General features: G+C 42.0%; 1 protein-coding gene across 3 annotated transcripts; it reads right to left on the bottom strand.

Annotated features, from left to right (window-relative positions):
- Window positions 1-48,790: 48,790 nt before the first annotated feature.
- MID2 (midline 2) lies at window positions 48,791-260,138 on the bottom strand. Of its 3 annotated transcripts, none has more exons than XM_072125910.1 (10): window positions 260,093-260,138; window positions 252,592-253,302; window positions 173,577-173,672; window positions 138,942-139,049; window positions 129,556-129,704; window positions 125,981-126,108; window positions 123,997-124,140; window positions 74,806-74,967; window positions 62,249-62,456; window positions 48,791-54,111 (listed from the first exon to the last, which is right to left on the bottom strand). In XM_072125910.1, the coding sequence occupies exons 2-10, from the start codon at window positions 253,249-253,251 to the stop codon at window positions 53,703-53,705; spliced, it is 2,064 nt and encodes a 687-aa protein (XP_071982011.1). In that variant the 5' UTR covers window positions 253,252-253,302; window positions 260,093-260,138; the 3' UTR covers window positions 48,791-53,702. The 3 variants fall into 3 exon arrangements, with proteins under 3 accessions (XP_071982011.1, XP_071982010.1, XP_071982012.1); XM_072125909.1 differs by lacking the exon at window positions 260,093-260,138 and adding an exon at window positions 256,470-256,945; XM_072125911.1 differs by lacking the exon at window positions 260,093-260,138 and adding an exon at window positions 256,322-256,369.
- Window positions 260,139-288,358: the final 28,220 nt, after the last annotated feature.

Here is a 288,358-nt window from a genome sequence, read left to right as displayed (position 1 = left end):
GTTTCCTCTGCTTTAGTGTACAAAGAGGAGGAGAAGGAGGAAAATGAGGAGGAGGAGGAGTGCATAAATTATTCAGGTTGAGCTTCCTTCACCTGGTGGAGATTGGAAATTAGGAGAAATCCAGGCTTTATTCATCTTAATAAGTATCAGCCTGTCAGCACTGTCAGTCGACAGGCGTGTACGCTTATCGGTGATGATGCCACCAGCTGCACTGAGGCTGATGATGGCGGCATCGCCACTGACCATCTGTGTTGACTCCTCAAAGTTACTCAGCACCTGACAGATATCAGACATCCACGTCCACTCCTCATTGTAGACTTGAGGAAGCTGACTGACCTGACTACCAGTTCTGGTGGAAGTTGACATCTGGCAGTCTACAATCGCTCTGCGCTGCTGGTAAACTCTGGATAACATGGTTAATGTTGAATTCCACCTTGTGGGCACGTCGCACAACAGTCGGTGAGCGGGCAATTGGAGGCGGCGCTGCGCTGCCCTGAGAGTGGCAGCATCTGTGCTGGACTTCCTGAAATGCGCACAGATGCGGCGCACCTTCGTGAGCAAATCAGACAGATTGGGGTATGTATTGAGGAAACGCTGAACTATCAGATTTAACACATGGGCCAGGCATGGCACATGTGTCAGTCTGCTGAGTTGCAGAGCCGCCACCAGGTTACGGCCGTTGTCACACACAACCATGCCTGGCTTCAGGTTCAGCGGTGCCAGCCACAGATCAGTCTGCGCCGTGATGCCCTGTAATAGCTCTTGGGCGGTGTGCCTTTTATCGCCTAGGCTCAGCAGTTTGAGCACCGCCTGCTGTCGCTTAGCGACGGCACTGCTGCTGTGCCTAGAGCTAGCGACTGATGGCGCCATGCCCACAGATGGTAGTTCGGAGGAGGAGGTGGAGGAGGGGTGGGAGGAGGAGGAGGCATAGTAGGCCTGAAAGACCTGGACCGAGGTAGGCCCCGCAATCCTCGGCGTCGGCAGTATATGACCAGCCGCAGGGTCAGACTCGGTCCCAGCCTCCACCAAGTTAACCCAATGTGCCGTCAGCGATATATAGTGGCCCTGCCCGGCAGCACTCGTCCACGTGTCCGTGGTCAGGTGGACCTTGTCAGAAACGGCGTTGGTCAGGGCACGGATGATGTTGTCTGACACGTGCTGGTGCAGGGCTGGGACGGCACATCGGGAAAAGTAGTGGCGGCTGGGGACCGAATACCGAGGGGCGGCCGCCGCCATGAGGTTGCGAAAGGCCTCGGTCTCTACTAGCCTATAGGGCAGCATCTCCAGGCTAAGCAATCTGGAGATGTGGACATTAAGGGCTTGGGCGTGCGGGTGGGTTGCACTATATTTCTGTTTCCGCTCCAGCGTCTGGGGTATGGAGAGCTGAACGCTGGTGGATGCTGTGGAGGATCGTGGAGGCGACGATGGGGTTTTTGTGCCAGGGTCCTGGGCATGGGGCTGACCATCAGCTGAAACAGGGGAAGGAGCAGTGGTGTGCACGGCCGGAGGTGAACGGGCTTGGTGCCACTGAGTGGGGTGTTTAGCATTCATATGCCTGCGCATACTGGTGGTAGTTAAGCTAGTAGTGGTGGAACCCTTGCTGATCCTGGTTTGGCAAAGGTTGCACACCACAGTCCGTCGGTCATCCGGTGTTTCCTTAAAGAACCTCCAGACTTCTGAAAATCTAGCCCTCGCCGCGGGAGCCCTCGCCACGGGAGCTTCACTACGTGACACATTTGGCGCTGATGCACCAGCTCTGGCCCTGCCTCTCCGTCTGGCCCCACCACTGCCTCTTCCAACCTGTTCTGCTATAGGACTCGCCTCCGTCTCAGAAGCACTGTGTTCACCCGGCCTCTCAACCCAGCTTGGGTCTGTCACCTCATCATCCTCCGATCCCTCAGTCTGTTCCCCCCTCGGACTTCCTGCCCTGACAACAACTTCACCACTGTCTGACAACCGTGTCTCCTCATCGTCGGACACCTCTTTACACACTTCTTCCACTACGTCAAGAAGGTCATCATCACAGACTGCGACTGGTGGAAAACCTGGGCATCGGAAAATTGCTCAGCAGCAACCGGACAAGTGGTTTGTGACTGTGGGAAGGGTCCAGAAAACAGTTCCTCAGAGTATGCCAGTTCAAATGCCAAATTTTCCTGGGAGGGGGCAGACTGGGGGGGGAGGAGGCTGAGGTGCAGGAGCTGGAGGAGTGCCGATTTCGGTGACATGGGTGGACTGCGTGGAAGACTGACTGGTGGACAAATTGCTCGAAGCATTGTCAGCAATCCACGACATCACCTGTTCGCACTGTTCTGGCCTCAACAGTGCTCTACCACGAGTCCAGTAACTTCAGACATGAACCTAGGGAGTGTAGCTCTGCGTCGTTCCCCTGCTCCCTCATCAGCAGGTGGTGTCTCACCCCGCCCAGGACCACGGCCTCTGACCCCTGCAGTAGTTGGACGCCCACGTCCCGCCCTCGTCCTCTACCCCTAGCCCTCGGGTTAAACATTTTGAAAATGAAAGTTATAACTTTAATTTTTTTTTTACATTTTTTTTGTTTTTTTGTGTTTTTTTTTTTTGTGTTTTTTAGTTTTTAAAACCAAACAATGCTATCCTATTGCTATGGCTATTTTCTAGCCAAGTATGAAAGCACACTGATGAGATGACGCTGAGTTATGAAAAAATAAACGTAAAATAAAAAGGAAATGGCAGACTGTGCCTAATTGAAATCCAACCCCTAATAAATTTTCCCACTTCGGTCTTTGCGATGGATATGTGCGTCACTAAGCGCTAAACACAGCGGTCGCAAGTCTCACTCCAAATTCCTGACAATTGGCTAGTATATGCACTGCAGCAAGGACAGCCACCAGCAGATCAACCAGAAATAAAATATATATAACGCTATTGTAGGCGTAAGTAAGCCGTTTGGATTCTCCTTTGGCTATTTTCTAGCCAAGTATGAAAGCACACTGATGAGATGACGCTGAGTTATGAAAAAATAAACGTAAAATAAAAAGAAACTGCCAGACTGTGCCTAATTGAAATCCAACCCCTAATAAATTTTCCCACTTCGGTCTTTGCGATGGATATGTGCGTCACTAAGCGCTAAACACAGCGGTCGCAAGTCTCACTCCAAATTCCTGACAATTGGCTAGTATATGCACTGCAGCAAGGACAGCCACCAGCAGATCAACCAGAAATAAAATATATATAACGCTATTGTAGGCGTAAGTAAGCCGTTTGGATTCTCCTTTGGCTATTTTCTAGCCAAGTATGAAAGCACACTGATGAGATGACGCTGAGTTATGAAAAAATAAACGTAAAATAAAAAGGAAATGGCAGACTGTGCCTAATTGAAATCAAACCCCTAATAAATTTTCCCACTTTGGTGTTTGAGGTGGATATGTGTGTCACTAAGAGCTAAACACAACGGTAGCAAGTCCCCCTGCAAATTCCTCACAATATGGTACTAGCTGCACTACTAGTGCCAGCAAGCCCAGCCACAAGCAAACAAAAAAAAAAAAGGATAACGTTATTGGAGCCCTAAGAAGGGCTGTTGGGTTCTTGTTGAATCACTCCTGCCTAACACTATTCTAATAGAACACCCTAACGCTTTCCCTAACCAGCAGCAGCTCTCTCCCTAGCGGCATCCAGACACAGAATGATCCGAGCAGCGCGGGCAGCGGCTAGTCTATCCCAGGGTCACCTGATCTGGCCAGCCAACCACTGCTATCGACGTGTAAGGGTACCACGTCATGCTGGGTGGAGTGCAGAGTCTCCTGGCTTGTGATTGGCTCTGTTTCTGGCCGGCAAAAAGCAAAACGGCGGGAGCTGCCATTTTCTCGAGCGGGCGAAGTATTCGTCCGAGCAACGAGCAGTTACGAGTACGCTAATGCTCGATCGAGCATCAAGCTCGGACGAGTATGTTCGCTCATCTCTAGTTGTTACCCATCCTCGGACGTGCTGCTCGGGTATTCCCATCTTGCTTGTTTTATCGTCTCTGTGGAGAATAAGTTTGTTAGGTATTATATCAGTGGGATGTGCATTCAACAAAAACTTTGTATATTGTAGTCCCGGTTGAGTCCATCTGGTTGCAAAGTTTGTAGTGTGTGAATCCAATATGATTCACGCTTTTTTAGGAGGGCAACTCGATCCCTTCCTCTCCTTGGTGTCTCGATCTGCTCAATGATCTGGAATGTAAGTTGGTTAATGGAGTGTCTGGCCTCTGAGAAGTGAGCTGGAATGGGGAGCAATATATTGTTCAGGCGGATAGTGGATTTGTGTTTAGACACCCTGTCGCGTATCTTTTGTGTTGTCTCGCCTATGTAGCCAAGGCCACATGGGCACTTGATGAAGTAGATGCAGTAATCTGTATCACAGGTATAGTATCCCCTAATCGGGTATCGTTTTCCTGACAGTGGATGCGTAAATGAGTCGCCTCTGCGCACATTGGTGCATTGGGCACAGTGTCGGCATGGGAAAGTGCCTTTCTTGGGTGTTTGTAGGAAAGTTTGTCGGGATACTTTTGTGATCGTGCCTAAGTCAGCCTTAACCAGTTTGTCCTTTAGATTGGGGGGGTCTCTTAAAGCAAGGTAAAAATGGGTGTTGGAACCACGGATGGATGTCCCTTGTTAAGGATGGACCAATGTTTTCTGATAGATTGGTGGATTTTATATGCAAATGGATGGTACGAATGTACAAAAGGAATGCGTGGTGGTTTATCTTGTTGTGGGCGTGGTTGTCGGGTCCGACGAACATCTAGGGTGTTAATGGGATAGCCCCTGTTGGTAAATCTGGTTTCCATCTCTTTTAAGCGTTTGTTAACTAGTTCTGGCTTGCTGACTATGCTTTCAACTCTACTGAATTGAGAGAAAGGTAGTGAAGTTTTGGTGGATTTTGGGTGATAACTGGTAAAGTGTAACAGATTATTGCGATCGGTGGGTTTTGTGTATATGTCGGTCCAAATTGTGCCATCACTATTTTTATTGACCAATGTGTCCAGGAACTGTATTTTATTGGGATCGTGGTGGATGGTAAATTGGAGCTCGGGTCGAATAGAGTTGAGATTTCAGTGCCCTCCCATATAAAGAATATGTCGTCTATATAACGTTTCCAAATGTGACAATGTTCCGAAAATATGTGGTTAGGATAGATGAAGGTTTCCTCGAAGTCTGACATATATGTATTAGCATAGGGAGGGGCTACGTTTGAGCCCATAGCGGTACCCTGTTTTTGTACGTAAAAGGTGTCTTGAAACATGAAATAGTTTTCAGTAAGAACTAACTGTAAGAGGTCCATGATGAAATCAATTTCAGATTGTTGGTATTCGTGTGAAATGAGTAGTTTCTGTACAGCCGCCATGCCCAGATCATGTCTGATGGATGTGTATAGGCTATTAACGTCAAATGTAGTAAGAATGGTATCGGGGTGTAGTCTGTGAGTGTCTTTGATAAGTTTGAGAAATTATGATGTGTCCAAAAGAAAATACTTAGTAGTTTTCACCAGTGGAGTGAGGATTTTTTCTAATAAAATGGATAACGGTGAGAGAATCGAATCAGAGGATGCAACAATAGGGCGACCAGGGGGATTGTTCAAATTCTTATGGATCTTGGGCAATGTGTAAATGACTGGGATTATTGGATTAGTTTTGGTGATGAATTTATGTGTGTCCCAGTTAATGATGCCCAAACTGATGTATTTGTCTAAAATCTTTTGTATTTCGGTTGCAATTCTACTGGTAGGATTCCTGTCTAGTTTGTTGTAGATAGTAGTGTCACTTAACTTCGACAATATCTCGTTGGTGTATTTATTTTTGTCCTGTATCACTACTGCACCCCCTTTGTCAGCGGGTTTAATTACGATATTTTTGTTAGACATGAGGTTGAAGAGAGCGGTTCTGTCGCTGCTGGAGAGGTTGGGTGGTGCGTGCATCTGTCTGCTATCAATGTTGCGTCTGAAATCAGTAACGTCTTTTTGAATAAGTGATATAAAAGTTTCCACTGCGTGTGAGCTCTTGGGGGGCATGAATGTGTTTTTGTTTCTGAGACCTAGGTTCCGTATGTTTATGGGACATGTCTGGTTGGTGGAATTAGTGGGAGCGTCAGTTGGTAGGGATTCTGAAAAATGTGCTTTGAGTCTTATGTTCCTGTAGAATCCTACCAGTAGAATTGCAACCGAAATACAAAAGATTTTAGACAAATACATCAGTTTGGGCATCATTAACTGGGACACACGTAAATTCCTCACCAAAACTAATCCAATAATCCCAGTCATTTACACATTGCCCAAGATCCATAAGAATTTGAACAATCCCCCTGGTCGCCCTATTGTTGCATCCTCTGATTCGATTCTCTCACCGTTATCCATTTTATTAGAAAAAATCCTCACTCCACTGGTGAAAACTACTAAGTCTTTTCTTTTGGACACATCAGAATTTCTCAAACTTATCAAAGACACTCACAGACTACACCCCGATACCATTCTTACTACATTTGACGTTAATAGCCTATACACATCCATCAGACATGATCTGGGCATAGCGGCTGTACAGAAACTACTCATTTCACACGAATACCAACAATCTGAAATTGATTTCATCATGGACCTCTTACAGTTAGTTCTTACCGAAAACTATTTCATGTTTCAAGACACCTTTTACGTACCAAAACAGGGTACCGCTATGGGCTCAAACGTAGCCCCTCCCTATGCTAATACATATATGTCAGACTTCGAGGAAACCTTCATCTATCCTAACCACATTGTCACATTTGGAAACGTTATATAGACGACATATTCTGTATATGGGAGGGCACTGAAATCTCAACTCTATTCGACCCGAGCTCCAATTTACCATCCACCACGATCCCAATAAAATACAGTTCCTGGACACATTGGTCAATAAAAATAGTGATGGCACAATTTGGACCGACATATACACAAAACCCACCGATCGCAATAATCTGTTACACTTTACCAGTTATCACCCAAAATCCACCAAAACTTCACTACCTTTCACTCAATTCAGTAGAGTTGAACGCATAGTCAGCAAGCCAGAACTAGTTAACAAACGCTTAAAAGAGATGGAAACCAGATTTACCAACAGGGGCTATCCCATTAACACCCTAGATGTTCATAGGACCCGACAACCACGCCCACAACAAGATAAACCACCACGCATATCTTTTGTACATTCGTACCATCCATTTGCATATAAAATCCACCAATCTATCAGAAAACATTGGTCCATCCTTAACAAGGGACATCCATCCGTGGTTCCAACACCCATTTTTACCTTGCTTTAAGAGACCCCCCAATCTAAAGGACAAACTGGTTAAGGCTGACTTAGGCACGATCACAAAAGTATCCCGACAAACTTTCCTACAAACACCCAAGAAAGGCACTTTCCCATGCCGACACTGTGCCCAATGCACCAATGTGCGCAGAGGCGACTCATTTAAGCATCCAGTCAATAGAACAGGAAAAACGCCGGGGACCGGCAAGTCTCCCAGCGGGATGTCGGCACTGCCAGACCAAAAGTGTGTGGATGGCTTTGGGGCACAGGTACGGTGCTATCGGGCTAGATAAACCGAAGTATACGGGTGGTGCACAGCTTGTTCAACCAGATGGATGCAATCAAATGAAGACAAAAGAGAGCGGCACTCACCCAGAAATCTTCTTTTTATTCAGTTACTGCATAGGACAGGGAGGTGTAGCACAAGAAGGGCTTCGGCGACGGGCCGTTTCGCGCACTCCTGCGCTTCGTCTAGCCGTATAGCCGATACGGCTAGACGAAGCGCAGGAGTGCGCGAAACGGCCCGTCGCCGAAGCCCTTCTTGTGCTACACCTCCCTGTCCTATGCAGTAACTGAATAAAAAGAAGATTTCTGGGTGAGTGCCGCTCTCTTTTGTCTTCATTTGATTGCATTCATTTAAGCATCCACTGTCAGGAAAGGATACCCGATTAGGGGATACTATACCTGTGATACAGATTACTGCATCTACTTCATCAAGTGCCCATGTGGCCTTGGCTACATAGGCGAGACAACACAAAAGATACGCGACAGGGTGTCTAAACACAAATCCACTATCCGCCTGAACAATATATTGCTCCCCATTCCAGCTCACTTCTCAGAGGCCAGACACTCCATTAACCAACTTACATTCCAGATCATTGAGCAGATCGAGACACCAAGGAGAGGAGGGGATCGAGTTGCCCTCCTAAAAAAGCGTGAATCATATTGGATTCACACACTACAAACTTTGCAACCAGATGGACTCAACCGGGACTACAATATACAAAGTTTTTGTTGAATGCACATCCCACTGATATAATACCTAACAAACTTATTCTCCACAGAGACGATAAAACAAGCAAGATGGGAATACCCGAGCAGCACGTCCGAGGATGGGTAACAACCCTATTCCCCATGTGCAACTTTCCTCTTATCCCTGCATCTTATTCCCTTACACTCACCCTTTTCATCCATTCCATTCCCGGTGTCTTTCTGCTCATCTCCCTCCTGATAATTCTCTCCATCTCCCTATACCTGACTTTATTCTGTTTCTCAGCCAAATTGTTCTGCCATCTTTGCTCTGTCATTTTGCTGTTTTCCCCGATTCTTTATCAGCCAGCCCTCCTCTCCTACACTGGCAATACCAATACTTGGCCCACATCCCCATATACTTACCTGTTCTTCACATCGCTATTGCAATGTCTTCATCCCCGTCCTCATTCATCACGGCCCGATTCCCTTGTGCGCATGCGCGCACATGCGTTCCAACAGTGGAACGCACAAACTACAACTTCCGGTCGGCAACCGGAAGTACTCCGGTCCGAAACCGGAAGTACCCTCCCATCACCTCCACAGAGGCTTTTTAACACGCCGGCACCATGAGGATAGCAGCACCTTCTTCCCAGAGCGGCTACGACCGCCATTCCTGCTCCTCGGTGCCCCATGGCAATATGCTAACACCTCAATCCCTACTATGATATACAAATTGGTAAGCTGCCTTTTTTCCTTCAGATTATGTCATCCTGACCAGATTTAACATGTGTACCCTGTGGCTGGAGGTCTTCAGCATATGCTCCTGCCTCTCATGATGTAACTTTCCCATGACAAGCTGTGGCCTATCTACCTTCTGTACGACAGCATAATTCTGTTAAGATGCACATATACCATGTTTTCTTGATCCTGTATCTTACGACAAAATATTGTAATAACCAAGTGTGCCAAGTTTGCACAGACGCCTGTGTTGTCCGGGACACTGCCGTAGGACACTGGTGAATACACATAAAACCATGGAGGATCATCCACATCCAGCAAGGTGAGGTCCATCCATCTATTCTCTGCACATATGCCTTATTTACATATAAAGAGAAACATAAGGACCAATTATTGTTCATAATTAATCAAGAATTTTTATATTATTGGAATTTATACCTCTATGACTGCAATAGCCAGTGCGGGGAAGTGACTGCATATTTCTCCTACCACATCATTTATACACAGATGGTGATCTAGGTCCCTAGACACCACCAGTTATTTTAGGACACTTCGGCCCATGTACAAATGTATAGGGACATCTATATACCAAGATAGACCTTAATTGTAGGCTCCATTGATTACTTTGCGCATTTCATTTGGAATTTATTTCCTGCAATTAGTTTGTGTAATATACCATTCAGAGTATCTTCATACTTTTTTTAATTTGCAGAAATAGACTAATAAATGTATGCTCACAAGGCATATTATGAAAATTGCAAACATTTTCTTGGGAATTCATTATTGACTATCAGCCAGTTTTATGGCATATTTATTCCTTTTGCTGCGCCATATTTATGAAGTGTTGGCACCACAATATTGCGCCTTTTTGGGTTGCACAATTTGTGTGCAACTGTGAAACACTTTTCCTGCACTTTTAATTTCCCAACACTTCTTTTGGTGCATTGTTTTTTCACTAATGTGGATCACGGAAGTCTGTGCATACACAAAAAAACTCATGACATGTCCGTTTTTCTGATGAGGCCGCGGAGCCAAGTGTTTCATAAACATTTTTTTTTTGCGGATCCAGAGACAAAATGGAAGCAAACCTAAGACAAAACACTGCAAATTTGCAGCAGACACGCAATTCTCACGCCAATTTAATATATATCTCAATAGTTGTTGTAGGATCAGTTCCAGAATTGTACTAAACTATACTCCTCCTTTTGACATCAGGAATATTCCTCAACATTATACAGAATATTCTACAAAAATATACAGTATACGTAGATCAGACAAACAAAGAATATGCAGATACAACCCGGTTGCTCCTCTTAGTCATAATTGTATTTAGTGTCAACTATATTTTCCCTTTGTGTGTTTTATAGTTCGAACAATACAGTCATTTATTTTCTTTGTTTTTATTTATTTATTAAAATACATTTTCCACATATGTTTTTCAATTTGTAACCTTCTCTTAAGAGGTCTTTTGGGATCCAGCAGTGATAATGTTATGATTATGCCCAAAGAAAGAAGAAACACAATTGTTTCCATACGTATATACACAATGGGGCAGATTTATCAAGCTGTCTGAAAGTCAGAATATTTCTAGTTGCCCATGGCAACCAATCACAGCTCCCCTTTGAAATATTCATGAGCATTGGTAAAATGAAAGCTGAGCTGTGATTGGTTGCCATGGGCAACTAGAAATATTCTGACTTTCAGACAGCTTGATAAATCTGCCCCAATAGCTTCAACAGGCACTAATAGTGGAAGTTGCAGCAATGTTTCATTATCCCGTATCATCCCCATCATGCATCTCATTCTTCATATGTAGTGTTGAAACCAAGTTATGAGTTGGCTGCTCCGTGCACCTGATGCACTTCTGTCTCAAGGTATCTATCTACTACAAATGAATTTCCATTAACCTATAGTCCAATTGTACAGCATGATATTGGAGCAGGACATATCTGTAATTCTTAACATGGTCCATACACAGTACATTGTTCTCACGTCAAGTCTCGTGTATATAAAACTGATAGAAACATTAAAAATAACTGTAAAAGTAAGTTTCTTCACACTAATAACATTTTCCAATATTTTTTATTATTATTATCATTATTATGTTTTTTCCTTAATGGAAATCTACCATCAAAATCAAGCATAATAAACCATAGATCCACAGTGACTGTGGTAAAATTAGTTTTTTGGCACTTTTTTCTTCTAAAACCAACTTTAAAAATTATTCAAATGAGCCTGACGGGCAGAACCCCCCTGTGCTACTGGTTCACAGGCTGCTACAGTGTACAAAGAGCACTTCCCCCTCCAATTGTGTGCAGAAACTTCCTCTGCTGGAGTGAAATAACATTAGGCTGAGGGAGGAGGAAGTCCTGGGAAAGGGAAGACAGTGTAAAAACCTGTGAAACCAGAGCACTAAAGGGCTTTGGCAATACCCCCTAGAGCCCTTCAGACTCATTAGCATAATTTAAATACATTTTAGAATTAAGGAGGCCATGGATAACAAATATTAGACGATTACCACAGTCATGGTGCCTGGATCTATGAGTTAGTGTCCTTGGTTTACCATAATGGATTTTCATGGTAGATTTCCTTTAACTTAAGTTTTTTGTTATAAAGTTTATATTAGGTCAGTAAGCAGCTTTCCTATTATTGTGGCATTCACTTTTCTCTGTAGGTTTAGTTACAATATATTTCTGAAAGTACAACTAGTAATCATGATCATGAAGTCACACTGTGTCTGAAATGACTTTCAGATTTATAGAGGATTTATAGAAAGGCCATGTAGAAGAAGAGCAGCAAAACACAGACTGCAGACTGTTCCATCATATCACATTATTTTTTATATTTCAGTAACAATAAGGAATAAGGTTTTGCTGCAGCACATCTTTTTTATTTTATTTCTACTGTATGTAACAATAGATAGATATTATCTAAAACATTAAAGGTCCTTTAGTGACATACAAGTTGGCCCCAAAGTGATCAGTGGACCATGAGAATCGGTCTGTTTTACCCCCATCGTTCCCCGAGATAAAGAGAGCAGCCTGTTGTGCATGCTCTGGTCGCTCCATTCATCTCTATGGGCTGATGGAGATGGAGCCAAGTCCCGTACTAGATAGTGGCTAACTTGAATGTCACTGGAGAACTCCTTTAAGTCAAGGCTTATGGATTACATTTTTTCCCACAAGGAAACATTGAAGTCTCCTTGTGGTGAAACAACCTACTGTACTGTAACACTTTGATGAACAAAGTGCTTTGTAGGATCTGTGACAACCAATATAATAGCCATATGTTACAAAGACAGATAGGGTATGAAATATCACCTTGCCTGAGAACAGTCACTTTTATGAAGTGAGAGTGTCACTTCAGATACCCATATCTTGGGCATAGTACTTAGATCTGGTATCATAATAAAGGGAAACTTTTATTACCTTTCAAAATAGCAAAATAGACCGAAAATACCTAGTCTCTTCATCTTGATCATGGTGGTTTTCTTCTTTAATGTTGACATGTGGGGATCATCTAGAAAAGAAACGTATAATTGGCAGCACAGAGCACGGGGATAAGATGTCCTGTGCCCCGGGCTGCTAATTATGCACGTCACGCACTTCCCTCTCCCCTGACATCATGCGAGAAGCATGAATTAACGTCACCTCCCTGCATGGAAGAGGGAGGTGGTGAGAGCGTGCATAATTAGCAATTAACATCTTGTCATACCATACCTGGGTGTGGTTGTAGTTCAGAGGGGTAAAATCTGGTGACAGGTTCCCTACAGGTTCCCTATAAAAAGGAAAGCATTTAACCCCTTAACGACATGTGATGTATCACCACGTCATCTGGCAATGTTTGTAGAGGGCTCGTGATCGGTGTATGAAAACATGATAGATCCTAAATAAATTTGGTATCTGCATGATCACACCAACCCAAAGAAGAAGACATGTAATTTGGGGTGCACATTGAATTTCACTGCATTTGGAATTTTTTCCCACTTCCCAGTACATGGCATGGAATATTCAATACCATCACTATGAAGTGTTACTTATTATGCAGAAAACGAACCCTCATACAGCTCTTTACATGGGAAAATAAAAAAGTTATTCCCCTCAACAATAGATGAAGGAGGATCAGGAAGAGGCAAAACTGGCTCAACATATCGCTTAAGAAGACTCTTATGGAAGGTGTTATGAACCCACCACCCTGCTGAAAGAGTAACCTTGAAGGAGACCGGGTTAACAATTTGAGAAATAACAAAAAGAACTACAAACCTGGGAGCAAACTTCAAAGAGGGGGACCTTTAGTTTAAGCTTTTTTGTGGATAACCACACTTTATCCCCTACCACAAATGTATCAGAGTTAGTGCGCCTTCTTTGAGTCTGTTGAACCATAGAATTTTGTGCCCTCCGAATATTCTGCTGAACTTGTGACCAGAGCGAGCGCAACTTGGACAATTAGCCTCAGCCCGAGGAATATTAGAGACAGGCACAGATGAAAAGGAGAAACGAGGATGAAACCATAGCTGCAGAAAAAAATGGAGAAACCTGAGTGGAACAATTACTGTGGTTATTAATAGCAAATTCTACCAACGGAAGAAATTTCACCCACTGGTCCTGACTGCCCGAGACAAAGAGTCGCAGATATTGAATCATCTCCCGATTCATTCTCTTAGACTGACCATTAGTCTCAGGGTGAAATGCAGACGAGAACGGCAGATTCACTTCCAGTCTAGAACAAAATGCTCGCCAAAACTTGGAGACAAATTGTACGCCCCTATCTGACACAATATCATCTGGTATACCATGAAGGCATACAATATTGTGTAAAAACAGTCCAGCCAACTCTTCAGCAGAAGGCAACTTTAAAAGAACAAAGTGTCCCATCATAGAGAAACTATCCACTACCGCCCACATCACCGTGTACCCTTGAGATGCTGGCAGTGACAAAATCCATAGAGATTTTAGACCATGGTCTGGTAGGAATTGGGAGCGGAAGAGACCCCTCAGGACATCTCCTGGGAGTCTTTCCTCGCGCGCAGACCTGACAGGCTTGGACGAATGCATGCACATCATTAGTCATGTGAGGCCACTAGTAAATTCTTTTTAAGAGATCCAAGGTGCTCCGCATTCCCGGATGCCCGGCCAATACGTCTCCTGCAACACTCTCAGACGACAGGAAAAAGGAACAAATAATTTGCCTTCCGGAAGGTCGTTCATTGTCCTGCTAAAAATTTGAGAGGAGAGGTGGGAGGAGAGAGCTGCCAGCACAACACCTGGAGACAAAATATTACTGTCTGTAGCCTCTGGAAGCTCAGGAGTCCCGTAGGACAAGGCATCAGCCTTCACATTTTTTGACCCAGGTCGGTAGGTGACCACAAAATTAAAGTGCGAGAAAAACAAGGCCCCTCTAGCCTGACGTGAGTTCAAACGCTTAGCAGTATCCAAATATACTAAGTTCTTATGATCCGTGAGCACAGTTATAGAATGAAGAGCTCCCTCCAAAATGTGTCGCCAGACTTCAAATGCCCACTTAATGGCAAGGAGCTCTCGATTACCAATATCATAATTCTTCTCACAAGAAGAAAACTTTCTAGAGAAATATGCACAGGGTCCGAGTCTGGTGAGAGTGGAGGACCCCTGAGACAACACTGCACCTACTCCAACCTCGGAGGCATCTACCGCCACAACAAACGGTTGAGAGAGGTCAGGTTGAACCAAAACTGGAGCTGACGAGAAAGCCGCTTTTAGCGTTTCAAACACGGAGCAAGCGGTGGGAGACCAATTACTCTGATCAGCACCCTTATGGGTTAGATCAGTGAGGGGTTTGGCGATCACAGAAACGTTCTTAATAAAGTTCCGATAATAATTAGCGAAACCCCAAAAACATTGTAAGGCCTTAAGATTGACATGCCGAACCCAGTCTGTGAGCGCCTGAACCTTACTCGGATCCATCCGTACATTAGAGGGAGTAACAACATATCCTAAGAAGGAAACCTTCTGGACACAAAAAACACTTTCAGCTTAGCAAAGAGATGGTTTTTGCGTAAGCGTGTAAATACCTGGCGGAGATGCTGCTGGTGTGAAACCAAATCAGGAGAGAAAAATCAAAATATCGCAATATGGACTCGGAGCCAGGGTAAACCAAGAATGACGTTTTCAGACAAATTTTCCATAACTGGGAAAGAACACCATTCTTCATGCATAGCTCCTACCATAAGCTTTATCTGCAGGGTTCAGAATTTAATCAACCCCGCCTGTAGAGGGGTCAAATCCGCACCCAGCATCTGGATAGGAGTGGACAACGGAATCAATGACAGAGACAACTGAGAAACAATATTGTTATCTATGAAATTAGCTGCAGCACCTGAATCCAAGAAGGCCCGACCAGTACAGGAAACAGATTGAAACTTAACAGTACATGGTAAATACATACTAGACAAAACTGGGAGTACCTGAGCTCCTAAGCAGTCCCCCCCCGATTACTGCTTAGGAGCGGAAGTTTTCCTGCTTCTGCTTCTTGGTACAGGTGTTGATCTGATGATCAGGACTTCCACAGTAGAAACAAAGATGACCTCTTATTCGATGTTGCTCCCGCTGTGCAGGAGAGATGCTATCCAGCTCCATGGATTCCAATTCTTGACGGCCTGGAGAAAGACTGGCTGCTGGATGACAGTCAGGGGACACCCGAGATGATCGCCTGGATCTTAGGCGACGATCAACTTGAATGACCAGAGTCATAATTTCATCTAATGTCTGAGGCTCGGCATAAGCTAAGACTAAGCTAAGTGCTTGGCGGTCAGGTTCGTCATAAATTTGGCCTAAAGCAGAAAAAACGTCAAGAGAAGAACGGGATGGAGAGTCAGGTGGGAGAGAGAAGGCCTTATTTTGCGGATCCCCACATAAAAAGGGAAATGACCACGCCCACCCTTTGTGTCTCTGTGCCCGAAGAGTGAGGACGTAAAGAAAAATAAAGTTTACATCCCTTCCAAAATGAAAAAAATAAATCAACAAAAAACAATTCAGGGAGAGGAACCTTAGGTTCTGGCGCAGGTGGCAGGGGAGCCTGTGGTGGTGTCTGCTCCGGCACCTGCATAGCTTGAATTTGGAGATGGGCAGTCAGATCCTGAACAAGTTGAGTTAGGGTCTGGACCTGAGCGACCACAGCTGACAAAAGCTCCATGGGAGGAGAGAATGTAGCAGGTCGGATACAGGATGCAGACCTAAGTGTGGCCAGTGTTTCTGTTAGGGTTGGGTAACACAGAAGACAGGGGATAGTGTGCCCTGCAGTTGCCCCAACCTCTGTCCCTTCCTATTGCCCCCCCATGCTAAACTGTGGTGCAACTACTTGAAAACTCGGAATACACTGGTTAAGTGTGGGAAGGGAACAACACGAACAGACTAACAAACATAAAACACAAAAGAGTAGTAACTAGTGAGGGTCACAACGAGAGGGTACGTGAAGAACAAAATCAGTAAGCAAAAGGGTCAACGTCAAGAGCTAGCCGAGATCACAACAATTCAGAACACAGAGCAGGTCAAACCTATAGCAAGGAGAAAGCAACGAAGGGATTTCAGACACTGGCACAGGTGACTAGTGAAGCTGCAATTTATGCAGCCAGAACCCCACCTCCAGAACCTGATTGGAGCTGGACAACTTCAAGGAATTAACCCCTCATGGTGCAGAACAACAAGGCACAATCACAGACACCATGCAGAGTTACCACTCCCAGCAGTACAGAACACAACCCCGAAACAGCGCAAGGTCTTAGAAGCCTCTGCCCGGAGCACGCACCAGACACCGCTGGACCGCTGGAGGTGGAGTCTGTGCAGAGACGCGCGGGAGGTTGGAGAACGCTGCTTGCACCACCAATAGCATCAGAGGAAGGACAAGAAGTCCCAGCATTCTCCCCTGCAAACCTGACAGTAGGGAGTAAAAATGAAAACGCAAAAACGAAAAAGGGTCTTGTCGTTAAGGGGTTAAAGAGCGTGAGGAGGGGAGTTGAGCCAGACCTTGCATTTCTGATCAGTCCATCACTAGTTGTGTTAGTTTAAAGTAACAGAGATCTCAAAGGGGTTTACTTAATCCAGAAAATCCCTACATTTTTCAATAACATTAAATCAGATTCACATGTATCTACACGTATCTAGGACATACAGTATCAAAGGATCATTTCTTCCCTGAATTTCTCAAATAGAGAGTTGGTGACTAAGATTTACACAATGCAGAATAGTGTTTATTAAAGATTCTCCTATCCAGGGTCGGCTCCAGGTTTTAGTGGGCCCCTAGGCGACAGAGCCCTAGTGGGCCCCTTTATGGGCCGCCCTCCATTAGTCACACTGCCCCCCCTCCCCCGCGTGGACACACTGCCACCCCATCCCCCTGTGTACACATTCCACCCCCCTGTGGACACTCTGCCCCCCCTCCCCCTGTATACACACTGCCCCCCTCCTCCTGTATACGCACTGACCCCCACCCCCTGTATACACACAGCCCCCCCCCCAGTAAGTAATGTGCCCACACAGCCCCCCAGTAAGTAATGTTCCCACACAGCCCCCTAGTAAGTAATGTGCCTCACACAGCCCCCCAGTAAGCAATGTCCCCCACACAGCCCCCCAGTATGTAATTTCCTCCACACAGCCCCCCCAGTAAGTAATGTGCCCACACAACCCCCTAGATGGACCCCTCTGCCCCCTGTGACCTCTGGTGAAGCTCTCTGGATGTTACTATAGTCCCAGACTGCAATGATCAGCTGTAAGGTGTCTGTAATGAAGCTTTATTGATCATGCTTGGCCCCATTACAGCAAAAATTTTGAAACTCCAATTGTCATTGGGACAAAAGAAAAAAAATTGTCTAGAACTTCAATTGTAAAATATACAGTTTTGACTTACATACAAATTCAACTTAAGAACAAACCTCCGGACCCTATCTTGCATGTAACCCGGGGACTGCCTGTATATTATTTCTTCATGGCCGCCAACTACTACCTATTCTATTTAGCTCCCCCTCCCTAATTCCTATGTATCCTATTAAAGGAATTAATCACAAAATAACCAACATGCTCTTATACCACAGAGCCAGCAGCGTAACGTGACCCTAAACCATTAGTGATACAATTAATAATATAGATGTCATGGTACCGATCTTTATTGTCAGATTTTCCTATGCAATTTTAAAAATTGTTTATGAACATGGTTGTAGCTATCACTATAGAAACCCATGTGGTTGCCTTGGGGCTCAGCAGCACAGGGCAGTTGGCACCTAATAGCGATGAGCAGATTATGTATACCATTAAATGGGTTACCTAAGTAATTCGTAATAATATAATTAATATATGAGGGGGTGGGGATTTTAAAATTATAGAAAGCATATTACTTACCTCTCTCCATGCTCCCATTGGGCTGCAGCACTGTCCGTTACTGCCAGGCCTCTGTATACAGAGGTCGGTGGTGCTGTCCCAACCACTGCCATGCACCCGCTACAGCCGGAAACTGATGCTGATGCTGTAGGTTTATTTTGGTACCCATCTTTCCTAATGTTTATAAACAAATTCTACTTTCCCATACCCCATACTATACTCAACACTTGCATCACCCTAGACTTGATGACTACAGCATTTTCCTCCTTCGGAATATAATTTTACTTCCCAGCGGTCTCGGTAAATATTACAAATCTGTACATTGTGTACCAGCTTGATATAACAAACACTCTCCCGATGTGTGAAGACATCATTTATGTATGAACACCATATAAGCGCTCAGTTTAAAGGAATTGCCCGCGTTTCCTTACAGACGCGAGTGTTGTCTCTAGTCCCCATTGCTCGGCAGCAGAAATCACACATTGCTCTAGACGGAGGCAGAACATATTTTTGTGTTGATAGAAGGTAGAAGTAGACTATGTAATACTGTGTAACTAATTCACTGGAGGTTGATAAGAATTTGCTACTAAGTCAGCTTGTACAGCACGTGGATTATATTTCTCGGTTTTGTGAACACAGAGTAGAGAGATGTTAAAATCTCATATTGTTCTGGCTTCTGTTCTTCGCTCCTCTGGGACCCGCTGTCTGCAGTACTTAATTCTGAGGCTTTATTCTGCAGTAAACTGATTGTCTGCATGGTAATGATAAGGCACCATTACAGGAATAATGTTTAACGATAATGAGAGGCGCATTTACAGAACATTTCAAGTACATTTATATTCTCCTCTCTACTACAGTTTGTACAAGGTGGATTCCTCCATCAGCCTCCCCGCTCCTGCTGTATTTGTACTTAACCTGAACAATTTCCACCGGGAAAACCACTGGAAGGCAGAGACTGGGGTCAACGCATTGATCTTAATAGTGACTGTCATCTATAAGGACCTGTTCATATACTGTGTAGTACTTATAAGGGTTTTTGGATATGTGAGGAATCCAAAATAGTTGAATTAAATATGTGCATCCGTCTGGTCTCATGAGAGCAAAAACATTTCTATGGTGTGTGCAAGAAACTATGTAAAGCCTGATTATGTATGTAAAATATGTTTACATCTGTTACAGTAAAGATGAATAAATTTGCTTCAGGAGCTTAAAGCTCTACTATCTGAATTCATATATTATATCACAAAAATTTAGAAATGAAATACATATTTTAAAAGCATTTCTGTGGAACTATGTCAATAGCTGGCACATTGCTGGGTAGAAGGTGGCTGTTGGCAGTTAACTCTTTTTATGTTGTGGTCATATCGAAAGCATTATCCGAAGAGAGTCTCCTTGCAAAGGTAAGTGTTATACTAACCTTTGCCGGTACACCATTATTCTGGGGTGGCGTCTGCTCAGAAGGATGGCCTATGGACGAATGCAGGTCCCCGGTTCTGCTCATGGTGGTGGCGTAACAAGAATCCAGTGGGCCCCGATATACCTATAACATCACTGCGATCCCATCCCGCACATAATACTTCAGAACACACACACACGTATATATATATATATATATATATATATATATATATATATATTGTAAGAGTGTGAACCTAGGGGGCGCTTGAGAGCGACCCACAACCAGGGTTGAAAAGGACCTTGACCACTCATCCCTGGCCAACTCCAGAGGGAGAGCTCGCAGCAAGCCAGTGCTGTGTGTCCTGCAGTCAGCAGGAGGACTTGGGACCAGTTGGAGACAGGAAGGTGGTCTGTCCCAAGAGGACTGGGATACAGAAGCTCAAGAAGTGAGGTAGTGCCCTATGTAGAGGCTAAGTTATTTGTTTGGTTTTTTTTTGTTCCTGTAATAGTTTTAAAGCTGAATAAAGCCGTTTCTTTTGGATTGCTACAAGCTCCTACGTTATTGCTTTGGCGCTCAGCACCACAAAAGTCCCCTGTAAGGTCCAGAAGTTTCTACCTTTGATGCTAAGTTACCCCCAAACCCCACAATATATATTACACATGTCCCACAGACATATGCACACATACACTATACATGAATAACATCCATATGTATATAGTAAAAATACAGATACAATAACAGCATATATAATAAACACTGAAATACAGATGCACATAAATATATAACCCCACATCAATACCCACCTGTACAATACTTATAACAGTGCAGTAATGTATATACCACATATATAAATATATAGCAGCTGGGAATATACTGCACATTACTAAAGAGCACCCAAAAAGTGACTGCACTCCAGGGTTGCCACAAGGGAGATATAGACATCACTTACTGTATAAATCAGACATCTTCAGCTCCAGGCAGCACATCACAGAACTGTGCACCCAAAAACACCACAGTCACTTAAAGTTTAATGTCACATATAAAACTACCTCCTAAATTATATACAGCAACAACATCCTCTTATAAATTTATGTTTACTCCCATTAATTAATTTACAATGGGGTGAATGGGGTGCAGGATTACTTTTAATTTAACGGGGTAAATATTAAAGTAACAAAGCATCCCACCCTTATTATTATATACAGGAGCCATTACCCCCCCTCCATTATTACATACAGGAGCCATTATTCCACCCACCCCCACATTATATATAGGAGGCATTATTCCATTATCCCCCACACACATCCTTAGCAAATAGCAAATATATATACTCACGTCCCTTTCTCCGTTCACCCCAGCTGTAGTCTTCAGTGCAGGGAGTAACGTGGCCTTGCAAAGTCTGACAGAACTGTGTTGTACGCCCCATCTCAAAGGTGCACCAAAAAATAAATGTTGGTGAACTCTGTCGTAGCTGTGCAGGGGACCCCAGATTCATGAAGAAATCCTGAATCTGGCGCCCCCTGCACTATACAAAGGCAACCTGCATTTAGTAAATGTGCCCCTTTATGTCAGCCTGTGCATGTGCAGGCATGTGCAAGACGGACAACACTAGTACAATACATGGTTATTGCAGTGGGTTAATGAACAAGTGATCAAGAGTGCAATTGTTCTATTCTCATAACAAGATTATGAAAAAAGATAAAAAATATTAAAATATAAATAAAAGCCCCATTTGCATATAAAACAAAATTTCTGCACTTTCTGATTTTTGCACTATCCTCAGTGAAGTAAAGTACAGCTAAATATGCGCTGATAACAGTAATTTTATTGCATTCTGTCTTCACTAGTCTGAACACAGGTGTATTAATTTTCTATCAGTCTTGATTAATTTGCACCACACCCATCATTCTTCTGTGATCTCTGCTCTGGCTCAATAACTGGTAATCAGCTATGATGAACAGAATCCTTCCGCATTCATTGCTGACATCATCTTCTAGATGAGGTTCTGGAATCTCATAATTTTTTTGTGGTCTAGTGCTCTTTGCTTGCTATAGTCTTGTACCGAATTGGCTAATGTTCCTTCTGTCTGCTGTATTCTAGTATGTTTGGCCCTTTTGCTTATTTTCTGACAATCTGCTTGCCTTGTGAATTTGTACTGCATTGACTCTCTAAAGTTACAACTACTAAATATACCAGTTCTCACTTATACACAAATTCAACTGAACAAACCTACAGAACCCGGAGACTGCCAGTACTGCATTTTCCTTTTTAAGTCCACTCATTTATTGATTTTATTGTTCTGCTATCTAAGGGAGCTGCAAATGCAACCTAAAACTGAAATCTAGTCAAGCAAATTCCTACCTCTAAAGCCAAGTTTTACTCAGTACCTAATATTAGACTATTAGGTATTAGACTAAAGTGACTTTTTTTTTAGCAGGGGCGTAACTAGAAGAGGTTGGGACCTATAGCAGGTTTTTAAATGGGACCCTCTTCCCCCTAAACAAATATAGATATCTGTACACTCACACATATTTATATACTTACATATACACATCACATATTCAAACACATACAGCATTATATAAAGGCATATATACATAAAAGTACAATATATACAAAACCCAGATACACATCATCTGCTGCTATAGCTGCTATCCCTGTAGTTATGCCTCTGTTTTTGAGTAAAGGTTTACAGGCCAATATTAATCATTTCTATAAAACACTTGTGTGATTCAGATGCTCATTATACCCCTTAGTAGATTCTTTGAGGAATAAAGTTTCCAAAATGGGATTATTTCTTGGTACTTTTATTATTCTGGTACCTCGGAGCTCTGCAAACATTTTAAGTTACTATTCCGTCAAAATTTTCCATACAAAAACTCAATCGAGCTTCTTTCCTTCTGCGCCCCACTTTGTGCGCAAACAGCGGAGTACATCTACATGGAAATTGTGCTTGGGAGAAACTGCACATCAAATTCTTAGATGTATTTTCTCCTTCATTTTGTGTTTGCAAATTTTAGGTCTAAATGAAAATTAGAAAATTCCAAAAAAAGACCCTCCATTTTGGTTCAATTTCTGTAAAATGCTTAACAAGGGTTAACAAACTTCCTAATTTCTGCTTTGCATAGTTTAAGGGATGACATTTTTAATATGGTTTGGGGAGTTTCAGTTGATATAGAAATAAAATTGTGATTTTATTTTTGTAAGTGATTCAAAAATTGTCATAAAATTTTAACACTGTTTGATTCCTAATTTTTCGATAAAAATCACGTGGGTAAATGAACAAATGGCAGCACCTTCACTGGTTATGCCAGGCAACCTACTCCCCTATATGATGGACTCAGGGCAGAAATAGATCAGGAGCCTGGGCCTACTTAGAACCTTTTCACGAGCTGCTTGCTCGGGCAGAACAACACATTGATGCAGTTTCTTAACAGAGTTTTACCCAATCTTTACTTCCTCAATAAGATAGAAGTTTTACTAATATGCAGACAAATTGGGACCCTCCAGAGACAAAAAACTGAACTGTCAGGGCTGGAAGAGCAGATACTTACCATTGAACCACCAAGACTTTTGGTGTCTAAATTATACCATAAAATTCTATCCAGTGAGGAGACAGGACCTAAACTAGCCTTTGTTTTAGCTTGTGAGTAGGCTTTGGGGTCAACCACCTCACACAGTGACACACAATGCATTCTTAAAAATTCCCATGGCTTTTCTCGATGCACAAGACTCCGACAAAATCATAATAAGATGTCACAGAACCCTAGCATTCCTCAAGCGCATGGGGTTGCTCCCCCATAGAAAGTGTTGGAGGTGCTACACGACGGGGGCTTCCCATCTACATATTTCTTGGACCTGCCCCCCAGATCAAGCCCTTTCCAGTGCTTACCAGTCTTACTCTGGCTAAAAAGTAACTACTGGACCCCCATGGAAAACCAACTTCCGATTATCCTCATACAAGCAGCCAAATCCTTGCATAACCCGCCTCCAACATTTGAGCAATGGATTAATGCAGTGGACCAAATACATATACTGTAAGAGATGGGGAGCTGGGCAGATAGCAAACATGAAATCTTCCTAAAGACATGTGCAACATACTCTACAGGGTCCTAGCCTTTTCTTGGGGCCTGGAGTTAGCCGGGGCCCAGAAAACCGGAGTGCCTGGGGGTTGAGGCCTAGGCACGCTGATGTCACGCTGCTTGGTATGGGGATTGGAGGGCTGTCCTACAGTCTGGCAGGTCTCCAGCAGCAGGTGGTATGTGCAAGAAATATAGAGGGAGAGGCTGATGTACTGGTTCTCCCTGGGGCAACCCTTTAGTGTCCCTAATATATGTTCCTTGGTAATGGATGGGGAGTTCTTGGTGGTGACAGCCATATCCAAGGAACAGACGAAGGCAACGTGGTGCAAAATAACTCACGGTCCAAACGTTCTTGTTACAGATGCTGGATTGTTGGATTACTGAAGTGGTCATGGAGAGTGTTCCTCAGGAATAGATTCACCAGCCTGGTAGTAGATACAGACCAGAATGTAGCTGTGTCCAATATTGGAAGCTGCAGCTTTGTCCTGGGTTGGTTAAGTGCCTACTGGAGGTGCACAGACGCTGTCTCTGTTCACTCTGTCTCTGATGACAGACTAGTGCTCTCTAGGGAGAGCTGGCGGTAAAAGAGGTATGCTCTGTAAGAGAGCTAGATTCCAAGACCTTGTGCTCTAAGAGGTTTCTGGAACTCAAGACCCCTAGCCCCTCCCTGTCCAGGTGTTTTGTTAAACCCTGGTCAGGTGGTGCCTCACTTCTCAATCACACTCCAGTGTACATAAAGGAATACAATTGGATAATAGTTCACATAACTTTAACCCTTGCTGTACAGGCAAGGTCCACCACTGCTAACACCTGATGTCCAGGTCTGGAACCTTACTGGAGGGTTCACGACTCCCTCTGATAGCACATAACCTGGAGCTCCTAAACTGTTCCCAACTATCCCCTTGCCACTGTATTGGCAGGGGTGTTGTACATGGGTAAACTGGATCAAATACAGGAGACAGTCCTGACAGGCCTCTCTTCTGTGGTGTAACCTCAATTTTTTTCTCATAACCAGGTTCCACGCCCGTCCCACCCACCAAAACAAGCCTTTGGAACTCACCCTAGATGCAGTGAAATGTTCACATCCTTATATAAACTAACCAATACTCGATCTACTACTGACTCCTTGGCTGTGAAACTGTGGACCTCTCTGGATCAAACATTACCTTTCCCTTTGGTTCCCTCCAACAAAGACCTTTTCCCCTCTTTGTACCCCTCCCCCTTTCCCCCCTTCTTTTATTTATTTTCTTCTCTTGTTTTTTTTGTCCCTATATTACTGTATAGGACTTACATTGTCAATTTCTTAAGCTTCCTTTTTAGGAAACGCAAAGTCACACCTGGCCAGCAGCGGAAAGAAGACATAGAATAGACTTTATTCTCCAGAAGGAACGTTATCGCCACCTATAGTGACTCACGTTTCCTGCATCGGCCCCAACAATAAGCATGTTATATGTCTGAGTAATGTCATTCAAAAAGATGTCCATATGTTTTTCAACAATAAAGTTTGTTTGAAAACCAAAAGGTAAGTTGGGTAAGTTAATAAGTTCTAAGTTATTATTTGATAAAGTGACATGTACCAGGGCTTGGTCATTGAAGCAGAAATTGGCTTGGTCACTAAAGGGTTAATTCTCCTAGTCCTTAGCGAAATCCATTGGCAATTGCATATAGAGTTGGCATGTGCTATGTGGCCTGGCTGGGACCCTTTCATCTGTGGGCTCCACTAGAAGTATTTCTTTAACTACCTAGTAGATGACTGCCGGTAGGTGCTCCCTACTGTGTATGTTGTACTGGCATATGTTGTATTAGATCCAAACAAAACAAGAAAAAGGTGGGATGCGTACACAAGGCTAGACAGAAATAACAAAAAATGTTTATTGGATAAGTAACAATTTTAAACACAATCAAGACGGGACAACTATAAATATAAAAACACTTAAAAAGTACACCAGAGGGGTGTACAAAGCTGCCAAGGGCCAAGTAGCCCTAGAAACCCCCTAATGCAGTCTGCCAAGAGTAGAACTACAGTAACCATAAGGACCACAATATGAATAGCCATATAGAGCTAAAGTGCAAAAATGACTTACCCCTGAGGAAGTCACCGAATAGGTGACGATACGCGTTGGGTCTGCGTACCCCCCTTCTCTCTCTGCCTACACCTGCCTGCCTTGCTTTATTGTCTCATTCTACCACAACATGGTATTGTATATGTTGGGCAAGTAGGGATCGATGCATCAGAGCTTTGTTACATTGTTCAAATTGCATTTTTCATGCATCATTTTTTGCACTTTAGCTCTATATAGTTATTCATATTCTGCTCCTTATGGTTACTGTAGTTGTACTCTTGGCAGACTGCAGTAGGGGGTTTCTAGGGCAACTTGGCCCTTGGCAGCTTTGTACACCCCTCTGGTGTACTTTTGAAGTGTTTTTATATTTATTGTTGTCCCGTCTTGATTGTGTTTAAAATTGTTACTTATCCAATAAACATTTTTTGTTATTTCTGTCTAGCCTTGTGTACGCATCCCACCTTTTTCTTGTTTTGTTTGGATTGTATAGCTATCGGGGTGCGTTGGCTCACATACATTCGTATACCTTGGTAGTGCCTGTCCTACACAATTTCGGTCTAGAATATGTTGTATTAGCACATCAAACATTGTTAGTCTAATTCTATGTACTATAGAGCACATGACCTTCATCTCTATCTGATCTGTATTATGAAATGCAATTATTTATACCCTAACATAACGTGACCTAAAAGAAATTAAGGAAACCCAAAGGACACTTCAACACGAAGAAGTAGGAAGATGGGGCTTCCTTATATATGACACTGGAGACAACAGACTATATTATTAAGAGCAAATACTGTATAAGGTCATCGTACCGACAGATGAAGAGAGAAGATATTGGAAGAGGAACGGATAAGACACTGTTAAAAGAAAACTAAGCCAGTAAATCAATAAGTATTTATGTGGATCAAGACAAGATGGGCCTTATATCGTTTTGCAGTCAATGTTGTATATTTCTATTAAATACAGGAATAGCAGACAGGCTTTATATTTGGAGGCATCACGTATGTTCCCAGATCCCAATGCAAAAGACTTGCCAGAATTCAAAGCAATAGGATTTACTGTATAGAAAGAGCTGATCTCCTTATATAGCGGTTGGATTGTGTTTTGCAAAAACGTCTCAGATTTCAAAAAGCCTCCTTCAGACTTGTATGTAGTGGGTCCTTTAATCATATTTTACACACAGACAAAAAAAAGCCAATACATTTAAAGGGGTTGTCCCAATAATGAATGCTATCCCTGCCCATGGGAAATCGGAAAACATTGTTATGGTTGGTTGTCCGGTTGATGCTATTGGGGGTCCCCTTACCCCAAATCAATGTACCACATACTCATCCTGACACTCTATGCATTTGGATGAAGGGGACATCCATTCTTGGTTGGTGTCCCAATGGTACTGCTCTGACTGATCAGTAAGTAATTCCCAATCTTGTGGGTGGGGAATAACATATATTCTTAGAACACCCCCTTTCAATATGCCTTTTAAAGGAAATCTTCCATAAAAAACCATCATGATAAACCAAGGACACTTACTCATAGATCTAGACACCGTGATGTGGTCATCTTCTTATATTTGTTACCCATGGCCTCCTTCCTTCTAAAATCAACTTTTACAATTATGCTAATGAACCTGAAGGGCTCTGGGGGTCTTACCAGAGTAGCTCTATGCTGCAGCTTTACAGGCTGTTATACTGTCTCCCCTGCTCCTTTCGCACCTTCCCCTCCCTCTGTATTATGTAATCTCACTGCAGAAGAGGAAGTTGTAGTGGGAGGGTTGAAGTGCTCATGCACACTGTAACATTCTGTGAATCTACAGCTCAGAGGGGCTCTGGTAAGGCCCCCCAGGAGGCCCACCGACTCATTAGCATAATTTTAAACGTTGATTTTAGAAGGAATGAAAGATGATATAAAATTACCAAATTACCATTTCTACAACTTATATTTCTACAACTTTACAAAAACATCGAAGAACTGTAAACATCAAACTGGAACGACTGCTAAAAATGGACAACTCAGAACTTTAAAAAAGATACATCATTGTATTTGTATTGTTCAAGTGTGAATGGATCCTAATAGTGTTATTTGCATTGAGTTTGCCTGTTCCATTGCTTGCATAGGTTTTCTTTTAATGACATTGGTCGTAGCATCTAAGAAAGAAAAATGTGATTTTTAGATCATTAAATGAATGGACTGATTGTCCCATAATATATGGTATTGCTATATATATGCAACAAAAATAAAGAGAGAATAGGACAATATTGGCCTCTTAGGAACCTGTGCCAACAGCTCTAGTTCCCTAATAATCCTCTGTTTGGTTTATTGATTGGGTGTTCTTAGTTAAAATGCCGTTTTACTTTAGTGAATTAATTATTGGTAAATGTAGTAATTGGCCATTGATAGGCTAAGAAAAAAAAAGTAAATTGCACATTAAAAATCCTTTCTTCTTTTATTTAGTATTTAGCAGCCTAAAGTTTCGGATGTATTTTTCCAGTTCAGAAGTTTTATTGCCAACAGCAAGATTGTCTGTAAAATCTGCTAACAAGGTGATCCGTCTTCAGATCTTCAATAGCAATTACAATGAAATAAGCAAAAAAGAACTGGTTACAGATAAAAGTAAAAGCTATAACAGCAAGACAGGCTCTGCTGAAAATGTGCAGAAATACTCCGACTGAACAAACTGTAACCAATGCGGGTCCTGACTAGGCATTGCCTGAGGTTACATGGCCATGTTTCATTGAAATAGTTTGTCATAGTTCGTTGTGTTGCCCCACGAACCACAAGGTAGCTTGAAAATGCAGAAAATTCCTTATGTAGGCCCAAGACTTAAAGGGGTTTTCCCATGAAAGAAAGTTCTTACATTTTAACCCCCTAGGGATGTTTACACAATAAAGAACATTTTAGCGCCTTACTTTGCAATTTTACTCAGTGTTATTGCTGTTTTAGCTCCTATCACTCAGTGATGATCAGTGTAAAATCCCAGAGTGGGGGCGGGGACTCTCTAAGCAGCAACTTCATGATTGAAGTTGGGCTGGGTTATGGGATGCTGTATGCTGACAATGTGCTTAGATTATCAGGTTACAGGGTTTATCTACACTTTTATTTAGCTTCTGGCCATTCTACTAGTATCTGACACATAGAAAACGGAGAGGAGACAGATCAGAGGTGAGAGATCCATATGGATATAACACACACTGACACTGCTACATCTCAGCCAGTGGCGGATTAAGTGTCCCACGGGCCCTGAGCAGTTCACACGACTAGGGCCCTTCCAGCGTCCATACGTAATTTAATGATGAACTTCCTACTTGTTCTTATAACTCATCTATATAGGAAAGCTGATCACATTCCCTAACTGCATGAAACCCTCCACCCCAACTACCCTCCAGACCAGATCTCCCAGTCAGTGTAGGAAATGTGGATGCTGCCCCTGGCCTCTGTGCTCTGCAGCTGATCTACCCCTCATACTGTAAATACTTGCGTATAAAGCCAATGCTCCTAATATTACCATTAATAAAAACTGAGAAATGTTATTGACTGAAGTATAAGCCCTTAGGGTAGGAAATGCAGCTGCTACTCTAATAACATGTCCAGCAGCAAGTGCATCTCATTAATGAAATGTCCTTCAGCAGATGCCCCTTTTACAGAAATGTCCACTGCAGAGCCCTGCTTTACTGAAATGCTCACAGCAGGGCCCCCCTTTAATAAATTGTCCATGGATAATGCCCCCTTTACTGAAATGTCCACAGCACATGCCCCCTTTACTGAAGTGTCCACAGTCGATGGCCCCCTTTACTGAAGTGTCCACAGTCGATGCCCCCCTTTAATGAAATGTCCATCACAGATGCCACCTATTCATGAAATGTCCACTCCAGATGCCCCTTCTTAATGAAATGTCCACCTCAGATGCCCCCCCTTTACATAAACCCCTCCAGCTACTTCAAACAAAAAAAAAAATCTATACTCACCTTCCAGCTTCTTCTCCACTGTCCTGCGCCTCCATGTTCTCTTTCTTCCGGCCCGGGCACATCACTATGAAGCAGCGGTGTCACGGCCACGACACTGCCGTGTCATAGTCATGCGCCCGGCCGGAAGACGGAGAACACGGAGCCGCAGAGCCGGGGAGAGGAAGCCGGACGGTGAGTATAGATTTTTTTTAAGACTGATAGCGGATCTTTATATAGGGCCTGGGTATACCGCCTCAGTAAGCCTCCTTCACCTTATCGTACCTGTAGCTTGTAGAGTAAGTCTCTGCACGCTGCTTGCCAGCAGGAAGTGTCTGTGTGCGAGCTTGTCTAGTAATGGAGGGGAGAGGGACTGGATAAGTTTTCAGATAGAATAAGCTATTTATGAGAACAATCTACCCTGCCCAATCATAGTCAGAAGATTTGCGGTCAGATTCCAGGGCAATTGAAATTGTATACTCCAGGACTGATAGAGACTGGTTGGAATTATTAACAAAAATACAGCATTTCACAGATATAACAGTGAATTAGAGAATGTGTTATTTTGTTATCCTGAGTATATTTAAGAATCTTTGTGGGAAATACACCTTAAGCGTTAATCCCTGTGTTATGCACTGCTTCCACAGGACAAGACATAACACAATATAGTGGTTTTGCATTAAAGCTGTAACATGAACGGGCAAGCCAAGGTGTAAGGACTAATCTATCTTATAAGATGCATGACATTATACTGGAAATGATTGTTAAGCCATAAAATAAATGTTATCCAAAATTTACTTTTAAGTAAATTCAATTTGTTTTCTCTGTACCTGAACCCATCAATGGTTGCCAACTTTATGCATTCATTTCACACTGACAAAATAAATACTTACAAAACAAGACAAATATTCAAAACATTCAATAACCATAAGAACCCACAATCATGCCCTAAGGACACAAATGTGCAATGCTTACAAGATGGCCTCATGCATGCGACCTTATTTGGGCGCCGTCGGCCAGCAGATTGCAGATAGCTCATGGCCCGACTGAGTTCTTTTTGGCATGGTCACAGTGTGGGCAATGAGCCGGGCAGCTACAACGTAGAGATCAATAGGCATTAGATGGGTGAGTGACGTTCACCCTTTGATGTTTTACAGGCAGCAAACAACAGCACACAGCCCCTTGTTTTTGTGGACTGCATACTGCACACAGTGTTGTGCATAAGGCCTATGCGCTGAGGCATGATGGCGCAGCTGGAAACAACAAGAGGCTCCGGGCCTCTTGATGTATAGGTTCCCCTTTCCTGCTATATGAAATCATAGGGGACAATTTATCATGGCTTCTGCATCATTCTAGTGGCTCAAGCTCCGGCTGCAGCAAGTGCACAGGGACAGGAACGCCCACGCCGACCCACTACCTGCTGACCGTGCCCACTCCATTTACACCCTTAAAATGCCCCCCCCCCCCCACCTGGTGTGTAGGTGGTGGAAAGAGGAAAATAATCGCAAATGCGATAGCGATAAACTATAATTTGCTATTATTTCAGGGCTTATACTCCATTGGAGTGGTGCAGAAGCCATGATACATTCCCCCCTATGACTCCATATAACAGAAGAAGGGAAACTCTACTACAATTTTTCCCATATCTGATGCCCCCCCTTTTCTTAACTGCATTACTGTTTTATGTGCTGCAAGCAAAAGTCCATTGGCCCTCACATAGAAACTTAGTTTATGACATTGATCTGACAAATGACAATACGGCTTATACTGTAAAAAAAAACACCTGTTCATCAAGTTCAACCAAGGAAGGGATTTAGGGGAAACAATTCTATATAACATAACCATCAATATTATTTAGGTGTATAAAGGCATCTAGACCCTTCTTGAAGCTTTTTGCTGTCCCTGCTGTGACCAGCGCCTGAGGCAGGCTATTCGACAGATTGACAGTTCTCATAGTAAAAAAGCCATCGCCTCTGGTGATTAAACCTTGATTTCTCCTGATGGAGACAGTGGGGCACATTTACTTACCTGGTCCAGTCGCGATCCAGCGGCGCGTTCTCTGCTCTGGATTCGGGTCCGGCCGGGATTTATGAATGTAGTTCTTCCGCCGTCCACCAGGTGGCGCTGCTGCGCTGAAAGTCATCTCATCGCACCGGAATGCACCACCTCGGACCAGGTGAAGGTAAGCGCTCCCCAAGCGACACTTTTTCGGGTTTTAAATGCGGCGGTTTTTCCGAATACATCGGGTTTTCGTTCGGCCACGCCCCCCGATTTCCGTCGCGCGCATGCCGGCGCCGATGCGCCACAATCCGATCGCGTGCGCCACAATCCCGGGGCAATTCAGGTACAATCGGCGCAAATCGGAAATATTCGGGTAACACGTCGGGAAAACGTGAATCGGGCCCTTAGTAAATGACCCCCAGTGTCTTTTGATTTGATTTAATCTGGAACAATTTACCACCATATTTTTTGTATATTTATATAAATTAATCATATGCCCTCGTAGTTGTCTCTTTTCCAGACTAAATAAATCTAGTTATTTTAATCTTTCCTCATAACTGAGACCCTCCATACCCCTTATCATTTTTGTGGCTCTGTGTTGAACCCTCTCCAGCTCCAGGGCATACTTTTTATGGACCGGTGCCCAGAACTGGACCGCATATTCCAGGTGAGCCCGAACCAATGCATTGTGCAGTGGTAATATTACATCCCTATCATGAGAGTCCAGACCACTTTTGATACATGACAAGATCTTGCTGGCTTTAGAGGCAGCTGATTGACATTACATGCTGTTATTTAACTTATGATCTACTAGTATGCCCAGGTTCTTCTTAAGCTGCATCCACCACCTACATCACTTCTTAGGATCTACAGAGGTTGTTGTCTTTTCTCTTTTTTTGGCACTTTACCAGACTATGGGAATCCCTGAAGATTTTAGACAGCGCTTCAGCAATAACTGAATTGATTTCTTTAAGAACTGAATTTATTGAGCCAAGATTGGATCATTCAGCCAGTCTAGTATATTACAGGATACATGACCCGCACTGGCACCACCCACGTCAGAAGTTCTTTCTTATATTGAATAAATGGAGCTAAAAAACCCATTTAGTATCTCCACCTTCTCTTTGTCCAACCTGCTCTGATCCCTTTTTTTGCAATGATATACTTAAACATTTCTTTGGATTTGTTTTGCTATCTTTTTCCACCTGTCTTTCTTTTTTTATTTTGGCTGATTTTATTTCCTTCTTACAGATTATGGTAAGTGTTTTGTTCGTATTGAAAGCCTCAGGTGACCCGTCAGATTTATATTTTTTGGATGCCCTCTTTTTATCATTAATTGCCCTTTTAACTGTAGCTGTAAGCCACGCGGGGTGTAATCTAGCCCGTCTATATTTGTTACCTTTTGGAATAAATTTATAAGTATAATGACCCAGGATAGATTTGAATGTCTCCCATTTAACATTTGTATCATCATGTGACAGTATCTGATCCAAGTCTATATCCTGTAGTGCAGCCCTGAATTTTGGGAGATTCACCTTCTTAAAATTCAACATTTTCGATTTCCCCACATGTTTTTGCTTTTTACAGTTTAAGAGGAAAATAATTATGTTATGATCGCTGTTCCCAAAGGTTTCCCGAACACTGACAGTTTGGACAATTTCTGCATTGTTAGAAACCACAAGGTCCAACAATGCGTCACCTCTTGTGGGATCTTCTACAAACTGCACCATATATTTATCCTGCAAGAAAGTTGATAAAATGTCTCCCCTTCACAGATGAAGAAGAGCCCTGACCTCAATTTATATTTGGAAAGTCAAAGTACTGTCCCCTCCTGTGCAGCCAGCTCCATCTGTTTATATAGGTGAATCTCTATTTTCTCAGAGAAATTACACCAAAAAATATTTTCTCTAATTATTTTCTCCTGGCTTTGAATTTCAACCCACAAAGTATAAGCCTCCTCACACTCTTTTGAGACCACTGTCTCATTCACAATCGCTTTTAAGTCTCTTCTGACATACAGATATATGTCAGGATCAGGGGTAGATGACCCACTGAACCACAGCGGATGATGACGTAAGCTGGCACCTTGGAGCGGAGTCTAAGTGGTACCTGGTTTTTACCAGAGCCCGCCACCAAGCGGGTTGGACTTGCTGTGGCGTGGTACCACCAGGTTGCTCCACAGGCACTACTTTGTCCGTGGCGGTTGCCAAGGCAAGGTACAGAGACGTGGTCAGGCACAGGCATGAGTTTGAGACAGGCAGTATGGGAATAGAGTCAGTGACGTAGTGGTAGAGCAGGATAGGGGGCAGAGAATCGTTGTCAGGAAGGTAGCAGATGGTCATAACAAGAAATCACTAACTCGCAGGAGTACAACCGTGAAGCTTTCTCTCAGACACAAGGCAGGGCATGAGAGAAGAGGCCAGGTGGCCAGCACCAATTGGCGGCACGCTAGCCCTTTAAATCTCGAGTGTGCGCACCGGATCGCAGGAGACTGCGCTGGATCGCGGAAAGTTTATAGAGCCTGCCACACAGCTGAGGGGGCACAGGGAGGCACACGGGTGTGCCTGCGACCCGAGATGAGGGTTGTAACAGCACCCGTGACAACATACACCACCTCCCCTCCCATTTGCCCTGTCTTTCCAAAAGAGTGTAAAACCTTGAACCCCAAGCATGCGATGCATCGAGCCATGTCTCTGCTACACCAACAACATCTAACTGTTCCTCTGATACCAGAGCCTTAAGCTCACCCATTTTGCTTGCGATACTTCTGGCATTGTGAACATACACTTTCATTTTCCACAATTATTTATTTGATTTATAGTAAATTTTACTGGCAAATATATTCTCACTATTGTTTTGTAACTTGTGGATCCACTAGCTTAATCCCCCATACGCTGCCAACATCACCACCCACATAACCTGTCCCCTCTCTGACCTGTCTACTCCTTTTGTGTCTTCCTTTTCCTCCTCCTCCAATACTAGTTTAAATACTCTGCCACCCCTGCTAAGATCTTCTCCCCCAGCACAGCAGCCCCCTTCCATTTAGGTGATAAGTTATCTGTGGAAAACAGCTTGTACCCCAATGAAAAGTCAGCCCAGTTCTCTAGGAACCCAAATCCTGCTCTACACCAGGATCTGAGCCATGCATTTAACTACCTAAGCTCCCGCCATCTTCTCTGTGTAGCGCATGGCACAGATTTGAACCCAATTCTTTAAACTATTCTTCAGGCTCCTCCACCTACCATCTATTCTGCCATTGGTACCAACATGGACCACAACAGCTGGGTCATCCCCAGCCCTTCCCAGTAATTTATTGGTTTATTGGTACCCTTTACACCACATGCCGAACCCTGGCACCAGGGAGACAGCAAACCAAATTATTCTACCCGTCTTCCTGATTATAGAGTCTCCTACAACCACTAGCCGCCTTGGCTTACCTGCACTCCCATCCACCCTACTGCTAGCTGATCTGCTCCCCCGGCTTTTAGGGAGATCAGGATCCGCTAGGGCTGCCATTTCTGACAGTGATGTCCTTTTCCAATTTTGCTTGGATGTTCAGAGTCGGAATTGGCCTCCCCTTTCTACCCCTTCTATTTACAGTAACCCAGCTACCTACCCAGTCCCCCTGGCTTTCTTCTCCACCCTCCACTAAAATCCCACATATTGCTTGCTCAGTGAGCAGCATACTCCTCTCAAAATTGTCGTTTGCTCGCAGCTGTGCAATATCTTCCTCCAGATCTCTAACACGAGCTTCCAGGAGAAAAATATGGGCACATCTGTCACAGCGTTATTCACCCTGGAACTCCTGCTCCAGCAGTGTATACATACGGCAGAGTGTGGACTGGAGCATACCACCAATCTTGCTAGCTATATCTTAGTTACAAAACTGTAAGGAATATATAAATCAAGATATATAAAATGAAGATTACTTACAACTTCTCTTTTTTGACAACCGTTGTTTAAACTCCACTTATGTTCACAAGCCACTTAGAAGCACAAGCCAAATTGAGAAAGCTCAAAACCGAGTTGCTGTCCCTTAATTTATCAGCTGAGAACACTAATCGTTTCTCCCAATAAACAAGCCAGGCAAAGAAAGTGAAAAACAATTGTGACACTAAGAAAATGCCCTTGCTATTACTTATCTATTCAATTCACAATCACCCAAACCACAGATTCACTCTTAGCACACACAAAATCCGCTTGTTTAAACTCCACTTGCAAAATTGTATAAATACTAAAACAACCATAAACTGTTTATATGGACAGGAGTGTTATATAATATACATAAAACCTACTACAGAACAAAATAAAGCATAAAGCTAATCTGCAGTACTCAATGTCAGGCTATTAATGGAGAGATACAAAGCAGGGAACTGAATGTAATATTATCTATGTAGAAAATATTTTTTAAAGCCACATTGAATATAAAGCCATGAGTAAGGTTTAACAACTGAAACATTTAGGCTTTGTCTACCGTACTTTGTTTAATTGGCATCAATAAAGTCATCCATCACAGAAGACTCCATCGGAACATAGCTGATGGTCTTGGGTGTGCGGACTTTCCGTTTCTTCATTTCATCACCCAATATCTTAGTTTAATGGAAGGTCTTTCTAACAATGAAAGTCTAGAAAAGTTGGGCTTGTTAGGCTTAAAAAAAATCATGGAGGTGATTTACATAAAATAATCTATGTGGTAAGTATAAAGACCTTGCACTAGAAATCTTTTTCCAAGAACTGTACCAAGGACCAGAGGACTTACACTTCAGATGGTAAAAAGGCGATTTCATGGGTTTAAAACACAAGGGCCAAATTTGGCCGTCATCCTTGTGTATTCTGTTCTGGCTTCCTGCCCCAATTCTGCGCTACTCAAGAGTAGAACATAGTGGCAGAATACTTGAATACTTACCAATTCTCACAGCAGTGGAGTGCTTCAGTGCTGTGGGAAAGGTAAATGTTTCTATTTTTTCCTAAGCGGAATATACATCAGGGGAGGGACTATGGGGGGCACTCTGGCATCTATGGAAACACTCTGGCTGCTGTGGGGGCCCTTTAGCTGCTATGGGGGCACTCCGGCCACTGTGTGGGGGCTCACTTGCTTCAGCTCATTTAACAATATGATCAGTTTTGTGGTTGCCCTCAAAGGGTTGATTGTAATGGTAAAGTTGTATAATGTAACTACTAAACAGCTCAAGATGATACATTTATACATTAATAAAATGACATTTGGCTTTTTCAAAGCAACCACAAGGATGATGTGGCCCACATGGAAATTAGTTTGACACCCCTGATGTATATGGTAAAAAGTTGTGGTGATCTGTGGTGATCCCATCACTGAGCTCCCTGTGCCTAGGGCCTAACTTGTTTTGTAAAAAAAAAACCCTTTAACCCCTTAAGGACGGAGGGTTTTTCGGCTAATTTCTTGCTCTCCAACTTCAAAAATCCATAACTTTTTCATTTTTACGTGTACAGACCTGTGTGAGGGCTTATTTTGTGCGTAACAAATTTTACTTTCCCGTAATGTTATTTATTTTAACATGCCGTGTACTGCGAAGCTGAAAAAAAATTCCAAATGTGGAAAAATTGAAAAAAAACGGCACGTGCGTCACGTTCTTGTGGGCTCAGTTTTTACGACTTTCACTCTTCGCTCCAAATAACACGCCTACTTTATTCTTTGGTTCGGTGCGATCGCGGTGATACCAAATTTATATAGGTTTTATTGTGTTTTAATACATTTTCAAAAATTAAACGAATGTGTACAAAAAAGAAAAAAAATTTTTTGCCATCTTCTGACGCTAATACTTTTTCATACTTTGGCGCACGGAAATGTGTGAGGGGTCATTTTTTGCGAAATGAGGCGACGTTTTCATTGCTACAATTTTGAGGTCTGTTCGACATTTTGATCATTTTTTATTTCATTTTTTATGTTATGTAAAAAGGTGTAAAAGTCGCATTTCGGACATTTGGGCGCCATTTCCCGCCTCGGGGGTCACCGCCGGCCGTAACCGTTTTTATATTTTGATAGATCGGGCATTTTGGGACGCGGCGATACCTAATATGTCTGTGATTTTTACTGTTTGTTATGTTTTATATCCGTTCTAGGGAAAGGGGGGTGATTTGAACTTTTAATATTTTATTAATTTTTTTTATTTTTTAAACTTTTTTTTTTCTTTTTTTTTTCACTATTTTTTAGACCATCTAGGGTACATTAACCCTAGATGATCAGATCGCTCCTACCATATACTGCAATACTACAGTATTGCAATATATGGCGTTTTTGCAGGTCTTACATTACAATGAGCCACTGGCTCATTGTAACGAACCTGCATAAACCATGTAGCCTCGCGTCAAGAGAAGACCCGAGGCTACCATGGTAACCGATCGCCGCCCCCCGATGACGTTCGGGGGCGTGGCGATCGAAAAAAAGATGGCGGCGCCCACGCGCCGCCGTCTTTTAAACGCCGCCCGCGACTTTGCGGGCGGCGTTTAGAGGGTTAATAGCCGCGATCGGTGCAAGCACCGACCGCGGTTATTAGCGGTGGGGGTTTTGTGCAAAATGCAAAAACCCCCACCTCTGTATGAAGAGGACTCAGCCCGTGAGCCCTCTTCATACATCCCTTATACCTCTGCGCCGTAGAGCTACGGCGCAGAGCGTTAAGGGGTTAAATATCATCCTAGCAGGACAGCAGTATTACATTTGTATATTTAGTGGTGTTTTTACTGCTGTGATAAGCGATCTTCTAAATATCAAGGTTTATTATTGTTTGTCACATTGGGCTGTTGTAAATCACTTGTAACAAGTTCAATAATTGAAGTTGTAATTTTAATTGCAATTTGGGAAAAACATCATCAGCGTCTCCTCCTCAAACTGAAATTCTCTGCATGTAACTGGAGTAAAATAAAGCTTTTTTTTTCTTGCCATTGCAATTCTTCAGTACAGTCATGGCCAAAAGTTTTGAGAATGATACAAATGTTAATTTTTACAAAGTCTACTGCATCAGGTTTTATAATGGCAATTTGCATATACTCTAGAATGTTATAAAGATTGATCAGCTTAACAGCAATTAATTGCAAAGTCAATATTTGCCTAGAAAATGAACGTTTTCCCCCAAAACACATTTCAACTTCATTGCAGGCCTGCCTTAAAAGGAGCAGCTAACATGGTTTCAATGATTGCTCCAGTAACACAAGTGTGGATGTTGAGAAGGACAGGGCTGGAGATCAATCTGTCATGATTAAGTAAGAATCACACCACTGGACACTTTAAAAGGAAGCTGGTGCTTGGCATCATTGTTTCTCTTCTGTTAACCATGGTTATCTCTAAAGAAACACATGCGAGAACTAGACAGGGGCGCGTGACGGCATGACGTAGGAGTGTTACGTCGAGGCCGCTCCTCTTCCCCTCCCGGCGGCTCCACCTACCCTTGATCTAGTGCCTGACGAGACCCGGCGTCCACGCGCCATGTCTATCCCCGTTTGTATGGTCCATACCGCGGTATGCCTCGCTGGATAGCGGCTCCAGCACACCGATGACCTGGAGCGCTCATAGCCCGTCCACGTCAGCAAATACGGCTAGGACGGGTGCACCGTGACTCCGATTTCAACTGGAGTCGTGACCAGAGGGAGAGGTGAAGGGGAAGCAAGTCGGGGAACGCTACACAATGTGAGATAGAAGGACGAATGATGAGATGATGGCGACATGAAAGGGTTTGGCTTGGAAGAAAATTAGCAGCACTCATCTCTGTTGAACGGCACGAGGAAGCCAGAGGAGTGGAGTGGAACCGGCGCTGCTGAAAGAACTGTTGGAGACCGTAGATACGTGAGTCCCCTGCCACCCTGTGTCAGCTGCTTTGATCCCTCTCACTCTACCTTTCTGGTTTCGCTATGTACTACTTTGCCACTTGATGTCTATCTAAACCTTCCGTCCTGGCATTGATGTGTCTTATGATGGCTGCTTCATGTCCATCTAACCCCTCTTTGCGGAATAGTACGTTCTGCTGTCTGAGGCTTGTCATATGGCTACTTAAACATCTGTGTAAATCAAACAGCAGAATTATGGATTGAAAGGCTTGTTTAAACGGCAGCATGGAGTGGGAAAGGGGCTTTTTGGCTCTAGGCTCATACTGACTAACTCATCTAACTCATCAAATAACCCACTAAAAGCTACTAATGACCTTCCGTCCTGGCATTACTGTGTCTTATGTTGGCTGCTTCATGTCCATCTAACCCACTCTCTGCGGAATATTACGCTCTGCTGTCTGAGGGTAGTCATATGACTGTTCAAACACCTGTGTAACCAAACAGCGGAATTATGGATTGAGAGGCTTGTATAAATGGCAGCGTAGAGTGGGAAAGGAGCTTTTTGGTTCTAGGCTCATATTGACTAATCCACCAATAACCTACTATAAGCTACTAATGAACACTGCACAAAGGGATATGAGATACTAACTCGTCTAACTCAAGCAATATCACGGTTCTAGGAAAGGCTCATCTGCCCTTTATCGTCTCGGTCTCGGCCTCTTCTGCTATAGACGGATGTGGATGTCGGATGTGGAGACCTGGCAATTGTATATCAGGTACTGTATAGGATTCACAGTGCTATCTTTTATATTTGTATATTTAACAAACCTCAGGTGGTGCCCGTTTTGTATGGTATTAACATCCATTGTTTTTGGACTCTATGTATTGTACCAATTTGTAGTGTTAAACTGTATTTAGGTGCATTTATCAACAGGAGGTGCTTACTCTGCAGGCTGCTAAAATAGACTGCCTCCTTGGTTAATTTATGTCATTACATTGTTTTGTTACCTTGTTATTGTAATAAGTTGACACTAAATAAGCAGTGGTATATGGTTAGACACTGAAGTCAGAAAACGTGCTGAGAAGAAGCATAGAAGTAGGGGAAAGCTCCGAGTTAATTAGAGCTGGCGAGTGAGACCCTGGAAAGGGAAAGAGAAGGATAATGGTCCCCAAAGCCGCTCAGTGGAAATCAAGGGGGGGGGGATTGACAAATTATGGAAAGGTTCCCCTGCAAAAACTAGACAAAATCCCAAAGAATTAGAGGGAGGAGCAGAAGGGGGCTCTCGGTTTATGGCTCTGCAGGTGGAGGAATTACCAGGGGAACTGAAAGAGACCCTACAAGAGATTCTGGCAACGGTTAAGGAAACAAAGGTGGCAGTGGAAGAATCGAAGGGGGCAATAGGAGAACTAAGCCAACAACTTGGCTCCTTGCAGTCAGAGGTAATGGTTATAAGAGATGAAATGAGTAAGCTAAAGGAAAAATCTAAAGAGATGGAAAAAGATTGTAAAAATCTGGCTCATCAGCTAAAAGAAATAAAAAAGGAGATGGAGCTGAGTAAGCAGAAAAACAGGAGTATGCAGGAAAAAATTACAGATTTGGAGGATAGATCCAGAAGAAGTAATATTCGCATAGTTGGTATCCCGGAGGAAGAAAATAACAGAGAGTTGCCCCAGATCATACAAAAAGGGTTAAGGGAGACCTTTGGAAGTGAATGCCTTTCATCCGTCTTTGGGGTAGAAAGAGCACACCGCTAGGAGGAAAATTTGAGACCCGGAGTAGAAGGAAGAGGTATGCAATCGGGTCAGATGGAGAAGGGGGTGGGGGGTCCGCTGGAAGGGTGTGTGGGTTGTTTTTTTTTTTTTTTTTTTCTTCTCTCCCATCCTAAATGGAGGCAGAGGTCAAAATAATATCATGGAACATTAGAGGCTGTAGTGAAAAGCTTAAAAGATGCCAGATATTTGATATTATTAATAAACATCAGCCAGCAATTGTCTCATTGATTGAGACTCACCTTACGGAAGAACATGTAATCAGGTTTAGGAAGAATTGGGTAGGGGAAGAATTCCACTTCTTTGGTAATATCTTCTCAAGAGGTGTTTCAGTTCTTATACATAGAAATATTGATTTCAGGATAGAAAAGCAACGAATAGATAAAGAAGGGAGGTTTATTTTTCTACACGGTATCCTAAAAGGAAGAAAAATTTCTCTGGCCTTTGTATATCTTCCACCGCCAGCATCCCTGGAGGTAATTCACTTATTGGTAAAGTTCTTGGAAAACCTAGATGACGCTCCACTTATGGTTATGGGCGATTTTAATTTGGTAATGGACGAATATAAAGATCGCTTCAAATTCCTCCGGGGGCTACAACCGGCATTAAGTAAAAGGGGTAAGCTTAGCTACTTATGCGAAAGCCTGGGATGGGTTGACGTCTGGCGCTCACTTTACGGGAATAAGAGGGCATTTTCATGCATGAGTAAGACATATCAGACTTTGTCTAGAATTGATTTATGCCTAGTGAATAGAGAATTCCTAAGGCTTATCAGAAAAATGGTATATGAGGAAATAGTGGTTTCGGACCACGCTTTAGTCATGATTATATTAAAGAACCCGGAGAGGAGCTTCAGACGTTTTAAACTTAACCCATACTGGATTACGCTATTAGAACCTAAGTTGGATATGGTCGGGGAGTCGGAATGGTTCTGGGTTGAGAACTTACGAACTGCCGACTTATTAACGGTTTGGGACGCCTACAAACTGCATTTAAAGGGTATATATTCTAAGTATATTAAACAGGCAAATATTCAATTTGAGCTAGAAGAGCGGAAATTGAAACGGGAAATGCGTGTAGCTGAGCAAGAATTATTGGTATCTCCAACAGAGAGTCGCAGGGAAAAAGCTTCGAAAAGCAGGGAAGCCCTCAATAATTTTTTAACACAAAAAGCGCAACATAAATCCTTTTTTAGGGACCAGAATCAGTTTGTAGAACAGGGGAAATCCGGTAGAACCTTAGCGAGGTTGATCCAGTATAATGGGAAAAATAATACAATATCGGCGCTTAGGGGAGAGGATGGGAAAATAACAAGGGAGTCATCTGAAATAGTACAAATTTTGAGCAAATTTTATGAAAAATTATATCAGTCCAAAACTGAAGCCCCGATTGAGAGAATTGAGGGATATCTGAGTAAGATACAGAACCAGAGAATCTCCCAGGTGGAGAGGGAAAGCATGGACGCCCCAATTTCAGTGGAGGAATTAAAGGAGGCACTTTTTTCGTTTAGTAAAGACTCCTCCCCGGGTCTAGACAGTATCCCATTTGCCCTGTATAAGAAATACCATGATACTTTACTCCCGAAATTGGAGAGGGTGTGTGGGGAAATATTTCAAAGAGGGACAGTATCGAGGTCGATGGCAGAGGCAGGTATTATATTGATACCAAAACAAGATAAGGATCCTTTGGATGCAGCCTCCTATTGCCCTATTTCGTTGTTGAACACCGATGTGAAACTTTTGGCCAAAGTATTGGCGACAAGATTACAAAAGGTAATGAAGGATATTATACACCAAGATCAGAATGGATTTATTCCTGGCAGGAGCACGGGGGACTGCATCCAGAGGATGTACTCTGTTATTGAAATGGGGGAGGGTGAGCTTCGCTCCATCCTGTCATTGGATGCTGTTAAAGCTTTCGATAGGGTGGAGTGGAGATTTCTATGGGAGACCCTTGAAGGGTTTGGAATAGACCCAGCCTTTATTAGATATATAAAATGCTTATACAGTGCGCCTGTTGCTAGAGTAAGAGCAGTGGGGAGAGAATCGGAAGCTTTCCTACTATCTCGGGGAACTAGACAGGGATGCCCCTTATCCCCCCTCCTGTTTGCCATCTATATAGAACCTCTGGCTATCAAAATCAGGAGAGAAAAAGGCGTGCGGGCAGGGGGTTGTGGGGACCCACAAGACAAAATATGTTTATACGCGGATGATCTAGTCCTGTATTTGAGTAATTCCCCTACCTCGGTACCCAAAGCCATTCAGGTGGTAGAAGAATATGGAGGTCTATCGGGACTGGAGATAAATTGGAATAAATCCGTTATTATGCCCCTGGATTCAGAAACTAAAGAATGGGCGAAGGAGGGATGTGAAATAGAGTGCAGGGAAAAATTTCGTTATCTTGGGGTCGAAATATCTGGAGTTATTTCAGAATTTCACAAGTTGAACCTGCAGCCTTTGATTGGGACCGTGAGGGCTAAAATTAAATGTTGGAGTAAGCTATCATTCTCGCAGGCGGACAGAATAGGGATAGTAAAGATGATAGTGCTGCCACAAGTTTTGTACGTTTTGTTTTCATCCCCTATATGGATTGAGGACTCTTATTTTAAGTTAATGGAATCTATCTTGAATGAACTGATATGGGGCAGAAAGAAGGTGAGAATGAAAATGAAATTTCTGTATAGTCCAGTGGGAGAAGGAGGGTTGGGGATCCCCTTCTTCAAAGGCTATTTTATTGCTTCACAGATTGCTCGTCTTGCAAAATGGAAAGAGGTATACTGGCTAAATAAGATGGTATCAAGATCACAGGGCAAGGTGAAATCCATCTTTGAGTTTCTGGAAAGTTATCTGGGGATGGAAGATCCCTATAATAAATGGGCACTCTGTGGGGCAATAACAAAATCCTGGAAGATTTATAAAGAACTTTTAAACATCACTGGCTTTATCGAAGAGACCCCTATCTGGTTCAATAAGAAATTAATAGAAGCAGACAAAATTCCGGATAGAACATTTTGGGGAAACCTGGGGATTAGGCAGGTAGCACAAATTTGGGAGGATGATAGGGTAAAACCATTTTGTAGACTGTGGGAGATATACGGCCTTAAAAACACAGACTGGATCCGCTATCTGCAACTTTCACATGCTTTAAAGGAGGATGCACGCAGATTAGCGGTAAGATTTGAAACACATGTAGGGCTTGAATTGATTATGAAGGGAGGGATTAATAGGAAGTTGATATCGAAAATATACAGACACGTGGTAGCTGGGGTAGCACAGAGGGAAAAATGTAAAGCAAAAAACAAATGGGAAAGAGTGATAGGTAATATTGAAGGAGCAGATTGGGAAAAAATTCACAAAAATACAAAAAAAGGGTCAATCAATGCTAACCATAGGATTATTCACTTTAAGATTGTGCATCAGATTTATTATACACCACTAAGTCTGTCCAAAATGGGGGTAAAATCAAATTCTAGTTGCTGGAAATGTAAGAGGTTGGACGCTGATTTTTTTCATTTGGTTTGGGGGTGTCAGATAATAGGGGAGTTCTGGGAAGGAATTTTTGGGTATATCTCTTGCAAGATGGATATTAATTTAACTAGGTCCGTTCAAATCGCTATATTTGGATTAATTGAGAATCCAGATATAGAAAGGAAATATGGTAGACTGATTTTAAAACTAATGAACTTGGCTTGTGTCTGCATAGCACAAAAATGGGGTTCGGAAAATCCTCCCTCGATTGAAGCCTGGCAGAGTTATACCCTTCGCATTAAAAACTTTTGAGAAGAATAGGGCTAGGAAGAATGGAGCTCTGGCAAAATGGGAAAAGATATGGGCGAAATGGGAATAATAATTTTTTTTTTTTTTCCTTTTTTCTCTCCAGCGGATCTATGAGGGGAGGGGGTGGGAGCGGGGGGAGGTAGGATATGAAATTATTTGTGTACAACTGTAGATATGACATATAACCTCATGTGGTATGTGTTCTTTTGAATTTTTACACTTATATGGAAAAGATGATGTGCAATTACATTTGGGAAGAACGCTTCTGTATTTTGATAGTCACAGAAAGAAATATGAGTGTAAGGGTAAAAATTTTTGTTAAAGGTAGAAGGTTATTTTGTAAACATCGGAATATTCATGTCAAATCCTAGATGTAACCTTTTATATTTTGCATATTTTGTATAATAAAGTTTACCTTTTATAATCCAAAAAAAAAAAAAAAAAGAAACACATGCAGTCATCATTGCACGGCACAAAACTGGCCTAACAGTATCGCAGCTAGAAAGATTGCACCTCAGCCAGCAATCTATCGCATCATCGAGGAATTCAAGGAGAGAGGTTCCATTGTTGCCAAAAAGGCTTCATGGCGCCCAAGAAGGACCAGCAAGCGCCAGGACTGTCTTTTTAAAGTGTTTCAGCTTCGGGATCGGGCTACCAGCAGTGCAGAGCTTGCTCAGGAATGGCAGCAGGCAGGTGTGAGTGCATCTGCATGCACTGTGAGGCAGAGACACTTGGAGCAAGGCCTGGTGTCAAGGAGGGCAGCAAAGAAGCCACTTCTCTCCAGAAAAAACATCAGGGACAGACTGATATTCTGCAAAAGGTACAGGGAGTGGACTGCTGAGGACTGGGGTAAAGTCATTTTCTCTGTTGAATCCCCTTTCCAATTGTTTGGAACATCTGGAAAACAGCTTGTTCGGAGAAGACAAGGTGAGCGATACCACCAGTCTTGTCTCATGCCAACTGTAAAGTATCCTGCAGCCATTCATGTGTGGGGCGGCTTCTCAGCCAAGGGAATCAGCCCTCTCACAGTCTTGCCTAAAAACACATCCATGAATAAAGAATGGTACCAGAATGTCCTCCAAGAGCAACTTCTCCCAACCGTCCAAGAGAAGTTTGGTGATAATAATAAAAGCTTTTGTTACTCATAATATGATTGCACTTGTAATTCTGTATGTGATAAAAACATCTGACAGACATAAAAACCAATGGGCAACAGATCATGTGAAAATATAATATTTGTATCATTCTCAAAACTTATGGCCATGACTGTATATAGCAAAGCAGATGCCTTGTCCTGGATCCATTGTTTAATGTCTGGAGTTAGCCCTGGTGGGTGTGAACTAAGGGGATGGTATCTGAGAAAGTGAGAGGTGTTTTTAGGGAGAAGTGCTATCTGTCATACAGGCCGGGTGAAGGGTGGTAAAAGCCCTGGACTTGTCCGCAGTAACCTAAGGGTGGAGTTGTAGGTTTAGTCTATGTTGGGCTAGCTAGCATAGACACCTTTGTAAAGTCTGTAGTGGGCCCGAGTAGGGGTAGGCTGGTAGTGGGACGCCTACTCCATCAGGTCTCCGGGCCTGGGTTTTTGTATAGCCCACAGGTGCAGGTGACAGGACTTGTTAGAGCCTGCATAGACTGCATGGCGGCTATTTTGGCGCTACCTCTGTCTACTTTAGAAATCCCATAAAATGTTGTGAATCATAGAAGCAAACTATCTAAGCTCCATTTTGTGACATCGTTAATGACATTGAGTTTTGTTGTATTCATTTATTTATAGCATTATGGGATTTTTCATCCAGCATACCCCTTAAACCATATCCAATTTTTGCTGTATATAGATTTTATTTATTAGTACTGTATGGGTATTATGAGATGTGGGGATAACCTATATGTTTGGGGACTTATTATTTTTATATGGGTTCTCTGGAAAGTGGACGGTTTTGAAATTCAATACTTTAAAATATTTCAACTACCTTTTTAAACCTTTATTGTTTTTTTTTCAACATTTTTGTAGACCAACTAGAGTTCAATCCCATACATTATGGTGCAATATGTGTCATGGTAGTGAGTCAAAACTAACAGCACTGTTTGCTCAGGAATGGTAAGAACTATAGCAATACATTCACCTTGGTTGTAATAGCAAGAGCAACCCTTTCCCGATATACACCCCACTATCACGACGGTTGTATGAAGGCATGACGTGATAGTGGGGTGGGGATAGGTTGCTATGATAGCCGGGAGTCTTATACAGAATCCAGGACCTGAAATTCAGCCTGATCAGTAGGAAAACTGCCATGTACTGCAGTACAGTAGTATTCAGTATATGGCAGGTTTGATCAGACCCCCAAGGGTTTTTTTTAATATAATTTTCTTTATTAGTAACAAGAATATCCCAAAGGGTTAAAGTACACTAGGGGATTTGAAAAAGTGTAAGTTTTTGTTTTTTTTTAAATAAAAATGAATAAAAAAGTTCAAGTCCAAAAAAATACGGAATATTTTTTCACTTCCCAGTACCCGACATGGAATATTAAATACTGATGCTTAGAAGTACAAGTTGTTATGCAGGAAACAGGCCCCCATACTGCTCTGTAAATGAAAATTAAAAAAGTTACAGATTTTTGAAGGTGGGGAGCAAAAAACAGACACAAAAAACAAGCAAGGGCTAGGTCGTTAAAGGGAACCTGTCACCAGGGACCTCATTTTCACTAAAGACAGATTGCAGAATCCCATCAATGCAAAATGCATCTCTGCCTTTTATAAGCATTTGCAGTACAATATAATTGTGTGTTGTAACTGACCTTGCACCCTGAAAAAATTCTGGGGTAGTCACAGGGGTTGGGCTTTGGTTTGGATGCATTTAAAAAAACAACACGTGACTTGTTACTCACGTGACACGTGTCTGTGTTACTCACTTCTCATAGCTTGGCTCCCACCTTTGTGCTCCTGTTCAGCTCCTTCCACCTGCTCCTTCACAGAGGTCACAGCCTGGTTAGGGAGGGAGGAGCTGTACAGGAACATAAAGGTGGGGGCTAAGATCTAAGGAGTGAGTAACACAGAGAAGTCACCTGTTGTTTTTTGAAATGCATCCAAACCAAAGCCCAACCCCTGTCACTACCCCAGGATTTTGTCAGGTTGCAAGATAAGTTATAACACACAATTATATTGCAATGCAAATACTTATAAAAGGCAGTGAGGCATATTTGCCATGCAGGTATAAAGGGCTTCTGCAACCTGTCTTTAGTGAAAATGAGGTCCCTGGTGACAGGTTCCCTTTAAGGCGTTAAAAGAATGCAAAAAGTTGGTAAAAGATTCTTTACAAATGATGAGATTAGTAAAATGAAAGCTGCTGGTGTAAAACAAGAGAGAATTGTCGGCTATTTTGAGTTTGTGTTGGTTGCTTACTGGCATGGCACCAAGCTCTCTGCTGGTGGAAAAGATTGGTAAGGAATAAAAGTCCCTGGATTTGGGGATGTGAATAGACTTTTTCCATTGTTTGAACTCACATCCTGAACCTTCTGTTTGTGTGATCCAAATACCTCTAGAAAAGAAACATTTAAAACAACAAATATAAGATCCATTTTTGTGTAAATCTGGAATAACGAGAATAGAACCGCGGCACCAAATACTATTGCACAAAGTTTATTTATAGAAATCCGACCACCTCCTTATCCGTTCACCTTGAAGATTTTCCAATAAAAACATTTTGCCCCTTTGACCCTTTCTATTTAACATTTATATAGGTTTTGGAATAAATATATGATACAACATTTGTATATTTTACATATATCATTTGTTTTAGCTATATAAGAGTGACACAGTAGTTGTTACATTTACATGTACAGTACAGTAGGATGAAATAGCTGCTGGTATAAGACCCAGACAGAATTGTATTGTAACATCCATAATAATGACTCCCTCCTTTCATCAAACACTGGCAACAGTTTTTCCATGATCTAATTAAGTGCAAAAATATGTGATTCCCTAATTCAGATCTTCATGCAAGATCACATTGTGATTTGGTCTGAAGCGGAGTAGTGGAAGTGCCTGGAGCCATCACTATACTCCTGGATGCCTCCAGTTTAATTTGCAGTCATGAAGAACTTTTCCTACAGATGAGCATTCCCACGGGAGGAAAACCGGAATGGCCTGAGGCCTACTTGTGTCATAATGAGGTGTGAGCCCTTTGTGTCCATTTCTACTACTCAGAAAAATGAAATGGCCATCCCAATAAACAAATATATATTAGTATGACTCCCAATCCATTGTGTGTTTAGGGTCAGTGCTGCATATTGTACTAGGAATAATTATAGCCTAAAATAAAGCTGTTAATATACAGATGCATTAGATTTACTTCAGCCAAACCCATCAGTTTATGGACAACTGTCTAAAGTGTATTAAGATGTCCTGACTGTTTTGACAGATTGGGGCTCATTTACTTAGGGTCCGAATCGCACACTTTCGTTGTTTTTCCCAGTGATTTCCTATTTGCCCTGAATTGCCATGGGATTTTGGCGCACACGATTGGATTTTGGCGCATCGGCGCCGGCTTTCACGCGACAAAAATCAGGGGGGGGTGACCGTTGGACAACCCGACGGATTCGGAAAAAAAAAGGAATTTAAAAAATAATTTGTGCACCGTGAAGAAGCAGGTGAACTTCGGTGGACCTCGACACCTAGTGGATATCGGGCGCACAAACCATAGTGAATCCCGGCAGACCCGAATCATCGTCAGAGAACGCGCCGCTGGATCGCGACGGGACCGGGTAAGTAAATGTGCCCCATTATGTTCAAGAAATAATCAGACATGTTAATCATTTTAAACCAAATTGGATGATATACCCCCTTTAAATGCAAGGGTCAAAATCCAATAAGAAATGCACAAAAGATGTCACTGTCAAAAGATGTCCCTATTATAGATCTAGGCAGTATGATAGGTTATTATGTGCCCCAACACCCCCTAAAGTCTTAAAATCAAATGAGAAAGTCCTGTCATAGTGACATTTCAACTCCTAGGCAGATCACCACTGTATAATGTCTCCTGAAAGAGCAAAACTGCATGAAAGAAAGTTCTCAAATTTTAATCCGCTAGTGATGTTTAGATAATATGGATCGTTTTTTAACCCTCTAATTTGAAATGTTACTCAGTTTATTGCTGTTTTAGATCCTATAACTTAGTAATGGTCAGTGTAAGATTCCAGAGTGTGGGTGGGAAGCAGACACTTCCTGATTCCTCTGCGCTACGAGATGCTGTGTGCTGACAATGTGCTTTGATTATCAGGATCCAGGGTTTATCTACACTTTCATCTGAACATTCTACTGACACATACTAAAAGAGAGATGAGACCTATGAGATCTATAAAACAGATAGCCAGCTCTGCTATAAAAACCTTATCTGTCTGCTGCTTACTGGCAGGAAGTGCCTGTGTCTGAGCTGGCCTTGTAATGCAGGAGGAAGCGAGCATTTCATTGTGCAGACAAGAGAAGCTATTCATGAGAAAAATCGACCATAGTAAGAAGATTTAAGGTCCTATCCAGTGACAACCAAAATTTCAATCGCCAAGACTGAGAAAAGTTAGAATTATATCTGTGAAATGCTGTATTTTTGTTAATAACAGTGAATTAGAGAATGTGTTATTTTGTTATCCTGAATATATTTAAGAATCTTGCCTTTGTGGGAATACCCCTTTAGGCTAAATGTACATGACCATGTGCTCACGTGGGTCAGATTCTATTTTCATAGGAAGCAGAGTGGCCGCACCTAAAAATGGTCTATCGGACCGTGAGGTGACTGCCCGGCTCTGTCAAGGCACAATGAAATTTTAACTGGTGAAATTGAAGTTTAAAATGCAAGTTTTACTTCAAGATACAAAATAAAAAAATTATTATCCACACGAGTGTGTCAAATTTTATGAGATCGCTACAATCCAAACACAGGAGTCTCCTGTCAAAGCAATCTAAAAACGAATCAGCTGCCACCCCGACTGGAACCTGTCCCTTTCAAAAGATGGCCCTAATATAGACCTAGGCAGTAGGATAGGTTCCACAGAGGCTCAGCAGGGTATAATCCCACAAACAGAGGAGTAACCTTTACTAGGTCCAATCGTCACATCACAAAACCTAGCCCCTATACTGTAACATAGTTGACGTACAAATGTCGGTGATACAGATTTTTGAGATGGGAGCAATAGGTAGCAGTAACCACATGCTTACTCTGAATTGACTGTGGGCCAATCTACCTAGGAGTTGGTATTTCGATGTGACAGGACTTTTACATTGATGTCGACCTTTTGTCTGATCCTTTGGTTCTCAAGGAACTTAAAGGAAATCTACCATTTGTTTTCATTCATTGTGAACCAAACATACCTTGAGAATTCCGTAGTGACACTGATGCAGAAACATACCTTGTTTAATCCCTGATCCGAGTGGTTTTTCTCAAAGAACAATTATAACATTCAAGACCTTAGGAAAGCTGGGTGAAGACTACCTGCCATGCATAAGCACATTACCAGGAGCTTCCTGAACTGTCCAGACAGGACTAATCAACCTGAGCTGGATGACTCATACACAGCAGCTGAGGGACGGTGCAGCAATTGATTACTTCTGCCTGTCAGAGACAACAAAGTGATTACATCATCCTCTGGAGCAGTGCAAAATTAGGGTAAGAGGAGAAGTGCCGAGCAAGTCACAGGAGTGACAGAGCTTCATTATGATAATTTTATAATTGTTTTCTCAGCAAAACCACTTGGGTCAGGGATTAAACAAGATATGTTTCTGCATCAGTGTAGATACGGCATTCTCAAAGTATGTTTGGTTCATAATGCATACAAGCAAATGGTAGATTTTCTTTAAGCTGCCACCTGACTCATTCATTCTATAGGGGAGATCATCTTCCATTAGATGAACCTGACAGCTTTTCCACATTAATAACACATGCACCACTGGCCAGACAAAACCTAAATGTGTGACCGACTGACATAAGTAATTGAATGCAGTTATAAAACGTGCAACAAAGATCATTATTATGGGAAGTGCAGAGCTATCAACAGCACTGGTGGTTATGTTGGCCCAAAATGTTTCAATTTCATATAAAAGAACAGTGGGGGGCCTGATAGGTCATATTCACACTTTGTGGATTCAACAGATCAGTCCCGTACATCTAAATAGAACTGTTTCTTCAGCCTGTCCATGGATTGCTGCCATACATAACGAGATGAACAGAATATGATAGAGAATTGCACACGCCCTCTATATTGGTTTGTTTTTGTTCATCTGATTATATCCATAAAATATAACAGACGGTATTTATGTATAATTCTGCATAGATCTGCAATTCAAAACTCCCACATTTTCCAACAGGTCAATTAACTATTTTGGGAAAATGATTGTAATTACTTTAATCATGTGAACACGCTCCAGTGTAACTACTCTCACGAAACTGGATTTATAACATAGAAAATACTGAGAGTTATCATCTTTGGAAAACTACAAAGACAGGGAGGCACGCGATGTACTATCTGCAGAAACCAAGCTTTATCTGCATAGATATAGTTATAGGGATGATTAGAAGAACAGATTGTTGATTTGTGACTATTACATTTCTCTAGGAAGCGAAAGCAACGCCCCAAACAAGTTCAATGCTAAATTCCCTCCACGAGTTTTGATCAAGGACATTTGCAAGGCCAAAGCTCTTAAATAATAGAACTAACATAAAGGGGAAGGCAATTATTTCACTCTGCAATTCATCCCTGCAATATATATATATGGGCAATGTCAATGAATGACAGCGTATGATGACTTGTTTAGAATAACACATCTTAAGGGGTCGTCTTAAAGGCCACTTTAAATCATGTTTGTTGAATTGTGTGTATAAGGCCCCTTTCACACTTGCGATGTGCAGTACTTGCATCACACTTTCAGCCTGGATCGCCCGGTCTGAACACTGCAAAACCGGAGCTGAACTCAGCATGTCAGTTCCGGTTTGCAAGCGTTCGGGCTGATCGATGATGCAAGTTCAGCTCATCACACCCACAAGTGTGAAAGGGGCCTAAGTGTGGGGGCAGGATATTAGGTAATTTAACAATATACATTAAAATCTCATGTCTGTCTATGAACAATCCCACTTCCAGGACTGTATGATAGTATTCATGAATATAAGATCAAGGTCCTGGCAGGGCGATTGTTAGAGATCACATGACCCTCCATCTGTGTACATTTTATGGACAGGAGTGTTAAAGACAGGAGGCTTCACTTTACATATCAAGAAAGCGGAGAAGAACTATTAATGGATATATATTGGTGAATGACTTAATATCCCCCCCCCCCCTACACTTCCACAGAAGTGGCCAACCCCTTTAATATGCTAAAAAAATATGACCAAAGCTAGCTATCTGACCTGCTGTATGTCTGCTAGTAGCTGAAGGAAAGGCTTTTCTATCGTAAGAGAAGTCCCTGCATTGTCTTATGGCAGACTACCCACAGCAGGGTACAGGTGTCCAATATCTTATACTACTATTAGAAGACCATGTTAGTAGTCACTGACAAGCTTTGAGGCCAGATACATATGGAGATTCTTGTGGTCTACAGATACACTCGGGCTGAGGAGTCATAACTGTGTCCATGAAATCCGGAGCCGGGACCCCTGAGAGGATCAGCAGTGACTTGTTCCATATAGTAAAAGTAGGACACACAGGCAGGATGAATGAGATCTCGAATGTGTGCAAGTGATGAGAATTAGCCGGATCATAGAAAGAAAGTGTATTGTTGTCATAGTCCAGGAGGACGCCCAAGCGTTTCAGCTGAGGGTGAACATCTACAAGGACCTCTTTATTATTGTGCCTAACGAGGAAATTGTTATTACATCTAGAGAAAACCCAAGAAGAGGTGTTCTTCCCGATCCATTCATTCTTTGGAGCAGACTTGTACGCAATTCCAATGGCATACCTAGGGAGAAAGGGAGGCACGAAATCATTATATTTTTAGAAACTCTGTGGCTTCAGAGGTTATATATTACGAAACTTGACTGAAAGAGGAGGAATAAGACTGGATTGTACATTTCACCTGTGTCTTTAGCAATTATAATGTGACTTAAAAGAACTCTACCATCCAAATCAAGCAAGCATGATAAACCAGGGGCTCCTACTCATAGATCCAGGCACCGTGACTGTGGTAATCTTCGTATATTTGTTGTCCATGGCCTCCTTATAAATGTATCTTTTAAAATTATGTAAATAAGCCAGAAGTGCTATAGGGAGCATTACCTAACCCCTTCTATGCTGTAGCTTCATAGGCTGTGAGAATATGGCAGAGCACTTCTCCTTGTGTGAACTTTGAGGGTGAAGATACCCGGGACCTGACCCCAAACTTCATTAGACGTTCCTGTGCCAGTCTTGGTTCAACTCAAAGAACCACCGCTATTAACGCCTGTGATCAGTGCTGGAATTAACTCTTCAAATGCCACAGGCAAAGTTGTCAGTGGCATTTAAATGGCTTGACCATGTGTGCATGCCAACAGTGCAGGGTACCACTATTTGGGGGAGGCTCTGTATTTGTGCTTGCAGTTAGTAAGTTAAAGTGTAACTGTATAGTTACTGACAAAAAATAGTTTTATCGCAGCTGGAGAAAGTCTTTGACAACAATTCCAATGATAGCTTTATCATGCTGCTGGCTTCTTCCTAGCCTTAGATACAGCCTGATATATCTATCAGCCCTTCGTATAAAATCATATTCAGCTTCTCCTGAAGAGGGCGGCACTTCCTGTTGTGACATCAGTTAAGGGCACTGAGACCAGAGCACTGAGGGTGAATCAGGACTGCATTTTTTAATTGACTGACCTGAAGCATGTGATGACTCACTCAAGGTCCTGTCTGGATTTAACCTATTCATTACAATGTTCGATTCACACATTGCAATGAATGAGGAGAAAATCCCCATATACTGCCATACTGTAGTAGTATCAGACAACCTAGGGTTAAAGTACCCTGGGGGGGTCTGAAAAATAGTAAAAATAAAAAGTTTAAAAAATGATATAAAAAAAATATTCAAATCACCCACTTTTCCCTAGAAGTCATAAAAATATAAATAAACAGTAAAAAGAATAAACACATTAGATATCACCACAACCCAAAATGTCCGATCTATTAAAATATAATAACAGTTTTTCACTGCGTTTAACCCAATAATGGAAAATAGCAGCCGGAGTCGAAAATGGCCCTTTTTTTTGGAATTTTTTTCCCCACTTCCCAGTACATGACATGGAATGTTAAAGGAAACCTACCACTTGTAGTGGCAGGTTTCCGATGGAAATACCGGGCACCAGCTCAGGGTGAGCTGGTGCCGGAGCTTATTTTAGTTAGTGTTTTAAACCGCGGTATCGCGGTTTAAAACACTTTTTAAACTTTATAGCCGGCGCAGGCAGGTACGCGCTCGGCGCTTACCGTGCACGCGGCTCTCATTCACTTCCTATGTAGCCGCGCGCACGGTAAGCGCCGAGCGCGTACCTGCCTGCGCCGGCTATAAAGTTTAAAAAGTGTTTTAAACCGCGATACCGCGGTTTAAAACACTAACGAAAATAAGCTCCGGCACCAGCTCACCCTGAGCTGGTGCCCGGTATTGTCATCGGAAACCTGCCACTTCAAGTGGTAGGTTTCCTTTAAATACTGTCACTATGAAGTGGAATTTGTTACTTATAAAACAAGCCCTCACACAGCTCAGTAAATGGAAAAATAAAAAAGTTGTAGCTTTTTGATGGTGGGAAAAAAATGAAAATGCAAAAACAAATGGCCAGGTCGTTAAGGGGTTAAACATTGGTGCTTCACTGTATGTTAACGGGTCCACTCATCGCTAATTATAAACATGTTGCTCCTGAATATACTAATAGAATTGTTCATGGAAAAACAAAGGCCAAACAACCCCATTCAGAACTAGTGGCATTACATCTGTAAATTTGTTCTTAAGTTGAATTTGTATGTAAGTCGGAACTGTATGTTTTATAATTATAACCCCAGACAAACATTTTTTGGTCTCTGTGACTAATGGATTTTAAAAATGTTGGGTTGTCATAAGAACCAGGAATAACAATAAAGGTTAATTGTAGACATCTGTGATAACTGTTACAGCTGATTATTGTAAGTAGTACAGTAAATTACCAACATCCAGAGCTCTCTTTGTAACTAAGGGTTGTATTTAAGTCGGGGACCACCCGTATATTCAAGGTCATGGCTTCCATATAAAATATCATCATGCTTCTAATTTGAATGGGGGGGGGGTAGGTCTAGAGGTAAATAGTGATGTATGAAGAAGCATCTACAGTAGTGGAAACTCTATGTCCTATGTCATATACAGCAGCTTACAGAATGGATTGCCAGCTTTTGACCAATGTTTTTGACCCAAAAACTGCCAAGAGCAAAGATGTTAACGTTAAGAGTGAGGAATTCTCTAAACTACCATTTGCTTAAAGTCAGCAAGAGGTAAACACTTTACTGATGTATCTCTCTGCCTAATCTCTGACTAATGCATAACAATGTTAAAAATGTATTAACTGCACAGTGTCACCAGGAAGGGATTCTGGGTAATACATCCACAATGAGCAGAGATTTTGCTTGTGGGTTTTTATTAACTCGGCAAAACAGATTTCCTTTGCGCTGGAACCTAAACATTATGAACACCTCTGCAGCAGGGAATGGGATTTTTTTCACGCTTAGAAAGCCTGAAGTGCTATGTACCTTATTAAAAATAAATGTCTGAGGTCTGCACGCTGCATGTTAAACAGACTGTGTGTGAGAATTTTAAGTAGAGTCGACAGCATCATTGTAATAGAAGTTGTCAGGAACCAACTGACCACATAGTGTGGGACCCGGAGGCGGGAGGGAGGCAGAGTGCAAGAAGAACCCCGGACCATTAGAAGTTATTATAACAGACTTAGACATCCGTTCCCTGTATATCACAAAGGAAACCGGGTATGTGGGTATAAACTGACAGATGCCCGGTTAGATTCGGATATTAAAAGTAAGAGATTAAATTAGATTTTCTAATAAAATTATGTAGCCAGTCAATCAAATCTTCATGGTGCTATGGGAGTTAAAATGGGATTTACTTTTACAAAATGTAATTAATATCAAAGGGAAAATTAATAGAACTGTAAATGACTAAATATATATATATGTCTTTTAGGGAATATCCTTGGGGCTCCCGGGGCACAGACATGTAGAGGAGGCAGCCTATCCTTTAGTCAAAGAATAAGAAACGGGAGAATCTTCTGCTACATACTCATGTATAGACTTTGCTGTTGTTGTTTAGCATCATTTACATTTTATTTTGTAACTTGAAAAGAGTTGTGCCTTATCCAATTAACCTCTACAGGGATCTGTACAGGGATCTGATTTTGGCTGTGATGAGGTCAAGAAGTCGGTACCTTTAACATGTCACACTGCTTGAAATGACGTGTCCATTTTTGACATGTGGTACCAATATTGGCCATTAATAGCTTCTACGGAGGTCACAAGTATTAATACTTGGAGTAGTCCAAGTGTAGGGGAATTATTATATTCCTTTGACTGAGCCAAAAGCCTCTCACTCATCTAAACCAGTTCTCTACACTGTACTGATGAGATGCAAACTCATTGAACAGTGTTGTCTACAGTTGGGAATCTATTCCTTTTGGAATAGATATACTACTGTGGCTTCTGTCCCGCATCATGTCATTAGGCTTGATTTTATATTCCAATAGGATTTTGTTGAGCATTAAATGGCGCTGGATGACTCCAGATTGAAAAACAATTAATTTACATAAAATATAATTCTATTTTTACGCTGTTATACAATTATATATTTTATGTAAATAAATAGTTTTTTTCAATCATCACTGGAGTCATACAGCGCCATTTAATGCTCAACAAAATCCTATTGGAATATAAACTCGGTATTGGGAGCCATTTTACATCTCGGAGAAGGAATGGCTTCACAAGCCTGGCAGCAGGAGGACAAGCAAAGACATAAGTGGAATCTGGAGTTGTGCCCTCTTGCATAACCCCCTCAGGTTATTAGTTCTAATACTACTATTAATTTTTAATTTTTAAAAGGGTACTGCACTATAGGAGCGCTTTAGGGGCTTCTCCGCTATATTTTCTATATATGCTCTATTTAGGAGCTGCCTTACAAGGTAGCTAAGAGACATTGTTTCCCATATCCAATCCCCTAGTTGAGTATCAATGGCTGCAAGTCTCCACGTTCCTGCAAAGTGTCCTTCAACAGCAAAGTCTCCATAAGAAGAACTCTTACTTCCCAGTGTAGGAGACACAGATATTAAGCATTAGGGAGTCAGGCAGATTATAGTCATGAACAAGACAAGGCCTGGGTAGGCAGAGTCATACACAAAACTGGGACAGGGACACATTAATCTGACATTCACAGATCAGAACACATTTTCAAGGAATTAGGGGGCTAGGGAGGTATAAAGTTTAGACACCATCCTGGAAGGGAAGGTGCCATGGAAGACACAGTAACAGTAGGCCCAGTGGCCTTTTAAATATTCCTTTGGCACATGGCTAAGGACCTGGGAGGCCCTGGCTGCTGGAAGCAGGTGTCGAATCGTGGGGTGGAGGAAGGAAACAAGTGTTCATGCCCACCAGGAAAGGCAAACCCATCCTAGTTTACTGTCTGATTATTTCCTTACATATTTCACTGTAGAATTATTGTTTCTCTGTTGGAAAGGTAAGAATGTGCCACACTGCCTTTCACATTCTATAGCTTTGAATCAATAGTAATAAAAATAGAGAAAAATCCATAATTGTGTGTTGGGTCCCAAGTAGATATCAATAAAGCCACCATCCTACTAGTGATATAACCAGGGGTCCAGAGTCACCTGCTAGATTTAACCTGTGTTGCTAAGAAACTCACAGAACATTTTAACTCCTTCCTGGCAAACAAGGCAGCAGTATGAGCAATGCATATATAAATGTATCTCATATATTGTATTTTATAACGATTGTTCCATTTATTTATTTGGGTTACAATTTAGCACATACACATATTGGGGTGGTTTTAGCAGAGCTTGTACACTAAAAAACTGGCTATTTACCCCTGATGCCACCTCCATGCTAAGTGGGTGTAGGAAAGGGTGCTGTGTCTGACGACATGGTGGGCTAGCACAGGGCGTTCCTGGGTAGGGTGTTCCGCTAGATATAGGCTGCAGCAGGAACTGTAGCACCTAGTGTAGAACTGCCTGGCGTCACGCCCACCGACCAGACATATCAGGAGGCGGGTACCTCTTGATAAATCCGGTGGTTGTTGGGTTACCATCATACACTGGTCCACGTATATTATAAATCCCCCATTGTACCTGTTATTTCAGCATACCAGTCAGCATATAATAGTCTGCATATGTACATAAACCATACATTCGGCTCTGTCCCTTAAAATATCCAAGACTGCATAGAGGCACTGATTAATAATGGAAATCAAGCTTATTATTATTTTCATACTAATTAATTTCTTGGGTAGTATTGCCAATATTTTCCATCACTGCCCTTTTTACTACTGACATCATTTGATCATTGATCAGATCTCCTGAAGTTTGCCTAATGATGTCAAACACATAGAAGGAGGTGTTTCAATGTTAAAGTCTCCGCCTTCCTGACTTTATACATCTAACTTACATCTAACTTCAAAGTTGATTTTTTGGATGATGCCACCAAGCTGGGCCATGATAGAAACAATTTCTAGAAGCTGTTCAACTGCTTGACCATATACTTTTAGTGGTTTATTAGGCTAATTTCTCATGACAGGTTCCCTTTAAGTTTGTCTACATTGAGTCAATAGGTCGACATTATAAATAGTGTAGAGCAATAACACCAGATTATCTCCGTCCCCTGTTTGGTATTATCAGACACCCTGTGGTATGGGGTACAAGTTAATTGTACAGAAAGGTACAAACAACCTGAGAGTGATCTATTTGGAAGTTAATCCAAATACTGTTCAATCCCTGGAATGACACATCTTTTTTTTTCCAGAAGCCGTTGAATGGCCGAGTTTCTACAGCACCACATCAGAAAAACATTGCAGGACATGATGCAATGTGGCTGGTACTTGGCTGTGTTATCACTAGTGAACTGCGGTTAAAGTGGCTGCAGTAGGTGGGCAATCTCCCGCCTTTGGCACCACACAAAAGTGACTGGGGGCCAGCCAATCACACAGCAGCTCAATGTTTTCTCCAGGTTTGCCTATACCGTATTTCTATTAGACCATTGCCATAGTAAACACATAATGAAAAAAATGTATTTTTATGTAAAACAATAACAAACAATAAAGTCTTTAACCCCTTAAGGACACAGGGTTTTTCGGCTGATTTCTCGCTCTCCAACTTCAAAAATCCATAACTCTTTCATTTTTACGTGTACAGACCTGTGTGAGGGCTTATTTTGTGCTTAACAAATTTTACTTTCCCGTAATCTTATTTATTTTAACATGCGAAGCTGCGAAGCTGAAAAAAAATTCCAAATGTGGAAAAATTGAAAAAAAAACGCACGTGCGTCACGTTCTTGTGGGCTCAGTTTTTACGACTTTCACTCTTCGCTCAAATAACATGCCTACTTTATTCTTTGGTTTGGTGCGATCGCGGTGATACCAAATTTATCCAGGTTTTATTGTGTTTTAATACATTTTCAAAAATTAAACGAATGTGTACAAAAAAGAAAAAAAATTTTTTGCCATCTTCTAACTTTTTCATACTTTGGCGCAAGGAGATGTATGAGGGGTCATTTTTTGCGAAATGAGGCGACGTTTTCATTGCTACCATTTTGAGGTCTGCATTTTGATCATTTTTTATTTCATTTTTTATGTTATGTAAAAAGGTGTAAAAGTCACATTTCGGACATTTGGGCGCCACTTCCCGCCTCGGAGGTCACCGCCGGCCGTAACCGTTTTTATATTTTGATAGATACCTAATATGTCTGTGATTTTTACTGTTTGTTATGTTTTTTATCCGTTCTAGGGAAAGGGGGGTGATTTGAACTTTTAATATTTTATTAATTTTTTTTATTTTTTAAACTTTTTTTTTCTTTTTTTTTCACTATTTTTAGACCATCTAGGGTACATTAACCCTAGATGGTCAGATCGCTCCTACCATATACTGCAATACTACAGTATTGCAATATATGGCATTTTTGCAGGTCATACATTACAATGAGCCACTGGCTCATTGTAACGAACCTGCATAAGCCATGTAGCCTCGTGTCAAAAGAAGACCCGAGGCTACCATGGTAACCGATCGCCGCCCCCCAATGACGTTAATAGTCGCGAGGGTTAATAGTCGCGATCGGTGCAAGCACCGACCGCGGTTATTAGCGGTGGGGGTTTTGTGCAAAATGCAAAAACCCCCACCTTTGTATGAAGAGGACTCAGCCCGTGAGCCCTCTTCATACATCCCTTATACCTCTGCGCCGTAGAGCTACGGCGCAGAGCGGTAAGGGGTTAAAAAAAGCTAGAATAAAAAATACCAGGCATAGGCAGTTATGATATAGAAGTCACAAAGGAATTGAGCAGTAGGGTCACATCATGCAGACATTCCTTTTTGTTCTCTGGACAGGAATTTGGTATCTAACAGATACTTATGTGGTCTAGTTTGTAAAAAAAAAAAATCAAGTTACTCCCTCCAATAGAGATGCGTATTTCAGCCTGTACAGTGTGTGTATGGAGGCTGCATGAGCTCACATCTAATCTCCCTGCATTTGTTTAAACAGATCTGGGCAGTGGGAATTAACCTTTACTTTCCCCCTTTACTTCACGTTTTAAATAGTGCTCTTAGCATACTACAGCCAGGGAGAGAGCAGGAAGGGTTACCACTCACAGCTGTGTAACAAACAGGTGAGGAGAGAGAGACAGAATTGCCATCATAATGTGGAAGTAACATTGTAACTAAGGGGCACTTAGCATTTGGTTTCTTTATGAACTAAGTATATTAGAAAAATGTTTACAACACTCCCTCGTAGGCAACATCAAAAATCATCTGCAGTGACTGTTACACTTTTAAATTAAATAAATTTAAAGTTTTATTATTATTATTATATAACATTGATTTACTCACCAAGTAGAATTTCCCACAGCTACCTCCCAGTAATGGCATCCACTGTCAATAAAGACATTGCCCGTTGCCCCGTAGCATCCTGTGCCACTGAAGCGCTCCGGTGTATGACTCTTCTTCAGGGAGCTTTCTTCTTTTTCCATCTGCATTCCATCATTGGTTATTTTTAGCTTTTTATGTGCAAATTTAGGGTCAAGTTTAAATGGCTGACCTATATGTAAAATGACACAATATAAGATATTGAGTAATAGACATTATTCTACAAAAAAGAGAACAGGTCACTACACTAAAGGCAAGAAATACATTTCAAACAAATCTCTGAGTTTGTTAATACTGTTATGAATATGTCATCACTAAGCCTCAGGGCTGAAACTTCACTTTTACCCTACTCCAGTTATTATAAGTTATTATAAGTGTAACTCAGGGTTACACCAGTTTTGTTCCACCACTTTAGGTAAGTCCACAATTCCTTGCTCAGCCCTCAGCTGTACAGAATCCCTTTCATCTAAAAACTCCCTTATTTCAGTGGAGTTCTACAACAATATTTGCTCTGTTCCCATACTTTAGCGCTTGATTCCAGGACTGGGCTAGAAGCATCAACAGTCATGGGAATCAACTGTCAGCGAGTCCTGAGTCCTTCTGAAGTCATTGATTGGTCAAAGAAGAGTCTTGCAATGGGTAACACTTCTACCTGCTTGTACCCTAATGGGACTATTGTAAAATGCATGGACAACCCCTTTATGTTTTTTTTTTTTGCTCAACTATATTTTTTACCATAAACCTCACTTATATGGGATTACCATTAGTATTCTGTAGTGGTTGCTACAGAGATTCAGGGGCATTTTGAATTTTCTTACTAGACTCAACAGTTGCTAAGATATCAGTAATCAGTAAATCATCTGACCATTATAATCCTCTCCACTGTCGCAGAGGAGGGGCTGGTGAAGATTTAGGGAGGGGGGAGGGGTGTTTTATGATAATCTTCTACTATCCTCTAATCAGAGAATATAACAATACCACCTGCCCTCTCCCAGCACCTCCTCTCTGACAGCAGAGAGGGTTATAATGGTCTCATACTGCAACTGATATCATAGCAACCGTGGAAACTAGAAAGAAAATTTAAAGGGATCCTGAACTATGAAACTTCTATAGAATGACAAGTTATTGGCAAAGTATTGTATAGTAAATTACCGTATATACTCAAGTATAAGCTGACCCGAGTATAAGCCGAGACCCCTAATTTTACCACCAAAACTGGGAAAACCTTTTGACTCGAGTATAAGCCGAGGGTGCATACAGCTAGCTAGCCCCCATGTAGTATACAGCCAGCCCCAAGTAGTATACAGCCAGCCCCAAGTAGTATACAGCCAGCCCCATGTAGCATACAGCCAGCCCCAAGTAGTATACAGCCAGCCCCATGTAGTATACAGCCAGCCCCATGTAGTATACAGCCAGCCCCATGTACTATACAGCCAGCCCCAAGTAGTATACATCGTATACTATGATGCTGCATCAGTGGCGACACATCATAGTGTGTGGCTGCCGGCAGATCGCATCAACACAACTCTGCCGGCTAGAGAAGATAGAAGAGAGAAGAAAGATGAGAGAAGAGGAGCCGCTGGGAACCGCGCCGAAGATCGGGACCCGTGCCAACGATCCGGACACTGGAGGGTGAGTATTACATTTTTTATTTTTTAATTGACTCGTGTACATTTTTTGTGCTGAAAAACTCGGCTTAAACACGAGTATATATGGTATCAGTAAAAATTTATCATGGGGGGTTATTTTTAATATCTGACTTGCACTACTTTGCTCTGACCAGGTAAATAGGTCTTGCCTAGGGCTTCATGCATTTTTCTTACATTGCTGTCATATTATCTGCAGTCACTGCTGTAGTTTACAGTCATTTTTTGTATAGTGAGGCAGACAATGATATAGGATCTCGAAAGTCCGCCACATCAACACATGCATCATGTGAGCTAGTCTTGACAGTGGCAATTAGAGGAGCCATAGGGAGCATTCTGGAGGACATTCGGGAGCAAATCGAGGAGAAGAGTTATTTGTGAGAACACAGACAATATGTTTGATACAAACCAATTTTTCTACATTAACAATAAACCATCTGGTTGGGAGTAACTGCTGTACCCTATTTAACATTTAGTGAATAAAATGCCCGGCGTATCGCCAACGTAATGCATTAGCTGCAGGCAGATAAATCAATTTGAAGCCACAGATATGAGTTTGGTTGGTAAATGGTCACACGCTTTATATTTGGCTTGTCAGACTCCTGATTTGAAATCTTATTGAGTGTCTGAGCTTTTAAAGGCCGCTATTTCAGTCTGAGACAGGCGCCAGGGCTTATATAGAAAATGCATGTTCACAATGAATCGGAAGATCCTACAAGGGCAGAGTCATTTTAGCAGTACGAGATATTACATTCAGAATTCATGGTGAATAGGAGTTTTCTGAAAGCAGAGGCATAAAATTTGGTTTTAATAGAAACGCTGCACCTGTCTCACTTGGACGCAGTAAGTACAAAATGTCTGGTGATGGTTTCCTGTGGCTTAATGTTTCTCAGAGAGGAAGATGATGTTCAATTTTAAGTAACAATTGCTAATATAGAAAATGGAGCATATTTTATATTCTACTGCTAGAAATTCAGATATATATTTTTACTATGCTCAAGGTAAGGAGACTGGACAAAAAGAATCTAAATCAGTAATAATGTAGCTGCACATTCTTGCCATCTTAACTAGAGATGAGCGAACATACTCGTCCGAGCTTGATGCTCGATCGAGCATTAGTGTACTCGTAACTGCTCGTTGCTCGGACGAGTATTTCGCCCGCTCGAGAAAATGGCAGCTCCCGCCGTTTTGCTTTTTGGCGGCCAGAAACAGAGCCAATCACAAGCCAGGAGACTCTGCACTCCACCCAGCATGACGTGGTACCCTTACACGTAGATAGCAGTGGTTGGCTGGCCAGATCAGGTGACCCTGGGATAGACTAGCCGCTGCCCGCGCTGCTCGGATCATTCTCTGTCTGGATGCCGCTAGGGAGAGAGCTGCTGCTGGTCAGGGAAAGCGTTAGGGTGTTCTATTAGCTTACTGTTGGAGTGATTCTAAAAGAACCCAACAGCCCTTCTTAGGGCTACAATAACGTTATAATTTTTTAATTTTTTTATTTGCAGCTAGTACCATATTGTGAGGAATTAGCAGGGGGACTTGCTACCGTTGTGTTTAGCTCTTAGTGACACACATATCCACCTCAAACACCAAAGTGGGAAAATTTATTAGGGGTTTGAGTAGAATTAGGCACAGTCTGCCAGTTTCTTTTTATTTTACGTTTATTGTTTTAATAACTCAGTGTCATCTCATCTGGCATAGTAGTGTGCTGTAATACTTGGCTAGAAAATAGCCATAGGAGAATACAAACGGCTTAATTACGCCTACAGTAGCGTTATATATATTTGTTTTCTGGTTGATCTGCTGGTGGCTGTAGTTGTTGCAGTGCATCTACTAGTAAATTGTGAGCAATTTGGAGTCAGACTTGCGACCACTGTGTTTTAGTGACGCACATATCCATCGCAAAGACCGAAGTGGGAAAATTTATTAGGGCCCGGGGTTGTATTTCAATTAGGCACAGTCTGCCATTTCCTTTTTTATTTTACGTTTATTTTTTTCATAACTCAGCGTCATCTCATCTGGCATAGTAGTGTGCTGTAATACTTGGCTAGAAAATAGCCATAGGAGAATACAAACGGCTTAATTACGCCTACAGTAGCGTTATATATATTTGATTTCTGGTTGATCTGCTGGTGGCTGTAGTTGTTGCAGTGCATCTACTAGTAAATTGTGAGCAATTTGGAGTCAGACTTGCGACCACTGTGTTTTAGTGACGCACATATCCATCGCAAAGACCGAAGTGGGAAAATTTATTAGGGCCCGGGGTTGTATTTCAATTAGGCACAGTCTGCCATTTCCTTTTTTATTTTACGTTTATTTTTTTCATAACTCAGCATCATCTCATCTGGCATAGTAGTGTGCTGTAATACTTGGCTAGAAAATAGCCATAGGAGAATACAAACGGCTTAATTACGCCTACAGTAGCGTTATATATATTTGATTTCTGGTTGATCTGCTGGTGGCTGTAGTTGTTGCAGTGCATCTACTAGTAAATTGTGAGCAATTTGGAGTCAGACTTGCGACCACTGTGTTTTAGTGACGCACATATCCATCGCAAAGACCGAAGTGGGAAAATTTATTAGGGCCCGGGGTTGTATTTCAATTAGGCACAGTCTGCCATTTCCTTTTTTATTTTACGTTTATTTTTTTCATAACTCAGCGTCATCTCATCTGGCATAGTAGTGTGCTGTAATACTTGGCTAGAAAATAGCCATAGGAGAATACAAACGGCTTAATTACGCCTACAGTAGCGTTATATATATTTGATTTCTGGTTGATCTGCTGGTGGCTGTAGTTGTTGCAGTGCATCTACTAGTAAATTGTGAGCAATTTGGAGTCAGACTTGCGACCACTGTGTTTTATTCAAGTTATAACTCTCATTTTCAAAATGTTTAACCCGAGGACTAGGGGTAGAGGACGAGGGCGGGGACGTGGGCGTCCAACTACTGCAGGGGTCAGAGGCCGTGGTCCTGGGCGGGGTGAGACACCACCTGCTTATGAGGGAGCAGGGGAACGCCGCAGAGCTACACTCCCTAGGTTCATGTCTGAAGTTACTGGGAATCGTGGTAGAGCACTGTTGAGGCCAGAACAGTGCGAACAGGTGATGTCGTGGATTGCCGACAATGCTTCGAGCAATTTGTCCACCAGTCAGTCTTCCACGCAGTCCACCCATGTCACCGAAATCGGCACTCCTCCAGCTCCTGCACCTCAGCCTCCTCCCCCCCAGTCTGCCCCCTCCCAGCAAAATTTGCCATTTGAACCGGCATACTCTGAGGAACTGTTTTCTGGACCATTCCCACAGTCACAAACCACTTGTCCGGTTGCTGATGAGCAATTTTCCGATGCCCAGGTTTTCCACCAGTCGCAGTCTGTGGGTGATGATGACCTTGTTGACGTACTGGAAGAAGTGTGTAAAGAGGTGTCCGACGATGAGGAGACACGGTTGTCAGACAGTGGGGAAGTTGTTGTCAGGGCAGGAAGTCCGAGGGGGGAGCAGACTGAGGGATCGGAGGATGATGAGGTGACAGACCCAAGCTGGGTTGAGAGGCCGGGTGAACACAGTGCTTCTGAGACGGAGGAGAGTCCTCGACCAGAACAGGTTGGAAGAGGCAGTGGTGGGGCCAGACGGAGAGGCAGGGCCAGAGCTGGTGCATCAGCGCCAAATGTGTCAACTAGTGAAGCTCCCGTGGCAAGGGCTCCTGCGGCGAGGGCTAGATTTTCAGAAGTCTGGAGGTTCTTTAAGGAAACACCGGATGACCGACGGACTGTGGTGTGCCACATTTGCCAAACCAGGATCAGCAGGGGTTCCACCACTACTAGCTTAACTACCACCAGTATGCGCAGGCATATGAATGCTAAACACCCCACTCAGTGGCAACAAGCGCGTTCACCTCCGGCCGTGCACACCACTGCTCCTTCCCCTGTGTCAGCTGATAGTCAGCCCCCTGCCCAGGACCCTGCCACAAAAACCCCATCGTCGCCTCCACGATCCTCCACAGCATCCACCAGCGTTCAGCTCTCCATACCCTAGACGCTGGAGCGGAAACGCAAATATAGTGCAACCCACCCGCACGCCCAAGCCCTTAATGTGCACATCTCCAGATTGCTAAGCCTGGAGATGCTGCCCTATAGGCTAGTAGAGACCGAGGCCTTTCGCAGCCTCATGGCGGCGGCCGCCCCTCGGTATTCGGTCCCCAGCCGCCACTACTTTTCCCGATGTGCCGTCCCAGCCCTGCACCAGCACGTGTCAGACAACATAATCCGTGCCCTGACCAACGCCGTTTCTGACAAGGTCCACCTGACCACGGACACGTGGACGAGTGCTGCCGGGCAGGGCCACTATATATCTCTGACGGCACATTGGGTTAACTTGGTGGAGGCTGGGACCGAGTGTGACCCTGCGGCTGGTCATATACTGCCGACGCCGAGGATTGCGGGGCCTACCTCGGTCCAGGTGTTTGAGGCCTACTATGCCTCCTCCTCCTCCCACCCCTCCTCCACCTCCTCCTCCGAACGACCATCCGTGGGCATGGCGCCATCAGTCGGTAGCTCTAGGCACAGCAGCAGTGCCGTCGCTAAGCGACAGCAGGCGGTGCTCAAACTGCTGAGCCTAGGCGATAAAAGGCACACCGCCCAAGAACTATTACAGGGCATCACGGCGCAGACTGATCTGTGGCTGGCACCGCTGAACCTGAAGCCAGGCATGGTTGTGTGTGACAACGGCCGTAACCTGGTGGCGGCTCTGCAACTCGGCAGACTGACACATGTGCCATGCCTGGCCCATGTGTTAAATCTGATAGTTCAGCGTTTCCTCAAGACATACCCCAATCTGTCTGATTTGCTCACGAAGGTGCGCCGCATCTGTGCGCATTTCAGGAAGTCCAGCACAGATGCTGCCACTCTCAGGGCAGCGCAGCGCCGCCTCCAACTGCCCGCTCACCGACTGTTGTGCGACGTGCCCACGAGGTGGAATTCAACACTGACCATGTTATCCAGAGTTTACCAGCAGCGCCGAGCGATTGTAGACTGCCAGATGTCAACTTCCACCAGAACTGGTAGTCAGGTCAGTCAGCTTCCTCAAGTCTACAATGAGGAGTGGACGTGGATGTCTGATATCTGTCAGGTGCTGAGTAACTTTGAGGAGTCAACACAGATGGTCAGTGGCGATGCCGCCATCATCAGCCTCACCATCCCGCTGCTTGGCCTGTTGAAAAACTCTCTGGTCAGCATGAAGTCGGAAGCTTTGCGCTCCTCACAAGAGACGGGGGAAGAAGATTCCCTTGTTGATAGCCAAAGCACCCTTAGGTCTGTTTCTCAGCGCATATCGGAGGAGGTGGAGGTGGAGGAGGAAGAGGAGGAGAATGTTGGCGAGACACAAGAGGGGACCATTGTTGAGTCCTTCACTGTTGAGCGTGTATGGGCAGAAGAAGAGGAATTGGAGGAGTTGGAGGAGGAGGAAATGGACAGTCAGGCCAGTGAGGGGAGCGAATTCTTACGCGTTGGTACTCTGGCGCATATGGCAGATTTCATGCTAGGCTGCCTATCCCGTGACCCTCGCGTTCAAAGAATTTATTCCAGCACCAATTACTGGGTGTTCACTCTCCTGGACCCACGGTACAAGCAAAATCTTTCCACTCTCATCCCTGGAGAGGAAAGGAGTGTGAGAATGCATGAATACCAGCAGGCCCTGGTGCACAAGCTGAAACAGTATTTCCCTTCTGACAGCGCTAGCGGCAGAGTGCGTAGTGCTGCGGGACAAGTAGCGAGGGAGAGTAGGCGAGCAGGCAGCTTGTCCAGCACTGGCAAGGGTACGCTTTACAAGGCTTTTGCCAGCTTTATGTCACCCCAGCAAGACACTGTCACCTGTCCCCAGTCTCGGCAGAGTAGGGCTGATCTTTACAGAAAGATGGTGAGGGAGTACGTAGCGGACCATACCATCGTCCTAAATGATCACACAGCTCCCTACAACTACTGGGTTTCAAAGCTGGACATGTGGCACGAACTGGCGCTGTACGCCTTGGAGGTTCTTGCCTGCCCTGCCGCTAGCGTCTTGTCCGAGCGGGTTTTCAGTGCAGCTGGTGGCATCATCACCGATAAGCGTACACGCCTGTCGACTGACAGCGCTGACAGGCTGACGCTTATCAAGATGAATAAAGCATGGATTTCTCCTAATTTCCAATCTCCAGCAGGTGAAGGAAGCTCAACCTGAATAATTTATCCACTCCTCCTCCTCCTCCTCATTTTCCTCCTTCTCCTGCTCTTTGTACAGTAAAGCAGAGGAAACTGGCTATTTTTTGACAGCGCCCACTGGCTCTACCTATAGTACTTTATGCATTTAATTTTTCTGGAGGGCCACCGACCCGGTCCTCTGTTTTAAACAATTTTTTGGACTGCCACATACAGGCACTCAATCTATTCCATTTTTCTGGAGGGCCACCTACCTGCTCCTCTGGTTTGAAAACTTTTTTGGACTGCCACATACAGGCACTCAATCTATTCCATTTTTCTGGAGGGCCACCTACCTGCTCCTCTGGTTTGAAAACTTTTTTGGACTGCCACATACAGGCACTATCCAAATTGAATTGTCTCCATAGCAGCCTCCACACGTTGTCTCCATTGCTACCTCCAAAAGTCGTTTATATAGCTGCCTCCATACATCGTCCCTTTATCAAACGAGGTGTGTCAGGCCGAAATTTGGGTTGTTTTCATGGATTCCACATCAAAGTTGTTAACCTTGTCGCCACCCTGCTGTGTTATCCACAAAATACACTGGCAAACTTTTACCATTTACGGATATTATTTCAGCGCTTCTTGCGCATCTGTTTACATTCCCCTCACCCGCCATATCCTAAACTTATAAGAACGCTACTACACTTGATCTTATACAAAAGGTTCTTAGAAGTGCTGTTTGGGGAGTAGCCTAGAGACAGGGGCTTGGATTGGCGAAAGCTCGCCTGGCAGCGGAGCGCCAGCTCCATGCGCATCATGCGCTTCTTGCGCATCTGTTTACATTCCCTTCACCCGCCATATCCCAAACTTATAAGAACGCTACTACACTTGATCTTATACAAAAGGTTCTTAGAAGTGCTGTTTGGGGAGTGGCCTAGAGACAGGGGCTTGGATTGGCGAAAGCTCGCCTGGCAGCGGAGCGCCAGCTCCATGCGCATCATGCGCTTCTTGCGCATCTGTTTACATTCCCCTCACCCGCCATATCCCAAACTTATAAGAACGCTACTACACTTGATCTTATACAAAAGGTTCTTAGAAGTGCTGTTTGGGGAGTGGCCTAGAGACAGGGGCTTGGATTGGCGAAAGCTCGCCTGGCAGCGGAGCGCCAGCTCCATGCGCATCATGCGCTTCTTGCGCATCTGTTTACATTCCCCTCACCCGCCATATCCCAAACTTATAAGAACGCTACTACACTTGATCTTATACAAAAGGTTCTTAGGAGTGCTGTTTGGGGAGTAGCCTAGAGACAGGGGCTTGGATTGGCGAAAGCTCGCCTGGCAGCGGAGCGCCAGCTCCATGCGCATCATGCGCTTCTTGCGCATCTGTTTACATTCCCCTCACCGCCATATCCTAAACTTATAAGAACGCTACTACACTTGATCTTATACAAAAGGTTCTTAGAAGTGCTGTTTGGGGAGTAGCCTAGAGACAGGGGCTTGGATTGGCGAAAGCTCGCCTGGCAGCGGAGCGCCAGCTCCATGCGCATCATGCGCTTCTTGCGCATCTGTTTACATTCCCTTCACCCGCCATATCCCAAACTTATAAGAACGCTACTACACTTAACTTGGTGCAGGCTGGGACCGAGTCTGACCCTGGGGCTGGTCATATACTGCCGACGCAGAGGATTGCGGGGCCTACCTCGGTCCAGGTCTAAAAAAGGCCTACTATACCCCTTCCTCCTCCCACCCCTCCTCCACCTCCTCCTCCGAATTACCATCCGTGGGCATGGCGCCATCAGTCGGTAGCTCTAGGCACAGCAGCAGTGCCGTCGCTAAGCGACAGCAGGCGGTGCTCAAACTGCTGAGCCTAGGCGATAAAAGGCACACCGCCCAAGAGCTATTACAGGGCATTCCATATCAAACTTGTTAACTTTGTCGCCACCCTGCTGTGTAATCCACAAAATATACTGGCAAACTTTTATCATTTACCGATATTATTTCAGCGCTTCTTGCGCATCTGTTTACATTCCCCTCACCCGCCATATCCCAAACTTATAAGAACGCTACTACACTTGATCTTATACAAAAGGTTCTTAGAAGTGCTGTTTGGGGAGTAGCCTAGAGACAGGGGCTTGGATTGGCGAAAGCTTGCCTGGCAGCGGAGCGCCAGCTCCATGCCAAGGTCCAACTAACATAGTTTTAACTGCAGCACCTTTAATCTACTACTAGTTCACTGCCTCCATACATGGTCCCCTTATCAAACGAGCTGTGTCAGGCAGAATTTTGGGTTGTTTTCATGGCTTCCATGTTAACTTTGTCGCCACCCTGCTGTGTAATCCACAAAATATACTGGCAAACTTTTATCATGTACCGATATTATTTGAGCGCTTCTTGCTCACCTCCTTTGGTTCCTCTCTGCCACCCATTGGTTTGAAGCCTGAGTCCATTTAGGGTATGTTGCCATGACACTCTCTAGCCTGCCGCTGCTGCCGCTGCCGCTGCCTCTGCATGCCATCCCCTATAGTGTCAGGGTCAATTATTGGATGTTTTAGATGCTATCTAGCCTCATTCGGTCACTCTGTCATGGCCATGCTGTTGCCCATAATTTTGGCATAATGGTGCGATTAAGCAGCCTCAGAGGCATCCATGCATGCTGCCCCTGCTGTTTCCTGTCCATTTCCGTGGTGTTTCCATCCTTTTCTGAGGTTCCCAGGTGTTTGGCCAAGCTTCCCTGTGCAGAGCCTTGGTCCCCTTGAAAAATGCTCGAGTCTCCCATTGACTTCAATGGGGCTCGTTACTCGAAACGAGCACTCGAGCATCGGGAAAAGTTCGTCTCGAATAACGAGTACCCGAGCATTTTAGTGCTCGCTCATCTCTAATCTTAACCAATATCTTCTATAAAAGAACCAAAAACAGCACTGCTAATGTGCCCTCATTAAAATATTAGGAAAACCTGCTGATGACCTGGGGCATCCAGGATAATGCTGCAGTAAAATCACAGTTAAAGGAACTCTACCATTTGATTTGATGCATTATGAAGCTAACATACCTTGAGAATGCTGTAGCTACTCTGATGCAGGATCATATGTGGGTTAATCCCTATGCTGAGTGAAACCCCCTGCTGAAAAAACAGATATAACATTATGATAATTAAGCTGTCTATCTTCTATGGCTCCTTCAGCGCCTTGTTCAGCGCATGTCCTAGCTGGTGAGTTTTTCTCTGCAGGAAAGGATGATGGAATCGCTGTTCTCCCTGACGGACAGAATAATCAATTGCTGCACCATCCCCCATCTGCTGTGTATGAGTGACCCAGCTCAGGTTGATTAGATATGCTTAACTAACCTCCATTTGTAATAACAAGCTCAGTGTCTAATGTGTCGATCTAGGCAGCCAGCCTGAACCAGCTTTCCCAAAGTCCTGAATGTTATAATTGTTTTTTCAGCAAAACCACTCAGCTCAAGGATTAACCAAGATATGATCCTGCATCAGTGTAGCTACAGCATTCTCAAGGTATGTTTGCTTCATAATGCAACAAATCAAATGGTAGGTTTCCTTTAAGGGTGCATTCCTATCCGGATCCTGGGCAAGAAGAGAGAAGTGGCTTCTTTGCTGCCCTCCTTGACACCAGGCCTTGCTCCAAGAGTCTCTACCTCACTGTGTGCAGATGCACTCACACCTGCCTGCTGCCATTCCTGAGCAATCTCTGCACTGCTGGTAGCCCGATCCTGAAGCTGAAACACTTTTAAGAGACGGTCCTGGCGCTTGCTGGTCCTTCTTGGGCGCCCTGGAGCCTTTCTGGAAACAATGGAACCTCTCTCCTTGAATTCCTTGTTGATGCGATAGATTGTTGACTGAGGTGCAATCTTTCTAGCTGCGATACTCTTCCCTGTTAGGCCAGTTTTGTGCAGTGCAATGATGACTGCACATGTTCCTTTAGAGATAACCATGGTTAACAGAAGAGAAACAATGATGCCAAGCACCAGCCTCCTTTTAAAGTGTCCAGTGGTGTGATTCTTACTTACTCATGACAGATTGATCTCTAGCCCTGTCCTCATCAACACCCACACCTGTGTTACTGGAGCAATCACTGAAACGATGTTAGCTGCTCCTTTGAAGGTAGGCCTGCAGTGAAGTTGAAATGTGTTTTGGGGGAAAAGTAGGCAAATATTGACTTTGCAATTAATTGCTGTTAAGCTGATCAATCTTTATAACATTCTGGAGTATATGCAAATTGCCATTATAAAACCTGATGCTGTAGACTTTGTAAAAATATATAATTCTCAAAACTTATGGCCATGACTGTAGACTAGTTCACAGAAGTAAGAAGACTCCATAAGGAAACTCTACTGTTTCTCATCTAGTCAAATCAGTTCCCTACACTGCGATGATGAGATGCAAACAGGACTGTCTACAGTTGGGAATCTGTTTCAATGCTGAATAATAATTAAAAAAAAACCTTGGAGGAGAAGTATTTTGATGATGAGTGAATTTCTTCTTAACTCTTAAATTGTAGTCTAATTCTACACATATTTTGTTTCTTCTCACCACCTGCAACCTGTGCAATATATGAAATGCATGTATCCTAGGGCGCAGGACGATGGAGGCTACATGATCATCTTGATTTATCTGCTGGCACGTAATAGAAGAAACAGGACAGAAGGATTATTACACACGACGGTGCTTTACCACCCAATGTCCACATGTACTTACTATTAGTCTTAAGCCTTGCCGGATCACTGTGTCGACTCCCAGCCTGGTTGATTGCTTTGACTAAAAATATATAACGCGTTCCGCTCTGGAGGCCGTGCACCGTATAATGGTTCTGCTTGATATTAGGCACAATCATCCAGCTATCCATAGAGCTATACAGACCTAGAAACAGGGTAAAATCAATGGGTGAATACATGAAAATATATATATCATATATAAAGCTGAGTGTGTGTATCTATGTATGTATGTATGTATGTCCACTAAAGGAATCTGCACCTTTGCATTTACAATCACCAAATTTTACACAGTTATTGCCTGTGACTCGGGGAACGTCTTAGACCAGGTTGCTTTCCAAAGTCCACTTATTACCCACCATATTCAGGAGCCATTGTCTGCTGCTGCTGTGGCAGTTGGAAGCTGAGCTGTGATTGGCTACTGTTCTGCCACAGATCATCAATATGAGCTCTAAGCTTTGATAGGCAATGAGAATAACACACTTATGTGTGAGGTAAGCTTGATAGGGATACAGAGATGGGGCCAGATTTATCAGAAGTGTCTGAGGTAAGACTGTTCCAGTTGCCCATGGAATCCAATCAGAGATCAGCTGTAATTGTATAAAGAGCTGTGCAAAAATTAAACTTGGGCTCTGATTGGTTGCCATGGGCAACTAGAGCATTTCTGCTTTCAGACACTTCTGATAAATCTCCCCATAAACAAAGTGACAATCGGAGACACAGAAAGTCACAGAGACGGACAATCACTGGAATGAGAGTGCCTGAGACAGACAGTCACAGGAATGAGAGTGCCCGAGACAGACAGTCACAGGAATGAGAGTGCCCGAGACAGACAGTCACTGGAATGAGAGTGCCCGAGACAGACAGTCACTGGAATGAGAGTGCCCGAGACAGACAGTCACTGGAATGAGAGTGCCCGAGACAGACAGTCACAGGAATGAGAGTGCCCGAGACAGACAGTCACTGGAATGAGAGTGCCGAGACAGACAGTCACAGGAATGAGAGTGCCCGAGACAGACAGTCACTGGAATGAGAGTGCCGAGACAGCGTCAGAGACAGTCTATAGATACATATAAAATATTTTTGTTAACCAATTCTATTTTGTTAAAGCTAAGAGCAGTTATTTACTATCCCAGGCAATGGTAGGAGCTACAGCTAGTATATATATATATATATATATATATATATATATATATATATATATCAGAATACATATACATTATTAAAGCAGAATTTATGTATTGCAGAATGTATAGGCCCAGTACTCTTTAGATACACAGATACACAAAAAGATGTCGTAATTATATATCTACGGGGTCCCCAGGGACATTCCAATTTGGAAGGTATCCACCGGACACAAGGCATTGCAGAGTGGGAACTACAAGGAGAAGGCACTGTACAGGCTGGCGTGCATTATGCAATGTGTGAACCACACGTCGGAGTTGTGTTATCCCTTGGTACCGGAGCTCATTCACAATCTGACATGTGTAAGATACCGTACAACTTAACTGATTTATTTTCACGTTGAGTATAATTGGGAGCCTCTTTTGGCATGTTGGTCCACTAAGTTTATGTACTCTATTGTCAGATTCCTGATTTATGTTTGCCTTCAGTGCTCTGATTGTTTACCCAACAATCTTTTCTTAGCACAAAAAAAGGGTTTACAGTGCTCTTGTATGTATGTTTCTACCATTTTATCTCCATGTACCATTCCTCTTCTGTGTTCCACCACTTGTGGTTTGTACACGATTTACAGGTTGACTATGTTAATAAAGATGAAATTTTATCAACATTTTTTAAATATATATTTTTTGTATTAATTTCCCAGTAATGGGGTACAGTAGGTTATGATTTATTCATGTGAACCAAAAAAAGTTTTTCTTCTTGTGTTTGTATTATGGGGGACCAACTAGCTCTGATATATTTAACTTGTAGATGTGTATTTTTTTTATCCCTCCCTTCGCCTGCCCGTTAAAGGAAACCTACCACTTGAAGTGGCAGGTTTCAGATGGAAATACCGGGCACCGGCTCAGGGTGAGCTGGTGCTGGAGCTTATTTTTGTTAGTGTTTTAAACCGCTGTATTGCAGTTTAAAATACTTTTTAAACTTTATAGCCGGCACAGGGAGGTACGCGCTCGGCGCTTACCATGCGCGCGGCTCTCCTTCACTTCCTATGTAGCCGTGCGCACGGTCGCGCGCATGGTAAGCGCCGAGCGCGTACCTCCCTGCGCCGGCTATAAAGTTTAAAAAGTGTTTTAAACCGTAATACAGCGGTTTAAAACACTAACAAAAATAAGCTCCGGCACCAGCTCACCCTGAGCTGGTGCCCGGTATTTCCATCTGAAACCTGCCACTTCAAGTGGTAGGTTTCCTTTAAGGTTAGGACTGGAAATTCCAGAAAACTAGATTCAATAAACTTCACTAAAATATAATTGTTTATTTACAAAACACACAAATCCATTAGTTAATATCTCGAAACAAATTCACAAAAGTAAATTTCAATTCATATTGGGTATATTACAGATGAAGGAAAGAAAATGGCGCATTGGAAAGGATGTTCAAGCCAGACACACAAATATACTTACACCTGAAAACTCCATGGACCCACACTATTACCCCAAGCTCCAATTGAATGATAACACATTCAATTTGAGCTTGGGGTATAGATCTGGATTGTTTACAGGTTATCCCATCTAAAATAATATCAAGAATTTCATATCGCCAAGTGAATTTATAATGGTGGTACATATATCAAACAGGTTGTCCAACGAACAAAGTTAGGCCCTATCCACAGGATAGGGATAAACTTACTGATCGGTGGGGGTCTCAACGATGAGACCTCACATTTCACGAGAGCAAGGGGTCCAATGAGGTACCTCAGTCGGACCCCTCGTCGTTCACGGAGATAACCGTTCTGCTCCATTCATCTCTATGGAGCTGAAGGAGATTGCCATGGAGATGGAGGTATCCGCATCTGGTTCCATCCATGTGTAGCGAACAGACCAGCAGTAGTTTAGAAGTTCTGATGCATGAGCCAACACCAATTAGATGCTAATGGTATTTCCTTAGGAGAGATCAACAAATATAATTGCCAAAAAACCCCACTTTAAATGTCATATTTGTCCATAGATCGAATGTTATTAAGAAGGAATGAAGCAGAACAGACAGCAAACATAGGAGACTAGGAATGATGGTAATGCAAACATTTTTTTCAACATGTATCGGTGCACATCAGGTGTCAAGGAGGGGTGCATAAGGATTAGGGATCCGACTCCAAGAAATGTCTATGCAATGTAATCCAAGCACTCTAGTATGCAGAAAGTGGTTTTTGGCCAAAATTTTCATGCAAACGTTTTCAGCTGATACAACAGCCTTTATCAAACACTGAATTTATTAACACAAATATCATGTTATATTATGTGGTACAAATGACATTATGATGTAATCATAGTACTTAGTACTAAGCCCAGGCACCATTCTGCAATTCCTCTACTCTACTATTGGCCTATAGTAAGCTAATCTATGTTTTTAACCCCTATAACTAGGATCTCCACCGGTCTCCCACCTCATCTGAGGACTCGACTTATGCTTCGACATATCATCATACAATATGTTTTCATAGAAATACCATAGGTTTCATGGTTAAATGTCTAGGTCAATACCTTTAATCCACATTGTCTTTGCAATTTTTTTCTCTAATTTTTTGACTTCATTACTCGAGATGAGCGAGCACTAAAATGCTTGGGTACTCGTTATTCGAGAAGAACATATTGCACATGTTTGCCGATGTTTTCACTGAAAGAACACATTGAAAGAACACTGATGAACAGATTGCAGATGTTCGAGTACATCTGCAATCAGTTCCGAAGACACGCGTGCAGAACGGTGTTCTCCATAATAGTATGTGAAGAACAATATGTGTGAAGAACACCTTGCAGATGTATGGAAACAATTCAGGCCAAAACAGTAAAAAGTCGGGAAACCCGACGAATATGCGCTGTTTGAACCCTTAGTAAGTGTGCCCCATTATATTCTATAACCTGTATGTGTACTAGTTATACCTGGTAGACAGACTTTAACATGTTTATTTAATTTACCAGAGCAAAATCTGCTTCCTTTTTATTGACTCTGAAAAAATATGTAACTTAAAAAGTAACCGTCATTTAAAAAATCTTTTCTATATGTTGTAGGGCATGCAATTTTAAGCCTGCTGGAATTGGATTGGTTACCCAATTCTTCCTCCTTTCACTGCTATTTAGCAGATTTCCCCCTGTTATCAGTGACTCCTCAGATGGCCGTTGCTAGGCACCTCACTGTGCTGAATAGGGAGGGAGACTGTACATGGGAGACACACCCCCTCACCTCTCTGCTGTCAGCTGATTCTCCTCATGGCTGCCATGTGCTCCCAGGAGCTCTAACTAATGTGATAATAACCCACCTAGATTCTTATATCTCACTGTTCACCTTCAGCTTTCCCTACACTTTTACATAAACAAATACACAGTCCTCACCTACCCCCCTTCACCTCATGACAGCAGAACATGGCAGACAGCGGATAGAGAGCAGTGATATGTGTACTGTTACTCTACAGATCTTCAATATGTCCCATGTGCTGTGCTGCAGTTTTACATAAATAGAAAGATAGATATGCTTGTGATGATGTCACAGGAGGCAGGTTCAATCCCTCCATCTTTCTGATTGTAGTTCTTTTTAGAGTTGGAAACCATAGTTGCTATGGACCAAAAAGGTATTATACTTTGAGGAATGTTTTTTGATGGTTAACCTTTAATGAAGACCGTGCACCAATATTCAATAATCTGGCACAATCTGTACATTAGTGAGGCAAACTGTACATAGTTGAAATATTATCTGTAGGCGCTATATAAATAAAGAATTATTATTATTATTATTATTTTATATTTTATATATTTTATATTTAATAAACAATCGTCCATTGTAGGAAGCTAAAACTAGAACTTTGTTGGAAATGAAAACTGCAGATAAAGTTCCAGCTCTGAAAGATAAGATTTTTAATTTTAAATTGTCACCTAAAGCTTGCTTCTTCACAGAAGTGAAGATAATGTCATCTGAGTTAACATTCCCACTGCATCCTCTAAACATGACTCATCTCAGGCAAAATATGACTCATCTCAGGGAAAAGATTTTTTTTTAAAGATGAGATTTTATACCCTACCTAATGAGTCAAAATCTAATGATAGAGTCCCTTTAAGAGATGGTTTTCAAAGCTGCTTCTCCTTCATGAATAAAACTCTGTGTGATACTGATGCAATCTAAGATGTAAGTCAATCATGAATCCCGAGGCTGATGCAGAGTACAGGCCCTGTCCCATGTGCTGCGGAGATGATCACAATCTCCATGTGAAACTGTGACATTTACTATAACTTTGTGTTCAGTGTTGCGGGGATTTGCTTAATCCAGGATATGAAGTATTTAATGTATTCCTTTCTGTCATAACTAATCTTGAATTAATCTGTGTGGTTTACTAGCATCTCCAAATTGCAGATTTTTCCGGGAGTGCAAATAAAGTTCAATCTGATGTGTAAATGTTTACGCCTGTGCTGCACTAAACCTATCACCCAGGGATACACAAAGTAGAATCTAAAATATCAAAACTAAAATACAAACCTTTCTAATGTTCCATTACAGTGCATGCACACAAAAAACCTACACAAGTTCATGCAGCTATGAATCGGTATGTCACTATGAATTTTGGGTGACCCCTAATATGCAGGTCATAAATATCCAGGCACTTTGGCTAATGTCAAATTAAAACAATATAATCAGAGAAGATAGAAATAATCTAACTAGACGTGAAGCCTTGTCCTTTGTGTTTCGTTATACCACATATTGAAGTTGTTATCACTTTAATATTATAAAATAGTTGGCTCTGTGTCCCTATGGTGGTCGAGGTGGTCGATGCGATGGGTCACACTGAAAAATTAAGAAATTGTTGTAATTGCAACCTCCAGCCCCAATGGGCACATAGAGCTGTATTCTTCCATATCCATGTCCAGGGGTGTGTTAGCTGAGTGTTGGCCTCCTGGATGAACTATTGATGTCTGATCCTGTGAAGACCGTAGAAATAGCAGGGGACACTATAGTACTGAAGCTACAGAAATAACTTGCCCCTGCTCCTAGCATTATGATGGATGAAGATAAGAAGAATCAAAATGACAGTCAATACATACTGTACATACTATAAATTGAGAGAAGATATACACTCACCGGCCACTTTATTAGGTACATCTGTCCAACTGCTCGTTAACACTTAATTTGTAATCAGCCAATCACATGGCGGCAACTCAGTGCATTTAGACATGTAGACATGGTCAAGACAATCTCCTGCAGTACAAACCGAGCATCAGTATGGGGAAGAAATGGGATTTGAGTGCCTTTGAACGTGGCATGGTTGTTGGTGCCAGAAGGGCTGGTCTGAGTATTTCAGAAACTGCTGATCTACTGGGATTTTCACGCACAACCATCTCTAGGGTTTACAGAGAATGGTCCGAAAAAGAAAAAACATCCAGTGAGCGGCAGTTCAGTGGGCGGAAATGGCTTGTTGATGCCAGAGGTCAGAGGAGAATGGGCAGACTGGTTCGAGCTGATAGAAAGGCAACAGTGACTCAAATCGCCACCCGTTACAACCAAGGTAGGCAGAAGAGCATCTCTGAACGCACAGTACGTCGAACTTTGAGGCAGATGGGCTACAGTAGCAGAAGACCACACCGGGTGCCACTCCTTTCAGCTAAGAACAGGAAACTGAGGCTACAATTTGCACAAGCTCATCGAAATTGGACAGTAGAAGATTGGAAAAACGTTGCCTGGTCTGATGAGTCTCGATTTCTGCTGCGACATTCGGATGGTAGTGTCAGAATTTGGCGTCAACAACATGAAAGCATGGATCCATCCTGCCTTGTATCAACGGTTCAGGCTGGTGGTGGGGGTGTAATGGTGTGGGGAATATTTTCTTGGCACTCTTTGGGCCCCTTGTTACCAATTGAGCATCGTTGCAATGCCACAGCCTACCTGAGTATTGTTGCTGACCATGTCCATCCCTTTATGACCACAATGTACCCAACATCTGATGGCTACTTTCAGCAGGATAATGCGCCATGTCATAAAGCTGGAATCATCTCAGACTGGTTTCTTGAACATGACAATGAGTTCACTGTACTCAAATGGCCTCCACAGTTACCAGATCTCAATCCAATAGAGCATCTTTGTGGTGGAACGGGAGATTCGCATCATGGATGTGCAGCCGACAAATCTGCGGCAACTGTGTGATGCCATCATGTCAATATGGACCAAAATCTCTGAGGAAAGCTTCCAGCACCTTGTGGAATCTATGCCACGAAGAATTGAGGCAGTTCTGAAGGCAAAAGGGGGTCCAACCCGTTACTAGCATGGTGTACCTAATAAAGTGGCCGGTGAGTGTATATATGTGTGTATTTTAAGCACATATACTTATTCTTGTATTTTATAAAATAAGTCGATCCGAAAAAATTCAACATTTGCCCTCAAAATATACATACATGATGTCCATCTTTATTTATTGCGTATTTTAGACACTTTTTGACCAACAAGGGGACATAGGTTTGATTAATCCAAATTACACTTCTGTCTCAAAGGAGCAAGGTAAGTCAACTAGTAGGTGGAATAAACAATGGAATAAACAATTTACTATGCCTCCTCTGAGTTTTCTGGTAGAAATGGCATGTGAACTTCCCCATCCTCACTAGTGTTCTGGTTTTACTATTCCACAAGCCACTTTGGGTGTTATGCAGCGGCATGTGGGGCGGATGGGGGCATGAATGCCTCGGCCTGTGGTACTTAAATAAGACCAGTCACCTATAAAAAAAGCACTAGGTGCTGCTTACTAAAGTAGCTCCTAGCCCTAGCCTATTTTTAGCAGTGATAAACTGCTAGGTTTATTGGAACCCTCCCATAAAGCTAGCAGACACTGCCGCATAGTACAACAGGAACGCCAGACTGTGCTTAAAGCAATCTGGTGTATTCATGAGGAGGCAGGACTAGGAGGTGCAGAAAGCCTGGCAGTCACCGCCGTCCTATGGAGGCACCAAATTCACCATCCAGGTAAAGCACATCATACATGTTGCATATTTTTTAGTTAGCACTACCCAAAATGGGAATTTTGGCTTGTAGCTGGGAAAATTTACAGTTCACAAGCCCTGCCCTTAACCCACCCGAACTGTGCCCACAAAGTATATAATACCCCCCTACTGGCTGTCCCCAGTATAATTTCCCCCTTCCTTTGATCCCCAACATGGTATAACTCCCCTTTTCCTATATCATCCTCCTTACAATGTTCCCTTTTGTGTTGTCTCCCATTTAAAATACTTCCTTTTCTTTAGTCCATTTCTTATAAATTTTAAATTTTTATACCTCCTCTCATGTTTACTATTTCCCATTTCTGTAAGATACTCAGCTTTCCCTTTCCCCACAGCAGTCCTCTCCTCTTCCATCTTCACTGCGGAGGTTGTATAAAGATATCCCTTTCAATTTGGAGCGGTTGAGAGATGTGCTCATATTGCAACCATGATATCAAACAGGAATCATACACTACCAAGACAAAAAGAGGAAAAGGATACATAGAAGACGGACTCGATGAATGTTTTACAAAACTGATGCAGAATTTTGCATTACGAGGATGGCTTGCACATCCCTCCTAATATTACTGGTTTTATTATCTTCCATTTATTACAGCACTAGCATTTTAAGCAGGACAAAATTACCTAAAATATGAGTCTATAAGCAATTTCCTACTTTATGTACTTGATTCACTAAACACCATATCAACTGAAATAGTCTCAGGCTCCTGAATTCATATGCAATTTCACGCACCTGAATCGTGAAGTACACAAGCCGTCAGTGCTGGGATTGACAGAAAGAGTCGGCTTTAGAAGTCAGTCGAGTCGTTGCATACTAAGCAGAGTGCAGTGGGGGTTGTCCGTAATATGGGAAATCAGAAATACCCGGCATTACAGTACGGCACAGAAAAACCAAGGCAGTATATTATTTATATACTGCTGGGGCACTGCTCATCATTTCCTGGCAACTTATTCTGGGCAATACACTGTTAATGTTTTTTGGGATAACATACACAGCCTACTTATGCTTTATCATTACCAATATTTTACTCACTTTTTTTTATATACATACAAGTTACGTTTGGAACAACACTGTGATGTATGGATTCTGTCAAGATGGCCGCTTCCTCCCTGCAGGCCATGTCAGTAGACTACACAAGCTGTGAATAGAAGCTGTCATAGACTCTGAAAGTCACATTCACAGTCATACAACTGGAAGGGAACATGAAATGTGCTGATGGTGCTAGCAGGTCATCTGAATGCTAACAATATTACTAAAGCTAGTGAGGCCTCCCAATACTGATGTCACATCAAGAGCTATGGACTCTCTGTATCCGTAATGTGTCAGCTGCCTGATACACAAGCCACAATGTGTGTTACATAACAGCCCGAACAGTGACAGCACCAGTGGTAACTGTTCACGTGGTCAATCATGAAGACATGGGGAGACAGCAATCAGTTGTCATGACATCCAGAAATTTATTAAAGGAAATCTACCATTTGTTTTCATGTATTGTGAACATCCATTAAGAATGCTGTAGTTACACTGATGTAGAAATATATCTTGTTTAATCCCTGATCCGAGTGGTTTTGCTCAAAAAACAATTATAAAATTCAGGACTTTGGGAAAGCTGGGTGCATACTGGCTCACACATTATACAGAGTTTCCTGAACTGTCCAGGCAGGAATAATCAACCTGAGCTGGATGACTCATACACAGGAACTGGTTTAATGGTGCAGTGATTGATTATTTCTGCCTGTCAGGGACAGCACAGTGATTAAGTCATTCTCTGGAGAAGTGCATAATTAGGGTGAGGAGAAGAGCCGAGCCCCAGCAAAGGAGCGACAGAGCCTCATTATCATAATTTTATAATTGTTTTTTCAGCAAAACCACTCAGTTCAGGGTTTATTCAAGGTATGTTTCTGCATCAGTGTAGCTACAGAATTCTCAAGGTATGTTTGGTTCATAATGCATAAAAGCAAATAGTAGATTTCCGTTAAAGACTTTCTTTAGACTGGTAGGCAGATCCTGTTCTACAGTAAAATGGAAGGGTGATCAAACCACATACTAAAAAACACATGTACTGTGTCTGGAAATGGACAAATTAATACACAAAAATCTTTATAATATAGAGGATTCAAGATTTAATATTGCCTGAAAACTAAAAAAGTCATAGAAAAGCTACTATACATCGTGTCCACAGGTATATTAATGTAGTCCTCCATCTTAAGAAAACAACATTGTCATACGCAAAAGCAGAACCAAATTTACTACATTGACACAGTATTAGAACTAAACTTTCTACATAAATAAGGTGCCAGAGCCAGACTTTAATTATGTCATAATAACAATGATAATTATAGTTATTGTAATTACTAAATAGTTATAGTATCAGGTATAGGCTTATAACATAGATACAGTAACAGAACAAAGCTTATTACAGTACATAGATACAGTATAGGAAGCAATGTTACTCCATAAAGGGATTTGAGATACTTTTCCGTCGGACTTTGAGCATTCTTTTAGGTGTAAACTGCTTGCACAAGTATTCAAGAAATGTCTGCACCTCATTTGTGTCACACGTGACCCTTTTGTAGTGCAGATGCACCAGTCTTCATGCGACCCAAATTAGGGGGCGTTCCGGTGCTCAGTCAGGCCATGCACTAGATTTATCATGCAAAGTCTGACAGAAGTGTGTTGCACGCCCCATGTTAAAGGTGCACCAAAAAAAGTTGGTGCACTCTATCGGAGCAGTGCAGGGAGTGCCAGATTCATGAAGAACATGCACCAGAAATCCTGAAGCTGACACCCCTGCACACTACACAGGTAAACTCCATTTAGTGCAGTTTGCCCTGTTCTTAGTAAATGTGGGCCAATGTTACTGCTTAGTTATAGCGACAGTACTAACTTTTTTGCATACATATGAGAAAGAACAAAGATGAGGTACTGAAACCAATCTGACTGCAAAAGATACAACAACAGAACGAGGATTACTACATACATAGAAATATTTTTATGCAAAAATTCCTAAGTTTACTTCTTTCTAAAATAGGGGTGTGGGACTACAGGAACTTAAGAGGCCTCTTAAAACCTTAATCCAGCCACAGGTCCTGCTACATTTGTTTCTGGTTTCAATTAGCTGTATATGGTCTGTATCATATCATAAATTTTTGCAATTTTTCAGGTGTACAAATGAAGCTTTTGCCTCTACAGGAAGCCAACTGCACCCAAGATGGGTCTCCCCCTGTCACTGTAATACAACAGGCAGAGGGAGGGGGATTAAAAGTCCATTCACAGGGTCAGATGTGATGGGTTCTTAGGCTCCTTCTACACTCGCGAGTGTGATGTGATGAACGCGCATCACACTGGCAACGCATGCTGCCCGGATCGCATGGGCCGAATGCTGCAAACCGGAACTGAACTGACATGCTGAGTTCACTCCCGATGTGCAGCGTTCGCGCTGTGCGATCCGGTCAGCATGCGTTACGAGTGTGATGTGAATTCATCGCATCACACTCGCAAGTGTGGAACGGGCCTTATATAGCCTTAAATACTGGGCACCCGCTTAATCAAATCTTTGTTATAAAACAAAGTGGTGCCAAAGCATCCTGGGCGCTACTATGCAATAGTTTCTGCAGGAACCCCATGTAGGGAGCACAAGATCTACTAGTTGTTGTATTATACAGTAAAACTACTAATACTGTTGCCCAATGTGCTGGAAAAGTAATTGTACCCCACATACATTTAATTTACTGCCTTGTTTCCATTTAAAATATGAAAATAAAATTAGATAGTAGACAAGAAACAGAAAATAATACACTTTTAGAGTATCCAAGAAGCCATCGCTGCCCCCAATTTTTCTTAACCTCCTATTTTCCTGTAGAAATATTCCCATTCAAATCATTCTTCATTATATTGTATATAGTTCTCTGCCTCTAGGTTCTCCATATTTCACTAACCAGCGTCCCCCGTTTTAATTTACCGCCTCATTGTGTCTTCTGCTGTTGTTTTTCTATGTATATATAATCTGTATTCTTTATTTCCAGAGTATTAAATAATAATTATTTGAAGAACCGCACTGTATTAATATTTTCCTAGCCAACACATTTACTGATATGGTACTCGTGCAAGTCAGAATCAGTTCTAATTAAGATTTATGTTATGATATTATGTGCATTACAACAGGCGCCTGGGATTTCTAAGAGATGTGATTATTCTTCCTTGTAGTGGGATATTTTAGCAGCCAATACTTCTCGCCGTGCTGTCTAATGAAGCACACTGAGCCCATGACAGGGACTGATTTAAAGAGTCCGTTCTGACTAAGGGAACAGTTTTAGTAGTAATAGTGAAAAAGCTGCACTGGCACAAGATGTTGAGTCACAGTGACAAGATCTGATCAGTAGAGTAGGAAGCTCTGTTAAACATGACCACCACACAATTTGGTACCTACAAGGCATAATCACCTCTTCTTATATCATATGTTTTGAGTGAAGGAGGAACTATTCTACCATCTTCCAATCTAGGAAATCTAGATTTCCCCGTGTAAAGTTGTGCAGGCGCGAGTGTGCCGGAGAGCTCGGTGACGTCACCGACTCTCTGGCACTTCAGAATTGGCCGCACGTATGGGCGCATGCATGGTGCGCCGTGCCCTACTGCGGTGCGCCGAGACAAATTTTATAATTCAGCGATAGGGGGTTTATTTTATTAATGAAAATAAGCTCTGGCACCAGCTCACCCTGAGCTGGTGCCATGTGTCTTAGAACTACCACTTTTAAGTGGTAGGTTTCCTTTAAGTCCTAGAGCTTTGGAAAAGCTAGTCATATTCATCAAATGTACAAAGGCTAAAATTTCTGTTTTCCATAGGACCATCCGCGCATCTTTGTAGTTTGGGTTCTGTTTATGTAAGCTGAGATGTCAGAAAGTTAGATTTGAAGACTTGTTCTCTCCAGTTTTAGATTATATGCGTGTATAAGCTCACACTAAGAAGCATTTGAGAGAGAGACCTTTGTAAAACAAACAGGGGCGAATTAAGACTGCCATGAGCCCTGGGCGGCATGAATCTTATGGCCCCTACACGTCTGGAATATACTTCCTACATCTGGTACTAGAATAAAGCTTCTAGTACACTGGAGGATGTTCCCTTCTGTCTGCTTTCAATCTTCAGTTCCAGGACCTTTGGAGGACCTTACAAAGTCCTGAAATGGTTCTTGTGTAGATATATATTGAAAGCAGGAAAAGATGTACGAGGATTTCATGGCTGAAGCTCCCTTACAGTATAAAATGCCCAAACCACCTATTTTATAATCCGCTACTGAACATGAAGCTGATATCTCATTGTGTATGGCCATAGACCTCAATGGAGAAAGACACATGGCAAGCTTTTTCTGGCGTAAATGACAAAAGTGATCACAGGGAACTTTATCATTTATTTTCTAGTTTATTATAACTAAAAATGTACTTCATACTTGGTCATATGTAAAATGCAGGTATTATACATTAATGTTATTGAATATATAATCGCTAAATCCTTTTCGGTATCAGTATTATATTATTAACTGTCACTAGAATTATTATTTGGTTATCTATATTGCAAAATACTAGTACTGTCAGGATAAAATCTATATTTATGTCTTACATCTCCTTTAAAAAAACTGAAGTAAAGCAGATGGCCAATTGAACACTATCCAGATTAGCCTTTAGATGTGCAAAAATCCTTCCTGGCTCCGAAACATTATCTGATTTCTCTATGGATTATTCAACCCGCAATTCAACTCTTAAAACTATGGAACCTCTGTACTCTCTCAGTAAATAAACAGCATGGAATCCGTCGCTGAACTCACTGTACTACCAAAAACTTTGTACTGGCACTAGTGGCGGAAACTTTTCACCAGTTTTATAAAAGTAATAACTTGTTCTGTGGTGCAGTCAGTGGCACACAGTTACTACAGTTTTGACTGGTACAGGGTCCCAGGTGGGCCAGCTGGGACAGGATAACTTATTCTCAGGAGTATTGCTCCAGTGAATAAATCAGCTAACAGCTCAACACTACCAGCAATAGTTTGCCTACAAATTTCCACTGACAGCAGTAACAAGACTTTGGAATTAGAGTCACGGGGCATATTTATCAGGGTCTTTGAGCCAAGTTAATGGCGTAGAGGCCCTGAAATAATCACAAATGCTAGCTTATTGCTAGCACTTGCCATTAATTTGCCCTTTCCACTACCTTCACGCCAGTGGGTGTGAAGGGGTGTGAAGGGGCGTGAGGGGGGGGGGGGGCACGGCCAGCAACTTTCCATATGTGAATTATTTTGCGTCACCATTTGAAAGTTAAATCCTGCGCTCAGCCCGAATCAGTTTGATCATCCGACGGCACGGGCCCCCAATTTGTGTTGCATGCAAGCCAGTGCAGCTGCGCCAAAAGCCGGTCGCGTGCCACACAATCACAGCGCAGACACCTATTAAATACCTGTCAAAGCCGACAAAAGTGCGATCTGCGACCCTTAGTAAATAAGCCCCAGTACCTCTGTATTTGTATATGGCATTGTTGTGTTTTATCTAATATGTTCCTGTATGTTCTAAGGAGTGGGTGTACTGTCTGGCACAAACCCTTTATCCAGTTTTAAGGTATCACGTATGGTTTGGGATCATACAGCTGTGTTACTCATATCTCCCAAAAGGCTATTAGGAAAGGATCCTTATTACAATGCAGAAGTAGCATGAAATATGCCAAGGACAAGAACAGCTGTACCTGTGCTCCGGATGTATATTCAGGCTGTGTTATACACCATCTATATGGTCATGCTCATAATTAAATGGCAACTCGTTAATTGTGTCTTCTAATTTGTTTCCCTCACATTACAGGACGTGTTGCACACAATTACAATTAGCTGAAGCAAAAGCTCAGGGGCTTCCAGACAAGCAAATGTAGAGGTCTAATAGTTAATTCATAGAAAAAGATAACGGAGCAGCTAAAATACAGGTTTTAATTACTAAATGAATGGATAATTCTGAGTACTCTGGGTCATTGTGACCAGGACTCTAATGACAATATTTAATAGTTCATTTTCTAAAATTATCTGCGCTACAAAAAGTCTATCAATGACCTTTCAAACTGCACACACCACTAATGTTTCTTAATCAAAGCCTACATATCATTTTCCAAAATGTGAGTTACAGGAAAATATCAAGCGTCAGTAAAATGTCAAAGAATACAGAAATTCCCAGACTGAGAGAATTATGGGTCATCCTCCATGGCCTTACATTCCCCTTAAAACAGAGGTTTCTCTTGTGACTCGGGAAGAATGGGCAGTAGTGTCTGCGGCAGATTCATACCCTCCGGGAAAAAATAAGAGAGCATATGCCAGAGAGAGAAAACATCGATAACACAGCTGGTTCTCAAATCCAGAATAAAATGAAGCTTTAAACATAAATCCCAGAGTAACAAAACGCCATTTGGGCAGAAATTATGAGGTGGCCAAAAGTCTCAGAATGCTCCATATATAAAATACACTGGAGCTCAACGCCGCACTTACGTCGGGTTTCCTGAATATTTCCAATTTGCGCCAAATTGCCCCAGGATTTTGCCGCATGCGATCGGTTTGTGTTGCATCGGCGCCAGCTTTCACGCGACAGAAATAGGGAGGCGTGGCCGTCAGACAACCCGATGGATTTGGAAAAAACGCAGAATTTAAAAAAGAATTTGTGTCGCAAGATCAGCGCTTACATGCACCGGGATGAAGAAGGTGAACTCCGGCGGACCTCGGCGCAGCAGCGACACCTGCTGGATATCGGGGCACTCCGACCTTAGTGAATCCCAGCAGACCCGAATCAGCGTCGGACAACGTGCCGCGGGATCGCGACTGGACTGAGTAAGTAAATGTGCCCCAAACTTTTGTAGGCCATGACAGTGGCAACCAGCTGATCTGCACCCAGAGAAGATGTCTATATGACATCTATAGAACTTTCCTGTTTATTACATTATGAAATAAAGAGGAAAAAAACCTTGTAAAAGTGAACCGTGTGAATACAGCAACGCAGCTGGGGCAGGGGCTCAAGCCAAAAAGGGATGAATGAACTCGTTGTGAAATTGCTTCATAATACGTTACATACATCTCTTCTATTTTTGTCTCCCCATTATCATCTCTGCCTATTTTTGTTCCAAAATGATTTATGGATGAGACCCAAAGACTAAATATACCTCACAGACTACCTCTAGGATTTCATAATATACATAAAATATTAGAAAGATTGGAGGACTGCACACAGGTTTTCCTATTAGCAGGGACATTTGATTGGAAAATGAGACAGGGCAGCCAAGAAATGTCTAATTTCCCACAGGAATCCTGAGATACTGTACTCTCCCTGACCTGGTTTATGGAAGTAAATTGTTTTATGGCTGCCCTGTGTAGCCCTCACACACTATAGCCAAACCATGAAAGTACTTTATATTCACAATGCATATGATATTATTGTGTTGTGTGGATGGATATAGCATCTTTTTATGAATGCAGCATCTTATCTATTCATACACTGGCCATTGTATTCATAAACCCCAGCTAATATGGAAGATGCGAGATCTATACATTTCTTATATAGACGGTCCTCCCTTTAGGAACAGGTCAAAATGAATGTTATTATACATTAACAATACAGCAATGTTACATTTATATTTTATGAATATCTACACAGTAAATTAATGTTCCAGCAGATGGAATAAATTTTCATTCGTAAAATTTTACTTTCAACTACAAATATGTTCAGTGAAACGTTCAAGTTTTCCTGTGCAGAAGAAGGTTTTCCAGGAACACAGTAGTCTTAGCTACAAGGCCACTTGCTCAATGTGATTACTTAAGGTCAATAACTTGCAAAAATATCCATCGACATATATATATATATATATATATATATATATATATATATATATATATATAATAACTTGTGTCCTTAATCACAGTTCTTTGGGGTCTCGACGGGGACTAATTCTATCATGTTCCAGACTTGGGCCCTGACCTGGCCATTGGGGACCCCTGTCCCACGTAATTTCTCTGAATATGGCCACAAGATACAACATCTAAAATTTTCTATCATTGACTATGTACCTCCACTAAGGAGAGGTGGGGACAGACAGAAGGTCCTTTTGAGACGTGAGACCGAATGGATTCATAGGTTAAACTCTCTTCACCTGCATGGGTTGAATATGGACTTTAATTTGAACATCTTGATTTAATGTTAGACCGATACCCCCATCAGATATTCTGGTTGCATAAGATATGGTGTTAGGAAGTTCCTTTCTTTATGATTTCATCTTTTGGAATGATGAGTAATTTTTTCTCTTCTCTCTACAGATCACATTATGTGTAATGCCACTGGACAATCAATCCCATTAGCCAATAGTCTGCCAACTTGTCTACACCCGTCATCTAGGATAAAGAAATTTTCCCTTATATACTCCATGCCATGTCCCTCTCCCTTCTGTTTTACTTTTATTTTTTGCAACCTAACTGAGGCTTAAAACATATCTCTCTTTAGGTTTATCCACATACAAGGGCACATCGTGCGACTTATTATCTCATTGATCGTGAGCATGTATGCTACTTACTAGCGATTACTTCGCATTCTTATATTCCTTTACTAAGACTTACCCGTGTACTCGTCCGATGTACGCTCTCCCATATGGCCGCTGATGTCACGAGTGGTTCTCGTGAGAGCAATAATGATTCCTGGGAGAGTGTTGACGCGAAGTGACTGTGAGGTCTGGTAACAGTACAGCAATTAGATCGCGATATCACAGCGACACAACCCGGAGTCCTGCCTCCACCACCCATAGGTAAGGCCACGGATTTCTGTTGGAGATCGACGTACTGGAGCCGTGATTGGGGGGAAGTGTATTCACTATTATCAGTGTGTTGCCCGTTACGTGTTGCGTTTGAGGTTGCTATGCAACCACCTTGGACATGCGCCCTTTCATTATTTACAAACAATGGCAAGACGGCGTGCAGGGATGAATGCAGCGATGAATTACCTTTGGCAATTTCTATTTATTTATGTAATGATTGTTATTTGGACCATGATGTCACACATATATATATATATATATAATTAGTCTATGTATACCCATTGATGATGTCACATCCTGCGGGGGATATAAGCCCGCCTTGTATCACTGTTCTCATTACTTGAAAATGGCTATATCGAGATAGCCGAAACGTTGCAATCTCCACTGGTGAAATAAACACCTATTTGTCACGGAGTGCTGCTTTTTTTACTTTGGCAAACTGGAATTTTGGGATCCCTGAGTCGGACCACCACAAGCTTGCACCCTACCTTTGGATCTAAATCCGATTTCACAGTGTCACTTCATCTCTCTATTTTTTCTGGAATCAATTTATGGTATTTCTCTTATTTTTCTCTACCAAAAATGTAAGTAGCTGGCTTTGCACCAGTTTCTTTTGTGGTTGCAATCTTTTTCCTGTTGCTTTATCTTGTGCGCCATATATTATTATGTGTTGGTTCCACAATTTACCATCTTTTCCAACCCAGTTTGGGTGCAGCTCTTCAATCATGATGCTATTTCTGCACTTCTAGTTTCCTGACACTTTTTTGGCACAAAATTAGACCAACAAAAAGCAAGTCTACCAACTTGGAAACTTCTTCATGAATGTGGTTTGATATTTCCAACGCTCATTTGTTCATCTTATTGTGCACCAAATCCATTAAGGGTGTGCACCACAATATATATAATCACAGTGCAAAACACTTAAAATAGGGTGCCAAAAAAGAACACCTAGCACCAAAAATAATAATAGCACCCCAATATCCTTTAAAGGTTTCTTTTCCAAGTGAAGGAAGAAGAGCTTTTTGCACAGGAGGGACGGGGGCTCAGCTCTGTGATGAACACGCCCGGGGGACACAGGGGAAACAGCTAGCAGGGAGCCAGGTAAAGTTTAATATAAGTTATCATTTGACCCACAAATGACAGAATTTTAATGAAAACTATTTGGGGTCAGGCTATTGTCTGTGGGGGCATGGGGAAGGCTAAAATAGGGTCTCTGGTGACAGGTTCCCTTTACAGCATTTATAATAATACGTTCATCACCTAACAATGGAGCAGTATTAGGAAAGACTGTTTTGCTGCTCACAGCAACCAATCACTGCGTTTTTTTCAAGAGCACAATCAGTAGTGAATGCTGTGCTCTCATTGGTTGTGACAATGAGAATTTTTATTTTAAAAATCCCTAATAAATCTCCCTCAAAAGTACTGTAGTTTATCACAAGGCATCAAATTCGATAAGATACAGCAAAACTCAGCATAGATACCCATCAGCCGAGCCGTTCAAGGTGACTAATCTGCCCTCATATACCTGCTGGAGACTGCAGCTCCATATCTCTGGCCTATATTTCCTGATACAAATTGAATCTTATTCCTCTCGCCTGCACACAGCAGTAGAGATTGTAGCGCAACATCTTATCTGTATATAATAAATGAAAATGATTCTTCTCAAGACAACATCTTCTGTAAGCTAAAATGCCTCTCCTATCAACATGCACGGGACTTTTATCCCATATATTAAAGTGAGGTTCAAGGAATTGTCTACTTTACCTCATGTTTTTGTAATTTGTGTGTAAGTGTCTGGAGGGCAGGATATTAGGTGATTTACCAATACAGGCAGTCCCGGGTTACGTACAAGATAGGGTCCATAGGTTTGTCCTTAAGTTGAATTTGTATGTAAGTCGAAACTGTATATTTTATAATTGTAACTACAGACAAATTTGTTTTTGCCACAGTGTAAATTGGAGTTTCACATTTTTTTGCTGTAATGGGACCAAGTCAAATCAATAAAGCTTCATTATAGACACCTTACAGCTGATTATTGCAATCTAGGATTACAGGCGGTCCCCTACTTAAGGACACCCGACTTTATAATAATATCCAGAGAGCTTCACCAGAGGTCATAGGGGGCAGAGGGGTCCATCTTTAATTAGGGGTCATCTGTAAGTCGGGTGTCCTTAAGTAGGGGACCGCCTGTATCCATCTATTAAAACTCCTATTAAAAATTCATCTATTAAAACTTACATACAAATTCAACTTAAGTACAAACCCAAGGAATATATCTTGTACGTAACGCGGGGACTGCCTGTAATGGTAAATTACAGTAGGTAATACATTACCTCTTTTACAGAAAAAGAGACCTTTATCTGGCCACACAATTTGCTTATAGAAGCCTATGGCTCCCGTGTGTGTCACCGTACCATGATGTCCACAGGAAAAGGAAAGAACATGCTCTACCTTTACCTGTATGTACGGCAGGGCACCATGCCTCGCTATGGGGAACAGCACTCACCCCTCCTCTCTCCACCGCCCATTGTACCATAAATTAATGTAAAAGATGCTTTACACACTACAAAAAACTGTATAAAAAGTGGCCATTTCCTTTAACTGCAATGTATTTTAATAGCGCCATCATATTTAGCACTTTACCGGATACATGTACAAATAAAAATAAAAAGTAAAGAGCATTCAACCAAATGATTAACAAAAGCGCATTCTGAATGGGAAGAAATGGACAGGTAATTCCTAGAATAAGTGTTTATATCCATCATCATGACCTTCCTCTCTACACGTGGGAAGACTCCATAGGCAGTAGATGGATGATGGACCTAAAGAAGTGGTGAGGTATACATCTGATGACCACTTTTAGTGGTTGGCCAGAGGTTTGCTGGCAGTATTGAGGATGGGTAGGCAAAAGGAAAAGTAAGGGAATAAGTAATGAGCCACAGAACAGTCTCAAAAAGAGAGAGAATTCTGAATAGTAGAATGGTGGAAGGGGAGATGATTTAGGGTGCAGGTGACATGAGTGTGCAAGTGACTGTATATAAAGAGTAAGAGACAGATGTGAATAAAACATGACCCCATGACAGCAGACATGCAGCCTTGGAGGTATGGCAGTATCACACAGTGAGATGCAGACATCATGTTTAGTTAGGTTCCTAGATGCATGAACCACGAGAAGAGCAGTGTTTCATAGTAATGTTATATAGAAAGAGGATATAATGCTAAAGACAGCTGACAGACCACCACTGGGGCTTTGTAGTAGTACAGGAACTGATATAGGAGTACTGATAGCTGAAGGACTGTATCAAAAGAGAAGTAAAGGTCCTAGCACTGTGTCCTAACAGCAAGAAGAAAAGTCATTGTGCAGCCAGCAACTAAAAACTAAAAAAACCCGAAACCCGAAAGGCCCGAAATACCAAGAGGCCCGAAATACCAGTATTCCAAAGGAATTGATGGATGATGAAATCCTATCTGACACGTACAGTTACCCCTACTTATGCCGCACTAGGAATCAGTTTCCCTAATATAGAAAAATGAAGCTTCACTTTAGTATTTGCAGTATAACTTGTCCTGTTATACACTGTAGATGGAGTAGCTGAAGTCTAAAGGATTGCTGATCTTGTACACAACTGAACCCCTTAGCAAAAAAAACCCTGCAAATTGCTGACAAGCCAGCCATCTTCTTCTGATGTGTAGCACTGGAAAGGGAACTTCTTTCATCTAGTAATAGGCCAGTCCCGTGTAAATGAAAATGCTGACAGTGCCATAACTTCCAAACATTACAAGTTATATTTGGAAGTGGAAATGATCAAAAGTTTACATCTGAAGCACTCAGTAATAGACTTTTTCAGAATAAAAACTATTACTGACACAAAGTGAAGTCATCCAAACTGCAGTAGTGAAAAGAGACCGCCGGAAATCGGCTGCTATGAGTGCCAGCTCCACTTATTGTCTGTACCTGTTTTTATGTTACCCAATAATTTTACTGATGTCCCAAGACACCAACCTACCTACCATTCAAAAGTCACCAGTGCATATGTCAGAGCCTAAGGAGCTTATAAAGCAAGAAGCCAGACAGAAGGGGTACACTGGCTATGAGGCAAGTTGAGCCTCTTGCCTCAGGCAGCACCACCTGCATCTAGATGGGGGCAGTATAAGGGGTGCAGTCACCTGCAACAAAGAAGGTCCTGACACTTAAAGGGAACCTGTCACCAGGAGACCCATTTTTAGAACTCCCCCCAGTCCCCACAGAGCATAGTACATAAACTGCCAAAGAGCTGTTGTATAAAAAAATAGGTTTTAGTACCTTTCAATGCCATGTGCTCTGTGATTAGGCACTAGCCCCCTGGGAGAGGCTATAGAGGAGCAGATCCCCCCCCCCAACCTTGGGAAACCGCTCTTCCATGTGTCCTTATGAAATATATGAAAACACTCATGATGGGTGTTATTCATATATTTCAAAAGGACACATGGAAGAGCGGTCCCCAGGGGTGTGTGTGTGGCGGGGGGCTGGGCGAACTGCTCCTCTATAGCCACTCCCAGGGGACAATTGCCTAGTACATGGCATTGAAAAGGTACTATATAACATATCTTTTTTTTCTGTAAAACCAATTTTTTAAACAAAACCTCTTTGGCAGTGTATGTACTATGCTCTGTGGGGACTGGGAGATCCTAAAAACGGGTCTCCTGGTGACAGGTTCCCTTTAAAATAGTGTCTCTTTACATCCATTGTCAGCACTTGACAAAAAAATAATATAACCAGCTCTCTCGCCTCTGGCAGCAAATAGTTGAGGATCACCCCTGCCAGACAGACCAGCCCGACAGTAGGATTCATGTACACAGAAGCAAATTCATATTTTTAGCTTGGATTTGTACAAAATCCGACAGTAAGAATTTTTTTTACGGCTCAGTATGAAATTGTCTATGCACAGAGATGCAGTAGGGACATTTTGTCAGCCGTGTTAATAATGAATACATCTGTGTGCATAGTGTCATATAGTCCTGCCATGTGCCTATTCTGATACAATCAGCCAACGCGGAGAGCATTTGGAGCACAAGAGAAGGAAACCGAGCATCAGACTGTCAAGTGTTTCTTAAGAATGTGTTATTTTATTTAGGCCTTCTCAAGAATGTTATTTTTTATTTAGCTGTCTTGCAAGAATAAGTGGGATTTTATACAAAACGTTGGTAAGAATATGACAGTTCTGTACATGGCGTCCCTGCCTTAGTCTGTGTAATGAATGATGTGCACTGTATAACAACAATAATAAAACATCCACATTTTGGGTGTTTTCAACAGCAATTTTAAAAGGAAAATATTACTAATTACTTATTTCAAATGTATTATTATTATTTTAATGTCTATTTTTTAAAGGTTTTCTATCGCCAGGATGAAGGATTGTAAACCAAGTACACTGACATACTGGTGTGTGCTCCCTCTGGCAGGATTGGCTCTTCTTTTAGTTTCTTATGCCCTGGTTTTTATAAAAGAAAGCTTTTAAAATTATGAAAATGAGCCGGAAGGGCTCCAGGCTCCATAGCTTCTAAAAAAGGCTTTTTTCTCAAAAACAAGGGCATAAGAAGCTTAAAGATGAGAAGATCCTGCTATAAAAGGGGCACATACCAGTGTGCTTGGTTTTCAATTCTTCATCCTGGTGGTAGATGTTCTTTAATATATAACTAGTGATTTGTAGACCCATTAAAAAACTCGGCCGAACACAAATTTAAAGAAGCTGTTTGCTACCAGAACCCAGACCCCAACTTGTAACACCAGTGATCAGCGCTGATACCTATAGCGGACATTAACTGTTTAAACACCTGCTGCATTTCAATTACCTCTGGCCACGCTGCGCTGGGGCTAAGAAGTAGAAGATGCAAGGCACCGCCATTTCGGGGAGGGTCATTGCTCCTGATGATATAATCAGGGAGGGACTATCCTTCCCAAATTGCCAGCGCCCTGTGTTGCCAGAAGGGGAGTTTTGGTGCACACCGCCATTACAATTTAAATGTCGCCAGTGACTTTGCTAGCAACATTTAAGGAGTTGACATCAGTGCCAGTGCCAACACCAATCCTCCGATAGTGTTAATGGTAGGGGTCCAGACCCGAATCCGCAAAGTTTGGTACCAACCCAAAATTTGTGGTTTGGGTCTGCTATACATAACTAAAAAATATGACGATGTTTGATGTCCTTCTTGTTCGTAAAAACCTAAACAATTATGGGGAATTACATCTTTCATGTGAAATATTACCCTTTTACCTATAAAAAATTTTCTACAAAATCACCTCCAGCCCTGCAATTATTAAGTCAAATCTAGACAAGGGGTTAAAGGGGTTTTCCCAAGAAAGAAAATTCTCACATCTCACTCCCCTAGTGATGTTAACTCAATAAAGATCATCTTAACCCCTTACTTTACAATTTACTCAGTTTTATCACTCCCTCGGCTGCTCAGTGTAAAATCCCAGGGTGTGGGCGGGGACTCTCTTAGCAGACACATTACTGTATGATCCATCTAGTTCTGTGGGGTGACAATGTGGTTAGATTATCAGGGCGCAGGTGTATAAACACTTTCATCTGGCTTCTGACATTGTACTATGGACACACTGACACATGGAGAGATGAGACAGATCAGAGATGCATGAGATGATTACACAGAGGCTGATAGACCATTACACTGTTACACTGTGAGCTCTGCTACATCTCACAGATATGTGTCACCGGATCACTTATCTCCTTGTAGTTTGTTGTTTAAAGGCTATCTCGCTGCTCACAATATGCTGGTAGGATGTAATCAGTGAGTGTCTCTGAGCTCTGTGCAAGGCGACGATCTCAAACAAAAATCCAAGATGGCCGCCGCCCGACACTAAGTACCTTGAACTTTCAAATGCCCTTAAGTTAAAAAGACGGACACCAAAAGTGAAGGTTGAAGTTGCAAGAGAGGAACCCATGTTGTTAGAAGAGGATTGACAAAGGTTTGCCTCCATGTTATATGTTGTGTAAGTGGGTTTGCTAAATGTTGTATTTAGCACTTGTGTCACCATTAAAGTATGTAAAAACCCATGGTCATGACCAGAGGTCGCACCATGCCTCACCACGCGTCATAAAGCATTACCCCCCAAAATAATTGGCAATTATTCCCTGTAGCGCAAAGGCTGAGCGCCGTGGCCGCTCAGTAGGACACGTGATACAGTGATCTGTGTCAGCACCGCGTTGGAGTGACCCAGAGCGAAAGTGCAGGCCCGGGGGAGACATGAAGGCTGCGGGGCTCCCTGCCTGTTCTACAGCCCTGTGCAGCAGCCAATATGATCCTGGCAGGACCGGAGAGCAGTTCCAGATGAGAGCAAGGCCCAGCCGGGGAGTACACCGTCCACACTGTGCTCTCTGCACAATATGTGTAGTGAGTGTGCGTGCTGTGTGTAGTGAGTGTGCGGTGTGCGTGCTGTTTGTAGTGAGTGTGCGTGCTGTATGTAGTGAGTGTGTGTGCTATGTGTAGTGAGTGTGCGTGCTGTGTGTAGTGGGTGTCCGCTTTGTGTGTAATGAGTGTGCGGGGCAAGCGTGCTATGTGCAGTGAGTGTGCATGCGGGGCGAGTGTGCTGTGTGCAGTGAGTGTGTGTGCTGTGTGCAGTGAGTGTGCATGCGGGGCAAGTGCTGTGTGCAGTGAGTGTGCGGGGCGAGTGTGCTGTGTGCAGCGAGTGTGTGTGCTGTGTACAGTGAGTGTACGGGGCGAGTGTGCTGTGTGCAGTGAGTGTGCATGCGGGGCGAGTGTGCTGTGTGCAGCAAGTGTGTGTGCTGTGTACAGTGAGTGTACGGGGCGAGTGTGCTGTGTGCATCCGGGTGAGTGTGCCATGTGCATGCAGGGCGAGCGTGCTGTGTGCGTGGGGGGCGAGCATGCTGTGTGCGTGCCGTGCAGGGTGAGCGTGCTGTGTGTAGTGTGTGCGGTGAAGATCATTTTCACGTGTAAATAGCGTTTGTTAACATCATATACAGCTAGGAGTTAAATATTTGTATTACAAAAAATTTAATACTCCTCCTTGGCTAAAAATACTCCCCAAAAATAGTAAGAGGAGTTTTATTACCCTTCTGTAAAAATGTTAGTGCGAGTCATGAGCCGGGATAAATGAAGGTACATACTGTATGTATTGCCATTACACTTTGTACAAAAGGTTCCGTTGTGGATTTGGGAATTTTTCTGAAAGTCGTTATACAAATGTCATGGTTAGGATAAGGAAGTCAAATAGCATCTACTATAACAAGAGGGCCCATAACTTACTACATATACCTTATCTGTGTGGCTGAAATGGTTGGTGAGCATCGCCAGGATTTGTGACTGCATCACAGGAGATTTGTAGATGATTATTTCAATCCACTTCCTGACACTAAGTCAGAAGTTACAGGGTCGTGTCTAGAGGCAACTGAAATTGTGTACAGCAGGTCTGATAGAGACAGGTTGGATTATACCTGGGAAATACTGCATTTTTGTTAATAACAGTGAATTAGAGAATGTGTTATTTTTTTATACTGAGTACATATAAGAAACTTGTCTTCGTGGGAATACTCCTTTAAAGAGACTGTCATCAGATTTTATTCAATTAAATTACTTGCCCCAAATGTAATGTACTATAAATTTCCTCTTTTATGTAAAATCTTATCAAAATCATGAGCAAAAAAAGAGTCATATTTGCCTGAGAGGAGTCACATTTAGAGGCTGCAGGGGTGGGTGTCTTTTCAGGCACCTCTATATTTAGTTCTACGGTATCTAGAAACATATTTTTGGTTAATAACATAGTTTGGTTAATGATGGTTAATAACATAGTTTTCAATTCCCAGCTGGTAGCTCACAGAACCACAAGGTCTGAAAGATGAGATTCTTATTTTTCATTTAGCATATGTTATGTTACAGAAACTTGACTTATCTAAGGGAAAATATGACACTTCTCTGCTAAATTTTACAGTCCTTGATGATTTTTTGAAGGGTAAAAGGCAGAGATTTCACATAAAATAAGGAACTCTAGAAAGGACATTTTATAACCTACCTGGGGGGGCTGGTTAAATGGGGTAAATCTGGTACCAGGTTCCCTTTAAACCAGTAAACCAGTATCTTAAACTATATAGAATTTTGCATTTTGGCATGGGTTTCTTAGATCTCGCAGCATAAATTAGATTTGTACGGCTCTGGATACGCTGAAAATACTTATGAAGTTATGGAATAGCTAATAATATAAATACAGTTACAAGTGCAGAACACAGTACAACCGAAAATATAAGATTGATTTATGTTCCATGCTTCTTTACCAAAGTGCGCATATATTTCATACATCATGATTCAGGGATGTCTGAATGTTAGAGCAAAAGAAAGGAAAAGAAATCTGCATTTTTGCACATTTTTATGGCCTATTCTAAGCAGACACCTCCCAGAGTGACATGACCTCCAAGCATAACCATAATTCAATTTTACATTTTTTTTATATACACACCATCAATAAATCTCAAGCTATACGACATAAAAATGATAGATTCTGACAATCACATTGAGAACTCAGAACACGACAAGTTCTGCAGTAAAAATAGATAAGATAGGTCAGGGACAAACAGAGACTTACCAAAAAAATCAAGGATAGGCAGTAAATGTGGCACCATATACACAGTGTAAAAGCTATATAATGTGTAATAAAAAACAGACACAATCCAGTAAATTTTGCAGATTTAGTAACTGGCTTGGAAACAATTTTTAACTTTTACTGATCATTAGGAAAAGAAACACTAGAAAACCTTGAAAGCAAAGAGCAATAAACAGTATAAATGCTAATGACATTGAACCCTCAATACTAATGGTAGCTATACATTAAGTACAATATATTTCTACCTTTTATTGAGTGGTTACTTAATGTGTTTTTATGTAAAGGTTTTTATAGTATTATTTTTATAGTATCATAGCTTCATGGTAGATAAGTTTGAAAAAATCAGTCCATTAAATCCTATAATTGTTGATGCAGGAGAAGGCCAAAAAGCCCCCAAAGACCTACAAGGCCAATGCCAATTGTCCGAGTAAAACTTCCATCCCGACCACAGTGGGGCTCATTTACTAAGGGTCCGCGGACCGTGATTTTGTCGGGTTACCTGACGATTTCCGTGTTGCGCCGTATTTAACAGATGTTTTTGGTGCACGCGATTGGATTTTGGCACACTGGCGCCAGCTTTCACGCGACACTAATCGGGGGGGGAGGGGGGGTGGTCCTTCGGATGATCGGACGGATTCGGATAACACGCAGGATTTAACATTGCAAAGTATGTCGCAAGATATGCACTCATATACACCGAAGAAGAAGGTGAACTCAGGCGGACCTGAGCGGGGAAGCGACAGATGCAGGATCTTGGGTGCACAATGTTGTTAAATCGCGCCGGACTTCATCTTCGTCGGACAGTCCAGATCGGGGATTGCGACAGGAGCGGGTAAGTAAATGTGCCCCAATATGTCAGAAAAGCTCCCTTGATCTACATAAAATCAACAAAATATTTTGTCCCCATAATATCTGATGTATTTTGCAAATAAGAAAAATTATGTGAAAAGGTCTGTGGATAGAGGTGCAGTCTTGTCATCTGATTGTGTTTCATAGGCGTAGCGTAAAAAATGGAACCTTAAAAATTCTAAATCGCTGTACATCTTGACAAGTGGGATATATCCAAATTCGTTTTCCAGGGTGGAAAACATTGCCTCTTTTGAACATGATGTGGGATTAAAGCCAAACCAGCATATCTACTGCAGAAGAAAAAGATTCCCAGCTGTAGACAGCACTGTTTTGACATGTTTGCATCGCTTCAGAACAGTGTAGGGAACTGATTTGGCTGAATGAAAGGATATTGAATAGGGTCAGGATTAAGAATTCTCCTTACGGAGACTATACAAATTAAGGCTAGATTCACACTGTTGTTGCTACGGTACAGCGGGTACACGGCAGCGCGGGGAGAAGAGGTTTGCGGTGCTCACCCCCCCCCCTGTAATATATGGTACACGGAACTGTAATATGGGAAAAAATAGGACATGTCCAATCTTTTTCCCGGGTACGGACCTGTATGGTGTCGCACCATACCGCTCCCGTATGCCGCCGTGCGCCCATTGCCGTCTATGGGGGATGTATATTGGCCGTATAAACGTCGGCTGAATATACATCTCCCATGCGGCAGTGTGAATCTAGCCTAAGGCTGTGTTATAGTCGTGTGAAGACTTATAGCCATTGCTGCTCCTCTAGGGAATTCTGGAAAATACGCAAATAGTTTTCCAGGATGGAACAAAGAAAACAATCCTTGTTTTGCTACTTCCCAACAATAGTCAAAAGCCTCTCAATCAGCTAAACCAGTTCCCTACACTTGACTAAAGAGACACAAGCATGTCGAAACAAGGCTGTACACAGCTGACTTCATATGTTAGGCTTCTTGATGATTGGTGTTAAGGGGGCTGCCTTTCAAGGTAGCAAAAAGAGGTATTGTTTTCCTTCTCCCATCCTGAAAACATATTTCCCATAATTCCCTAGTGGAGCATCAATGACTTCAAGTTTCTACACACCTACAAGGCCTCCTTAATTGGTAAAGTCTCTGTAAGGAGAGCTCATACCTCCTGCATCTTAACTGCATCTTAACTAGTGGAAACCGAGTATAAAAGAGTGGAGATTCCAAGATCCCAGCTCTCCATATAGGCACCAACTGGCAGCTAGAAACATCATTACCAGAAAAAAAGCGGGAGGCAGATGTAGAATCAGAAGTCCAAATCAAGGGTTAAACCTGAGAATTTTAATGACTGCAAGTAACCCTTTGGCCTATGCAAGAGGGAGAGTCCAAACACATAATCTTGGATTAAACACACGACTCCCATTGAAGTGGGAAGGAAGACATTTAAACTCAACAGGTTAAACATATTAAAAGGGAACCGGTCAGCAACTTTTGACTTGTGCAAGTAAAGACGACTGCTCACTGCAATACCCTGATAGAGGTTAAGTAAGCAAAATGGGCCAGTGGTGCAATGAGCACCAAAAATGTGTATTAGACAGTAGTGCGATAAAAAAAATGTATATATTGGATGGGGGGTTAAAAAACAATAAACTACTTATTTACCTCCTCTGGCTCTCCTGCTCTCCTGAGCTGTGCCACATGCCTGTTACAATAGGAGTTCAGGCAGTAGCGGTGGTCAGGAAGGTATACATTGGGGCGGAAGTGATGGGCGGTGCCATGGGAAAACGGGAGCCGTGAGAGGTGAGTAAAATTAGATTATTGTTTTTTAAGCCCCTTTAAGAAAATAAGTTTTACTTCCGCCTACAATAGCTTATTAACTTATTTAAAACATGAGCCATAATATTAGACACTTAATTAACAGACTTTTTTCTATTTCTCATAATCCAGTGTGGAAATTATAGGAAAAAAATCCAATATTCCATAAATTGTAATACTAGTCAGTAGTTACAGCAACTTAGTGTTGATATGGATTCGTATTTAACCTGTTAAAGCCGCAGGATCGTTGTCATGTTGTCAAGGAATCAGGGAAGCTTATTGTATGTGACTCAAGTGGCTCAGGATTTATAAGCAGCTAATAAGCCTTGAGAGGTGTGAAGGCTGTGAAGGATTGGGTGTAATCACATGAGTGGAGAGAGTATGGTGATTGATCTGACATCCAATATTCTAAATACCAAAGAGACACAGAATGTGGCACAGGTATACCGCATTATAAGGTTCTGTATACAATCAGAAGATATAATATAATGTTATATGTACACCACAGCAAGTAGCAAAGGCAAAGAGCTACCTGACAACCTGACAACATGAATAAGCAGTGTAGTCTGTATGCAGCACATTATTAAGGAGAATATGAGCACATTTACATATATGACAATATTGTTTTATTAGAGTTTTATTGAGTTAGATCCCTGGTCTCGCTAGTCCCAGTCCCCATTTGCTAAATGACAGCTATATCTGTAACCACAGCTCCACATACTCCATAACATGGGGCCTGCAGACTGGACAGGTTTCATTTAAAGGGAATGTGGAAAAATCTTATACTGAATCTCTTCCCACAAAACTATACAAGTGTCTGAGCAGCAGATTAGATAATTTGTGGAGGACTCTTCTAACAAAAGGCAAGTCACCCATTGTGGATAAAATGCGCCATTGAAATTGAAGATACTGGCATAGAAATATGGACTTTACTCATAGTGTAAATCATGCAATTTTTGGTTTGAGACCAATGGAGGCCCACAATGTGGTTGTTTGCTGTGCAGTAGTTCCACCCTCCAGTTATAACCTGGTCCTCAGAAATACTCTTTGTATTTAGTTACTGGGCTAATCGGTATCCATCGATCGACCGACCAACCGATGGTACCTCGTGGATAATATTATTAACACAAAGTGCTCCCCAACGACCGGGAGATATGCCAGGCTGGTTGGTCCTCGATGCACCGGTATATATACTTACATTTATGAATTCAAGGCGCCACGGAATGTCTTACTATTGAATGTATTCCGGCTGTTCACCGGTTGCTGTACCAGGTGACAAGTCACATGACCGCAGATACCAGATCAGCGTGGAGTTCCCTTGGTAACAGCTGAAAGGAACCACGGAACACAAAGAAAAACATTGCCTCTGTATTATTTAAGTCTAATTTTTATAACAAACATGATTATTATGTATAATTCTTGCACCTATAATGCCTTGCAATGGAATTTTGTACTAAGTTTTGCAAAGATTGACATGTTTTATTGTTATCACATGTGATTGGTGGAATCTGAAGGGGGAGGAGTGGCCGATGGGTTATTTAACAAACAGGTCGACCACACTCCTCAGTCATGATTAAGAGCACTTGTATGTGCTAGAAACGCGTTGACGATTATACCATGCCACCTGTATTTTATCTGATGGATGCCCTGAAAATCGAATAAAGGCGATTTTAATCTGCACCTAGCTGGATCCGGAAATTTCTTTTTTGTGGACTACATTGCCCAGCAGCGGGGTGGATCCGTGCTAGCGGACTAAGTTGCCGCATGATCCAGGTGAGCTGGAGGACTTTTTGTATATATACTTTTGTCTGCTATACTCCGTGCACACTGTTGAAGGATCCTAAATTGACAAACGGGTGAAATCCTACACAGATTACAGGCTAATATTTTGGCCATGGTTATACACACCTCAAGCATCTGTTGTGTAAAAACGGCATAGTTTCCGATTACTGTGTATTAACACAAAATGACCAACAGACATGAGAAGGCTGCAGCTTTATTCCTGGACAATAATGAACAAAGTTCACCAACAGCTGATGGGAAACAATTGGAAAAGCTGCTACATAATGAAACAAGAGTTTGGTGGGATTATACAACTCTAAATAAATACAGAGAGAGAAAAATGATCCCAAGAGGGTTACGCATAAAAAAGATTCCCACCTGTGTTTACTCTGAGACATTTATAGAGGACTGGAACAATGCTCTCTCAGAGTGCTCACTCAGACTTATGGAACTCATAACACAACAAGAAGATATAAAACTTAAAGTGCTACAACAAGAAATTGAAACTACCAAGAAAAACTTAGCGGACACATTGGACAAAGAGAAGTTTGAAGAAGTCCTACAGAGAGCTGCAACTTCAACAAGTACTTTGGAGGATTCCATCATCTCCACTAAAAAGAATAAGTTTTCAAGAGACCAATTCGATTACAATAATAAACAAGTCTATGAATGGGGAAGGTGGGAAAGACCCCCACATACGCCAAAAGCAATTTTGAAACGTAGGTCTACGTCTAGAGAAAATACGACCAGGAATGTCAGTTTCACTTCCACTGAAAAGGATTCGGGAGATTCTGCAGATTCTGACTTGGATAATAGCCGGAGAAAAAAACCCTCATATTACAAAAAGAAAAAAGCCCGAAAACCGCAGAAACAACAAAAAAACGACGTGGGGGGAGAAAGCACAGACGGCAACCAATCACAGGGCATCCCCACGAGAAAACTGCGGAGTCAGAAGAACAGCTAAAGTCTATGGACATAGTAAATCTCTCTGATCGAGAACTCTCAGATATTGAACGGTCAGTATTGATCCTAGGTATGAATTTTGTCCCTACGCGAGATTTTGATGCATTTAATACAATAAAAGATGTTAACAAATTTATTAGAGATCTCACCATAAGAAAATACTTTTTTAACTGTGATGATAAGGATCCAGTAGTAGAGAGGGATAATGAGACACACATACCTAATGAATTTAGTGGGAAAGATTTTCAATCCCAGGTTACTTTAAATTTGCTGCAGTCCTTGGATAGCGATCATTTAAGAGTGGGGAATATGACACAATATCACATCAAAAACCCGTCTTTCTACCCGACAAAAGAGAGAACAGATTCCATGGGTCTCTTTCAGGAACGGGTGGAAAGGGATATTAGGTCTCTCCATGAGAATATCCAAAATAAAGGCTTAAAAACACCACAAAATCTATCATATAGCCAAAGAATGGCTCTTAAAGAGATTTCAGGTTGGGAAGACGTGGTGATCAGGATGTCGGACAAAGGGGGCTCAGTTGTGGTCATGAACAAAGGTGATTACATAGACCAGATGAGCCTCCTTTTGTCCGACACCATAACATACCGTGAATTAGGAGGGGATCCTACTGAAGTGTTCTCTGCAAAATTGTTGGAGTTATGCAGGGAAGGTGTAGCCTTGGGGGTTCTTAAAGATAAACAAATAGAACGTCTCATCCCCACAAATGCTACCATTCCAATTCTGCATGGTCTCCCGAAGACGCATAAAGGAATACATCCCCCACCCATGAGACCGATCGTGGCGGGTATCGGATCCATCAATGAGAACCTCTGTGGATGGTTAGACCACCACCTTCAACCCTTAGTACAAAGAATCCCAGGTTTTTTGAAAGATAGCGGGGAGGTACTTGGAGCTATGCATAACAAAATATGGAAAAAAGAATTCTCATGGCTCAGTTGCGATGTGGTAGCTCTCTACCCATCAATTCCGCATAATGTAGCCTTGAAAGCATTGCATTACCATTTAATACACCACAGCATATATGATGACAACCTTTGCACTTTCTTAATGGAGACATGCGATTTTTTGTTGAGACACAATTTTTTCATGTTCGATTCCAAATTTTTTTTGCAGACCAGGGGTGTAAGTATGGGGGCCAAGTTTGCCCCATCCCTGGCAAACTTGGTTCTTGCTTGGTGGGAGGAAACTGCCTTTTTTGGTCCTAATAACCCATTTGTTGCCTGCGTGGAGTGGTATGGCAAATACATCGACGACCTGCTTATTATATGGGGAGCCGATGTGTCTGCCATACCACTCTTCGTGGATTATTTGAACAGCAACGAATGTGGGTTACAATTTACCCATTGTGTTGATCCCAAAACTATGGTGTTCCTTGATCTGAGCCTGGAAGGCACACCGGGGAATATCATTAAAACAAGTACTTACAGGAAACCTACGGCGGGTAATACTATTCTGTTGGCCAATAGCCAACATCCACAACATACAGTCAAATCAATCCCTGTGGGAGAAATGACAAGAGCCCGACGTAATTGTAGTACAGATCTGGATTATGAGGATGGAACCATTAAAAATATTGTTCTGAAACATTTACCTCTCCTCAATGAGAATCCGATTTTAGAGCAAATACTGAAGGGGGGATGTGGAATAGTATCCCGTAGAAATAAAACCATAGGGAACACTCTATCCCCCTCCCTGATAACAAGTTCATCCAACAATACAAATAAAACATGGTTGAACACAACTGGATTTTTTAAATGTGGCACTTTCCCTTGTAAAACATGTAATTACGTAAGGAATACAAAAACAATCACAAACAATACGGGTGACATCAAATTCAACATAGATAGTTTCCTAAATTGCAACAGTACCAATGTAATATATACTGTGTATTGTGATGAATGCCATTTACAGTATATAGGCCAAACAAGCAGAAAGTTCAAGACTAGATTCTTGGAACATCTAAAAGATATCAAAAACCCAGCAGGGAAAAATTTGTCAGGGATATCTAGACACTTTGTGATGGTACATGAGGGAAAAACTGCCAGTCTGAGAGCACATGCATTTGAGAAGATCAGGCTACCTATACGAGGGGGCAATATAAGCACTTTATTAAAAAACAGGGAAGCCTATTGGCAATTTAAGCTCAAAACAATGTTTCCATCAGGGATGAACTATAAGAACGAATTTATGTACCACTACTGAATGTGCTGAGTGTCATCTGCTAGATAGTGTTGTGTTAGGCCTTTCTATGTGTTTAATAGCCAAAACTCAGTTTTTGGGTTTTTTCTCTTTTTCTTAGGTGTGTAGTAACAAGTGTGTACAAGGATGTGTTACCCGGATCGAATGCCCAGCAGGGTACCGGACACTTCCGTACACACTTTTTAGGGATGGAAAGAAATCCATTGCATATCCCACACAACTTGCTTAATGCATGTTTACATGTTTAATGTTTACACGTTTACTTGTTAACATGTGTTAACATAAAAAGTTTATATGTTAACAGTTTACAGTTTGCATGTTTACATGTTAACATATGTTTACATGTCTAATGTTTACATGTTTACATAAGAATGCATGTTTACAGTCACTACTTATGTGGTTTTATATTTACTCATTGTTTTTTTAAAAAAAATATATAATATTTTAATATTTGTGTCTTACTCTTTGTATTTAGTTACTGGGCTAATCGGTATCCATCGATCGACCGACCAACCGATGGTACCTCGTGGATAATATTATTAACACAAAGTGCTCCCCAACGACCGGGAGATATGCCAGGCTGGTTGGTCCTCGATGCACCGGTATATATACTTACATTTATGAATTCAAGGCGCCACGGAATGTCTTACTATTGAATGTATTCCGGCTGTTCACCGGTTGCTGTACCAGGTGACAAGTCACATGACCGCAGATACCAGATCAGCGTGGAGTTCCCTTGGTAACAGCTGAAAGGAACCACGGAACACAAAGAAAAACATTGCCTCTGTATTATTTAAGTCTAATTTTTATAACAAACATGATTATTATGTATAATTCTTGCACCTATAATGCCTTGCAATGGAATTTTGTACTAAGTTTTGCAAAGATTGACATGTTTTATTGTTATCACATGTGATTGGTGGAATCTGAAGGGGGAGGAGTGGCCGATGGGTTATTTAACAAACAGGTCGACCACACTCCTCAGTCATGATTAAGAGCACTTGTATGTGCTAGAAACGCGTTGACGATTATACCATGCCACCTGTATTTTATCTGATGGATGCCCTGAAAATCGAATAAAGGCGATTTTAATCTGCACCTAGCTGGATCCGGAAATTTCTTTTTTGTATGCTAAATTTACCCCTGCAAATAACACAGGCATTTGTAGGGAAAGCCCTCTCTGTTCCCTGTGGATTTTTATGGCATTGATGCCAGCCCAGCGCACAGCTCATGTGTGACTGTAATACACAGAATATTGGTTTTGTATAATAAATCATTTACTTTTGCATTGTGATCTGTGAAGGACTATATGCATTGCCATGCTGTACATCAGGGCACTAGCATCATGTCCGTGCATTGTAATCTCATCATTTTGCACATTGCCGGGTTAATGTACGTATACACACAGTATCACTGTCACCACCCCCATATTATTACGTGCCTGCATGTAAATGATTAGGTAGTGTCTTGTACACCGCAGGACAGACTCACCTTTGAGATTTAGCTGTGTGTATCTAACATCAGCTGAATAGTAATGTGGAGATAAGAGACGTCTTCCTCTCCTCTGCTATTTCACCTTCCTCCTATTATTTTACAGTATATTTGTCATACTGCACTAAACCTTTGGGTGCTATAACCTGATATACACATTGACTACTGTACAAAACAAAAATGATCATTTTTGCCTTTTTGTCTTCATCTCCAAGATTTCTCAGTGTTTGTCCCTGTTTTGGCTTTCCGCGTCTGTCTGTCTGTTTCTCACACAGCCGTCCTTCGTTCCCCTACAGTCCTCCTTTCTCATCCTCCCAAACATCACACACACATCTCTGTATCACACATCCATCTCTTCCCTCCAGCTGTTTCTTCGCTGACACAGTCAAGCGCAAATGTGCGCACAGAAACACAACTTACCAATTACAGCGCAGGCCTCTCGGCCTTTCACTACTTCTTTGCTGTCATATCTCTTTGTACACGGTCTAAAATCTACTGTCTTTTAGTGTTTCTTCAATCTATTATTTGTCCACTTTATAGATGACCTGACAGTCTGTGGCAGATGTCTGGGAGAGAAAACAAAATCAACACATTGGGGATTTTGATGTTATAGTGCACCCCAGATGGCGTTTTATGGCCCTTTGCTATCCAATCTCCTGTATGCTGTTCTCAATATACATTTCCCAGCTGAGCCATTCAGAAATTAGGTAGCATTCTGTTACTCTAAACATATTCATGTAAGTAGACAACAGATCTTAAAAGTGAGCTACTGTATGACTAAAAGTGAGATTAAAGCACATGAAGTATTAGGTGAAATAAAAGCAAACTTGGCACATGGAAAATGTAGTTCTCATCGTAGGCAGCATGTTATAGAGCAGGAGATCTTTCTATGCTTTGACTCTTCTAATTGTTACAGAGGCTTCACAGATTTTGTCTAAGGAGATAGAAATAGTGAAGCTCGCTGTGCTTTTTCTTCTGGTTACAACTAAAAACCTAACATCCCATTATAATAAAAGGGATTTGACGGGTGCCATCATGTGATGGATACTATTATTACAATACATTATTATTATCATAGATCTATTCCTATTGCAGAAAGGACAATGGAAATAATAGGAAATCATGATACCTTTTTTGTTAGATAGGAAAATGTCAAAATGATAAGTAGAAGTAGGAGGCCCCTTCCTAGCAATTCCTCTACTTGTCCCTAAACCAGCCTAGAGGCAAGTGTCATAAACCAGCACCTCACAGGAACCAGACCCCCATCATAAAACCTGATGATAAAAAGAGGGTTTCCTATGTAAATCCGTTACAGAGGTGAGAAAAAGTATTCTTTATATCTGAGGTCACATCTAAAAACCTTCATCTTGTTCTACACATCAAAGAATATGCGTTATAATTCATATTTTGGCCAAGTGCTCCTCCCTAAAAACCTCATCCATATCTCTGCTCCTACTGTAGCAAAGGCAACTGAATGACCCCTCAGTAACAGGGAGCAATTAAATAAATCCTAAATTACTGCTAACGCTTTCATGTTTAGTATGAACGTGTACGGGACATAATGACAGAGAAGATGGACGTAAGACTGAGTTTCTAGGACTAAAAAGTGTTGTAAAACACTTGATCGTAAACCCAGGTACACTACCGTACACCAGGCCGAAGGGGTTACTCAATTTAGATTGATTTATTTCTGTTTTGGTATTAAAACTGCACTTTAGTGAGAGCATTTGCATAATTGTATTTATTTTTTGTAAAAACCAGGATGTAAGAAGCTAAAAGAAGAGCAGATCCTGTCAGATGGAGTACACCCCTGTATGTCATTGTGCTTGCTTTACAATCCTTGATCCTGGTGATAGATGTCCTTTAAGATTTAGCCTCCAATTGTACAGTAAGTACAGTAATGTGGCCTTTTTACATGCTTTGTCCACTAGAAAATGGTGGATAAAGCATATTAAATCCCTTCCCCTCCCAATGTGTGGTGTGGATACAGCGGAACTCAATATTATCGGACATTGGATAAAATGGAACACTGATTGTGATTCCAAACCTTGAACTTTCAAATGCCCTTAAGTTAAAAAGACGGACACCAAAAGTGAAGGTTGAAGTTGCAAGAGAGGAACCCATGTTGTTAGAAGAGGATTGACAAAGGTTTGCCTCCATGTTATATGTTGTGTAAGTGGGTTTGCTAAATGTTGTATTTAGCACTTGTGTCACCATTAAATAAGTATGTAAAAACCCATGGTCATGACCAGAGGTCGCATTAACGCCTCACCACGCATCATAAAGCATTACCCCCCAATTATTCCCTGTAGCGCAAAGGCTGAGCGCCGTGCCGCTCAGTAGGACACGTGATACAGTGATCTGTGTCAGCACCGCGTTGGAGTGACCTAGAGCGAAAGTGCAGGCCCTGGGGAGACATGAAGGCTGTGGGGCTCCCTGCCTGTTCTACAGCCTCTGCAGCAGCCAATATGATCTTGGCAGGACCGGAGAGCAGTTCCAGATGAGAGCGAGGCCCAGCCGGGGAGTACACCGCCCACACTGTGCTCTCTGCACAATATGTGTAGTGAGTGTGCTGTGTGTGTAGTGAGTGTGCTGTGGGTGTGCTTTGTGTAGTGAGTGTGGGTGCTGTGTGAATTGAGTGTAGTGAGTGTGCGTGCTGTGTGTAGTGAGTGTGCGGTGCGCGTGCTGTTTGTAGTGACTGTGCGTGCTGTATGTAGTGAGTGTCTGTGCTATGTGTAGTGAGTGTGCATGCTGTGTGTAGTGGGTGTCCGCTTTGTGTGTAATGAGTGTGCGGGTCAAGCGTGCTGTGTGCAGTGAGTGTGCATGCGGGGCGAGTGTGCTGTGTGCAGTGAGTGTGTGTGCTGTGTGCAGTGAGTGTGCGGGGCGAGTGTGCTGTGTGCAGCGAGTGTGTGTGCTGTGTACAGTGAGTGTACGGGGCGAGTGTGCTGTGTGCAGTGAGTGTGCATGCGGGGCGAGTGTGCTGTGTGCAGCAAGTGTGTGTGCTGTGTACAGTGAGTGTGCGGGGCGAGTGTGCTGTGTGCGTCCGGGTGAGTGTGTCATGTGCATGCAGGGCGAGCGTGCTGTGTGCGTGGGGGGCGAGCATGCTGTGTGCGTGCCGTGCAGGGTGAGCATGCTGTGTGTAGTGTGTGCGGTGAAGATCATTTTCACGTGTAAATAGCGTTTGTTAACATCATATACAGCTAGGAGTTAAATATTTGTATATTTGTATTTAATACTCCTCCTCGGCTAAAAATACTCCCCAAAAATAGTAAGAGGAGTTTTATTAACCTTCTGTAAAAATGTTAGTGCGAGTCATGAGCCGGGATAAATGATAAAGCCTGGATAAATACTGTATGTATTGCCATTACACTTTGTACAAAAGGTTCCGTTGTGGATTTGGGAATTTTTCTGAAAGTCGTTACACAAATGTCATGGTTAGGATAAGGAAGTCAAATAGCATCTACTATAACAAGAGGGCCCATAACTTACTACATATACCTTATCTGTGTGGCTGAAATGGTTGGTGAGCATCGCCAGGATTTGTGACTGCATCACAGGAGATTTGTAGATGATTATTTCAATCCACTTCCTGACGGCCAGATTTACACACTGCTATGCGGATAATTAAATTGGACAGAACTATTTTAAAACAATTACTTGCAGACGATTGCAGGTCAAAATAAATCAAATTCCATTAAGCGAGCTTTCCATTCCAAAATGAAACTCACATTGAATTAAAGCACCCTGTAATTAAAACGAAGGAGATTATATTTCAATTTTAGTTAAATCTGACCTTTCTGAGCATTACTCAAACCTGGATGAAAGAAGGAACATTGTTTTACAATATCTATAAAATAATTGTAAAGATCCCAACGTTATAAGGTCAATATAAAATGAAAGTGTCAATGTCCGGTCGTTGTAGAATACACCTCCCAGTGTACCATGACAGCACCTGGAAAAGCACAGGTTACACTCCACTGCTGAACAGAAAATCATACAATCACATACTATTCTTGGTACTGTAACAGCTTGCTAAACAAATTCTCAATATTGTGATAAAGTTTCTATACGGTAATTAAAATGTAATTTGGTGTAAATGTGAGAAATGGATACAGGGTCAATGGCGGATCTTCATATAGGCGATATGGGTGGGTATAGCAGTATACCTGCTCTACTGTGGACATTTCTTCAAAGGAGGGCTCTGCAGTGGACATTCCATTAAAGGGGGCATCTGCTGTGGATATTCCATTAATGGGGGCATCTGCTGTGGACATTTCATTAAAGGGGCATCTGCTGTGGACATTTCATTAAAGGGGGCTCTACAATAGATATTTCATGAAAAGGGGCTCTGCAGTAGACATTCCATTATAGGGAAGCTCTGCTGTGGACATTTCATTAATGGGGGGCCAGTACGGGCTGCAGTGGTGTCGTAAGGTAGAGGAGATTAGGCTTCGGGGCACAAGGTTGTATTGGGCGCTGGGCGTTCCTAGTCGTGTGAATAGCCCAGGGCCCATAGGACACTTAATCCGCCACGATGCAGGGTCACTGAACAAAACTCACAAAAAGCAATGGCCAAAACATAGCAAAACTGGTGTAAACTGCTTTATAATCCAGTAGTGATGCAGGTTCTTAGAAAACCTTGTCTGTTTTCAGGATATGACACAGTTGGTGTGCAGGTTCTTAGAAAACCTCGCTTTCAGGATATTACACAATTGGTGACATTTTTTGGTGCACTTTGCTTCATGCAGTTGCAACAGAATTGTGAAACACTGTCATTTCTGTTATTCTTGAGTCCAGTGTTCCCATAACTCCTTCCTGCTTACCCCTATTCATGGGTTTTGTGCCAATTATAAGGAGGAGGGAGGTGCTGATGGAGATTTTTTTTCCTTACACTGTGTTTTGTGTGGCACTTTTGTTGTACTGTAGTGTTTGGGATTTTTAGTAGTGTATTTTGTGCTACACTGTGTTATTGTTGGATAAGTAATACATTCAGCCTATGGCCTGGATATATATTCTATGGTGGCTGCTGATCAGCCCTATATTTTCATGCCGTGTCTGCAGCATGTTAGTGCTCAACAGAGAAACTGTATATAGTAACCTCTATATAGTGAATTTATGCCAGAAGTAATGGTTTTGGTAGTGCTTGTATAGTGATAGCATACAACTGCCCCTGCTAAGCAAAAATTTTCTTCCTTATACATTTTGGGAAAGGTATGCAGTTTATAGGCTGTTTATTGCCACAACTGCAACAAAGCCCATAATAATAATAATAATAATAATAATAATAATAATAATAATAATAATAATAAAATGTCACATAACCCCTACAGTTAACACTGTAAAAAATACTCAGAAAAATATAATTTTTTCTTCTTCCCTTTATGAAAATAATATGAAAAGATAATTCTCACATAGATAAAAGAAACTCCATGTCATCCCACTAAAAATAAGCAGCAAAGACCAAATAATATCAAAACTTTTTCCCAAATGGTCTACAATGTAGCAATGCAAAACTTAATTTGTCTTATCATAAAATAAATACACATTTGGTATCACAGTTGATTGTAGTGTGAAATAAGGCTAACATGTTACTTAATATGCATGGTGAATAGAATAACATTTAAAAAACAAAAAACAAGGCCAGATTTTTTTTGTCCATTGTCCCTCAGAACGTTGTAATTAAAGTTATTTAAGAAGCTTTATGTAACATAAATATAATACCATTCAAAATGCAACAGAACCCATAATAAACAAACCCTCATATAGTTAGAGCAGCAGAAAAATGAAAAAGATATGGGCTCAGGATGACGACAATGAAGTATAAAGAAATGTTTGGTCATTAGAGTTAAAAATACAGTAGTCTCATCAATAGCATCAATAGCGTGGCCAGCAAGGAGTCATGAGGGAAGACATGCTCCATCATCCATGCAGCCACTGAAGGTGCTGAGGTTAGTGGTTGCTTGTATAATCTGAAACAGAGATGATACTGAGTGTCTGGTCATCATCAGGTTTTTATTACTTGCTCTTTTCCATCTCTGTTGTATAAATTACAGGGTGTTAAAATTAAATATCATCTCCCTGCAAAAAATCCAATAAAAATATATTGTACTTGGTTAAAAGAGCAAAACACACACATGAATGCATGGATTTTTCCCATGTCCTAGTTTGTTAGACCTACACTGAGTTTTTGGGTTTATTAGATTAGTTACTTTATCAGAGAAAATTGCATTTTATTTAACTTTATAATATAATTAGATATTTTTTATAGCATTTTTGTGCCAAAATGTTTCCTATAAAGTCACGGGACAATTAGCTTTATTTAAAGTTTCTTTTCTTTTTACTTCCCAAGTTAGTGCTTTAATTTGGATATTCCAGGACACTGTATGTAATAACCCAAAAACTCTTCAGGCACATTAATAATGGACAATTACAATATCCATAAATAGCTGTATAAATAAACAGTTATGTAGGCACGTAGTTCTGTATACATAGTGTAGTTGTGTGTGTGTGAGGGGGGGGGGGGTGTTTGTTTTACTTTAGTTTTTCCGCACTTTGCTTTCATTGCGTTTACATTGCTTTATTAACGTAACATGGAAATACGTGTTTTGAGAAGGCTTCAATTACTTGAGATTTCACAGCTGCAAAGAGTATGAAATAGTAACAAGCACTTACATGACTGCACATAGCACCATAGCACATTAGTAACACTTCACACTACTTTAGCTATTTATGACTACTCAGGTTTTTTTGCTCAGTTATGGACCATATAAGGGAAGACAAAATCTGGTTATAAAAATTAGCTTGGAGCTCCAAGGTACTGATCTGCAAAACTAAAATGAGATATAAATCAGCATTAGTTTTATGAGGTGATGGTGTTGATAGCTTATCATACTATATAAAGTAGAGTATAAGCTGAGTTTTCAGCACAATTTTTAGTGCTGAATAAGCCCCACTCGGCTTATATTTGAGTATCATGTATGAAAATAATAAACAAAGTACTTACCCTTCGGCGCTCCTCGCAGCTCCTCTCCTTGCAGCTATGATCTCAGCCTGCCCACACACTATGAGGCAGCGGTGTTGCCACGTGCTGACGTAATACTGTGAGCACGGGCAGAGTACACAGATGTGCCTCCGCTTGCACAGACGGCAGGAAATGCGAGGAGAAGAGGAGCTGCAGGAATGTGGGTGGTAAGTATATAAGTTTATTATTTCTAAGGGGCTGATATTTTTTAAGAGGGCTCTGCTGGGCATTTTATTGATGAGGGGAAGCTGCTGGACATTTTATAGATGATTGGAAGCTTCTATTGGACATTTCATTAGTAAAGGAGGTTGCTACTGGACATTTCATTGATGAGGGGAGGCTGCTGGACATTTTTAATTGATGAAGGGACAACAGGACATTTTATTAAATTGTAGTTTCTGCATTTTCCTCCCAGGTCGGCTTATACTCGAGTATAGTGAGTATGGTAACCATCTGAATTTGATAACTCCATGATTGTACTGACTTAAAGAATAAAGGTGATTGGGTAATTTGGATTGCACAGTGAAAGCTGTGAAAACAAAACTAAGGTTTTTTTGCTTTTTTTCATTGCATTAGGAATTTTTACAATGTTTCGTCACAGAGAAAATGCCCCATATGGTTTTGTAAATGGTTTCAACCACAGAAAATATAAATGTTTTATTGTGTTTCTGCTTCAAATAATGTAAAAAACACCATTAAATTGCCCTTGAGGAGCAGGATGGACATTTTTCACAACATATAAAATGGTCCCTCATTTTCCATGCTTATCTTCTGGGTTGTCTTGTTACCTACAATCAGTTGCTACTGTTTTCAACTTGTGTTTAGTTTGGGCCCCATCTTGCAAGACCAGTGCAGGATAGGGTAGGTTCCATTATACTTCCATTATTTAAATAAGAAATAACGGGAGATGCTACACTATTTTTTATCATTAAAAATTACAAAGGGACCAGAATGGAATCTACTGAAAGTAAGTGTGATGAACAAGGGAGATCCAGATGCCAGATATGGTCCTGTTCATCAATCCACCCATATCCCATACTTCCCCCCAGCCCCATCGTAATTAGCCTAATGGAGCTAGCTAGAGTGTTACCTAACTCTACAGGGGCTGAGCTTCAAGGGTTTTTTCCGCAGCCTCATCGACTCTCAGAGTCTTCCCTCCAATTTTTAAGAGACAATGGTGCATATTGTATGATTATCCCGCCGCTGCATTTTAAAAGTAGCATACATCAGCTTCAGCCTCTTGATGCATCGGGCAGGCTGCAGTGCAGCGTTTATATATAGAAAAAAACACAACTGGTGACTTTTCACATATGAAAAGTTGCCGGCAGAAGCGAGTGGGACGGCACAGGGACAGTAACGCCCCGCGCAGCTCCTGGACGTCCGTGCCCTCCGCTTGGCCGCGCCTCCCCCACTGGCAATAAGCTAGCATTTGCAACTATTTCAGGGTGTCTACACCACTGACTTGCGCAGAGGCCATGATAAATAGGCCCCAATGAGTCATAAAACTCTGAGACCAATACATTGATCAGAGACCGTTATGGAGTTATGGTCCATCTCAGCCCAATGGAAACTACATTTTTGGATGTGTTATTGTCAGGGGATCCCAGTGCCCTAATTCCCAAGGCTCTAGCACCCTTGGGTCCAGAGATATACATATCCTGGGATGGGACCATAGCAAATGGGTCAGGTTTGGTATCAATGCGATCCAGGGATTCACCCAGATCCAATGATACCAGAACCCTGACCCTTCGACTTCCCCTTAAGAAGCTATTACTTCTCCAAGGTTCTGTACTTAATAGGAGGGACCTATGAACCCTCCTGGAAGTGGGCAAAGGTGTGTCTGAGCCTAATATAATCAGAACACCCCTGATGCTTTTGTCTTTCACCTGGGTAATCTTACCATCACCAAGCGCAGGGAAAATCTTAAAGTGTGGACTATCCATCCCTATTAGACCCACACACAAGGTAACTAACTTACCAAATTGCTGATATATATCTTGTGTATATGATATATGATATATATTGTGTGTACTGTTTATCTGGTGTGCCCTTAAAGGCAAATACATCTAAAATTAAACCTGTGTTGCTCTTTTATCTCAATCCACGAACCCCAACATCCGTGGGGTTCAGTAAGCATGAACTTAGTCTAGCTGGTCTGTGAACCCTGTGTTAGCATGTCATGTTAGCACCGGTGAGGTTACCACCGGAACAGGTTAACAACTATCATCAATGCGATCGATAATTACATAGTTAGTATGCTTAAAAAGCCATAAGTCCATTAAGTACAACTTATATTATCTCTACATTTTGGTTGTATTGGTAACATATTACATATTTTGTCATACCATTGCAAAAGTAATTGTAACCCTTCTTGAAAAAGTCTCAATGCTTGTACATGAACAGAGGTGTAACTAGAAGAGTCATGGCCCCATAGCAGACTTCTCAATGGAGCCCCCTTCCCACTTATAAAAAATATACATATTTGTATACTCGCAGATTTATATACTCATGCACACACATATAGAACATATACACACATGCAGTGCCATATACAAACTTACAGCATTTATACACACCTAAAGTATATGCTCACACACCATACACCGTATACGCATACAGACAAGGCCCCCTGACACAGCGGCCCCATAGCAGCTGCTATGGCCGCTACCACTGTAGTTACAGCCCTGTAAATTACTTACTACACAGCAAGCATATTGTTACTTTTGTACTGAGCTATTTTTTTAATCGCTGTATCACTCGAGTACAACGTTTCCTCCCACTTTTTCTTATTTTCAGTATACTGTCGACGCGGCACATGGAAGTGATCTTCAAGTACACCCTCACTCTCTTGAAGACTGCAGTTGCTCTTTTTTCTAAGAGGTGGTTTGACACATTTAGGATTTCTGTGTATTTCATTAATTGTGACTGAATCCAACAGTGTGTACCCGATCAAAGCCTATCACTTTTTATTGAAGATAATGATTGCCATGAAATAAATATGACCTGCTAAAAATCTGAGTCATCAGGCAAGTCATTGTAGTGAGCACCACACAGACATGTAAGGATCCGCAGCCGTCTTTTTAGCTGTCTGCAGAGGAATAAATGGCTTCCCAGTGTCACAATGACACCGTGATCGCATCTTAAAGGAATCATTTGCATTCTGTAAGAAATATCTGCGTGGTAACTTTCTTTGTACATTAAATTCTAATCATTGTAGCAATAAAGTCTCTAAAAAATATCAAAGTGGGCAGGCTCAGCTATCACTGCCCTTGATTACAGTATTTGACCTCTTCTGAAGAAGACATTTTTTCGGGTTACCCCTCTATAAGACATTATGACAGGGGTATATAATGCTGGTGGACTTGTGCTGGTCATGTTATTTGGGTGCCATTTTATTATATAGCTGAGTATTACTAATTCTCCCCAGTTAATATCAGCTTTGTCCATTGAGTTTCATAGTCCAGAGCGAAACTTAAGAGTGCGGAGAAGGTGCGATTGCACCTATCCCTAAGAGCCCTATAAGGTGTCCCTTTCCCATATGGAGGGACAAGTGCTATATACACTATATTGTTATTTAGGAGCCTGGGACAACTTTGCATTGGGGTTCAGCAGCTTCATGCAACATCTCTGTTGATAGGGAAACATCCCACTTACAGTTCTGTAAGGAAAATAACATTTGAAATGTTCAATGTACTGAATAAGCAATCTTCCCTTCTATGAATTATGCTGGAAACAAGAAAGGTACAGGTACATTGTAATAAAGAATACATTGTGCGAAACAGGTGTTGGGGTTGTGCACACGCTCACGGTCTGTATTATTGACAGGTTATCCCTTTTCTCATTAGTAACATCATCATTGTAGTGGTTAATTACATCCCTTACTTGCGTTCCCGCTTATTCATTATGTACCCTATTGTCGGTCTTCCTGCCCATGCAGGCTGGTTTGAAATCCTTACAGTCCATACCCAAACACAGTAGCCTTTTATTGCTAGGGATAGCCACTTGCATAATTATTTACACCTGATTCTTGTGCATTGTTTTTTAGTCTGTTCGTTGTCTCTCTATGTCTGCCTTTCTTTTCATGTCCCCTCTGGGGAGATATAATATTTTGTGTGTACATTAATCAATAAAGTATTGTTTTATATTCATGCACATATGTCTTTAATAGCCTATTTTATACACAGAGTAGGTGATTTTGTAAGTTGGTGGTGACTGGCAGTGGCCCCTTATCCAGTTTCACCCCAAACAAGCTTTTTGGTATATACATTATTCAATTACATGTTATTCTACTCCATGTTTATACACTTAATTCCACCCTTCTACTTTATAATGCACTCTTTGAACAATATTTAAAAGCATCAATAACATACATCATTAAGTGAAGCAAAGCAATTATAAAGTTGAGTAAGATGTTAATATAAATTCATTGAATCAATATACATTTTTCAAAGGTTGAGTTTTTCTTTGAGATCTTTCACAAACAGAAAAGCAATGACCGCTACTTTTATTTATTACTATTATTGTAATTTTAAGGAGTCTGAATGCTGCTTCCATGAATTGTATCAGAATATTTTAAAATAAACAGTTGTAACAAGACAAGGAAGAGATGAAGGCCCTGAATTTACTCACAACCTCTGGCCCTGTCTGCTTCCCAGGCCCTGAACTAACCTGCAGACGGCAACTGGACAACAGTCCCTTCTCTGATTATGTGCTCAGAACAGTTAAAAAAAAAACAAATGAGCAAGAAGTGTGATGTTGGGAAACGCAGTGATATCCTTTGAGCTTTCTGTTCATTTGTCACTTATAAGATTGTAATAGGTGCCCACGGGGCATATATTGTCTGTTAAATTTCTTATGGTTATAAAACTAATAAAAAAATGTTATAAAAAAAAAACAAAAAAAACAAATAGAGACACACAGGCAGACACAAGTGTAGTCAGGCACCAGGGTACGGAATCACAGTTCAAAGAATAGTCAGAAAATTAAACAAAGGTTACACAGCAGTATTCCCAAGAGAGAATGTAAAACTACAAGAGACCAGTATAAACACCACTGATTGGAGTCAGGAGCGGGCATATATGGCATTCCTGGACACCACCATTGCCACTTATAAGTTCATCAATCAAACACTTCAAACACACGCCAATTTCCAAGACATAACAAAGCCGTAGAGTAGAGTAAAAACCAGGGTGTGAACTAAAAAACTAGAACAGTACAAGCTGCACTTGCATCATATCTGGCAATTGGAATCCAAAAACTGCTGCAAAGGAAAGGTTTCTATGACATCACTTTGTCTTAAAATAGATGAACACAGAAATGGTTTTCATTCATAATAAAACTAAATATGCAACATTTGTACTTTGAACTCCAACTTGTAATATTCTAATGGCAGTCCTAATGTGTATAATTACTGCCCTACTATACACTTAAACAATGAGCACTGCAGTGAAAAATTGACTTGATATAGATTAATCTTACTGATGAAGTTGGCTTGCCCCGTATAGATGGTGTATTGTAGCTCATAAGACCCAACGCAGAATTCATCATCCGACATCCAGTGGACTGTTATAGTGTCATGAGATGCAGTACAAAGCTCTTCTCTAATAGTAGGAGGGTTCGGAGCTGTAGAATGAAATGAAACCATAAATATTCTACACAAATACTGGCGAGAAATACCCAAAGCTCAAAGACATGTCTAGTTTTCTAATGCAGATCTGTAACTGCAATCAGAATAATGTCACAGATAAACAGGGATCAAACAGAATAATGTCCCCGGATTTTGTGAACTCCGACTGAAGCCATAACTGAACATTCATCACAAAACCATTTGTGCTAAGTCATTCATCCCTGGCTACAACAGCGATTATCATCTAACATGGGAACAACTAAACATCAAAAGGGTAAATAATATTGAAAAATGTTTACATGCAGAAGACAAATGTACCATATACTTTACATTAGAAATATCCCATTCCTCAAAAGTATTCTATGCTGTAGATGTATATTGAAAATCCATGCATAAAACTTAATGTGTGCATGCACCCTGAAAACCAACTTCCGTTTGTGTTTTAGAATTTGTGAGACCTGTAGTTCAAAATAGCAAAAACACTATAACATATATCTACAGGCAAGGTCACTATTTGGAGCATGTAGGTCGCATAGAGTCAAATATGAAGAGTTTTTAACTTTATGGGGCAAATAAGGGGACAGTACTAACCATCTTTTTTTTTCCTCCAAACATCACATGTACAGCAGATGTTTACAGCCCCATACCGTTTTACTTGTAGCCAAGTTGGGTCAGTGCCGTTCACCGTTGTTGCACTTATAGTTCTGACTCCATTTCAAGTGTTGATCCAAGCAACAGCTTCCAGGAGGTCATGAAACTAATGCTACATAATTTAATTGTGGTTGTGACTATTTATAACTGCATAAGTTCCCCATTCAGACGCCTGGAATAGTGGCTGCGATCTATCTGCACAAATTGGGCCCCATTCACATAGAAGTCTAGTTTAATTTCACGTTTGTGAGTATATTTTAAATAAATAAATTTAAAATTGCAAGAACATAAAATTCCTTCCATCTAGTGATCTGCTACAGTTATTAGGGGATTGGAGGAAAAGGAGAATATAGCGTTTGTTGTCTGAACAGTGGCTTATTCTTACATTTGTTATCCTTGGTCTCCGTGCCCCATAGGCACACGTGCGGCACCATACCGCTCCGTACCCCGGAAAAAGATAGGACATGTCACATCTTTCTCCGTAGTATGGCGCCGTGCGCCATGTATCCCTATGGAGAGGGGCGGTGGTGAGCTGCGCACACCTCCTCCTCCTCTCCCCTTGCGCTGCCGTTGCCCACTATGGTACGGTACGGCGGGCAACGGCAGTGTGAATGTAACCTTAGAAGTAACCGACAAATGAAAAAAAAAGGTAAATGCGAAAATGTCCGAATTTTCCAAAAATATTTAAAGCGTGTGCAATAATTCCAATTTACATGTTAAAATAGGGTTCATGAAAAAATCCTTCCTCTGCACCTGCCCAGGACCAGGTGCAGATTTGCGCCTAAAAAGTCGAAAAAATAAGCAAAAAAAGTGATACATAAGTGAAAAGTTGCACGGAACATCTGGAAAACAAAGATACATAAGGCACTGCCAAGGTGCAGACCTAGGTGTACTTGAAAAACGACAGCAAAATTCGCAGTGAAAGTCGCAAAAACGACAATGAGACAATTTGACTAGCAGAAATAATGATACAAATCGCCCTATGAAGATGTTATTTCATTTTTTAATTATTTGTATTTTACAATATTTCGTAATGAGAAAACATAGGGGAATGTGTTTCTTTTTTTCATGAAAGCTTTCTTTGAGCTGCTATAAAAATCAAATATAACATTACAAAAGAAATGGTATCAGTGTTTGATGAATAAGCAGATATCGGCAGCAAAGCGCAGACTTGTCTCTTCTTACCTGTTACATAGTCCAAACCTTCTAATAACTTCTTCTCTCTGGAGAAATCCAGGGCAAAGTTTTCAAAGGCGTCATTTAAATTGACATCAGGGATAAGAACTTGAGAAGATGTAGTTGCCATGGATACTCTGTCATAAGATAACAGCACCATTAAATATTTGGGTTGTTTCTGTGATTTTTTTAACACTTGTGTGAATCCTCTATCTAGTTAAACATTTTTCTTCTTGCGCTTATATGAAGTACAATCTTTTCATTGCATTTGTGTAAATTGACCTATTAATGGAGACATTTAAAGTGACAGTCCTTTGTAAGGACAATTATTCAAATCAGCTCAAGCAGATAGATAATGTCAACATGTAAACACTTTTTAATGAGCGCACCTTTAATTTAGCTGCCGCTGGTAGCATCTCTCTAGACAGCTCATGTAAACTCCATTAACAAAAAAACCTTAATTTGTGATTTAATGCTTTCTCGCTGCTCGGGAAATTTAATCTCATTGTGTTCTAAACTTTTATTTTTGCAAGTTTTATGTGGCTGACACATCCAATAAATATTAAAAATGCAATCAAATTACCCCTGAGATTTACTTAGCGGAATGTGCTAGATTTCTCATGCAAATTTATTCTGTGTTTTAGACACATTATAGGCTAGGGCAACATGCGTTGTCTCTGCCGCAAAATGTCTGCCGCGCAACAGGAGTAGATATTGTGGAGCAGAAACGCCCACCATGGCTCCGAAAGCCACAGGTTACTTCTGCAGGAACATCTGACGTGCTGAGGGTTTCAAAAAGTGTAAAATGTTTAAAGACAGTAATATACCGTACATCATTGTAGGTAAGTCATTGGCCTGTTTGACCTCTACGGAGGGAATTTATCAAGAACTCCTAATACTCACCGTGTCCCGTACTTCATTCTGTATATACTAAGAGGCCCTGTATGCCTGTATAAGTCATAGTAAATGCCCAAGCATGTTTGCTTTACTCTTGTCCTTGGTTTGCAGTTTTTCCGTATAAACAGTATAAGGCCTCTTGCACGCGATTGTGTGCTCATCCAAGGGCTGTACACATGGCCAGATCACAGTGTGGTGAGTGCTCACCGCACTGTGACCAGTTGCCATAGACCTCTTTGAGGGCCCCCCAATACGGTCGTGTGCATGAGACCTAAGACTGTTATAGTATGAAGCTGATTAAATCATATCCATATTAGTAGGAAATCTACCATCAAATCCAAGCATAAACCAGGGACACTCATAGATCCAGGCACCTTGACTGTGGTAATCTCTTATAATTGTTATCCATTGCCTCCTTCTTTCTACAATCACATTTTTAAATTATGCTGAGCCAGAAGGGCTCTATGGGGTGTTAAAGGAGCCTCTCAATGTTGTGCCCTCACCCTGTCTCACTCCCTCCCTGCTCCCACAGCACTCCCCCACCCCTCTGCCTGATGTAGTTTTCAGGTAACACTCAGGCGCTGGTAACGCTCAGGTGACCCCTCCTCCCTCCACAGAGAATAGCGGCGCACGGCCACACACACGCCGAAAGATAGAGCATGCTCTATCTTCTTGCGGTGTGCGGCCCGAATCAGTGCCACACATGTGTGGCACCGTTTCTGCGCCACGCCGCTATTGTCGTCTATGGGGACGTACATGCGGCCGCAAATTTGCGTGTACGTCCCCGCAGATGGCCATGTGAATGTGCCCTAAGAATAACAAATATAAGAAGATTACCCCCATCATGGTTCCTGAATCTATGAGTAGGTGTCCCTGGTTTATCCTGCTTGATGTTGATGGTAGATTTCTTTTAAGTCACCCGTGGCTAAAAAAGAAACCATCAGTTTTGATTCAAAGTATTAGAAAAAATGTAAAGATGCTACTGTAATATGCTGTGATTTGCTGCACTGAGTTTCCATGTTGCAAAACTGTCGTGTAATACAGTATGATTGAAGTGTATGGGATTGATAACTGTCTCATACACATGCTGCAGAAAAAGCTACATTGGAAATGTATTTCCCATCCCACAGCCAATCCGCAAAAGTGTTCCCATAAGTGTTCATAAGTGTAGCAGTCTAAAATGAGTTACTAATTAGTTACACCATTTCCAAATCTTTGTAATACTAAATATGGGAGAAGTATGGCAAATAACCATGTCACATCTCACACTGAATTCTTATCAATACCTCACCAGATCCTCTGTTTGCCACTTGCATGTCGGAAGATACAGATTATCTAAATTGACACTCTCTCTATGGCCCCATGCGACCATGTGGGGGCCCAAACTGCCGCTAATTCATGCCCCATAGATGTCTATGGCACCTGGAGCACAGTGTCTCATCGCATGGTGACCAAGCTGGGTGGCCACCATGCTGAATATAAAGGACATGTGCTATATTTTTCCAAAATACAGCCTCTTGTTTCTATGAAGAGGAGAGGGTGAGAAGAAGTCAACCCTCCTCTACAAGGCCATGTGCTCCACCAGGTTACGGCGCAGGAAAGCAGACGTTTGTGTGCATGGGGTTTATAACCAGCATCAGGCATCATACATGAAGCACTTGAGGAACTGAGGAAGACTGCATCACTATATAAGGACTTTTTAGTTAGTACAAAATATATTATTAAGTCTTCTCCTGAATTTGACTTCTACTTTGGGATATTGCATTATCTGCTATTCCCTAATTTATAGTGAGACTAGAGAACTGCAGTTTCCTCTGGAGCTAAATGTGGGCAACCTATAGGCAGAATGTTGGGAACTCGGACCCAAAATGCCTATTAGGTGATTTTGGCAGGAAGATAGTTTTCCTTCCTGTGGCTGTCGTCACCCAAGCTGAAGTTTGACCGGTTGGCAAGAGAAGGTGATTTGTTATCCTTTTAGGCCCGGGATTTCATGTTACTGGGGAGTTTCTGCTCCAGGGGATTATTGGCTACAGGATGGCCAGTCACATGTCCGGGGATTCTTCACGTTTGCACTATGTTCTGTTTGTAGTTCTTTTTTCTTTTCATTGCTATTGTATTATGTACAGGTGAGAAATTCCCATGTTAGTATAATAAATCAGTTTAGGCTTATGGCTAAACTTATCTTGTATTTGTTTGTTAGCAAAAGTAATTTATAAGGTTTTTTCCACTCAAACGTCAATGTTGTTTATTCTAAGTGAAAGGTTTCTGGTGTTGTAATATCCCTTCATAATCCCAAAAATCCTGTATACTGTCTGCACAATGACCGCCTAACTGATCTTCCTCCTATTTTAGATTCATAGGGGGTTTTCACAAGGCTCGTACTAGTGGATAGCCTGGATAAAGTCCCACTTTTCCCGCTTATGTTACCTCCACACCAAGTGGGCATGGAGTGGCATGGAGACGGCCAGCAACCTGGTGTAGAATTGCCTCACAGTGAGACACAGGTTATACTAAAAGGCCTGAGCCTCTTGGTATATCCAGCGCGATCTGTCAGGTGGGGATAACATCAATGACTTTAGCCGAGGCTCATCCATACCAGGATTATACTGAAATATCTGAACTACCACTATACAGCAAACTCATTTTCATCAATATGTATGTCGCAGTAATACAATTCTGTCACCTACCTGTCTACCACAGTTTTGGCAGCTTGCAGGAACCTTGCATGATCATTTTCTTTAAGGAGGTGGTCGGCCTGGTTAATGAGCACAGTCGATCTTTCCAGCCTCTGCCGACAATTGGCGATCTGCTGAGCAAGTTTCCTTAATTTCATTACCTTAACGACATATTGAAAAGAGCAAATAAAACCTTTTACTACTTCTAAAAAAATTACAGGAACGTGATAAGCCTTTAAAATCACTCAAAATATTAAAAAACAGGGTGTTCACATCTATAAAAACTCTTAAGGGTTTCTTACTCATCGATTGGGAAATAAAACAATCACTGCAAGATACACAGACTACATAAGGAGAAGAAAGTGTAATATCTCAAAAGTTATAAATAACATACCAGGTGCAATATACTTATGTCAAAATCTCCTAATGTGAAAGTGACACCTGATTATAACATCTATTTTGCATTCCAACTAGTTAATAGTAGCAGTGAAAGTTTTCTTAATAGTCTCTAAAATAAGATAATAAAATCACAAATCATACAAACCACTTGCAGGAAATCTACCATCATGATAAACCAGGGATACTTACGTATATATCTAGACAATGTGATGGTGGTAATCAGGGACGTAACTATAGGGGGTGCAGAGGTTGCGATCGCACCTGGGCCCAAGAGATTTAGGGGTGTCACCCTTATGGTGTCACTTTCCCATATGAGAAGACTATTACTATAAACCATACATTATAGTCGGGGCCTGGCACAGACTTTGCACTGGGGCCCATCAGCTTCTAGTTACGCTACTGATGGTAATCTTATATTTATTATCCATGGCTTCTATGCTTCTAAAATCAAACTTTAAAAATATGCTCCACGCTGTACCTGCACAGGCTTTAACCATGGTCTCAATATCCCCCTCTGTTCCCTCAGTACTTCCCCCATGCCTCTGCCTGAAGTAATCTCATGGCAAGAGGATGTTTTAGGACACAGTGGAAGAGGAAAGTGCAACATTGTAACAGCCTGTGAAGGTACATTACAGGGGGGGGGGGGCTCTGGTAATGCAAACCAAAGCTCATCTGACTCATTAGCATAATGTTAAAAGTGGATTTTAGAAGAAAGGAGGCCATGGATAACAAATCTAAGATTAGCAACACAATCACAGTGCTTGGAGCTATGAGTGGTTTATCATTCTAGATTTCCTTTAATTAAATGAACTTCATGAACTGCCAGAATAAAAAGATCATAAATCATGTAACAATATTATTGGCTGATTGGAAAAACAGACATATATCAAGACACAATCTAATCTCGATTTCCGTCCTTTTGATGAGGTGATGTCTTGTGTAAACATCTAATATGGCTTCTTGTCAGGAGGGTGCGTCTCTAATACCATCCACGGCTCAGTCTATTTGCTCTCTCCAAAGCCATTTCTCTCATGTGTACTCACGTCCCCTGAATTTGGAAATGCTTAGAGGCTCTGACGTGTCTAGAGAAGAGGCTCCGCTATAGGTAATTTTAGCTTTTATAATGAAAATGGAAAGTTGCAGAATAAATCATGTCTACGACATTTCTTGTGTTATGTTAATAAATGATTTAACATTATGCACATCACCCATTTGGAAAAAAAAACCCTGCTTGATGTAGTCACATATGCACATATTTCACATCTGCTCATGAGAGATTTATACAAGACTATGTGTGAGCCATGATAACCGAGTAATTTCTTTCTACAAGCTAGGAGATGGAATTTACCCAAAGAAAGGGCTGATTTTTTTGCTACAAAGTTGCAGCAATCCTTTTCTAAAATATGCAATGCATTCCCAATGTCACATTCTCCTGAGCCCAGTCATTTCATAGCTGGAATATGTAATCATATCCCCCAAATAAACTCCTATAAACTATGTACAATTGTTTATTAGGCATAAACTGAGATTTTGATTCATTGGTATTAAAGGGGTACTTCAGGAATAAGCATAATTCATATTGAAATAAGTCATTAAAATAAAAGTAAATATGTAATAATTTGATATTTAAAAATTTGCTCCACTTTGCAGAAAAATGCTGTGGACATAAACTATATTGAAATAATAAAATGCTAAGGGACCTTAGTTCTGTGACTTTGTCATAGAGCAGGACAGTCTGTTAGAGCATCACCTCAGAGATCATTGGGAGCAGAGATGGAACTGAGGGCTCATGGGAGTTGCAGTATCCTATGTCTCCCGCGGCCGCAATTTCGTCAATTTCCCAGACTTTTCGGGGATCACGTCGGGGATTGTGTTGCACGTGATCGGTTTGTGTTGCAATCGCGCCGCCTTTTACGTGACACAAATCGGGGGGCGTGCCGTCGGACGAACAGACAGATTCGGACTACGCATGGGATTTAACATTTAAATTTGTGCCGCAAGCCATCCACTTACATGCACCAAGCAGAAAAAGGTTAACTCTGGCGGACCTGATCGGGGAAGCGACACATGCAGGAAATCGGGCACACGGTCTTCATGAATCGCGGAGTTCATGCTTGTCAGACAGTTCGGATCGGGAATCGCGCAGGGACCGGGTAAATAAACGTGCCCCAATGCTGTGAATCATAAATTCCAACTTTAAGCTCCATTTTGTGGCTAATGACATTGGGCCACATTTATCAATAATAGTCCAGTTTACCTGTGAAGTGTGCAGGGTGCACCAGATTCAAGGATTTTGATCATGAATCTGGTGTTCCCTGCACTGCTCATATAGAGCGTGTAACACATTTCTCTAGGACTCTGCATGATAAATGTGCCCCATGGTCCCTTTTTAGTACAGAAATTTGTGTCGCGTCGGGTATAGTGCAACACATATGTGGCTTTAATAAATGTGCAGCAGTTTGCACTCGACAGTGCAAAGGCCAACAGAAAACTACTACTCCTATGAACATTCTGTGTGTGCTATACTCATTGCTAGTTAAAGCCTTCTTCGGCAGCTCTGTTTCTGTACTTCTGGTTTCTGATTTTTGGCTCTCGTTATTGACTATTCTCGTTATCTGCGATTTTGTACCTTGTTAGCTATGTCTGTTGTTACCTGGACTACTGACATTCCTTTGGTCTTATTTGTTCATTTGTCTTGTTTCTAGTCCACACTTTGGAGCAGGGATGGACCGTCTTTGTGGTTGTTCAGTATCACCTAGGATACGCTAAGGTAAGCAGGAAGGGCTGTTGGGCGGCTGGAGTTTCAGTATCTTTAAATCCCTGAGTAAAGTTTCCCCATAACATTAGATTATGTACTGTCAAGTGGTGGTGCCCAGCCATCTGCTCAAGTTTGAATCCGTCCCCTAACAAGCCTAAACTAATACTACTGATCTCTTCCAAAGTTTTATATCTACCGTGTTTCTTTTCTCTGTGGAACTATTATAACTGAGACAGTAACCTTTTATATCAAACTGTGATTTATATAACAGCATGGCTTCCCCCCATACAATTAGATATGTTCTTGTGTATCTAACCCCCAGAAAGAAGAAATTTACTCTTTCCCAAACTTTCTATATATTCACTAATGTGAAAATCATTTCCACTGGACTTGAAGTAAGTGCTGCAGAACGATGAAAAACTTCCACATCCCCATTATTGTAATATACTTGGAAAGTTAACAAAGGACAAATGATTGCTATTGCAGCTAGTCATTGATAATAATTAAGGGGCCTCATACCTTGTGAAGGAGCTGTGCACAGTGAAGGGCTAGTAATTAGGATTTATAGATTTATTGATTGGTGTGTGGGCTGTGTTGTGGATAAGGAGATCCTACCTCTCTCCCTTTCACACTTCATTTCTATCAGGATTATCTGTAAAATACTAAAAGGCTACTTTCACACAACACTATTTTCATTGGTATCTTGCAATTATGTTTGTAAGCCAAAGCTTGAATTGGAACATATACTGAAAAACCATATATATATATATATATATATATATATATATATATATATATATATATAGTTATATATAGTTATATATATATATAGTTATATAAAATACACCATATTTTTTGGATTATAAGACATCTTACTTATCTTACTATAGGCACACCCCAGATTCAGAATTCCAAAAAAGGAAAAATATATTTTACACCTGTTGGTCGCACTAAAGCACAACACACAAAGCGCTGCTACATCCATACATTTACACACACAGCACTACTACATCCATACATTTACACACACAGCTCTGCATCATCCATACATTTACACACACAGCTCTGCATCATCCATACATTTACACACACACCCCGGAATCATCCATAAAGTTACACACACAGCTCTACTATACACAAGAAGACACACACAGCTCTACTATAAACAGGAAGACACACACAGCTCTACTATACACAGGAAGACACACACAGCTCTACTATACACACAAAGACACACACAGCACTACTCTACATACACATAACCCTTCCCCCTTCCTCTTACCCTGTCCCAGGGCAGCATGTCCCCATTCTCGGCAGTATGTGGTGATGTAAGAAGCAATGAGATCAGTCACATGATTCTGACATCACCGCAGATCCTGTAGGACAATCGGGAGAGGAGAGAGTAGTACGGAGGCTCCTCTCTGGGAGAGCGGGTTCAGCTAATGGCCATCACCCGATCTCCCATACAGCTGTCAGGAGGGTCTGGCACTGCTGGATCCTCCTGACCTTTGGTCTATAAGATGTGCAACACCCTCGCCGATGCCATGGCGAAGGAGTGCTTGCGAATAAGCCCCACAGCATGTCATCACATCACACAGGAGACATTGCAGTGGTAGCTCCTGCCTGGCAGGGCAGGAGTTAAGTGTTTTGTATGATGCTAGATCTGTCATCCAATGTCTTGTGTTATATCCTGTCCTCTGTAAGCTGAGATGTGATTGGAGGAGCAGCCACCACCTGACCAGAGGAGTTACAAAACCCCTGGCCAGGAATGTTCTAGAGAACACTCCGAGAGGAGTCTCGCTCAGGAGAGAGAGGAGAGCAGTCTCTCCCAGGAGGGAGAAGAGACCAGTCCTGGTCAGACCTGAGGGTCTGCAGGACACCAGCTAGAGATTAGTTCAGCCTAGCTTAGATGAGAAGAGAAGCAGACTGGGTACCCCAGTCCAGAATCTATTCAGCCAGCATACCAGATAAGAGCAGGAAGAGCCTAGCCCCTGCCTCTGAAGAGTGGAGCTAATAGATTAGCTAGTATAGTGAGGAAAGGGGTATCATCCTACCTTCAAGGGTGATACCTGAAGCACTCCAGGACAAGCTGAAGCTTCCTATTAGGACACAGCTACCTCCCAGCCTGCCCTCTGCATCCAGGCTGGCGACCTATCTCCTGTGGCTTCCTCCAAAAGCATCTCAGCACTCCACTACTCTGTTAAAGGCACGTTGCTGCGGTTCCTGTTGGTTCCAATAAAGAACTGTAAGTTGTTTTTGTTCAACCTCTGCCTCCGTCTGGTCCCTGCTACTACAGCTGCCATCATCACAGGCACCCTGTCCACTACACAGAGACTCATACTCTAGAGACTCATACTCCGGTTCCCCCATACCAAGCACCGTGACACTAGCGTGCCTAGGCCGCAACCGCCATCCACTCAGGTACTGCGGGCCCCGGCTGACTCCAGGCCCCGAGAAAAGGCTAGGCCCCGGTGGGGGATGTTGCAGATGCAGGGACTTTTTAGCAAGATTTTTTTCTTGCTAAAAAGTGCATCTTATAGTCCAAAAAATACTGTATATATAACGCCATAACGCAGGAGCTTGTAGCGATCCAAAAGAAACAGCTTTATTCAACTTTAAACTATTAAAGGAACAAAAATAACAAATAGTTTAGCCCGTACAAAGGGCACTACCTCACTTCTTGTGACCTAGTTACCTTCTAGGTTCAAGAAACACTGCTCAGGTGCATCACCACCCCATCATACCGTGTGCGTACAGTATATTACAAGTAAAGGGGGATGGGCTCATGGATAGAATATTATAAGGGGCTACTGCACATTATTTTATAAGGAGGGGGGGCAACTGCACAGTATATTATAAGGAGGGGGGGGCTGGACAGTATAATAGTAGGAGGCTGCTAGACAGAATATTGATGTGCTGCACTGAGCTAAATACATTTTGTTGTGAACTCTATAGCAATATGTCATGCATGGGAGAAGTTATCAATGTTTAGTATAGAGAAGCACTATCACCTGTGAATAGTTCAGCAAGACAAAGACCAGGACAGATCAGAGGTAAAAGATTGTGGCCACAACTGATTTATGCAGTAAGTGATGTCTATATCTTCATTTTTAATGCTATTTAGAATGTGCAGTATATTCCCAGCTGGTATATATAATATGTATGTGGTGCATTAACTGCAATATTATTAGTATTGTAAAGATATGTGGGTATTGGTGAGGGTATACAGTATATATCTATATATGTGCACATCTATATGAGTGCTTCTTATATATGGTGTGCGTGTATTTGTATGTGCAGCGTATATATAGTGTGTGTATAGTATACATGGTGCTATGTTTATATATGTGCATTATGCATATATCGTGTATGTGTGCAAATGTATGTGAAGTGTATATATGGTATAGGTGTATTTTGTAGTATAATGTGCGGTATGAGGGTGGCAGTGAGGATTAAGGTATATGGGAGCTCTAGACTGAGAAATATTGACCCAGGGAGAAACCTACATCTTTAGCCTCTCCCTGCATTCTTGTACCTACCACCTGTCGGAGACCTGCCAGGCTGTGGACGAGGCCTCTGTTCCCTGGTACCCAGCACTGTGATTGAAGACGAGCGCTAGGCCGGGCACCGGCTGTCTCCAAAGACTAGGACCCAGTGGGGGATGTTGCACCTATTATCCTGTAGTCCATCCTTAAACAAGTGTAAAATTTCATCCCTGGTGACTTTATGCAGCTCTGTGGTCTTATCCATGGTGGAGAGATTGGAGTGTGATTGATTGAGTGAGTGTGCAGGTGTTATTTATTGTAGATTCTGTCTCTTGAAGTATAACAAAAATAAAAATTACTGATCTCTCTATTCTTTGCAAGTGGGAATATTGCAAAATCAGCAGTGCATCATACATCTATTGCCCCACAACTGATTGTGATTAGATGCAAATATCGATCAAAATCCTGTTTCTTGAGCATGGCAAAAACAGTTATAGCAAGTGATGAAGCAGCACTCCAAGATGAAGAAAAGTAGACTTTTATTCCACCATCAAACAGCAACGCTTCACCTTTTTCATAAAGGCATTATCAAGCAAAAACAGAGATAATTTTAAGTGACTAATCCAGAAAGAAAGAAGCAAAAGAAAAAAATAAAGAATCTAAGCGAAACAGATCATGAATCCTACAAAGGTCATTGATTAATTCACAAATTTACTTGTTCTAAGTCGATCTAATAAAATGTCATATAATCTTTAGAGTAGGAAACAACCCAATAAATAACAGACTTGACATGATATAATTAGTTGTTAGTCTTTGAACCACAATATGTTGCTATCTGAAGACGTTCATGCTAGCTTCCCAAAGGACGTGTCTGCTGCTGATCTTCTGTCAACTCATTGTCCAAGTTTTCACAAAAAATCTAAAAGATGTGCGTTTCTTTCAATTGAGCAGGGTGAAAGCCACAGTGCAATCTGCAGCATACATTATCCTGCTGTGTGTTTAGACAACACAGCTCGGGTCAATTTGTGCCGCAGGATTATTGTGCAGCATGTCGATAAGATAAGGTGTCGCCACTGAACATTGGAATGGATCAGCGAGCCCAAGTTGGTTAAAGAAAATCTACCACCAAAATCGAGCATGTTAAACCAGGGACACTAAGGCCTCTTACTCCTCCTGGGAGTCCAATGCCATCCATCATCGTATTGTACTCGCACTAGTCTGTGTTGTGTTGTGATGTGTCAAAAGTAGAGCATGTCCTACTTTGACACCAGTCTGAGGGAAAGAAAACGCCCATTGAAGTCTAGGATGCATCCATCAGTTTTTCTGGCTCAAGTTTATATGAACAATGTTGTACAGATCATGAAGTTGACATAACCCTGAACAAAATCTGAAAAAAATCAAAATAAAAAACTACCATGATTTTAACTGTACAAAGTTGAGTAATTTATAACACTTTTTTTGTGGGCAAGAGGTCTTACTCATAGATCCAGGCACCGTGACTTTGGAAATCTTCTTATGTTTGTTATCTAAAATCTAAACTTTTAAAACTATGTTAATGAGCCTGAAGGGCTCTGGGGAAGTCACCATGACGTAGCTTACACTTTGCAAGGAGCAATGCCCCCTCCCCTTCCTTCTGGTTGTTTAGCATAATTGTAAAAGTTGATTATAAAAGAAAGGAGGCCAAGAAGATTAAAACAGTCACGGTGCCTGGATGTATGAGTAAGTGCTCCTGGTTTAAAATGCTTGATTTTGATAGGTAGATTTTCTTTAACGTGCTGCAAATACTTTCCATACTATTTAGACCCAAATAATTTTTTTCACTTACTAACATTACTAAATTCTATGACGCACCTGTGTTGGGAAATGTCCAATATACCACTTGTTAAAAGCTTAGCACCATGTACAAGGTAGATTGTACAGGCAGATCGAAAAGTTTCATGATCTTAGTTCGGTACTAAGCTTTTAACAAAAGAGGACAGTTATTTTTTGAAGCTGAACCTTGGAGTGCTGGATTCTTTTGTGGCACATTCTGTGCTGGCAGGTGCTACCCTTTAAATGCCATGGGCAAAGCTTTTGGAAGGCATTTTCTCAATTATGGTCATCAGGGATCGACAGGAAGTGGTGGCATGTGCCAGTGAGAAGGGGGTTACCAGACCGGCAAGGATATGGTAATTGTCATTGTGCCAAATTCCGAAATTATGCATGAAGTCCAGGTTTGGGGACCTCAACGTGCACTGTTGAGCACAGACCGGAGCTTTACAGTTCAATTTCTCTCATCAATACTCACAGAGTACTCTCACTCCTCACACTACTAAAACAGATACCCTTTTTCTCCATGTTTCTCACTGTTTTATGAAGCAATATATGCTTTGCACATGTTAAATTTACTGTCCCCTTTATTTTCTATGCTAATTAAAATCATCAACATTATCAAAAATTCTTTAAAAAAATCAGTTTATCATAAAAACACTAGATATATGACTATTTTCCTTACCAAACACCTATTTTCTTAATGGGGGAGAGCGGGATTAGTCCTTGGCAGAGACATTGGGGGGGATTTTATCATGACTGGCATTTAGAGAAGCCATAATGAATCTCCCCCATTGAGCGTGGATAATCTCATAATCCTTACCTCCCTTCACATCTGCAATTGGGGGTAAAGGGTGGTCTTCATAGACATTAATGTGTATGATTAATACACTACCATGAAATACCAGCAATCCTCCATTACGGCAATAAGTACAGAGTCTTCTTACTTTTGTTTCTTTGATCTTCACCGCAATCATTTGCTTTCTCCGTTGTATAATGTCCATAAGTTCATCGCATTCTTCATTGAGCTTTGCCTCGTGCATGCTAGTATTAACCTGCAGAAAGACATGAAACACAAAGTTTTTAGCCCGGACACCATCTACTCTATTAGGAACGTGAAAGCAATTTAGCAGAATAATAATGACATGTTTAAGAGGTTAAGTGGGTTAAGGGGAAAGAACCATGAAGTGACATGTTTAATTCCCCATTAGTAGTGTGCAGAATCCTTTCTGTATAATCTGTATTTCTTTTCACTACACTGCCTGCTTAATGGCATAACTCTAATGGACATTATGCGACTCCAAATGCTACTTAAAGAGACAAATCAAAGTAGTACGGAAAGAAGGTGCCGCTGCAGACTGCCATAGTCAAATGCATAGTGATATGTGGATTCTAGACACTGGCGTACCGGGCTGTGTTTGCCTAAGTCGTGATTCGGAGACACATTCAATTTAAAATAGCCTAACCTCCACTCCAGAGCCACACAGCAAGATGCCTGGTTGCTGGGAATACATTTAATGTAGGCCTGTCACGGTGGATTAACATTTTCTAATTGCGCACTACATCAAAAAGTACGTAAAGGTCACGCTGAACATTTGTTTCAGAACAGCTCACTTTTTTAATTGTCTTCTTTATTTAGCTGTCTGGCTTTCCTCCCTTATATTGAGAGCGCTCTTCAAAAGCCAGTGTTGGTTTAGGTAAGAAAACAGAAGAAAAATTTAGCAATTATTTGAGAGGTATTGAACATTTTACACTGGACCTTATCGCTAAAGCTCGGAGAAAAAGTCGAAGAACTGAAAGCTCACAGATAGGCACAAATCGAATGTCTGTGATATTAAAGCCATTCTTTATAGTTTACACCACCGTGACAACTCTTTATATTTTATGGAGAGCTTGAAGAATATTTCTGATGGCCTGGAATATTCAGGAACCTATTTAGGAAAATAGACACCTATGGGTGCCGTGTTCTGGTCGCAAATTGCCACCAAGTGACTCTGGATGGAAACTGGACCAATATGAAGAGAGCAGTTCTGCAGGTCTGCTCTAGTATATATATCTAGTATATGACATATTACTGGAAATTGTATAAAAAAGAATCTAAAAAGTGATTATAAGAAAACAGATAAAATTGAGAGTTTGTGTGCTGCCTTAATAAGTGTATCTTAGTTATATGGTTCTCCTAGCCCCCTTGCCATTTTATGTTTATGTTTTTCACTCCCTGCCTTCAAAAATCCATACCTTTTATATTGTTACATGTACAGAGTTGTATCAGGCAAGTTCATGCTATCGTTGAACCTCAGTTTAAGGAGGTTTAACGTATAAATTAAAAATCCCATTGACATCAATGTAAATTTTATGTAATCCATAATGGTAAGTTTGGCATTATGTTTCAGCTAACGTCATTTTTTTTCTTTAAAGAAAAGTGCATGCATGGATGCCTGCCTAAAGGGGCATTCCCACAGCCGTGGTCCGGTTCCCGGGCAAACACGGGGCCGGAAGGAGTAGGTGGGAGGGGTGAGCACTCGTCACCCTTCCTTCCTGCAAAGGCAGTCACTGTGTAGTGATGCACCGTGTGATCTGAAGCCAATGACACCTATGGGGGCCATGTTCTGGTCGCAAATTGCCACCAAGTGAATGAGCCCCTTGACTTTTTTTTTTAACGGAGGTTTGAATGGTAGTGTTAACTTAGCCTGTGGGCCCGTTTTCTGCATAACAAATTGTACTTCCTATTTTAAATTCCATGCTATGTACTGGGAAGCTGGAAAAAAATTTCAAATGTGGTTCATTAAAAAAATGTATGTATGCAATATTCTTCTGGGCTTTGTTTTACTGTTTTCACTGTGTACACCAAATGTCACCTCTACTTTATTATTTGGGTCAGCATGATCAGAGGGATATCAATAATATTTAAAGATATTTTAATAGATTTAAAAAAATTGTATTCTTTTGTACAAAAAAAATCTTCATTTTGCCTTATGCTAATGATACCAATAACTTTTTCATAGTTTGGTGTACGGAACTGTATAAGGTATAATTTTTTTTTTTGTAGAATAAGCTGATGGTTTCTATGCCATTTTTTGGGACTGTATGTCCTTTTGATAACCTTTTATCCAAAATTTTTATTAGGTGCGAAATGGCGTTAAAGTAATGATTTGGACAATGGGGCGTGTTTTTATTTACATCGATCAGGAAATTTGGCAATACCTAACATGATTGTGTTTGTTTATATATTTTTATTTGCATTTTAGGGAAAGGAGCTGATTTTGTTTTTGTTTACATTTTTTTAAACTTTTTAAAATTATTTCACAGATCCTGCTATGATTTCTCTTTCAGAGATCCTGCTATTAAAGGCACGGGACCTTCTGTAGTGGTCTTGGCTGTCGGCTCCAATGACATCATTGGGTCCACTGACTGTATCAAAGATAATTTAAGTGCCGCCAACACGTTTAATGGCGGCACTTATTTGGCTGAAACCTGTAATTGGTGCTGGCAGCAACAGCTGTTAACTGTATAATGCAGCTAACACCGGTGATGTTCAGTATGACGAATGCTCGGCCCATTAGCCTACTCCATACAGCCTTAACAGTCATGTGACATACAGATACGCAGCCGTCTGCTCCATTAGTCCGATGGAGAAACGAGAGGTCCGTCCCATCTCAATACTAAGACTCCCAATGATCAGCTAGTTAGGCCCTATTCCGTGGATAAACAGTTGAGGACACTGGAAAGACATGGAAAGTAAGGATTTCTACTAAATATTTAAATCCACTTTTGCAGCCAAGAAGACCAGCTTGTCCAGGTTGGTGGGAAGATCTCAACTTGCAAAGCTCACATAGAAGGAAGCCTCCAAGGCATAAACGTTAGAAATGTCTGAATGTCAGGATATGGGACTAAGAAGCACATTGTCCCACTACTCAGTTCTGTTATCTAAGATACAAAGAAGCATCTGCTACGGAACTGCTGAAACCGTGCACTAGATTCTTCAGGATGCAATGGAGACTCTTTTACACAGCCGTACAATCAGCGTATGTTAGATAGCTGGATAAACAAGATCACATAGGGGGAATTTATCAGGTTTTTTTTTTTACTTTTGTTTTGTCATTGTTAGGTTTTTGCAGGTTATTATGCAACCTTTGAACAAATTGCCCTCAAACTTGCCAGGACTAATTTGTCACTCATTAATTAGTGGTTTAGCATCTGGTTTGTCGCTTTTTGTCCGCAGTTGCAAGATATGGGATATTTTGGAACAAAAAAAGTCTCAAATTTCATAGCAAAGCCATTCATTAAATTTCACATTCAATATATAAATATGATACAAAAAAGGAAACCAGCCAGGTGCAAAAACAATAGTCAACAAGCCAAAATTAGTGATGAATTTCCCCCGTGAAGTAAGTAAAGTCCAAAACTTGTATAAATCAAGACTGTTAAACCACAGTGTACATTCACAAGTATCTCAGGACCCGGCTAACAAACAGTCCGATTGTGGAGCAGCACAGCGAGTATAATCGATCAAGTCCCCGATCCACCGGTTTGTAAGGTCAGATATCCAAAAAAATGCAGCACTCCGGTAAGTATAAAGGTGATCTTTATTCACCCATGGCAAAATAAGGTGCAACGTTTCAGCTCATCCATAGAGCCATTATCAATCATGACCCGGTTGAAGTACACCCCCATTATAAATTATAAAAATAATAAATGAAAATTGAATACGGTAATTGTATAGAAATGTACAAGATTAATTATTGATTCAATCAAAGGCCAAGGTTGAATCAAAGGTCAAGAGGACCTGGGTTTATTAGCTACATATGGCCCTGATCCATGGATTCACCACTGTAGGTAAGTATTTCAATGCTTGCATCATGTTTAAAAGACTTGTTTGAAGCTTGTAACAGGCTCTTTAAGTGTTAGAGGACAGTCAGGGAGAAATTCAAGACAAGCATCACAAGAAGTCAGTAAGAAGACACAATCTTCAGGAAGAGAGTAAGAGTGTGACTGAGTATTACAGCTAAGCTGTAGCACTGAGGCTGGAGAATTAACCATGGCTTTGTTGTAGAAAAGTATAGACACAAGAGGAATATTAGAAGCTAGGAGACGCATATTTAATAGCGGGATGTGAAGGAAGGGTAGAAGATGAACTCGTATATAGCTGGTGAAGGAAAACAGTGAATGTGAGAGTCTTGAAGTGATTGGTACCTTTCCAGTAGTTGTACAGGCTGTATGGGCAGGATAAATAGGACTCCATTCATATCAAATTCAATAGATAGGTAGATAAATGGATGGATCGATTGATAGATAATGGTCTTTATGATTTTAAAAATTCCTCAGCCTTCTGAATACTGCCACTACTTTATAAAACTTTATTTAAAGAGAACCCGTCATGCAAAATAACCCCCTAAACTAAATATATTTTCATAAACTGCCATTAGAGAGCATTGCCTCTATCCCTTCATTGTTCCTCTACATGCCTGTAATCCTAAGCAATGAGGTCCTAAAGCTGTATGCAAATAACCTGTGAAATGTCCAATGAAGCATTAGCATATTCAAGCTGTCCACTCTATTCAGGAGTGGGAGGCACAGCCACACCCCCAGTGCATGACTGACAGCCTGTATAATGATGTGAGGCTGTATAATGATGTGCTTCCTGGTGCTGGCGCCCCCTGCAGCCTGTGTGTGCATGTGTGTGTGTATAGGAGAGATACAGCAGCTCCAGGCAGCCATGTTACAGCAGAACATGTCAGATTCATGTGTAGCTGATGTCTGTGTCTCTCACCTGTATATTAGGAGGATGCAACATGTCAGCAGGTGCAACACACACACTAGCAATGCTTTACTATACATTACACACAGACGTGAGCAGGGGGAGGAGAGGGGAGGGGTAACAGGGGTGAGATCACTGCCTCTGACCATGTGACCAGCCTCATTTACATAATAAAGAAAAGATGATTTTATAATGATTAATGGATGAAATAACTAGATAAAGCCTGGGATGGGATCCTTGTGAGCTGCTCCAACAGGTAGAGGTGACAGGACTAGTGGCAGAGACCTGATGACAGGTGTCCTTTAACATTACCAGCAGTATATGGTGACTCCCAGGTGTAAGTAGGGTGCTTCAGCAGCCCATACCTGGGTCTCAGTCTCCTAGTGCATTCTCCCTCCCCTTCACAATGTCCCCCTTTCTCCCCTTTGATGCACTTGACAGGAAGAGGGGAGCATCAGAGGGAGATGAATGAGTGTGGAGGGGACTGACACACAGGCTCACAGGCTGCTGCAACTGCATCCTCCACTGGGACTCACCAACACGCTGCTCGAAGGGAGTCAGGTAATGTGTCTCAGTCTCCTTGTGCATTCTTCCTCCCCTTCACAATATCCCCCTTCCTCCCCTTCAAGTCACTTGACAGGAAGAGGGGAGGGGCAGCGGGAGATGAATGAGTGTGGAGGAGACTGACACAAAGGCTCACAGGCTGCTGCAACTGCATCCTCCACTGGGACTCACCACACGCTGCTGGAAGGGAGTCAGGTAATGTGTCTCAGTCTCCTTGTGCATTCTTCCTCCCCTTCACAATATCCCCCTTCCTCCCCTTCGATGCACTTGACAGGAAGAGGGGAGGGGCAGTGGGAGATGAATGAGTGTGGAGGAGACTGACACACAGGCTCACAGGCTGCTGCAACTGCAACCTCCACTGGGACTCACCACACGCTGCTGGAAGGGAGCCAGGTAATGTGACAGTGGCAGCTTTCAGAATTCTGACAAAGGCATTTTTTAAAATGTCAGACATTATACAAAAGTGCAAACCACCATTTTTTTGTTTCTTTTGCATCATTTAATGGCTGTATGAGAAAATATCTATAATATTTATTATAACCTTTCACCAAGAAGAATATATACGAAGATTTTTCACAAATATGGTTGAACTAATGACATCTGCATCTATATTTGTTCAGGGCAACAGCCATGCGTGTAAAGGTCGCTGTCCAGTGCTGAATTATCTGACAGCGGCCTCTATAATTAGATCTTCTAATTGTTCTCTAATCAATTCTGGTTTACATGTCAGATTAGCTGTCAATGAAAGGCCACCTTGTTATCTCACATCTCTCCAGGAATCCAGACACTGTGAAGTATTGTCAGAAAGATCCTCAGCCACAGGGCAAAATCGATGCTATCTCTTATCCTAATATCTCTGTTATTGATGCAATTATACATTTTAGAAGTAGGTAATTGATAGAACCAATTACAAAACTGAGGCTCAACTTGCAGCAACTCTTTCATGTGACTTATAATACAATAACCTTGTATTTCATTCATGCCGTAGTCATTGCTCTAATGTATTGTGACGGTTTTTAAGAACATTTCTTGTTTTCCAGATGGGGTAAATACATGTAATTATTAATATTTAATGTACGGTCATCATAGAAAATACAGATAGATACATGGGATTGTAAAAGAACGGAATGATTACAATTGACATGAATACAAGTATAAAGGAATGACATATGTTGGCAGCCACTACAGTAAGGAGAGAAGAGAAGAAAGAGTTCTCACCAAGGTCAATTGTCACTTAAAGAGAAGAGTGAATTGCAACTATGAGCTGCTTTCAATGAACAAAACTTTAAATTCCATGTTATGGGGGGAAATTCATCCTTTCATAGTGATGAACATGAAGATTGCACAGACAGGCAGTGCTGGGGTTACATACGAGATAGGTTCTTTAGGTTTGTACTTAAAGGGGTTGTCCCATCGTTGAAAGTTAGACCCTATCCACTTTCTGATCGGTGTGGGTCCGTGACCGTGACCCCAACGGATCACGAGAAAGGCGGTCCGATGTAGATGAGACTTCAACAGATCAGCAAGATAGCCCCTATCCCAGTGGTGGTGGACCTATGGCACGGGTGCCAGAGGTGGCACTCGGAGCCCTCTCGGTGGGCACCCAAGCCATCACCTAACACAAAGTTCATCGTTCAGGACTCAAGACCTCCTCCTGCAGTCACAGGCAGCCCACGACGTGCCACGTTCAAAATTATTTTAAAGTGACTTAAAGTGCAGGAGGAGCAAGGAGTTGTGGACAGAGCTGGATTATGATTGTAGACCCTTCTCCGGACCTGTGATTCCTCCTGTTAAGGGGACCTTAGAGGGAAACTATGATAAAAATCTGAATTTCTCCTTCTTTCTGCTGTATTGGTGTCCTCAGGACGCCAATACTTTTGAAACCTGTGAGTTCCTTTAAATTGCCATTTGCCACTTTGTGAAAAATATGTGGCTTTTGGTTGTAGTTTCGGCACTCAGTCCCTAAAAGGTTTGCCATCACTGCCCTATCCTGTGGATAGGGTCTAAGTTGCTTTAATGGGACAACCCCTTTAAAGGACACCTGTCATCAGGTCTCTGCCACTAGTCCTGTCACTACTATCTGTTGGAGCAGCTCACAAGGATCCCATCCCAGCCTTTATCTAGTTATTTCATACATTATTCATTGTAAAATCATCTATTCTTTATCATGTAAATGAGACTGGTCACATGGTCAGAGGCAGTGATGTCACCCCTGTTCCCCTCCCCTCTCCTCCCCCTGCTCATGTCTGTGTGTAATGTATAGTAAAGCATGGCTAGTGTCTGTGCTGCATCTGCTGACATGCTGCATCCTCCTAATATACAAGTGAGAGACACAGACATCAGCTACACATGGATCTGACATGTTCTGCTGTAACATGGCTGCCTGGAGTCCCTGTATCTCTCCTATACACACACACATGCACACACAGGCTGCAGGGGGCGTGGCCACCAGCACCAGGAAGCACATCATTATACAGCCTCACATCATTATACAGGCTGTCAGTCATGCACTGGGGGTGTGGCTGTGCCTCCCACTCATGAATAGAGTGGACAGCTTGAATATGCTAATGCTTCATTGGACATTTCACAGGTCATTTGCATACAGCTTTGGGACCTCATTGCTTAGGTTTACAGGCATGTAGAGGGACAATGAAGGGATAGAGGCAATGCTCTCTAATGGCAGTTTATGAAAATATATTTAGTTTAGGGGAGTTATTTTGCATGACGGGTTCTCTTTAAGTTGAATCTGTATTTAAGTTGGAACAGGTATATTTTATAATTGAAACTCCAGACAAAATTTCGTTTTGTCCATGTTACAATTTGATTTTCAAAGTTTTGTGCTGCCATGGGACAATGATTATCAATAAAGCTTCATTACAGACACCTTACAGCTCAATTGCAGCTTAGGACTAAAGTAAAGCTTCCAGAGAGCTTCACCAGAGGTCACAGTGGGCAGAGGGGTACGTCTGTAACTAGGGGTTGTCTGTAAGTTGGTAGTCCTTAAGTCGGGAATCGCCTCTACCTAGAAAACTATATCAGATGGCCATCTCATCTCAATAGGGACCACCTTCTATGGTGCTATATAGAAATTTGTATTCTGATACAAATCAACTTTGTATTTTTTGCTGCTACCACCCTCCGAAACTCCCTTAAATCAAAAGACAGATTTCCTAGTAGCTGTGCAACATAACTTGGGATTTATCTACAACAGCAAATCAAATTTAGAAAGAAAAGCCATCCAATATGCAGGCTGCAGGCCTACATCTGCCTACTCTGGAAGGCATGCAGGTACATGGTGGGGCTCTAAGTGACCTCCTGTTGGCCAAAGGAGCATAAATCTATATAATGTATGATCGGCTCAGTTTACAACATTTGAACTACATTTAGAGCAGATAAAGCTTACCATGTCGCTAAAAGTAAGATGGTTTAAAGGACTGAGGTAAAGTGGAATTGCCCTGCCTTTGTACAAACTAAAATAATAAAATTCTTTGAGCTCCAACACAGAAATCACAAGATCTATTTCATCATCTTTTCAATGCCCATTAGAGGAATCTTGAATGGAAAGTGTCACCAGATAATGACCTATTCCTCAACATCGTTTTCAGTTGAACTTATTTTTTAGGATTTTTTTTCATTGATAATTTAAGATCTTTATTTATTATACTATATCCTGTAACTTTCACTCTGTACAGTGGCCATAATAATATACTGACATTCTATAGAGTTTCTATACAGCAATCACATCGCCGTTACATCACAGACAGGACAACAATAGGTGGTAACAGCTCTACTACCTTCACTAACCATTACACACAATGGAAGATGTTGCAGGTTATTTACTCCTCTTATTTAAATATCTAGCATGTCTAGAAAACTTTCCATACGCCTCAATGAGTCTCATGTCTATTGCTGCCTATGACCATGAGGCTGCTGTAAAGTATAACTACCTGAGCTCTGGAAAAATGGCAGCCCTTATAACGATGGCCAGAAAAGAAAGAAAAATCCATACATTCAAATATATTGATCAAACAGGAGGAGGAGCTTATTCTCCTCCTCTATAATATCTGTCAAAAATGGCAGCAAATTAGAAGATAAATAAGCACTAACTAATAAAACTAACTACCCAATATGTAAACATCTAGTATATAGAAATGCATATATATTTAGAATATAGGAAAAAGAAACATTGCAAATGTATTACTTCTCGACTGTATGTATGTTTGGGAAAAATTTTGAATAAAAACTTACTTAAAAAAAAAAAAAAAAAAAAAAATGGCAGCAAACCATAAATCTGTAAAAGAATCAAGATGTTTGATATATAAAAATGCTCTTCTATAAAAAGGTACAGTTCTGCTGCAGTTGATCTATTTCAAGATGCTTAGATACTTCCTTTAATCTAACAAATAACATTGTAGGCAAGTAGAGGATTTTTAATAAATGGAAATTAAAAAACGAGGAGAGATGTTTTGTATTTTTATATCCTTCCAAGTAAGAAAAAAACTGGGGTATTTTGAAGAACATATTCAGCAATTAAAAATACATAAAATATCCTGTGTAAAATTTAAGGAATGTACTTAGAAGACTTCTCATTGCAATCTTGTATTATATACTTTGATGCCCTCTGTCTCGTAACTTTTGCACTTAAAGGACATCTACCATCAAATTCACTGATGCTAGACTTGTCCTTCTTACAAGCTTCTGCAGAATCCTTCTTCTCAGAACTTTTTTTTAACCCCATATGCTGCAATTTAGTAAATATAGAGTTTTAAAAATTATGCTAATCAGGTTAAGGTGTTCCCGGCTTAAGTCACCGGAGCGCCTATGAGCCCTCTTCTTATAATTAATTCACTCCACCATTACTCTTCCAGTACTGCCTGGTCCAACCTGGACTCCTGACTCCAACCTGAACGAGCGGATCCAGGAGGGACCAGTCGGTACTGGAAGAGTAATGGGGGAGCTCTGAGGCCCTCCTCCCTATAATAAAAGAAGTTCTGAGAAGAATAATACACCAGGAGCTTGTGCGTAGGACTAGTCTACCAGTAAAACTGATGGTAGATGTCCCTTAAGTAAAAGAACAGTTTTCTCTTGTACTTGTCCTCTTTTCTCCTTAATGCGTCCATAACAAATTTTCTCCAAGGTATAGAAGTAGAGAAAAGCAAATCAGCCAGTCCTGAGGGACCTCTGATATGAGGTCACTGATAAATCATAGACACTATAAAACTTCTATTCTGAATACACAGTCATTGTGTGGGGAAGCCTATTTCTTTTAGAAAGGGTTAGTGATAGTATATAGCGAAGAAAAAAAAGAAAGTGAAGTGTGGCCACTGGGTTCATCAATCTGAAGCAGACACATTGAGGCTTATTTACTAAGGGTCTGCGGATGCACTTTTGTTGGACTTCCCGACGCTTTCAGGTTTTTCGTGGCTGTGACAGATAATTAACAGGGATTGTGTCGCGTGCGATCGGATTGTGGCAGAGCTGCGCCGGCTTTCATGTGACTGTATGAGAAATCTGTGGAGTGTGCTGTGGGACGATCTGGCAGATTCGGACTGAGCGTGGGATTTAACTTTCCAATTCTGTCGCCAGATCAAGCACATACATGCACCAGGAAGAAGAAGGTGAACTCCGTCGGACCTGAGCGGGAAAGCGACACATGCAGGATATCGGGGGCACAATCTTAGTGCATGATCGTCGAACAGTGCACTTTCTGAGAACTACAGCAGACGGGTAAGTTAATGTGCCCCATTGTGTATTTGTGAAGTGAAGCCCTATTTTCTTGATGCCTGTCACAAAACTTTGGCTGATGCCATTGCTGACATTAAGAAATACCTATTTATCAACATCTTACAGATGCCACTGTCTATTAGTCCGTTATATCCCATACTGCCCTGCTGTAACAACTACAGGCCCTATTCAACCAAACATCTCCTGCTTCGAGATGTCTCTTGTCTTGTCCATCATGTTCAATAAAATATTGGTGCTACTGCTGCTGCTACTGCGTTACATAACCAGAGATCAAAATATGAGATGCAACTATACAGATAGGATAAGTTACTGGTCCTGTGGCAAGCACCAGAACTGCATCCCCCCTACCCCATCCACTAGTTATATAACAAATTCTTTTTTAGCAAGTGGGTTCTCTATGCAGAATATCACACCCATGCTGAAATTGTGTGTAAAGAGACACTATCTGTGAGTGTCAGATCCTGCAACCCATTTTGCTGCAGGTGATGCTACCTGAAGCAAGAAGCTCAACTTGCCTGGCTGGTAAATCCTTGGGTTCAGTCAATATTCATTTATGTATGGTCAACTTTAGTGCACAACTTGCACAGGGTTTTAGGAAAGTTTCCAGTCCCACAGTGCGCCACAGTTCGATGAAAAAGAAAAAAATTTTACTTTGCACAATCCGTTCATGAATATTCCTATTAACCGCTAATTATTCTTTTCTAGTAAGTGATAAGGGGATCCAGAAAGGAATATCTAGTCTGCAATGCCATGTTTTATTCTCACTTTGATTTTACCTTGACAAAAGATTAATTTGTTCCAAAAGGAATTGCACATCACAGTGAAGCGCATGTAAACAGGCCCGCAGCCAAAAACGAAAACTTTATTGTTCTGCTGATTCTTTTTGTGCAGTTATTGTGTTAACTGTTTGTTTTCCAGGCTTAAGAGATGTGCGGATCTGACAGTCAAGTTAGGGTTTGGCGTTAGGTTTGGCCGCTTGACCTGGACATATGTTGGATGGGGGGCAAAACTGTGAATCCAGCAAATGCCCTACCCTAGCAACTAGCCATGGCTATGATTGGCCAGAGGGGATCCCCAAGCATCCAACCCGCTCATTTCTATTCAGGAAGCATCTGTTAGTTATGCTTGTCAGCCATATTGGCTTTCATGGGCTTGCTTGATCAAGTCAAGTACATCAATCCTTCTCTTAGCTCTTGATGTCAATGGATTTTGTCCCTGTGGCAATCACCAATATGAATGCAGGATGAACTTACAGAGTAAAATACATAAAAAATATACATTAAACTGAACAGCGATGAAATGGCACATTCAAGGCAAGTATATCCGGCAACTCGCAAACCTTTTACTTTGAAATCTATAACATTTTGATGTTTTATATATAAACATGAAATTTATACTCATCACATTACCTGGAGTAATAGTGCTGAGATGGTAGAATTAGGTAAAATGAACTTGAGAAGAAAGGAGCGGCAGTAAATAAGCGTCCTGGCGTTACGTCTTCCAGGATCTGCTGTGTTTCTCTCCCACTCCTTTCTCCTTGATTTATTCACTCAATCTATATTTCCCCAACTTCTTGCTTCGGGCTCCCACCACCTCACAATGTAATATTTCATTCCTCAAGCAGCCCAGGTTTCTCTCTCTTCCTCATCTTTTATTCTCTCTATACATGTAATCTATCTCTCATTTACTACTTCTATTTTCTCCTCCATTTTTTCTCCAGTCCATGTAATGGATCTGTATGGTTTGTCTTTTTTAATCATATTGAGCATTACTCAGATAAACTGCATTCTGGGTTCCAACCAAGTGTAATACTGATCTGGGGTCTAGGCTATATAAAAACTACTAACATTGTGTTGCAATGCAATAACTGACTAGTTTATATAGTGTTTTATTTTCTTGTAGCTTACATTATGCCACTATGTAATGTACATCATATGAGCCCCTGTCAACACGCACTATTTTACATCAGTATGTCTTCAGAGTGTAGGAGGAAATCAGAGAACCTAGAGAAACCCACACAAATACTGCAGCGATAATGAACATTCCCATAGAATAGGTCCCCAATATTGGGTTGCTGGGGTCCAACATCTAGGACATCTAACAGATGAAAAACAGAAGTGTTCCAAGTGTTGTGCTTAGATCTGATTATTCAGATTTCAGAAACTTTTATCTCAGTATTTTCTTTTTTTTTTTTATCTCTTCTACTTTATTTGGTGTATTTGCATATTCGTGCAACTTTTTAACTTACCTATCACAGTTTGCTGCAACAGCGGTTTAATAGTGTTGCATCTGATATATCTTTAGAATGCAGCGTGGAAAGTTATCAGGGCTTGTATGGCAGTTTTGTAATAAAATCCCAATTCCTTGCCGAGGAGATGACGTAAAAGGAAGGCGAAGCCGGAGGAAAAGTGGGAAGTTGTGTGTCAGCCAGTGTCAGGGTGTGCAATCCCTGAAATAATCACAAAGCCTTGCGGTGGAGGTTGGGTAAATGTTGTGTCAAAGTTGGCTGCCATGGGGCATCCCTATTCCGTGCCTGCGCCCTCGCTATAAGAATTGTACACCAGCACAGCCGGCTGCTGGACACGTCAGGAGGCTGGAATCTCCTTATGTATACGGTGGCGTCAGAGGGGTGGGGCTTTGATCATAAGCGGATGTACAAGTTGTCCCCCATGATGTGGATGTATTAAAAAAAAAGTGTCAGTTTTCGGCACAATTCGAGGTAAAATGTAGCACCTTTGGCTCATTTTGCAGTACACAGTAACACGAACAACTTCAAAACCTTTTCAAAAAAAGAAATTCACAAATAACAAGACAAAAAATAAATACGCTAAGTCCCTGGGGGGAATTCATATGGCAGAAGTTGTCTTCTACTCAATTTCTCCTCCCTCATCACCCTTACTCTCCCTCAGCCTCTCACCTGCTCCCTCCTTCGATTACATCAGCTCAATTTCCGAATTCTCATCTGACCTGTTCCACCCACAAACTGCTGTCAGGGGGACAGGTAATGTTAAAGAAACAATGAAAAAGCAGCATAATTATTCAGATACACGACAAAGACATATTTTAAATCAACATGCCAGAGGATATTGGAACCTGTCATCATGTAAAAAAGACCTTCCTGATGACAGTTTCCCTTTAGTGCATCAGCAACACTAAACGGCAGCTTGACTCTTTCAATGGCTTTTCCTTGTCTTCTATGATAAGCTATAACAATACAGAAAGTCGCATTAAACTTGTGTTGTTATAAATGCGTAAAGAATATACCAAATTTTTTTCAGATTCATTCTGCTGAGCAATTCCAAACTGGTCAATACTCATAAAACAGCGGTTTGCCTGAAAATGGCAACGTATTGTGTATCTCCTAAAATAATGTTCTTTCATTTACTGTGTAGGTTTAACAATATCTGTTCAGGATGCAATTATAAGAGTGGAAGAAATGTATTTTCTATGCTCGTCTGTCAAGCAGTCATTCCTTAAGGATGGTAAATTCTTTCTCTTATTTATCTTGTTTCAATTCCCTTTAATTAGCACATTATTAACTGCATTACCTTGAAATTGTCAATACAAAGGAGCAGATTTATCAAATTCTGGTGCAGTGTAATGGCCACTATTACTTTGAGTTATGTCTGCGCCATATTTTTATATTGTCACACAGCTTATGATAAATGTTTCGTACAGTGCAGACTGCTATAAATCAAGCACAGCTCTACATCGGGTCGGCTGTTTACCAGCTGCATTTCAAGGATAAACCCTGGATTTTTAGAGGAGTGTTAAAGGCGTTTTCCAGTTTATTGATATTGATAGCCTACCCAAGATATTGACCATCAATATTACTGGGGGCCAAATCAACAGAGCTCTGACGAGTTATTGATCAAGTCTCCAAAAATTAGACCTTCATTCACAATATATCAAAGTCCTGCAAAACCCTTTTATGGGTACTAACTAAATATTAAATTCCAAAAAGAATTGTATAGTCTTTCACACAGTTGATTTTGTAACAGTGCCTCGAAACCACGGCTTCTCTTCCACAGTCAAGTCATTAAATGGTTAAAGGCTACACAGCTTCTGAGGCATTTTAATGCATTGTAATACTATGGGCTCATATATTTTCTATAATCTTTTTTCATGAAAAATGTAACTTCTTTGTCTTCTACCGTCTAGAGTATTTCTCAAGCAGTGCACAATACTCATTGCCCTTTTCATAAAGATCATCAAAGTTGTCTGACGGCTCATTCTGTAGTTCATATCTACATTATTAACTTTAACTTTTAAAAGAATTTGCTTCTATGACCCTTGGAAGAACAGTCATGAGAGGTAAAGAATGAGCCATCAGACAGCTTCTGTGACAATTCTCTCTTACATAGAGAATGTACTACTGGAGTTAATTTACAGGTTGTGGAAAGCAAAGCCAAATCATTTAAAAAAAACATTTTTTGCTGCTGTATAATATGTGTAATTTCTTCTCTCCTACAGCTTTCACTAGGTGGAGCTCTTTGCATACAGACCTCATCAGCATACATTGAGCTAAATAAGCTGTGTGAATCTGGATGTTCGAAGAGACACATAAGGGGTAATTTACTAAGGGCCCGAATCGCGTTTTTACGGCATGTTACCCAAATCTTTCCGTTTTGCTCCGATTTTCCCTGAATTGGCCCGGGTTTTTGGCACACACGATCGGATTGTGGAGCATCGGCGCCGGCATGCACGTAACGGAAAACGGGGGGGCGTGGCCGAACGTAAAAACCGACGCATTTTTAAAAAAAAGTGTCACTGGACACGCACTAACCTGCACCCAGCAACAGATCGTGAACTCCGGCGGACCTTGGCGGACACCTGACATTCGCAGCAGCGACACCTGGTGGACGTCGGAGGAACTGCCTTAGTAAATCGCCGGAAGACCCGAATCCACCTCAGAGAACGCGTGGCTGGATCGCGAATGTACCGGGTAAGTAAATCTGCCCCATAGTGTTGGATAAAGGCTGCATTCTAGATCTGCTTTCCTGTTACAACTGAATGTGGTTCAGTTAAACTCAACTTAGGTCAATCATTATATGGGTTGTTCGACTGTAGAAAGTACCCATTTCTTCCTGAAAGGCTAGCCAGAGGTAGCCTTACTGCCATTAGGTACCAGGTCGAGATCATCAAACCCATTGTGAGGCCATATGCAGATACACTGGGCCCTGGGTTCCTTCTGATGTATAACAATGCTAGGCCTCATGTGCTTGTAGTGTGGATAAATTCATTGATACTAAGGACTGGACTGCCTGTTCCCCAGACCTGAATCCCAACAAGCACATCAGGGACATCAAGTTTTCACCAATGGCACATTGTATCACACACTGTCTGTGTGGAGATCCCTCAGGAGAACATCCACTGCCTTATCAGAAGCATACACAGGCACTGTATGGAGGTCATACAGGCACAAGGAGGCCAAACAGATTACTAAGATTCATCAGGAGCATGCCCAGCCATTGCAGGGAGGTCATACAGGCATGTGGAGGCCACACATCCTACTGAGCCTCATCAGAAGAATGTCTAGGCATTGTAGGGCAGTCATAAAAAAACGTGGAGGCAACATACACTACTGAGCTTCACATCCTTGTCTTGAGCCACTTCCAGTGATGTTGGATCAGCCTGAAATTTCATTTCCTCTTTGGTTTTGAGTATCATTCCAAATCATGACCACTATGGCAAATTAATTTTGATTTTCATTGATCCTTTTTATGTTTTATTGTTCTCTGACATCTATTTCATTGTTCTATTGTTCTCAACACCTTCCACTATGTAAAGAATAAAGAGTCAATTTCTCTACATTCCCTGCAATAAAATAAAGTATAAAACTAGGTTAACATCCTGTAGAGTTTGTCTCTCAATATGGCAAATCATTTTGTTTAATGCAGTTAGATGGCACTGGTGATGCTGATCTATGAGGATCTAAACCTATATATAACTGCTTCCCTGCTCCGTAAACCTGGAAAGTGCCTTGCAAGGTGCACTGGTTTTGTGATTATCTTTCATCATACCGGAGCTAGCTAGGCCATTACAACATGTCTAACAAAAGCCATAACTTGCATCATGCAGCTTTGAAATGCTGTCTCCCTGTTCTGTTCTGAAAAATTGCTGTCAGGCGGATGTGTGAAGGTAGCTGCGGTGCATTCTGGGCTTTCAATTTTATACACAACGAAAATTTGCTTTATAATAAGCGGAAATATCAGAAGGAGCTTAGCAGACAACATTATGCGAAGGAAGCAATAAAACAACATCCAACCCCCCCACACCGATCGAATAACATTATACTGTTACTGGATCTAGTAAACCAACTCATGTGTAACGGCAAGAAACCCAAGCTCATTACCTATAGAGTAATCAAAGGCTACAGGTACGAGCCATCATTAATCTCAGCTTCTAATTAGTAGGACATTTTACATGTATAACGCACCACTGCATTATACCGAACCTGCAGAACCATCTGTATAAAACTGTAAAGTATTGCTGAAGAACCCACAATAACATCAGTGATCATCTCCACAAGGATAATGTCACTGATGATAAGCAGAATTATGGGTAAGGTTTACTAAGGCAGGGCTCACACCTCTTTATTTGCCAATGTTGTAAGGACACTTCAGGAGGATTCCGACGTGTCCTTACAACGCATGCCGATACGTCGCACAGGGCGAGGGCAGGAGTGTACATGGGCAGTAGCCGGCGATTGGCTGCCACCGATGAGCGTGGTGTTCCCCCAGTGATGTCACTGTTCTAATATGGACAATGTCGTCACCAGGTCCTCCCTCCTGCCGAGCAACGCATGTACTCGGAGTGTCTGTGGGGAAAGGAAAGATGCATTACATTGCATCCGCTCTACATAGCTGTCCATTGCTTCCGCGCATACGTTTCTCAGGCGGAGGCTGCAGGATGAAAAGGCATAGCTTGCTACATTTATTCATCCTGCATTTTTTTTGTACAGGATTTATAGTGGCTAGACAAAGGCAAGAACTATGCCTCCATCTGCCACTATTTGTCAGTGTATAAACTAAGCCTATATGTCAGGTGCTCTACAGACGTATACGCTTAGCGTATACACAAAACGTGTTATGAACCCAGCCTAAGGAGCGCTAGAGCACTTGTCAAGTTTTGGACCACTTTCAAACAAATTTACATTTAGGAAACTCATTTACTTACAGGATTGAATTTATAATTTTTTGTTACTTCGGAGGTGTTAACTCCTTGGCGTAAAGGCACAATAAAGAAGACGAGTACTGTCTAATAGCCAGATAGAACAAAATCCACAAAGCAGTTTCAAGCTGCGCTAATTTTAATTTGTGTCTGGTACTAGATGATAAATCTGGGAAATATTTAAACTATCTAGGCTATCTAGGGAAATATTTAAACTATCTAGGCGAGTTCATAGTATGTAATAACTGTCTTAGATTCCGACAAAAATGCAGCATTTTATTGCATATTTTTGGCACATTGTATTGCCTAAATCCAACCCTTTACTGTAAGCTCCACTCCATCATTTGGCAAAGTAATAGACACAGTGGGGCTTATTTACTAAGGGTCCCCGCCCACTCTTTTGCCAGATTTTCTGTCGTTTTCGGGATTTGCGCCGCTGTGACAGCGCGGGATTTAACTTTCAAATTGTGTCGCAAGATCAAACACTTACATACACCGGGAAGAAGTAGGTGAACTCTGTCGGACCTGAGCGGGACACATTAAGGATATCAGGTGCACGATCTTAGTGAAACGCGGCACAATGCACTCGGACAATGCACTTTCGTGAACTCTGCAGCACCGGGTAAGTAAATGTGCCCCAGTGTTATAACTGGCTTTATTAGTTTAATAGCATAAAATGAAGCATCTAACAGACTCCTTTTAAGCAAGCACATCACAAAAGTCTAATCAAGTCATAATCTGAAACAAACCATTTATATGATAATGATTTAATTATAACTTTACTTGTTAGGATTGGGTAACACAGAAGACAGGGGATAGTGTGCCCTGAGCTTGTCCCAACCTCTGTCCCTTCCTATAGCCCCCCCGCGCTAAACCGTGGGGCGACTACTTGAAGACTCGAAATACACTGGATAAGTGTGGGAAGGGAAACACAAACAGACTGACATACATAAAACACAAAAGAATGGTAAACTAGCCGGAGCCACAACGAGAGGGTACGTCAAGAACAAAATCAGTAAGCAAAGAGTCAATGTCAAAAAACTAGCCGAGATCACAACGATACAGATACAGAGCAATACAACCTAATGCAGAGAGCGAGTGATGAAGGGATTTCAGACACTGGCACAGGTGACTAGTGAAGCTGCAATTTATGCAGCCAGAACCCCACCTCCAGAACCTGATAGGAGCTGGACAGCTTCTGGGAATTAACGCCTCATGGTGCAGAATAACCAAGCACAATAGCAGGCACCATGCAGAGTTACCACAAGTCTCAGCAGTTCAGAACACAACTCCTAGACAGTGCGAGGTCTTAGCAGCCGCTGCTTGGGATGCATGGCAGAGACCGCTGGTAGCGGACAAGAGGTGGAGTTTGCGCAGATACGCGCCAGAGGTCGGAGAACGCTGTTAGCACCACCAGAAGACCCAGCATTCTCCCCAGCGAACCTGACAATATCATTTCCATAAAACAGCTACTTGAGATATATATATATATACACACACAATAGAAAGAATTTCTCTTGTATATGCATGTGGTATTTCGTCAGGTTCCGTTGGCTGGCCCCATGATGTTTTTTGATGTTTTTGCTGTGCTTCTGTGGATTTTTGCTATATATATATATATGTAAAGAATTTGGTAAAAAAAATGTTTTTCAGTATGAAGACTGTAAATGTGTGAAATAGCCGAGCTCAGAAGCTGATCACGGTAGGGACAGCAGAGAAGGGTCTAGATGCCTTTTATTACATTAAAACAACAATAATGGTTACATTACTATATGGAGTTGTGTTCCTTACATCAGTTTGAATAAGTCCCTTTCATTTCCCTTCCTTGTTTAACTTGAAGAACATATGTCTGGCAGTCTACCAGCCATTGCTGTAACCCCGTACAGGACAGCACCCTTAGGGCGGCCATGATTATATACATTTGCAGGAAGTGTTTTTGCTTGTTTCCTTTTTGACTGCATTGGGTGCTGTTTTTATCCTCTGCCAGCACAACTTGTATTGTAGAGGAAAGCGAGTAGGAAAGCATTGGGTGCTGTTTGTTATCTTCTGCCAGCGCAAGTAGTAATGAGGTCCAGGTATATCATTTATGAGCCAATTTCACATTTTGAGATTCAGTTTTGCATTAGCTTTAGTTGCCTCACAAAGCCATTGAGTAATTACTAGGGACAAATTATAATATTCTGCCTACGTTTTACTCAGCGGACATGTGACTGCCAATTTTACTGCAGGCATTTATTAATAGCAAAAAAATGCAATGGGCTCAGTTATCTGCATTGAAGTGGAAATATACAAGCCTTAAACACATGAATCTCTAAATGAAAGCATAAAACACCCTTGTGACTCATTCTGCTGGAAACAATGCGCTGCAAGGCCTATAGACAACATCCAATATTTGGGAAATCATTCACCATGTAATTATATCTTTCACCAATTATCAAGTACAAAACCATCAAACATGTAAAATGCTGCCTGAAGTAGAGTAATGTCAATGAAACAAGCAGCAGTCAGGTATAGCGCAATATGCTGATATTAACATAACACCGCCTTATTAGCTTAATTAGTGTCATAACTCCGGGGAACAGACTTTGCCTTTAGTTTCAACATTCAGGCGTCAGAAAGTAAGAAAAATACATAAACATGGAGAATTAAGAATGACTAAGAAACTGCGTAACTAAGAACTGACAACACGCAGGGAGGGTGTTTAGTATCAAGTCTCGTCTCAGCTTTGGGGGTTCTTGGTCTGGATGCAGTGAAATTGAATGTACTGTATATTATTAGAATATTCATAATAGCTTTCCTCTTTTTCATTTCTTCTACTTATCGTAAACTGCTTTTGTGACCAAAGGTCATTGGCACCAAAATGTCCAGGTCAAGTTTTGCAGATCTGCTCTTCATTAAATGACAATGGGGTACATTTACTAAGGGTCTGAATCACGTTTTTCTGCCGGGTTTCCCGAATTTTTCCGATTTGCACCGAATTGAATTGAATTGTGCCGAATCGGCGCCGGCTTTCACGCAACAGAAATCGGGGGAACCCGACGGATTCGGAAAAAACGCGGAATTTAAAATTTTTAAAAAAAAAATCCCGGCAGAACCCGAATCAGCATTGGAGAACGCGCCGCTGGATCGCAACTGGACCGGGTAAGTAAAACTGCCCCAATATCTTTGGAATAGCTTAACATATCCTAACAATACTTTGTTATGTTTATGAGTCTTTAACTTTAGTAGATATTTTCATTAATTAAAATTAAATAAACTTTTACCAAAATATGTTTAAAATATGTACGCCATCAATCTGTCATCCTTCCCTAGGTTTAGCTACAAAAGTTGTTCTAGAAGATATGTTAAAGGGAGTGAAAAAACAACATCACAATAAAACACAAAACCGTGATGAAATAAAAGTCAATATATTCCCTGTTTTACATGACTGTATGTAGGGTGGAGTTTGCACCTGTATATGGTCTTTCTGTTACACTCTTCATTTAAAGAGACCGAAACAAAAAAGGGAAGGTGAACAGAAAGTCATCCGTTCACCTTTCATATCAATAACTTTCCGTTATGCATCCGTTACCAATAAATAGTAAATATGTGTTACTGAAGGTCCATTAGCTGGACAAATTAGCAATATTGTCATATTATGATCCAGTACACGTTACAGTATCACAGTATTAGAGATCCATAATACCTTGCTCAGAACTGTGTCATGTAAATTTGTTGAAAGGGAATCTCCCACCTCCTCCAAGTCTTATAAACTGCTCTAGAAAAGGAAACTGATGATGAACATACCTGTTGTTTGTGGCTCAACTTTTGGGGCCCCTCTTGTGGATATCTGGGCTCTGTCTTACCTGGCTACCCCTCTCCTACAAGCACCATTTATTCTGCTTCCCATCTCACCCAGAGACATATTGGGGGGCATTCATCAATTGTGGTGCAGGCTTTGTGTTTTGGGCACACAAATTGTGCAGTAATTTACACTGGGATGTTAGATTTTGGCACAAGGGGTTAATAAATCGGTGAACAACCTGAAAAATTTTAAGAACTCATTCATCAAAGTAAAATAGAGTTAAAAGCTGGTCTACCATATTGATGTATTTGTGCTCCAAAAGTGTCAGAAACATGAAAGGAGCAAGAATAGTGTCTGAATTGCTAAACTGTGCCCTAACTGTGGGTGTCTACAGTTTATAAATATGGCACACGGGGCACAGCAAGGGGGGAAAAAAATCTGCCAAAAAACTGGAGGAAAGTCAATAATGAATACCCACCATTGTGTGTGTGCCAAATTCTGCAGGAGGAACTTTGGCATAAGACTTTGCAAGGAAAAGCAGCACCTCTAGTGATTGTCACGGGTGCCCCTGCGATCCATGTCACGGATCGGCCCTCTCCGTTGCGCGGCTCCCCTGGCCCGCACTCACCTCTCCATGTCCGGCCTAGCTCCTTATGCGCGCGGTTTCGGCAGTCGAAGATTTAAAGGGCCAGTGCATCGCTGATTTGGCGCTGGCACTTCCGGGTTTCCATAGAGGCCGGCTGTTCCCATGATTCCCCGCCGGATGTTTGAGGCATTTTGCGAGAAGAGAAAGCTCCCTGTGTATTCCTGCGTTCCTGTGTGTTCCTGCGTGTTCCTGCGTCCCTGAGTTCCCGTGCCCATCTGCATTGATCTTCTGTTGCTGACTTCGGACCTGTATGCTGACCTTGTATCTCTGCCACCTGCCCTGACAACCAGCCTGCTTCTGACCACGGGCCTGGACTACGATTATCTACTGTAACCTTGGCTGCCACCGCGGGCTATTCGTACCTGTGGGATGACCTGGTGGTACCCTACCGCAGCAAGACTATACTGCTTTGCGACGGCTCTGTTGAAGACCAGGCACCACTTATATTCCGGTCCCAGGTGTCGGCTAGTACCACCTCCCGGGGTGGTCCAGAGGGTCCACTGATCCTGAACCCTGACAGTGATAAAGAAAAGTCTTGGTTGCAGCTAATAAGTCCATAATATCCATGTGCTAAAACAGATATATCGAGTGAGTGTCAAAATAGAGCCCAAAACATAAGGTGTGTTTTAAGATTTATTATAACAGTCACTATTACATGGTGGCAGCATTTGTTAGGCTTGCAGGAAGTGATATACTAGCTGTATCATAGATGTACGTAGCACACTGACCCAACACATTCCTACTGACCCAGACCTACAGCACCATAGGGAGAAAACCAGATCTTTACAGGTGAGAACCCTAAAACTGGTATGCTGTGTACAGTGTACGCTACATTTTTAGCACATTTTATACATCTATATAACCCTAGATTAATACTCTGTTAGCTCTGTTATGGAACCCAAAATGCATAATTCTGATGAGAATAAAGCACGGGAGGGTAATCCACTCAGTTCTATCAGCATCTCATCTAAAAAGACATTCAAGGACTGAATTTTGAAGATGAAAATCAAGTATCTACTAAGGGAATTAAAACTCCAATTAAAAAATATGTCTTCAAGATCCTTTTTAATTGACTTAGGAATTTTCCTGCTTTTATGAGATATGAAGATAAAAAATGTGATTATTTTCTAGGAGCAGATTCTGTAATTAATGTAAAGTACAAAAAAGAAACACTGGGGCTCATCATTCATGTCTTCAGCAGGCTCGATGGCCGCTCTTGTCAGCTTTCTCCAGGATCCTTTTATAATTTTACATGAATGCTGAAACAAGGCTTTTGTAGCCTGTAATGTCAAGGTCAGAGCGTTCACTATGGAGTTTTTACAATCTGCATGTGGCTGCATGGGATGTCAGGAAGAAAGAGCACGTCCGCACACAGTCACATATTACTTCTTGTCTAGACAGACACTGAGCTACAACTGCAAGGAAATATAAGTGGACTGATTGGATATACCTGGATTTCTGCATCCATTCCTTATAAAGGGTGTTCGATTGTTGATGCAGTCACAAATTTAGACAGACACAAATTGACGACACTAAAAACACACAAACAGTTGTGCTGTCCATATCTTATATGGAGTATTTTGGTTTCATATTCATGCAAGGAGTAAGAGCAAGGCCTTAGGCACATGACTGTGATCTTAAGACAGGGGGAAGTTTGCAGGTGGGGGGTAGCAGCTCCCATCTCCATAGGAGCTGGGCGGCATTTGAGATGCAGCCCCCGCGTAACTATGTATTACAGTGCATAATATAAGTCATTGGGGCTATGAGTTAATTGCCGTTTTTGCCGTTTTTCTCAGGGACGCCATTTATGGTCATGTGCATAAGGCCTAAGAGTAAGTACCGTAAACACAAGAAAAAATACACAAGAATGTACACAAGAATAAGTACAGCCCAGTCCAAGCAAATGATGAAGCCTCTGGCCTATAGGGTAGTAATTCACAGGTATTAAGAGAATTGAGCTCAACTCTTGCAACAGGTTCTGTCCAGCAGCATTGGAGAACAGCTTAGGTGCCACCAATATTTATGAAAGGTAAAAAGTTGTAAACATGCAACTACTGTCCTGTAAGCTTAACATCTGTAGTATGCAAAATGCTAGAAGTTTTTTTTCAAGAGATGAGCTGGAAAAGTACATAGGATTAAAAAAATCTTTCCAACTTGGATTCTATAAGTATAACTAATATGCTTGGTTTAGTAGAAATACAGATGTGGGTCAAGCAGTTTCAAAGATTTTGATACTGTGTGACACTACTGCTCCCTTTAACACTACAGATGCCAGTGCTCAGAAACAAAGTAGTAGGCATGGAACGCCTGTATAGAAAAGTTTCTATCCCAGAATCAATGGGATAAAGAGGTGTCCCCAATGTAAGTCCCCCCTTGTTTTCCATTTTGTTTCATTGGTTGCATAGATCTAAACACCTGACTTGTCTGAATTGCCTTTCGCCTAACTATTGGCCGTTTTCATATGGTTTTATTATTGTTTACAAATGCAATTTATGTACTTGGTACCTTGTTCACTGCTTCCTATGCCGTGTACTGCTTTACATTTCTTTTTATAATTAAAAAAAAAATTATTAAAAAAAAAAAAATACAGACAGACTTAAGAACATCTGACTTATAGACGGGTCTCTCTCCCCACAAATTTACTTTACTTTAGTCCAAGGGTGCAATGTGCAACTCTAAGGTGTCTGCAATAAAGCTTTATTGTTAATCCTTGTGTTCCCTTGTCAACCAAATTTTTTAGAATCTAGTTGTCACAGGGTCCCCAGTGACAATTGGAGTTTCACATTTTTTGCTGTAATGGGGCCAAGGATTATCAATCAATCTTCATTACAGACACCTTACAGCTGATCATTGCAGTCTGGGACAAAATCAAGAGAGCTTCACCAGAGGTCACATTGGTCAGAGAGGTCTGTCTGTAACTAGGGGTCGTCTGTAAGTAGAGTGTCCTTAAGAAGGGGACCGCCTGTATTAACAATAAATGTAAAATGTCAAGTGTATCCTAGTATCCACTACACTTTGGAGTAGACATTTTTGATTTATTTTGAATGGACATTTCAGCAGCATCAATTGTTAGATTGTTGACCCTATAGTTTGTTCCACCAAATGGTAATATTTACATTAGTAGTAAAACCAATATATACAATGCATTTATTGCCCTCTCCTGTGTCCCTAAACTTTCTTTAATAGATTTGAACTATATTTGTACAAAAAAAACACCTGATTTTCAAGTCTAAGCGCTGCTGGATCTCAATCTGTCGATCACGGCAGTAATGATCTCGGGAAGATAAAGGCACATTACTAAAAGGCTCACAGTTCATTTAACCTCTAGAAGTTCACAGATTATATCAGACAGAGAAAATGAGCAGCAGCACAGACTCTCTGAAAATGCGGCAAAGTACGGCAGGTAGCAATGATCAAGATTACAGGATGGATCTGTGAACCCTGTGGTTTTCATCAGACTGCACTCCAGCCTGAGCCATGGGTCGTTTCTGGGGATGTATTTGATCACACATCTAAGAGAGTGCACCTTTTGTAGGAGAAGGCAAAGACCTACGTGACATAGCTTTCATCTCCCGGTCTGCTGTCCTGTAGCGAGAAACTGAAGGCAGACAATGGGGGTCATTTATTAAGGGCCCGATTCGCGTTTTCCCGACGTGTTACCCGAATATTTCCGTTTTGCGCCGCTTGTACTTAAATTGCCCCGGGATTTTGGCGCACGCGATCGGATTGTGGCGCATCGGCGCTGGCATGCGCGCGACGGAAATCGGGGGGCGTGGCCGAACGAAAACCCGACGTATTCGGAAAAACCGCCGCATTTAAAAACCGAAAATGTGTCGCATAAGGACCGCTTACCTTCACCTGGTCCAGCTCGGTGCATTCCGGCGCGATGAGTTTACTTTCAGCGCAGCAGCGCCACCTGGTGGACGGCGGAAGAACTACCTTATTAAATCCCGGCCGGACCCGAATCCAGAGCGGAGAAGCCGCCGCTGGAACGCGAATGGACCGGGTAAGTAAATTTGCCCCATTGTGTATCATGCATTGCATCTCAAGGCAGTCTCTGTACCATAGGCTCATATCAAACACTTGCTATGTGATCAGCTGTGTTTACATAGACCGCTATACACACAGCAACACGCAGAGGTGGTATGGATGAGAATTACTGAAGTGTGTTGTCAGCCTGGAGATTATTGTATAATATTAATATTACCCAGCTGTACACCAGAAATGTGCTGTCAGTTTCTATAAAAATGATAACTCCGTCTGCGGACAGTAAACTTATCTTTAACGCTCAGTGCCAGGAAGCTGCTGCCAAGGCAAATAAAATAATGGGATGCATCAAGAGTATTATAGATGCCCAGGATACGGACAAAGTTTTGTCCTTATACATATCACTGGTCAGACCCCACATGTATACATATATATACAATTTATTCACGAATATATAAAAATAATAAACTCACCCTCCGGCGCTCACCCCTGGCGTCCTCTTCTCCTCACGGGGCCTACTGGCAGCACAGACAGATTTTGCACACATTTATGCACTTTACTTACGCACAGACCACAACGTGGCTGGTGACGTCATAGTAAGTGCACAGGGAACCCAAAGATCAGAAGAGTGGAGGTGCAGGGAGATGAGGACACTGGAACGCCGGGGGGAGAGTACTCCGTTTATTTTTTGGGTTAGGCTGGGCTGGACACTTTATTAATGGGAGGGCTGCTGTGCACAGCTCATTAATGGGGGGCTACCACTGTTGGAAATTCCATCAATGGGGGCTGCTGTGTTGGGCACTTTATTAACTGGGGTGACTGTTGCCGGATATTTTATTAATTTTGGCAGCTGCTGCTGGACATTTCTTTGAAGAGTAGCTGCTGCATTTCCCACACTAGGCTTATACACGAGTAAATACGGTTTCCAAGTTTTTGGGGGTAAAATTACATGCCTTGGCTTCTACTCAGTCGGCTTATATTCGAGTATATACAGTATATAAAAAGGACATCGTAGAACTGGAATGGGTGCTGAGGAGAGCAACCAAGATTATTGGGGGAATGGAGGGACTAGAACAGTGGTGGCGAACCTTTTTGAGACCGAGTGCCCAAACTACAGACAAATTGCATGATTTACCGTGAAGTGCCAACATGACATTTTAATTAGAAACTTATTGCTACCTGTTCTTCAACATATTTCAATTGTATTAGCCTTTCCTCTCTGTAGAGGAAGAATGGTTGGTCCAGCAGGAGAACCTCCAAAGATATTGCAGTTCTTTCAACAGTTCTCACTTTTCTTGCAGTTCCCATCAGCCAATCAAGTGTCGCTGTAAAATAGCGCTGAGAACAGCATTTCTTAAGTTGCCTGGGACTCTGTCCTGGGGTGATGGCCTGAGTGCCCACAGAAATTGTTCTGAGTGCCACCTCTGGCACCTGTGCCATTGGTTCGCCACCACTGGACTAGAAGATAATGACCAATTACAGAACTTTGAGTTCAGTTTAGAAAAAGACATTTATGGTGCAATTTAACGACAATGGGGCACATTTAATAAGGTGCTTGTGCCAGTTTTCTGGCAGACTTTGCATGTTCTTTTAGGTACAAACTGCTGTTTTCAAGGGCAAGCGCCACATTTATGCTGCACATGTCCGTTTTGTGGCGCAGCAGCTATTCTTCGTGCGAAACAAATTTCTGCGCTGAAGGGGGCATTCTGGGGTTCACTCGGACTGTGTGACACATTTATCATGCACAGTCTGACAGAAATGTTCTACACGTCCCATGTTAAAGGAGCACCAAAAAAAGTGGTGCACTCTGTTGGGGCAGTGCAGAGTGCGCCAGATTCATGCAGAGCGTAAATCCTGAATCTGTAATCCTCTGCATGCTACACAGGCCACAAAAACTGTTGCACACACTACGACATGACGCATAGGTGTCAACGCCGTGTGACGTCATAGTGTGTTCATGGGCAGAGCACATAGATGTAACTCTGCCCTCACTGCGGGGAAGCGGCGATAGCCATGGGGGGAAGAGGAAGCCAAAGTAAAAGTACAGAGTTTATTATTGTTAAGTGTGCTCTGCTGGACATTTCATTATTGGGTGGACTCTGCTGGACATTTCATTATTGGGGGGAGCCCTGCTGCACATTTCATTATTGGAAGGGGGGCTTTGCTGGACATTTCATTATTGGCGGGGCTCTGCTAAACATTTCATTATTGGGGGGGCTCTTCTGGACATTTGATTATAGAGAGGGCTCTGATGGTCATTTTATTATTGAGAGGGCCATTTTATTAATGAGAGGAGGTTGCTGGTTATTTTATAAAATTGTAGCAGCTGCATATTCCACTCTATTTCACCTATACACGTATACCACCTAGTCAATAATTTTTCCCAGTTTTTTTTTTGTTGTAAAATTAGGTGCCTCGGCTTATACTCAGATTGGCTTAAACGAGTATATACAGTATCTCTAACTGACCACTTTTAACTGCCTCCATTTTTTTTCTTTCTTTGGAGGCAATTTTGTTCTTATTACTTTAGAGGTAATATTTTTTTCTTGACTACAACAGTGTCATAAGGGAACTCACTCTAGAGTCCAGAAACTCTTGGAAACACATATCGGGGACTAAATTAATCACATGTTCACATGGAGAGAACTGACCTGCAGTTACACAAATGACCACCTGCTATGACTTATTCCCTGGGATGTGACATGCACATCCAGCTCAAGTCTCCTCCTGCCTTTGGATTTCTAGGCAATAGTTAAAAATATGTTTTTCCAATCGTTTCATGTCATGCACGTTCTCACAGCTGACCCTTTACTGCACACGCTGGCTACCTGAACAGAACCGAGCAGCAGACAATAGCGCGGTGTCACAATAAGGTGCGTGGGAGGCGCTGTACCTACTAAGAAGTGAAAGGCCTGCAGGCAATATAGTCCTTCCTTCTAAATAAAGGGACAATTTATTTGTAAGGTTTCCTAATACAAACCAATTTCCAAAAAAGTTACACCATGCCCATAGAAGGCTATTAATTGGCACCACAAGTGAAGTATAAGGCAAATTTTTAAATATAGTTTTAATTCCCTGGACAACCCCTTTAACATCATATAATCTGTGTAGAGACAGAAACCTTTTAATAAGATTCACAATATCAAATTAAAATTCCAAACCCAATTATATCTGTGTCATAACATTAATGTTGTATTTGCCGCTAGCTCAATGACCGTGCAGTACAAGTTCATGGTAGCACAGATTTTACAATTTGTGAGGCATCGTGTTCTCAGCCTTCTTTGTTAGAAATGTGATAAATGAGCAGATAAGAATCCCCATGAAGGTCTGCTGTCTCACCAATATGTGAAATGACCGGATCACACTTGTAGACTGAATGGCTCACATAACAGTTCCATCATATAATGCAATCAAAGGTAACACAATTTTTTAAATCATATTTACTTGGAATCTTGTACTTGTTTATGAAAATTTTAAGCGCAATATAGAAAAGTGGTACTGCAGGACCCAACCCCTGAGAAATACAGATATAATTCTAACGTGTCTCTATCAATCCTGGTGTACACAATTATGGCTGTCCCGGAAACTACCATAAATCTTCTGAATATGATCAGATTCTTCTCATGAATAGCTTCTCTTGTCTGCACACTGCAGTTCTCTTTGCCTCATGCACTCCCCCTGCATTACAGGACCAGGTCAGACACAGGCACTTCCTGTCAGCAAGCAGTGTGCAGAGACTTACTCTACAAGCTACAAACACAAGTCTTTATAGCAGAGCTGAATCTGTGTTTTATTGATTAGATGAGTTAGCAGAGTTGAGAGTATCACTGGGGGTCATTTATCTTTATTGTTCTTCCTTTTTCTCTGCCTTTTTAGAGACTTTTCTTGGTGCATTGCAATTTTGCCGACTTTTTGGGAACTTTTAGAAATGTGCACTGAAGACTGCTAGACATTTGTTTATTGCCAGTCAGACACATTTATCTTCTTTTCCAGATGTTCTAAATGTCGCAAATGACATTTAGCTTTTTAAATTGTCGAAAAATCCATACTTAAGGAAAACTTAGAAAATGGAAATAAGTGACTTGAGACATTTGTGCAACATTTTTGAGACATTTGTAAGAAAAAGCATTTAACACAATGAAAAAGTGAGATTGATAAATTACCAAAGTAGTACACGGGAAAAAAGACAAAGTAGATGGCAAAAATAAACCAAAACAGAGATAAGGTAAATGACCCCCGTTGTGTTTTATATCCATCTCATGCATCTCATCATCTCTGATTCGTCTCATTTTTCTTTTTCTGTGTCAAATACGTAAATAAGAGTGTAAATAAGAGTGTAGATAAACCTGTACCCTGATAATCTAACCACATTGTCATTTCACAGCATCTAATAGCACTAGACCAGTGGTTCTTAACCAGGATTCTATCCAACCCTAGGGGTTTGGTGAGTTGGTCTCAAGGGTTCAGCTGAGCCTCTGCCACGGAGGTCAAGACAAACACATATTTGATTTATTACTAAAGAAGGGTTCGGTGAATGTGCATATGAAACTGGCAGGTTTGGTGCTCAAACAAGGTTAAGAACCACTGCGCTAGAGGGATCATTAAGTGTCTGCTTAGAGAATCCCCGCCCACACTCTGGAATCTTACACTGACCATCACTGAGTGATAGGAGCTAAAACAGCAATAAAACTGTAAAGTATGAGGTTAAAAATGATCTTTATGATGTAAACATCCCGTGCTCCGGTCTTCGTGAATCAGGTGCACTCAGCACCATAGTGAGGCAAACAACACTTTGCTCAGATTGCGTCACTATTAATAAATGTGGGCCATAGTATATATTTTTTTTTAAAAATGACCAATATAAATTAATTCTCTAGTGTGTAACAATCACTTTGATACATAGTGGGGCAGATTTACTTTTCCTATCGCGATTTGGGTCTGCCGCGATTCACTAAGGTCGTGCGCCCGAGTTCCTGCATCCTTTGCTTCTGCGCTGAGTTCACCTGCTTCTTCCCGGTGCTTGTAAGTGCCTGTCTTGCGACAAATTTCTAAATGTTAAATCCCGCGCGTTGTCCGAATCCGTTGGGTTGTCCGACAGAGCTCCCCTGAATTTCTCTTGCGTGCAAGCCGACGCCGATGCGCCAAAATCTCATCGCGTGCGCCAAAATCCCGGGGCAATTTGATGCAAAACGGAAAATGCGCTCCGCAGACCCTTAGTAAATGAGTCCCAGTATGTACAATCTAGGGCAAACGGAGTGACTATGGCATTGTTTTTATTTTATTGGTAAATATTTTAAAATATTTATTAACCTCTTCACGACTGTCACAAATATACGTTCTATTTGAACATTCCCCGTGCAGAGAGGACATCTATGAACAGCTTGACAGTGACCAAATTCAAAAGGCCATATCTTCTGAAGCCTGGCACCTAGAAACATAATTTTATGTCATTTTAGATAGATGCCTAACAGAACAACAGATATTTACCCTTAAAGGGATTTTCCCATGAAATAAAAATTTACAACTCAATCCCGTAGTGATCTTAACACAATAAAGATCATTTTAACCCCTTACAATTTTACAGTGTTATTGCTGTTGCAGCTCCTATCACTCCCTCAGCTGCTCAGTGTAAAATCCCAGGGTGTGGGTGGGGACTCTCTAAGCGGACACTTTATGATCCATCTAGTTCTGTGGGGAGACAATCTGGTTACTTTATCAGGGTGCAAGGTGTATATACACTTTCATCTGGCTTGTAACATTGTACTAACACACTGCACATAGGATCAGAGATGCAAGAAATGCCTATTGCACACATAGCTCTACTACATCTCACAGATCATGAGACACAGCTCTGCTACATCTCACTCCTCCTGCTCCGGATCACTTATCTCCTTGCAGATTGTAGTTTGCAGCCTCTCTCTCTCTGCTCACCATGTGCTGACAGGATGTGATCAGTGAGAGTCTCTGAGCTCCGTGCAGGAGACGTGGCTACAGCCACACAGCATAGACAGACACAAACTCAGCTCCACGATCTCATCCAAGGTGGCCGACACCAGACCCTGAGGGAAGTTACAAGGTCGTGTCTAGGGGAAACTGAAACTGTATAAACCAGGACTGATAGAGACAGGTTGGACTTATGTCTGTGAAATGCTGTATTTTTGTTAATAACAGTGAATTAGAGAATGTGTTATTTTGTTATGCTGAGTACATATAAGAAACTTGTCTTCGTGGGAATACCCCTTTAAAGTTTTAAAATTATTTTTATTTACAGCTTTCCATTCCCGATTGTAACTTTAAGAGTGAATATCTCTGGTTCTCTTTAGCATCCATACATATTTCATATAAAATATTAAAGAGGAGACTCTCCTGTTTAATATGACAAAAGAATCGTGCTTCTATGTGCAAGGGTTCAGGAGATATAGGTGTGAAATTTGCCCCCCTCCAGCCAGTCAGCTGAAGGTAGAATGTAGAAGAAGTACATGCATCCTCTGCTTCTGGGAAAGGGTGATGGAATAATGCTGTACACATTTATAACATATTTTGGTAAAAGTTACTCCTTACTTAAAAAACTTTAATTGGAAAAATGACAAAAAAACTTATTTTTTCACATTTGTAGTCAATTATTGGCAAATTTTATAAAGAAAAAATATGTATTAAATAAAACTATCCTTTCAAGTTAAAATCTCACATGTCATGAAAAAAACAAAATAAAAACTGTTATGATATGTGAAGCTTAGCAGAACAGCAAAAATGGCTCGGGACATTCAGGCACCTAGGACCGTTGGTCACGAAGAGGTTAATATTGTGCGTTTGTGTGTTTTTACTTTATATATTCCCCATGTGGTCTTAAAGGACCCCTGGGAGGGGGGGACATTTCTACATTTTTTAAAATTTAAAATGTTTTCTTTTTACTTTATAGTTTGCACCTGTAACTAGCGCATCTATAAGGGCCCCAGGAAATTGGGGTAAAATGTCAGATCAGAGTTGTAATGGGTCTGATCAGACCTAGTAGCTCTAATTAACCCCTAGTGACACGTGACTATGTCTATAGAAATGATGGCAGTTTTAGCATGGCAGTTTTAGTTTTAGCATTGCTACTTCAGTGCTATGCAGTGAGGAAAGGAGAAGGCAGAAGTGGTAATAAACCACTTTTGCCTTTTCCTTAGGTTCTACAGCTGTGCAGCAGTTGAAAAACATAGCTGCAGACTCGACACCTGCGCCCTCTGACGTCTTTTGTCAGTGGGCCAATCAGGTCGAGTTAATAACTTAGGCAATTACAAAAAACTGTGTAAATAACGGGAATTCCTCACCACATTTTACCTACTCGTGTTTTGCAGGGCTGTGCCCACGCATACCGCCAATATCTTTGCTTTGTATGTACTGTCCAGGTGTTGCTTCCATAGAAATTTTTTTCTCTAGAAATATGCAAATGAGGCTGAGGGTGTTGATAGCAGAGCGCACTAGGGATCCAGCTATGCAAGGTGCTGGGTAGTGACAGTGTTTCTGCTGTGGAGCTGGAGCCCTGAGTTACTGTGCCCCAAAGCACTTCAGCCTCATTTGCAAATTTCTAAAGTGAAGTTTTGGGACAGAAGGAGCAGCTGGAAAATAAAAAAAAGTTATGATTGCATGTGTGGACATAAGCCTATAAAACGTAGCAATTTTCGGGTAGATAAATTGTGATGATGGATTCCCTTTAATTTCCCCTGTGTTGCCACAGCAATGGCAATAAACTGATGCTGCTGTGTTCAACACATTAAAAGTTCTTCCACTGTAAACTAAGACCATGATACAAGTCTGAACACTCTTACAGTGATAACTCCCAAAACTACAATGTACGATGCCAGCAATAATAGCACATGATATTGTATATTACTAAAACTCTAATAGGATTACAAATTCATACTCAATTTAGAAGGTGTTCTTACCTCAACCTGCTGGCATATTTGGATGAGCTTCGCCATTTGGGATTCAAGTTCACTGCTGTACTTGACCAGATTGGTGATATTGGATTCTAGAGTTTGCTACAGAAACAGGAAATAGTATAGATTAGATAGAAATAAATCTAACATTGTCAATGTAAGTTTCTATTTGGGTCAAAATAACTCCCCGGATCAACAGAAACAACTTACATAAAGTTTTATTCCTATACAATGTGATATTTTTAATCTCCAGAAAAAGCATCTAGGCCCCTCTTGAACATGTTCAAATTATCAGCTGTGATAAATATGACCAGGAGGAGGGAGGCCTTATACTACTCAAATCTCTCACTTCCCCCCAGCCTCAGCGTAATTAGCCTAATGGAGCTAGCTAGTGTTATCTAACAATTCAGAGGTTGCAGGGGAACTCTGGCTCGGTAGGGTGCCGGGCTTCAAAGCATTTCCCCAGTCGCAGCGACTCTGAGGGTTCCCTCCATTTTTCCAACAGAAGAAAAAGAGCCATAAAACTTGGATTTATCTTCAAGGGATCATAGTGATCCGATTCCCGAGGCTCTTACATCCTTGGTTCCTATTTATATCTCTGGATAGGACCATAGCAAATGGGTCAAGTTTGGTATCAATGTGATCCAGGGATTTACCCGGATCCAATGATACCAGAACAATGACCCTCTGACTTTCACTTGAGAAGCTATGACTTCTCCACGGTTCGGGACGTAATACCAGGTAGGAGGGACCCAAGACCCCTCCCACAGAGGTGTGTTTGCACCTGATATAATCAGAAAAGTCCTGATGCTGCTTGTCTTTTGCCTGGGAACCAATCAGCATTAAGTGCAGAGGAAGATCTTAAGGTGTGGACTATCAGGTTCCATTAGGACCACACACAAGGGAACTAATTTACTGAACTGCAGAAACTTGTAGTGCTACCTTGTATTTTGTACTCTACTTAACTGTATATATATATATATATATATATATATATATATATATATATATTATGTATTGTTTTGTCTAGTGTGCCCAATAAAATATAAAATGTAACCTGCGTTGCTCTTTTATCTCGATCCACGAATCCCAAGCCTGAGTCTCGCTTATGCATGCTACCGGGTTGGTTCCTCACCCCATATAATCCCGTTAGTGACCGGGCCTCTCAGAACCCGTGCATTCTGGGAGTGACTATAAAAGGATAGCTAAGTGACCTTGCATATCCTTCAGGGGTCCAATACGTCACAGTTTCCTTCACATCAGCCATTACATCATCTTGTAGAAGATAGTTCCTAGGCTACAGGCCTAGGTGTATATAATATTTTTTGAGAGATCTGTCCATTCAAATATCTATACATTGTTATGAGGTCTCCACTCAGTTGTCTATTTCTAAGCTGATTAACCCCAAGTTTTGTATCTTCAAAGGATCTGCATATAAGCTACCACTTCTTAAAGTGAACCTGTCACCAGAATTGTTATTTTTAGCTGTTGACAGGTTCCAATAGCCTATGTTGTGATGATTTTAAAAATGCTTTATTACACAATACCTGTACACAATGACAGGGATTTAAAAAGGGTTTTTGGCTCACGTCTCATTGCTTACACAGTAAAGAGGCCCTGTCTATGGCGATGGTAGAACTGCCTCTCCTTTAGGTGTAGAGGATTCCCCTTGTCTATGGTGATGGTAGAACCGCCTCTCCTCTAGGTGTAGAGGATTCCCCTTGTCTATGCCTATGGTAGAACCGCCTCTCCTCTAGGTGTAGAGGATTTCCCTGTCTATGGTGATGGTAGAACCTCCTCTCCTCTAGGTGTAGAGGATGCCCCTGTCTATGGTGATGGTAGAACCTCCTCTCCTCTAGGTGTAGAGGATTCCCCTGTCTATGGTGATGGTAGACCCCTTCTCCTCTAGGTGTAGAGGATGCCCCCAGTCTATGGTGATGGTAGAACCCCCTCTCCTTTAGGTGGAGAGGATGCCCCCAGTCTATGGTGATGGTAGATACTCCTCTCCTCTAGGTGTAGAGGATGCCCCCTGTCTATGGCGATGGTAGAACCACCTCTCCTCTAGGTGTAGAGGATGCCCCCTGTCTATAGCGATGGTAGAACTGCCTCTCCTTTAGGTGTAGAGGATTCCCTTTGCCTATGCCGATGGTAGAACCGCCTCTCCTCTAGGTGTAGAATATGCCCCCTGTCTATGCTGATGGTAAAAGCACCTCTCCTCTAGGTGTAAAGGATGCCCCCTGTCTATGGTGATGGTAGTACTGCCTCTCCTCTAGGTGTAGAGGATGCCCTCTGTCTATGGTGATGGTAGACCCTCCTCTCCTCTAGGTGTAAAGGATGCCCCCTGTCTATGGTGATGGTAGAACCACCTCTCCTCTAGGTGTAGAGGATGTCCCCTGTCTATGGCGATTTTAGAACCGCCTATCCTCTAGTTGTAGAGGATGCCCACTATTTATGGTGATAGTAGAACCACCTCTCCTCTAGGTGTAGAGGATATCCATTGTCTATGACGATTTTAGAACCACCTCTACCCTAGGTGTAGAGGATGCCCCCTGCCTATGGTAGGGGGATGGTAGAACCACCTCTCCTCTAGGAGGAATATTTTTTGAGAGATCTGTCCATTTAAATATCTATACATTGTTATGAGGTCTCCACTCAGTTGTCTATTTCTAAGCTGATTAACCCCAAGTTTTGTATCTGCAAAGGATCTGCATATAAGCTGCCACTTCTTAAAGTGAACCTGTCACCAGAATTGTTATTTTTAGCTGTTGACAGGTTCCAATAGCCTATGTTGTGATGATTTTAAAAATGCTTTATTACACAATACCTGTACACAATGACAGGGATTTAAAAAGGGTTTTTGGCGCACGTCTCATTGCTCACACAGTAATGAGGCCCTGTCTATGGCGATGGTAGAACTGCCTCTCCTTTAGGTGTAGAGGATTCCCCTTGTCTATGCTGATGGTAGAACCTCCTCTCCTCTAGGTGTAGAGGATGCCCTGTCTATGGTGATGGTAGAAGCACCTCTCCTCTAGGTGTAGAGAATTCCCCTGTCTATGGTGATGGTAGAACTGCCTCTTCTCTAGGTGTAGAGGATGCCCCCTGTCTATGGTGATGGTAGAACCACCTCTCCTCTAGGTGTAGAGGATGCCCCCTGTCTATGGTGATGGTAGAATCACCTCTCCTCTAGGTGTGGAGGATTTCCCTGTCTATGGTGATGGTAGAGCCCTTCTCCTCTAGGTGTAGAGGATGCCCCCTGTCTATGGTGATAGTAGAACCAACTCTCCTCTAGGTGTAGAGGATGCCCCCTGTCAATGGTGATGGTAGATCCTCCTCTCCTCTAGGTGTAGAGGATATCCATTGTCTATGACGATTTTAGAACCACCTCTACCCTAGGTGTAGAGGATGCCCCCTGCCTATGGTAGGGGGATGGTAGAACCACCTCTCCTCTAGGAGGAATATTTTTTGAGAGATCTGTCCATTTAAATATCTATACATTGTTATGAGGTCTCCACTCAGTTGTCTATTTCTAAGCTGATTAACCCCAAGTTTTGTATCTGCAAAGGATCTGCATATAAGCTGCCACTTCTTAAAGTGAACCTGTCACCAGAATTGTTATTTTTAGCTGTTGACAGGTTCCAATAGCCTATGTTGTGATGATTTTAAAAATGCTTTATTACACAATACCTGTACACAATGACAGGGATTTCAAAAGGGTTTTTGGCGCACGTCTCATTGCTCACACAGTAATGAGGCCCTGTCTATGGCGATGGTAGAACTGCCTCTCCTTTAGGTGTAGAGGATTCCCCTTGTCTATGCTGATGGTAGAACCTCCTCTCCTCTAGGTGTAGAGGATGCCCTGTCTATGGTGATGGTAGAACCACCTCTCCTCTAGGTGTAGAGGATTCCCCTGTCTATGGTGATGGTAGAGCCCTTCTCCTCTAGGTGTAGAGGATGCCCCCTGTCTATGGTGATGGTAGAACCACCTCTCCTCTAGGTGTAGAGGATGCCCCCTGTCAATGGTGATGGTAGATCCTCCTCTCCTCTAGGTGTAGAGGATGCCCCCTGTCTATGGCGATGGTAGAACTGCCTCTCCTTTAGGTGTAGAGGATTCCCCTTGCCTATGCCGATGGAAGAACCGCCTCTCCTCTAGGTGTAGAGGATGCCCCCTGTCTATGCTGATGGTAAAAGCACCTCTCCTCTAGGTGTAGAGGATACCCCCTGTCTATGGTGATGGTAGAACCACCTCTCCACTAGGTGTAGAGGATGTCCCCTGTCTATGGCGATTTTAGAACCGCCTATCCTCTAGTTGTAGAGGATGCCCACTATTTATGGTGATGGTAGAACCACCTCTCCTCTAGGTGTAGAGGATATCCACTGTCTATGATGATTTTAGAAACACCTCTACCCTAGGTGTAGAGGATGCCCCCTGTCTATGGTAGTGGGATGGTAGAACCACCTCTCCTCTAGGAGTAGAGGATGCCCCCTGTCTATGGAGATGATAGAACCATTTCTTCTCTAGGTGTAGAGGATGCCTCCTGTCTGTAGCAAAGGTAAAGCCACCTCTCCTATAAATGTAGAGGATGCCCCTGTCTATGTTGATGGTGGAACCACCTCTCCTCTAGGTGTAGAGGATATCCACTGTCTATGACGATTTTAGAACCACCTCTACCCTAGGTGTAGAGGATGCCCCCTGACTATGGTGATGGTAGAACCACCTCTCCTCTAGGTGTAGAGGATGCCCCCTGTGTATGGAGATGATAGAACCATTTCTTCTCTAGGTGTAGAGGATGCCTCCTGTCTGTAGCGAAGGTAAAACCACCTCTCCTATAAATGTAGAGGATGCCCCCTGTCTATGGGGTTGGTAGATCCTCCTCTCCTCTAGGTGTAGAGGATGCCCCCTGTCTATGGTGATGGTATAACCACCTCTCCTCTACGTTTAGAGGATGTCCCCTGTCTATGGTGATGGTAGAATCGCCTATTCTCTAGGTTTAGAGGATGTCCTCTGTCTATGGTGATTGTAGAACCACCTCTCTAGGTTTAGAGGATGCCCCCTTGTCCTGGCTACAGGCCTAGGTGTATATAATATTTTTTGAGAGATCTGTCCATTTAAATATCTATACATTGTTATGAGGTCTCCACTCAGTTGTCTTTTTCTAAGCTGATTAACCCCAAGTTTTGTATCTGCAAAGGATCTGCATATAAGCTACCACTTCTTAAAGTGAACTTGTCACCAGAATTGTTATTTTTAGCTGTTGACATGTTCCAATAGCCTATGTTATGATGATTTTAAAAATGCTTTTGTAAGCATTCTGAATACTGCCACTACTTTATTACACAATACCTGTACACAATGACAGGGTTTTAAAAAGGGTTTTTGGCACACGTGATCGAATTTTGGCACAATCGCAGCGGCTTTCATGCGACACAAATGGGGGGGACAGGCCGTCGGACGATCCAACGGATTCGGACAAACCGCGGGATTCAGTTTCAAAATTTTGTCGCAAGTCAAGCACTTACATACACCGGGAAGAAGAAGGTGAACTCCGGGGAAGCGACACATGTAGGATATCGGGTGCACGATCTTCCTTTCCTTACACATGCACCATAAAACTTTCTTTTAGCTTGACATAATCCAAAACATTTAATAATCCAGCTCCCAGTTGGTTTTAAAGATTACCTTACTTATATTTTGTGACAATAAAATTTGTCATGACATTGACAAATTAAACCTAAACCTTCTAGTTGACACATGCAACAAAACTATGGTCTCAGATTGTGTGATTTACCAATATTGCTATAAAGGTAGCCCCCATGCTACAAAGGTTCTGGAAGTTGAATTTGTATGTAAGTCAAAACAGATATAACTCCAATGTTTTTTTGTCCACGTGACATCAGGATTTTTGGGTTATGGGAATAATAAAGTTTCGTAGCAGACACCTCAATGACTCTTAGAGCGGATGATTGCAACTTGGGGCTAAAATTCAGTAAATTATCAGTATGCAGAGAGCTTCACCAGAGGTCACAGTTAGCAGAGAGGTCCATTGTTCTTAAAGAGTCGTCTGTTGTTCTTAAAGGGATTTTCAAACTAAACCAGTCCCACACAGATCACGAGAACAGGGGTCCGATGGGGTCCAGGGTACCTCCGTCATGGCAATCTCTGTTCATCTCTACGGAGCTGATGGAGATTGCCGAATACAGCCCTGTGGATAGGGCTTAACTTGTTTAGTAGGAAAACCCCTTTAAGTTGGGGACTGCCTGTATAAACATAAGTTAAAGTATATCAAGTAACTAGCCAAAGTATAACAGCTTTGAAGACGAAATCCTGCAGACTTTGTGTGAGTAAGATTTGATTTCTTCAATGCTAGATGTTTAATAAAAGAGGCAAAATATGAGAAATAATACAACATGCAAAGCAATGTAATAAGAGGCACAGCGCCTTAATAACATGCCGGCTAGGGCTGTAACTAAGGAGGTTAGATCTACTGTCTCTTCAGTGCACACATCTGTCTTGTGAAGTGAAAATCACTCAAACAGAAATGTTTACTTTCACAAAACGCATAAATATATGAATATATTTACATAAAATCAGGCCCTCTTCAACGGAGCTGTCATTTACCATAGCAGCCGCCACATTATACACTGTTTATCTGTCCACTGTGCATTATGCAATATTTATAAAGGCAGAGGAGAGCTTAGCAGAGCTAAAGATAATCCATTTGGAAGTATTTCTAGATTTCTGAACACAGAAGACTATATAACACATCAATAATTCAAGTGACACAGAATTCCCATTAAATGATATGATTTCTACTAAGAGGGAAGGGTTGGTAAAAGAGATGTAGCTTAACCCGTCATGTAAATGATACCTTATTAATAGTTTAGGCCTTCGAGGAATAACATATTCTATTGTTTCCACTTGACGGCAGGAACAAATGAAACAACGAGCCTCGGGTTAATTATAAGAGGCTGCCGGGCACGAGTCTACGGCTATAATTTCACCCCTATTAGGACCTGAGCTCCGGAGTCAAATCGAGGGAATAAAAAGACGCTTATTCTAAGATTTCAAAATTATTCATTCAGCAACAGCAAAGCCTTCCATACTGTGCATATCTAATATTCACACATCTACAATTAGAGATATGACATCACATTGGTATTCTGTCGCTCTGCTTCTGCGGCACAGATGTTAATATTAAGAAAAGCAAACAAGAAGTGTGCGGGGAGCAGTGCATCACTGGTCTGCGCTACACAACGGATGGCTTACGTCAGGATGGATGAAATGTGACCAGACATTTCCAGGAGTGAACTTCTTTTCTATCTGAAAATCAAGCTGCGGGCAACAATCTTTCACTAAAGTTTCAACGTGAAAATACTGTATGTTGGGAGAAGTCATTTTATGTTTGGGTACACAATAAAATCCTACATTTTTCTGTAGGATGGCCATGGCTGCTTTTATGGATAATTGTATTCAAATAATATTTAAAGCGTAACTGTAAAGTTATAATGATTTTACCAAATTATTAAATGTGATTCCCCCTGTAAAAACAGTACGATGCCTATTTTGTGCTGCTCAGCTTTTTCTTTCCAAAGTTATGGGATTTTCTGTTATGAAAGTGTTTGACAAAAATCTTTCTCACCAGAGGTGACGTGGGCAGAGACTAATGTATGTCAGTCTATGCCCTCAAGCTGAGGCCAGTTAACTTGCCCACAGATCCCATGATGCCTTGTGTTCTCTCTCAAAGTAATTTAGCATTAAAACCATTTGGTTTCCAACAAGTAAATTCACTGAACACTGCACAGTGCACATAAGGGATGTATATGGTGACCAGCCTGGCAGCTTCCATCACATGGAGGAGCAGGGAACATGTATAAGTGGACGAATTTCAAGTAAACCAGTTACATGAAGTATATAGCCTGTGCTGTGTGAGCACTAAGGGTTAATAGCTTATCTGCACAGAGCCAACATTGCCGATGACAAGATGGGGAAAGGGAGCAGTATGAGGTGCAGAGAGAGGCAGGGAAAGTTCTGTAGAATCACAGACTGGGATGGAGGAACTGATAGGGAACAGGGGAGATCTTGTACCTCACTATTCTGTGCAGGATACATCTGTATCCACAGTCTTAGAACACATCCAGCTCTGCTACATACATAGAGAGATCTCTGTCACATGACCTCCTCCTCTGTGGGCAGGAAGCAGACGTCCCCCACCTTCCATGAAACTGATTCATAAACAAACTATAAATATAGTACGGACTTCAGGGCTTGAATATTCAATTAAATGCAGATGTCCAGATGAGAATACCTTTTTAAGGTATTGCAAAAAGACACTCCAAAGTCACAAACAGCTTTCCTATGCCTTTCAAGAGTAGGTATGAATGTGCAACTTTTTTTGCAACAACTTTTTACAAAAAGTCGCCACTTTCGCATCTTGAATCAGGTGATAACTTTGCATAAAACTAGACAATAATTAACTTTGAAGAAATGTTCTATTAGGCACTAGAAATGCCTGAGATGGTCAAGCATTGTGCTAGGCAGTATTCAACATTGCTATACTATGGAATGGAGTGGCAGGACGTATGCCTGTCCTGCGGGTCCCCCCATTAGTGAGAACAGGACCTGGGACCACTGATCAACTTGTTTTCCTGTAAAAAGAAGATAACCTTTAAAGTTGGTACAACTTCTAAAAGCTTTAAAAAAGGGAAGAATGGGGTGAAATTCCATTAGTTTAGATAGGACCAAGAAGCCGCAAGGATGGGTAAATGTAAACACTCTAAAGGAATTGCTGAGGTGAGTAAAACATTTTAGTTTTATTAAAATTTTATTATATCAATCTGTTTTCTGCCTTTTTATCGTACTGGACAAGATCTTGGGTAGAAACTGTAAGCAATTGTCTATTGCTTCCACCACAGATGAAATGAAGCATTACCTAGAGCCTGTAACAATCAATAAGGAGTCCATAAATTGTATGACTGTAGCGGGTCCTCCAGGGTGAAAGATGCTCTTTGAAGCTGCTGTGTGCTCCAGGTGATATATAGGGGGTCACAAGACCTTTCTCTATAAAACTAATCAGATATGTGAAAATAGGATTTCTCCAGTGGACGACCCTTTTAACATCAAGAGGTAAGAAGAAAGCTACCTATCTGAATTATAACAAATCTCTTTTTACAAGAACAAGGGTCAAGCAGGAGCTGAGGCTGTTTTTCATACCTGACAATTCAATGTGACCTAAATCTTCACAGTACATGGACTGTCTCACACAGTAGGGATGAAAGCTAAACAAGGGAAGAGAGCAAACACTAGCCAAGAAATTGTATGGATTAAGCTGGAAGGACCAGCAGATGACTGCTATAGGATATGGAGTGGAAGGATTAGGATACTGGCACCAGCACCATTGTATATTACTTTCAGGGCCATGACAAGACTTTGGGGTACTCATGTAAGGTACTATTGTAGTGTCATTTGTGTAGACAATCATTTTACCTCATTTCTGTCTAGATACTTTACTGTTAGGTGCCCCAACCAGGATCTTAAATATCCCCCAACAAAGTTAGAATCTCTGTAAGTAAAGCAGACTTTAAAAAGGAATTCAGGATTTCAGTGTACATGTTTATTTTTCCTGTATACATTCTGAACCTACATTAATATGGTTTATTCAGCACTAACAGTTGTAAAAAGAAAAAAATGGTAATACTTTCATCATTTGTAGCTGAAGGTTTTTTAAGGAAATCTACTATGAAAATTAAGCATGGATAAACCAGGGACTCTTCATTCCTTCTGAAATCAATGTTCAAAATTATGCAAATGAACACGTTGGGCTATGGTGGAACATTACCAGAGCCTCTTCATGCTTTAGCTTCACAGGCAGTAACACTGTCTTCCCCTCCCCCTGCTCCCTTAGCAGTTCCCCCCTCCCTCAGCCTCCTTCAGTCTCACAGCAGCCGAGGAAGCTTCAGCACAGAGTGGGACAGGGGAAGTGTTTCTTACACTGTGAAGCTGGAGACCCCAGGAGCCCTTCAGGCTCACTAGCATAATTTCAAAAGAAGAACATAAATATAGGAAGCTTACCACTGTCACTGTGCCTGGATCTACGAGTAAGTGTCCCTGGTTTATTAAACTCAATTTTAATGGTAGAACGGTAGGGTTTATCAGGACATATGATATCGATAATCTAAGCTTCGGGTCATAAATATCTACCATTGCACAACCTTGCATTTTACTGTAGCTAACAGATATTGCGGCTTAGCCTCATCATTTAATGAACCGTATAAGACCAATGGACATGACATATTACACCGGGGAAGCAAAGGGTCATCGCTACTTTAAAGAGCTGAATGATGGAAGTGCCTTATGTCAGCCCACAACAACCTCCTATTGATGAACTATCCTTCTATATCAATATTTTAATCTTGAAAAACACCATCTTTCTTGCCCATTATATTCCAATTTACAGTCTTCATTGCGTTTTCATTGTCTAAAATCTACTCTTGGCCCAGACATCTAAAAGCAGGGAGGGATATTTCTAATTAAAATGGTTTTCCCACGAAAGAAAATTCTCACATCTCAATCTCCTGGTGATGGTAACACAATAAAGATCATTTTAACCCTTTACTTTACAATTTTACTCACTTTTATTGCTGTTTTAGCTCCTATCACTCCCTAGGCTGGTCAGTGCAAAATTCCAGGGTGTGGACGGGGACTCTCTAAGCAGACTTATTATGGTCAATCTAGTTCTGTGGGGTGACAATGTGATTATCAGGGTACAGGTGTATATGCACTTTCATCTGACTTCTGACATTGTACTAACAAACTCACACATAAAAGGAGAGATGAGAAAGATCAAAGATGCATAAGATGATATTACACACTATCAGCCCTGCTTCATCTGGGTTCTCACAGATATGTGCCTGTCTCCCCCTTCCACCTGGATCACTTATCTCCTCGTAGTTTGTAGCTTGCAACTTCTCTCAGCTTACAATATGCTGTCAGGAAGTGAATCAGTGTATGTGCCAGTGTAAACTCTGTGCAGAGTGCGGGGCTACACAGCAGAGAGACACAGAAACTCAGCGCCATGGCCATCACAAAGTAATCCAAGATGGCGGCCATCCGACCCTAAAGTCAGAAGTTACAAGGTCGTGTCTAGAGGCAACTGAAATTGTGTACACCACTGATAGACTGATAGAGACAGGTTGGACTTATATCTGTGAAATGATGTATTTTTGTTACAGTGTATTAGAATGTGTTTGTTACCCTAAGTCCTGAAACATGTCTTTGTGGGAATAACCCTTCAACAAATACAGTACAGGCAGTCCCAGGGTTACGTACAAGATAGGTTCTGTAGGTTTGTTCTTAAGTTGAATTAATATGTAAGTCGGAACTGTATACTTTATAATTGTAACCCCAGTCAAATTTTTTTGGGTCTCTGTCACAATTGGATTTTAAAACTGTTGGGTTGTCATAAGAACCAGGATTAACAATAAAGCTTAAAGGGAACCTGTCACCAGGAGACCCATTTTTAGCACTCCCCCAGTCCCCACAGAGCATAGTACATGCACTGCCAGTTTTTTTGTATAAAAAATAGGTTTTACAGAAAAAAATATATGTTATATTGTACCTTTCATTAGCATCTGCTGTGTGACTAGGCACTCGTCCCCTGGGAGTGGCTGGAAAGGAACAGTTTCCCCCCTACCCTTGGGAAACTGCTCCTCCATGTGTCCTTTTCAAATATATGAATAACTCCCCTCACTTGGGATTGGCTGTAGAGGAGCAGGGGGCGTCGCTAAGCCAAGTGATGGGTGTTTTCATATATTTGAAAAGGACACATGGAGGAGCAGTTTCCCAAGGGTGGGGGGAAACTGCTCCTTTCCAGCCACTCCCAGGTGCCTAGTGTCTAGTCACACAGCAGATGCTAATGAAAGGTACAATATAACATATCTTTTTTTTTTTGTAAAACCTATTTTTTTATACAAAAACCCTTTGTCAGTGTATGTACTATGCTCTGTGGGGACTGGGGGAGTGCTAAAAATGGGTCTCCTGGTGACAGGTCCCCTTTAATAGCAGACACCTGTGATAACTGTTATAGCTGTTTATTGTAGCCTAGGACTAAAGTACAGTAAATTAAGAAAATCCAGAAGTCCGTTTGTAATAGGGGTCGTATGTAAGTCGGGTGTTCTTAAGTAGGGGCCTGTATGTATAACGTAATCTAAGAAACTGAAGAGCAATTTACAAAAATGAAGTCAAGACTGAGAATTGGAAGAAAGATTAAAAAAGAGAGCAGCAGGTGTTTTACCAATACCGTATGCACTTATTGTGATTTTTTATGGGAAGCAGATGGGTTCCTATATACTGTATCCACTATGAAAACTGAATAATTCTGTATACAGCAGCTGGAGGACAGGTACAGAGCTGCTCCTCTGTAGACTGCAGTGCGCGAGCGGCAGTGATGCATTGTGGTTAGTTTATCGATATTTCAGCTTTTACTGCCCTGATTATATCCCACTGAAAATAGGCCCACGCTTTTTATCTTTTATACTCACTATATCAATCGCTTCGGAGAGGCTGTAAATGTTTTATTGTTGCCTATATTATTACTGGCTCCATCAAAGCCGGCAATTTGTTATTTTTTAATATTATATAACGGCAAAAAGTGGCACATAAATGTGATCTTAAAGTGGTCGACTTCACTGACCGCTTTTTCACAAACGTGACGATGTTTCTGGTAGATTTTTATCTCCTTTCGGAATATTCTTCGGTAACAATATCCTCTCTAAATTCCTTTTATGTGAAACAAATTCTTTGCACAAATTCTGTTTTTATGCCAACGATCTTCAGTCAATGGGGGTTATTTTTTATTGGTTTTGCTGGGGTTTTTGGACTTACAAAAGCCTCAAAAAAGTTGTATTGAGGTTTTTTGCAACTATTAATTGCTAAAAAGACACACAGGGCTATTTATACCACTTTACTTTTCTGGTGTAAACGTATAACTGCGAGTAAAACGCCAGATCTATGACTTGGGAATTGCACATGAAAAATCTTATAGTCGCTCCAGTCCCCTGCTTATGTATGTGCTGGGACTGCATTTTGCACCTTTTATTGTGCGCTTTTTGGAAAGAAAAATCCAAAACAGCAAGTAGAGTATAAAAACATGTATTAACCGGTTCAGGACCGGGCCCTTTCTTGTTTTTTCATTTCTATTTTTCACTCCCCACCTTCAAAAATCTATAACTTTTTTATTTTTACACATAAAGAGCTGTGTGATGGCTTGTTTTCTGCATAACAAACTGCACTTCATAATGGTGGTATTGAATATTCCCTGCTGTGTACTGGGAAGCGGGAAAAAAATTCCAAATGCAGTGAAAATGGTGAAAAACCGCATTTGTGCCGTTTTCTTGTGGGCTTGGATATTACGTCGTTCACTGTGTGCCCCAAATGACATGTCTACTTTATTCTTTGTGTCAATACGATTACACAGATACCAAATTTGTATAGGTTTTATAATGTTTTCATACATTTACAAAAATTAAAACCTCCTGTACAAAATTTTTTTTTTATTTTGCAATCTTCTGGCGCTAATAACTTTTTCATACTTTGGTGTACGGAGCTGTGGGTGGTGTCATTTTTTGCGACTTTTGATGATATTTTCAATTATGTTATTTTAGGACTTTACGAACTTTTGATCACTTTTTATAGAATTTTTAATTTTTTTTTAAAATGGCAAAAAAGTGCGATTTTCTGTTACGGGGTTAAACGCAGTAAAAAAACGTTAGTATATTTTGATAGATTGAGCATTTTCAGGTGATACCTAATATGTAGATTTATATCAGTTCTAGGGAAAGGGGGTGATTAGAATTTTTAGTTTTTTTTATCATAATTTTTTTTTTTTTAACTTTTTTTAATTTTTATTTTTACTATTTTTCAGAATTCCTAGGGTACTTTAACCCTAGGTTGTCTGATCGATCCTATCATATACTGCCATCCTACAGTATGGCAGTATATGGGGATTTTACTCCTCATTCATTACAATGTGCTGATAGAATGGGTTAAAACGAAGTAGCCTCGGGTGTTCGGAACACCCGAGGCTACCATGGCGACGGATCGCCACTTCCCAATGAGGTCACGGGGAACGACGATCCTCAGAAAGATGGCGCCGCACATGCGCCGGCGGCGATCAGCAAGAAAATCACCAGCACCGGTCGCGGGTGTTAACGGTAAGTGTCTGCTGCAATATGCAGCAAAGTCATACCGGCTATGGAGAGGGCTCAGCGCGTGACATTTATGACATTTTTTTTTTCGTTTCTTTGTGACTTTTTACAGAGACTTTTGCTGTGGTCTGCACCTTGTGCACTGTGTCTTATGTATCTATAATTCTGTTTGCATTATGTATAATTTTTTTTGTCTTTTTTTGCGTCTGTTCAGGCGCAAAGCTGCACCTGGTTCCCACTGTAACAGAAGGGTCGTGTGCACTACTGAAGTACAGCTGCTCAGCTACTTGCCACTTGGCGTTATACCGTGTATGGCAGCATATGGAATGGTTTAACATGTAAATTGTAATTAGTTCACATGCTTTAAATGTTTCACAGTTTTCATTCGTTAAACATTCACAGTTTATTGAAATGTGTTGGTTACTTCTAATTTCTGCTTGCGTTCACGATTTTGTTTTGTGGCCAATTACAGGAGTTTATGTAAATTGTAATTTCCAGGTTTAGTCATTTTCAGGATGCGGTCACAGATTGCGTTTTTAAACGCAATGCAGGAACGTTTGCTTTTCACATTTTACAGGTAAAAGTGAGGGGATCTGCTAGAGCCAGGCGCCAAAAAAGATATTTATGTGCACATAAGACAGGAGAGGGGTGTCATATGGGAAATGGTGGGGTGGAGTGGCAGCATCAGGCCCCGGTACTGGACCTTGGTCCAGAGTGGATATGAGGGTTGGAAAAAGGAGAAAAAACGGGGTCCGTGGAGAGACGCGCTACATCCAGAGATCAGGTTGGTAAGGGTGATTTCTGTATAATTTTTTATTAATATTTCGACAACGCGTTTCAACACCGTAACGGTGTCTTCATCAGGTCTAAAAAACTGTATACGTAGGTTACAGAAACAAAAAGAAAAGGACAAGACAACACATGACATCATTAATTAGTTAGTTAGTAAGGTTAGTGCAGTGTAACTATTACAATGTTAAATATTAAAATTAAAATTAGAATTAAAATTGAAAATAAAATTAGGTACAGGGTGATATGACAAAATAAGATAATAAATAATAATTAATAATTAATAATAAATAATTACTTTTCTGCTCAACAGCATCAACTTCATCCTCTACCATAACTCCTTCTCTTTCGAAGACACTATCTACCGTCAAACCAAAGGCTGCGCCATGGGCACTAGGTTCGCACCCTCCTATGCGAACCTGTACATGGGCAATTTCGAGAAAGAATATATTCTTGGCCCTAATCCCTTCCAGAATAATATCATTTTTTTCCGCCGCTATATAGATGATCTGTTCTTCATCTGGGAGGGCAACAAAGAGACTGCTACCGAATTCATCGCCCATCTAAACAACAACAAGATGGGTCTGAATTTCACTTTTAACCATTCCACCACTCAAATCGACTTCCTGGACCTTTCAATTCATCTGAACAATACAGGGACCTTCTCCACCAGTACACATTTTAAATCCGTTGATGTGAACAGCTATTTGGACTTCCGTAGTGCACACCACACCCCATGGCTCCGCAATATCCCGTACGGGCAATTTAAGCGAATCAGAAGGAACTGTTCTGACACTACCAACTACATTGCCCAAGCCAAAGTTTTGAAACAACGCTTCAAAGACAAGCACTATCCGAAAAAACTGGTCCAAGACGCTTTTACCAAAACATTATCCCTTACCCAGAACCAATGCCTCCAACCCAGCAAACCCCCACCAATGCACCAACCCAACAAACCCCCACTCAACTTCATAACTACCTATAACACTAGCCATAGCAACATAAAACAAATCATGATCAAACACTGGCCCGTTTTACTAAGTGACCCTCACCTCAAACTTTCCCTGCCAAACCGACCATCCATCACCTTCAGACGAGCAAGAACACTCCGAAATATACTTGCCCCCAGCAAACTTAAAACCACACTTAAATCCCAACCATCCACCTTTCTAACTCTAAAAGGGTCCTTCAAATGCGGTTCCACCAGATGCCTTTGCTGTGCAAACATTCAACACAGAAGAAGATCTTTCACCTCAACCACCACCGGAGAAAATTTCGAGATTCTTTCTTTCCTTAATTGCCACTCATCCTTCATTATTTATCTCTTAGAATGTCCGTGCAATCTACAATACATAGGTAGAACAACCCAAGAGCTTCACATCAGAATGAACAACCACAGATCCAACATCACCAACGGCTTCCTCAAACATAGTGTCTCGAGCCATTTTGCATTAAAACATAAAAAAGACTTCAGCAACATCAGGATCACCCCGATCGAACAAATACCCACAACCTCCAGCAACAGGTTCCAGAAACTACGCCAACGTGAGTCCTTTTGGATCTATAAACTGGACACCCTTTCACCCGCAGGTCTAAACGACATGGTAGAGACCTCATTCTGAACACCGAACCCCAGCGGGAACTCATCTTACCCCCCGGACTGTGTTCACCACTCCCAATCGTGGTACAAACACTTTCCCAACCACCACCTTTAATTGTAATTTTTAACCGTCATGTTTCATGACCATTACAATATTTATACCATCCTCCCCATTACTTATCCATAATTGATTTATAATCATTATTATTGTTATAACTAATTAATTATGCATATTTTATTGTAATTTATTGTAATTCACTGTATTGTATCAAACTTCGCTATTGCAATCCATTTTTTCAATCTCTCTCAATCTTTTGTTCAATTAATCGACAACCAACTCATTTTAATTCTAATTTATTTCAACTTATGTATCAATCTATTCATTCATTTCAATACTAATTTTTACTAATTTTTACCAATTCTCTATTCATATTCTATATTTGTATCGCACCAATCAGCGCACCAGATTGCATTACCGTACTGCACTGCTACATACTCATTCTCACACACCATCTATTTATTTATAGACTCAACTTTTTTTTTTTTTTTTTTTTTTTTTCCCACTTTATCCCATCCAACATCCTCTAACATCTCCCTTCCTACCTCCTCTTCAACTTTTTTTTTTTTTTTTTTCTTTATAAATACTGCGTCTCTTTTTTTTTTTTTTTTCTTTATAAATACTGCGTCTCTTTTTGGCCAGCGCTCTGTCCTCCTGCGCCTGTGCCTGCACACAACCTGCCATCTCCCTGTGTTACTACACAGCGCTTCACTTCTACGGCACTTGGACGTTTCAGTAAGTTCTCTACCGGTCCATTCATTTACTTCATTTCTCATCCATCGACTGTTATTCTTATCCCCCCAGGCTGGACATTAGGCAGCATAGCTCTGCCATCCAACACCCCCTTTTTCCCCTCCTCTCCTGCAGGTAACCTTCAAGCACACTCACCCTACCAACATCTCTGATTTTAATTACAAAATTGAATTTTCTTTGACGTAATCTCTTAATCATGCAATTCAAGTAATTATTGATTTATCTAACATCTCTATTATGCAATCCAACTATTATTCACTCATTTTCTTCCCATTAATTATATTATTCATTTATCCATTACTCATCGATTATCTATCTATCGATTACGCAACACATAAATCTCTCTTTTCAACGTCCTTACCACGCAACACTCCACATATCATGTCTATCAAATTGCATTATGTACCATATTACATAATTTGTGACCAAGTTATTCAATCATTTATCGAAATATCCACATGTTTTTACCATCATTGTTATTTATTATTAATTATTAATTATTATTTATTATCTTATTTTGTCATATCACCCTGTACCTAATTTTATTTTCAATTTTAATTCTAATTTTAATTTTAATATTTAACATTGTAATAGTTACACTGCACTAACCTTACTAACTAACTAATTAATGATGTCATGTGTTGTCTTGTCCTTTTCTTTTTGTTTCTGTAACCTACGTATACAGTTTTTTAGACCTGATGAAGACACCGTTACGGTGTTGAAACGCGTTGTCGAAATATTAATAAAAAATTATACAGAAATCACCCTTACCAACCTGATCTCTGGATGTAGCGCGTCTCTCCACGGACCCCGTTTTTTCTCCTTTTTCCAACCCTTTTCACATTTTACCATGGCTGGTTTGAAAGTGCTTTTCTTCATTGCTGAAAGTGTAACCAGCTCGAGTCAAGAAAAAAAATAAAGTAAAAACTCACCTCTCCAACACCCCCCAGAGGTCTTTTCTTTTTCAGCCTGGCAGCAGCAGGTCTATGTGTGCCGGCCAACACAGACTATGAGATCAGCCGTCGCTGTCATCATATTGTGTGTGCCACCACACGGACCTGTCGCTGCTAGACGGAAGAAGAGAAGACCAGCAGGGGGCGTCGGAAAGGTGAGTTTTTACTTTATTTTTTATTAGGAATCAGGCAAACTGAGGCTGGATGACTATAGGTGATGGCTTTCTATAGGGGCAGGGGCTAGCTTTCTACAGGGGCCGGGGGCTGGCTATATATTGTGGCAGGGGACTTGCTATATATTAGGGCAAGGGGCTGACTATATACTGGGGTAGGGGGCTGGCTATATACTGGATAAATGCTGGTTGGCTATATACCGAGGGCAGGATGCTGGCTATATACTTGGGCAAAGGGTTAGCTATGTACTTGGGCAGGGGGATGGCTATATACTTAGGGCAGGGGCTGGATGGATATATACTAGGGGGGAAGGGGAATGAGTAGCTATATACTGGATGAGACCAGTGCATTTCCCACCCTAGGCTTATACTTGAATCAAAAGGTTTTCTCCGTTTTTGTGGCAAAATTAGGGGCCTCAGCTTGTATTCGGTTTGGCTTATACTTGAGTATATATGGTATAAGTGATCGCACCATATGCCATCATCTCCCTAGGTTGTGACTAGAGTGCTAAAAAACACATGGCTGGTGTCTAGGATTTTAGACATTTGCAACAAAAAAGTCTCAAAAACACCAAAAGTTGCACCTGCCAGGAAGGGGAAAAAGTAAACATGTATCACAAGAAAAAAGAAATGTTCATACATAAGGTGCAAAATAGACCTACCAAAAGTCTCAAGTATACCACACCAAAATGAACTAAGATACATGTCCCCCATAGAGCTATCCCAAGGATCCGGCATAATGATAAATAACTCCCAATGTCTGGAGTGATACAATGGGGGTCATTTACTAAGGGCCCGATTCGCGTTTTCCCGACGTGTTACCCGAATATTTCCGATTTGTGCCGATTTCCCCTGAATTGCCCCGGGATTTTGGCGCACACGATCGGATTGTGGCGCATCGGCATGCACGCGACGGAAATCGGGGGCGTGGCCGAACGAAAACCCGGCGGATTCGGAAAAACTGCCGCATTTTAAAAAAAAATGTGTCGCGAAAGTTGCACTTACCTTCACTCAGCCCGGCTCGGTGTATTCCAGTGCGTTCTGATGCTCTTCAGCGCAGCAGCGCCACCTGGTGGACGGAGGAGGAACTGCCTTAATAAATCCGTCCGGACCCGAATCCAGCTCAGAGAACGCGCCGCTGGATCGCGAATGGACCGGGTAAGTAAATCTGCCCCACTTTGTTCATTTACTGGTATACAACCAAATTACTATACCTACAAATGCAGCAGAGCTTAATTTGTCATTTGCCACAATGTACCTCGTTATTTATACACACGTTCTATACATTGATGATATATATTATACATTCATTAGGCCAAACAAAGAGTTTGGAGTCGCTCTACTATACAGGTGTAGAGAAGGGAGATACTTTCCTGTGCCCCTCTCAGAGGAGATATACTCATTTTGTTTTATTTGGGTGAGAGGATCCAATAGTTAATTACAAAGGCATTTTGCTTATTTGGGTCATTGTCGGCGCTCAGCGTCTTCTTCTCTCCCTCCCTGTCACATTAGCAAAAATTGCTGTCTCTGCAGTATCACTGTCCTAACATCACCAAGCAGTATATAAAATCCTATTTCACTGGCGATTTTGATTAAGATATGAGTTGGGTATTCTTGTTTCTTCAATATACTTCTAAATTTCCACTGACAAATGTTACTATTGGTTAATGAGGACCGGGCTACATGGCAGAAGGATAATGTATATTTGAATCTATATTTCTGAAATTGGAAGAGGGTTAAAAAGCAGCAATGATGAAAGGCTTGTGACCGTGACTGTGCACTGCCTTCCCTACTTACATGGTCTTCATTAGTCTAATGAAGTGTATGGGGGCCTTCCAACTGGCTTCTGATTTTAGAAGCAAAAATAAAGTGTAGGCTTTTAAAATCATATACAAACTTTTTGTGGAATGCACAAGACCTCTGTAGGTAAGCTATATCTATATATCCTATATCTACCATGTAGCTCCTGGCCTTTAGCAGAAGATCCTCTAGGCCAGTGATGGGCAACCTTATGAGCTTGGTGTGTCAAAATTCGCCAAAAAAACCGAGCATAACTCGGGTGGTGTGTCACCTTGACAAAAAAAACATAATTTTGTGATATTTATAGTTTAAATAACAAATATGTATAATTATTTAACTTCTAGGGTACTTTAATCCTAGGTTGTGTGATTGATCCTACCATGTACTGCCATACTACATCTATTTATTACAATGTGCTGGACAATCTCTCAGCCTCCCGGCTACTGCACCTGGCCATGTAGGAGCCGAGGATGAAACTTAACTCTCCGGCGGCCACGTGTCACTGAAAATGGCTATGCGTGTCAGCACTGACACGCGTGTCATAGGTTGGTCATCACTGCTCTAGGCACTGTAGGTGTAGGTCCTCAGTGGATTGGACTCTTTGTTCAGGAACAATTTTTAGAGCAAGGCAAACTTGACAGTATGGCAGTATTGACAGTATGGCAGGATGAATTTTCCTTCCATAAATATTCACACTGTGCATGTATGGTACATGGTCCTATCATACAGCAGACAAGACACCTGCCATTAACACCTGCAATCTCTGCCCTCCACCCATAAACAGTAGAATAAAAAGGGATCAAATGGTCGTACAGAACCCAATTTGGTATCGATGGAAACCAAGCAATGAACATTACATGAATTGGATAGTCTGTGCTGTGTAGGCACTAAGGTTTAACAACTTACCTGTTGTATAGATAAAGTGTTATGAGAGGAGGGTCTCGAGGAGGAGTACATGATTCTGTGGTGCAGCCTCGGGTACAGAGACATATTTACAGGTAGACTTGGCACTCCAAAATGGATTATTCTTTTATTCTGATATAGGGGAATCTAAAAATTATTGGGCTAGATTTACTTACCCGGTTCATTCGCGATCTAGCGGCGCGTTCTCTGCGCTGGATTCGGGTCCGGCCAGGATTTATTAAGGTAGTTCCTCTGCCGTCTGCTGCGCTGAAAAGCATCGGAACGCTGAGTGAAGGTAAGTGCAAGCACCGCGACAGATTTTTTGTTTTAAATGCGGCGGTTTTTCCGAATCCGTCGGGTTTTCGTTCGGCCACGCCCCCCGATTTCCGTCGCGTGCATGCCAGCGCCGATGCGCCACAATCCGATCGCGTGCGCCAAAATCCCGGGGCAATTCAGGGGAAATCGCCGCAAATCGGAAATATTCGGGTAACACGTCGGGAAAACGCGAATCGGGCCCTTAGTAAATGACCCCCATTATGTTTCGGTCCACACTGGACCTTCATCAGATAGGGATTGCTAAGGTTTGTGGCGTGTACTGTGGTAGGATACCACCAGGAGGATGGAGAGCAGGAGTAGTAGAGGCATAAAACCGCTATGGATTATTATCACAGGTAGTACCCTAATTGAGCACCCGTTCTATTGCAAAACAGAGTAACGTGTCTGTTATCTCTGGGGTACAGAGAGACACAGAAAGTTGTGCAGGATCAGAGAGGAGGACTGAAAGGGAACAGGGGAAACTCTCTGCCTCCACTATTCTTTGAAAATGACTTCTCTAATGGGCTACACTGAGGAGGATAGCAAAGAGATTGTTGCTTCTTTGTAATGAAGGTAATAGGCAAAGTTTATCTAATGTGACAAAAGTTGTTAATTGGTGTCAAACTGTAGGAATATGACTGTCAAGTAGGAATTAACTTGATTATCAACAGTGTGTATGTAGGTGGTATGTACATGGATGCCCAGAGTTTCTCAGCAGAACAGTTTCCAGAAAATCACATTGTCCTCCATGGCTTTACTTTCTTCTTCCTATATGTCTTTCTCTGTATCTCTCTAAACTTCTCCTGGACACTATAGCTTGGAAAGTATAGATGACTTGTTTGTTGATCAATATTTACATATATGTAGCATATATGTCCTCTATGTATGAATCAATTTCCATCACAAACTCTTGGCAGAATATTTCACCTCTACTGATGAGACAAGCGCTGGGCCTGAGGGGGCTTCGCTTGGTGGAACATGATGGACATTATGATGGACAATATACATGGACATATTTTTTAACCGTACATTCTATGTCACTATGCAGTTTTTTATCACCACAGAACTGCTACTGGGACTCAAACACAAGATGAACAATGTGCTTGGCATCTTATTCATAACATTTATCTAATTTGTCTAGGACTTGTACATGTGGCATATTGATCTACCTATTACTAGTATATGTGACATATACCGATCGACCTAGGACTAGTACATGTGACATACCAATCTACCTAGGATTAGTATATGTGACATACCAATCTACCTAGGATTAGTATATGTGACATACCAATCTACCTAGGATTAGTATATGTGACATACCAATCTACCTAGGATTAGTAAATGTGACATACCAATCTTCCTAGGACTAGTACATGTGACATACCAATCTATCCAGGACTAGTACAGTTCACATATCAATCTACCTAGGACTAGTACATGTGAAATAACAATCTACCTAGGACTACTACACGTGACATACCAAACTACTGATTGCTAGTACATGTGACATACCTATCTACCTAGGACTAGTACATGTCACATACTGATCTACCTAGGACTAGAACATTTGCCATACCTATCTACCTAGGACTAGTACAGGTGACATACCTACTGTATCTACCTAGAACTAGTACATGTGACATACCAATCCCCCTGGGACTAGTACATTACATGCCCCTTACCGCTAGACCAACTGTAAGTACCCTATGTATTTGTGCCAGTAAAGTACCCTATGTATGTGTGCTACACAACAATCCCCCCAACATTCTACTAAAACATCAGCCCCAATTGAACAGAATGCCTCGCTAGTCTGAACGATATACGCTTCCTTGTGATTACCAGTTGTCTCAACAGAAATATTGCTTTCTAGGTCACACATTCTAGTCTAGAAGACAGAAGGAAATACATATAAATCCAGGTACTACAAATATGACCACAAATATGACATGATTCATTTATATAAAGAGATAAATGCCTGAACAAAAAAAAAAATACGGTGAAAAGCCATTGCATGTACATCCCTACAGAGTCACAGGGTCATTCTCTCTGTCTAAAAATAAAAAGTTTTAATCTCCAGAGGCGACAAGTCGTCTTTAATGTAAGAACTATTAATCTGTGGAAAAGTCTGCCTCAGGAGCTGGTCACAGCAGGGACAGCAGACAGCTTTCTCTACAAAATTGGTCTAGACGCCTTCTTAAAGCAAAATAACAATGATAATAATATACCGTATATACTCGAGTATAAGCCGACCCGAGTATAAGCCGAGGCCCCTAATTTTACCACAAAATACTGGGAAAACCTATTGACTCGAGTATAAGCCGAGGGTGGGAAATGCATTGGGCACAGCCTCCCCAGTATATAGCCAGCCAGGCTCTGCCCCAGTGTATATAGCCAGCCAGCCCCTGCCCCAGTGTATATAGCCTGCTAGAACCTGCCCCAGTGTATATAGCCCGCCAGACCCTGCCCCAGTATATATAGCCTGCCAGACCCTGCCCCAGTGTATATAGCCTGACGCCGCTGCCTGACAGATCGCACAGAAGATATACAGGGGTCGCCGGAAAGGTGAGTTTAGATATATTTATTTTTTTGACTCGAGTATAAGCCGAGTTTGGGGTTTTCAGCACATTTTTTGTGCTGAAAAACTAGGCTTATACTCGAGTATATAAGGTAAATAATAATAATTCCTTTATTTATATAGCGCACACAGATTACGAGCGCTACACAGATCTTGCCAGATCGGTCGCTGTCCCCAATGGGGCTCACAATCTAATCTAATGATGGTTATGTAATTGTATAGAATTCTGTTCCCTCATTTTCTTCCCCATAGCTGTTCCTTACCTTTCTCATCTTTGATTGAACTTAACGGTTATGTGTCCTTTTCCAACCATAGTAACTATGTAACCATGTATTTCCAACAGTGCAGAAATGAAGAACAATCTGCATCAAATGTGCCTTAAAGGGAACTTATCAGGGCAATTTGGGACACTAAACCACCAACAAGGTCCTTATGAACCGGTGGTTTAGTGTCTCAAAACAACTAAATCTCCTCCTGCATTAAAAAAGCCGAACATTTATACAGGCGGTCCCCTACCTAAGGACACCCAACTTACAGACAACCCATAGTTACAGACAGACCCCTCTGACCTCTGGTGAAGCTTTCTGAATGCCTTACTATAGTCCCAGATTGCAATAATCAGCTGTAAGGTGTCTGTAATGAAGTTTTATTGATAATCCTTGGTCCCATTACAGCAAAGAATGTTTAAACTCCAATTGTCACTGGGGCCACATTTTTTTTGTCTGGATCTACAATTATAAAATATACAGTTTCGACTTACATACAAATTCAACTTAAGAACAAACCTCCCGACCCTATCTTGTACGTAACCTGGGTACTGCCTGTACTTACCTGTGTCAGGTGCTAACCGTGCCTGCACACCCCTGCCCCAAGCACCATAGTCACAGCGCATGCGCAGTGAAGCCTGGATAGTGTCTTAGCTTTACTGAGGAGGAAGCGCCAATGCAGGATCTGCTGATGTGAGTCCGCTGTGCCTCACTGGTCTCACATCCAGGTAAGTACAAATGTTTTATTTTTTATTAATGCAGGCAACAAAAACGTAATATAAAGGTCAATTTGGAACCCTAAACCTCAGATCACTATGGACATGTAAGTGGTTTAGAGTCCCAAACCGCCCTGACAGGTCTTCTTTAACATTCTTTATTAAAATCACCTAAGAGTCATGAAAACCACAGACTTCGGACATCTCTTTCCAAATGCTGTTTGCCGTCTGCCCTACTGTTCTAGTAAACAAGCAAATAAATACTGATACCAGAGCATTAAATCACCATGAACATTACCTTCCAATTCAGAACATTATTCACACAGTCTTGTTGCCAGGAAAGAATTCTGCCTTAATATTTGGTGCCAGTGCTTGAAGGAATCTGGAACGGTACTGACCATCTAGAGAAGCCTCCAGCATAAACTGATGAAACAGTTGCCCTGCATCAAGCATCTGCTACCAAACAACTAATCCCAGCTACACCACAAAGATAAACTACAGAGGGAAAAAGTATAAAGTGCACCTAAAGTTATCACTTATTTTAGAAATCAGTAGTACGTGCACATACAAGAAATTGCTTATTTTATTTTCTTTCATCAATGCCCTAGTACAGTGTGAACCTTTTAGAGACCAAGTGCCCAAACTAAAACCAAAACCCACATACTTTTCACAAAGTGCCAATACGGCAATTTAAAGGGGTATTCTCGTCTGGGCATTCACATTCAGTTTCATTAATCTGCCACATATATACATTTCTTCAATTAGATATTATTAAAAAAAATGTTTTACCTATGTGAAGATCATTTCTCTAAATGTAGTGTTATAGTCCCTTAGAAATAAGACTGTGTCCTTGGATACGGCCACCTCTGCTGCAGTGATTACACAAAGAAACAAAAGGTTTTTGTATATGAAATGATCAGGAGTTACTGTATATACTACAGCCATCCTGTGGTATTGATTGCTGAATCCATGTGGTCAGGCAGGACTCAATAGTGCATGTCTGGCCAACACTGCCAGGGTGGTCGTATCCGGGGAAGCTATCTCGTTTCTAAGGGACAGCATGGCTAGATTTACGAGAAATTATCTTCACACGGGAACATTTTTTTAATAACATCCCAAAAAATAAATTCAGGATAAATTCAGATTATCATGATAGTTTTCTGCAGGGTTCTCTAAACAGGTAGAATCACAGGACCCAGAGCAGTAGCTCTAATGTTAATTCAGCTCTGTCTACACCTCCTCCCTACTCCTACATTTCCAGTGACTTTAAAATTTCTCTGAATGTGGCACGTCCTTGGCTGCCTGGGACTGGAGGAGGCCGTCAGTCTGGTGACCTCTGTGTTGGGGTGATGGCCTGGATGCCCACAGGAAGGGCTCAGAGCCACCTCTAGCACTCGTTGCATAGGTTTGTCACCACTACCCTAGTATATGGTTAAAATCATGTCATTAAACCCAAACTCCTGCAGTAACCTTTTCACACCGTCTCAGTTTGTATTGTCAGATGTCATCTTGATTTCTCTCCTTCTTCTAGATGTATCTACAGAGACATGTAACCTGACTTGTGTATTCTAAGGCGTGAAGGATACACTAAAAATCTATCAATATGTGTTCAATGATTTATATTCCATACTAAACAAGGCTGATCTTGTCCCTGAAGATGCTCAATGTACTGATACATTTACAGTATCACTATATACAAATCAATACTGTAGTGGGGTCCAGTTTCAAGGTAATGCTACAACTTGTATTAAATTCATTGCACTTTGAAGTCCGGTAAAAACCATTCTGAATATGACTACTGAGTAAATAAAATTGCAAAACAGTGACATCAAAGGTGTCATAATAGACAAGTGTAATCTCATAACATCTGCCTGAGAACAGCTGGGAAGGAAATAGCCTGGAATATATTTACATTATTAAACTGAATAATAGACGGACTACTACTTCTCGTACTATAACACCTGGCGCACATCCATACTGTATAAGAATGTGTACTAGTTCCTAGTAGTCATGTCTAAGAAGTTACATTACTTTTTCTTACTCTTTTGTTTGGACATGTTGTGTATATTGACTATGCAATTAATTAAAGGGATGGGCCACTTTACCTCATGTTTTTTGTAATGTGTGTGTAAGTATGGGGGGAGCAGGATATAAGGAAATTCACCTATATCTATTAATAGTTCTGCTCCGCTTTCTTGATATGAAAAGTGAAGCCTCCTGTCTTTTACCTCATCAGTCGTATATTCCTTTCCATAAAATGGCCGCATATGGAGTCATGTGATTTGATCTGTCCATGAATATTCTCCTTGCCTCACCTTATTCCTACATTCAGAAATGCTATCATAAAGTTCTGGCAGGACAGCTATCACATGACTTTCCATGAGCGACCATTTTCTGGACAGGAATGTCTGGCTGATGAGGTAAAAGACAGGAGGCTTCACTTTACATATCAGGAAAGCGGAGCAGAACTATTAATAGATGTATATTGGTGAATTACCTAATATCCTCCCCACACACATTACAAAAACATGAGGTAAAGTTGCCAACAACTTTAATATGCCAAGAAAGATTCATGCAGTTTTGAAAGCCAAAATATTTACAAAATACTAATAAGATCTATAAAAAAGTTTTTAGGAGCAAAACAGTACCAATGCAGTCACTAGACAAGAATGTGCATAACTAGGCATCTGCTTAATAGTTAGAAGTCAAATTTTTGTATGAGATAACCAAGATGAACATCCATAAAATCATTGTGGTCTCATGTACAAAGCTGTAATGGATGGTGAGATATGGAGCCTTAATGTCAAAAGTTCTAAACATTGTTACCCTACTCGTTGTCACTGTATACTATATGTAATGAGCAAAGATGGCAGGCATGTGGAGCTTAAAGTAAGCCCCTGGAAGAACAACCTACAATAGTCATGTCACAATCAGGCTGATGAAAAGCACTTTCACTTTATTTTTTTTTAAATCAGATAATTTTTATTAAAGTTTTTTTAACGACATATAAACATGAAAATACAAAACCCGCCCTGCCTCATAACTCCCCCCCCCCACACCCTGTTGAACCAGTCTGCTAAAAAAAACTGAAGAAAAAAAACAGTACGTAAACAATCCAGTTGCGATATTAGCCACACAGGGCGAGAAGGTACAGCAAAAAAGTCATGCATATAATCATACCTCAAATATCAGGGTGACCCCCCTCGACTACCACCAGTCTCTCAAAAGGACCACAGATGCCAGGTCTGGTTGATCAAGCCAAAGTTTCTAAAACATTAGAACAGTATTTCATTTGGTATAAACAGCCTTTTCGCTCAATGACATAACTTCCAGTTACTCAAGAATTCTTTTTTGATGGGAAAAATTGGTTGAATCCATCTCGCTGCTATCATCTTTCTTGTCATATACAGAAGCCTACAAACTACTAGCTTTTCCTCCCCTTCTAATCATATCTCATCCATACAGCCTAACACACACAACAAGTAACTCCTATGGAGGATAGTACTATACACTTTATCAATTATATCTAGCACTAGCACCTTTGTCCAGAAAGCAGGAAGTCTACAGTAGGACCACAACATATGAATCATAACCGAAAGTTCCTTCCCCTACTTAGGGCAAGTAGCATCCCTATGTCACATAAAAATTTAGGGGTCTTATAGACCCTATGTACAATGTATACTTGGGATAAACGACTAGCCTCCCCTCATCGGAGATGCTACCTACATCAGACACTCATCTATTGCGAACCCGAGCGGGAACTCATCCGGAGGTTTGGACAATAGTAGTTGGTAGAGCACAGAGATTAAGCCGGTAGCATGGTCATTCTTATCCACATTCATCACAAAGCATCGCTCTGTACCACCATCAAAGAGCCTGCTTTCACCTTTTAGATACTATGGACAATAGCGAACACATATAAGCAATTAGAGAAAGACAAAAGGGTCCCTCTTGCCCTTCTCCACAACCCATCCCAATCTTGGGATGCTGATGGTTACCAAGATGAAGACTGGATTCCTGGGAGACCCATTAACAACACAACAGTTCTCTGTGATGACATCAGGTTAAACCACTTGACCACCTTTGGGAGGTAGTGAATCGCTGACTGTTGTTTATTACCATAATTTCAGAATGTAGGTTTCACTTTTCTCCCACAGCAATTTTCAGTAATCAAGGTTTAAACATTTTTGTTGTTATATGTATCCATTTAATGTATTAAAATGTAGTGGTATTAGTTTATGTGTGTTGGTATTTTTCATATTACCGTAATATGTATTTTACCATTCCATTATAAAAAATAATAATTATACTTTGGTTTGCAGTTGACATATGGTCCGTCTACATTATGCTTATTTCTGATTAGGAAAAGCAATATAAGTCTATTACTTATGCTGAATTTGCTCTTTTCATCATCCTCAGTAAACAGACACTATGAGACAGATGCTGGGGGAGACCACGTTCCCGTTACAACATCTGCAAATGTATATGAGCAGAAAGTGGAAATCCCAGAGGCCCTGAGGATGTACAATATAATACAAGGGACATTTTCGCAATGATAAGATGTAGCTTTTCGAGACTCATGAGCGTCTTACTACTCCCTGCATAAGCCGCAGTTTCAGATAGGAAGGGATTAAATTCTGTCCTGTCAGATCAGAAAAGCGTTTCCCAATGAAGCCATAAGGGAAATGTTTGCTTTCTGAAGTAAGATTTATCGCCATCGCACACTGCCAATCAAATATAAAAGCACAATGAAGTATTTGTAAAAACTGGTGTAAAAAACCACTAAATTCAGGGGGCCTACCAATTCTGAGAAAAAAGGGAAAAAAACATTTGTCCATGTTAAAGGGAACATGACATAACTTTTAATTAGACTCTCAATTATGTCTTTACATAAATCAGTAGTGCATTGTATACATGAGGAGTATAACACCCTGACTGGTCATTCTGTGACTTGTAATCTTCATTTTCTAATACAGTTGGGTACAGTTAGCTGTTATGACTTGCTCAGTAGCAATTTCAGAGTAAAGTTTGTTGAAAAGTTGGTGACCATTCAAGATACTTACGGGGGAATTCATTAAGACTGGTCTTTTAAAAGCCAGTCTCAAAATTCCCCCAGCCGATGCCCTGGCACCTATATGTACTAAGTAGATCCGCCTCTTAAGCCCCTTCCACACTCGTGAGTGTGATGCGTTGAACTTGCATCACACACGCAACGCATGCTACTTAGATCACACGGCCCCAAGGCTGCAGCATGTCAGTTCAGTTCCGGTTTGCAGCGTTCGGGCCATGCGATCCCAGCAACACACGTTGCGAGTGTGATGCGCGTTCATACTCGCGAATGTGTAGAAGGGGCCATAGTAGATTGGGCGTAAACCTCTTTACACCAGGTCAGAGTTTTCTGCTATAGTCTGCGCCGACTTTCTGGTAAATCCAGTGGTCCGGGCATTCACATCCCTGCCCCGTTCTCCCCCCCCCCCCCCCACTTCCCCGAAAAGCTAAAAGTGGTTGTAGGAAGGCATAATGAATTTTCCACATAATCCAGGTTTACAAGAAGTCAATTATAATTTGGCATCTATTAAACTATTGAAGATCATGTATCCTGCACACAAATGTCAAGAGTGAAGCACACAGAAAAAAAATCTAAATAATATACATTGAATTTGGGAAGGAATTTTCATAATAAGAAAAGAGCGTTGATGTACCACCCTCTTATTCGGTTTCATTTCATCCCTGTCGCTGCGGATACATTAAGAGGCATAGGTTCTCCATGTAGCTGTCCAGCGGCCATGCATTGCACAAAATATTGTGATTATTTTGGTGCTTCTATTTTGGTGCTTCTATTTTGGTGCAAGAGAATGCAGATTGGCTTCATATGATATGGAATAGTATATATTTCCCTCCTGGAAGGTGGTTATTGGGAGATGTCAGGACTGGTTAGGGGAAGAGATTTCTTTACCCATGAAGTTTGTGGTATTAGAGGATGATTCCAGCCTCAGGTTGTTTGAGGAAATAAAAAGTTAATTAATTCAAATATTGATGTTGATCAGAATTTGTATTGTTAAACAATGGATGGGATAACTATACAATGGATATTGTTTGGGAAAGAGTGGTGGATAGATATAAGGCCGGATGTGAATACTTTTGGTGTGGGATGGGGCTTCTCCAACAGGGGCAAAGTGGGGTTGTGGGGTGGAGCGGATTGGGAATGTTGACTGTTTTGGAAATAAAATGTATTATGGAATTTGGATTGTAAATTTCATTATTGTATTTACCTTTGTGTAAAAATATGTATTTTAGGAAAAAAAGTAAAATGGGAAATAACGTTAAAGAAAAATAAAACACAAATGCATATGGTTCTTCTCAAAAAAGAATTTGCTGTAATTGATTTTGTATAAATCAATTACAGCTCTGACTACAGTACTAAGAAACAGCATAACATGAATTTACTCATCAGAGAATACTGGGCCTACTACAGTAAACCCACAAACTCTAACCCTCTTTATTATCCTACCCCAACCCTCTTATTGCCCTGCGCCATCATCCCACTCATTACCTATGAGAACACTCTGCTATCACCTATACAGTGATGCACTCTTAGCACTGTTGTCTATGGGATGACCTTTGACATCACTATTATCAATGTTGCTTAATGAGGTGGTACATAGAGACATGTTACGGGTGTACTCTATCGTGCAATATTACAGTATTATATTACATATATAATCCATCTACTGGAATATCCTAAATACAGAACAGGCTAAAGTTTCCACAATTTCAAATTGACATATAAAGACATATCAAGAATCATTTTTATAGGATAGGTAATGGAGAAAGTGACCACATACAAGCGGCTTCATGTTTGTTTCTAACAAAGACATTCCAGACCAAATTTAGGAAATGTTACTGTGCAGAAGAAAGAAGTGACTGAACTATTGGAAGCAGATCAAATTCTGATTCTTAGCACAGTCAGGATTGTCCGATTACCTCATAACCAATATTTCTCACATCACCTATAATTATTCAGGTACATATAGACATAAATAAGCATATAAACAGTACACCCCATACACGTTTTTACCTGCTACTAATTCTTTTCTGAAAAGAAATGTATGTCATGTAGAGCCTTGGGCAAGGATAAAGCAGATAAAGATAAATTATTTATCTGCTGATTTTGGAAAGGCTAAGAAAACATTGGGGCACCTTTACTAAGGGTCCGCGGAATGCATTTTCTTCGGGTTTCCCGACTTTTTCCGTTTTGCGCCACATTAAACTGGGGTTTCTGGCGCACGCAATCGGATTTTGGCGCAATCACCCCGACTTTCATGCGACACAAATCGGGGGCGTGGCCGTCGGACAACCCGACTGATTCGGACTAAGCGCGGGATTTAACATTCTAAATTGTGTTGCAAGCCATGCACTTACATGCACCGGGAAGAAGATGATGAACTTCGGAGGACCTGAGCGGGCAAGCGACACATGCAGGAAATTGGACGCAAGATCTTAGTGAAACGCATCAACTGCGAATCCTCGTCGGACAACGCACCTCGGGGATCATGACGGGACGGGTAAGTAAATGTGTCCCATTGTTCTCTATTTGAAATGGGAGGGACTAGAGACGTGAAACCTCCTTTTTACAGGACGGTAAGTCTCAGGAGACTACATGAAGTATTAAGGACTGTAGTTTTTGAGCTCTTCTTTTCTAGGCTAAGTGTTCACAGTGAATATGAGCCACCAAACAAGTCATAGTAAAACTTGAATCACATATGACCTGGGCTTATACCGTCATATTTATGTTGTATATTTTCTGAACACAAATAGAAATTTACTCATAGAATACTTGTGGGTCCAGGATAAGCATCTGAAGGACAAGTAAAGGGTATATTCTTTATTCTTTTTCCATTGATACAGGCTAAATTACTAATAAAAAAGATTCACTTGTTCTATTTTTACAGCTGTACTGTCTGAAATATTCACAATCTGTAAATTCAGTACAACACATACATAGAGTTGCACTGATATAAAAATTTTGTGTGTGATACCATATCTGGAGAAGTATCACGATACTCCACACTTATACAATGTTTTCCAGAAAAGAAAAAAAGTAATCTTGAACATGGGGCGTTGACGTTGCATTTAAAAATGTAATGCAAACATCTTAGCTGGATCGCATATATCAGTGATGGCGAACCTTTTAGAGACTGAGTGCCCAAACTACAACAAAGACCCACTTATTTATCGCAAAGTGCCAACACAGAAATGTAATTTGTGATTTATACTCCCTTCTCTGTCACAGTTTTCATTGATACCATCACCCTGAGGATACCAATAAAGCAGAAAATAGTCCCAGGTAGAGCTGTCACTTTAAAATAGCTCTGTGCACAGCAAGTCCTGGGCTGTCTGGGACTGCAGGAAGATACCTGGAGTAATCTCTGGTGATGGCCTGAGTGCCCACAGAAAGGGCTCTGAGTGCCACCTCTGGCACTAGTGCCATAGGTTAGCCATCACTGGCATATATGTTTCCATTAAAACACAATTGAGAAAGCACAAGGCAGGAACACTCTGTACCCGCCCACTCCGCTGGTGCCACTTCACGCCCCCATGGCATGGAGGTGGAGTAGTCTCCAGAATAACTGCAATTTCTTGCAGTGCACAAGAAGTTGTGATTATATCACTGCTTCTACACCAAAAAACTGGCATAGAAGCACTTAGAGATGTAGAAACACCATATATGGACAGGTGATGGTATTTCTCTGATGATGTGGTTCCTGCTCTGCCAATGCCCGACACATCTATTCATATATTTTCCTGCCATGTCTCCGCTGAGTATTTTCCTGCAGACAGCTTCAAGGAGTCTGTAGAATGGCATAAGTCATTCAGTACCAAACCCGATATTGAACCATTCGGAGTACAAAAATAGTATTGAGGTTTCGAACAATTGTGCAACTCCATTTAGTAATATATATAACTAACATGTATTGAACCACCAAGATGCCTTTTCCCCGTGCACACTAAAGTTACTCAGCCTAGGTCATCGACAGTTGATGTTGATGGGGGGGGGGGGGGGGCGTCTGACACCCAACTCCTCCTCCAATCAGCTCTGGCACCATGTTCACACAGTTGGCTCAGTGTCACTGTAGGGGCCAGAGGAATAAACAACAGACACAGCTTTTATATACTTTCAATGGAAGCTGTAGCTACAGGGAGCATTCTGAACCTTACCGCAATATGGGGGGGGGGGGGCTTTTCCAATGTACAAGCCCTCAAATCGGTGCAGTTCCTGACGTATGGACAAAAATTTCTCCATTATGCCACCTCCACGCCAAGTAGGCATGTAGTAGCTTATGGTGCGTTGGGCAGCAGAGTGGACTGGTGCCTTGCGACCTACTTATACATGGGGTGAGGAACATGGACATGTTATAGCCCAATTCTACGTCTGGCCGCACCTGCTGCAGAACTGCCCCTTTGCACACCCACTGGAGCCTGGGGTTCATATCATATGCTGACACACCAGCATATTTTAAATCCCTCCCAGAGTCATTTCTTTTAAGGGGCTTCATTTTACATAAGGAGTGCAGCAGGAAAGATTAATTTATTTGCTGTCTGGAACCTTTAAGGATTAGCAGAAATATTTATTACTATTTTTATCTTTCTGACTTCTGTTTACACTGGTCTTCATTGGTCTGAAACACAAAATTTTATATAGTCGAGAGTCACTTCTTATGTTTAATGTGATGGAGCACAGCACTGAAAGAAACAGATGTCAACTGAGTCATTTCTATTGATGTAGCTCTACCTCCTTCACACGCGCAGTTTCACTCCCTACCACTAAGGCTGTCATTTTGCTCTTACACTTGCCCAAAATCAAGTTGTCTAATCTTGTTTCTGATGTTAACCATGCTGTTTCCTGTTTGAACATACTTCAGACTTTTAGTTGTAAGGGACATTCCTTAAAAAGGTTTTCCCAAGAAAGATGTTAATGGCATATTATTGTGAGGATATTTTCAAAAGTGTGTCTCATTTTTGGGATGTCTTAGGACTTGGTCTTTGTAATATCTGTGTCTCTGTGTGCTGCTACCACAGAGATTTCTGTTGTGCTGCTGTTGCTGCAGAGCCCACCTGGCTCCATAGTGAAGCTGGCCATGGGAATCAAGAGGCCGTGTTGGGCCTTCATTTTAGCGGTAGGTTGTGGGTCCCAGAGGAAGACGATTTATAGCATATCCTGTGGCTCTTAGGATCTTTTCCAGGAAAACCATTTTATCCTCTTTATGAAGCATAAAGCACTTTACCTCATGGTGCCTTAAAGAAAATCCATCATGATAAACCAGAGACACTTAGTCATAGATACAGGCACCGTAACTGTGATAATCTAATTATATTTATTATCCGTGGCCTCATTTCTTCTAAAATCATTGTTTACAATTATGTGCATTAGCCTGAATGGCTCCTGGGGTGTTACCATGGCCCCTTACTGCTGCTGATTTACAAGTTGTGGAAGAGCACTTCCCCCTCTATGAGTAAGTGTCCCCGGATTATCAGGATGGATTTTGATGGTAGATTTCCTTGCGCATGTAGGAAAAGGAATGAATAGACAAATAAATGAATAAAATCATGAACGTGCTAGGTATCTCTGTTTTTGTCATTGTTATAGAAGAATGTATACATTTAGACTATCTACACACGTTGTGGATTGTCATGTGGGTAATCCGCATCTAATACTCGCAGTTTCTGAATGTTAAATTCATTATTGTACCATTACCTTAAAAAGAAACATACTGTAACTTAGTCTTTACCAGCAGCCAGAAGTGACCTGTTTTAAACACTTTCCCCAAAACTGTACTAAAGGGCAGCCAAAATACAGTGACAAATTTACTCATCCATGCAACTGCACTGGGTCCCACACAGTGATGGGATGAGGCCATTTATCATGGAGGAACTAGGAAAAAGTGGAATGATGACCACAATTTTCTCTGTGGGCTTTTAACTGTTTTGGCAATTACAGGACGCCAATACAGTCCAGGCTGTGACAGAAGAGAGAGCAATAGGACCCCTACTTGGCCATTCAGAGTGGGGAGGGTCAGAGAAATTACTTTTAGGTGGCAGACATTTCCCCTTTCCCTAACCACGTAGTGTATTACAAAAGAAGTGGCCCTTTATTGCCCTTCATAGAGTAGGTGACTTATTTCTTAGGTCTCTCATTTCAACATAATGATGACTATCTGGAATACAATGGACACATGGGATATCCTCAGTTTATCTCATCCCACGGTAAATCACACAAAATGTCTGAAATAAATACCGAAATAATAAAATCTTTTAAAGATCAGGTAAAGTGATTTGAGGAAGTTAAGGTAAAATGTCACATAGGGATTTGGGAAACCTATTATTCATCTCTGTCTCCAGCTCATGTAGAGGCAGTTTAACATGATACTAAAATCATTCCTGGACAGAAGCAATGACAGATGTTGAGCAGAGAGCTTTCTGGCGTAATGTTAAGCCACATACGGTAATTGAAGCAATTTTATGTCCCCACTGAGACCCATTTAACTCTGTGGTCCTTATGAATTGAATAAAGCCCCAATGTCCTTCTAGTAATAACTATGATTTATAGTGAGTGTTATGTATACACAGAAGGGAATATACAGACGATATATGACAGCCCTCGAGCAGAAGACATGATCACACTAAGAATTATACCAAATAAATGGTCAAGGAATGCAATGGATAGAAATCCAATACCACTTACATCAAGACTACAGCAGCACCTAACATTACACACATTTATGATGGTATAAAGTCAGACAACATTGTATCAGCTAGATACATAGACACTAAAGAAAATTACAACAATCAAAATATATTCACATATATGTAGTATTTTTCTACACTAGATATTACAGAAATAGAGATTAAGTCAATCAATAAAGTAAATAAATAAGAAATGTACTGAAATACACTAAATACAGTATAAGGCTGCATGCACATGACCAGGGCTGGCTGCAGGTTTCAGTAGCCCCCTGGATGACAAAGCCTCATTGGGCCCCATTGCAGTTAGCTCATAGAGTGAAGGCTACGCCACACCCCTAATACCCACTTCAGATCCGCCTACCCACGCCTCTTTATCTTCTTCTTGTGCGTCTCTGGCAGTAGGGGAGCCTGTTGCGGAAACGTACCTCTCGCTTTTGAGTTCTGCACATGCGCAGTAGCTCATATTCGTATGTCACCGCCGCCAGCGGAGAAGCTATGGGCATGTGCAGTAGTTAGTAGTTCCTATTCTTCTTTCGGCAGACGAATATGAGCTACTGCGCCTGCATAGAGCTTAAGAGTGAGAGGCACCTCTCCGGCACCTAAATAGGAGCTACTGCGCTTGTGTAGAGCTTGCTTACTGCTGGAGAAATGGAAGAACATAAAGAGATGCAGCTAGGCGGATCTGAAGACGCTACCGGGGCATGGAGTAGCCAACAACCACCGGAACTCTCTTACGCTACTACACTTCCCAGTAGCCTCTGAAATTAATTTGCCTAAAAATTAAAGGCATTAAAGTTTATTTCAGCAGCAGCTACACCCCATTTTTGCCTCTGTTTTGGGATGCAGTTGCTGTCGAAAAATAAACTTTGATGCCTGCTGCAGTCCTGGGAAATCTGCATTGGAATTACTTCAAAAAATACTTTCCCAATGGTAGATGAACTTTAAATCCACTATATTATATCTAATCTATTATCTATATTAAGGTTATATTATATAGCATGGGTGAACATGGGTTAATTATATACAGCCCCCTTCCCCTGTGGATTCATTATATACAGCCCCCCCCCCCCCCCCATGGATTACCGTAATTACATAAGGACCTTTGCTCTCCTTGCAAATTTATATAATGAATGGGACCAGTAAAAAATATAATGAAAGCCATAAACTCCTCTGGGCTCCCATTCTCCTTTCATACAGCTCTACTGCTGGCATCTCTTCAGTGTTTTGGGTGCAGAGGCATAACCCGGCATTTGGTCATGATGTCTGCGTTTGCCTCTTTATTGCATCTGTGTGTGGCGAAGGTGTGCCAGGTGCCGGCGCCGACCCTGCTCACAACAGTGTGCTCATCCGAGTTTGATCCCTGGCCGGTTGCAGAAGAGGAGAGGAAAGAGCACTTCTTACCCCTACCCTCATCATAGAAAGCCGAGCAGCCGCGACCACAATCTGGCAATAGATAGGACATGACCTACCTTTTGTGGTGAGACACCACAATGTGATCCCTTGAGAATGTGAGAGAGCCGAGGCATGCACCCTATAGAAGGAGGAGCAGGCAGGGTGCCTGACAGAGGAGAAAGTACCATGGAGAGGTTTGTTGGGATGTGGCTGAACATGGACACTGTAACTTTGCAATGGGGAATATGTCCCTGAGTGGAACCCTTCACCAGAGATACAAAGGCGATTTATAGTAGGAGGTGCTTTGTGGACATTTTTGTGGATCATCTATGTATTCTGCTCCATCAGTGTGGCTGAAAAACTAAATTGGTTGATTGTCGGATATGCCCCATTATGGATACCCACGTCTGACAGACCCCATAGACATAGAAATGGGTCTATCATAGCTTTTCCTAACATTTATCATTCTACTGAGCTCGCTGTGCAAATTTTTTTTCTGCCATAACAAAAATTAGCGCAGACCATAGATAATCCACAACTTTTCTTACACCATCTGTTTTGTTAAATCCGAATTTTGCGCCTAGGAAATGGCAGGCACAGCACGAGTGGTCAGCAGATCAAAACTGCCTCCAGAGCCACACCTTGCTTCAAATTTATGGTTGCTATCTACTCGGGTGTTGCTAAAATGTTAGGAACAATCCGTCATCATTACCATTAACTTTCCCAGTATGGGATTATTATCAGATATCAAATATCAAAACCCAAAGTCACGTAGCAGTAACTTCAAAAATAAGATGAATGCTGTTTGCAGGCACCACTAGAGGGAGCACAGGAGCTGACTGCATACTGGGGGTCATTTACTAAGGGCCCGATTCGCGTTTTCCCGACGTGTTACCCGAATATTTCCGATTTGCGCCGATTGTACCTGAATTGCCCCGGGATTTTGGCGCACGCGATCGGATTGTGGCGCATGGGCACCAGCATGCACGCGACGGGAATCGGGGGGCGTGGCCGAACGAAAACCCGACGGATTCGGAAAAAACACCGAATTTAAAAATGGAAATTGTGTCGCGGAGCTTGCACTCACCTTCATCCAGGATAGGATCGTGAACTTCAGTGCATTTCAGGGAACTTCAGCGCAGCAGCGCCACCTGGTGGACGTTGGAGGAACTGCCTTGATGAATCCCGGCCGGACCCGAATCCAGCGCTGAGAACGCGCCGCTGGATCGCGAACGGACCGGGTAAGTAAATCTGCCCCACTGTGTTCAATATAAATGAACATGAAGCTAGCTGCTAGTCTCCCTCTAGTGATAATTACAGAAACCTAATGGTTACATTAAATCTGTACTGTACAATAATAATAACATTTTTTATATTACAGCGCTGAAATATATATATATATATATATATATATATATATATATATATATATATATATATATATATGCGCTGGATATGCCACATCTAAGTAACCTTGTATGGAAGTTTATTTTTTAAATGCTAGTTAATATACACCTGAGGACTCCAACAATCATGCAGGTAATAAAACCTTCCCCACCACAGGTAAACTTTCCAGTCTTATGGTTTCTATGACAACACCAATGACCTCAGTAGGGGCACAGGAATTCGGGATACTGCTGAGCAGACGGCTTTGTATTCCAATTTAGACCATAAAGTTCACTTACATTATCAGAGATATACAGCACTGCAACAAAACTAGAAAATGAAAATGCATGGAAAGGGACACAAATGTTCCTTGTATAAGTGAATCTTTATACCTGCTATCTGTCTGCCTGGAGCAATAATAGGACATTTATAAGCGTCACCTCAGACTCCTTAGGCAATGATATGTGATACTGTAATATGGTGGTGTTCTGCTTTACACACCAGAGGAGCACCAGAGACTATATGTGCTGCCATATGGTCTCCTGCTGGAGGGATCACACTCACACTTCTAAGGGTGTGTTCACACAGGGATGTAACACTGAATGGGTAACGGTAAAACCTGCAGTAAAAACCTGTGATAAGTAGTCATAAATTATGAATTGAAAGGAGTTCAATTTCCACATGAATTCTGCACTGATACATCGCTGTAGTATATGGCTGAGGATTGTGAAGACTCCATTCAGTTTGCTTCACCTGAAAATCCAGATGGAATTCCTTCTCATAGATTGTAAGCTTTTGCGACCAGGATTCTTAGGCCTCACCTGGGCCGTAGCCTGGACTAGCATCCAGCTGGGTGCAGGAGGGAGGAGGGTAAGTGCTCCTCACCCCTTCCCTCTCCATTGGAAGCAGAGTGGCCGCCGCCGTAATACGACAAAATACAGGACATGTCCTACATTTTTCCGTGGTTGGTCACCGAGTGCCATAGACATCAATGGGAACCATTATCCAGGCATAGCTCCCAACCGTCCCGATTTTGACGGGACTTTCCCGTTTTTCTTACCTCTGCCCCGCGAAACGGGCAGCTGTCAGATTGTCACCGATTTCCCCCCCAGGTCCCGCTGTGTCCCCATAGTAAATACTTTGAAAGCCAGAACTGATAGTACAGAATGGCTTCTACAGACATCGGGAGGGAATCCTTTTCAGAGAAGTGTCGGGCTTAGCGGAGAGAGCAGGGACCACGTCATCAGCTTCAGATCAGCATCTGTCCATATATGGTCACTGCATCTCCTAGGCTTCCCCAGAGCAGACATCGGGCAGGGAATCCTTTTCAGAGAAGTGTCGGGCTTAGCGGAGAGAGCAGGGACCACGTCATCAGCTTCAGATCAGCATCTGTCCATATATGGTCACTGCATCTCCTAGGGATCCCCAGAGCAGACATCGGGAGGGAATCCTTTTCAGAGAAGTGTCGGGCTTAGCGGAGAGAGCAGGGACCACGTCATCAGCTTCAGATCAGCATCTGTCCATATATGGTCACTGCATCTCCTAGGCTTCCCCAGAGCAGACATCGGGCAGGGAATCCTTTTCAGAGAAGTGTCGGCTTAGTGGAGAGAGCAGGGACCACGTCATCAGGTCAGATCACCTACTATCCATATATGGTCTCCAGGGCTTCCCCAGACACAAGCTCTTTATTAAAATTAAATTAAATAAAGTTTTGCCCAGGCTGAGATTCGAACCTGGGACCTTCTGCACCATAGACTGGAGCTTAACTAACTGAGCTATAAGCCCAGTGATACAGAGCTGAAGATTTCTGGTAACTAAGACATGTTATCTGCCATTTACACTGTGACACAGACTAATGCACTGATATATAGAGAGGGATCTTCTCAGAGATTATTATTGTAATTATTGAGACTATTATTATTATTATTATTATAAATTTTATTATTTTTATTATTATGGAGATGATTATTAATAATAGTAAAAATAATAATAATAATCTCAATAATAATAATAATAATAATAATAATCTCCATAATAATAATAATAGTCTCAATAATTACAATCATCTCTGAGAAGATCCCTCCCTATATACCAAGGCATTAAATCTGTGTCACAGTGTAACAGTAGTCATAGTTCTTAGTTACCAAAATTCTACACCTATATATTCACTGAGATTATAGCTCAGTTGGTTGGGGCACTGTGTCATTATTGTACATGGGCACTGCAGGTTCTGGGTTCATATCCCAATGAGGATAATATATATATTTTTTTTTTATTGAGATCATTTTTATTATTATAATATGGCTAAAATTTGGGGCGTGGCCAGGGAGTGATTGGGGGTGTGGCTTAGGGGGATCGCCACATCACTACGCGTGCCGTCATTTTGTCCCTCTTTCCCTTTCACAAATGTTGGGAGGTATGTCTAGGTGCAAATTGTGCGACCAGATCACCTTCCCCCTTATGTTCATCTGCATGAGGCCTTACTCCTAGTTTTTAATATGACCATGTTATTACACTGTCAAGTCTTATTTTGTCTGTATACAGTATGTGCCCCATTATCTGTAAAGTGCTCTGGAACATGATGGTGCTATATACAGAAAGATTTAATATTAGGATTATAAATCTACAATATATTCTCTATGTATGAACATACCTAAAGCCAGCAGAAGAGCGAAGTATAGATCCTCCAAGGCTTGGGTTTGTGTGTTTCCAGTATGTGCATCTAACTACAGATTTGTCTATGCTTAACCCCTTAACCCAGTCTGTACGCTAAGGCTCAGCCCTTTTTTTTTTTAATCTAACCAGTGTCTCTTGATGTCGTAATAACATTTTAACACTTTAACCGCTACCTCCTTCACACATGGCATACACTACTACATCCTCCACACACACCGCGTGCACTACTACATCCTTCACACACCGCATGCACTACTACCTCCTTCACACACCATGTGCACTACTACATCCTCCACACACCACGTGCACTACTACATCCTTCACACACCACGTGCACTACTACATCCTCCACACACCACATGCACTACTACATCCTTCACACACCACGTGCACTACTACATCCTCCACACACCGCATGCACTACTACCTCCTTCACACACCATGTGCACTACTACATCCTCCACACACCACGTGCACTACTACATCCTTCACACACCGCATGCACTACTACCTCCTTCACACACCATGTGCACTACTACATCCTCCACACACCGCGTGCACTACTACATCCTTCACACACCGCATGCACTACTACCTCCTTCACACACCATGTGCACTACTACATCCTCCACACACCGCGTGCACTACTACATCCTTCACACACCGCATGCACTACTACCTCCTTCACACACCATGTGCACTACTACATCCTCCACACACCGCGTGCACTACTACATCCTTCACACACCGCATGCACTACTACATCCTCCACACACCGCGTGCACTACTACATCCTCCACACACCGCATACACTACTACATCCTCCACACACCGCGTGCACTACTACATCCTCCACACACCGCATACACTACTACATCCTCCACACACCGCATACATTACTACATCCTCCACACACACCGCGTGCACTACTACATCCTCCACACACCGCATACACTACTACATCCTCCACACACACCGTGTGCACTAGTACATCCTCCACCCACCATGTGTACTACTACATCCTCCACACACCGCATGCACTACTACCTCCTTCACACACCGCATGCACTACTACATCCTCCACACACCGCGTGCACTACTACATCCTCCACACACCGCGTGCACTACTACATCCTCCACACACCGCATACACTACTACATCCTCCACACACTGCATACATTACTACATCCTCCACACACCACATGCACTACTACATCCTCCACACACCACGTGCACTACTACATCCTCCACACACCGCATGCACTACTACATCCTCCACACACCGCGTGCACTACTACATCCTCCACACACCGCGTGCACTACTACATCCTCCACACACCGCATACACTACTACATCCTCCACACACCGCATACATTACTACATCCTCCACACACCACATGCACTACTACATCCTCCACACACCACGTGCACTACTACATCCTCCACACACCACGTGCACTACTACATCCTCCACACACCACGTGCACTACTACATCCTTCACACACCGCATGCACTACTACCTCCTCCACACCTCCACACACCACGTGCACTACTACCTCCTTCACACACCGCATACACTACTACATCCTCCACACACCGCATACATTACTACATCCTCCACACACCACATGCACTACTACATCCTCCACACACCACGTGCACTACTACATCCTCCACACACCACGTGCACTACTACATCCTCCACACACCGCATACACTACTACATCCTCCACACACCGCATACATTACTACATCCTCCACACACACCGCGTGCACTACTACATCCTCCACACACCGCATACACTACTACATCCTCCACACACACCGTGTGCACTAGTACATCCTCCACCCACCACGTGTACTACTACATCCTCCACACAAGGATTGCAACTCAGAACGTAACCACTAGGTGGCTGCACATGGACACATATGGGACATCACAATACTGTCATACAATATTATCTAGTGACTTGTCCTGGTAAGAGGAGAGGACACATCTGTACAGTGCGTATAAGAGTAAGCGTGTGTATACAAGTTTTGAGGTTTGTGAGTTTTTCCATGAAGATCTTGTAATATTATGAATGTAAGCGCAGTGACTAGAACAGAAGCTGTTTACAAGTCTATTTCTGTTGGGATCCAGCGTTATCAGCGCTCTATATCATTGTCCTGTGAAGTGGAGTCATGCAGAATTCCTGCAGAGCCGAGCAATCACTGCTAGAAACGCTCTGCAGGTCTGTTGTCTTTGATATTGTTCTCATCTCCTCCCCTCCGCTTGGTACATTCTGATCCTTATTCCTCGTCCTGTCATCTCCTTCTTACGCTTTAGCAAATATTTAGACAGCGCGCAGGAAATACTCATGGAAGTTTTCTTTGCAGCCCAGAAAATTGTGGCCAAAATTTTATATCAAATAATTTTTTTCTTAAACGGCTTGAAGGGATTAGGCTAGCTAACATTAACCCTTAAACTTATCCATAGAAAAGGGCACAGGCTGCTACACAGTACACAAGCACTTCCCCCTCCCACAGTGTGAGATTACATCAGGCAGAAGGGGGTGGAGAGGCAGTGTAAGAGCACGAGAAGTTGCAGCACAGAGGGGCTCTGGTAATGCCCCCAGAGCCCTTTTGGTTCAACAGCATAGTTTTAAAAGTTGCTTTTAGAAGGAATGAGGCCATGGATAACAAATATAAGAGGATTACCACAGTCACGGTGCCTGAGTCTATGAGTAATACCCCTTGCCCACAAGCGTTTTTCTCATGTGAGTCTAATGTGATCCGTCATTGCATTGAACACCTATCATTTTTTTTCATGCAGTGCGTCTGCTTTGTGATGAGCATATCCTACTTTACAGATAGACTTTTTGGGAGACATTTGCATAAGTATGTCAAAACTTGTGACTTTTCCATTCGACAAGCAAAGTTGATGTGCAAGAATTATTCAGTGTTGCGTCTGATATATCTTATCATTCCAAGCAGGTGTAGGAGGGTGTTGCCAAGGACTTTGTGACTTTTGTGCCACTTTTTTTTTTTTTTTAAAGGCACCTAAAAAAAACAACAGATACACATGCTTGATATATCAATTTCTAAGATGAAAGAAGAAGAAGAAACACACACACAAATATCCTGCATAAAGCTAAATGACCCCATATGAGTGCAAGAAAGCATTAGGGTGCATCAGACCATGCCCCCCCATTTATTGGAGAAGTACTACTTAGTGAAAAATATAAATATTATGCTGAAAAAAGTAACCTACAAATCTCTAGATAATTGCTCTTACCAAAAGATCCAGAGATTTTCCTAATTCCATGCCTTTAGGAAGCATTATGTCACACACATTCTTTATTCTTACTGGATAAAATCTAATGACAATGTCAGAACATTTCCTTTGGCTCTTGGCACTAATTTGAGGGCATATGGGACATATTTTGGTTTCAGTCTTAAGTTTTGTTATCCTGTTGGCCAATTAGACAGGAAAAAGTTTCCCTATGGGTACATTCACACGGCAGTATGCATTTTCTGTCCTGTATTTACAGCTGTATTCTGGTCGCAAATACAGGCTGTATGACATCTGTATGTAGCCTGTATGTAACCCGTATTTTCACAGTATTCTGTAAAAAATACAGTGGGCTTGCAAATGATGTCACTTACTTGGCCAAGCCCAAATTTGATTAGCTGACAAGGCCAGACTCCATTTTATCTTTACTGAGAGTGAGGCTAGATTCCATTGTGGAATATATAACTGGATATATAGATGTACATGCTTGTATCATCTATACATGCATATTTGCAGGTATACAGCATAGGAGTAGTAGTACTGTGTCCCCATATATACAGGATTGGAGTGGTAGTACTGTGTCCCCATATATACAGGATAGGAGTAGTAGTACTGTGTCCCCCTCCCACTTGGCAACGGGCATGTCCCCATCCCCCTCTAGACAACGAGCATGTCCCCCCTTGTCAATGAGCATGTCCCCCCTTGGCAACGAACATGGTCCCCACTCCCCTTGGCAACGAGCATGCCCCCCCCTAGACAACGAGCATGCCCCCCCTAGACAACGAGCATGTCCCCCCTAGACAACGAGCATGGTCCCCCCCTAGACAACAAGCATGTCCCCGAGCATGTCCCCCCTAGACAACGAGCATGGTCCCCCCTAGACAACGAGCATGGTCCCCCCTAGACGAAGAGCATGGTCCCCCCTAGACGAAGAGCATATCCCCCCTTGGCAACGAGCATGCCCGCCTCCCCCTTGGCAACAATCCCTTTTTTGTGTGTTTGTTTGTATTTTTTGTCTTCCAGGACCGTGCATGCTGTGGACTACTTCGGATTCGTAGGATTCCGTCGATGACTGGCATTTTTTTTTTACAAATAAATTGGTCAACGAGGGTGTGTCCGCATTTTCTTTCAATAAAACTTTATTTTTGTAATTAAAAGTGTTTTTTATTTCTTCGCGAGACTCTATAATCAGCCATAATAGTGGTGCTGTCTAGTTGACGGTGTTCATTATTAAGGGCTGGCCTTAGTGTTTGCCTTTTTTTTTTGGCAAACGGCCATACCATTACCCCGGTACCCACCGCCACCAGGGGTGCCGGGAAGAGCCGGGTACAAACCAGTACCTGACCGTCTATAGATGGTCAGGTGCTGGGGCGGCTGCAGGCTGTTATTGTTGCGCTGGAATAGCCCCCCAACAGTGGGCTATCCCAGCTCAGTAATAGCAGGCTGCTGCTGCTTTTTTGTATCTGGCTGATTTGGACAATAGGGGGGAACTCACGTCAATTTTTTTTTTTCATTTTTTGGCCAAAAATTGGATAAAAAAAGAAGACGTGGGGTCCACTCCATTAATAGGGGGAACCCTACATCATTTTTTTGGTCAGAATTGCTTTTTTTTTTGGCCCAAAAAAATGAAAATAAATGATAGGGTGGACCCCACATAATTAAAATAAAACAATTCTGACCAAAAAAATGATGTAGGGTTCCCCCTATTAATAGAGTGGACCCCACGTCGCCTTTTTTTATCCAATTTTTGGCCAAAAAAATGAAAAAAAATTGACGTGAGTTCCCCCCTATTGTCCAAATCAGCCAGATACAAAAAAGCAGCAGAAGCCTGCCATTACTGAGCTGGGATAGCCCACTGTTGGGGGGCTATTCCAGCGCAACAATAACAGCCTGCAGCCGCCCCAGCACCTGACCATCTATAGACGGTCAGGTACTGGTTTGTACCTGGCTCTTCCCGGCACCCCTGGTGGCGGTGGGTACCGGGGTAATGGTATCGGCATTAGTGAAAATTTGCTAAAAAAAAGATGGCAAACACTAAGGCCAGCCCTTAGTAATGAGCACCGTCACCTAGACAGCACCACTACTATGGCAAATTATAGAGTCTTGCGAAGAAAACCCACCACACTTTTAATAACAAAAAGAAAGTTTTATTGAAAAGAAAATGCGGACACACCCTCGTTGACCATTTTATTTGTAAAAATAATGGCAGTCATCGACGCAATCCTACGAATCCGAAGTAGTCCACAGCATACACGGTCCTGGAAGACAAAAAAAACAAACATACACACAAAAAAGGGGCATGTTGCCAAGGTGGAGGGGGACATGCTCGTTGTCTAGGGGGAGACGGACATGCTCGGGGGTAGGGAACATGCTTGTTGCCAAGGGGGACATGCTCGTTGCCAAGGGGGGCATGCTCGTTGTCGAGGGGGAGACTGACTTGCTCGGGGGTAGGGGAACATGCTTGTTTCCAAGGGGGACATGCTCATTGCCAAGGGGGGCATGCTTGTTATCTAGAGGGAGATGGACATGCTCGGGGGTAGGGAACATGCTCGTTGCCAAGGGGGATATGCTCGTTGCCAGGGAGGACCAATAGAGTCAGTCCCTGGGTTACATACAAGATTGTTCTGTAGGTTTGTCCTTAAATTGAATTTGTATGTAAGTCGGAACTGTAGACTTGTAACCCCAGTCAAAATTTTTTTGGTCTCTGTGACAATAGAATTTTAAAAATGTTGGGTTGTCATAAGAAACAGGATTAATAATAAATCTTCATAGCAGACACCTTTGATGCACATCAGTTGGTGCTGGCACAGATCGTGGCATTTACCAGTGCAGGGGACAAAAACGACTGCGGCACCTAATTGCGCTGGATGGCCAAAAAGTTATTAGCGCCTGAATATGGAAAAATGAAGAATTTTTTTTTTTGGACATTTTTCCACATGTATTAAAACAAAATAAAACCTTTACTATCCCTGTGATTGTAGCAACCCAAAGAATAAAGTAGACATGTCATTTGGGGCGCACAGTAAAAGCCGTAAAATCCAAGCCCACAAGAAAATGGCGCAAATGGGTTTTTTCACCAATTTCACTGCATTTGGAATTTTTTTCCCGCTTCCCAGTTCAGGGCATGGAATATTAAATACCGTCACTACGAAGTGCAGTTTGTTACACAGAAAACAAGCCGTCACACAGCTCTGTACATGGAAAAATTAAAAAGTTATGGATTTTTGAAGGAGGGAAGTGAAAAATTAAAACATAAAAAATGAAAAAGGGCAAAATCATTAAGGGGTTAAAATCTTCTAAAACCTATATAAATTTTGGATCCCAGCGCACGTACCAACCCAAAGAATAAAGGGGAGGTGCCAGCTTGAGAGAATAATGAAATCTGAAACAGAGTCCAATAGAGAATGTGGGGCATGCATTTTTTCCTCAATTACTCTGCATTTTTATAAACTGTAAATTGCATGGAATACTAAATGGCTTGCACACTCTTTACACATCTTTCCACATCTTTCCACACCCTTTCAAACACTTGCACACCCTTTCACACCCTTTATGGATCTTTGTACACTGTTTCACACCCTTTCACACCCATTCATACACTTGCACACCCTTTCACACCCCTTGCACACATTTGCACACACTTTCACACCCTTTCACACCCATTCATACACTTGCACACCCTTTCACACCCCTTGCACACACTTGCACACACTTTCACACCCTTTCACACCCATTCATACACTTGCACACCCTTTCACACCCCTTGCACACACTTGCACACACTTTCACACCCTTTCACACACTTGGACACCCTTTGAACTTACATTTCACAGGCTCCTGCTCTGCACACTCTTCAGACACTCAGCTGACAGCTGGGAGCAGTGCTGAGGTCACGTTCTGCAGCGGTCACGTGATCGCGTCTCCACGGCAACCCACAGCATAGTGAACGGCCGCATGCGGTGGATCCCTTCTGTCACCGTAAGCAGCCACGATATTTTACACTACCATGCACTTCTATTGGAATGGCCGCATCGCAAATCTGTCCAAAAATAGGACATGTTCTATATTTTGCGATGCGGCCATCTGATCTCGTCACGATGCGGTGAGACAACGTTTGCTCACCGCATCACTACCAGAAGTAATGTAAGTCTATGGGGGGCTGTGATCTGGTCGCAAATCATGCGACCAGATCACTGCCCCCCTCACGGTCGTGTGAATGAGGCCTATAGCTGAATTGTGTAAGGTCACGTCCAAGGTTACCTATCATTACATGTTGTACATGCTAGAATAAGTCCTAGTGCTATACCAGGGCATTCCAGCAATGTACAATATGTTTGGCACTACAACAAGTCCTGCAGACATTATATCCTCCCAAGTAAGTCCCATACAATGAATATAGTGTTGAAATCCACAGTAAATGATGTACATATTGAAGTCCACCTGGATCTATACATGCAGGAAGCCATTACCCATATAATGCCAAGTTTTATTGGAACAGTCACATACTGCCCTCACAAAGCCTTAGTGTGTTCCAAATAGTGGTACAAGAGCTCCACAATCATTTCTTGTAGAGTTTTACTTATGAATATAGGATATTTGAATGAAGCTGGGCATGAAATGCTGGGTGGAGGGCAGCATGATGATGCCAGGCGAGTAATGGTAAATGTGCCCGGGGTACTAGCTGATTGGTGGAGTCGGTATTAGATCCTTATAGGAGGGTTTAAAATTAGTGGGAGGAGACTATTTCTGTTTATATAGTTAAGGAAGGCAGCCATCTTTTTTGGCCTGAAAAGTTTGGTCTCCTCTTTGTTCTCCTCTGCTGATAAATATTAATATTTTTGCTCTTTTTATACAGATTCTTATATATATTAGTGCCATTCTTCTGTTGTTATATCTAAAAGGTTGATAAATACAGCTTAAAGGAAATCTACCATCACAATCAGGCATGATTTACCAGCACATACTCATACATCCAGGCACTGTGACTGTGGTAATCTTCTTATATTTGTTATCCATGTCCTCCTTCCTTCTAAAATCATCTTTTAAATTTATGCTCATGAGTCAAAGGGGCTTTAGGGGGCATTACCAGGGACCTTCCAAGCTGTATCTTAACAGGCTGTTACACTGTCTCCCCCTCCCTCCACACTCATCATCTCAACCCTCTTGGTGCATGATGTAAGGGTAAGTGCTCCTTGCACAGTGTAACATCGGTTGAAGCTGCAGCACGAAACACCTCTGGTAACAACCCCCAGAACCTTTATGCTTCATAAGCATAATTTTAAAAGTTGAATTTACAAAGAAGGAGGGCATGAATAATAAATATTATAGCATTACCATAGTCACAGTGCCTGGATCTATGAGTAACCGTGTCCATAGTTTATCATGCTGGATTTTTATGATAAATTTCCTTTTTTGAAGGCCCATAACTATATACATACTTCTTATGTAGCCTGTTAAATCACTCTTTTTCATGTATTGTTATTTTTGTGCATTGTGCAGCCTGTTAATATGTACAGCACAGATGTTAAAGGGTTAATCTTTCCCAATGTTTCCTGAACATGATTCTTCTAGTCTCCCAGCCTTTTAGCTGTGAACAAGTGAGCATTTTCCAGCAGTATGGCATTGGGACTATTTAGCCTGATGCTGCATTAGCTGTAATTGCTATGTGAATGATGAATAGGAGGTATTATAAGGATGTGTACATACTATGCCAATTTTCCCTTAGGTCCTGAAACAAGTTGTTTTACCGAGTCATATGATTCTGACTCAGTGACATCCGTGAATGAATCACACAAACAGGGAAGGTTTTGGGAGGAAAGGAATGGTAAAAAGTAGATTTACACTGCATGTACTGTGTACAGGGGCGTAACTACAGTGGTAGCAGCCATAGCAGCAGCTATGGGGCCTACAGTGTCAGGGGGCCCCAGCATCCGACCTGATACACTAAAGAGTGGAGGATGTACATCATTATATCCATATTATGCTGCACATTGTACTGCATAATATGTATATAACATATATGTGATGTATATATGCTGCATCTGTGATGTGTATATGTTGTATGTGTATGCTGTGTATGGCGTCTGCATATACTGTATGTGTGTATATATGCTGTATGTTTGTAAATGTCACTGTATGTGTGTGTATATGCTCTTTATGAGCATATGTGCATTAGTGGATATAATTTTTAAGTGGGAAGGGGGGTCCGATGCAGAAGCCTGCTATGGGGCCCTGCCACTCCTAGTTACGCCACTGACTGTGTAATATCACAAAGGTTACCCACAAATAAAGGTTTAACATGCACAAGAACCATATTTCCAGATTATGCACAGAAATCCTAAATCAGAAAGTATGTCACCAATATGTTTATAGGTGAGAGCGCCGTGCCATCTGTACTCCTCCGCTCTACAGTAAGTATAGTAGTGAATGTGACTGCCCTGTGTCATCAGGTTTTCTGCTGTTCCATAGAATATAAATAACAATTAATCTCATATAGAAGAACACACATCATCTAAGGTCTACAATACTTCTCCAATAATAAAGCATATGCAATTATGATAGCAGGAACAACCAAGGGGACATCTATATATCTGGATGAGCTACATTAAGGAGTGAACATCTGTGACCCCTTCTGTAGCCTTCTGTCAGTCTCCAGATGTCCCCCCATCACTACTACTGTTCTGTGAGTGTACATCACTTACATAGGAATGTAAGATGGTGTGAATTGTAATGGTTTCATATGCTTTGGGTCCATCACCAAACAACTCAAACATGACCTCCCTATTGCTACCAGTGGTATCACTATAACCCAGATACAGCGGGCCCACATTCTTGGGGTTGTGTGGACCTGAACTTTCCTTTGCAATGTATATTTGCAGAATTTGCCCATTTCTTACAATACAAACCTCTAAAACCCCAATCGTAGCTCTGACTCACTATTGTCTCAACTATTTTAACTCCCTACTAGAGTGGACCCAAACTTGAACTTCAGGTGTCACTGGTGACGCGTCAGAGTTCACGATACGGACAGGGCTTTAAAATTCGGGCTTAGCCAAACCCGCTCAAAGCCCAATTATGACTGGTCTGCTCATCACTGCTCCCTACAAATCGGTCTTACATTTACTAAACCCTCTCTTCTACAAGCTACCCTTAAAGGGAACCTGTCATCAGAGCACTCTTTTTCAAAGGTTACAGATTCCAACAGAGACAGAAAAGTCTTTTTCACACATGTTTTTATATCATCTCTAAGTAACTTAGTTTTAGTAATATGTGATTATACAATTTACCTGGCTCCCTGCCAGCTCGCGCATCAAAGTCCTGGGGGTTGTGCCTTTCATTTTGCAAAGGGCACTCTTCACTCCACTCCCCCCCTCACTCATTAGTATTCACCCCACATCCCCTCCCACATCCTCCCTCTATTCCCGCTCCCACATTCTCCCTCTATTCCCACTCCCACATCCTCCCTCTATTCCCGCTCCCACATCCTCCCTCTATTCCCACTCCCACATTCTCCCTCTATTCCCGCTCCCACATCCTCCCTCTATTCCCACTCCCACATCCTCCCTCTATTCCCGATCCCACATCCTCCCTCTTTTCCCCCTCCCATCCATGACATGGGCTCACCGAACAGGCAAACCTCTGGCCTTGTAATTTGCATCACTTTGTACACTGTACAGGCAGTGAGGATGTACGAAAACTTACTACTCAGTGCCTATAAAGCCAGCAGGCCTGTTCACCTTTTACTTTGTATAAAGGATGACTGGTTCATGCAGCAGCAATATTTATTTATGAAATTATTTTATTTATTTTTTCTAAAACCTTAAAGAACGGCTGGACCATTATACAAGCTATTATTCCACCTGTACCCCCGTCATCCTCATAGACTGTAAGCTCTTGTGTCACCCCCTTCATTCTCATAGACTGTAAGCTCTTGTGTCACCCCCTCATCCTCATAGACTGTAAGCTCTTGTGTCCCCCCTCATCCTCATAGACTGTAAGCTCTTGTTTCACCCCCTCATCCTCATAGACTGTAATCTCTTGTGTCACCTCCTCATCCTCATAGACTGTAAGCTCTTGTGTCACCCCCTCATCCTCATAGACTGTAAGCTCTTGTTTCACCTCCTCATCCTAATAAACTGTAAGCTCTTGTGTCACCCCCTCATCCTCATAGACTGTAAGCTCTTGTGTCACCCCCTCATCCTCATAGACTGTAAGCTCTTGTGTCACCCCCTCATCCTCATAGACTGTAAGCTCTTGTGTCACCCCCTCATCCTCATAGACTGTAAGCTCTTGTGTCATCCCCTCATCCTCATAGACTGTAAGCTCTTGTTTCACACCCTCATCCTCATAGACTGTAAGCTCTTGTGTCACTCCCTCATCCTCATAGACTGTAAGCTCTTGTGTCACCCCCTCATCCTCATAGACTGTAAGCTCTTGTGTCACCCTCTCATCCTCATAGACTGTAATCTCTTGTGTCACCCCCTTATCCTCATAGACTGTAAGCTCTTGTGTCACCCCTCATCCTCATAGACTGTAAGCTCTTGTGTCACCCCCTCATCCTCATAGACTGTAAGCTCTTGTGCTACCACCTTCATCCTCATAGACTGTAAGCTCTTGTGTCACCCCCTCATCCTCATAGACTGTAAGCTCTTGTGTCCCCCCTCATCCTCATAGACTGTAAGCTCTTGTTTCACCCCCTCATCCTCATAGACTGTAATCTCCTGTGTCACCCCCTCATCCTCATAGACTGTAAGCTCTTGTGTCACCCCCTCATCCTCATAGACTGTAAGCTCTTGTTTCACCCCCTCATCCTAATAAACTGTAAGCTCTTGTGTCACCCCCTCATCCTCATAGACTGTAAGCTCTTGTGTCACCCCCTCATCCTCATAGACTGTAAGCTCTTGTGTCACCCCCTCATCCTCATAGACTGTAAGCTCTTGTGTCACCCCCTCATCCTCATAGACTGTAAGCTCTTGTGTCACCCCCTCATCCTCATAGACTGTAAGCTCTTGTTTCACACCCTCATCCTCATAGACTGTAAGCTCTTGTGTCACTCCCTCATCCTCATAGACTGTAAGCTCTTGTGTCACCCCCTCATCCTCATAGACTGTAATCTCTTGTGTCACCCCCTCATCCTCATAGACTGTAATCTCTTGTGTCACCCCCTTATCCTCATAGACTGTAAGCTCTTGTGTCACCCCTCATCCTCATAGACTGTAAGCTCTTGTGTCACCCCCTCATCCTCATAGACTGTAAGCTCTTGTGCTACCCCCTTCATCCTCATAGACTGTAAGCTCTTGTGTCACCCCCTCATCCTCATAGACTGTAAGCTCTTGTGCCCCCCCTCATCCTCATAGACTGTAAGCTCTTGTTTCACCCCCTCATCCTCATAGACTGTAATCTCTTGTGTCACCCCCTCATCCTCATAGACTATAAGCTCTTGTGTCACCCCCTCATCCTCATAGACTGTAAGCTCTTGTTTCACCCCCTCATCCTAATAAACTGTAAGCTCTTGTGTCACCCCCTCATCCTCATAGACTGTAAGCTCTTGTGTCACCCCCTCATCCTCATAGACTGTAAGCTCTTGTGTCACCCCCTCATCCTCATAGACTGTAAGCTCTTGTGTCACCCCCTCATCCTCATAGACTGTAAGCTCTTGTGTCACCCCCTCATCCTCATAGACTGTAAGCTCTTGTGTCACCCCCTCATCCTCATAGACTGTAAGCTCTTGTTTCACACCCTCATCCTCATAGACTGTAAGCTCTTGTGTCACTCCCTCATCCTCATAGAATGTAAGCTCTTATGTCACCTCTAATCCTCATAGACTGTAAGCTCTTGTGTCACCCCCTCATCCTCATAGACTGTTAGCTCTTGTGTTACCCCCTCATCCTCATAGACTGTAAGCTCTTGTGTCACCCCCTCATCCTCATAGACTGTAAGCTCTTGTGTCACCCCCTCATCCTCATAGACTGTAAGCTCTTGTGTCACCCCCTCATCCTCATAGACTGTAAGCTCTTGTGTCACCCCATCATCCTCATAGACTGTAAGCTCTTGTGTCACCCCCTCATCCTCATAGACTGTAAGCTCTTGCGTCACCCCCTCATCCTCATAGACTGTAAGATCTTGTGCTACCCCCTCATCCTCATAGACTGTAAGCTGTTGTGTCACCCCCTCATCCTCATAGACTGTAAGCTCTTGTGTCACCCCTCATCCTCATAGACTGTAAGCTCTTATGTCACCTCTCATCCTCATAGACTGTAAGCTCTTGTGTCACTCCCTCATCCTCATAGACTGTAAGCTGTTGTGTCAACCCCTCATCCTCATAGACTGTAAGATCTTGTGCTACCCCCTCATCCTCATAGACTGTAAGCTGTTGTGTCACCTCTCATCCTCATAGACTGTAAGCTCTTGTGTCACCCCTCATCCTCATAGACTGTAAGCTCTTATGTCACCTCTCATCCTCATAGACTGTAAGCTCTTGTGTCACCCCCTCATCCTCATAGACTGTAAGCTCTTGTGTCACCCCTCATCCTCATAGACTGTAAGCTCTTATGTCACCCCCTCATCCTCATAGACTGTAAGCTCTTGTGTCACCCCCTCATCCTCATAGACTGTAGGCTCTTGTGTCACCCCCTCATCCTCATAGACTGTAAGCTCTGGTTTCACACCCTCATCCTCATAGACTGTAAGCTCTTGTGTCACTCCCTCATCCTCATAGACTGTAAGCTCTTGTGTCACCCCCTCATCCTCATAGACTGTAATCTCTTGTGTCACCCCCTTATCCTCATAGACTGTAAGCTCTTGTTTCACCCCTCATCCTCATAGACTGTAAGCTCTTGTGCTACCCCTCATCCTCATAGACTGTAAGCTCTTGTGTCACCCCTCATCTTCATAGACTGTAAGCTCTTATGTCACCTCTCATCCTCATAGACCGTAAGCTCTTGTGTCACCCCCTCATCCTCATAGACTGTAATCTCTTGTGTCACCCCCTCATCCTCATAGACTGTAATCTCTTGTGTCACCCCCTTATCCTCATAGACTGTAAGCTCTTGTGTCACCCCTCATCCTCATAGACTGTAAGCTCTTGTGTCACCCCCTCATCCTCATAGACTGTAAGCTCTTGTGCTACCCCCTTCATCCTCATAGACTGTAAGCTCTTGTGTCACCCCCTCATCCTCATAGACTGTAAGCTCTTGTGCCCCCCCTCATCCTCATAGACTGTAAGCTCTTGTTTCACCCCCTCATCCTCATAGACTGTAATCTCTTGTGTCACCCCCTCATCCTCATAGACTATAAGCTCTTGTGTCACCCCCTCATCCTCATAGACTGTAAGCTCTTGTTTCACCCCCTCATCCTAATAAACTGTAAGCTCTTGTGTCACCCCCTCATCCTCATAGACTGTAAGCTCTTGTGTCACCCCCTCATCCTCATAGACTGTAAGCTCTTGTGTCACCCCCTCATCCTCATAGACTGTAAGCTCTTGTGTCACCCCCTCATCCTCATAGACTGTAAGCTCTTGTGTCACCCCCTCATCCTCATAGACTGTAAGCTCTTGTGTCACCCCCTCATCCTCATAGACTGTAAGCTCTTGTTTCACACCCTCATCCTCATAGACTGTAAGCTCTTGTGTCACTCCCTCATCCTCATAGAATGTAAGCTCTTATGTCACCTCTAATCCTCATAGACTGTAAGCTCTTGTGTCACCCCCTCATCCTCATAGACTGTTAGCTCTTGTGTTACCCCCTCATCCTCATAGACTGTAAGCTCTTGTGTCACCCCCTCATCCTCATAGACTGTAAGCTCTTGTGTCACCCCCTCATCCTCATAGACTGTAAGCTCTTGTGTCACCCCCTCATCCTCATAGACTGTAAGCTCTTGTGTCACCCCATCATCCTCATAGACTGTAAGCTCTTGTGTCACCCCCTCATCCTCATAGACTGTAAGCTCTTGTGTCACCCCCTCATCCTCATAGACTGTAAGATCTTGTGCTACCCCCTCATCCTCATAGACTGTAAGCTGTTGTGTCACCCCCTCATCCTCATAGACTGTAAGCTCTTGTGTCACCCCTCATCCTCATAGACTGTAAGCTCTTATGTCACCTCTCATCCTCATAGACTGTAAGCTCTTGTGTCACTCCCTCATCCTCATAGACTGTAAGCTGTTGTGTCAACCCCTCATCCTCATAGACTGTAAGATCTTGTGCTACCCCCTCATCCTCATAGACTGTAAGCTGTTGTGTCACCTCTCATCCTCATAGACTGTAAGCTCTTGTGTCACCCCTCATCCTCATAGACTGTAAGCTCTTATGTCACCTCTCATCCTCATAGACTGTAAGCTCTTGTGTCACCCCCTCATCCTCATAGACTGTAAGCTCTTGTGTCACCCCTCATCCTCATAGACTGTAAGCTCTTATGTCACCCCCTCATCCTCATAGACTGTAAGCTCTTGTGTCACCCCCTCATCCTCATAGACTGTAGGCTCTTGTGTCACCCCCTCATCCTCATAGACTGTAAGCTCTGGTTTCACACCCTCATCCTCATAGACTGTAAGCTCTTGTGTCACTCCCTCATCCTCATAGACTGTAAGCTCTTGTGTCACCCCCTCATCCTCATAGACTGTAATCTCTTGTGTCACCCCCTTATCCTCATAGACTGTAAGCTCTTGTTTCACCCCTCATCCTCATAGACTGTAAGCTCTTGTGCTACCCCCTTCATCCTCATAGACTGTAAGCTCTTGTGTCACCCCCTCATCCTCATAGACTGTAAGCTCTTGTGTCCCCCCTAATCCTCATAGACTGTAATCTCTTGTGTCACCCCCTCATCCTCATAGACTATAAGCTCTTGTGTCACCCCCTCATCCTCATAGACTGTAAGCTCTTGTTTCACCCCTCATCCTCATAGACTGTAAGCTCTTGTGCTACCCCCTTCATCCTCATAGACTGTAAGCTCTTGTGTCACCCCCTCATCCTCATAGACTGTAAGCTCTTGTGTCCCCCCTAATCCTCATAGACTGTAAGCTCTTGTGTCACCCCCTCATCCTCATAGACTGTAAGCTCTTGTTTCACACCCTCATCCTCATAGACTGTAAGCTCTTGTGTCACCCCCTCATCCTCATAGACTGTAAGCTCTTGTGTCACCCCATCATCCTCATAGACTGTAAGCTCTTGTGTCACCCCCTCATCCTCATAGACTGTAAGCTGTTGTGTCACCCCCTCATCCTCATAGACTGTAAGCTCTTGTGTCACCCCCTCATCCTTATAGACTGTAAGCTCTTATGTCACCTCTCATCCTCATAGACTGTAAGCTCTTGTGTCACCCCTCATCCTCATAGACTGTAAGCTCTTATGTCACCTCTCATCCTCATAGACTGTAAGCTCTTGTGTCACCCCCTCATCCTCATAGACTGTAAGCTCTTGTGTCACCCCTCATCCTCATAGACTGTAAGCTCTTGTGTCACCCCTCATCTTCATAGACTGTAAGCTCTTATGTCACCTCTCATCCTCATAGACCGTAAGCTCTTGTGTCACCCCCTCATCCTCATAGACTGTAAGCTCTTGTGTTACCCCCTCATCCTCATAGACTGGAAGCTCTTGTGTTACCCCCTCATCCTCATAGACTGTAAGCTCTTGTGTCACCCCCTCATCCTCATAGACTGTAAGCTCTTGTGTTACCCCCTCATCCTCATAGACTGTAAGCTCTTGTGTTACCCCCTCATCCTCATAGACTGTAAGCTCTTGTGTCACCCCCTCATCCTCATAGACTGTAAGCTCTTGTGTCACCCCCTCATCCTCATAGACTGTAAGCTCTTGTGTTACCCCCTCATCCTCATAGACTGTTAGCTCTTGTGTTACCCCCTCATCCTCATAGACTATAAGCTCTTGTGTCACCCACTCATCCTCATAGACTGTAAGCTCTTGTGTCACCGCCTCATCCTCATAGACTGTAAGCTCTTGTGTCACCCCCTCATCCTCATAGACTGTAAGCTCTTGTGTCACCCCCTCATCCTCATAGACTGTAAGCTCTTGTGCTACCCCCTCATCCTCATAGACTGTAAGCTCTTGTGCTACCCCTCATCCTCATAGACTGTAAGCTCTTGTGTCACCCCTCATCCTCATAGACTGTAAGCTCTTGTGTCACCCCTCATCTTCATAGACCGTAAGCTCTTATGTCACCTCTCATCCTCATAGACCGTAAGCTCTTGTGTCACCCCCTCATCCTCATAGACTGTAAGCTCTTGTGTTACCCCCTCATCCTCATAGACTGTAAGCTCTTGTGTCACCCCCTCATCCTCATAGACTGTAAGCTCTTGTGTTACCCCCTCATCCTCATAGACTGTTAGCTCTTGTGTTACCCCCTCATCCTCATAGACTATAAGCTCTTGTGTCACCCACTCATCCTCATAGACTGTAAGCTCTTGTGTCACCGCCTCATCCTCATAGACTGTAAGCTCTTGTGTCACCCCCTCATCCTCATAGACTGTAAGCTCTTGTGTCACCCCCTCATCCTCATAGACTGTAAGCTCTTGTGCTACCCCCTCATCCTCATAGACTGTAAGCTCTTGTGCTACCCCCTCATCCTCATAGACTGTAAGCTCTTGTGTCACCCCCTCATTCTCATAGACTGTAAGCTCTTGTGTCACCCCCTCATTCTCATAGACTGTAAGCTCTTGTGTCACCCCCTCATTCTCATAGACTGTAAGCTCTTGTGTCACCCCCTCATTCTCATAGACTGTAAACTCTTGTGTCACCCCCTCATCCTCATAGACTGTAAGCTCTTGTATCACTCCCTCATCCTCACAGACTGTAAGCTCTTGTGTCACCCCCTCATCCTCATAGACTGTAAGCTCTTGTGTCACCTCCTCATCCTCATAGACTGTAAACTCTTGTGTCACCCCCTCATTCTCATAGACTGTAAGCTCTTGTGTCACCCCCTCATCCTTATAGACTGTAAGCTCTTATGTCACCTCTCATCCTCATAGACTGTAAGCTCTTGTGTCACCCCTCATCCTCATAGACTGTAAGCTCTTATGTCACCTCTCATCCTCATAGACTGTAAGCTCTTGTGTCACCCCCTCATCCTCATAGACTGTAAGCTCTTGTGTCACCCCTCATCCTCATAGACTGTAAGCTCTTGTGTCACCCCTCATCTTCATAGACTGTAAGCTCTTATGTCACCTCTCATCCTCATAGACCGTAAGCTCTTGTGTCACCCCCTCATCCTCATAGACTGTAAGCTCTTGTGTTACCCCCTCATCCTCATAGACTGGAAGCTCTTGTGTTACCCCCTCATCCTCATAGACTGTAAGCTCTTGTGTCACCCCCTCATCCTCATAGACTGTAAGCTCTTGTGTTACCCCCTCATCCTCATAGACTGTAAGCTCTTGTGTTACCCCCTCATCCTCATAGACTGTAAGCTCTTGTGTCACCCCCTCATCCTCATAGACTGTAAGCTCTTGTGTCACCCCCTCATCCTCATAGACTGTAAGCTCTTGTGTTACCCCCTCATCCTCATAGACTGTTAGCTCTTGTGTTACCCCCTCATCCTCATAGACTATAAGCTCTTGTGTCACCCACTCATCCTCATAGACTGTAAGCTCTTGTGTCACCGCCTCATCCTCATAGACTGTAAGCTCTTGTGTCACCCCCTCATCCTCATAGACTGTAAGCTCTTGTGTCACCCCCTCATCCTCATAGACTGTAAGCTCTTGTGCTACCCCCTCATCCTCATAGACTGTAAGCTCTTGTGCTACCCCTCATCCTCATAGACTGTAAGCTCTTGTGTCACCCCTCATCCTCATAGACTGTAAGCTCTTGTGTCACCCCTCATCTTCATAGACCGTAAGCTCTTATGTCACCTCTCATCCTCATAGACCGTAAGCTCTTGTGTCACCCCCTCATCCTCATAGACTGTAAGCTCTTGTGTTACCCCCTCATCCTCATAGACTGTAAGCTCTTGTGTCACCCCCTCATCCTCATAGACTGTAAGCTCTTGTGTTACCCCCTCATCCTCATAGACTGTTAGCTCTTGTGTTACCCCCTCATCCTCATAGACTATAAGCTCTTGTGTCACCCACTCATCCTCATAGACTGTAAGCTCTTGTGTCACCGCCTCATCCTCATAGACTGTAAGCTCTTGTGTCACCCCCTCATCCTCATAGACTGTAAGCTCTTGTGTCACCCCCTCATCCTCATAGACTGTAAGCTCTTGTGCTACCCCCTCATCCTCATAGACTGTAAGCTCTTGTGCTACCCCCTCATCCTCATAGACTGTAAGCTCTTGTGTCACCCCCTCATTCTCATAGACTGTAAGCTCTTGTGTCACCCCCTCATTCTCATAGACTGTAAGCTCTTGTGTCACCCCCTCATTCTCATAGACTGTAAGCTCTTGTGTCACCCCCTCATTCTCATAGACTGTAAACTCTTGTGTCACCCCCTCATCCTCATAGACTGTAAGCTCTTGTATCACTCCCTCATCCTCACAGACTGTAAGCTCTTGTGTCACCCCCTCATCCTCATAGACTGTAAGCTCTTGTGTCACCTCCTCATCCTCATAGACTGTAAACTCTTGTGTCACCCCCTCATTCTCATAGACTGTAAGCTCTTGTGTCACCCCCTCATCCTCATAGACTGTAAGCTCTTGTGTCTGTAATGTCTTATATTATGTATACATGATCTTTAAAGTGCTATAGAATATGATGACACTATATAAATAAAGATTTATTATAATTATTATTATTATTATTATTAATAATAATTAATAATGGAGTAGGGCAGGTCTCACTATCGGGTGAACAGTGTGGACATGATTTTAACAAAAAATATACAACAATGACTAATATAATTGCCCGTGTCTTCAACAAAAAAACACCCATTACATTTGTGCATCTTCTGCAGTTAGTAAAGTAATACTACTACTACTGCTACTACCAATAATAATAATAATCTTTATTAATTTACCGCCATCAAATTCCATAGTGCTTTACAAATCAAAATATTATGGTAATGTATGACACAGCATCCGCATTAGTGGAAATACAGATAAATGACTTGTCTTGCAGAACTGTGTTGCCGTCACTTCTCCTGATACCTTCCTACAGTATTTCTTGAATGATCTTTTCTCAGGGAGCGCTGCGCTGAGCCTATAAAAGGAGATGGAGTAATGAGAAGTGCAGGAATGTTCTAGTTTATACAGCGAGAGCACGGCTATGCCGCTCCAGCAAAGGCTGACTGCTATCCACAAAATGCAGGTCACCAAAAGAGCAGGAATGAAGCTCTGCACCTATAGTTATACTGCATCCCTATATATATATATATATATAGATATATATATATACTGAGAATGGGTGGGTGGTACAGATACAACAGTGCTGCATTGGGTTGACATTTTCCACTATTTTGGAATGCTGCATTTTTTGGGGGACTTTTATGTAAATTCCTTGACTGTGCACCTAAATATGTAAGTTTGTTTGACCATGGTCTCAGCACCTGTGCTAACACAAAAAGCCTTCTCATTAGATGGAGGGAAATGATGGGCTGAAGGAAAATTCTTTCCAAGGGAGTCATGTAAAAACATCCTCAAGCCTAATATCACTGCGAGCATGTTCATGAATGTCATGAGTTTTCAAAGATTATCACATGGATATGTACATCTATACATGATAAATTAATAGATAGATAGAGAGACAAATACCCTATATACTCGAGTATAAGCTAACCCTGAATATAAGTCGAGGCCCCTATTTTTACAACACAAAACTGGGAAAACCTATTGACTCCAGTATAAGCCTAGGGTGGGAAATGCATTGTCAAAAGCCAGTATACAGCTAGTCAGTCCCCTACCTCCCCCCCATATATAGCCATCCAGCCTCTGCCATCAGTATATAGCCAGTAGCCCCTGCACCCAGTATATAGCCAGCCCCCTGCCCCAGTATATTACCAGCCAGCATTCTGACAGTATATAGCCAGCCCCCTGCATCTATAAATAGCCAGCCAGCCCCAGTTTGCCCCTATAGATAGCCAGCCCCAGTTAACCCCTATAGATAGCCAACCAGCCCCAGTTTGCCCATATCGATAGCCAGCCAGCCCCAGTTTCCCCCTGTAGATAGACACCACCCGTTTGTTCCTATAGATAGCCAGCCAGCCACAGTTTGCCCCTATAACCCCAGTTTGCCCCTATAGATAGCCATCCAGCCCCAGTTTGTCCTTATAGATAGCCAGCCAACCCAGTTTGCCCTTATAGACCCAGTTTGCCCCTATAGATAGTCAGCCAGCCCCAGTTTGCCTCTATAGATAGCCAGCCCCAGTTTGCCTCTATAGATAGCCAGCCAGCCCCAGTTTGCCTCTATAGATAGCCAGCCAGTCCCAGTTTACCCCTATAGATATCCAGCCAGCCCCAGTTTGCCTCTATAGATAGCCAGCCCCAGTTTGCCTCTATAGATATCCAGCCAGCCCCAGAATAACATCCCCCCCAGGTCTTCTCTTCTTTGGTCCAGCAGCGGTCTGTGTGACGCTCCAGTGTACCGCTGATGTCATCAGAGTGTGTGCCGGCCAACACACACAATATTACGGCAATAATGGCAGAAGGTGAGTAATAACTTTTATTTTTACTCGAGTATAAGTGAAGTTTGGGTTTTTCCGCACATTTTTGGTGCTGAAAAACTTGGCTTATACTCGAGTATATGCAGTAGATAGATGGTTTTATATTTAAATATTTATTTCATTAATTTTTTTTAGTTTACATAATAAAAGCATTATCTTAGTATAATTTATGTTACAGTTTTTTGGTATGTATGCATGGTATGTCCAGCAGCTGTGCTGAGAAGACTTAAAGGGAACCTGTCATCAGCAATTGACCTAATAAACCACTACCAGAATATTGTAATGCAGCGAACACCTTCTAGTTTCTTTCATGGCCCAGTGTGGTGGCATCATCCAGAAAATCAACTTTGAAGTGAGATGTAAACTGGTTGTATAAAGTCAAGGAGGAGGAGAGTTTAACACTGAAGTCAAGTCAACTCAGAATTCCTCCTCCTCTGTGATTGACATTGTGCATCAGACTTCAGGAGATCAGTTTCTTGATGCAGGAGCATCACTTACAGTGAAGGGTCTTTCTGAGGAAGAAAAAACTTGACTTCAGTGTTAAAATCTCCGCCTCCTTGACTTTTTACAACCAATTTACATCTCACTTCAAAGTAGATTTTCTCAATAATGCCACCCCACTGGGTAATGAAAGAGACGGAGATGGAGATAGCCAAATATGGCACTCCCATATTTGTATGGGACAGGGGCGTGACTACATGGGTAGGAGCCACAGCAGCTGCTATTGGGGCCCACAGTGCCATCAGGCACTATGACACACTAAATAATGGAGGATGTGCAGCCTAATATACATATTATGCAGAACATTGTACAGCATAATATGTATATAACAGTGCACATCCTCCACAGTAAACAGCATGAATCGGCAACTCAGATAAGAAAAGGAAAGAGGAAGGAGAGAGTAGAACAACAGAACTAGGGATCTCTACTTCATACCGTGTACTTCCCATATGTGGTCAGCAGTAACTGGGACAATTCTGTGTAAGTGAATAAATGTATATGTGGGCATGAGTGTATAAATGTGTGCATGTATGCAAGAGTGTATAAATATGTGAATATACAAATATGTATGGGGGCTATGGCTTCTGAGTCTGTTATGGGGCCCTGCCTCTCCTAGTTATGCCCCTGCACGGAGATCACATCAATGAGAAACCCACGAATCAGCAAGTTAGCCCCTATCCTGCGGAGGTGCACATATGAGACACCCAGAACACTATCAGTGGGGGTGCTCTGTATTTTACTGTATGTATTCAGTAAAGACCAGCAGAAAACTATCAAGTCCGGGCTACAATGACACATGTAGTAATAGGGTAGTGATGTAATACTGACCAGCAATGCAAGAAGGAGATGAAATAAAAAATTCTGCAAAATTGTACAAAGAATAATAAATCTTTACAGGCGGTCCCCTACTTAAAAATACCCGACTTACAGACGACCTCTAGTTACAAACGGACCTCTGGATGTTGGTAATTACTGTACTTTAGTCCTAGGCTACAATCAGCTATAACAGTTATCAGAGGTGTCTGTAATGAAGCTTTATTGTTAATCCTGGTTCTTATGACCACCAAAATTTTTTAAAATCCGATTTTCACAGAGACCAAAAATTTTGGCTGGTGTTACAATGATAAAATATACAGTTCCGACTTAAATTCAACTTCAGAACAACCCTACAGAACCTATCTAGTACGTAACCCGGGGACTGTCTGTATTCATATGCAGCAGCTCTATCATATTTCACAGCATAGGGAAGGAAATAGAGGGCAGATGGGGGTGTTTATACTCACTTCTCTTTGCGTTCTCATTCCCCCACAATGGGATGGCCATTACTGACAGTCACATAAAAACAGAGAACGGCAGTAATATTGGTCACCACGGAAGAACAGGAGGGTGGAGAGATTTAAAGGGATATTCCCATTTCAACAAATTAATGTTATTGTTTGTATATTAAAAAATTATACAATTTTCCAATATACTTTCTGTGTCAATTTCTCGGTTTTCTGGATCTCTGCTTGCTGTCATTGTATAGAAAGCTTCTATGCTTACCTTCGGTGGACAGAAATCTGACCGTGGTCACACAGGTGCACAGCTCGTTATATCACACAGCTATGATTACTCACTCTGATATTTAACGAGCGGTGCACCTGTGTGACCATGGACAGATTTCTGCCCACTGGAAATAATCACTGAAGCTTTCTATAGGATGACAGCAAGCAGAGATCTAAAAAACCTTGAGGAATTGATACAGAAAGTATATTGGAAATTTGTATAACTTTTCATTATGCAAACAGTAACATTCATTTGTTGAGATGGGAATACCCCTTTAAGTATAAGATGTTTAAATACAACCCGCAGCCGTATAGAAATTTTTTCGTATTCCCGGACAACCCCTTTAATCTATGGAAACATCTTCACAAACAAAATAAGTCTACCAGTGAAACCCAAATTTCTCCACTAAATTTAATCGAGTCACATGTTTATCAGGAGAATCTCTACCTGCAAAATTACATCCATATATCTTCAACTTCTCTGAAATTCTTCCATAACATATCCTATCTTTTCCGCTCTGCTGGATTCGTAAATGCGATAACCACTAGTATTCACTACATTACTTATAGAGGCTGTCACCCAGACAATACGGATTCCTGGCATCTCCGTAGGTCTGCCATTATAATCATGAAGAAGGAAGTTCCGGACGGCTCCGGCATCAATATATCAGCACTGTGACAGTGTCACCCTCCCATCATCACCTCTCAGGATTATCATCCTCGGCTTGGCACACCTCATGAACATTCAATTGTTCATCTGTTTTTAAGCAAATTGAATATCAGTATTTTCCAGCATCAAGGATATGATTAGGTCATTCTGTTTTTAATTTGGTATGAGAACAAATTCATTTTAATTATGCAAATGTGAAGTGATTAAGAAATATGTATGCAATGCTTGGTGTAAACTGATGAACAGGCAAAAAAAGGGAATATGCAAGTGCAGGAAAAGAGGCCCCTAGGTAATTCAATTAGTTCCCCCTTTGGCAGAAATAACTTTATGTAAGTGTTTTTTTTCCGTAACTATCCACCTATGAATACATCAGTGTTAGACCTTGACCAAAATGAATGTTACGCACAACACTGCTATACCGGTATAACGTGTGAAGGCTGGCGGCTCTATAGCTGCTGGACGGACACCACTGCTATTTACTTGGAATGATATCCTTTTATTTTTACATTTTTTATTTTTGTTGTTTAAAGGGGTTGACCCCTTTTCAATAAATGTCACTTGCATGTTTACCTCCTTTGATAGCTTCAGCCTTTCCCTATTCCCACCATGCTGTCCTCTGCATATACACACAGTTTCCTCTCACTGCTCTAGGCCATCCTCATGGCGTCACCCACTGTGTCTTTCTATTCATTGTCCTTTCTCACTGACAGAGACAGAAAGAAAGGAAGGGGAGATAGCGGGATGAGTCATAATCTACTGCTGCAGCTCCTCCTATTCACAGAGCTCAGACATGTAAACAAAGAATCACGGTGCGTTTGCACACTGCACCAAAGTAAGTAGAAGGGCTTACACAAGAGCTTACAGTCTATGAGGTTGAGGGGGTGACGCAAGAGCTTACAGTCTATGAGGTTGAGCGGGTGACGCAAGAGCTTACAGTCTATGAGGATGAGGGGGTGACACAAGAGCTTACAGTCTATGAGGATGAGAGGTGACACAAGATTGTACAGTCTATGAGGTTCAGCGGGTGACACAAGAGCTTACAGTCTATGAGGATGAGAGGTGACACAAGAGCTTACAGTCTATGAGGATGAGGGGGTGACACAAGAGCTTACACTCTATGAGGATGAGGGGGTGACACAAGAGCTTACAGTCTATGAGGATGAGGGGGTGACACAAGAGCTTACAGTCTATGAGGATGAGGGGGTGACACAAGAGCTTACAGTCTATGAGGATGAGGGGGTGACACAAGAGGTATAAGAGCTTGTATAATGGTCCAGCCATTCTTTATAAGGGAATGGAATAAAAATAATTTAATAAATAAAAGTTCTGTTGCTTGAACCAGTTATCAGCCGCCATCTTATATAGAGAGTCCAAGGTCAGTGGGACTGCAGAGAAGCCTGGAGATCGGAATCTGTTTTTTGACAAATAACACCTTGTCCTTAACTCCTTGGTAATTCTTTAGCATAGTTGGCATTATTATGCAATTTCTACCTATTCCTGGAACTACATTTTGTACAGTACTGTAATAAACCACAAATTTGCAGTAAAACATACAATTTTGCTCCTCTATACTGACCTCTGAGCACTGCTATAAATGATCCACATGGAGAACTGTGGTCCTGAACTGGACCATGTTCCAACAGAAGCAAGTTATTGGGATGGACAGCCTGGTGCACATGTATTCCCTGTCTAGAAAAGACTCAATGCTGTGATGGTTCAGAGCTGTTTCTTTTTTTGGTACAATATTTGTTTTTCATATTTTAGTCCGATATCCAATATATTGGACTGATGACGAGCTCGGTAAGTGCCAAGAAACGCGTCTCCACATTTTTAGATGTTAATACATTTTAAAGTGTGTTTACTGTGCATTTGCACAATTTTTATGAAATAATAAAAATTGTATTTATTCAGGTTTTAGACGCTGAACAGAATTTTTTTTCAAAAGGAGCTATATGCTCACAACCCCAGCTAGACTGACTAAACCTTTAGTACGGTGGGATTACCGAGGGCTGCCCCGTGGATCATCATCAAAAAGCTGAAACAGTTGTTTGCGACTAATACACAACCTCGAAAGGTGAGCAAACAACTATCACCGCAAAGAATAATCTAATAAGGGCAGTCCCCGGATTACATAAAAGATAGGTTCCATAGGTTTGTTCGTAAGTTGAATTTGTATGTAAGTCGGAACTGTATATTTTATCATTGGGACCAGAAAAAAAAATTGTCTGGATGTACAGAGACAATTGGATTTTCAAAATTTTTTGCTGGGACCAGAGATAACCAATAAAACTTAATTACAGACACCTTACAGCTGATCATTGCAGCCTGGGACTAAAGTAAAGCATCCAGAGACATCACCAGGGGTCACAGTGGGCAATGGGGTCTGTCTGTAACTAGGGGTCGTCTGTAAGTGGGGGGCCGCCTGTAACCAGAAAATATTACACTATTTACGCTTTCCTTCTTTTTGTTTTCTTTCCTTTGTATTTGCAAGTACAAGTGTAGCTATAGTACATAGGAGAAAAGAAGACAGGATACAACACAGAAACATCTGGTACCCTGAGTACAATCTTCTATGCCGGCACACCTATGTCAGCAGCATCTATATGCAGATTATACATAAGCATAACCACTAATGGCCCCAGCCAGAACTGTATGTGGTTAGGTCTGCGTAGGCACAAATTGCTATGTGGGTATAACTATATGAGGGCATAACTATTATCATATATTTGTATGTGGGCACAAATTGCCATGCTAGTAACGTGCCAGAAGGAGAAATGGTTGGATCTCTTAGTAGAACTTTTTTTTTTTAATTATTAGTAGAAAAAGTCATTTTAAGTGATTAATGAAAGAAAAGGAAATGTTTTTTCTTCTTAAAACAATAATGGACATAGCTTTTCAAGAAATGAACATGTATACTGCTTCCTTCATATGGGAAAGGAAGCACCCCATGGGCACCCTAAAGTACCTGTGCCCAGGTGTGACTACCACCCTCTGCATCCGGAGCTCCATGGCCACACATATTAAAATATGATAAGAAGCTGCTTGTTTTAGCCACCATCAGACATACACTTTATGACCTATATTTTTGTAAATGGTCTTCACATGTGTATATGAGACCAACCTCCTTGGACTCCATTTTTAGCGGATTTCCTGATCCCCCGGCAATACACATTATTGTTTAGATGAAATGTTGGTGTTGAAAAATGTCTTTTAACCAATTGATTTCTACATAATTAAAAAATCTAAGGTATCTGGTTACTTGGGGTCTAGTTTATCATTACAACAGGGGTAAAAACTCCTTGAATGTGTTCCATGTAACATAATTATTATAATAATTCCTTTATTTCTATAGCGCACAAAGATTACGCACAGAGCTTGCCAAATCGGTCTTTGTCCCCAATGGGGCTCACAATAGAATCAATGGAGTTGTTCATGCTCTACTTATGTTCTGTTGACTTCTTTACAACTTCTAGTACAGTGATGGCAAACCTTTTAGAGTCTGAGTGCCCAAACTTCAGCCAAAAGCCACTTATTTATTGCAACGTGCCAGCACAGCAATTTAAGCAGTAATTTATTTCTCCTTGTTTTTGACAACTTTCAATCGTTCTGCCTCCTAAAAACACCAACACTGTTGAAAGGAGGAGGGCAAACCCACCTATAATTGTAGGAAGATTCTTTGAGTCCTGTCTGGTGAACTTCATGCTGGGGTGATGGCCCGGGTGCCCACAGAGAGGGCTCCGAGTGCCGCCTCTGGCACCAGTGCCATAGGTTCACCACCACTGTTCTAGGAGATCTGTGTCCTGCAGCCCCATAGAAGGGAGTGATGCACAGGTCATGTACATAAATATGAAACACTTTAGCAGATTTCTGACACCCTCTTTTCCATATATTCTCTGGGTTAGGCCGTATTCACACGACCGTATAGGGGGCGTATGTATAGAAGGCAATAGCCACTACGTACACGGAAAAAACATAGGACATGGCATGGGGAATGTTTGTACCACCCTACAACCTCGTGTACAGGGTGATCCCATGATGTACATGGTAAATGCAGCTCTGCTTCTTCTGCAGCTTGGTGTTGCAGAGTTGGTGTAAGATCAAATTGCTTCAGGCATAACAAACCTGTTCGGAGAATCCCAGACCTGGCACTATAACTATGGAAAATCACAAGTACATTGGTTTTCTCAGAATTGTTTTTCTATTTTATATGTGGCCAGATCACCATTTTAACATTTATAACACTCACAATATCATTTTATTTTATAATATTATTATATAATTTAATATTACTTAAGCTCCTCCACTTCTCTCTTATGTGGCTACTTTGTAGATGCTGATGGGTGGGTAACCTGTGACTAATAGACAGAGGAGGGCAATGAGACCACATAGAAAGACAGAGTGTTGTCTCCGCCAAGTCTCTACACGCTATACCAGTGGTGGCGAACCTATGACACGGGTGCCAGAGGTGGCACTCTGAACCCTCTCTTTGGGCACTATGCCTGTTGCCCCAGCACAGAATTCGCCAGACAGGACTTGAGGGATCCTTCTGCAGGCCCAGGTAGCCCAGGACGTGAAGCATCTGGGTCTACCTGAGACTGCAGGAAGAGAAGATGTGGACATGGTCAGATTATCAGTGGAGATATTGAAGCTCCTGCTCTTGGCCCCACAATTCTTCCTGTTCAGGGAAGCTCCAATAGCAATCTGAATTCTCCCACCTTCTGTCAATGATATTGGTGTCCTCATGACCGTTGAAAGCTGTGGAATATCACGGAGCAAGATTTTAGTAATTTAATGCTAGAATTGTTGTGTTGGCACTTTGCAATAAATAAGTGGGTCCGGTTTGCATTTTGTGCACTCGGTCTCTGAAAGGTTCGCCATCACTGCACTATACAGTCAGACGGCTGCTCTGCATCTCTTTCCTTCCTATAATATAAGTGGATCTCACAGCATCAGCAGATTAATGCGATTTTGTATATAATTGCATGATCCTGCAGATGCTGAAAGCAGCTTAGGAAGTAATAAAACACACAGTACATTTTAGGGCAGGGCAGCTTTGTGTCACTCTCGTTTATTAGATAACAGCAGGACGGAGACAGAAGGCTATCTTGGTTGTCCTGTTCATTCCTGCCAATTTTTTGAGGAGCAGCAAGGGATTAGACGGAAGACATACACTAAGATCAGAGCAATTCGGGCAAACCTAGGAGACAAAGCCGCGATTCCTCTGCGTTTATAAATAGTCATTCTGATGGAGGGTCAAGTATTAATTTCTGTTGTGGGTGCGTTGTAACCCCACCAAAGACAATTGGAACCAGAAGTTTACATAAACTATATAAAAGGACACATATTCAAGTTTTTCTTAACTAAGGTTATATATATTTGCCAAATGCCCAAAGGCATTTTTAAGGCCAAGTTATGGCTTTCTGCAAAGTCAAAAGTTTCCATACACTACACCGATGGGACACTGACTTAATCCTTATGGAACACATCTTTAATTGAGGCTAGTTGTAAAATACCCATAAGATGGTACATGTTACCCTCTAGATTAGAACACATTTTTCCCTCAGCAGACTCTGGGGGGGGGGGGGGGGGCATTTTTGTTATGAACTTTCCTATGCCTTGTGTGCCTTATCTAAGAAGTGTAGGTGCTTTTCCAACTTTTTTGGGTACAAAATCATATGCATCTTATTTTCGGACTCGTTTTGGGGCATAATTCTTGGCACATAATTAGAGCAACTAAAAGCTGGTCTATGGAGTTCCATTTCACCTTCATGAATGGGGAGAATGTTCTAAACCTTTTTGTTTGTGCGCCAATTTATTAATCGCATTCGCCAGATACTTACATCCCACTGAAAATTATAGCACGCTTCCTGCTCCACCCTGCACTCAAATTGATAATTGTCTGCCCAGGTGTTTCAGAAAGCGCAGAGATTACGACACTCTACTACATACGTGTAAGGAATTGACTGATTGTTCAGGACTTTTGGAGGCAGATAAATGATCTAATAACAAGAGTGACAGGTGCTCGGCTGACTTTGGAGCCAGACACTGTCTTGCTGCCTTCTTCCTTCTTCTTTTAATAATGACAGATCTTCCTTTTCCGTTTCCCATCTTTAGCCTTCCTCTTTCCTTCCCTCTCTGCTTCCTTTACTTCTCGCTCAACCAGTGACATTCCATTTATGTGAACCAATTCTATTGTTACTTTTCCGCAAATGTTGGTGACTGTTTGCAACACATGTTGATGCCAATGCTGACATTTGTTTGTACACAAGTTCTTGAAGACATGATCAATAAAACTCATTGAAAGAATAACTATTTGGGAAAGCCAATATGAAAAAGTCATCTAATAGTTTTATTAGCAACATCTGAGTTCATTGGAGACGCACCTGTGGATGTATTTGAGTAATATCTTCTTTGTGTAACTCCATGGGAAAGTCTAAAGAAATAAGCCAAGATACCAGGAAGGGAATTGTGGACTTGCACAAGTCTGGTTTATCCTTGGGTGCAATTTACAGAAACCTGAAAGTGCCTCATTCATTTGTACAAACAATCATAAGTGCAAACAAGATGGGAATGTCCATCTATAATACCGCTCAGGCTGCAGACTGGTTCTGTGTCCCAGAGATGAACATGCTTTGGTCTGTATTGTGCTGTATTGTATCAACCCAAGGACAAAAGCAAAAGAAGATGCTGGCTGAAGCTGGTAAGAGCGTGTCATTATCCACAGCAAAACAAGTACTTTATTGACACAGTTATTTATCGCCAAGTGTCATCACAGCAATTTAAGCAGTTATCTTTTGCTAATTCTGGAATATCATTGTAGCTCCTCTCCAGGGCCGATGAATTAGAAGAATCACAGTGCCCATAGCAGAAGCTGCAATGATAATCCAGCCCTATCCAAACCTTTTCACTCCCCCTTGGTCTTGGTCTGTATTAATACTACATGTCTGGTCTGGGGTCTGTATTATTATTACTACATGTCTAGTTGATATTACAATCAATCGTTTAGTCTTGAGTCTGTGATGTTATTGTCTGTTCATAGATTGTAAGCTGTTTCTTCTGTCATTGTAATTATTATACAGGCGGTCCCCTACTTAAGAACACTCGACTTACATACGACCCCTAGTTACAAACGGACCTCTGGATATTAGTAATTTATTGTACTTTAGTCCTAGGCTACAATAATCAGCTGTAACAGTTATCACAGGCGTCTGTAATGAAGCTTTAGTGTTAATATTGATTCTTATGACAACCCAACATTTTTAAAAAACCAATTGTCATAGAGACCAAAAAAGTTCTGTCTGGGATTACAATGATAAAATATACAGTTCCGACTTACATACAAACTCAACTTAAGAACAAAGCTACAGACCCTATCTTGTATGTAACCCGGGGACTGCCTGTATATAATTGTCTTATATTTTGCCTTAAAACAATGCAGGCCTCAGACCTAAAAATAACCATATACCTCTGCTCTGAGACCTCCTTTACATACACTGTAGTTTTATCATTTGCCTGGTGGTACTTAAAGGGGCTGTACTGTGACAAAATAATCTTTAATCTGCTTTATCATGATGCATCTTATCGACACCTAATGTAAATTCATGTCTGTTTTAGAGCTTTAGAAATCACTTGTTACCCCTGGCCAACCCCCCTGGTAAACACCAGGAGTCTTACTGCTTATTCCTGTCGCGTATTCATGTAATGTGCTTTCTACTGGGCTACTGCTCGTTCATAGAACCCCTTTGTGAGCGCGCCCTCTACAGCAGGAGGAGAGGCGATTCTACCATCAACAGAGACAGGGGCATCCTCTACATCTAGATGAGAGGAGGTTCTACCATCACCATAGACAGGGGACATCCTCTACACCTAGAGGAGAGGAGGTTCTACCATCACCATAGACAGGGGACATCCTCTACACCTAGAGAAAAAGTGATTCTACCATCACCATAGACAGGGGGCATCCTCTACACCAGGAGGAGAGGCGATTCTACCATCAACAGAGACAGGGGCATCCTCTACATCTAGATGAGAGGAGGTTCTACCATCACCATAGACAGGGGGAATCCTCTATGCCTAGGGGAGAGGTGGTTCTACCATGACCATAGACAGGGGACATCCTCTACACCTAGAGAAAAAGTGATTCTACCATCACCATAGACAGGGGACATCCTCTACACCTAGAGAAAAAGTGATTCTACCATCACCATAGACAGGGACATCCTCTACACCTAGAGAAAAAGTGATTCTACCATCACCATATACAGGGGGCATCCTCTACACCTAGAGGAGAGGAGGTTCTATCATCACCATAGACAGGGGGCATCCTCTACACCTAGAGGAGAGGAGGTTCTACCATCACCATAGACAGGGGACATCCTCTACACCTAGAGGAGAGGCGGTTCTACCATCACCATAGACAGGGGACATCCTCTACACCTAGAGGAGAGGAGGTTCTTCCATCACCATAGACAGGGGACATCCTCTACACCTAGAGGAGAGGAGGTTCTACCATCACCATAGACATGGAGCATCCTCTACACCTAGAGGAGAGGCAGTTCTACCATCACCATAGACAGGGGGCATCCTCTACCTCTAGAGGAGAGGCAGTTCTACCATCACCATAGACAGGGGGCATCCTCTACACCTAGAGGAGAGGAGGTTCCACCATCACCATAGACAGGGGGCATCCTCTACACCTAGAGGAGAGGAGGTTCTACCATCGCCATAGACAGGGGACATCCTCTACACCTAGAGGAGAGGCAGTTCTACCATCACCATAGACAGGGGGCCTCCTCTACACCTAGAGGAGAGGAGGTTCTACCATCACCATAGACAGGTGGCATCCTCTACACCTCGAGGAGAGGGAGTTATACCATCACCATAGACAGGTGGCATCCTCTACACCTAGAAGAGAGGGAGTTCTACCATCACCATAGACAGGTGGCATCCTCTACACCTAGAGGAGAGGTGGTTCTACCATCACCATAGACAGGGGGCATCCTCTACATCTAGAGGAGAGGAGGTTCTACCATCACCATAGACAGGGGGCATCCTCTACACCTAGAGGAGAGGAGGTTCTACCATCACCATAGACAGGTGGCATCCTCTACACCTAGAGGAGAGGGAGTTATACCATCACCATAGACAGGTGGCATCCTCTACACCTAGAAGAGAGGGAGTTCTACCATCACCATAGACAGGGGGCATCCTCTACACCTAGAAGAGAGGAGGTTCTACCATCACCATAGACAGGTGGCATCCTCTACACCTAGAGGAGAGGGAGTTATACCATCACCATAGACAGGTGGCATCCTCTACACCTAGAAGAGAGGGAGTTCTACCATCACCATAGACAGGTGGCATCCTCTACACCTAGAGGAGAGGTGGTTCTACCATCAACAAAGACAGGGGGCATCCTCTACATCTAGAGGAGAGGAGGTTCTACCATCACCATAGACAGGGGGCATCCTCTACATCTAGAGGAGAGGAGGTTCTACCATCACCATAGACAGGGGGCATCCTCTACATCTAGAGGAGAGGCGGTTCTACCATCACCATAGACAGGGAGCATCCTCTACACCTAGAGGAGAGGAGGTTCTACCATCACCATAGAGAGGGGACACCCCTATACCTAAAGGAGAGGAGGTTCTACCATCACCATAGACAGGGAGCATCCTATACACCTAGAGGAGAGGTGGTTCTACCATCACCATAGACAGGGGGAATCCTCTACACCAAGAGGAGAGGAGGTTCTACCATCACCATAGACAAGGGGCATCCTCTACACCTAGAGGAGAGGAGGTTCTACCATCACCATAGACAGGGGGCATCCTCTACACCTAGAGGAGAGGCGGTTCTACCATCACCATAGACAGGGGGTATCCTCTACACCTAGAGGAGAGGCGATTCTACCATCAACATAGACAAAGGTTCTTTACTGTAAGAGCAGTGAGACTATGGAACTCTCTGCTGCAGGAGGTTGTTATGGCGGACTCTATGTACATGTTCAAGAGAGGCCTGGCTGACTCGGGTATCACGGGTTATAGAGAAAAAACATTTATTTAAAGGTTGCACTTCATGTGCTTGCATCTTTTTCCAGCCTTGTATACTATGATACTATCAGCATGCGCTGTATGTAACGTGTCCCCGCACAGACAGCTCTGTGAGAACAGGGAATGCAACACGGGGCGGCCATTTTTAGGGCCTCATGGATTAAAATTTAAAAACTCTTTAAAAATAAAAGAAACAACAACATTTAAACCAAAAAAACAAGGTGCTTATAAAGTAAAGTCATTTTAACATATATTGGCCATACAACCCCTTTAAACGTTTGAAATACAGCAAATTTATGGTCTGTTCACTACAACAAATGTCACATGAAATTTTGACCAAAAATTGCTTAAAATTAGCAAAAAGAAAGAACCATTAAATATGCTGAAACAGCTCTAGAAATTGCTGTGTGCTGAATCGCGTCTATAACATACCAGCTGAAAGCAGAAATCCTGATAACACAGCAGCCATGCAGATGAAATAAATGTGTGAACATCTACATCATGACAAGGGACTGACAAGTATCTAATGACTACACACCTGCCAAGTGAACAAGTGACCTTCACAAAGTGATCCCCACTTAGCAGGAGATCCTGTAGGCCTGGATGACAGAACATTTTCCTCAAATCCAATTTCTATTCTGTCACTATGTCGGTGAATGTGCAAATCCAGATCGTTTTTAGGTGACCGTAACATCTGCCTGTCAGATATAACCATCACTTCACAATAAAATTAGCTTCCCATTTTTCCCACAATCCCTATAATAATAAAAGGTGTGCACAATACCTGATCTCACACAGTAGAAACAGGAATGTGTAGGGCACCTTATGAGCTTTACAGACCATCTTTTACTGTCATACTAGAGAAAATGATGCATTTATCTTTATGCAAATTAGTTTCTGGGTACACGATGCTGGTGCACCTGTGTCCTACTATACGCATGCTCTCATACAGTGGCTTAAGGTAAAGCTGATGGGCCCCAGGGAAAATTCTGTGCCGGGCCCCCAAATATATTGTATGGTTTATAGTACTAGTCTTGGGAAAGTGACACCTTATGGGCCCCCTTAACCATTTTGGGTCCGATTGCCACCGCATCTTTTGCCCCCCCCCCCCCCCTGTTCTCATAGCTTATTTAGGAGATTCAGTAGTTGCTACGACCTTCCTTGTGTTGGTGGTCATGAAGGTAGGCTGGTTAGGAGCACAACCAGCAGTTTTAATGAAAAATTAGGTCACAGGGAGACTGATAAAACTGCAAAGTTTTATTGAGTGTGGAACAGAGTTTCAATGCTAACACATGCTTGTTTATCAGGCCAAGGAGAGGTACCACAGCATGAAGCAGGTACGGTCTACATGTTATAGATTAGGGTACCTGCTACAAACTCTGCAGCTATCTTTTTTTAGACCATCCAAGAGGGAATTTTTAGTTTTGAAATGCGTTTCCACACTCAATAAAACCTTAGTTTTAACAGCTCTGTGCAGGGTCGTCTCCAGCATTCAGTAGGCCATAGGGCGGCAGAGCCTCAGTGGGCCAGTTTGCATTGAACTCAGGTGGTGGCATTAAAAATTCAGAAACTAAAACATTCTCCTGTTTCCTAAAATATTCCCAAATTCATCATCCCAATCAGCCCCCTCAAGGTTATTTTATATATAGCCCCCTTATGGTTATTTTATATAAAACCCCCCTCCCCCCTATGGATTCATTAGATACAGCCCCCCTCACCCCATGGATTGCTTATGTGGGCCGCCCCAGGAGCCCTGGGCCACAGTACTTGCCCAGGTATGCCCAGTGCTGGCGTTGGCCCTGTCTCTGTGTCACCTCATTTTAAACTACTACTTGTAGAACTCTTAACCAACCCTGTATCTACCCATTACTCGTTGTATGGAACTGATGGAGGTAAAGAAACAAGGAAATCTCAAAATAACCCTTTAGCTTATCAGAAGCAGGTAAGAGGGCAAAATGACAAGGAAGTAAGTAAAATATATAGTCCATGCTTAAAATAAATAAAATAAACACTGTAATAGATATAACAATATAAATGAATGAATTAACCAAGAAAAGACATTTGAATTACCATGTGGTCTTACCTTTAGTTTCTCATAACGATCACTTAATGAAGCCACCTGATGCTCTCTGTGTCTACCAACTAATTTGCATAAGGCACAAATAAGCTGATCATCTACGGTACAGTACATATTAACCTTTTCGTTCTCATGTTCCATACAAACAAGTCCACGAAAATGTGCATCCGGTACTGGCTCCACCAGACGGTGGCTGGTGAAAGGTTTTTTGTTAGGATGAGTTGCTCGTAGACAGCGGTCACAATAAGACACCTCACAAGTGACACATGTCTTCACAGCATCTCTTGGTGGTTCGACCTCACAAAACTGGCATGGGATCCTTTCTGTTGCCATGATTGGTATAGTTTTGTAGATTTTGTCTCTATTTTCGTCACTTGGAGAACTTGGCACACTCAGAGAGGCCTTCTGGAAGCGGTCAATAATGTTTTGTAATGTGACGTTGCGTTTCAACCCTTCCAAACCGCGATGATTGAGAGAAATGACATATCTGCAGGTTGGACACTGAAAGGCTGTTACAGGTTCCACTATTTCACTGGAAGAATTTCCAGAAACCAGTATTCGGTGGGCACAGCTGAAACAAAGGCTATGAGCACACGGAAGCAGAAGTGGGTCCTCAAATAGCTCCAGACAAATTGGACAGGTTAGTTCTGACTCCAGTGTTTCCATGTTTGGCTAAACCATTCCAGATTCAGGAGATCTTGAGAGTCATCATCTTACCTAAATAAAAACAAATTTTTAGTTTTGTAGAATATCACAAATACACTATACACATGCTCGAATGTGCCCGAAACAAAAAAAAAACATTAAAACTAATTATCTTCTCAAGTCTACAGTTTTTTTTGTCCCTCTAAAGAATAATTAAAACAAAGTTTTAGAATGCTGCAAATAACTAACCAGAGCCATCCAAACATCTCCATCTATTATGCTTTGAATCTCCATGACCTTCAGCCATAACATTCTGACACGTTTATGTGACCATTGCAGCTAGTCACAGTGATTGGTCTTCGGTAGTGTCCGCACATAATCTCTGGAGGCTATTAAATAGAGACTGGCAAGGCACCTGAGAAACCATAACACAGGAGCGTCAGGATCCCAAAAGGTGAGGGTCCTAGTGTGAGTAAATAGTTTACAATATCCTATAGCTTTTGTTAAAATTTTTAGGGATGGTTGCCCCACTTTTTCCAATGTGGGGTGACGAATGATAATTTGAACTACTTCCAATTACCAGGAGGGGAGGGCTTTAAAACAAACAATCCCATACTGCCCTCTCTATCATCTTCTCCTTGCACGGAGATGCTGATGGGAAAAGGTGAGCAGTGAGCTGACACATCATCAGGTGGAGGGAGTGGCAGGAGCCAGGAGTAACAGGAGAGAATTTAATATATTACAGAGCAGACAGAAGATGTTATTTGAAATTTTCCTCTCCGGGACTCAGACTGAAGCATCTTGCAGTGAGCCAGGTAAAGTTTCACATACTTTATTTGGAGCTTCACTTCTGAGTATGAGCAAAAAATGCATCCTTATCATCTCAACTAAAAGCCTACAACCTTAGATCAGGAATAGAACAGACATTTATAGTACATTCCATAATTTCCCTAAATTCCCATTAATCCCCTTAATATTCAGCACATTCTGCAGTAAACTAATTGTAACAATTTATTATATGTTTTTTGGAGTTGGTTGATTTTATTCCAACTTGGACTCCACCAAAACGGTCTCCAATTACACATCCCTGATTAGAGAGACCCCTGACTAACAGAAGGACTACAACAAGACGATTTTCTTTGGCTAGTGCCTCTTACTTTAACATGAAAAAAATAATCATGAGTCTCCTTGTGCCAGATTTCACTGCAATCAGTGACAAAACTCATCACAATGAACTGAGAACCTCTCTGTTCCTGTAACCTCAAGGCGCTATCATTTACCAACGCAAATGTCAATTAATATCCACTACTGGAGTAAAGGAATTCTCAGAGATGAACTTTAGGTGCCCTAGTCATATATAATTTTGTATATGTAAAAGGGTATGGGTCATATATTTTCATAGGTTAGTTGCGCTCAATAGCTTTTTAGAATAAAATTTTTGGAAACCCAAGGGCATATCTTAAAGACACCCCATTGTTTTGCTGCATAGTCTTACTAAACAGACCTAATAGGGGCAAGTTTAATGTCGCTATACTATGAAATAGGCTTTCCTATGGGATTCTGTAATGTAATTCTTAGGTTGATCAGAGCAAAATGAAAAGGTGTTTTCCTATCCACAATATGAGATCCCAGGATCCACCTGTGATTAGCAGACCCCAATAGAACAACACAGAGAATGGAGGCAGAAGTACAACTCTATTCAATGTGTAGCTGCAGCTCAGATACTATTTTACTTTAATTGTCACGGGGGATAAAAAAGTTACTTGTTTGCATTTCTAGCTCTCATGATGTTTATAAAGAAGCATGTACCAATAGTTATGCATGCAGAATATCACCAGAACGGGGTGTATCAGCTTCTACCTTTATATGGTGACTCATAGCCTCCTACATGACAGCCAGCATGGATGACTATGGTCCTAAGTTCCAGGTTACAAAAAGAAAATCCTAGAAAATCTAAGCTAAATAATAAGTTAAATATATTCTCTCAGTATGTTGGTGTCATGACCTTTTAACTATACAGTAAGCTAACATGTATTCTCATAGGGACAATGCTGGGGACTGCATTTCTGGTGGTTAGAGGGCATTCTTAGGCTTCACTATATAAATGATCCAAGATCAGAACTATCTGACTTCAGCAAAAAACCTCAAAATTTAGTTTTTTTCTTTTACAACTTGTGAGTTGCACTTCTAAACTGAAATAACATCGAAATGTTTTAGCTTAATCATTAATTGTTACGGCAGTGATTAAAGAGGAAGATATTATGGGTATCAGGAAGGACAATCATCAGTGAAAGTAAAGCACAATACAAAAGTAATGATGAAATACGAGGGGAACAATAGGAGGATGAATTCATTACACTCCATACAAGGTAATTGGCCGCAATTCGCCATATTTACAAACAATACGCCATTTTCTGGGGAGGTGATAAAAGCTTTGACATATTGGCATGTTACTAAGGGGCGTGGTTACATAGTTATGTGATGCCTGATTGGGTACAGGGTACAACGCTCAGGGGTGACTCTGAAACCCTCAATCCAAGAAATTATTGCATTCAGATAGAACAGGCAATTTATAAATCACCACAAAGCAAATAAAAAATGAAAAAACACCAAACAATTATCATGATTGTATAATAAGAATTATTGGATTAGAAATCTTGCTGTGAATAATGTCATGACAGAATAAGTGATTTACTGCAATAAATACTTACTACTACATTACTAAAGACAGATAGATAGATATGGATAGCTAGATAAATAGATAGCATAGATAGACAGATAGTTAGAAAGCTAGAAAGACTGACATTAAAGGGAAATGAAAGGTAGGTAGATAATAACACACAGTAATAAGAAAGATAGATAGATAGATAGATAGATAGATAGATAGATAGATAGATAGATAGATACATACATACATACATACATACATAAATAGATACAGTAGGGAGGCAGGTAGTAACACACAGGAATTAAAAAGATGGATAGATAGACAGACAGATAAGTAGATGAATACAGTAAGGATGTAGATAATAAACCTAGTGCTATGATAGATGGAGGAGATGACACCCAGTGCCTACTGTACTATACTCACAGCATAAACATCCACCCTTCTGCTACCCAATCTGCAGCACACACCCCTCCAGGTGACAGAGACACCCATGCACTGTGCCCGGATGGGTGGGGAGGGGGTGTAGGCAGGTGCACCCATTGGCTCCGTACAGTACAAAGACATACATTACCCGTAACTTTCCCAGCGGGCCATGACTGGTGGCAGGTGCCAGGCTCAGAGGAGTGGGTGCAGCTGGGTGCCAGGCTCAGAGGAGTGGGGTGCAGCCGGGTGCCAGGCTCAGAGGAGTGGGGTGCAGCTGGGTGCCAGGCTCAGAGGAGTGGGGTGCTGCCGGCTGTCAGGCTCAGGATAGTAGGGTGCTGCCGTCTGTCAGTAGTTAGTATGCTGCTGCCGCCGCCGCTTGGATCCTGGAGCATGTGGCTTCACCCAGCGCTGTGCCAGGCTGTAGTCACACTGTACACCCACACACAGGAACCAGGGTGCACGTCACCCAGCAGGGGCACCCAGTGTGCTCCGGAGAGAGGGTCCTGCCTGTGTGTAGTGATGGATGCGCTGTGTGTCAGCCGGGGAGGGATGGCAGCAGTGCAGTTACTTCCAGTATTGATCCATCCTCACTCCCACTCCCTGGCACATAGGAAAGTCAGAGCCAGGACAAGAGCTGATACAAGGGGAGAGGGGTCCCCCTGCCCCAAAACCTCAGTACTGCACTCCCCATCCTCATGTACAGCCTACAGACCCTCAGATTCCCTAAATTATCTCCCACAATTTACACCAGGGTGAGTGTCATATACAGGAAGAACAATCCAGGGTTCAATGATGAGTCCTCAGCTTTACTGGCTACTCAGAGGTTGTGTGTCATCCTGATAGTAGCTACAAGTTGTCACAGGTTTTGATGTACAAGGATGTAGTTGCAGAATAAGAATAATGTTTTTCTACCAGCAAATACTGTGCAGAGAAAAAAAAACTCTATTGCCAAAACATAATGTTTAGGGGCCAAAATCCATACATATTCTTGTTTTTGTTTTAGTGGCACAGATTATAACCACTCAAGGACAAGGATTTATGGCAATGAAGAAATTATGGAAATTAATGATGTCACAGTATATACATAATGATGTAGTATTCAGTATTCAAGATATAGTGCACTTAAAGGAAACCTACCACTTAAAAGTGGTAGGTTTTACACACATATACATGGCACCAGTTCAGGGTGAGCTGGTGCCGGAGCATATTTTTATTAGTAGAATAAAGCCCCTATCGACCGATTTATAAGTTATATTAACCTTTATCTCGGCGCACCGCACTAGGGCACGGCGCACCATGTGCGCACCCGTGCATGCGCCGGAGAGCTTGGTGACTTCACCGGCTCTCCAGCACTTCAGAATCCGGCACACGGACGGGTGTGTGCATGGTACGCCGTGCCCTAGTGCGGTGCACCGAGATATAAGTTAATATAACTTATAAATCAGTGATAGGGGCTTTATTCTACTAATAAAAATATGCTCTGGCACCAGCTCACCCTGAGCTGGTGCCATGTATATTTGTGTAAAACCTACCACTTTTAAGCGGTAGGTTTCCTTTAAAGATACTTCAAAAGTAATACAGGGTGGCACTGGAGTACTGGGTTTGAGTCCCACCCAGGTCAACATCTGCAAAGTGTCTGTATGTTCTCTGCGTGTTTGCGTGGGTTTCCTCCAGGTCCTCCGGTTTTCTCCCACACTCCAAAACATACTGGTAGGTTGATTAGATTGTGAGCGCAATTGGGGACAGGGACTGATTTGGCAAGATCTGTGCAGCGCTGCGTAATCTGTGTGCGCTATATAAATAATGGAATTATTATTATTAAGAAAGAAAGTTGTCTTGCCCAGCACCAATTTTTGATGTGCACATTAGTCTAAATGACAACATTACTGTGAGCTTCATCCTGTTCTGTGAGATCACTGTGTGCACTACTGCGGCATAACTGTGAATTCATATGTTTCTCATAAAGTAGGTTAGTTGTGAATTTATTATTTTATTATTCTTATATGATGACATCACAGTTATTCATGTTCTGTCACATCACTTTATGCATTGAGTACTATGTAAGAATCTATTAAGGTTCCATATAGAGTAGATACCAGTATAGAGATGACTTTTTAAATATGTTGCATGGAGAGCGGCCCCATGGCCTCTTGCTATACCCCTAGTCACACTTCCCTTCTGTACCTTATTATTGACAGATATATGTGCCGCTTATTGACTACAGAATATACTGGTATCTGCAAAGTCAGTTTAGAGGTTAATAACTCAATACTTTTGCAGATTTTGCAGCATCTGCCAACAATACCAGTTTAACATCACACTGTGCCAATATCAACAGCAACACTGGTACCAACAAAGGACTGGCACAGCTGTGACTGGCTATTACCCTGCTGTTAGTCAGGAGGTAGGCAGGAGGAACACAGATCAGTTGTCCCTCAGGCCGCTTTGTCATGAAGATGCACATATTGTTGCACAGAGGGTTCATTGTCAGTAATATACTATACATGCTATCCTTTAATGACTTATTTGGATGTAACACAATGGTGCACTTTATTTTAAGAATTCAATGTAATATTTAGAAATGTAGTATTCCGGACCTTCAGCTTTAATGGAAATAAGCGTGAGATTGTTACCATTAGAATACTGGATGCAGATGACAGAGATTAGCTATTGCTACATAGAAAATGTGATACTACGTATAAGCTATTCTTTTATAACATTCTCCTTAATTTACATTTTAGATAAGATCCTTCATAGAGCTATTGCTATAGAATACAATACAGTATGTGGGAGTGTACGCTGTATTTCTCTGTACGGCATGAATACAACATTACTCCCCTATTCCTCCAGCACTCCCATGTGTGTGCATTCATCTCCAGGCTAGGTTATATTCAGACAACAAGCATAAAACCAGAGCTGGGAAGTCCCATGTCCATCTCCCCAATCACATTTATTCCAACCGTTTACTTGGATCTGATGAAGAGGGACGTCCTCCCTCGAAAAGCGTCATCCCCCAAGAAGCGTCATCCCCCAAGAAGCATCCCTGTGCTTCTGACGCAACCCATTAGTTCTGGTGCCTGTGCCCATTTTTTCCTTACACTTGTAATCACAGCCTCAAGCTGAGCAGCTCTCAAGGGACTAGTAGTTTGATGAGATGAAATCTGATCGAAAGTTCCCTTTTAGTCATTAGACACCTTTTCAGGCTATTTTACAAACCTAGACCTCTGCAGCAAGAACCCATTCAGAGAGTGGTGACAGTGGTGCTTAGGAACTCTCTCAATCACTGGGGTCCCAGAGAGTCAGCAATCAGACATAGATGCTCTATATTATGGATTGATAAAACGACCTAAGAAAACGAGAGTGCTAGGGGGTCTCACGACCTTTAGACCCTATGCCTCCAGTGAAAGTCAGAGAGAGGAAGCAAAAAGACAAGGGGTCTCTCCTCGTGTTATATATGATTAGGGTAAATAGATCGTATTGTTAAGTGCTGTTGGTATTGTTGGTTGCTATGCGTTGCGAAGATGCTCGACGAAGGTCCAGGTTCTAGACCGAAACTCATAGCAACCAATAAAAGAACCAGTATATTTTGCACTACTCCTGTGGACCTGATTCCTTTTGAGCGCTACTTCAAGCCACTCCTGTCGGGAGTTCAGAGTTTTACCCACTTCATTATGGATGTTGTAAGTGAATAAACCTCTTTGTCACAGATGCACCCTTAATCCTTGTCGCGGATCGCAGCGCCCCTCTATGCGCTCCCCACCCTGGACTCACCTCTCCACACTCCTGGCTGTACTCTTGCTAGGCCGCATTCTCCCACTGCTAGGGCGCGCGTGCGCCGGCTCTTTAAGACTTAAAGGGCCAGCGTCCTCCTGATTGGCTCCTGCTAATCCGGCCTCGCCCTTATATTCCAGCACTTCCCTTCACTCCCCGCGGGATCTTCTCCTAGGATCTCCTATGGTTTCCATACCAGGCCAGGAAGAGAAAGCCCATTAGCGTTTCAAGACACTTTCGTGTGTTCCTGTGTGTCTCCAGCATTCCTATACGCTCCTGGTGTGTCCTGTCTTCCAGCGTTTCCAAACGCCTCTGTGTCTCCTGTCTCCAGCGTTCCCATACGCTCCTTGTGTTCCTGTCTCCAACGTTACCAGTGTTCCTGCGTATTCCTGTCTCCAGCGTTACCAGGGTACCTCCATGTGCTCCTGATGACATCCTGTGTCTAGTCTTCAGTCTGACTTCGTGCTTCCTGCTGTGCCTCCCAGGGTTCCAGTCCAGTGGTGTCTTCAGTCTGTGCCAGCGTTACCAGTGTTCCTCTGTGTTGCTGCTGTCATCCCAGGCTTGGACTGTTTCTTGCATATCCTGTACCATGGCTGCCACCGCGGGCCTCATACCATCTCCCACAGTGGTCCAGAGGGTCCACTGGTCCACAGACTCCTCCCTCTGGACTCTTCCCATGGAGACTTTTAGGTCTGTTGTCTGTGTGACCTGTTCCATTTTTTTTTATTTATCTGACCTTTTATGTCACCTTATAATCAGTAATTCTGTAATATCCCACACACAGTGCTATACTATTCTATTTGAATAGTTTGTTTAAGTGTTATCTACTTATTGTTATCTAATGTCTGTTTTGGTTATACTGTATATTCAATCCTAGATCAGGGAAAGACTGATGGGTGGGCAAAAACACATTCCCTGTTGGTTCTAATAAAAGATAGATCCTGCATAACACTGGATTCTTTCCTGATGATACAAAGACATATTTTGCTTATAACTACAAAGTAAGAGAGTCCTCCTACCCATAGTATAGTTGTAGAGTGGAGACTCTTGCTTTCCAAAAGTAACAATGATACCCAATCCATGTCAGACTATTCCGCAGACTCCTGAGTCATGAGTGGAAATATTTGGATAATTCCATTCCGACACATCTGATGGAAAGCAAATGCAGCATTTAATATAATTTTAAGTAAGTATACAAAACATACATCATAAAGAATCATGGTATATTAACAGAAACACTGGGATTCTCAATTTTTTTTTTCACGGATGTTATCCCTTTAAGAGTTACAGAGACAAATAATTTCCAAAATGTAAATTCCCCTTTAACTGTGCAAAACTTACAGATAATTTTTGCTATTGTGTGAGGGATGGTTTGGGGAACATTTTCCTAATATACTCTATTAAGAAATTCTCCTCAGCAGGGGCATAACTATAGCGGTAATAACCATAGCAGCTGCTATGGGGCGCACAGTGTCAGGGGGCCCTGTCATCTGACCTGACACACTAAAGAAATGGAGGATGAACGCCATAATATACATATTATGCTGCACATTTGTCAGGGTGCTCCCGCGACCCACGGGTCACAGGCTCACCTGTTCCCCTCTCCCCCCACAGCTGCGGTGCCCGCGCTCCTTACCCGTCCCGGCTCCTGTCTCTGCTCTCTCACGCACGCGCTTCCATGACTCCTAGGGCGTGCACCGCGGCTTTAGAAGATTTAAAGGGCCAGCGCGCAGTTAATTGCCGCCAGCCATTTCCCAAGCCTGCCTCTCCCTGCACACCCTGCCGAATCCTTGTGCTTCATGCCTCTGAGAAAGCTATTGTTGTTGCCCTGTGCTCGTGTATTGATTTCCCGTTGTGACCCTGGACCTGTTCCTGTTTGTTCTCCTCCGCTGCCAGTCTGACCTTCTGCTCTGCCTCTGACATTGATCCTGTGCCGCCTGTCTTGACCTCAGGCCTGTCCCCAACCGCGAACTTGCCTTCCGTTACTGTACCTCGCCTTGGCTGCCACCACGGACAAAGTCGCACCTGTGGAACAACCTGGCGGTACCATGCCGCAGCAAGTCCAACCCGCTTTGCGGCGGGTTCTGGTGCCACTTAGATTCCGGTCCCAGGTGTTGGCTTACGTCATCGTCCTTGGTGGTCCAGTGGGTCCACTTCCCCTGCAGCCTGACAACATTGTACAGCATAATATGTATATAACATACAGTATATGTGATGTCTGTATGCTGTATATGTGTGTATCTACGATGTGTATATGCTGTATCTATGATGTGTATACACATTGTATGTGTGTATATATGCTGTACATCTGTATACGGCACTGTATGTGTGTGTATATGTGATGTATATATGTGTTATGTGTGTTTGTGTGTGCGAGTGTATAAATGTGTGTGGTTATGAGTTAAGAACTATATGTTTATGTATATAGGAATATAAATGTGTGTGTATATATATGAGTGTAATATGTATATTTTAAAGTGGGAAAAGGGGCCTCATTCAGAAGTCTACTATAGGGCCCTGCATCTCCTAGTTACATACACCCCTGCTCCATAGGTTACATTCACACGGCAGTGTGCTTTCGCGGAGTGGAATCCAGGTGAGCACAGGGTCGGATGAAGAATGGAGGGGTAGTGAGCACTCCTCACTCCTCCCCTCACCATTGAAAGATGAGAGTCCATGCCTCGGTTGTGGTGCAGTAAGACACCATGTGCTCATGTGTACCACAACCGAGTGCCATAGACCTCAATGGGGACTGTGATCTGCCTGCACAATTTGTGGCCAGATCATAACCCTCATTGCGGTTGTGTGAATGTGAAATGTGATTGCCTGTGATGATGCCACTATAGTCTCAGTCATAAAGCCCCTATAATAGAAAAATGCCCCCCAATAGGGACAGGCACAGTACACTTACAAGTACCAGCTGTAAAGCAGTATCTTCTACAGTAATAATTTCTTCCCCCTTTTTCATTCTGTATTTTCATTTCTTCCTCCCTGGATTTTAAGAGCAATAAAATGTTCCATTTACAGAGCCATATGATGACTTGTTTTATGCAAGACAAATTGTACTTTCTTATGTTACCATTTTTTGTTCCATGTAATGTACTGAAAAGCTGAAAAAATGCGAATTCTAGTGGAATCTGAAAATAAAAAACGCATCACTTTCCAATATTTTTCAGTTCAGCGTATGGTAAACACGTCATGACGGGCTTAGCTGGCAGCCAAACAGAATGCTGAGCCATAAGGGACCAAAATATCTTGTCATCACTACCAGTATACCAGGAGTAAACCTGACCCTGTTTCACCTTGTATACAGCATTTTAGGGGAAGATTTTTCAAAAACGCATGCATTATTTAACAAACTGAAAACACATGCTTAAAAACAGACTAAAAACGTGTTCAAAACGCCACGTGTGACGACACCCTTGGGGTACATTTACACAATGGGGCAGATTTACTTACCCGATCCCGTTGCGATCCCGCGGTGCATTGTCCGCCGAGGATTCGGGTCCAGTGCAATTCACTAAGATCATGCATCCGAGTTCCTGCATGTGTTGCTGCTGCGCCGAGGTCTGCCGGAGTTCATCGGCTTCTACCTGGTGCATGTGAGTGCTTGATCTTGCGACACAAATCCTTTTTTAAATTCCATTGGTTGTCCGACGGCCCTCCCACCGATTTCTGTCACGTGCAAGCAGGCAACGATGCGCCAAAATCCAATCGCGTACGCCAAAATCCAAGGGAAATTTGGCGCAAAGCAGAAATATTCGGGAAACCCGACAAAAGTGCAGCGTTCTGACCCTTAGTAAATGAGCCCCAATGTATGTTCACCCAGGACATACAGCCGCGCACTGGAGAGGAGGAGGGATGAGCACAGCTCTCCATAGAGAAGCAAGCGGCCAGCGCGTAATATGGCGAAATACAGGACATGTGCACGGCCACGGTGTGGTGAGACACCACTAATGTTTTTTCCTGCATTAAGGATCACAATTAAACTGTGCCTGACAAGCTCAGGTTGTGTTCACATTTTGCAGTTAAACTGCATCATTTTAATTTGGTTTTAGGTGCGTTTTTTTTATTTGAACAGCTGAAGCACTAAGGGAATAGGTGTATTTCATTATGAGGGGAAAACCTGTAAATGTGATTCACCTGTTTGTTTTAAGTCTAAAAAAAAGAAACTGCACCTAAAACCACATCAAAATGGATAACAATGCAGTTTTCAATAATAGTATAATAATTGGCCTGAGGAGCAGGGAAAGTCACGTTCCCTGGTGAATCTGTTGAAAGTAGAGCAAAAGCATTTTTAAAATCAACAAAGGCCACCAGTCACCAGCTAAAAATGACATTTCCTCTGACAGGTTCCCTTTAAGGCCACCTATGTGTGGAGACTTCCAGTCATTGATGCTCAACTGCTCCAACTTCCCAGAAAAATATCTTAAAGATTAAAACATGATTTTGCAAATAGGTCATTTTCTGTTGAAACATTCCTGGTAACAGAACAAAAAATGTAGCTGTCAGTAGGAAAATGGACAGTTTTCTCAAAACTATACGTACTGCAAAAAAATACTAATTGATCCGGCAACCTTTTCCACAGTGTGCCGCACAATTGTGCTCAATAATATACAAACACCTGCTCTCAGTTATGATTCTTTACAAACAGAAGGGCTGATTCAATGGTGGTCAAACCTTAGGGTGATGCCACACATGGCATTTTTGTTGCATTTTAACCCGTTCACGACCCGTGACGTAATAGCACGTCACGGGTCGGCCGCGGGTGCATGGAGAGGGCTCACGCGCTGAGCCCTCTCCATAGCCGGTAAGTCTTTGCTGCATATTGCAGCAAAGGCTTACCGGTAACACCCGCGATCGGTGCTAGCACCGATCGCGGGTGTTTTCACCTCGATCGCCGCCGGCAATGCTGCTAGCGGCTTCAAAAGGATGGCGGCGCGTGGGCGCCTCCATCTTTTCGAGGATCGCCGCTCCCCGTGACGTCATCGGGGAGCGGCGATCCGTCGCCATGGTAACCTCGGGTCTCACGAAGACCCGAGGCTAGTTCGGGTTAACCCATGCATTACAATGTGCTGTCAGCACATGGTAATGTATGAGTAGTAAAATCCCCATATACTGCTATACTGTAGTATGGCAGTATATGATAGGATCGATCAGACAACCTAGGGTTAAAGTACCCTAGGGAGTCTGAAAAGTACTAAAAATAAAAATAAAAAAAAAGTTAAAAAAAAAAATTATAATAAAAAACCCTAAAAACTCAAATCACCCCCCTTTCCCTAGAACTGATATAAATATAAATAAACAGTAAAAATCATAAACACATTAGGTATCGCCGCGTCCGAAAATGCCCGATCTATCAAAATATGATAACAGTTTTTCACTGCGTTTAATCCCGTAACGGAAAATCGCGCCCAAAGTCGAAAATGGCACTTTTTTATCATTTAAAAAAAATAAAAAAATTCTATAAAAAGTGATCAGAAAGTCGAACAGTCCTAAAATTGATAACATTGTAAACGTCCTCAAAATACGCAAAAAACGACACCACCCACAGCTCAGTGCACCAAAGTATAAAAAAGTTATTAGCGCCAGAAGATGGCAAAATTCCCAAAAAAATTTTTGTACAGGAGGTTTTAATTTTTTTAAATGTATGAAAACATTATAAAACCTATACAAATTTGGTATCCTCGTAATCGCACAGACCCAAAGAATAAAGTAGACATGTCATTTGGGGCGCACAGTGAAATCCGTAAGATCCAAGCCCACAAGAAGACGGCACAAATGCGTTTTTTTTACCAATTTCACTGCATTTGGAATTTTTTTTCCCGCTTCCTAGTACACGGCATGGAATATTCAATACCATCTCTATGAAGTGCAATTTGTTACGCAGAAAATAAGCCGTCACACAGCTCTGTACATGGAAAAATAAAAAAGTTATGGATTTTTGATCATGGGGAGTAAAAAATGAAAATAAAAAAAACATAAAAGAGCGAGGTCCTGAAAGGGTTAAGCATGAGTTTTCAGTCCATCACAAGGCCATGGACAGATTTCTATGCACTGGAAGTCAACATAAAAGCTTTCTATAGAAGGACAGCAAGCAGAGATGTTGAACACCATGAGGAATTTATATAGCAAGTATAACTTTTCTTTACACAAACCATATCAATTATTTGCTGAAAGTGGACAACCTTAAGAATATGAGCTCTTTAGGGGCCATACATATGGGGTGGGGGGATTTATCATTGTTGTTATATAATTTTTCTGGCCTACACATGTCCCACAGTCTCAACTCAACTCTTTTGCAACACTAGCCTTTAGCCTACTTCATAGGAACCTGTCATCAGCAAATCAGCAATTGACCTAATAAAACCACACAATTTTGTGAAGCAGCGTTACACCTTCTAGTTTTTGCTTCTTTCATGGCCCAGTGTGATGACATCATCCAGAAAATCAACTTTGAAGTGAGATGTAAATTGGTTGTATAAAGTCAAGGAGGAGGAGAGTTTAACTTTGGAGTCAAGGTGGGGAGCTCTGAACGCCTCCTCCTCTGTGATTGACATCATACATCAGACTTCAGGAGATCCGGTTAGTGATGTCTCTGGACGCAGGAGCATCAATTACATTGAAGGGAGTTTTCTGCAGAAGAGAGAGCTTGACTTCAGTGTTAAACTTTATACAACCAAATTACATCTGATTTCAAAGTAAATTTTCTCAAGATTCCACTACACTGGGTCATGAAAGAAACATGACCTGGAGGGGGTTCGGCTGCGTGACAACATACTGATAGTGGTTTATTAGGTCAATTTCTGATGACAGGTTCCCTTTAAGCCAGATTTATCAAGTGCATCCAGATGAGGTAAAACTGGATTTGAATGAGATTCAATGTAGACTATTTAACCCTTTAGATCCCAAGGTTGAGTGGGCTCTACATACTTTTTGATGGAGGGCAAAAATAAAAAGTAAAATTAATAAATACAACACGAAAATCATTATTGAACACTGTTCAATAATGATTTACAAAAAAACCCCAAAAAATTGGAATATGGAATGTGATCTTAATGGTATCAATAATAAATATAACTTGTCCGTCAAAAAAACAAGCTGAATCGCATAAAAATGATTGGATTTGTAATAAGACAAAATCACACTTAAAAAATTATGCCACCACAAATTGTAGTTTGCAACAAATTCAGTTAGAAAGGCTTTTTTTTTTTTGAAAAGCAGAAAATTTAGAATTTAAAAGATGGTAATTTTTTCTTCATTTTTACCAAATTGCAAAAAAAAAAACTAAAATGTACCACTCACCAGTAGTCCAATATGTCATGAAAATACTCATGAGCAATATTAAAGTCACCTGGGTCTTTTAAAGCGTTCTGAAGTTATTACTGGATAGAGTGACACATGTCAGTATTGAAAAATAGTGCTGGGCTGTTGAGTCGCAAATATCCTTGGTCACTAAGGAGTTAAAAGGATAACACTCTCTTTTTTCTGCCCTTAAATAGTGAAAAATTATGAAAAATCCCTTTGTAATGTAATGTAGTATTTCTTTAAATGGACAGTCATGAGCTGCAGTAATGTTTTTTTAGAAGGGTTTACTTGTGATATTAGTAGATATGCTACTTATATTGTTTGTGTTGGTTTTGGCTATAGCTATACTGCCACCTAGTGTCCAAACACTTTAGTTTTGTTGCAGCATTCCACACATAAGCTGCTATTAATAGATTGAAGTCATCACTCTTCATGATTTATTTCTTTTAATTCACCGGACTTTGTCACTATATTTTATATTCTACATCCAACTGTCCAATAACTTATAGTTTATTTTATATGTTTTATCTTCACTGAATCCCTTGCCATATCCATAACACGATCTCCCTCTCTCTTTCTCTCTTCCTCTGGATTTAAGTGACATCCTATCAGCAGAGCTGTCTTTTACTTCCTTGGTATTGATCACCTCCTCCCTTATATCTATTCCTATCTGGTAGATAGGTATGATGTCACTCTACATCACATGTAACTATCACAGTCGCAGGAGGTGCAACCCTGACCGGGCTCAGAGGTGGAGGGGCCCAGATCTCCCAGCCATCAGTTTGTGAGTCTTTGAAAGATACAATGGGGGGTTATATATTATATTATCGTATGATAGCTTTGCCGAACAACACATCGAGAGGCTTCAGCCTCAGGGGCCTGCACAGGGTTTATTTCTATGCCAGGCCTTATCTTCTGCAGCAGGTGTGGACAGGAACACACAGGCCGATTGTGCCCCCCTTCATGCCACTCAACTCCATACCCTCTTGGCGTGGAGGTGGCAGAAAGGGGGAAAGAACACAAGGGTTAGCAATAAGCAATAATTGTTTCAGGGCTTCTATGTCACTGGCATTAGAAAATACCCCCACTGAATTATTTGTATTACGCATCTTTGAGATGCACCTACAATTTATTAAAAGAGGAGAAGAGGCAGAGAACTCTCTATGATGTGGTAGCGGCTTGATGATGGCTGATAATAGTGCAGCCTTGTGGCTAATGAAGGGATAACTGTGCTGCTTCTCAAAGAATACGGTGAAGGCTACTGAAACGCATATTTAATAATAAGGGGCTACTGAACACAATTATGATGGGGGTCGCTAAACACTGAATTAATAAAGAGGATGCTGGATGAACACTACAAGGATCTGCTGAACTCTACTAATTAATAAGGGGGGGCTGCTTGATGAACTCTAAATTAATAAGTGGAACTGCTGGATGAACACTAAATTAATTAACGAAGGAGGACTGAATGCTATCTTAATAAGGGGGGAATGATCTACTCTAAATTAACTAATAAGGGGGAAGGGGCTGCAGTAATGTTGCTGGTGATATAATGTTGTTGTAGTGGTGCTGGTCTGGCATTCGAACTATATGAACTGGTGCCAAGGTGTACGTAAATTATGTTGAGTAACATAAGAAAAAACTGTCAATTAGTGAGACTTGATGGTTTTGTGTACCAAACCGCCCTGTATTATTTCCTTTGAGCAGGAAATAAAAAGAAAATTTAAAAATTATATATATATATATATATATATATATATATATATATATATATATATCTAGGTCCAGCGCTCCAATAATGCAACTTATGTAGACTCAAGGTCTCTAGGTAAGTCTAAATGTTTATTTAATTTGGATGTATTAGATTGAATGTATTTAACTTGGGTGGACTGTATAATATATATATATATATATATATATATATATATATATATATATATATATATGTATATATATATATATATATATATATATATATATTTAGGGGTGCAGTGTGGAGATGTGCTGCATGCAGCTTAGGACACCTGAAAAACATTCACTAGAATGCATACCAGGACGGACCAGACCTGCACAGAAAGTGAGAAGACCAGCTTCAAATTATTCCAACAGTAAGTAATGTATATGTATGCCTGATGGCAACTTTATTGCTGCTGTATATTTATGTGTTTGGTATATTCATACAATAAACAGCTGTAACAGTTATCACAGGAGTCTGTAATGAAGCTTTATTGTTAATCCTGGTTCTTATGACAATCCAACATTTTTAAAATCCAATTGTCACAGAGACCAAAAATATTTTGTCTGGTGTTACAATTATAAAATATACAGTTCAGACTTACATACAAATTCAACTTAAGAACAAACGCATGGAACCTATATTGTATGTAACCCGGGGACTGCCTGTATGTGTACATTCTTGCAGTGTTGAGCCCAAACAGTTTTGCCTTTCCTACAGTTTATTTGGGTTCACTTAGTGCAGCAAGCAGGGCCCAGGCAAATCTTAGGATCTATCAGCATTTTCATGTGACCCCAGTAGTGTCAGGGAGAGGTACTTACCAGTTTTCTTGCCCTCACTATTATTTCCTAGGGGTTTTCAAGTATAACTGGAAATCCCCTTCAGGTGCAATAAGAGTAAAAGCTGTAAGTGCTAGATTATAGGTAATGAATTGTGGCTCCAGGGATTTACTACAATTGCTGTATTTGGGACTTGGAAGTAATTTTTGCAATAAAATGAGTAATATTGACCTCTGTCCAGCGAGAGTAATGGACTGTAGTTGAGAAACGCAGGTACAGCACCATGACCTAAAAACCTGACTAAGGAGGAACAATCTTGGAGGAATAATTGCATGTAACTTTCTTTTATTTTAACCTCCACTGATTTCCCCTCTTTTTTAAAAAAAATTCCAATATAAACTTACGGGTACATACATGACAATAGATATACAGGCTGTCCCCTACTTAAGGACACCCGACTTACAGACGACCCATAGTTACAGACAGACCCCTCTGACCTCTAGTGAAGCTTTCTGAATGCTTTACTATAGTCCCAGGCTGCAATGATCAGCTGTAAGGTGTCTGTAATGAAGCTTTATTGATAATCCTTGGTCCCATTACAGCAAATAATGTTTAAACTCCAATTGTCACTGGGGCCAAATTTTTTTTTGTCTGGATCTACAATTATAAAATATACAGTTTCCTCATACAAATTCAACTTAAGAACAAACCTCCGGACCCCATCTTGTATGTAACCCGGGGACTACCTGTATCAACAAATTCTTACAATTATTACATACATAACATGGATAATGACTAGAGATGAGCGAACATGCTCGTCCGAGCTTGATGCTCGGTCGAGCATTAGGGTACTCGAAACTGCTCGTTGCTCGGACGAATACTTCGCCCGCTCGAGAAAATGGCAGCTCTCGCCGTTTTGCTTTTTGGCGGCCAGAAACAGAGCCAATCACAAGCCAGGAGACTCTGCACTCCACCCAGCATGACGTGGTACCCTTACACGTCGATAGCAGTGGTTGGCTGGCCAGATCAGGTGACCCTGGGATAGACTAGCCGCTGCCCGCGCTGCTCGGATCATTCTGTGTCTGGATGCCGCTAGGGAGAGAGCTGCTGCTGGTCAGGGAAAGCGTTAGGGTGTTCTATTAGCTTACTGTTAGGCAGGAGTGATTCTCAAAGAACCCAACAGCCCTTCTTAGGGCTACAATAACGTTCTACTTTTTTTATTTTAATTTGCATCTAGTACCATTTTGTGAGGAATTAGCAGGGGGACTTGCTACCGTTGTGTTTAGCTCTTAGTGGCGCACATATCCATAGCAAAGACCGAAGTGGGAAAATTTAGTAGGGGTTGGATTTCAATTAGGCACTAACTCAGTGTCATCTCATCTGGCATAGTAGTGTGCTTTGATACTTTGATACAAAGAGCTTACTTACGCCTACAGTAGCGTTCTATATATTTGATTTCTGGTTGATCTGCTGGTGGCTGTACTTTCTGCAGTGCATGTACTAGCCAATTCTGAGCAATTTGTAGTGAGACTTGCGACCGCTGTGTTCTGCGCTTAGTGACGCACATATCCATAGCAAAGACCGAAGTGGGAAAATTTAGTAGGGGTTGGATTTCAATTAGGCACTAACTCAGTGTCATCTCATCTGGCATAGTAGTGTGCTTTGATACTTGGCTAGAAAATAGCCATAGGAGAATACAAAGAGCTTACTTACGCCTACAGTAGCGTTCTATATATTTGATTTCTGGTTGATCTGCTGGTGGCTGTACTTTCTGCAGTGCATGTACTAGCCAATTCTGAGCAATTTGTAGTGAGACTTGCGACCGCTGTGTTCTGCGCTTAGTGACGCACATATCCATAGCAAAGACCGAAGTGGGAAAATTTAGTAGGGGTTGGATTTCAATTAGGCACTAACTCAGTGTCATCTCATCTGGCATAGTAGTGTGCTTTGATACTTGGCTAGAAAATAGCCATAGGAGAATACAAAGAGCTTACTTACGCCTACAGTAGCGTTCTATATATTTGATTTCTGGTTGATCTGCTGGTGGCTGTACTTTCTGCAGTGCATGTACTAGCCAATTCTGAGCAATTTGTAGTGAGACTTGCGACCGCTGTGTTCTGCGCTTAGTGACGCACATATCCATAGCAAAGACCGAAGTGGGAAAATTTAGTAGGGGTTGGATTTCAATTAGGCACTAACTCAGTGTCATCTCATCTGGCATAGTAGTGTGCTTTGATACTTGGCTAGAAAATAGCCATAGGAGAATACAAAGAGCTTACTTACGCCTACAGTAGCGTTCTATATATTTGATTTCTGGTTGATCTGCTGGTGGCTGTACTTTCTGCAGTGCATGTACTAGCCAATTCTGAGCAATTTGTAGTGAGACTTGCGACCGCTGTGTTCTGCGCTTAGTGACGCACATATCCATAGCAAAGACCGAAGTGGGAAAATTTAGTAGGGGTTGGATTTCAATTAGGCACTAACTCAGTGTCATCTCATCTGGCATAGTAGTGTGCTTTGATACTTGGCTAGAAAATAGCCATAGGAGAATACAAAGAGCTTACTTACGCCTACAGTAGCGTTCTATATATTTGATTTCTGGTTGATCTGCTGGTGGCTGTACTTTCTGCAGTGCATGTACTAGCCAATTCTGAGCAATTTGTAGTGAGACTTGCGACCGCTGTGTTCTGCGCTTAGTGACGCACATATCCATAGCAAAGACCGAAGTGGGAAAATTTAGTAGGGGTTGGATTTCAATTAGGCACTAACTCAGTGTCATCTCATCTGGCATAGTAGTGTGCTTTGATACTTGGCTAGAAAATAGCCATAGGAGAATACAAAGAGCTTACTTACGCCTACAGTAGCGTTCTATATATTTGATTTCTGGTTGATCTGCTGGTGGCTGTACTTTCTGCAGTGCATGTACTAGCCAATTCTGAGCAATTTGTAGTGAGACTTGCGACCGCTGTGTTCTGCGCTTAGTGACGCACATATCCATAGCAAAGACCGAAGTGGGAAAATTTAGTAGGGGTTGGATTTCAATTAGGCACTAACTCAGTGTCATCTCATCTGGCATAGTAGTGTGCTTTGATACTTGGCTAGAAAATAGCCATAGGAGAATACAAAGAGCTTACTTACGCCTACAGTAGCGTTCTATATATTTGATTTCTGGTTGATCTGCTGGTGGCTGTACTTTCTGCAGTGCATGTACTAGCCAATTCTGAGCAATTTGTAGTGAGACTTGCGACCGCTGTGTTCTGCGCTTAGTGACGCACATATCCATAGCAAAGACCGAAGTGGGAAAATTTAGTAGGGGTTGGATTTCAATTAGGCACTAACTCAGTGTCATCTCATCTGGCATAGTAGTGTGCTTTGATACTTGGCTAGAAAATAGCCATAGGAGAATACAAAGAGCTTACTTACGCCTACAGTAGCGTTCTATATATTTGATTTCTGGTTGATCTGCTGGTGGCTGTACTTTCTGCAGTGCATGTACTAGCCAATTCTGAGCAATTTGTAGTGAGACTTGCGACCGCTGTGTTCTGCGCTTAGTGACGCACATATCCATAGCAAAGACCGAAGTGGGAAAATTTAGTAGGGGTTGGATTTCAATTAGGCACTAACTCAGTGTCATCTCATCTGGCATAGTAGTGTGCTTTGATACTTGGCTAGAAAATAGCCATAGGAGAATACAAAGAGCTTACTTACGCCTACAGTAGCGTTCTATATATTTGATTTCTGGTTGATCTGCTGGTGGCTGTACTTTCTGCAGTGCATGTACTAGCCAATTCTGAGCAATTTGTAGTGAGACTTGCGACCGCTGTGTTCTGCGCTTAGTGACGCACATATCCATAGCAAAGACCGAAGTGGGAAAATTTAGTAGGGGTTGGATTTCAATTAGGCACTAACTCAGTGTCATCTCATCTGGCATAGTAGTGTGCTTTGATACTTGGCTAGAAAATAGCCATAGGAGAATACAAAGAGCTTACTTACGCCTACAGTAGCGTTCTATATATTTGATTTCTGGTTGATCTGCTGGTGGCTGTACTTTCTGCAGTGCATGTACTAGCCAATTCTGAGCAATTTGTAGTGAGACTTGCGACCGCTGTGTTCTGCGCTTAGTGACGCACATATCCATAGCAAAGACCGAAGTGGGAAAATTTAGTAGGGGTTGGATTTCAATTAGGCACTAACTCAGTGTCATCTCATCTGGCATAGTAGTGTGCTTTGATACTTGGCTAGAAAATAGCCATAGGAGAATACAAAGAGCTTACTTACGCCTACAGTAGCGTTCTATATATTTGATTTCTGGTTGATCTGCTGGTGGCTGTACTTTCTGCAGTGCATGTACTAGCCAATTCTGAGCAATTTGTAGTGAGACTTGCGACCGCTGTGTTCTGCGCTTAGTGACGCACATATCCATAGCAAAGACCGAAGTGGGAAAATTTAGTAGGGGTTGGATTTCAATTAGGCACTAACTCAGTGTCATCTCATCTGGCATAGTAGTATACTTTGATACTTGGCTAGAAAATAGCCATAGGAGAATACAAAGAGCTTACTTACGCCTACAGTAGCGTTCTATATATTTGATTTCTGGTTGATCTGCTGGTGGCTGTACTTTCTGCAGTGCATGTACTAGCCAATTCTGAGCAATTTGTAGTGAGACTTGCGACCGCTGTGTTCTGCGCTTAGTGACGCACATATCCATAGCAAAGACCGAAGTGGGAAAATTTAGTAGGGGTTGGATTTCAATTAGGCACTAACTCAGTGTCATCTCATCTGGCATAGTAGTGTGCTTTGATACTTGGCTAGAAAATAGCCATAGGAGAATACAAAGAGCTTACTTACGCCTACAGTAGCGTTCTATATATTTGATTTCTGGTTGATCTGCTGGTGGCTGTACTTTCTGCAGTGCATGTACTAGCCAATTCTGAGCAATTTGTAGTGAGACTTGCGACCGCTGTGTTCTGCGCTTAGTGACGCACATATCCATAGCAAAGACCGAAGTGGGAAAATTTAGTAGGGGTTGGATTTCAATTAGGCACTAACTCAGTGTCATCTCATCTGGCATAGTAGTGTGCTTTGATACTTGGCTAGAAAATAGCCATAGCAATAGGATAGCATTGTTTGGTTTTAAAAACTCAAAAAAAAACAAAAAACACAAAAAAAAACAAAAAACACAAAAAAAAACAAAAAACACAAAAAAAAACAAAAAAAAGTTAAAAAAAAAATAAAGTTATAACTCTCATTTTAAAAATGTTTAACCCGAGGGCTAGGGGTAGAGGACGAGGGCGGGGACGTGGGCGTCCAACTACTGCAGGGGTCAGAGGCTGTGGTCCTGGGCGGGGTGAGACACCACCTGCTGATGAGGGAGCAGGGGAACGCCGCAGAGCTACACTCTCTAGGTTCATGTCTGAAGTTACTGGGACTCGTGGTAGAGCACTGTTGAGGCCAGAACAGTGCGAACAGGTGATGTCGTGGATTGCTGACAATGCTTCGAGCAATTTGTCCACCACCAGTCAGTCTTCCACGCAGTCCACCCATGTCACCGAAATCGCCACTCCTCCAGCTCCTGCACCTCAGCCTCCTCCCCCCCAGTCTGCCCCCTCCCAGGAAAATTTGGCATTTGAACCGGCATACTCTGAGGAACTGTTTTCTGGACCCTTCCCACAGTCACAAACCACTTGTCCGGTTGCTGCTGAGCAATTTTCCGATGCCCAGGTTTTCCACCAGTCACAGTCTGTGGGTGATGATGACCTTCTTGACGTAGTGGAAGTGTGTAAAGAGGTGTCCGACGATGAGGAGACACGGTTGTCAGACAGTGGGGAAGTTGTTGTCAGGGCAGGAAGTCCGAGGGGGGAGCAGACTGAGGGATCGGAGGATGATGAGGTGACAGACCCAAGCTGGGTTGAGAGGCCGGGTGAACACAGTGCTTCTGAGACGGAGGAGAGTCCTCGACCAGAACAGGTTGGAAGAGGCAGTGGTGGGGCCAGACGGAGAGGCAGGGCCAGAGCTGGTGCATCAGCGCCAAATGTGTCAACTAGTGAAGCTCCCGTGGCGAGGGCTCTTGCGGCGAGGGCTAGATCTTCAGAAGTCTGGAGGTTCTTTAAGGAAACACCGGATGACCGACGGACTGTGGTGTGCAACATTTGCCAAACCAGGCTCAGCAGGGGTTCCACCACTACTAGCTTAACTACCACCAGTATGCGCAGGCATATGAATGCTAAACACCCCACTCAGTGGCAACAAGCCCGTTCACCTCCGGCCGTGCACACCACTGCTCCTTCCCCTGTGTCAGCTGCTAGTCAGCCCCCTGCCCAGGACCCTGCCACAAAAACCCCATCGTCGCCTCCACGATCCTCCACAGCATCCACCAGCGTTCAGCTCTCCATACCCCAGACGCTGGAGCGGAAACGCAAATATAGTGCAACCCACCCGCACGCCCAAGCCCTTAATGTGCCTTTTGCCAGCTTTATGTCACCCCAGCAAGACACTGTCACCTGTCCCCAGTCTCGGCAGAGTAGGGCTGATCTTTACAGAAAGATGGTGAGGGAGTACGTAGCTGACCATACCATCGTCCTAAATGATCACACAGCTCCCTACAACTACTGGGTTTCAAAGCTGGACATGTGGCACGAACTGGCGCTGTACGCCTTGGAGGTTCTTGCCTGCCCTGCCGCTAGCGTCTTGTCCGAGCGGGTTTTCAGTGCAGCTGGTGGCATCATCACCGATAAGCGTACACGCCTGTCGACTGACAGCGCTGACAGGCTGACGCTTATTAAAATGAATAAAGGCTGGATTTCTCAGAATTTCCAATCTCCACCAGGTGAAGGAAGCTCAACCTGAATAATTGATCCACTCCTCCTCCTCCTCATTTTCCTCCTTCTCCTCCTCTTTGTACAGTAAAGCAGAGGAAAATGGCTATTTTTTGACAGGGCCCACTGGCTCTTGCTATAGTACTTCATGCATTTAATTTTTCTGGAGGGCCACCTACCCGGTCCTCTGTTTGAAACAATTTTTGTGAGTGCCACATACAGGCACTCAATCTATTCCATTTTACTGGAGGGCCACCTACCTGCTCCTCTGGTTTGAAAATTTTTTGGGACTGCCACATACAGGCACTCAATCTATTCCATTTTACTGCAGGGCCACCTACCTGCTCCTCTGGTTTGAAACATTTTTGGGACTGCCACATACAGGCACTCAATCTATTCCATTTTACTGGAGGGCCACCTACCTGCTCCTCTGGTTTGAAAAATTTTTGGGACTGCCACATACAGGCACTCAATCTATTCCATTTTACTGCAGGGCCACCTACCTGCTCCTCTGGTTTGAAACATTTTTGGGACTGCCACATACAGGCACTCAATCTATTCCATTTTACTGGAGGGCCACCTACCTGCTCCTCTGGTTTGAAAAATTTTTGGGACTGCCACATACAGGCACTCAATCTATTCCATTTTTCTGGAGGGCCACCTACCCGGTCCTCTGTTTTAAAAAATTTTTGGGACTGCCACATACAGGCACTCAATCTATTCCATTTTACTGGAGGGCCACCTACCTGCTCCTCTGGTTTGAAAAATTTTTGGGACTGCCATATACAGGCACTCAATCTATTCCATTTTACTGGAGGGCCACCTACCTGCTCCTCTGGTTTGAAAAATGTTTGGGACTGCCACATACAGGCACTATCCAAATTAAATTGTCTCCATAGCAGCCTCCACACGTTGTCTCCATTGCTACCTCCAAAAGTCGTCCATATAGCTGCCTCCATACATCGTCCCTTTATCAAACGAGGTGTGTCAGGCAGAAATTTGGGTTGTTTTCATGGATTCCACATCAAAGTTGTTAACTTTGTCGCCACCCTGCTGTGTTATCCACAAAATATACTGGCAAACTTTTACCATTTAGGGATATTATTTCAGCGCTTCTTGCGCATCTGTTTACATTCCCCTCACCCGGCATATCCTAAACTTATAAGAACGCTACTACACTTGATCTTATACAAAAGGTTCTTAGAAGTGCTGTTTGGGGAGTAGCCTAGAGACAGGGGCTTGGATTGGCGAAAGCTCGCCTGGCAGCGGAGCGCCAGCTCCATGCGCATCATGCGCTTCTTGCGCATCTGTTTACATTCCCCTCACCCGCCATATCCCAAACTTATAAGAACGCTACTACACTTAACTTGGTGCAGGCTGGGACCGAGTCTGACCCTGGGGCTGGTCATATACTGCCGACGCAGAGAATTGCGGGGCCTACCTCGGTCCAGGTCTCAAAGGCCTACTATACCTCCTCCCACCCCTCCTCCACCTCCTCCTCCTCCGAATTACCATCCGTGGGCATGGCGCCATCAGTCGGTAGCTCTAGGCACAGCAGCAGTGCCGTCGCTAAGCGACAGCAGGCGGTGCTGAAACTGCTGAGCCTAGGCGATAAAAGGCACACCGCCCAAGAGCTATTACAGGGCATTCCACATCAAAGTTGTTAACTTTGTCACCACCCTGCTGTGTAATCCACAAAATATACTTGCAAACTTTTACCATTTAGGGATATTATTTCAGCGCTTCTTGCGCATCTGTTTACATTCCCCTCACCCGCCATATCCTAAACTTATAAGAACGCTACTACACTTGATCTTATACAAAAGGTTCTTAGAAGTGCTGTTTGGGGAGTAGCCTAGAGACAGGGGCTTGGATTGGCGAAAGCTCGCCTGGCTGCAGAGCGCCAGCTCCATCCCAAGATCCAACTAACACAGTTGCAGCACCTTTAATCTACTACTAGTTCACTGCCTCCATAATAATAATAATAATAATAATAATAATCTTTATTTATATAGCGTCATCATATTCTGTAGCGCTTTACAAATCATAGGAAACAAATACAAATGTAATGTAACAGAGCACAACATTTGTATGGAACAACAGGAGTGAGGTCCCTGCTCGCCAGAGCTTACGGTTTATGAAGATGATGGGGTAACACGAGGTAAAAGAATATGTAATGGTCAAGCCATTCTTCTTAGGGAATAGAAAAAAATATAATAAATGGAATTGCTGTCGCTTGAACCACTCAGCCGTCATCTTATATACCAGGTCCAGGGTGAATGGGACTGCAGAGAAGTCTGGTGCCTGTTGGTTGCTGGATAACAGATGGGAGGACGACACAGGACGGGTTAGTAGAAGAGTTAAAACTTCATGCAGTTAATGAGTGTTATAGGCTTGCCTAAAGAAATGGGTTTTAAGAGCACGTTTGAAACTTTGGAGGTTAGGTATTAGTCTGATAGTCCGGGGCAGAGCATTCCATAGAATTGGTGCAGCTCTAGAGAAGTCTTGGAGACGCGAGTGGGAGGTCCGCACTAGGGTAGAGGTTAATCTAAGATCACTGGCGGATCTAAGAGCACGGGTTGGGCGATAGACTGAGATAAGAGAGGAGAGGTAGGGGGGTGCAGCATTATACAGAGCTTTATGGATGAGGGTTATTATTATTTTAAACTGTATTCGAAAGGAGACTGGCAGCCAGTGCAGCGACTGGCATGAACTGTAAGCATACATGGTCCCCTTATCAAACGAGCTGTGTCAGGCAGAATTTTGGGTTGTTTTCATGGCTTCCATGTTAACTTTGTCGCCACCCTGCTGTGTAATCCACAAAATATACTGGCAAACTTTTATCATGTACCGATATTATTTGAGCGCTTCTTGCTCACCTCCTTTGGTTCCTCTCTGACACCCATTGGTTTGAAGCCTGAGTCCAATTAGGGTATGTCGCCATGCCACTCTCTAGCCTGCTGCCGCTGCCTCTGCATGCCGTCCCCTATAGTGTCAGGGTCAATTATTGGATGTTTTAGATGCTATCTAGCTTCATTCTGTCACTCTGTCATGGCCATGCTGTTGCCCATAATTTTGGCATAATGGTGCGATTAGGCAGCCTCAGAGGCATCCATGCATGCTGCCCCTGCTGTTTCCTGTCCATTTCCGTGGTGTTTCCATCCTTTTCTGAGGTTCCCAGGTGTTTGGCCAAGCTTCCCTGTGCAGAGCCTTGGTCCCCTTGAAAAATGCTCGAGTCTCCCATTGACTTCAATGGGGTTCGTTATTCGAGACGAGCACTCGAGCATCGGGAAAAGTTCGTCTCGAATAACGAGTACCCGAGCATTTTAGTGTTCGCTCATCTCTAATAATGACATAAAATTTCACCTACTGTCTATGTAATCCCCCACCACTTGCGAGGAAGGACCCTCATTACTCATTGTTTCAACTGATTATTACATTATTACTCTGTAAGGTATTGTTTTATTCGTGTACAGTGGGTATAGAAAGTATTCAAACCCCTTTAAATGTTTCACTTTTTGTTTCATTGCAGCCTATTGGTAACATCAAAAAGTTATTTTTCTGCTCATTAATGTAAACTCTGCTCCCCATCTTTTCTATTTTTTTAAACAAGAAAAACTGAAATATCACAAGGTGATAAGTATTCAGGCCCTTTTTTCAGTATTGAGTAGAAGCAGCTATGGAGCTAGTACAGCCAGGAGTCTTCTTGGGAAAGATGCTATATGTTTTTCACACCTGGATTTCGGGATCCTCTGCCTCTTCCTTGCAGATCCTCCCCTGTTCCCTCAGGTTGGATGGTGGACGTTGGTTGAAGCCATTTTCATATCTCTCCAGAGATGCTTAGTTGGGTTTAGGTCCGGGTTCTGGCTGGGTCAGTCAGGAATGGTCACAGAGGTGTTCTCAAGCCATTACTTTGTTATTTTATCTGTGAGCTTAGGGTCATTGTCTTGTTGGAAGGTGAACCCCAGTCCAATCAGTTTAATTAAACACAGCTGGATTCCAATGAAGGAGTAGAACCATCTCAAGGAGGATCAACATGTGAGTTAAATATGAGTGTCACAGGAAAGGGTCTGAATGCTTTTGACCATGTGATATTTCAGTGTTTCCTGTTCAATAAATTAGCGAAAATATCTACATTTTTGTTTTTTTTCTGTCAACATGTGGTACATTAATAAGCAAAAAAAAGGACTTTTTAATCTAACAAATTGGTTGCAGTGAAAGAAGGAGTGAAAAATTTAAAGATGTCTGAATACTTTCTCTACATACAGTATGTAGCCCATGATCTGTACAGCCCTGCGGAATATAATACTATATAAATATAGCATTATTATTATTATTAAGGAGGGAGGCATGATAAGCAATGTGTGGGGGAAGGCAACAAATGGGAGGAAGACACAGCAAAGAGCCTGTAATTGAGAAGGGGATCATGTAGACCACTCTGCAACAGAGACGGAGATGAGTCAGTGGAGAGAGGGCATGGGAAAAAATGTTTTGGAGAAAAAGGAGGTTATGAGAAGCACTCATAGGATCAGAAAAAGGAGTCATCGGGAGCCATCTTTGTGAGAAAGAGGGACATAGGAGGCAGTGTGTATGAGAAAGCAGACAGCATGAAAGAGCAGACCATGGAATTACCCAGGACCTTCTTGTCATTAGAGCAGGTATTAAGAAATGTGTCACCTGACAATCAAATAGTAATGCTAGTTACAAAATATGAGGATTTCAGCTGCCTAATAGACCTGGGGACTTCCCCTTTCAGTCAGATATGAGCGAGTTCTGCTCCTTACTTACATTATCCGGTGGGGATGTGATCAAATGACTGAATATGATGAAATATATAATGGGTTTCATTACACCACTAGAGAAAAAATCATCACTCTCAAGTTATGTGGTGATGCAAATAAAGGATTTGTTCATTGTTCATTTGATCCCAATTAATAATCATCATTGATCTTGGATTCTGATTAATGTCAAATAAAATAATCTGTTATTTGCCTCAGAACTTGGCACCAATGGCGTTAACTTTATATATGCCAACTGCAAAGTCACCAGCGGCATTTAAATGGCTAAACCCTAAGGCCCGTTCCACACTTGCGAGTGTGATGCGATGAACTTGCATCACACTCGCAACGCAAGCTGCCGGGAACGCACGGCCCGAAAGCTGCACCGCGGGAGTGAACTCAGCATGTCATTTCTCTCCCGGTGTGCAGCGTTCGGGCCGTGCGTTCCCGGCAGCTTGCGTTGCGAGTGTGATGTGGGTTCATCGCATCACACTCGCAAGTGTGGAACGGGCCTTAGTGCCAGCACCAGCATTCAGTTTGGGAAGGATCGTCACTCACTGATCATTCGGAAAAACAATCCTCTTCAAAATTATGGCAAACAGCAGGGCCGGCACTATGGGTAGGCAAAGTGGGCAATTGCCCAAGAGGAGAATCTCTTCTTTCAAATGAATCTTGAATTTTATTTCTAGCTGCCATGGATTCAGAGATATTCAGGTTTAAAGTGAGAATATCAGGTGCCATTTTTATATAGAAAAATTACTCCTGACGGCAGTTTAACAGTTATTATCTTTCCTAGGAAAGAGGTTCACGGAGGTTCAAGGAGCCAAAGATATAGCCCTCTGAAGTGTCCCCCCTCTCCAGATTCTTAGCCATCAGTCTACAGGGAGATTTTGCTGCACACAGGAGCTGCTGCACCTCACAGATAATGGAAATATTCACTTAATATGTTACTGATAAGGAATAAAATCAACTAATGTTTATGTTTTTAACCCTTCTCTATCCAGAACTATCTAAGAACACACTTAAACTCTTATTGCCTTTTATTTTGTGATAGTTTTTTTTTTTTTTTTTGAGAAAATTGACTGAAACCATGAACATTCGATCCTCTTCGCCTAATGTGGCGACACATTAAAACACTAACACCCAGATCAGGTCCATAAAGTTATATGTAACACCAAAAAACACCAAAGACACAATAAAGTTTTTATTTCCCACCATCCTCCATTATTTACACCTATGTTATGGCGCTCTCACTCAGATTCTTATGAAGCGCTGAGGGTTCTGTTATTGTGCGGCTAATACATTGGTGCACATCTAAACATGACTTTTATTATCTCATTAGCTTGGTTTATGGATATATACGGTAGTTATTTATTTGGGTTACCATTGTGTAAGGAGCAGACAATGATAGATCTGTGTGACACTGTAGCAATTTTCTGCAAAAAGTGTTTGGTGTCCATGTGGATTTAACGTTCCCTTTGCTCCATATTTTGGTGAATATACACATGTGGGGTCTGTATGATCTCCTCACATCTTACTGCTTTAGGAAAGTATATTTTCTTTATATAATCTGGATTTGTACATATTTTAGAGGAAATTTTGAATGTTAATTGCCAAATGCATCGCCTGGTTCTCTGCTTTCAAAATTATATAGGTTTTATGGCGCCTTTACTTTTTATTCTGTTTTATTGCTATATATTTCAGGTCTTGCCTGTCTTAAAATTTCTGTGAAGGTAAATATTTTCTGTTTGGAGAACATTTTTTGCCATCAATGTCAAATTTTAAGTATTTTTTATAAAATGTTTCAGTTTGAATTAAAATTGCATGAAGGCGCCTATGTCTATAAACTCTTTGATGAAATTTTGAAAATGGCATAAGTGTCTGTTTTCAGAAAATATATGGTTTGTTGGGTTTACTTTAATTCTTTTTACTGTAATTTCTTTTTTTTTTTTTTTCAAAATTGTAAAAATTGCTCTTGTCAATAACGCAACAAAATATCCAGAAATGCCAGGCGGTGGAAGGGTTAATAGCCCTTGGTTGAATTCCCAGGTGATGATGCTTATCATCTATCTCCTGTCTGTATATCTATCTGTCTAGTTATCCATCTCCTATAATCTGACCATTTTTATATCTCACTTTTTCTCTATCTATTTTTCAATCAATCTTCTATTTCTCTTCTTATGTATTTATCTCTCATATCCATCTACTATATATATCATCTATATTATAGTTCTGCATCTAGAAATATATATCATTTTTCATATTAATCTTCTATCATAATAATTATAATTAATAATTCCTTTATTTATATAGCGCACACAGATTACGCAGCGCTGCGCTGTCCTTGCCAGATCAGTCCCTGTCCCTATGGGGCTCACAATCAATTCAACCTACCAGTAATTTTTGGGAGTGTGGGAGGAAACCAGAGGACCCGGAGGAAACCCACGCAAACCAGAGAGAACATACAAACTCTATGCAGATGTTGAACAGCACCGCAAGGCTGTAGTGCTAACCACTGAGCCACCGTGCTGCCCATCATCTCCCTATCATCTATCTATCTCCTATAAAATTCTCCCATATTTCAGTTTTTTTTTACCATACTAAAATAAAATAGTTTTAGTTTTGCCCAGGGCCCCACTTTGTCTAGAACTGGCCCTGGCAAACAGCACACCCGGAATAATATAAATGCCACTGGTGACTTTAGCAGCAGCATTTAAACAGTTAAATGTCACAGGTGGGGAGTCCAGTTTTAAAATTCAGGGCTCAGCCAAAAGTGAATTTTGAGGGGTTAACTCATCACTAGTCTATAACTAATTTCTAATTTCAGACAAGATTTTGACTCTAAACACCTTTTACTGGCCCCTGAGTCTGCATTTTGCAACTGATTCCTGATATCTTACTCTAAACCCTGGCTTTAATATCCGACCTAAAACCTGTAGTGGATTATAATATAGGCTGTTGACCGGTAGAGTAGGCATCAAGTCTTCCAGGAGGTCCATGCACCTTCAATTTACCCACCAAATTTTATACTAAAACTTTGTCAATGAAATCATCATACATCTGTTTCTGCTCTCAATACACATGTACACAAGAACCATTTAAAGGAAACCTACCATTTCAAATGGTAGGTATAAGCTGTAAGTACCGAGCACCAGCTCAGGGTGAGCTGGTGCCGGTACTTACTTTCGTTAGTGTTATTAACCGCTGTATCGCGGTTTTAACACTTTTTAAAGTTTATAGCAGAAGCTGCTTCGGCGCTGCACGCAACGGTGCGCGCGCAATGTCTCTGTCATTTCCTATGTAGGCGCGTGCACGATCGTGCGCAGCGCACGCAGCGCCGAAGCAGCTTCGGCTATAAACTTTAAAAAGTGTTAAAACCGCGATACAGCGGTTAATAACACTAACGAAAGTAAGCACCGGCACCAGCTCACCCTGAGCTGGTGCTCGGTACTTACAGCTTACACCTACCATTTGTACTGGTAGGTTTCCTTTAAGGTCCTGAAATTGTATTATAAAAGCAGACATAAGGGACACATCCTCTATTCCCTAAAAAGCTGAATTTAGTACCATATGTACGAAGTGAATTCCAGACTTCTAGGGGCTATAATATTCATACACCCCAGGGCCCATGGCAATCCTAATCCGAACATGCTCAGTCAGACTCTGTAACATGACTCTGACTTCTGATAGGAAAGATATTGGTTACTGTTCATTTAGGGGTCTGCCCTGTATTAATGCCCTGTAACTCTGTAACATGACTCTGACTTCTGATAGGAAAGATATTGGTTACTGTTCATTTAGGGGTCTGCCCTGTATTAATGCCCTGTAACTCTGTAACATGACTCTGACTTCTGATAGGGACACGATACCCAATTTTGGACACCTGACTTTGACATGTTACTCTGAGCCCTTCTGAGAACTTCTAACTCTTTACTCCGAAACATGACTTCTGACACCTTATTTCTGACAACTCCCTAAAATTATCACATATTTTCTTAGACAGTCACAGAGCAGCACCACAAACTATTATTGAGAGTAACTAGATTTAAGAAACATGACCTGCAAGGAAATGTATATTTCTTAATTATTCTAAAAAGTCTGTATTCATGAAAAGAATAAACCTTTAATGCCTTACTGATTATCTTTTATCTGAAATTATATGGGTGACATCTGGATTTTTGAACTGGTATCTATGACTATATGGTCACTTTACATCATTCAGATATTTTACCACACCCTTCCTCTTACACATGATGCTTACTTGATGGCACCATCTCACTTCCTAGTTCTCCATTGTTAGCTTCACTTTTATTTCTAGCTATACCTAAGCTGCTAGCTCTGCCAGTGCCACCTCATACCATAGAGCTCTGCATATTTTTTTTACCCTTTACACTCTATTTAAGGTGTGGAGGAAGCGTCCCTTTATATGGAGACAGTTACTACTTGTTAATAATTCTAAATATGTGCATCTGTACGAATCTATGCAAGAAGTGTGGATGCGGCTCAATGGAAGAATTCAAAGCCTTTATTGTAAATTAGCGTGGCATCAGAAGCACATTTACAGGAATTTGGGCAACGCGTTTCAAGCAACATTAGTGCTCTTACTCATGCCTGTTTCAGTTTGGGGAGGAGGAGGGTGTGTTATATACGTTCTCTAACAATCAGTTCCACCTGCTCATTTTGATGACATAACCCTTGACAAAACAAATCCGTCTTGTTCTAGTGACGATCGGCTTACAATGAAGTATCTCGATGCAACTAAACTGAATTCATCTCTGGAGTAGTCACATGTCCAACAAAGACGTTCCAAACCGATCACCTTAGTAACCACTAAAACTGAGTCAAGCGTTCCATCTACATATACTATAGTAGATTTGCTTGAAACTTCAGATGCTAGCTATACATATGATTTGTAGGTTTGACTATAATAAATTTGTAAAAATATTCATACTTGTAAGATATTGTTTTATCAAGGGGTGTGACATCAGTATGGGTAGTTGTACCTAATTTTTGGAGGAAGGATATAACACACCCTGCGTCCCCCTCCTCCCCATACTAAAACAATCATAGGTAAAGGCACAGATGTTTCTTGAAATGCACTGATGTGTTGCCCAAATTCCTGCAAATGTGCTTCTGCTGCCATGCTAATTTGAAATAAAGGCTTTGAATTCTTCCATTGAGCTGGATCCACACTTCTTTCTTCAAGGCTACACCGTACAGCATGGTTTTTTCCATGCCCTGGGGGGAATTGCCCATAAAAAGCTTAGGGTAAGCTAGATCCCCTTTCTTTACTTTCTATCTGTACCTGGTTAATTGGGACAGAATATTTTTGTCTATGGCCCTTTTTGTCCATTAGTGATGGGATCACTGGTAGATTAATACATGGAAGTAAGAAAGATATTGGTTACTGTTCATTTAGGGGTCTGCCCACAAAGAAAAGTTGCTAACTTGCTGATCAGTGGGGGTCTCAGTGCTGAGACCTACTCAGTTCATGAAAACGAGAGGTCCAATGGGGTCCCACGTACCTCCATAAGACCCCTTGTCACTGCTTCAGATTAAAGGAGCAGATGGCCGCACATGACCGTTCTGCTCCATTAATCTCTATGGAGCTGACGGAGATCGGTGAGCGCAGTTCTCAGCAATTTTCATCAACTTCATAGAGAGTAATGGAGCAAACCGGTCACGTGCGGCTGTCTGCTCCATTAATCTGATGGAGTGACAAGGGGTCCGACAGACCCCTTGTTTTCAAGAGCTGAGACCTCCACTGATAAGCAAGTTAGGCCCTATCCCATGCCCTAACTTTTCTTTCTTGGGAGAACCCCTTTGAGTATCATGATAGGCAAAAAACATGCTAACTACAGCGAGACATTCATAAATTCTAAACGTTTATTGTACATTTATTAAAAACATGAGGATGTGAGGAGAAATATTAACATGTTTCAGGAAAAATATGTCCTCAGGCATAATGGTAGAGTACTTTACAAAGGTTTACAAAGGTCCTCCAGTCCCAAACGCAAAGTCAATGGGAAAGTCAAGCTTCATATGCCCGATGATGCACGGCTACACCATTCTGGTCCATAGTCTGCGGTGGCGCTGGTAAATTGAGCTGCTAAACTGGTTTCTTTTATTGGAAAAGTTAAAAAAATCACAGCATTTGGCACAGAACTGCAAAAAACTGATTTCCTTATGAAATTAGAATTTTTTTTTTTTAAATGTGGCCACGCATTTCTGGACTACACAGGTTCTTTCATCAGGTCATATCATATGGGAATACGTACATTGAAAGAGCGGGGAAAGGAATCATCAGACATGGAACATGAATGAATGAATATGAAAAACACACAATTACTTAATAAAAAAAAGCAAATCTATAAATGTATAATCAAGTGATAAGAAATAATAAGTACACACATTCACTATGAGAACATATAATTATAATGTAATAAATAGCTAATTACCGTGTGTCATCCTAATTGATTATGAAGCTCTGCATCTATACTAAGGAGGAAGTCTTCTGCTGACTCTTACAGTGCACAGAAAGGAAGATCAATAATTCAGTGATCACATGTTACAGCTACTATATAACTGAAATTATATGTATATAATGTATTATGATGCTCATGTTATGAAACTTACTAGAAAGAAATGGAAAACAGAAGTGTAAAGGTTAAAGAAAATCTACCATCAAAATCTATCAAGATAAATCAGGGGCACTTACTCATCGATCCATTCACAGAGACAGTGGTAATCCTCTTTTATTTGTTATCCATGGCCTCTTTCCTTCAAAAGGCAACTTTTAAAATTATGCTAATGACCCAAAGGGCTCTAGGAGGTTTTACCGGAGCCCCTCC

Source organism: Engystomops pustulosus, chromosome 9 (genome assembly GCF_040894005.1).
Source record: "Engystomops pustulosus chromosome 9, aEngPut4.maternal, whole genome shotgun sequence".
NCBI lineage: Eukaryota > Metazoa > Chordata > Amphibia > Anura > Leptodactylidae > Engystomops > Engystomops pustulosus.
This window is presented reverse-complemented; position numbering and strand designations above follow the sequence as displayed.

Excerpts from the sequence above, each read along its gene's own strand:
- MID2 (XM_072125910.1), bottom strand. The coding sequence starts at position 253,251 with ATGGAAACACTGGAGTCAGAACTAACCTGTCCAATTTGTCTGGAGCTA. Across the intron at positions 139,050-173,576 it reads AAATATGCCAGCAGGTTGAG|GTTAATACTAGCATGCACGA; the intron begins GTAAGAACACCT and ends GTCTTTCTGCAG. Across the intron at positions 74,968-123,996 it reads GGGGCAAGCCAACTTCATCA|GTCTGTATAGCTCTATGGAT; the intron begins GTAAGATTAATC and ends CCCTGTTTCTAG.